The sequence below is a fragment of the Chiloscyllium plagiosum genome, unplaced genomic scaffold (assembly GCF_037043375.1).
Source record: "Chiloscyllium plagiosum isolate Xiang-an unplaced genomic scaffold, Cpla_swu_hap1 HiC_scaffold_38, whole genome shotgun sequence".
NCBI lineage: Eukaryota > Metazoa > Chordata > Chondrichthyes > Orectolobiformes > Hemiscylliidae > Chiloscyllium > Chiloscyllium plagiosum.
Genome location: NW_028270176.1, coordinates 53,297,194 through 53,585,551, shown reverse-complemented (window position 1 = coordinate 53,585,551; position 288,358 = coordinate 53,297,194).

The following is a 288,358-nucleotide window of genomic DNA, read 5'->3' as shown; positions in this document are numbered from 1 at the left end:
CACCCCACACCCCCCACCCACCCCCCCTCCCCCCCCCCCCCCACACACACACACACACTCCCCATCTCTCGCACAGTCACACATATAAATCTGGGGACCTAATTTGCGTTTGCAGATTTATATTTGTGGAAAAATTGTATTTCGTTCAAAACAACATTCAATTTGTACGCAGCCAATCATTGTGGCATTTTATAAAGTCCTGTTTGGGAAATAAAACCAGTATGACTCCAGGGTAAAACAAGTCGGACTCCACACAAGACCTTCCATGATTTGTGCAGGGAAGGTCACATCTTAGCAAACATAATAGAATTCTTTGAGGAATGACAAAGTTGATAGTGGAGAAGGGGCTGTAGATGTCATATACATGGCTTTCAGTAAGGCGTTTGATGAGATGGACTGATGGAGAAGGTGAAGTCGCAAGGCGTCCATGGTGTATTAGCTAGATGGATTAGAGAACTGGCTGGGCAACAGGAGACAGAGAGTAGTAATGGAATGGAGTTTCTCAACATGGACAACTGTTCTGTGTGGTGTTTCACAGGGATCCGTGCTGGGACCACTGTTTGTTGTGATATACTTACATGATCTGAAGGAAGGTATAGGTGGTCTGATGAGCAAGTTTGCAGATGACACTATGATTGTAGAGTAGCAGAAAGTTGAGGGGACTGTCAGAAAACACAGCTGAATGTAGATAGATTGGAGAGTTGGGTGGAGAAAGGGCAGATGTGAGGTGATGGAGTTTGGAAGATCCAATTCGAGAGGGAATTATACAGTAACTGGAAAAAGCCCTGGGGAAAATTGATATGCAGAGAGATCTGAGTGTTCAGGTCCATTGTTCGCTAAAAGTGGCAGGTCGATTGAATGATCAAGAAGGCATACAGCATACTTTCCTTCCAGCATTCTAACAATTTAAGAAGTGGAGAACCACAGACCAGTTAACTCGTCACCCACAGGAGGGAATCTGTTGGAATCTATTGCGTACAAGAGTAGGCAGGCCATATTACAATTGTACAGGACTTTGGTTCGGCCTCATTCAGAATACTGCGGACAGTTCTGGTTGCCACATTACTGAAAGGATCTGGATGCTTTGGAAAGAGGGCAGAGGATTTCACCAGAATGTTGCCTAGTATGGAGAGAACGGAATATAAAGAGAGGTTTGGTAGATTAGGATTATTTTCATTAGAAAGACAGAGGTTGAGGGAGGACTTGATTGAGGTTTACAAAGTCATGAGAGATGGAAACAGGGTGGATAGCAAGAAGCTTATTCCCAGAGTGGGGGACTCAGTTACTAGGGGTCAAGAATTCAAGATGAAAGGGGAAACGTTTATTGGAGATATGCTAGAAAAGTTCTTTGCGCAGAGGGTGGTTGCCAGCGGAGGTAGTAGAGGAGGGGATGATAGCGTCATTTAACATGAGGAAGCAGAGGGATACAGACCATTAGAAAATAGGCGACAGATTTAGATAGAGGATCTGGATCGACACAGCCTTGGAGGGCTGAAGGGCCTGTTCCTGTGCTGTGATTTTCTTCTTTAATTGTAAATACTGGCGAAATACTTGAAAGGAAAATGAAATCAAGATCAAATGTGGCACAGCGAATGTGTGGATATGATAATTTATTGCAGAGAACGAAAGGAGACTAGGAAACGAAACAGTGACATTGCATCTGTCTTCAAAGAGTAAGATCCAGAAAATCTCCCAGAAATACCAAGTCACCACGGGACCTTTGCAACTAAAGACTAAAATAATTCATATACAGTTACGAGGTGATATTTGTAAACAGAACTGGGATGAAGATTGATAAGTCTGACAGACCAGATATAATTCAAACTGAAATTTCAGAGAAAACAGCAATACACATATTGATTGCAACAGGGACCACTGTATTTCTCTGCATTCACTTCGGAAGGTTATAAATGCATTCAAATGATTTACGAACGGAGCAAGTGGGAGAGTGGAGGACTACAGGCCAGTTAGTTGTCATCCACAGTAGGGAATCTGTTGCAACGAAGATCTTATTGGACACTGAGAAAGTTATAGCAAATTTCAAGTGAATTGTTCTGCATTTATGAAAGGGAAGTTATAATTTACGATTTTTTTCTTGAACATATCTCTTGTATTTGTAAACAATGGCGAATCAGTGAATGTTGTACAGTCAGATATTCAGGAAGAAGTTTAATTAGCACACACAGTAAGTTAGCAGAAAACATTGAAGCAAAGTGTGTTGGTAGGAGCATATGCAAACAGGGGAAGGTAAGCATTAGAAAAACTATTGGAGAACATAGGTGGTGATAGAAAGTTGTTTGTGTGACTGAAGACCGGTGTACGCTGGTGTGCCACAGGTTTCAGTGCTGTGTCCCTTTAAACGCCTTCCTTTAAAGGGAATCCGAATACAGACGATGAAGAATCAGTTAGACTCAAAGTATCAGCTTGCTCTCTCTTTACGGTGCTGTCTGACTCACTGTGACCTCTAGCATGTGTTGGAATCAGTGCAGATTCAGCTTCTGCTGTGATTTGCTCCGACTAGAAGTAAAGACATTCTGCACCAGTAACACAGAGAGTTGGGGAGACCTGGACCTGGACTGGACCTGGACAAGTTTGATGTCGTGATCTAAGTAAAATATACTGATCACATATACTGAATGGGCATTCTCCAGATTAATCTCTCAGATGGCACGATGGTCTGCTGAGGAGACTTGGTCTGGGATCAGGGCGGGAATCTGTGTGTGAAACTGGAGACGCGATTGATTGTTATATGAGAACTTCACATCTTTTTACTTGGGAAAAGGAGGATGCAGGTACAGAATTCAAGAAGATGAAGCTCTTGAACAGATTGATGTAAGATGTGAGCAGGGATTCATGGTGTTGGCTGGTATAAAATTGGACCAATCCCCAGGTCCAGATCAGTTACATCTCAGGCTGCTGTTGGAGACAAGGGATGAAAGGCGCTGATACAAATGTTTAAACAGAATCTGGTCACAGGTGAGGTGTCCGAGGACTGGAGAACACCCTTTATTGGAAGGGTTGTAGAGATAGAACAGGGAACGAAACACCAGTGTGTTTCAGATCAGTGTTAAAGAAAATTTTGCACAAAGTAGGTGGTGGTAGAAGGCTGTTTGAGTGACTGGAGTCCGGTGTCCCCTGGTATACCACAATGATCAGTGCTGTGTCCCTTATTACTTGTGGTATTCATAAATGGTGCAGGTGTGAATGTCGAGGGTGAGTGGGAGTGTGATACGTAAGTCTGTGTTTGATACAGAAATTGACCGGGTGGTTGGCAGTGAGGAGGAAGGTCTTATGTTACAGTAAGATACAGATGGAATAGTCAGATTGGTGGATCAATGGCAGATGGAATGTAACTCTGATAACTGATGTCATGCACTTTGGAAGAAGGAACTAAATGGAGAATATGCAATGAATTGTATCACACAAGAAAGCTCATAGGGAGCTTTTTCCACACATTCTTGAATGTGACGGGGGAGAATAAAAGGTTATGTAAGAAGTCAATTGAAACAGTAGGCATAACACTTACTCATCGAGGCATAGATTACAGGATCTATCTAGCACTTTGGTGAGTTCAATATGGAATACTGTGTGGAGTTCTTGGAGCCACATTACAGGAAGTATATGATTATTCTGGAATGGGTGCAGAGATTCACCTGGATGCTTCCAATGATGGAGTATATCAGCTATGGAGAGAGGCTGGATAAGCTCGGGTTGTTTAGTTTGAATGAGAGAAGGCTGAGGGGGATGTGATTCAGAAGTAAAAGATTACAAGGAACATGGACAGGATAGAAGGACAGCAGCTGTTCCTTTTAGTCAAATGGCCAAGAACAGGGGAGCACACTTTTAAAGGGAAGCATTTGAGGTTTAGAGATGATTCAGGGATTCTTTTTCACCCAGAGGGTCATGTGATCTGGAATGCACTTCCTAAGGGGGGCAGTTATCACGGGTCACCTCACAGCCATTAAAAATTATTTGGACAAGCACTTGAAGTGTCATACCATTCATGGCTACGGGACTGATGTAGGAAATTTGGAACAATATAGATCGTGCTGTATTTTTGATCGTACAGAGTCTATGCTTCTGTGATTGAATGGCTGTGGAAGGTCAATCATTGAACAGCTTAAGACAGGAAGTAATGAGTTTTGGAAGAGTACATTAACAAGCGTGAAATGTAAAATCTTCTCAATGTACAATATACCAAGGTCAAATGTTGGAGAAAATAATTGTAGCTTCCTTGCAGTCCAAAACCAACGAATGGAGAACAGGAAAATGGCAGACTATGAAGCTTCTCCTTCCGTTCTGCCTTCATGATAGGGTTTTTTTTTAAATGCTTCCAAACAATTCTAGGTCTGCTGTGAAAGAAAGGAAATACAATCAAATCACTAAATAAGTAGTTTTGGAGAAATTATTTGTTCTGAAATCTGATAAATCCCCATCGAATGATAATCTATATCTCTGATTCCTAAAGGAGGTAGCCATGGGAATAATGGATACTTTGCTTGCCGTCTTCCAAATTCCTGATGATTGAATTGACAGATTTGAGAGCAGCAAATGTAACCCCAATATTTCTAAAGGAGGCAAGGAGACAGCAGGGAATTACAGTCTGCTTAGCACCAAAGAAGCAGTCAGGACAATACAAGAGTCTATTAGAAAGAATGCTTTGCCAGGGAACTTTGAGAATTATGTTAATTTGAAAGGAATGAAAATGGATCAAGTCAATATCAAATTATTAATGACGAATCATATTTAAGAATCCGACTGCGAAATAAATTATGACGAAGCAACATATGCAGTGATTTTGGATTATCAGAAACATTTCTGATGACATCCCAAGTGTAGTGTTGTGACAATGCTACTCCTTTAACAAGGTTATGCTGTCCTTGTTTTTCTTTCATAGCGGTCTTAAAAGCAGCGAATCCGAAGAGTCTGGGTTTGACTACTTGGGAATGCTTTCAAATCTACAATTAAAACACGTACAACGAGGAGTGAGCTAAAAATGAGACAAGAATAATTAATGACCTCATAGTTAGGAACCAACTTGGAAAGAATGGTCACAGTATGGTTGAATTTAAAACACAGACGGAGAGTGAAGATAAAATTCAATACCAGGGTCCTGTGCTTCAATGAAGGAGACTACAACAGAATGGAGGGAGGACTTGGCAAAAGTCGACTGGAAACAAACACTTTATGGTGAGAGTTGACGAGCAGTGGAGGATTTTCAAAGTATTTTTTCAAAGTCCTAAGCTAAAGTATATTCAGTGAAAAGGAAAGACTGCATAAAAAGGGGAAGTCTGCCGTGGGTGTCTAAGCAAATACGCAAGGTTATCAAATTGAAAGAGATGGAATGCAAAATGGCCAAGAACAGCAGGAACCTAGAAGATTGGGAAAAGATTAAAGGTCAACAGACAGCTACGAAAAGAGCTGTAAAGAAAAGTAGGATAGAACACGAGAAAAAAAAAAACTAGCACAGTACATGAAGACAGATAGCAGATGATTCCCTAAATATATAAAATGAAAATAAGTGGCTAACTTAAATGTTGATCCTTGAAAAGGGTAAGAAGGAGCATTTAGTTATAGGATATGATGAAATGGCTGAGGCATTGAACAGGTACTTTGTATCAGTCTTCATAGTGAACAACACTAATAACATGCCTGTGATCGACGAAGAGATGAAGAGTCTAGATTAGAGTGGTGTTGGTAAAGCACAGCAGTTCAGGCAGCATCTGAGGAGCAGAAAAATCGACGTTTCGAGCAAAAGCCTTTCATCAGGAATGCTCTGAACTGTTGTGCTTTACCAGCACCAGTCTAATCTAAAATCTGGTTTTCAGCATCTGCAGTCCTTGTTTTTACCAAAGAGATGAGGGTAGGTGAGGACTTGTGAACAATCATTATTACAGAGGAGGTAGCGTTGGGCAAGCTAATGGAGCTAAGGGTAGACGAATCCCCTGGCCTTGATGTAATGTATCCCAGGGTACAAAAAAGATAGCGGGAGAAATAACAAGTATACTTGTGGTAATTTTATAAAATTTGCTGAACTCTGGGGCAGTCCCAGAAGATTGAAAAACAGCAAATGGGACGCCATTGTTTAAAAAGGCAGGTAGATAAATGTTGGGGAATTATAAACCAGGTAGCTTAATCTGAGTAGTGTGGAAGATGCCTTGACTATATTATCAAGGAAGAAATAGCAAGGCATTTTGAGAGAAAACAGCCCATTGCTCAGATGCAGTAAGGATGCATGAAGGGCAGATCATGCTTAACAAGTCTTTTGGAAATCTACGAAGACATTACGAGCAAGGTAGACAACGAGGATGTGGTGTATCTAGGTTTCAAAAAGGCTTTGACAGGGTGCCACATAGTTGGCTGCTGCATAAGATAAAGATGGATGGCGTTACGGCTGAAGTATTAGCATGGATAAAAGATTGGTTGACTAACTGGAAGCAAAGAGTGGGTATAAATGAGTGTTATCCTCGCTGGCAATCAGTGCTGAGTGGTGTGCCTCAGGGATCAGTGTTGTGGTTGCAATGATTCACAATTTATATAGATAATGTGGAGTTGGGAGCATGCGTAGTTGATCAAAGTTTGCGGATGGCAAGAAGATGAGCGGCAGTGTAAAGTGTGCAGAGTACTGTGAAACTTTGCAGAGGAAAATAGTTACATTGCATGAATGGGTAAAGGTCTGGCAGATGGAATACATTGTTAATAAATATGAAGTAATCTATTTTGATAGGAGGACCAATAAAAAGGATTATTACTTGAATTGTAAAAAGATGCAGCATGCTCCTGTGCAGAGGGACTTGGGTCTCTTTGTGCATGAATCACAGAAGGTTGATCTGCAGATACATCAAGTAATTAGGAAGGTAAATGGTATTTTGTTCTTCATTGTGAAAGGGGTTGAATTTAAAAGCAGGGAGGTTCTGTTGCAGCTGTACAGGGTGCTGGTGAAGTCATACCTGGAGTATTGTGAGCAGTTTTGGCCGCCTTACTTGCAAAAGGGATCAACTGGCAGTGGAGGTGGTGCAGAGGAGATTCACTCTGGTGAATCTGGAGTTGAGGGGGTTGTCTTATGAGGAGAGACAGAGTAGAGCAGCATTATATTCATTGGAATTTAGAAGAATGAGGGGAGGATCTTATAGAAAAAAAAATATTAAGGGATGACGTAAGAAAAAAGTAGAGAGGATGGTTCCACTGGCAGGTAAAGCTAGGACAAGATGGAATAACCTCAATATTAGAGGGAGCAGATTTAGGATTGAATTGAGAAAGAACCTTTTCACCCAGATGCTTGTAATTCTATGGAACTGTCTGCCAGGGAAGTAGTTGACGGTACTTCAGTAAATGTTTTTCAAGCTGAGATGGATATGTTTTGAACAATGAAGTAAATTACAGATACGGTGAGAGCGCGGGTAAGTGGATATGAGTCCACGAGTAGATCAGCCTTGATGTTACAGAATGGCTGAGCAGGTTAGAACGATCAGATGGCCTACTCCTGCTCCTAGTCCTCCTGTTCTTATGAAAGGGGAGTGGCCCGTTCTCCCAGCGTAGACCCTCTGCTTTGATTTGTTTGGACTGAATTTTCACAGACTGGCTGTTTACTGAAAGCAGGCAGCCAGTTGTGAAGTTACCAGGCCAAAGAAGAAGGTCCATGCTGATTCCCCCTCTCTCTGATATCTCCCCTGGAAAAACCTGTGTTTGATTTTTCCATGGGGTGTTTGTGGGGATTGTTTCAAGTACTTCGAACAACACCTTAGATTATTTAGATACAGATTACTTACAATGTGGAAACAGGCCCTTTGGCCCAACAAGTCCACACCGACCCTCCAAAGAGCAACCTATCCAGATCCATTTGCCTACATTTAACCCTTCACCGAACACTACGCGCAATTTAGCATGGCCAATTCAGCTAACCGGCGCATTTTTGGACTGTGTGAGGAAACCGGAGCACCCAGTGGGAACCCACACAGACAGGGAAGAATGTGCAAACTCCACACAGAGAGTTGCCTGAGGCGGGAATTGAATCGGGTCCCTGGCGCTGTGAGGCAGCAGTGCTAACTACAGTGCCACGGTACCACCCAATGGCTTTCAACCATTTTCAGATTCTCAGTTGAGAAATGGAGTGCTACTGGAGACCAGAAAGCTTCACCTGGAAGATTAGTTGAGTCGCCAACTTTTAATATTTTTTAATATTTATTTATAAAGCTTTAAAATGACAAAAGCTGGGAATAGTCACTTTAGTTCTACTTACTGTGGAACTAGTAACATGGATATGGCTTCTAATTGGCTGTCTCTTGGTATTGTCATCTCTAATTATGTTACACAGTAATGCCTTACATTTTTGTAGGTTGGATTGAAAACCAGTTCTTGGTCTTCCCATGTACCCACTCCTTATGAATTTAATTTGCTAACATCATTAAGTTAGGATAATCTGTTGGGTTTTCGGATGGGTTGTAATTCTGCATTCTTCTGTTTGCGTTTCATTCCGTAACCTTGAAAATAAATTCTGTTTTATTTAAAACTAAGTGGTTTGACCAGCTGCATCACTCCTGGAATATCTGCCTTACACCTGCTTAAGGCAACAAGCAAAGTTTGAGTCTGCACTACTTCCTTGAAATGACTTGAGGTGGTCTGTCCTGGCCCATAACAGTGTGCAACAGGGAGATCTAATATACTGGCATGGGTTGAGAATGGTAGAGAGCTGAAAGAAAAAGTGAGTCAGAATAAACAGTTCCTTTTTTTGGAGTGGAAAGCAATTACGAGCAGGATGATCCCGGAATTGTCATTTGGCACCCATCTATTCAGGAAGCAGATTAAACATCTGCTCGAGGGTACTAAATGTAATGTTTCAAAATCTGCTGATGGCACCAAACTGAGAATTGATTGGGTGAGGCGGATGTAAAGAAGTTCAAGGTAATTGAAACACGTGGATGGAATGGGCAAAGGTGTGGCAGATGAACAACAATGTGGATGGACGTAACACTGAACATTTTGGTTGGAAAAATATAATATCAGGCTAGCATTTCAAAAGGAATTGATGTGAAAATGTTGATCTGTGAAGATACTAACGTGCATACTTTTGTTGACCTTTTCACCGAACTCTGAGGTTCATTCACGGCTGTGCATTCTGAAGCCAGACGTCAATACTGGGATTGGCACTGGCACGCTGCCCAGTGTACATAGACCCACCAATTGGGTATATGTAACATTGAAAATGATCTGGATCTCCCTGTACACCAGTCACTGAAAGCATTACTGGAGAAGCTGAAGGCAGTTAGGAAGGCAAATGTTATGTTGACTTTCATTTCCGGGGAATTTCAGTTCAGGCATAAGGGTATCTTATTACAGCTGTACATGACCTTGATGAGACCCCATCTCGAACATTGTGCAGTATTGTGTGGAGTTTTGGTCTCCTTACCTAACAAAGGACAAAGTTGACATTCAGGGAGAGCAGCAAAGAATGACCAGACTGATCTCTAGGATGACAAACTTGTTGTGGGAGCAGAGTTTGGGGCGACTGAGTCTGTATTCCATGTGGTGTAGGAAAAAGAGAGGAGATCTCAGTGAGATATATAATACTCTGACAGGGCGAGATATATTGGAAGCAGGGATGATAATTAACCTGGCTGGGACGTCTATAACAAATGGCCACAGTATTAGCTACGGTCAGGGCACTCTGCATTGAGATGAGAATAAATGTCTGAACTCACAGACTGGTGAATCTGTGAATTCTATGCTACACAAGCCTGTGGAAGCCAAGACACTGAATTTCTTTAAGTATTTCTTGACACTAAAGGGGCAGGTTGCAGCAGAAGTTTGGTGTGGGGAGAAAGGATCAACCATCATTATATTGAATGGGAAAGCGCAGGTTAGGTGAATTGGCTATGCTAAATTGCCTGTAGTGTTAGGTGTAGGGGAATGGGTCTGGGTGGGTGCGCTTCGGTGGGTTCGTGTGGACTTGTTGGGCCGAAGGGCCTGTTTCCACACTGTAAGTAATCTAATCTAAAGCAAAATTGATGGACCAATGTTCCTAATTCATATTGTTCAAATAATTAATCACTTCAAAGGATATACAGTATGTAGTGTTTGTGAAAAAAAAAATGAAGAGAGGTTAGACCAAAAACTAGACTGGGGGAGGCTCACAGTGTTGAATGACCAACTCCTTTCCCAATGTTTCTGTGCAGTCCGTGGGAAAACTCTGGAAATGTGCCACAAGCTCTCAACTGTTAGGCAGGAGGCATCTGCTGGATCAACAGGACTGTGTTTCCCATTGCCTTTTCTGATACCGAGACTGGTGCTGGGAGTTCTATCCAATTTTATCAATTAAGGGCTCGGAATAGTTTGATGCAATAGAATGTCTTGCTTGGCATTTTAGAGACCGTTGAAGAGTTTGCCACATGTCTGTCGTCTGGAGGCACTTTTAGGCCAGACCAGGAAAGCAGGGGAGATTCACTGCCTGAAAATACATTGGGAAGACAATTGGTGTTTACAATCGACATTGGCTTCGATGTCACTGTTACTGACAGCAATGTTTAGATTTCGATATCTTATTAGTTGATGTTAACTTCCACCAGCTGCCAGAGCATTAGCCTGGTAGGGATTGGTAATCCAGTGATATTTCCACAATAGCACCATCTCCACATGGGGACCAATCGGAAACCACACTGAGCAGATAATTTCTGTGCTTCTTAACAGCTCTGTCAAAAATAACTCACACCATTTTGTCTATCGTGATGGGACTGAGGGGGTGGTAAATGGTCAGATTGTAATTATTCTTCTCTTAAGGGACTGGACATAGTTGAGGAATTTTCCACGTTGCCAGGGAGATGTCAGAGTTGGAGCTGGAATAAAACAATTTCCCCAGGGACACGGCTTGTTATGCAGCACAAGTCTTCAGTCCTATTGCAGGAATGGTGTCAGGGTCCATTGACTTTTTCTTAGCTACTGTGTTCAGTTGTTTCTTCGTGTCAGGGGCAGCGAATCGAATTGGTTGGAGACTGGCATCTGTGATTCTGTGGGCATCATCTAAGTAACAATTCTGGCTGAGGATGGTGCAGACATTGCATACTGTCTTTTACACTGATGTGCAGCAAAGTTCCATTCTTTCGGGGAATGGCAAAGTAATAACCTAGTGGTATTTTAGCTGTTAGTCGAGCGACCCAGGCAATGCTCATGTGACCTGAGTTCGAATACTGCCCCAGCAAATGGTGGAATTCAAATCCAATAAATGTTTGGAATTAAGAGTCTAATGATGATCATGAAACAGTTGCTGATTGTGTGGGAAATCCATCTTGTTCGCAGATGCCATTTCGGGAAGGAAACTGCCATTCATTCCTGCTCTGGCCTACCTCTACCTCCAGACTCACAGCGATGTGTTTGACTCTTAACTACCCTCTGGGCAATAAATGATGGCCTTCCCAGCAACACACTAATCCCATTGAACATTTTTTAAAGTATTTGTGGAGTCCTCTTCTTTCGTCAGTTGTTTAATAGTTCAACTCCATTTCTAACTGGCTGTGGCCGGACTGCAGAGCTTCGATCTGATCTGTTTGCTTTGTAATCATTTCGTCCTCTCTATCAGATGTTAGTCCTGCTGTTTGCAATGTAAGTGAGTAGTCAAGTGTGGCAGCTTTAAATGGGTTGTCATCAGTTTTAGGCACACACGGCTCTGATCCTGGTATGTTCACCTACACTCGTGACTGAAACATCATTCACAATGTTAATTGGAGTAATGTACTGAGGAATTATCCTGGGCAAAAAGTTACAGATTGTGACTCAGTACAATTCTCCTTCTGTCCAACTGTGATCTACACTATTACATGAATTCCCGGGTTTGAGCTGCAGTTTCTACAATGCAATTCTGATGTCTGTTGCCCAACGCATACCGAGACACATTGACCCGTACCCCGTGAGCTACTCTGGTCTCTGATGTGGTAGCACTTCCATTTTCATATTCTCATTCCTCTGAGCGTTTGTTTATTATGTCACATCTCTTACTTGTCATGTTTTTAAAAACTCCAAAACATATTCCGTGAGGTAGCACCATGGCTCAGTAGTTACTGCTGCTGCCTCACAGCGCTCGGGACCCAGGTTTGATTCCATCCTCCAGCGACCGTCTTTGTCGAACTTGCGCATTCTCCCTGTGGGATTCTTCTGAGTGCTTTGGTTCCCTCCCACAACCCAAAAATTCCCAGGTTAGGTGCATTAGTCAGGGGTAAATATAGGATAAGAAAATGGGTGTGCTTGGTTTACTCTTCAGAGGATCGGTGTGGACTTGTTGGGCTGAAGGGCCTGTTTCCACACTGTAGCGATTCTAATTCTAACATTCATCTGAACGTTTTCACTTGCAGTTATGCCATTTTCAGTGTTTAAATTAAATGTGCTTCACTCTGTTCTCTCCATGGCTTCTAATAAGAACTCTGTACTGTCAATGATTTCAGTCTTATGTAGTTTCAGAACCAAGATATTTGTGCACCCATTTGTTATATTTCATTTCCCAGTGTAAGGCAAACCAAGTGGGTCAGGACATTTGAGCAGCTTTGACATATACCTTTGAACATGTTCAAAACCAGAAATTTCTGGAGAAACTCAGCAGGTCTGTCAGTATCTGTGGAGACAGAGAAACAGAGATACTGTTTCAAGACCAGCGTGGCCCTTGTTCAGAACTGAAAAGGGCTGCTTAATGCCTTGGCAAAGGTGGACGAGGGATGAAAGGAAACAGAGCATGTGGAGACGCAATGGCACAGAGGGATGGGCTTTTAATTGTGGTGAAAGAGAAACAGATATAAAATTGGTGTAAATTAAAGTGTGGATGGCAGAAATGGATTGTCTCTATTGAGTGCAGGATGAAAAAGACACAGACGAGATCATTGGGAGGCCAGGAAGTAGAATATATGAAAATTGGATAACAGCCATAATGCAGTCAGGCTGTGAATTTGGAATTGTGTATTAACTCCTGCAGGCTGTGACACATCAAAGTATAAAGTTAGGTGTTACTCGAGCTTGGGTAGTGTTTCACTGGAACATTGCAGCAGCTCAGGACCGAAATGTTAGGATGAGCGCAAGGTCGCTTATTGAAATGAGAAGCAATGAGATGCTCAGGGTTATTTCTACAGACAGAGTGAAAGTGGTCCTCGAATCAGTCTCTGTTTGGTCTCCCCAGTGTAAAGGAGACAGCATTGTGAGCAGCATTGACAGGAGACCGGATTGAAAGAGTAAAAGTGAAATGCTACTTCACCAGGAAGGTATGTTTGGGGTCTTGGACAGTGAGGAGAGAAAGGTGAATGGGCAAGTGTTGCAGCTTCTGTAATTGCATGGAAAGGTGTCATGGGGATTTGGGAAGTGTTCGGGATGATGGAGGGTGTTACAGCAGAAATGGTCCCTAAGAAATGTTGTCACTGGTCGCGAGAGAAAGATGTGTTTGATGGTGCTGTCCCATTGGAGATGGTGGAAGTGGCGGAAGATCATTCTGTGAATGTGGATTCAAGTACAGTAGAAGTGAGGACAAGGGGAGATCTATCATTGTTCTGGGAAGGAGAGGACGAAGTGAGGGCAGAAGCGTGGGAGATGGGATAGTCACAGTTGAAGGCCCTGTCCACCGGAATTACCGGATTTCCGATTTGAAGGAAAAGGAGGTCACGTCACATGCAGTTCACTGGAATGTGGTGTCATCAAACAGAAACAACAGAGACGGAGAAACTGGGAGAATGGAGTCAGCCTCCACTGATCATGTGTACAGCTACATGCAGAAGTCCCCCCTGAATGATTGAAAAGAACCAGACATCTAAATTGAGGCTTTCTGTCTCACATCTGATCTGAAGCGGGATGTGGAAGTAAACCCAGAGGAAGTTCAGTGGGTATACCTGGGCTGACATTCAAGCAGATATCCAATACCGCTCAGAAATTGTTGTTTCTGATCAAGAAGAAGGACTCGATTAGAAGTTGTACCACCCATGGTTGTCAAGGATACTATGATGAGCATTAGTGTAGGGCCCGATTGAGGATGTTTATTTCAGGGACCATAAGCAGATGCTGGGCATGACTTCCAGCTGTGCTTCCTGAATTCCCCCCAGAAACCCCTGCCATTGCTACTCCACCTCCTCCCTGCTCCTCTCCCCTTCCTGATTCCAGGTTCTCCATCTCCAATTACAGAGCACATTCTCTCACATTGTGGTCCCTCCCCACTTCACCGAAAGCTCTTTGACCAAGTCTACCTACCCTGCACTAACATCAAGCTGCGTTTTGTGCTGCCACCTTGCCTCTGGTCTGAGTGTGGCTTGGCATCTTCATTCATGCTGTTTCCCACACACATCTCACTCTGGAAAGTTTCATTCTGGGAGTAAACCGTATTGAAAACACCATTCTCCCTTTGCACTGAATTCACATTGTGATCCCAAATCCAAAAAGTACGCTCAGCCTTCTTCTCACTCTGCTAAAGGTGCGTGCTGACCCCATGGTATAAGAATTCCTTTTTTTTTAGCACAGAACTGGCCAAAGATACGTTTTCACTGTAGAGATCATCACCCCCTTTAGACAAAGGAATCTGTTTGCTTGACGCCTTATTAGCACTAGTAAGAATTGCAAGCTGCCTTAGTATTGTCACATGGAGAAAAACAAATCACATTATGAAGTTTGGGCTGAGTGTTGTTTACCTGTCATTTTTAATACTGTTACAAATTTGCAGTGCTTATCTTTAAATGTTTGCATTTGAAGCTAGAATCAGATGGGGTGTTGAGGGGTGACATTCTAGAAGTTTTAATATCATGGGGGGCATGGAAAGGGTGAATAGACAAAGTCTTTTTGAGAGGATAGGAGAGTCCAAACACAGATGACGTAGCTTTAAAGTTAAAAGGAGGAAATTTAAAAGGGACAAATGGACAACGTTTTCACACACAGTGTAATGTCCTTATGGAATGAGCTGCCACAGGAAGATGCAAGTACAGCTACAACATTTCAAAGACATTTGGCGAAACATATAAATGGGAAACGTTCAGAAGCATATGGGCCAAATGCAAGCAGATGAGACTAGTTCAGTTTGGAAAACCTGGTCAGCATGGACAAGTTGGCCCAAAGGGTCTGTTTGTGCGCGATATGACTGTATGAATCTAGAAAGCAAGGAAAAGGGGAAGACACGTTATGATGTAAGCAAACTAGCAAGAAATATAAAAGCAAGCAGCGCAAGCTTTAATGTGTATACAAATAAAGTTCAAGATGAATGTATGCCCTTTGGTAGAAATGAATTCAGGAAAATAAATTGAGGACGTTTGGAGGGAACAGACAGATAATTTACACCAGAATTTTATATTATTCTACACATTAGAAGGCACTGTAAGTATTTCAATTATATCATCAAAATAGCAATTGTGGGCAGTGGCAGAATGGTTAGCACTGCTGCCTGAGGCGGGTTCAATTCCCACCTCAGGCGACTGACTGTGTGGAGTTTGCACGTTCTCCCCGTGTCTGCGTGGGTTTCCTCCGGGTGCTCCGTTTTCTCCCACAGTCCAAAGATGTGCAGGTCAGGTGAATTGGCCATGCTAAATTGCCCGTAGTGTTAGGTAAGGGGTAAATGTAGGGGTATGGGTGGGTTGCGCTTCAGCGGGGCGGTGTGGACTTGTTGAGCCGAAGGGCCTGTTTCCACACTGGAAGTAATCTCATCTAATCTAATCAAAAAAGGAGGGAAGTTCTTGAACTGCCTCTAACAAAAGGAACAAGGCTTTTTAATAAACAGATAAGAGTAAGGGTACGCAGGTCAGCAGTAATTCACAGTTGGTTTTAAAAGCAGCGGTTACAGAGTGACTGGTGCTACTGTGAGAAATATTTCATAACTCTTTGGATTGCAGGAATGTTCCAGTGAAACTGGAGACGCTACAATGTGGCGCCTGTTTTCAAGAAAACAGCGAGACTGAAAGCAGTAACCATTTAGCCTCAACATTATTGTTGGGAATCTGCTAGAGTCTATTATTAAGGAAGAAATTGCAGGGCATTTAGAAAAGCTTCACGCAAAGTCAACATGGTTTTGTGAAAGGCGATCTATATTTTGCCTGTTAAATCATGCAATGTTTTTTCTAGAGATCCCTGAGAATGTAACAAGCGGACATGATAAAGGGGATCTGGTAGACACGAGGCTTTCTCGAGATTTTTCATAAGGTTTCACGAAATAAAACTTGTTACACAAGACAGAAGCTCATAATTTGACTGCTAATATATTAGCATGGAAATCGGACTGTCAGGGTTAATGGATCTTCCTGATGAAATATATCTGTTGGAGTATCACAAGTATCAGTCCAATGCAAGATTTAATTACAATCTATACTGAAAGCCGGAGCTGAGTGCAATATATATCCGAGTTTGAGGATGACTCTGAGAACCAAAAGGCAGGCTGTTACTTAATGGAGAGGACACCCACAAAAGGAATAGTGCAAAGGGATGGGATTGTTTTTGTGTCTGAAACATAACGTCAGCATGCTGATGCAGCAAGTAATTAGGTTGGTTCATTAGGTGGGTTCCTGGAATGAAAAGGTTGAACTATTGAGTACATCTAAAATGGTGAGGCGTTTATTCATTGTAGTTGAAATGAATGTGGATGATATTACTGAAATGGACAAGATGCAGAGGGGGCTTGACAAGGTAGCTTTCGAGAATGTGGATCAATTCCAGGGCAGAGAGTCGAACTCAGGGTTGTAGATACAGAATAATGGATATCGATTTCAAACTGAGATGCAAAGAAACGTCTTCTTTCAGAAGGTAGTGAATGCCTGGAATTCCCTAACCTAAAGGTTGTGGAGATTGGGTCACTGAATGTATTTACAGACTGGCTGGATTGTGTTTTGACATATCAGCGAGTTGAGAGATACAAGGCGTTAGCAGGAAAGTGGAGTTGAGCCCTGAAGTAGTTCAGCCATGTTCTTATTAAATGACAGTGCAGGCTTGAGGGACCGAATAGCCTGCTCCTGTTTCTTTTTCTTACGTTCTTATGTTATTCTTCTGGAAAGTAACTGGTTATTTTCCTGAAAATGGTGTTATACAATGTTGCTTTAAGGGAGAGCAGAGGATTTCTTTGAGCTAACGCTGGATGTGGGTACAGGGCTGTATACACAGCGAATCTGAGTCGGTAACATGACCCACATCTGGAGCAGAAGCCTGAAAAGAGGGATTGGGATGCGGGTCAATTCCTGGCTCAGCCTGGATTTTCCAACTACATTTCCCAAACTACATCTAACCATCGGGTGGCCTCGATCTGCCCCTGTGTAGCAGGTCCGAAGGGCTGAATGGAACATCAGAACATAAGGCTGAGGGACAAGAGTGGGACATTCGGCCCTTTGACACTACTCCACCAGTAAATAAGCTCGTGGCTCATCTCATTATCGTCCCAGCTGCACTTTTCTCTCCATGCAACATTATCCCTGATTCACCTGTCTGTGGAAAATCAGATGAAGCCAGCTTCGATATAATATAAAGCTTCAGCCATCCCATACTTCTGGGAAGGAGAATTCCTACGTGAATAAATTCCCACTTTGTGAATTTCTCCACACTCCGGTTCTGACTGGGGTTGGAGGTTGTCACTGTATCCTTTTCTAGTCCCACTCCTTCACTACTCACATCACATTTTAAATGTGACCAGGTTGGTGATATGGCCGATGATAAAAGTTTTAGACTGGGTCAGGTTCAGTGATAAGAACAAGTCAAGCAGATTTCTTTAGTCAGACACAAGTAACTTATAGAACTAATGGAGGAGCATGGTGGGTCTGTGTTCCGCACTGCTGCCTCACATCACCAAGCAGCTGGGTTCAATTCCAACCTCGGGGGTCCTGTATGTGGAGTTTGAATATTCTCCCCGTGTCTGTGTGGGTTTCCTCCCAGTGTTCCAGTTTCCTTCCACAGTTCAATAATGTGCAGCCTAGAATGGATTGGCCATGCTAATTTGCCCATAGTGCCCAGGGATGTGTATGTTAGGTGAGTTAGTCATGCGAAATGCAGGGTTACATGGATAGGATGGGGGGCAGGTCTGGCTGGGATGCTGTTCGCTGGGTCAGTGTGGATTTGATGGGCAGAAATGCCCTGCCTCCACACGGTTGAGGTTCTATAACAATATCAAGAAGTTTGGACTATACAAATACCCCAGTGGGTATCTACCTGATACACTCTGCTGAAGGTCTTGTATGTTTCAGTAAGATCACCTCTCTTTCTATGAGTAACCATAATATAAGGCCTTCATCCCCGGAATACATGAAGTGAAACATCTATGAACTGCTTCCAATGTAATTATATCCAATCTCAGGGAAATAGACAAAAAATAACCTCACATCCCAGGTGAGGCTTTTTTTTTTTGTTTTCTCAGTGCTATGCGTTTTTGGAACTCTCTTCTCCGCGGACCTTTGGCGGCAGAGATATTGAATATTTTTGAGGCACAGACGGAAGATTCATAAGTAACAATGTAGTTAAGGATTATTAGGGAATGGGCTGGGATGTGCATCATGGGGAAACGTTGACAGTGGTACAAAATGACACTGCTTCAGAACATCCGGCAAAAGAAATGGTAATCTAGAAAACATTTTAAAACTATAACAGTGATAGAACAGATTTCCATAGGGCCATAGGGCTGCTCTGTCATTAGAGAGAGACCACTTGTGGTCGTTTAAGCTGAGGGTCACCACACCACGGGTGATGGGTTAAGGGTGAGACAGCGTCCCCATCCTGGTAACCTCTGTCAGAGTGATGAATTGAACCGGCGCTGTTGGCCTCCCTCTGCATAGCAAACCAGCCGTCCAGCCAACTGAGTGGGAGACAGTGTAACTGTTACAGATGGGGCGCAAGAGAAACTTTCATAACAAGGAAAAAGGTACAATTCAGATAACAGTCAAAATAACGACTGAGGGTAAAAAAGTTCTCTGCTAGAAATTGTATTTTATAATGAGACAAATATTTCAAATCCGTCTTTGGTTGAATACGGTAAGGTGAGATATATGAAATAACCAGAATTACTAATTGTGATTGGATATCGATAATCATAAAATACCTGTAGATTTTTGATTGTTCTGTGTAAAATGTGCTTACCATTACATAGACGGAGAAAGCTGATGGAATATATTGTTGGGAGAGTGCGCCCCCTTGGGAAATGCCCTCGAGCAGGCGCTTGAAGACAACCGGGGTAAAAGTGTCTGAGTGTTATCTGCTCAGTCACAGGAACCCAGGAAGTTGAATGACTGAAAATTCATATAACGTGGAACTGAAAAAAGTATCAGATCAGCCACAATCTTCTTAAATGCCAGAATGCGTTTGAAGGGCTGAATGGCCTCATGGTGGATTAGAATTGCATGTGATTTGAAAACTGTACAACTTTGTTCCTTCCCCTTCTGTGTTACATGCTGGGGCATTCACATTTTCCTGAAAATGGGAATTATTTGGAACACTAACTTGAACATTCCACAATCAGCATTCTTCAGAATATTCTGTCAACCTGCGGGAGTATTGCAAAGGCGAGAGTGTTTGTGTGTGTGTGTGTGTGTGTGTGTGTGAGAGAGAGAGAGAGAGAGAGAGAGAGAGAGAGAGAGAGAGAGAGAGAGAGAGACAAAGAGAGAAGGCTTTGCATGCAATTGTGAGAGTAGTGGACCATGAATTGTGTTCGGGTGTTGGTGATATAAAAGATATACAGTGAGTGTGAGGGAGCAGGGAGAATGCAGTGACCCTTATCCTGACAGAGTGGGGTAAGTTATTGAAGCTTGGCCTGTATTGTTGAACATTTCTTCAGACAGCAGATACTGCACTGAGCTGGTTGGTGACCTCAGACCATGCTCGGTGGGTCTGGTGGTGTGGCCACTCTGGGAAGAGAATGGTCCCCCTCTGTACTAGCCCATCCACCAGGACCTCCGTGTCCCTGTCAACAAACGTGGTGTAATTGTCCCCTATCTGCCTTGCTCGGGGTAAACTGTGCAGGGCAGCTCCAAACTGAGAGAGCTCAATCGTGTGTCCATTAGCTTTAAAAGATGGCACCAGTGCCAGGGATCACAGAATATCACGGCATCCGGGCGATCGTGAGTAACTCCAGCCATGATGGATGGGATCGGACTGGCATTGAATGACAGGGAGAGCAGGGGGTGGCTGGGTAGTTAATGAGGTGAGTTCGATATGATAGTACCAGGAAACTAGCTCAGCCTCGTGCAGACAACCCATCTGTCACACTCAGTGAAAATCACACAAAGATAAATTATTGTTATATTCAGTCCAATGAGTCATAGACTCTGCTGTGCCCACTTTCAGTTACAGAGCTGCAGAACAAATGCTCATTCAAAACTGTCCATCATCTGAACTCAACCAATATCCGGTTCACCCATCAATCCTGGGAATATTGGCTCATGTTGCAGGGTACTGTCGAAATAACTTCATATCAGCATGCTGAAACGTGTGATCCTCAATGAAATATTCTCTCAATCTCCCTCTCTCTTTTTCACAAAATTCTTTTGTTTGTTGTTATTTAAACTGATTTCCCCACCATCTCTCTCTGGCAGTGATTTTCATACCCACAGCACCTGTTGGCATGGCACAATGGAGATATGGAGCTGTAAATGGATGGGAGCTGCACCTCCTTTCACTTCCAGTATGGTCGGCAAGTTTCCCCACGCTGGTCAGTGATCTAACACAGTGTTACTGAACAATGCACTGGGGTGGTGTTGGGAGGGTAACTGCTCCCAGTTTACAGACCAACTTACTGCTTGTCACTGTACAGCTACCCATACTGAACAGAAACCTGTTTATAAAGCAAGACACTAGTGTGGGCTGCATATCACCCCATGCTGGACAGACCGTTTCATCTGGGTTACTGAATCAATGTCCCAGTGTGTCTGTGCTGGTCCCCATGTTGGACAGATAGCCAATGGCCTGGTGAGACTTATGCAGTATTTCATCCTGGTGAGATTGCTGTGTTGTACTGGGCCCCGTATGCACAGTGCTCCATCCTGGAAGATTGCTGAGTTGTCCTGAGCCTGGTCTGCACAGTGCTCTATCATAGACAAATTGCTGGGAGGTCCTGAGCCGGGTCTGTGCATGCTCCATCCTGAACAGATTGCTGTGTTGAACTGAGCCAGGTCTGCACAGTGCTGAGCAGGTATCTCATCTTGGTTTATACGTATCTGGGCTGGATCTGTGAAGTGGATAGAGTATCCGGTATAATTCCTTATCGAGCTATCACTCCTCCAGTTCGGCGCAGTCCGCTGTTAAACCCCGTATTTCTGCAACATGTTGTCCATCAAGTAATTAACTAATTAAAACATGAATATCCGTCTTTCTTGCGATGCACATGAGCAGATGTACCTGAAAATATATGATGAAGGTCGTGTCAACCCGAAAGTTTTCTTATTTTAAAAGTATGAGGTGCTCTCTTTCAGATGCAATTCGCTTGGTCAAAATATTCGACATTCAGCAAAATACAATATATTCAAACACCGTCGATAAAATACAACAAAAACAAGAGCAACTTGTAATAACTTAATTCTATTGAAAAACAGAACAGAATAATATATTATTTAACTACGATACAGTAACTACTCGAAAATGGCAACATCCTATAAACACCCGCTTTTCACAAAACAAATTCAGGAAACAGATTTTCTCACATGCAGTTCTCCAATCCAGGAGGAACGAACGTCAAAAGACAATTCTGAGAGAAATCTCAGAGAGAGAGTGCAGCAGCCGGGAGAGATTCCCTGCCTTCCAACCCTGCTGAGACCCTACCAATAACTGGCAAAAGGTAAAACTAAGATTCCTGCTTCTATGAGACCTTGGCCATCACTCCACAGGACCAGACTGCAGCTTCAAGGACCACAAGGAATGGAGTGCATCTACGCCGTCTATGGCACTGAAGGAGCCTCTCAAAAATGCCTAACCCCACCGAAACGATTAAATAATGGTAAGATAAATGTCAAAGTTAAACATAAATAAATAAAATGAAAGCATGCAGCAGGGCTAGTGATCAGTCATAGACGGTCTGGGGAACTCAGCAATTCCTATCCTGCCAAAACACCGTTGAATCATCGACCTTGTGAAGAGAAAGCATCATCTCTCTCCGTCACCCCTGAACTTTAGAATTGGAGATGTGCCATTCACCCAATAGCCAGCGATGTCAATACCCCACCCAGACTAAGTATTATTGTGATCTATACAGGATGCAGTAAAATGGGTTAACTGGAGCTGTTTGTTCAGTGACTATGCTTGATATCAGTCTCCATGGACCCGAACTGTGTCACTGGAGAGTTTCCGTCTTCCATAATTAAGGGGCTTCTTTAAACCTGTTGTCCCGTAGTATCAGGGGCAGCGTGATCCTCAACACGACAGGGATCAGCAGCTCCAGAGAGAGGGAGAGGAAGTGAATCAGAACAATAGACTGAAATGTTCCAGCAATGGATCCGAATCTGAGAATATTACATAGGAATATCACTACAATGAACAGGAGTTTATCTTCGGGTCTTTACTGGTTTTCTCAGGATTGGCCATGGTTAGAGTTGCGGATCGAAGCCGTACTGAGGATTATTCAAGCTGGTTACTACCCCATCCTCGCTATTATTAGTGTTCCTGGTAAGTCTATCCCTGTCAATTCTATAAACTATGATGAAAATCATTGCTAATTCTGTTATTTATATTTCGCAAAGACGTAGAGTTTTTTATTAAGTTTCAGTCACAAACGCCACTTGCTTTAAATTAATTTCAGACCCTTCACTCATAAATATCTCAGAAGGAACATGACTGTTCACATCCTCAACCTGACTTTTGCCCTGAACTGTTTTATGTCTCGATATTCTTTTCTGTCATCGAATCTGCCCACACTCAACTCGATAATATCCCTCGTCTCGACCTCTGCCTCAATGCTGGTGCTGAATTAAACATCATCTAGCCCTTTGTTAACTTCAGAATTTATGGCTCCCGTTGTATTCTGACCTCTCTGCCAGTGACAAATATTTTGACCACAAACTTGTTGCCGTCACTACAGGTACTTCAGAACAGGTACTCTGTATCAGATTCATAATGTCACTGCACGTGTAATTCAGAGGCAAAGGTGATTATTCTAAAGGCTTTGTTTGAAATCCTACCACAGTCGATGACTGAACTTAAACTCGAATGACAAAAATTGGAATGAAATTTCACTGATGGAAAAAATAAACAATAAGGATTTCTTTTAATATTTCACTGATAGCCTTTGGTAAAGAAACTTAACATTATTGCCCGGTCTGGACTAAGGGCGTCTTCAGTTCCACAATAAAATAGTTGGCTCCATGTTGTCTTGACAAATAGCCTCACAGTCAAGGGCAATTTGGATGGACAACACATGCTGCCCTTGCCAGTGATGCTGACATATAATGAAACAACAACATTAAAGGTGAAATAAACCAAGGAAGTGTGGATAACGGAGATCTGAAATAAAATTCTCCAGTGTCGAGAGAGAGAGAGAGAGAGAAAGAGAGACAAAGGAAAAGAAAACAAAAGGATTGCTGATGATGGACTGGAAGGAAAATAAAATGACACGTTATTCTAGCATTCCTGCCGTTCCCATATTCCCGAATATCACGTCCATTTAGGTATGTCCCTGATTAAAGTGAGTCATGTTCCCTCTGACTCTCTTCTCTGAGTGTGATGATCTATTCCATTGGCCATACTGGTGCTGCCCTGACAGTTGCTGAGATACAGAAGAAGGAAATGTTACAGAGTCAGCTGCTTCTTTGGAGAGAGGAACTGTTACTGTGGGGCTTTACAGAGATGCAACGGCTTTCTCAGCCAGGAAGGAAAACTAAGGAGAGGGAGGCATTTTCAACACTGAATGGGTGCACCATGTGTCGGGGGCATTGACTTGCTGCTGTCATTAGAAAGTCAGTGGAGTTTCTGTGGGTGGTGGTCTCAGGTTTGTTTTGTCAGCTGCTGAGTTCATTCAGGGAGACCCGAGGGTCTGGTGATCGCACTCTGGACACTGCATTTACAGCGTGTCTGGGTCCATGGTAAACAAATGGAGCGAAGACTACATAGAAGGGAAGCTCTGGAAACAAGGAGGAGCAAAGCACTGCACTTTCCTCCTGGGATTTCCAGGAACATTTGTCTAAGCTGGACCAATTCAGGTGTAAAGTGTGAAACTCGCTTGTTTCAAAAATGAGGTGCTCACTGAGCTGTGTCCTTCCTTCAGTATAACCTGTAGCCTTACACCAGGGACAGGACTATGCTGACTTTCACTATGAATTTACGAGTTTTAATTCTGGAACTTTCCAGGCAGGAGTGGAAATGTATCCACCATCTCTGAAGTGTAGTCGTCCGATGTATAATGAGATGACAGAAGCCACCGCCTGCTGAGAGGAATGCAATGGTTCCATCTCCACAGGAGAAGGTACAGAAACCAACTTCCAGATATAAAAGGGAGAAGTGGGACTGGTGAAAATGAGGAAATGCAGGAAATTAGAATTAATGCAGGTTATCCTTTTGGAAATCTAATTGATCTGAAGTTTCATAAGTTGCTGCATCTGATGAGTTACATCCCAGAGTATCGAGGAGATGAAAACAGAGCAGGTGAAAAAAATACTGATTACTCTTCAAAGCTGGTTAGATTCTGGAAAGGATCCTGCAGACTGGAAAACAGCTATTGGAAACATAAATATTTAAAACAGGACGGAGAGGGAAAACATAAAATTAAATAGCTTGGCGAAAAAAATCACTGGAACCTTTTATAAGGAACATAACTACTAGACACTTGGAAAATAATTGGTAGAATATGATTTGGTAGAAGCGGCCTAGATTCAGGAAAGGGAAATGGTCGTCGATAAACCTTTTTGTGGAGATTGTGCATTGTGCCATCGACAATTGAGAACCAATGGGAGTGGACATATTTGAGTTTTGAGAAGACGCTTGACCTGATTGAATACAGGTGAGTGGGGAATGTGAGAATCCATGGGTATGTCGGGGAGGAATATATACCATATGGATTAAACATTGGTAATGGAGATACGAGAAGAATACTGTTTTTCTCTGGACTGAAGGCTTGATGGCTGGCAGCAGGATCAGTGTTTTGGCAGTAGCTGTTCACAAGGTATAAAAATAATTCAGATGTGAACAACAAATATCATCATGTACACCTATATTTATTAAATGGTGAGAGATTGGGAAGAGCTATTGTTGAAAAGGACCTGGATGTCGTTGGTCATAATTCGCAAACAGAATTCTTATGGGGCAGGAAGTAAGTGATGTGTGGCTCTTCATGCAAAATGATTGAAGCACCAGTTAGAACATCTTTCCCACTGGTCGTGTTTTGTTGAGAGAGTATTTGTTTGGTCTGCTTTATTGATAATGATCTCTTTGTCACCGAGACAGCACAAAGGAGTTTTATCAGACTAAACCCGGGCATGATGGTACTCCGCGGAGTGAGTGCAGTGACTATGTGTTTAATGTGTAGAGCTCTGAGAAAATAAGAAGCTGAAACTTAATGATTATGGACGGACATTCATTCTGTCCCAAACAGCTGAATTGTGTGAAAATTCCATACTTTTCATTGGATGATTGATTCTCGATAGTTTACATGCATCTGCAGAGCCCCATGTCGATTGGCAGAGAGCTACAGGCTCTGAATGAACTCGGGACACTTGAATGCACAGTTAGTGTTTGACACTGCATTGAATGTCACTTTGTGCACAATCCTGTCAGCAGCTACGATAACTTCATTTTGAAAGAGTTAGTCATTCCCCACCAGCTTCTGACCTCCATGGAGACCATGGGTCTGCCTTCTTGGAGATTGAAGACAATCATTTGGAAAATAATTTAAAAAGGTTGGTCAACCATGTTGAAATAATACTTATGTACTATGAGTAATTAAGTCATGTGGATCAATTTGGAGCAGTCTATCTGTGCAGCCCCTGTTGATTTTGTTTGCAACGTTAAAACATCTCTGACCCATTCCTGTTCCTGTGTTAGTGGCTTGAGAAGCTGAATGACGCCTTCCTATTCCTTTTTAACGACTCCGGCAGTGGAATAGTCTCTTTCTGATCCTGTGTAAGTGGGTGTGGGAGTGAGCAGATTCCTTCTTTTCCTGTTTTATAGGCAGGAGGGACTGAATGGGATATCCCTCTTTTTTCCCAGTCGTTTTGATGGGCTCAATGGCTTCTCCATATTCTTGTGAAACCAAATTGAAGTGCTGAATGTGCTCGTCGTTTTACTATGGAAACGTACAGTGCAGTAACATGAATGTTACCCAGACGTTAACAGCACAATCTTGAATGTTGTCCAGGTCTAGTTGCACATGGACACAGACTGCTTCAAGAGCTGAAGATGGACAACTTGATCTAAACATTATGTAAACTTCAGTGAATATCCCCGTTTCTGCTCAGTTTTGACTCAATGGGCTGAAAGGCCTCCTTCCAAACTGCAGGGATTCCCCACCGACAAACAGAAGATGCCTGGGCTCAGGGAGCTACCTTGTGGATCTCCTGCAGAGATGCCCCATGACCGAGATGATTGATGCCCACCAAAGGTAATCATCTTCCCTTGTGCCGTGAATGGCTCCAAACATTGGAGAGGTCACAATCGATTCTCATTAAGTGTGGTTTTGCTCAGGCTTCTTGATCTCATCCTCAGTTCAATACTTGAGTTCGGAACCAGTCTCTCTGCCTGAACCCCTGTGTTCCCTCTTGTGTTCATATCAATAGGTCATGATGTAGAAACAGAGGACATTTTCTTCAAACAGAGGGTAGGGAATGTTAGGAATTCTCTGACACAGAGAGTTGGGGAACTAGATCTCTGAAAGGGAACAGTGGTGTTCCGCAGGGATCGGCTCTGGGACCCCTATCCTTTGTTATTTCCATAAATGACTTGGATGGGGCTGTTGAGTAGTGGGTTAGCATATTTGCCAATGACGCAAAGGTTGTTGGAGTGGCACAGAATGTGGAGGGCTTTTGTTGGTTGCAACGGGACATTGACAGGATGCAGAGCTGGGCTGAGAAGTGGCAGATGGAATTCAAACTGGAAAAGTGTGAAGTGAATCCCTTTGCAAGCTCGAATGTGAATGCAGAATATATGGTTAAAGACAGGATTTTTGGCAGTGTGGAGGAACAGAGCGACCTTGGGGGTCTGTGTCCACGGATCTCTCAAATTTGCTCCCCAAGTTGATGGTGTGGTTAGGAAGGCATATGGTGTGTTGGCTTTCATTGGAAAGGCGATTGAGTTTAAGAGCCGTGAGGTTATGCTGAAACTCTATAGAGCCCTGGTTAGACCACACTTGGAATATTGTGTTCAGTTCTGGTCATCCCATTATAGGAAGGATGTGGAAACTTTAGACCGAGAGCAGAGGAAATTTGACAAGATGCTGCCTGACTGGAGGAAACGTTTTGTGAAGAAAGCTTGAGGGAGCAAGGGCTTTTCTCATTGGAGGAAAGAAAGATGACATGTGATTCGATAGAGGTGTACAAGATGATGAGAGGCATAGATAGAGTGAATTGCTAGCGGCTGTTTCCTAGGGCAGAAATATCTATCACATAGGGTCATAATTTTAAGGTAATTGGAGGAAGGTTTAGGGGAGATATCAGAGGTAGGTTCTTTCGGCAGAGAGTGGTGGGTGTGTGGAATGCACTGACAACAGTGGAAGTAGAGTCAAATACGTGAGGGAAACTAAAGAGATTCTTGGATAAGCATATGGAAGAAAGTGAAAGGAATCATAGAGGATAGTGTGATCATCGAGTAGGAAAAACGGGTGGTACAGCATCGAGAGTCGAATGTCCTGTACTGTGCTCTACTGTTCTTTGTTCTGTGTTCTATGGAAGTGCTCATAGAGGCTGGAGATGGATTTTGTTGTGTCAGAGAAGTGAGGGCTATGAAGCCAGCTTCTTCGTGAAAGACAAGGCAGGCTTGGGAGGTGAACGACCTGCCTTTGTTTCTGATATTCTCAAATTCTGTTATTGGAAAATTTGATTAGATTAGATTAGATTACTTACAGGAAGGTACCTGGAAGATCTGTTATGGAACGGTGCAGTCAAGGAGCCCAGAGGACTTTGTGAGCATCTCTGGGTGTGGTATGGGGCTGGCTGTATTCACAGTGAATCTGGGTCTACCAACAAATGGAGCACAAGTTGCAGAGAGGGGAAGCTCTGTAAAGAGAAATGAGGGACAGTTTTCATATTCAGCCTGAGTTTTCCAATTACATTTTCCAAATCTCACAAAACGTGTGTGACAGTCATGAGGAAGTGAATGTTCTCCTCTGTTTCTGTGCACCAGGTGATAGCAGGAAGTGGCCTCAAACTACTCCTATCCAGCAGGTTTGAGGGTCTGAATGGAACGCAGAAACAGGAGACTGAGGAGTAGGAGTGGCTCATGAGATACTTTGAGCCTTCTCCATCAGGCACTAAGATTGTGGCTGATCAGGTTTGGTCTCAGCCCCACTTTCCTGTCTGTATCCCATTATCCAGACGCAGTCTCCGTGAAATCTTTAACTAACTCAACCGTGAATACTTGCATTCAGAGAGGCACCACAAACTTCTGGGGAAGAGAATTCCCATTCAAAAGCCCTTTTAGCATTTTTCCTCATCCCTGTGATGGAATAGGAGAGTCATACAGCATGGAAACACATCATTTTGTCCAAATTCTCCATGCCGATCAGGCATTCTAACCTGATCTAGACACTGGCCAGCATTTGGCCCATATCCCTCTGAACCATTCCTATTTATGTATCTATCCAGATATATTTTAAACATGTAATTGTACCCGCTTTCACCACTTCCTCTGGCAGCACTTTCCGTGCACCCACCAGCCTCTGCATGAAAATGTTTCCCTTCAGGTCCCGTCTAAATCTTTCTCCTATCATCTTCAACCTATGCCATCTAGTTCTGGAAGTCCCTACACTGGGAAAAAAGATGTTGGCCATTGAGACTATAAATGGCCCTCAGGATTTTGTAAACCTCTGTCATGTCATTATTCAGCCTCCAACAGTCCGGGGGAAAAGCCTCAACCTGTTCATCCTCTCCTGCAGCTCAATTCCTCAGGTTCCAGAAAACCCTAGTAAATCTTTTTTGCACCCTCTCAAGCTTAGAAACATCCATCCTTTAGCAGTGCCAACTGAATTGTACGCAGTACGCAGTGGCCTCACCAACGTCCTGTAGAAGCGTAATATGCTACCCTATCTCCTATACTCAATGTTCTGACTGAACATTAATACTCTGTCTACCTGCTACTCCACATTCCATGAACTATGAACCTGCATCCATAGGTCTCTTTGTTCAGCAACATTCCCCAGGGTACTACCCTGCTTTAACTTACCAAAATGTAAAACCTCACAAATGTCTGCATTAAATTCTATCTGCCAGTCCTTGGCCCTTTGTTTGTCAAGGGTGCCGTTGTACTCTGAAATAATCATCACTGTCCACTGCCTTTTTTTTATGTTACCTGTAAACCTACTAACCATGCCTCCGATAATCTCATGCAAGTTGTTTATATACGTGATGAAAAGCACTGAGCTCAGCACTGATACTTTCAGCACACCGCGGCCCACAGGCCTACAGTCTGGAAAACAATGCATTATCTTCAATCCAATTTTGTATCCAATTGATTAGCCTTTCCTGAATTCCATATGACCTAACTTTAGTATTCTGTGTACAATGAGGAACCTTATTAAATGACTTGCTGAAGTCTGTGTGAACAATGTATACCACAGTGCCTTCCTCAATCTTCTTCTTCACTTTTTCAAAATACCAATCACATGAATGAGACATGATTTCCATCGTACATAGCCATGTTGACTATTCCTAATAAGTCTCGTCTTTCTAAATGCATGTAAATCTTATCCGTCAGAATCCCCTCCAACAATCTCCTCTACACTGGCATTAGGGTGACTGAGTCGATAATTTCGTGTATTTTGGATCGCTATTCCCTTTTCTAGTCCTACTCGTCCACTAGCCACAAAAAAAATAATTATAACTAGATTGGTGACATGGCCAATGATATAGTTCTCAGAGTGTCTCAGGGTCAGTGTTCGGAACAAGTCAGACAGATTTCTTTAATCTGTTAAAACAACATGTATATGACCAAAGCAAAGTGTCTCAAACTATGATGTATATATTGAAAATATATACATTGATATTTCCCTTTGAAAAATACAGCAGAACACACACACACACACACACACACACACACACACACACACACACACACACACACACACACACACACACACACACACACACACACACACACACACACACACACACACACACACACACACACACACACTCCTCTGTTTGATATCAAACTGAAAAGGAAAATCTCTGCAAAGTTATCTTGAAAGAACATTGTCCAAGTATTATTCGAACTCATGACCAAAGGAAGAATGAGAGTTTGACCCAAATGCTATTCTACTTATGGAGTCATCAAGTCCTACAGCATGGAGAGAGGCCCTTTGGCCCAAACTGGTCCATTTGTGTCCAGCTGACACAAATATTCATCCACATTAACCTCTTTTCCCAGCTAATGTCACTTGTCGTCCTTTCCTGTCCATGTAATTTTCCAAATGCAGTTTAAATATTGTTAATATTAATGCTTCAACCACTTCCGCTGGTAGCTCACTCCCTTTGTGTACCACTCTCTGTGTAAAACAGTTTCCATCAGTTTCCCTTTTATTCTTTCCCATCTCACCTTAAATTGATGCTCTCAAGTCCTCAATTCCCCAACTCTGGGAATAAAGGCTCAGTCTATTCACCCTATCCATGCCTCTCATAATCTTGTACACTTCTATAAGATCCCCCTCAGTGTCCTACATTCTAAAGAAAAAACGTTCTCGCTTGTCCAACCTCTTCCTATAATTCATACTATTGAGTCCTGGCAACATCTTTGTAAAGTCCGTCTGCACATATTTCAATTTAAAAACATCCTTCTGATCGCAATGTGACCAAAACTGAACACTATAAGTGCAGTCTCGCCGACGCCCTGTATAACTGCAACATAACTTACCAACTTCTCTCCTCCATGTCCTGACAGATGACTGCCAGTGAGCCAAAAGCCTTCTTCACTGCCCATGTCTACCTGTGACTCCACTTTCAGAGAACGGTGGACCTGAACTTCATGGTCCCTCTGCTCAATGACACTGCTTGAGGCCTTACCATTCACCATGAAACTCCGACATTGATCTAAGATTGCAAAAAATATTCCTCAGCCCACTTCTCCAGTTGATCAAGATTCTGTTGCAATTTCTGATAGCCTTCCTCACTGTCCACAATACCACCAATTTTAGTGTCACCTTCAAATTTACTAATCGTGCCTTGTACATTCTGAAGAATATCATTTAAATAGATAATAAACAACAATGGGCCCAGCACTGACCCCTGAGGCATTTCATGTGTCACAGGCCTCCAGTCCGAGAGAATCCTTCCACTATAACCCTCTGTTTACTATCATCCAGCCAATTGTGTATCACATTTGTCAGCTCCCTCTGGATTCCATGCGATTCTAACCTTCCAGACCAGCCTATCAAGAGTAGTCTTGTCAAATGCCTTACTGAAAACCATACAGAGTATGTCTACCACGCTGCCCTCATCAACATTCCTGGTCACTCCATCAAAGAACTCAAACAAATTTGTGAGACATGATCTCCCACTCACAAAGTCATGCAATCGTTCCAATCTAAAAACAACTATTAATAATAATTATTAAAATAAATAACAACAAACAATAATGAATAATAGTAACATAACATTTTCAGTGGACAATAAATTATCCATGGTTTGTGGCATTGGAACGTGCATCATTAGTGAAGAACAGAATAGATTTTGCACCTGTGACATTGAACTGGGTTGAAAAAAAGCAAGGGTGGCATGGTGGCTCAGTGGTTAGCACTGAGGTTTGATTTCAGCCTCGGGTGACTCTCTTGTGGAGTTTGCACATTCTCCCTGTGTTTGTGTGGGTTTCCTCTGGGAGCTTCATTTTCCTTACACAACACAAAGATGTAGAAGTCAGGTGAATTGGCCACAGCCTTATGTGCATTAGTTAGGGGTAAATATAGATTAGGGACATGGGACTGGATGGGGTGCTTTTCAGATGGTCGGTGTGGACTTGTTGGGCCAAATGGCCTGTTTCCATACTGTAGGAAATTGAAAAAAGTAAACTATTTCTAATCAAACTTTGTATTTCCAAACGTGTGCATATCTTATCCCTCAGAATCTTCTCAAGTAATCTACCTACTACAGATGTTAGGCTTCCCGGTCTATAGTTCCCAGATTTTTCTTTGCTTCTCTTGAAAAATGGCACAACGTTTGCTACACTTCAATATTCTATAACCCAACCTGCGGCTAATGATGATGCAAAAAATATCACGAAGGTCCCTGTAGTTTCTTCTGTCGCCTCTTGCAGTATTTTTGGATGCATCTGTTTAGGACCAGAGATTTATCCACCTTCATACATTCTAATGCATCCAACACGTCCTCTCCTGTGATATTGACTAACCCCAAGATATCACCACGACCTTTGTTAACCTCCCAAGTCTTCTTGTATTTCTCCACAGTAAAGACAGTGGAGAAATATTCATTGAGAATCTCACACATCTCCAATGGTTCTAGACATGCATGTCCACTTTGGACCTTGATGGGTCATATTCTCATGTTGTTATTCATTTAACTTTAATATACTTAAATAACCTTTTTGGATTCCCCCTAATCTTCTCAGACAATGTTGTCGTGTGCGCCCTTTTCGCCCTTCTGACTTCCTTCTTCGGTAAACTCCTGTATTCCCCGTACACCGCCAGGGATTGCCTCAATCCCAACTGCATGGACCTCAGCCACACCTCCTTTTTGCCTGTCAAAGCCTCAATATCGCCTGACATCCAGGATTCGCTCTTTCTGCCAAACATGCCATTTACCCTCACAGGAACATATTGACCTCGAACTCCAGCCATTTCACTTTTAAAGGCCTCCCACTAGCCGGAGGTCCCTTCGCCTCTAAACAAACTCTTCCAACCAACCCCTACAAGCTCCTATCTAAATCCATCAAAATTAGCTTTCCCCAATTTAGAAATTGAACATACGGGCCAGTTTTGTCCTTCTCCATAAGTATTTTAAATCTATGGTCACTGGTCCCAGCGTGCTCCCCCACTGTCACATCAGCCACCTGTCCTGCCCTATTTCTTGGAGTAGGTAAAGTTTTACCCCTTCTCGAATTGCACCCTCTACATACTGTTTGAGGAAACGTTTCTGAACACATTTAGTAGAGACACCTCATCTCAGTTCTTAATTTTATGTAATTTCCAGTCAATGTTCGTAAAATTAAAACCTACGACTATGGCAATCCTATTGGCCCTGCAAGCCTCCCCAATCTCTCTACATATTTTAATTATTCTAATTCCACGTTTACTATTAGGGGGCCTATAGTACAACCCAAATAATATCATCATTCCCTTTTTATTTCTTAGCTTTCCCCACAAATCCTCACTGGATGATCCATTAGTTATTTTTATCTCTGATTACTGCTGTGGTACTCGCCTTAACCAAAAATGAAACCCCCCACACCTCCTTCCACAAACTCTGTCTCACATAAAGCATCTGTACCTTGGTACATTAAGCTGCCAGTCCTGTCCCTCCCTTAGCCATGTTTCTGTAATGGCTATAATATCCCAGTCCCATGTTCCCCTCCACGCACTGAGTTCATCGGCCTTACCTGTCAGCCATCTTACATTAAAACAGATGCAATTTAATCCAACAGGCATTCCTTGCTGTTCCTGCCTAGCCTATCTCTGCACTTTACTGTTTGTGATTACGGTATCTCCTTCCAGCCTCGCACTTGCAACCCTGCTGTTGAGGATCCCACGCCGTCCCCCACGCCAGCCAATCTAGTTGAAACCCTCCCTTGTAGCACGAGCAAACCTGCCAGCCAGGATATTAGTCCCCTTCCAATTCAGGTACAACCCGTCCTTCCTGAACAGGTCACCTCTGCCCCACAAAAGATCCGAGTGATCTAAAACTCTGAATCCCTACCTCTGTACCAATTATTTAGCCACACATTCATCTGCCATGTACGCCTGTTCCTACCCTCACTAGCACGGAACACTGGAAGTAAATCGGATATTACCACTGTCGTGGTCCTGTCTTTTACCCTTTTTCCTCGCTCTCTATAATCACTCTGCATGACCTCATCATTATTTCTACCTGTGTCATTTGTACCAATGTGCACAATGACTTCTGGCTGCTCCTCCACCCCGGTGAGAACGTTCTGCAGCCGCTCTGAGACATCCTGGACCCGGGAACGTAGGAGACTATCCATCATCTTGGATTCCCATTTGCAGCCATAGAATCTCTTGTCTGATCCCCTCACATATCGAGTCTGAATTATGACTTCTCAAGTTATTCGTCTTGCATAACCTTTTGACAATGGGATTTCTCCCTAAAACAGTTGGATTTGGCTGAATTGCTTTGCTTCAGGCTGTGGGGAGATTCCAATGAATCCTCATCAGGAATCCTCCATGAGTGGAAAAGACGACTAGGCTTTTTTTCACTCCCAAACAGTGCTGTGTTAAGAAGCAGGGAAACAGAAAAGGAGCAATAGGCTGTTCCTTCACAGCTAGGCTACATTTTTCTAAAAGTAAGTTAAATCAGTAACGTTCTCAGGTCCCAAACGGGACCATGTGAGCTCTCCTTGAATATTGTCCGAACTATATGACTCCATCACATTCTCGACTCCAGGTCAGTGCATTATTGCTGTTGTCATACACCGAATCAATTCATTAACAATAAATGGCCCTACTTGTTTTGAAGATGTGTTAATATGTGCCAACAGAATGTAAACATAAGCGTTTGATTACTTCACAATATCAGTGTTAAGATGGATATGAATTAATCTTAAACAAATACAGAAATTGCTGGAAAAGCTCCGCCTGTCTGGCATCAGATATGAAGAGAAATCAGAGTTCAATTTTTCGGTCCAATGACTTTTCCTTTGAACCTGAATTATTGGTAAATTATTTCCCCAATTTTATTCTCCCACATAAGGAGAAATATCCATCCGGTATTCACCAACTACACTCTTCTCAAGACGTTATCCGGTCAATAAAATATCTCTCATTCTCAGGTCGAACTGTTTCTTGTTCATAACGTAATGCCTTCACCCCAAGAATGAGTAAAGAGAAAAATCTTTGAAACGTTTCGAAGTCAATTTTGTTTTTATCCGTTAAGGCAATTATAACTACACATAATACATCAGATGTGATCTCAGCAATGCCCTGTACTGATGCAAAAATCATCACTAAGATCAAACACAACACCCCTTGCACGAAACAGAATAATTCCATTTACTTCCAAATCACCAGCTGCATCTTCAGAGTAATTTGATGTAGTTCATGTACTCAGACACACAGATCCCTCTGTACCACTCAGTTCTGCATTCTCCTTGCATTTAAATAATTTTCTGTTGTTTTGTCTTTTCCCCAAAACAGAAAATTCCCATCACAGAAATGTTGTACATTTTTTCTGCTGAAGGTTTGCTCAAAACTGTCCTCTGTCTGTATGCCATTGCTTGATGCTCTGCCCCTCCCCCGTCTGCATCCCATTGCAGACGCTCTGCCCTCCCCCTGTCAGTATCCCATTGCAGACGCTCTTCCCTCCCCCTGTCTGTATCCCATTGCAGATGCTCTGTCCTCCCCGTCTGCATCCCATTGCAGACGCTCTCCCCTCCCCCTGTCAGTATCCCATTGCAGACGCTCTTCCCTCCCCCTGTCTGTATCCCATTGCAGACACTCTGCCCTCCCCCTGTCAGTATCCCATTGCAGACGCTCTTCCCTCCCCCTGTCTGTATCCCATTGCAGATGCTCTGTCCTCCCCGTCTGCATCCCATTGCAGACGCTCTTCCCTCCCCCTGACTGTATCCTATTGCAGATACTCTGTCCTCCCCCTGTCAGTATCCCATTGCAGACGCGCTGCCCTCCGCTGTCTATATCCCATTGCAGACGCGCTGCCTTCCCCGCGTCTGCATTCCATTGCAGATGATCCGCCCTCCCCCTGTCTGTGTCCCATTGCAGACGCTTTGCCCTCCCTCTGTCTCTATCCCATTGCAGACGCTCTGCTTTCCCCCTGTCTGTATCATATTGTTGACGGTCTGCCCTCCCCCTGTCTGTATTCCACTGTAGACGTTATGCCTCCCCGTCTGTCTCCCATTGCAGACGCTCTGCCCTCCCCTGTCTGTATCTCATTGCAGATGCTCTTTCCTCCCCCTGTAAGTATCCCATTGCAGACGCTCTGCCCTCCCCTGTCTGTATCTCATTGCAGATGCTCTTTCCTCCCCCTGTAAGTATCCCATTGCAGACACTCTGCCCTCCCCTGTCTGAATCCCATTGCAGAAGCGCTGCCTCTCCCCTGTTAGTGTCCCATTGCATACGCTCAGCCCTCCCCCTCTCTGTATCATATTGTAGACGGTCCTCCCTCCCCCTGTCTGTATTCCACCGTAGACGCTCTGCCCTCCCCCTGTCTGTATCCCATTGCAGATGCTCTGCCCTCCCCCTGTCTGTATCCCATTGCAGATGCTCTGCCCTCCCCCTGTCTGTATCCCATTGCAGATGCTCTGCCCTCCCCCTGTCTGTATCCCATTGCAGATGCTATGCCCTCCCCGCCTGTATCCCATTGCAGACGCTCTGCCCTCCCCGTCTGTATCCCACTGCAGACGCTCTGCCCTCCCCGTCTGTATCCCATTGAAGACCCTCTGCCTTCCCCCCGTCTGTGTCTCATTACAGACAGTCTACCTTCCCCTGTCTGTATCCCATTGCAGATGCTCTGCCCTCCCCCGTCTGTATCCCATTGAAGACCCTCTGCCTTCCCCCCGTCTGTGTCCCATTACAGACAGTCTACCCTCCCCTGTCTGTATCCCATTGCAGATGCTCTGCCCTCCCCCGTCTGTATCCCATTGCAGATGCTCTGCCCTACCCCTGTCTGTACCCCATTGCAGATGCTCTGCCCTCCCCCGTCTGTATCCCATTGCAGACGCTCTGCCCTCCCCCTGTCTGTATCCCATTGCAGACGCTCTGTCTCCATTTGACATCTTATTGATTGACTATCCTGATGTATGAGCAAACTGAGCTCCATCCTTTTCATCCAACTCATTGGTGTGGATTGTACAGCCTGGGCTGGTTATATGGCGTCCTCCTTGCTGTGTAATTTACTGAAATGATTTCAATACTTCATTCTATCCCTGTCTAATCCCATAGAGGTGCATTATGGCCTGATCTTGCTGCATTATCACGATGCTGACTGGCTGAATGGGATCTTTCTCTCCCTCTGTAACAGCCTTGGGGGTGAATTGACAGAACAACGGATGAGGTAGGAGTAGAAGTTGGTCATTCGTTCCCTCCAACTTGCTGCTCAGTTTAGAAACATCATGGCTGGTCTGATTGTAACTGAATACCCCTTTCCTGTCTGTTCCCAATAAACATTGACCCTCCTGTCCATCAACGGGTCAGTCAAGGTCAATCTTGAATATCCTCAATGACCCAGACTTCACTGTTCTTGGGGGATGAGAACGCCACAGATCCCATAATCGAAAGGAGAAAGGAGCAACGTTATCTCAAATGGAAATGGGAGACCCCATTTATATTAAAGCATGTTAACCTCACAGCAAGTCACCTACTCTTTTCCGAAACAAGGGAACAGCAAATAGGAATAAACATACACCATTCAGCCCCTCACACGTATCCCACCGTCCCATTGACTGCAAACATTTATGAAACTTAGCTTCTACTGCACCCTTGGAAAATAATCCTGACACCTTAAGGCCACAGAGCATAAGAAATTGGAATTAGGTCATTTGGCCCATCAAGTCTACTTTGCTGTTTGGTTCTGTCGGGTGTGTTTCTCAACACATCTTTCCCACCTTCTCACTATAACTCTCGATCGTTGTTTTAATCTAACCCTTGTCTTAAAGACATGGTTGCGTCAGTGTCTCTGTTTGTGTGCGTGATTGCGTGTATGTTTCTGTGTATATCTGTTTAATAGCAGGAGACAGGGTGATGGTGGCTGGTTTTTTTTTTGAACTGGAATCCGGTGGGCAGCGATGATCCAGCGGCAAAATTGTTGGGTCCACTTTTGTTTGTCATTTATATAAATGATTAGATGAGAGTTATAGAATGTATATTTCGAAAATTTGCTGATGACATCAAGTTTTGGTGTACAGTGGACAATGTTTGTATAATGGTGAACAGCTGAAGATTACAAAGAGACCTTCATTAATTAAATCAATGATTCATAGAGATGTACAACAGGGAAACAGACTCTTCAACTCGTTCATGCCATCCGATTATTCTAAATTAATCCGCTCCCATTTGCCAGCATTTGGCCCTTGTCCCACTAATCATAAAGCCATCCAGTTGCCTTTTAAATGCTGTAATTGTTCCAGCCTCCACCAGTTTCTCTGGCAGTTTATTCCATAGAAACACCACCCTCTGCAGGAAAAAAGGTTGTTCTTCATTGTCTTTTTAATATTTCTCTTCCCACCTTAAACCTATGCCTTCTAGTTTTAGACTCTCCTACCTTGAGGGGAAGGAACCTTGACCACTCACCCTATCCATGCCCTTCATAATTTTATAAACCTCTAGAAAGTGTAAATGTGACTCCAATCAAGACGATTGGCTGCGATTTCAGTCATCCTGGATCTATAGTCTCAAATTCAGTAGTCGTACCTCTTCCTTCTCCATCAAGGCACGATTCCAAAAAAGTTTAATCAACTTGTTCAGACATATTAAGGAAAAGCTCTGTGGGATTTGGAACTAGAATTTTCGGCGCAGTGACAGGGACACTACCATCATTCAGCATTACCCCCTAAAGCTGATACATGATGCTCCTGTATGTTGTTCATCAGCCTGTTGTAACACGCTGTGACCCAACTCCACAGGACATGACTCCACTCCACCTTCTCCAGAAATAGGGTCATTATCAGACATTCATGGACTGGAATCGAATCCAGAGCCCCAGCGCAGAAACGTGGGCACCATCCATTAAACAAGGCCTAAATCATGCCCAGATTTCGGGTCATATTTGAAGTGTATGGATTTATTAAATTCTGGTTAACATTACCAAATGATACAGGGGACATTTCTCATTGAAAAAAAAGTACAAGTTATTAGCCTCAACTAAAGGATGTTGAGTGCATTCGCTATGCCATTGAGATAACCAATGAACATCTTCAATTTTTTGGCTATGATTTCCGGTTTAAATGGATATTACCAGTAGTCTGCAATATTAGGGAAAGAAATCCTGCAGACACACTCTGCACTATGAAGGATCTTGAGTAGATATCAACACTGAACACCAGAGAGGAGAAAGGAGCACAATTCTAGGCCCAAAACACCGGTCACTATTTCAAATCTCTATCACGTGGCTTCCCTCCTCCTAAAATCACTCATTGGTACAAGGCAACTGTTTCCTTTCCAGCTTTTGCTTACCGACTCCTCCCTCTGCCTGCGCTAGGCAAACCAAGCTCTAGGTATTTGGGAAACTCAAGGCTGGTGTTTGTAGGCCTTCTGGAGAGGGGATTGTTGTTTTCATTCGAAGGGGGAGTGTGAAGGGGCAGTAATATCATCCACTGGGCTGAGGTGTGGCAGATGGAGTTTAACATGTATACGTGTGAGGTATTGCATTTTGAAAAATAAAAAAAGGGGAGGGCTTATACAATTAATGGTGGACATTGGTAGTTATATAGAAAAGAGGGACCCAGGGGCGCAGGTATAATTCTTTCAAGTTGGTGGCGTAGGGTGCTTCATTGCTCATACCTTTGAGGTTAGAAGTTGGGAAGTCATGCTGAGATTGTGCAGGATATTGATACAGCCTCTTCTGAAGTACTATGTGCAGTTCTGTTTTAGGAAGAAGATTATTAAGCTGGAGATGGTTGAGAAGAGATTTACCAGGATGTTACCAGTAACACCTCGTCTTCTGCCTCGGAAGCCACAAACACACGGCATGAACATTGGATTCACTGGTTTACAAATCTCCCCTGGCCAACCCAGATCCCAGATCCAACCCCCGGACTCATATCTGCCATCTCGAGGAGACATAATGTCCATCTTCCTTCCCATCATCTGCTCCACACTCCCCACCGATCTATCACTATCCCATCCTACCTTCACTCACCTACACTGATCTTTCCCCCAGCATCACCCCATCACCCATTTTCTCTTAGCCCCTTCTCCCTCACCAGTTCTGAAGAAAGGTCCTGCCTGAAACATTACTCTCTTGCTCCTCGGATGTTGCCTAGCTTACTGTGCATTTGCACCGCCATGCTTTACCTACACTGAATTATCCAATATCTGCAGTCCCCAAAATCTCTTAGGTACAATTCCCTTTTAACATAGCCATGTCACAGTCTGTTATAACCGCATGTAGTCTTAGGGATATTTTCTTCTCAGATCATGGCCGATAAAAGTTCTCTCAATGTCTTCCTGATATTGCAGTGCTTGATCAGTAGATACAGAACGTATGTTTCAATTTATAAACGGAGAAGAATGCTTATATTCTGATAAGCCTCTGGCATTGCTCCCATATCCAAGGCAGATTGAATGCTTACACATGATTGATCTACCAGACCCAACATTTGTTCCCTCAGTCACCCCACATATCCCATCCAGAATATGTAAATTTTAATCATAATTTTGAATTTTAATAAAAAATATTGAATTGAAATGGGTTAACGGGAGCTATTTGTTCAGCGACTGTGATTGATTTCTGTCTCAGTGCATCCTAAATTTATCACTGGAGGGCTTTCCTCTTCTATTAATTAGGGACTCGTTTCAATGTATTATCACATAGTATCAGCGGGAGCATCACCGACAGCACTAACAGGCATCAGCAGATCTAGAGAGAGGGGAAGGAGAGATCAGAATCTGAGAACATTATACTGGAATGTTCCAACAATGGATCAGAAACTGAGAATATTCGACTGAAATGTTCCAGCAATGGACAGGAGTTTATCCGAGGGTCTTTACCGTCTCTCTCTGCCTTGGATCTAATTAGTTTTGCGGATCTATAATGTACTGATGGTTATTCAAGTTGGTTACTATCCCATCCTCGCTAAGTTGGTGTTTCTGGTAATTCATTTCATCTGTTCATTAAGCCAGGTTGGACTGAATTGCTGCACATATTATTTAAAATTTAGAAAGGTGGATGTCAACATTTTCAATTCCAATGAAATATTCCATTCCTCACAAATTGTATCGAGCAAATTACAATGACAAATTGCTCACCAAATTGTGAGGAGAACTAGACTGTTCTGAAACTCCATAATCTTCTAGCCCTGCACAGATCTACATTTCTATATCCACCCTACTCACTAATCCTGTCCAATACCACCATCATGATATCCACGACCCCTCCTATGCCTCAGTGCATCTTCTGAATAAACCATCAATTGTGCCTTTGTTAAATCTGGATACAATTTATCAAGTCCCTTGTAACCACATGTCAATTACAGAATAATTGTTCTTGACTATGTTGAACTTGTTTACTGCACAGATTCTGTCAGACGGGCACACACTGCATGCTGCTTAAATCATTGACACTTAATCCCATGAACGAAATTGATGTAATTGAACTGAAACTATCATAATTTGTGAGAAAAGGCCCATCTGCTTGCTCCATGTCCTTCAGAGAAGTCAATTCGTTATCCTTCCCCAGATTTGTGGGCGGCACTGTGGCACAGTGGTTAGCACTGCTGCCTCACAGCGCCAGAGACCCGGGTTCAATTCCTGACTCAGGCGACTGACTGTGTGGAGTTTGCACGTTCTCCCCGTGTCTGCGTGGGTTTCCTCCGGGTGCTCCGGTTTCCTCCCACAATCCAAAAAAAAATGTGTGGGCCAGGTGAATTGGCCATGCTAAATTGCCCGTAGTGTTAGGTTAAAGGTGTAAATGTAGGGGTATGGGTGGGTTGCGCTTCGGCGGGTCGGTGTGGACTTGTTGGGCCGAAGGGCCTGTTTCCACACTGTAAGTAATCTAATCTAATATAATCTAATCATGTCTGGGCAAACCCACAGCAATGTGTTTTACTCTTGACTGTCCTGTGGAACAGCTGAACCAGTCACTCAGTTCAAGATTAGCATAACATGCTGGCTTGACCATGGCTGCACACATCCCGTGACAGAAGAACAAAAGTAAAGTTAGCTCCCTTCCTCTGCCTTTTTTCCTTATTCCTACACTTCATTTCCATTCAGGTAGGTGACCATTCCCTATTTCAAGTGCAATCTTTCTGACTGAGTCTCTCCCCAAGTGTGATGTTCATCTCCACGGGCACCTCTGGTGCTGGCTTTACTGATGCTGACATGCAGATGTAAGGAACTTTTAAATTCCACAACAGTGGCAGTGCATAGAGAAGGAATGGGTTTTTATGTCATAATAAATATACGGAGACCAATAAGTGACTGAAAGGAATTATTGTGATCATCACTGAGAGTGTAGTTGAGGCAGTATTTGGGATATTATGGAAAGATTTTTCTCCTTTAAAAGGAATTGTCTCATTGCAATAGAGGCTGTGTAAAGGAATTTCACGAGACTAATCCCTGGGTTGATGGTAAAAGAGGAGGGAGTGAAGGTTAAGCTGCCGCACTGCCAGACAATAAGAGGTCATTGCATTGAAACTTGATGGTGATGGACAATTTCACTCCTTATGTTCTACACAGACACTGAGAAGGTGATAATTTCCATGGTTTGTATTTTTTATTTTACTCGGGGTGAATGATTCTGGATATATAATTGCCTCTGAGAATAAAATCTTCAGTGAAATCCTGCCTTGATATCAGGGTCAATCCCTCTTACCTAAGCAGGTCAGTTAAACACTTTTGTTAATGTTAATACGTGATGGTATCTGTGTGGAGAGTATTTTCTTCTCATAGAGGGTAGTGAGTGTTAGGAATTCTCAGGTCTAGAAAGTTAGGGGAGCAATATCACTCCAAGTATTTAAAAAGGAGGTAGATAGATTTTTGACCTGTCAGAGAGCTGAGGGGTGTGAAGAATTGCGCATTAAAGAAGAGTTAATGCCAACATTAGGTCAGCCATGATAGCATACAATGGTGTGAGCATCCAATTTGCTACTCCTGTTTTTATGTTCTCATATTCTATCTTTGGAAAGTTAACGGTTTTAATTTTCCTGGAAATGTTGTTAGTGAATGTTGAGGACAATGAGAGAAAAGAATTTTGTGAGCCATCTCTGGGAGAGGTATCGGCCCTATATTCACATGAATCTGGGTCTACAAGAAGTGGACCAACAAATGAAACACCACTTGCAGAGAGGAGACACTCTTCAAAGATGTGGGAGACCGCTTTCATAGACAGCTTGGATTTCCCATCACATTTTCCAACTCACATCAAACCACACAGTGTTGATGGACTGAATGATATCGTGTAATACTGCGAACCAGGTATTTGGAGAAACTGGTCTCCATCTGCTCCTATACAAGTGGTTTTAAAGACTGATTCGAACATAGGAACAGAGAACTGAGGCGCAGGAGTGGGTCATTAGACAATTTGTCATTGCTCGACCAGACAGTAAGATCATGGCTGATCTGATTGTGGTCTCCGCAGCACTTTTCTGTCTGTCCACAATTTCCCCCCATTCACATATCTGTCGAATGTTGCAAAACACAACTTGGAATAAATGCAAGCATCCAGGCACAATACTAGGAAACTGCACAAAGCCAAAGTACACAGGCAGCACAATTCTGGAAGGCAACAGGCATTTATCTATCAGTCTTGCTCCCATCCAATTAATTCTGTTGCAGTTTATCATTTTAGATTTGTTCATGGAATGCGGGTGTTGTTGATAGGCCAACATTTATGGAAAATGTCTAATTACGCTGGAAGTGGTGGTGTTGAGCTGCCGTCTTGAGCTGAAACCTCTGGGAAAGAGAATTCCCATTTGAACAGCCCGTGTTAATTTCTCATTTCTGCTCCGACAAATGTTGGAGAGTCGCTGTGTCCTTTTCCAGCCCCACTTCTCCACTGGTTACAACAGATTTAAAGTATAATCTAGCCCAGTGTCTCTAAAAATGTGAGACACAGAGTCACACACGTACAGACACATACACAATCGCACATGTCTGAAGACGAAAAAGAATAGGAAAAGATTTCCAGGGTTTCATAGTAGTTGAACTCATTTCAAATGGAAAAGAGATACTGCGTCCCAACTGATACTCTGTCTCCGAGTTATTCTACTCAAACAAACTGCTGGTATGTGACTTCTTCCTGGAACAGTTGGATTTAGCAGAATTTACTTTTTAATTATGGCTGACAGGTTTCTCAAAGCCATTCTCTTGCATTCTACCTGTAACCCTTGATCCCTTTGATACTCAAGAAGCCAACTACCTCTATCTTAAATATACACAATGACCTGACCTCCACTGCCTTCTGTGAAAATGAATTCCATAGATTCTCCACTCTCTGGTTGAAAACATTTCTCCTTACCTCCCTTTACTGTAAGGTTGTATCTTTGGGTACTAGAGTCTCCTACCAATGGAAGTCTTCTCTCCATCCGTACTGTCCAGGCCATTTAGCATTCTATATGATTCAATTAGATCCCACCACATCCCTCTGAACTCCATCAAGAACAAACCCAGAGTCTTCAAACGTTCTCATATGTTAAGCTTTTCATTCCTGAGACCATTCCCGTGTACGTCCTGTGAACCCATATCAAGGTCAGCACATCCTTCTTGAGATATGGGGCCCAGCACAGCGCACAATACTCCAAATATAGTCTGACAAGAGCCTTATAGAACCTCAGAAGTACGTCCCTGCTTTTATATTCAAATCCTTTCCAAATAAATGCCATCACTGCATTTGCCTTCCTAACTACTGACTCAACCTGCAAGTTTACATTTAGAGAATCCTGGAGTAGAACTCTCAAGTCCCTTTGCACTTCAGATATCTGAATTTTCTCTGTAGTCAATGTTTTTATTCTTCCTAACAAAGTGCATGTTCCCATAATCTCCCACTTTGACTCCATCTGCCATTTCTTTGCTCAATATCCTAACCTAGCCAAATCCTTCATGAGCCTCCCTCACTCTTTGGCGTTACCTGTCCCTATACCTATTTTGGTTTCATCTTCAAACGTAGATGGAATGTCTTCAGATCCTTCATCTGGATCGTTAATGTATAAAGTGAAAAGTTGTGGTCCCAACACTGAGCCTTATGGAACACCACTTGTCACCGACTGTAAACCTGAGAGGGACACGTTTATCGACATTCTTTGCTTCCTGCCAGACATACAAACTTCTATCCATGCTAGTACCTTGCCTCTAACACTATGGACCCCTGCCTTATTCAGTAGCCTCCTGTCGGCACATTGTCAAAGTGGGCGGCACGGTGGCACTGTGGTTAGCACTGCTACCTCACAGCGCCAGAGACCCGGGTTCAATTCCCGCCTGACTGTGTGGAGTTTGCACATTCTCCCCGTGTCTGCGTGGGTTTCCTCCGGGTGCTCCGGTTTCCTCCCACAGTCACAAAGATGTGCAGGTCAGGTGAATTGCCTATGCTAAATTGCCCCTAGTGTTAGGTAAGGGGTAAATGTAGGGGTATGGGTGGGTTACGCTTCGGCGGGTCGGTGTGGACCTGTTGGGCCGAAGGGCCTGTTTCCACACTGTAATGTAATCTACTCTTCTGGAAGTCCTAGTGGATGACATCCATTGGCTCTCCTTGTTCTAAGCTGATTGTTACATCCTCAAGGTTTTCTAGCAGATTTTCCAGGCATGACCTCCCCTTGATGAAACCATGTCCTATTTTACCTAACTCTGTCCTATTTTACCGTCCACATCCAAGTATCTCATCGTTCACAATGGATTCTAGGATCTTGCGTACAGCCAAGTTTAGATTAGTCAGTCTGTAATTTTCCGTTTTTTGCTTTAATTTTAAACAGGGGTATCACGTTAGCGATTTTCCAGTCCTCTGGGAATCTCCCTGATTCGCGAGATTTCTGAAAGATCATCACCAACCCCTCCACTGTCTCATCAGCTATCTGCCTTAGAAATCTGGAGTGGAGTCCATCTGGTCCAGGTGATTCATTTACCTTTAGGCCATTCAGTTTTTCCAGCACCTTTTCCTACTTGATGCCCAGCTTACTCAGGTCTGTCCAATTAGTCTTTTCAATGTTTAGGATATTACTCGTGTTTTCAACCGTGAAGGCTGACACACAGTAATTTTTCAGCTCCTCAGCCATTTACTTGTTCCACATTACTATCTCTCCTATGTCAATTTCTAGCGATCAGATGCCCATTTTTGCCTCTCGTTTGCCCTTTATGTGTCGCAAGAAGCTCTTACAGTCTTTCTTTACATGACTGGCTTGCTTACCTCATATTTAAATTTCTCACTCCTTATTTTTTTTTGCTCTCTGTTGGTCTTTGCAAGTGTTACGACATGGGGGTGAACTCCTCTGTTAATTAAACCAAACACCCAGGAGAACTCACCTCACTGCGTAATCTATGAGAATATGAGTGACAGAGAACTCCCAAATTCCACTATTTAAAGAAAATAACGCCAATTTATTTTAACTGTAAAAGTGAACATTACGCCACAACTACTTACAACTTTAACCAACCCACCCCCCACAACTGCCCCCAAATCTCTAACAATATGCTGTTTCAATAAGACACTTATGAAGATTACATCAACTTAATTTCAAAACCACACAGCCACTGCCGTCCTCTGTGATGTTACTCTCCTCGCTGCTGAATTCCCTCGATCGTCGTATTTCTGTTTACTGTGAATATGTTTCATATGAAAATATATATATGATTAGTGAGCATTTCCTAATTTCTTGCGGAGCAAGATGGTTGATCCGCAGGCTTCTTCCGTCTCGATGACATCTGCTCTCTCCCTAATTTTCAAAATGTTCTCATTTTCATGTCCCCAGCATCAAATTGTCTCACTGGTTCAATGTTGGCAGTGACAGAGAGGTTGAAGGAAAGAGAGTGTTGCATGCAATAGTGAGAGTGGTGGAGCAAGAGCCTTGTTCGGGGGTAGGTGCTGTAACAGATATACAGAGAGTGTGAGGGAGTAGAGAGATCAGGGAAAACATTTGTCCTGGCCGAGCGGGGAAGGTTATTGTTGCTTGTCCTGTCTCGATGTGCATTTCTTCAGATCATCTCAGCATCGGGATGAGCCTCCCCAATGTCTTGCCCACGTCTATCACTAATAACACCACAGAACACATCCCACAGCTTCTTCAGAATCAGTTTGTATGGATCTTGCAAACAACAAGGAGGAACACACATTGGTGCCTTACAGATCTAAACCAAAACTGTTGTGCAACTTTGTGCATCCGATTCTCTGGAAATTAGGTATGCAAATATAGTGGGTGCTACAGTAATACTGGATGATCTAAAATTGCATCTAAACTGCATTAACTAAATGATTGCTCATGCCGTGAAAAATAAATTTCATGTGTATATGAGGTAGGCTGAAGAGTATGTTGTGAACCAAAGTAGAGAGCAGGTTATTACGGGTGTGGTGTTGTGTGGCCAGAAGGACTGATTACTTACCGTGCTCTGAGGCAGCTATTGGGCAATCGTGACATTAATATGTTGCATTTTACATGGCGCCTGCAAGCAATATAGAATTTTTGAACATTACACTCAAATATAATGGAAACCCGAAGGCTAGAGGGTCAAGTGAATTCGAAAAATACAATATGACATTTAGTGTGAGACAAACATTGGCTGTTCGTGACAGAAATACTGTAACGTCTGAAAAATACGTACATATCATTAAGTTACAAACACCAACGAAAAGGAAGGTGACTCATTAATGGTTTACGTAAGAAATTAATGATTGCACTAAGTCTAAGGAAGCAGCTTCAGAAGAATTCCAGATATTATGCAAACCTGAACATACAGAGGGAATAATTATCTGAAAATAAGGACGAAGAAAGTGTTCAGGAAATCAAAAAGAACATGAATACAAACAAACAGGAAACACAAAGACTGCTCAAATCTCCGATCCATACACAAAAGAAAACAAAATTAAGGCCAAATGTGGAAATTTGTAATGTATAGGAGAATTTATTGTGGGGAACAAGGAAATAGCAGAGAAACTAACCAGCTACTTTGCATCTGTCTTCATGGAGAAAGTGCCAGGAAACCTCCGTGTAAAGCAAGTGATCACATGGGACTTGTGGAACTAAAGTCATAAAGTCAATTCATATCAGCAACAAGGTAGTACTTGAAAATGGAGCTAGATTGATCATTGCTAAGTCTGATGGGCCAGATGTACTTCATATCAAAATGTCAGAAATAAAATAGCATATTAATTGAACTGTCGGTGACTGTGTTTTATTTTCTTGCAGATCCTGCAAAGGCAATAGCCATTTTAGATAACTGAAAGATAGTAAACATGATCCATCTATGTACACAGGGAAGAAGAGATAATGTGGAGGACTGCAGACCAATTCATTTGACATATGTATGGAAAGAGTTGGAATCCATGATATAAGAAGTGATATTGGGTGCTGAGAAATGAACAGCAACATTGCAGAGAATCACAATGCATTTCTGACAGAGAAATCATGCCTGACAAACTCCGGAATTATTTGAAGTTGTTTCTTGCAGCATAGACCACAGACAACTAGTGGAAGAAGTGTGTTTGGATTTTCAGAAGTCTGGGCAGGAAAAGTTTCTGGCTGTAACAGCTGCTCCTTTTTTTGAGGTATTTTAGGTGTTGGAGGTGATTTCCTCGAATTCCAGGAGCAGCAATTACTGTTTTGTATGCTCTTGCATTGTTTTGGAACTTTTGGGAAAAAAATGTCAAAGAAACAGCAGTTTTAAGAGGGAAAAGACCGGACAAAGGAAGCACATGGTGAGGGGAAGAAACTGACAGGGCAGCGTACCTGCACAGTTACTACCTTTGCTGTTTGAATTCATGTATCGCTAAATATCGGAGTGCCTCTAGGAAAATTAACAAACAGTGAAATTTACAACTGGTTTGGATTAACTGTTTGAGCAAAGTTCCCAGCCAGATAGTGGATTGTTTTAACTGTGTCATACAGAAAGTCTGCAGAAGTGAGTAGAGTGGGTTCTTCCTTAAATATATGTTTTTGAGATATGTCTCTTGATTAGTCTTATAATATAAGCCATAAATATTAATATAGCCTTGGGCAGTGTTTTGTAGAGGAATGAGACAGTTTTGTTTTTCTGGGTCTGTAGATTGTGAAGGAGCACAAATGGCCTCAGTCGAATCATATGCGCTTCTTGTCCGATGTGGGAGTTTAAGGAGGATTTAAGGATTACTGCGGATTATATCTGCAATAAATGCTTCGGGTTGCGAATCCTATCAGAACCAATGGATCGGTTGGTGAGACAGTTTAAGACAATGAAGAATTGGTAACAGCAACAGTATGTGATGGATGGCAGTTATAAGAAGGGGGGAGTCTCAGATAGAGTTACATAGATGGGTTAACTCCAAGAAAGGCAAGAGAGTTAAGTAGCTAGTGCAGGAGTCTTCTGTGGCTGTCCCCATTTCAAACAAATATGCTGTTTTGGAAAATGTAGCGGGTGGTGGATTCACACGGGAACGTAGCACAAACAGGCAAGTTTGTGGTATGGAGACTGGCTCTAATGCAAGAAGGGATACGTCGGATTCCACGAGGTCAATTGTGTTAGGGGACTCGCTAGTCTGAGGTACAGACAGACGGTTCTGTGGACAGCAGAGAAATACGCAAAATGGCGTGTTGCTTCCCTGGTGCCAGGATCAAGAATGTCTCAGAAAGGGTGCAGAATGTTCTCAAGGGGGAGAGGGGCCAACAAGAGGTCATTGTCCAAATTGGAACCAACGACAGAGGAAGAGAAAAGTTTGAGACTATGGACGGAGATTGCATGGTGATACGCATAAATTTAAAAAGGAGGTTCTTGAGAGTAATAATATCTGGATTACTCCCGGCGTTACGAGCTAGTGAGGACAGGAATAGAGGGATAGAGCAGATGAATGCATGGCTGTGGGGCTGGTGTATGGGAGAAGTATTCACATTTTTGGAGCACTGGAATCTCTTTTGAGGTAGAAGGAACCTGTACCAGAAGGACGGATTGCACCTAAGTTGGAAGGGGACGTATATGCTGGTAGGGAGAATCGGTAGAGCTACTCGGGAGGATTTAAACTCGTAAGGGGGAGTGGGGGGGAGGGGGCAGGGAGATAGTGAGGAAATAGATCAATATGAGATTGGTACAATTGAGAACAGAAATGAGTCAAACAATCAGGGCAGGCAAGGATAAAGTAGGACTAATAAAGTAAATTGCATTTATTTCAATGCAAGGGGCCTAACAGGGAATACAGATGAACGCAGGGCATGGTTAGCAACATGGGACCGGGATACCATAGCAATTACAGAAGCATGGCTCAGGGATGGGCAGGACTGGCAGCTAAATGTTCCAGGATACAAATGCTACAGGAAAGATGGAAAGGGCGGCAGGAGAAGAGGGGGAGTGGCGTTTTTGATCAGGGATAGCATTACAGCTGTACTGAGGGAGGATATTCCTGGAAATACATTCAGGGAAGTTATTTGGGTAGACCTGAGAAATATGAACGGGATGATCAACTTATTTGGATTGTATTATAGACCCCCTAATAGTCAGAAGGGAATTGAGAAACAAACTTGTAAGGAGATCTGAGCTATCTGCAAGAAAGTGGGTGATTATAGTAGGAGATTTTCCAAACATAGACTGGGACTGCCATAGCGTTAAAGGTCTAGATGGAAATGAATTTGTGAAGTGAGAAAATTTTCTTATTCAGTATGTGGATGAACATAGTAGAGAATGTGCAAAACAAGACCCACTCTGGGGAAATAAGGCAGGGCAGGTGACAGTTGAGGTCCACATTGGGTCTAGCTACAATAATTCTATTAGATCTAAAATAATGATGGAAAAGGATAGACCAGATTTAAAGTTGAAGTTCGAAATTGGAGAAAGGCCAATTTTGACGGTATTTGGCAAGAACTTTCAAAACCTGATTGGGGGCAGATGTTCATATGTAAGTGGACGGCTAGAAAATGGGAAGCCTGCAGAAGTGAGATAACAATAATCCAGAGAATGTATATTCCTGTTAGGATGATAGGAAAGGCTGGTAGGTATCGGGAATGCTGGATAACTAAAGGGTTTGATTAATAAAAAGGAGGAAGCATATGTCATGTATAGAAAGGATAGATCGAGCGAATCCTTAGAAGAATATAAAGGCAGTAGGAGTATATGTAAGAGGGAATTCAGGAGGGCAAAAAGGGGCCTTGTCATAGACTTAGCACGTAGAATTAAGGAGAATCCAAAGGATTTTTACAAATACATTAAGGACAAAATCATAACTATGGAGAGAATAGGGCCCCTCAAAGATCAGCAAGGCAGCTTTTGTGTGGAGCAGCAGAAAATAGGGAAGATACTAAACGAGTATTTACATCAGTATTTACTATGGAAATTGATATGGAAGGTAGAGAATGTCAGGATATAGATCGTTACACGTTGAGTAATGTCCATATTACAGAGGAGGAAGTGCTAGATGTGTTGAAACGGGTAAAGGTGGAAAAATCCCCAGGACCTGAACAGGTGTACCCTAGAACTCTGTGGGAAGCCAGAGAGGTGATCGCTGGGCCTCTTGCTGTGAAGTTTGTACCGTTGATAGTCACAGGAGAGGTGCCAGAAGACTGGAGTTTGGCAAACATGGTTTCACTGTTTAAGAAGGGTGGTACGGACATGCCAGGGAATTATAGGCCAGTGAGCCTGCAGTCGGTGCTGGGCAAGTTGTTGGAGGGAATCCTGAAGGACAGGATGTACATGCATTTGGAAAGACAAGGACTGATTAGGGACAGTCAACATGGCTCTGTGTGTGGGAACCCATATCTCACAATCTTGACTGAGTTTTTTTTGAACAAGGAACGAAGAGGATTGATGAGGGCAGAGCGGTAGATGTGATCTATATGGGCTTCAGTAACGCGTTCGACAAGATTCTCCATGGATGACTGGTTAGCAAGTTTAGATTTCATGAATACAGGGGCAACTAGCCATTTGAATACAGAACTGGCTCAAAGGTAGAAGACAGAGGGTGGAGGTGGAGGGTTGTTTTTCAGACTGGAGGCCTGTGACCAGTGGAGTACCACAAGGATCAGTGCTGGGTCCTCTATTTTTGTCATTTACATAAATGACTTGGATACGAGCATAAGAGGTGTCACCAAAATTGGCAGTGTAGTGGACTGCGAAGAAGGTTACCTCAGAGTACAACAGGATCTAGATCAGATGGGCCAACGTGCTGAGAAGTGGCAGATGGAGTTTAATTCAGATAAATGCGAGCTGCTGCATTTCGGGAAAGCAAATTTTAGCAGGACTTATACACTTAATGATAAGGTCCTGTCGAGTGTTGCTGAACAAAGAGACCTTGGATCGCAGGTTCATAGCTCCTTGAAAGTGGAGTCACAGGTAGATATGATAGTTAAGGCAGCGTTTGATATGCTTTCCTCTACTGGTTAGAGTATTGAGTATTGGAGTTGGGAGGTCATGTTGCGGCTGTACTGGTTAGGCCACACATGGAATATTGCGTGGAATTCCGGTCTCCTTCCTATCATAATTATGTTGTGAAAATTGAAAGGGTTCAGGAAAGATTTACAATGATGTTGCCAGGGTTGGAGGATTTGAGGTATAGGGAGAGGGTGTACAGGCTGGGGCTGTTTTGCCTTGAGCGTTGGAGGCTGAGGTTTGACTTTATAGAGATGTACAAAATTATGAAGGGCATGGAGAGGATAAATAGACAAAGTATTTTACCTGGGGTCGGGGAGTCCGAACTAAAGGGAATAAGTTTAGGGTGAGAGGAGAAAGATGTTGGGCGGCATGGTGGCACAGTGCTTAGCAATGCTGCCTCACAACGCTCGAGACTCAGGTTGAATTCCCACCTCAGGCTGTGTGGAGTTTGCACATTCTCCCCTTGCCTGCGTGGTTTTCCTCCCACAATCCAAAAATGTGCAGATTAAGTGAATTGGCTCTGCTAAATTGCCCATAGTGTTAGGTGAAGGTGTAAATGTAGGGGAATGGGTCTGGGTGAGTTGTGCTTCGGCGGTCGGTGTGGACTTGCTTCCACACTGTAAGTAATCTGATTTAAATCTAAATGTAAAAGAGACCTAAAGGGGTAACTTTTTCAAACAGACAGTGATACGTGTATGGAATGAGTTGCCAGAGGATGTGTTGGAGGCTGGTACAATTGCAGCATTTAAAAGGCATTTGTATGGTTATATGAATAGGAAGGATTTGGAGGGATATGGACCGGGTGCAGGCAGGTTGTACTAGATTGGGTTGGGATATTTGCTCGACATTGACGGATTGGACTGAAGGTCTGTTTCCATACTTTACATCTCTATGCCTCTATAACTCACACAGTCAGTTCGTAAATGCAAATAGTGTGAATGGTATTTGGAGGATTACGTGTCATTGGAAAGTTAAAGTTAGGTTGGAGTTTGTTTAAGGGAATCGGAATATAGATGTAAAGACATCATGAAGCAGTTTCATAGAGGGTTGGCGAGAGTGTACCTGAGGGACTGAGTGCAGTGTTGGTGACCTAATTTAAGAAAAAGTACACTGATCACAGAGGACGTGCAATGGACATTCTCCAGATTAATTCCTCAGATGACAAGAATTTCTGATGGAGAGAGTTGTCTTGCGACCTCTCAAGTTTCAAAGCATGAGAGGTTATCGCACTGAAATTTCAAAAATCTATTCTACATGTGATGAGGTGGAAACAAACAGGATGTTTCTCTAGCTGTCGAACTCTATATTTAAGACAAATAATGACAGGATAAGGGATATGCCATTTAAAACCCTAATAAGAAGGAAGTTCTTCCCTCAGAGGGGACAGACTAACACAGGGGCATGGAAGCCTGCTGGCAGGGCAAGATTAAGGAGAATCCCCAGATATTCTTCACGTATTTCAGGTGGAACAGAACAACCAAGGAACATGTAGGGCTTATTAGTGACTTGCCAAGTTGCATCCAAACTCAACTTAATGGTAGAAGGGTGTTTGTGTGACTGGAGCCCAATTTCCCTGTTGCACCGCAGAGATCAATGCTGTGTCCCTTATTAGTTGTGGTATTCGTAAGTGATGTGAATTTGAAGTGGGTAGGGGGAGTGTGATAAGTAAGTTTGTGTTTGACACAAAGATTGGCCGTGTGGTTGGCAGTGAGGAGGAAGGTCTTATGTTATAGAAAGATACAGATGGAACGGTCAGATGGTCAGATCAATGGCAGATGGAATGTAACCCTGATAAATATGAGGTGATACACTTTGGTAGAAGGAACCAGACAGGGGAGGACTCAAAGAATGGCATCACACTAGGAAGCTCAGAGGGTGCTTCTCCACACATCTCTGAATGCGACTGGATATGATAATTGATGAGTTCAGTATGACTGTAGATAAAGCCTTTAATCATTGACCCAAAGATTATACAAGTTTTATATAGCACTTCGGTAAGGCCAAATGAAATATTGTGTGCAGTTCTGGGACCCTCATTTCAGGAAGGATGTGATTGTACTGGATGAGGTGCAGAGGAGATTTACCAGGATGTTCCCTGGGATGGAACATATGAGCTGTGGAGAGGGGCTGGGTAAGCTCGAGTTATTTATTTTGGAGCAGGGAAAATTGAGTAATTCAGGTTTAAGATTACAAGGGGCATGGACAGGGTGAATTGACAACGGCTGTTCTTTTTAGTCAAAGTGTCAGCTTCCTTCCAGTCTGAAACCAGGGAATGGAGAATGGAGAACAGAGAAACATGACACAACTACTTCAAATCTGCCTTCACAGAAAAATACATAAACAAAGCCTTCCCAACAATAAGAGAAAACCTGAGTCTGATGAGAAAATGATATAGAATGAAATTAGTAAATAAACTAATTTGGAAAAATTATTGGAACTAAATATAATGGGCATAGAAAAAAAATCAACACACATTGATGAAATGGGAAACATATTTGAGAAACTGATTAATTACAGAAAAAAAAAAACAATAGAGGCACTGAACTTGGATTTTCAGCAAGAATTGTAAAAAGAGTCCCAAGCTTTGTTTGCAAAGTAAAAACACATGGGATAAGGGATAACATATGAACATGGTGTTTAAATGGAGTGTTGACTGGAAATAATGCGTATGAATAAATGGATGGTTTTCAGTTTGGAAGGCTCATGAGGGATCGCAATGATTGGTGCTGGGGCGCCAGATATTCACAATACATCTCAAACATCTCGTTGAGAATCAAATGCAAAGATTCCAAGTCTGCTGACGGAACTAGGATTTTGAAAAGTGAGGACGATGTGAAAAAATCTTCAAGGTGATTGAAACAAATGGATTGAAACAAATGGTCTTCATGTGGCAGATGAAGAGCAGTGTGGATAGATGTGATGTTGTCTAATTTGTTTGGAAACACTAAAATACCAGCGAACCCTTTGAAAAGGGAGTGGTTGAGAAATGTCAATCCATAAAGGGAACTGCACTTTTCTTTTGTTATTGTTTGGACAGACCTCTGAGTTCCATGCAGGGCAGTGAGTTATGAAGACAGAAGCCAGTACTGGGAATACATTGGCACAGAGACCACCAAGTGGGGAGCTGTAACATTGAAAGGGATCTGGGATCTCCCTGTACACCAGTCACTGAAAGCAATATTTCAGGAGCAGAAAGCAGTCAGGAAGATAAAGGGGGAAATGACGCTTATTTCAGGGGGACTTGAGTCCAGCAGTAAGGGTATCTCAGTGCAACTGTACAGGCCCTTGGTGAGACCTCAACTCGAACATTGTGCAGTTTTGTGTGCAGTTTTGGTCTCCGTACCTAATAAAGGACAAACCTGACATTGAGGGAGTGCAGCGAAGGATGACCAGACTGATCTCTGGGATGACAGGCTTGTTGTGGGAGCATAGTATGGGGCGACTGAGCCTGTATTCCATGGGGTTTAGGAAAATGAGTGGAGATCTCAGTGAGGTATGTAAAACACTGACAGGGTTAGATAGATTGGAAGTAGTGATGATAACTCCTCTGGCTGGGACGTCTAAAACAAGATGTCACAGTGTTAGGTACACTCAGGTCACATTGCATTTAGATAAGAATAAATGTCTGCACTTAGAGACTGGTGAACCTGGGAATTCTCTCTCACATAAGGCTGTGGAAGACAAGGCGCTGAAGACTAATAAGGATGTCTATACAACAAAAGGATGGGGGAGAGAGCAGGGGTATGGTGTCGAAATAAAGTGTCAGCCATCATTATATTGAATTGGATAGCAAACTCGACAGACCATGGGGACGACCGCAGTTCCTAGTTTATAGCTTCACAAGGTTAATCACATTGAGGCATGTGTACAGTGAGTGGGAAAAGTGCAATGAGGAGATGTTCAGACATTAACTAGAATGGGGCAGGCTCAATGTGCTGTATGGCCTATTCCATTCCCGATGTTTCTGAGCGGTCTGTGGGAAAGCTCTGTAAATGTTGTCACAAGTGCGCAGATGTTAGAATGGAGGTCTCTGCAGGGTCAACAGGACTGTGATTCCCGATCCTTTTACCACACTGAGGCTGGGCCTGGGTGTTCTGTCCGGTTTTGTCCTTTAAGACCTCGGAGCAGTTTGATACAATAGTGTGCCTTGCTTGGCCTTTTCAGAGACCATTGAAGAGTTTATCACATGTCTGTGTGTCTGGTGTCACATTTAGGCCAGACCAGGAAAGCACGGGAGATTCACTTCCTGAAAGTACATTGGAAAAACAAATTTGTGTTTACAATCGATATTGGCTTCAGGCTCACTGTTACTGACACCAGATTTGAGATCTCGATATTTTATTATTTGTTCTTAACTTCCAACAGCTGCCAGAGCATTAGCCTGGTCTGGATTAGTAATCAAGTGACTTTTCCAAAACAGCACCATCTCCACATGGGGACCTATCAGAAACCACACTGAGCAAGTTATGTCTGTGCTGCTTGACAGCTTTATCAAAAAGAACTCCCAACTTGACTATCGTAATGAGACTGAGAGGGTTGTAATTGGTCAGATTGTAATTATTCCCCGACACTGAGCAATTTTCCACATTGCCAGGGAGATGTCAGAGTTGGAGCTGGAAGGAAACCGCCTTCCCAGGGATACGGCTTGTTGTGCAGCACAAGCCTTCAGTCCTATTGCAGGAATGGGGTCAGGGCCCATTGCATTTTTCGTATCTACTGTGTTCAGCTGTTTCTTCATGTCACGTGCAGCGAATCGAATTGGTTGAAGACTCATCTATGATTCTGTGGGCATCATGATGACGGCGAGTTGAATCATCGACTCAATACCCCTGGCTAGGATGGTACAGATACTATTTTCTTGTTTTTTACACTGATATGCAGAGCTGATTCATTGACAGAATGGGAATAATTCAGTTAGTTGTTTAATCGTCTATCACGATTTTTGGCCGGATGTGGCAGGCTGCAGAGTTCGATCTGGGTCTATTGACCTTGTGACAATTTCGCTCTCACTACCATTAGATTTGGTTTCATTTGATTTGATAGGAGTCATTGTCGCATGTATGTAAGTAGAGTGAAACTCTTTGTTTATACACAGTTCTGGCAGATCATAGTGAGAGTTGGAGCTGCCTTTTTTAGAGATAAGGAGTGGCCGAAATTGAAAAGTCTACTTCAGCTGTCTGTTTTTGAAGAGCCACAAAATAGCCAGAAATTAAAATAGATTGCTTCAGCATTAGTGAAAAAAGAGCCTTTGAGAAGGGAATTATTCCAAGCAAAAGAAAGGATAATCTGATTCGCAAGACTCTGAAACATGCCAAACTCGTGATAAAGAAAGTTATTTTTTTAAAAATTGATGATTTGTAACAGAACACAGATGAAATAATGAAATTGTAGCACAAAAACGTTGAAGAATCTCTGCAAATGTAACTTATTCTGATCTCAGTAAGGATTCTGTTCATCCACAAAAACAGCAACTCAAGTTATCTTTCAGAAGCTAGCTGCGCCTTTGAAACTGTTTACAACAGTAATAAGTTCTAGTTAAATATTTGGTAACTAATCATGGACACAGATTTCCACGTAATTATAAAACCTTAAAGAGATGCCTGGCATGTCTTGTCTAATTCGCTGAGAAAAAGGTTAACAGTAGATATAATAATAATATTACGAATTTTGTAACATAATCAACTTTCTAATGTGAAATATGATTCACGGAATTTGATAAGAGATAGCCTGCCCATTGGAGAATAAAATTTATGCAATCCTTCAAGATAAACAATGAGGGATATGACTAAAAAGAGCACAGCGATGGAAATGTGTTGCTGGAAAAGCGCAGCAGGTCAGGCAGCATCGAGGGAACAGGAGAATCGACGTTTCGGGCATTAGCCCTTCTTCAGGATTCCTGAAGCAGGGCTAATGCCCGAAACGTCGATTCTCCTGTTCCCTAGATGCTGCCTGACCTGCTGCGCTTTTCCAGCAACACATTTCCATCTCTGATCTCCAGCATCTGCAGACCTCACTTTCTCCTAAAAAGAGCACAGCCCCGAACTTTGGAATGCATTATAGAAAGATCCCAAGGACTAGATATAACAACAATCGTTAAACATCCGAAACAAATACGAACCTCGGGCTGTCCATGCGGGTGTCCATCATTGATCAGTTGTTTTACAAGATTGGTTGTGCAGAAGGGGGGTGGAGGGGACACTGACAAAGTTGTGTTAGATCATTGCAACACAGAAATTATAAAAATACTGTATTTTTACTGCAAAATCGAAGTGGGTCATTGATTTGCCTTCTGATCTGAGCTAAACATTAAGTAAAGGATTGTCTTCCCATGTCAAAGCCAGATTCGAGGAAGATCCTTAGGTATTCTCCCAGCATTTACCAGGTTTTGCTTGAATTAAAGTCCATTCCGTGCCTGTGTCCTGTCTGCCTCCAGAGTCTTTGTCCCCAGCTGGGGAATCTCGCTCCGACAATAAGCATGGACATACAGACCATAGGGTAAAGGAAAAACTTAGTCTGAGGCATACAGGCTACACCAGAAAGGGCATGCTATAGGCAACATCAATGTGAGCAAGATCAGCATTATTTGAAGTTTGAGAGTCCATTCCTTAGTTTAATAATGGCTGGGAAGATGCTGTTCATGAGCAGCTGGTTTGTGTGTTCAAGCTTCTGTATTGTCTGCATGATGGAAGAGATTGCACGACATCCAGGGTGCGATGGGTCTTTGATAATGTTGTCAGCCTTTCCGCAGCAGTGAGCTGTGTAAATGGAGACAACGGATGGGACATTGGTTTCCGTGATGGCATGGGCTGTGCACACAACCTTCTGTCATTTCTCTTACTGTCCTGGGCAGGGCTGTGGCCACACCAGGTCATTGTGCACGCAGAAACTTTGCTGTCAGTTGTGCATTTGTAGACATTGGTGAGGGTCCTTGTGGACATGCCAAATGTCCTGAGCTGCCAGAGAAAGAAGGGGCGTTCTTGTGCCATCTCGGCTGTCACATCTACATGGGATATCGGTTATCGTCACTCCAAGCAACTTAATGCTTTCCACTCTTTCAACTTCAGTTCCATTGATGTAGATGGGGGCATGTTCTCCTCATTTCTTTCTCAAGTCATTGATCAGTTGGTTAGTTCTGCCGACGTTGAAAGAGAGGTTGGTCTCAGTGCAGCACATCACGAAGTCCTCTATTTCCGTTCTGTATTTTGACTTGCCTCATTACATACCTGTCCTACTATGATGGTGTCATCAGTGAACATGTAGATGGCATTCGTTCAAAATTTGGCAATGCACTCGTGGGTGTACAGGGGTATAGTAGGGAGCTGAGGTCACATCCTTTGGGATTTCAGTGTTGAATGTTATTGTGGAGAAACACACTTACCTATTTTCACTGATTGTGCACTGTATGTCAGAAAGCTGAGGATCCAACTTCAGAGGGCCGAGCCAAGACTAAGGTCAGGGAGTTTGGTGATCAGTCTGAAGGGGATAATGGTGTTGAAGGTGAACCTATAATCAATGAGCAGGAATCTGACGTGGGTGTCCTTGTTGTCCAGATGCTCCAGGGATATGGCACCCGCTATGGATCCATTCCACTGGTAGGAAAATTGTAGGGGATCGAGGCAGGCTGGGAGACTGGAACTGATGTAGGTCATGACTAGCTTCTCGACGAACTTCACTCCCCTCAGTCTCCTGCGGTCGAAAGAGAAATGTCCCAGCTTATCCAATCTCTCCCTATGACTCAGACCCTTGAGTCCTGGCAACATCCTTGTAAAGTTCCAGTTTAATACCATCCTTCCTATAGCATGGTGACCAAAACTGTACACAATACTGAACCTGGAAATATCTGGAACTGTACGTTTTACTCTGCTGCCAATTATTATGCTGCTGTGATATTGTTTTATTTTTTGTGTTATTCTGAAATCTTATTATTCATTGAATCCTCTGAACGACAATCCCCTCGGGTGAACCTCCTCCTGACTGTTTGAATTTGAATCAATCTATTTTGTTTGGACTGATATTTTGAGGCCGCTGTATATCAGAAAACAGGAAGAGATGATGGATGACTGTGCAGTGTGTGTCCTTTACTGGACCAGCTTGTCTCTCCAGGCACCTAAAGCTTTTATTGTGGGCCAGAGTACCTCAGAATCGTTACATCACAGAAGGAAGCTATTTAGCCCATTGTAGGTCCATGCACATAGAACATTACAGCTCAGTACCTACAACATCATTCAGCACTGCCGACAGATCCACCGACCTTTCTGCCAACCGTACATTTACTAAACCATCCTTCTATACCCTCATTAAGGTCATTTTCAGAAGGACAAACAACAGTCACTCCAAAGCAGATCTTTGCAGTATGCCACGAGCAACTAAACTCCAGGATGAACATTCCTCATCAACTACCACCTTCTGTCTGATTTCAGCGAGCCGATTTGTGATCCAAACGCTAAGTCACCCACAATTCCACGTCTCCATATTTTCTGGGAGAAAGTAAGGACTGCAGATGTTTGAGATCAGAGTCGGGAATGTGATGCTGGAAACGCACAGCAGGTCAGGCAACATCCGAGGAGCGAGGAGAAAATGAAGACTGCAGATGCTGCAGACCAGAAATCTGATTCCTGATGAAGGGCTTACAAGAGAAACATCAACTTGGATGCATCTTGGACGCTGCCTCATCTGTTCTGTTTTTCTAACACCACACTCTCCATATTTTCTTCAATACCCTACCATGGGGAATCTTATCAAACGCTTCACTGAAATCCATACACCTCACTTTACCCTCATCCACCTGTTTGATTACCTTCTCAATGAACTCGGTAAGATTTGTGAGGCATGACATACCCTTCACAAAACCTTGTTGACTATTTCTAATCAAATGATTCCTTTCTAGATGATAGTAAATCCTATCTCTCATAATCCTTTCCAACACTTTACGCACAACCGAAGTAAGACAGGTATATAATTACCAGGGTTGTCTCTTCTCCATTTCTTGAGCAAGGGGACAATGTTTGCTGTCCTCCAATCTTCTGGCACTGTTCCTGTAGACAATGGCGATGTAAAAATCCGAACAAATGGTTGCATAACCTCCTCTCTAGCTTCTCAGGGAATCTTATGGGAAATCCCATCTGGCCCAGGGGACGAAACTGTTTTCACACTCTCCAGAACTGCTAACATCTCCACGTTACGAACTTCAATCCTGTCTAGTCTAATAGCTTGTATCTCAGTATTGGCCTTGACAGCATTTTCTTTTTCCATTGTGAATACTGATTCAAATATTAATTTACAGTCTGTCCTATCTCCTCAGACTCCACACACAACTTAACACTACTGTCCTTGGTTGCCATTAATCTTCATTTGGTCATTCTTTTATTCATGACACACTGATAGAAAGCTTGAGGGTTTCCCTCGATTCTACTTGACAAAGACTTCTCATGCTCTCTCCTGGCTATTCTTAGCTCTTTTTTTAAGTCATTCCAGATTAACTTGTAACTCTCAAGCATCCGAACTGAGCCTTCACGTTTCATCTTTACATAAGTCCCCTTCTTTCTCTTGACAAGAGATTCAACTTCTTCAGTAAACCACAACATCCTCACTCGACCACTTCCTCCTTTCCTGACATATATAAACTTATCATGGACACACAGTAGCTGTTGTTTGAAATCGCTCCGCACTTAAATTTCACCCATCCTCTTCAACTTCCTTCCCCATCCTATGCATCCTAAAACCTTTCCTAATCGCATCATAATTGCCTTTCCCCCAGCTATAACTCTTGTTCTGCGGTATACACCTGTCCCTTTCCATCGCTAATGTAAACATAACTGAATTGTGGTCACTATCAGCAAAGTGTTCACCTACCTCCAAATCTAACACCTGGTCTGGTTCATTACTCAGTACCAAATCCAATTCGGCCTCGGCCCTTGTTGGCCTATCTACATACTGTGTCAGGAAACCATTCTGCAAGCATTGGACAAAAACTGACCCCTATAAACTAATTGAACTGCAGCATTTCCAGTCAATATTTGGAAAGTTAAATTTTTCCATAACAACTACTCTGTTAATTTCGCTCCTATTCAGCATCATATTTGTAATCCCTCCCTCTACATCTCTGGAAATTTTCAGACGGCAATAGAGAACTTTCAACAGGAGTGTCCTCTCCGTTTTTGTTTCCAACCTCTTCCCATACTATCTCAGTAGGCAAGTCCTTATCAAGCCTCCTTTCTACCAACGTAATGCTGTCTTTGATTTTCAATGCCACCCCACCCTCCTCCACCCCAACCCCCACCCCGCTCCACTTTTAGTACCTTCCTTGTTCTTAATGAAGCATCTAAACCCCGGACCCTCCAACGATCAGTCCTGTCCCTGCTCTATCTATTTCTCCAAAATGGCCACAACATCAAGCTGTACAACTGCACAATTTGGAAACATGGATGTTAAACGAGGTTGAGTTGGATAGATCAGAAGACAGCATAAGGGGAGATAGACAGGAAAGACAGAAAATGGAAGATTTATTTAGAAATTCTCACGGACGGCAAGGTCTTTATCTATTGCCATACCGTTTGAGCACTATGTGGATACTGGCTGTGGTCCCAGAGCATTTATCGCCAATAATATCACAGAGCTGAGTTACTGACAGTTAAACAGAGTCCAAAAGGCAAAGTGATTTTTTTTTCTCTACAGTGAGAAGGTGATTTAATTTAAACAGACTGGGTGAACAGCAGCAGGAACTGAGTACCCCTTCAATACTGAGATACTGCGCCAGAGAATCTCAGTGAGGTGGATCACTGACAGAGGGGAAATCAGCATCTCAGTGTGGGCCAAATAATGATTGAGAAAGATTGCACACCACGTTCGTGGTTTTGTAATACACATTTCAATTTATGGAGCTCAATATCATGAGTGTACCTTATTTATTTGTATTTCCCATAATTTAGTACAGACAGAAAATCATTTTGTCCCCGTATTTTGTGTTCAATAAATAAATTTTACTCCTCATTCCTCACTTTAGATGTATCCTTGAATCTGTTCTTCATATGAGTTATAAAGTGTAACATTCCAATACTGATGACTGAGGAATATTATTGTCCCTCCCTCCAGTCTGAACTGCCATGTCCCCCAATTCTCTCTGTTTTCTGTCTCCTCCACAATACCATATTCACACTGTAATTGAAGTCCAGTAAATTAAACTTCAACACAGTTCACTAACATCGATAACATCAATAGTACAGGCCTCATCTGCCTCTCTCTAAACCTGGAATAACAATCTGAATTGCATTTGTCACGTACAATTTTCTGTTATCCATGCCATTTGACTGTTACAACCCTACGTTTCTCAGACACACATTCGCCTCAGATCATGAATTATAAAAATTGTTTGATGTGAAATTCTGATGCTTGATCAATAGTTCCAGGATGCATGTTTCCATTTATAATCAGAGACGCATGTTTACGTTCTGATAAACCTATGGCATTATTCCTGCATCCAAGACAGATTGAATGGTTACACTCAATTGATCTACCGGCCTCAAGATTTATTTCATCTGTCACCCTCACATAGCCCATCCAGAAAATGACAGTATGAATCATTGTTTTGAATTTGAATAAAACAATGTTGTATTGAAAGGCGTTGGCTGGAGCTATTTGTTCAGTGATTGTGATTGATGTCAGTCTCCGTGGATCCGAGATGTGTCACTGGAGGGTTTGCCTCTTCTATTAATTAAGGACTCGGTTCAATGTGTTATCCCAGTATGTGTGGGAGCATCAATGATTGGACTAACAGGGATCAGCAGCTCGAGAGATAGGGGGAGGAGAGATCAGACTCTGAGAACATTAGACTGGAATGTTCCATTAATGGATCAGAACCTGAGAACAATAGACTGGACTATTACAATAACAGGCAGGAGTTTATCCTCGGGTCTTTACTACCTTTCTCAGCCTTGGATATCATTAGCATCACGGATCGAAGATATCCTTTGGATTATTCAAGGTGGTTACTATCCCATCCTCGCTATAGTTGGTGTTCCTGGTAAGTCATTCCATCTGACCATTAAACTGAGTTGAACTGAATTGCAGTTCATATTCACATTTTAAAATTTGGAAGTCATCATTTTCAGATCAGGTCAAAAATTTTATTCATTACTGATTATAACTAGCAAATTATTATTCACAACTTACTCAACAATACACGAGGAGAACCCACACTGTTCTTAATCTCCATTATCTTTTTTCTTCATTCATATTTACATTTCTACATATTCTCCTCACTCACCAATCCTGCCCAAGTCCACATACCGGATATTTCAGTCACCTTCTCAGCCTCAATGCAACTGCTGAATAATTAATCGTTTGTGCCTTTGGTAAATCCAGATATAACCGTTTCAAGTCCCTTCAAACTATGCTTACGTCACAAAATATTTGCACTTGAGATGGGTAATTTGTTCTCTCCACAGAATCTGTCAGATGGACAGACAGTGCATGGTGGTCAAGTCATTTACTCATAATCGAGCGGCACAGAATAATAATCTTTTGGTGTCTCCTGAAGGAAGTTGATGAAATGCAAATGAAATTATCACCATTAGTTTTCAACAGAAGCATATCTGTTTGCCTCATGTCCTCGAGAGAAGGCAATGGGTTTTCCTTTCATGTTCAGGTCTCTGTGTGACTGCAAACCCACAGCAATGTGGTTCACTCTTTATTATCCTGTGCAACAGCTGAATCAGCCACTCAGTTCAAGATCAGCATTGTGGGTGGCACGGTGGCACTACAGTTAGCACTGCTGCCTCATAGTGCCAGAGACCCGGGTTCAATTCCCGCCTCAGGCGACTGACTGTTTGCACGTTCTCCCCGCGTCAGCGTGGGTTTCCTCCGGATGCTCCGGTTTCCTCCCACAGTCACAAAGATGTGCAGGTTAGGTGAATGGGCCATGCTAAATTTCCCGTAGTGTTAGGTAAGGGGTAAATGTAGGGGTATGGGTGGGTTGCGCTTCGGCGGGTTGGTGTGGACTTGTTGGGCGAAAGTGCCTGTTTCCACACTGCAATGTAATCTAATCTAATCTATAACATGCTAGTCTGACCAGGGCTGCACACATCCCATGAGGGAAGAACAAAAGGAAAGATAGCTCCCTTTCTCTGCCTGATTTCCATGTTCCTGCAAGTCATTTCCATTCAGGTAGGTGACCATTCCCTGTTTCAAGTGAATTCTTTCTGATTGAATCTCCCTCTGAACGTTATATACATTTCCATGGACACCTCTGGTGATGACTGACGCACAGATGCAAGAAACTTCAAAATTCCAGAGAGAATTCAAAATGCAGAGAGAAGGAATGGCTTTTAATACCACAGGAAAGAAGCTGAGACAGCAAAGTGAGGGAACAGAATTATTGTGATCAACCCTAGAGTGTTGTTGAGATAGTATTTGGAGTATTGTGCAGAGATTTTCTTTCCTTTATAAGGAATAATCCTCTTGGCAGAAAGAGTATAAAGGAATTTCACCAGACTAATTGTTCGGATGATTGTACCATCGGGAGTGCATGAGGATTAATCTGTTGTGTTTTGAAGAAATAAGAGGATTTCTTTGAAACTTAAGGTGATGGAGAGCCACTTATTATATTCCGAACAGAACTAATACGGTGATAAATTCCATGTTTTTTTACTTGATTTACATGATGCTCGGTGGCTTAAAAGACTCTGAGAACGTTCCTCTCAGTCCACGCCATTCCCATTTCGATTGAGAGAGAGAGAGAGACAGTCATAACTAAACTCTTCCAACATTAATATCGTGCATTTGGTGTGTGATCATACATTGAACTTCACGTTATCCACCATCGCGACAGGAGTCAAAGTACCTTCATTGTAAAACAGTTAACTATCCCCACCAGCTTCTGACCCCCACGGTGAACATGGGTCTGTCTTCTTGGAGATGGAAGATGCCTCCTTGAGGCTTGGCACAAAACATTTGGCTTCCTTCCTCACTGCCAGCAAAATATGTTAAAGTATAATTTGTTCCACAGGCAATGGAGTCACGAGGAACATTGTGAGCAGTCTATGAGTGCAGTATCTGCTCCATTCGTTTTCCAGGTTGGAGCATCAATGACACCCTCCTGTTCCTGTGAAAGTGTCTCGAGGGGTGAATGGTCTCCTCCTGGTTCCATAGAACAGGTTTAGGGGTCTTAGTGGACTCTGCCTGTTCCTGTTTAACAGCTCAATGTACTGACCAGACGCCTCCTCTTCCTGTGGAACGGGTAGGAGGATTGAATGGGCTGTCCCTCTTCTTGTTCAGTCATTTGGATGGGCTGAACAGTTTCCACATATCCGGGTGTAACCAGCCTGAGGTGCTGAATGAGCACCTCTTTCAACTGTGGAAATGTGCAGTGCCTGGCCGTTCTGTTACATGAATGTTACCGACACTTTAACAGCACAAACGTGAATGTTGCTTGGGTCTTGCTGAATATAGACACAGACCGCTTCAGGAGCTGAGTGGGGAAAAATGCTCTGAATATGTGTGATGTTCAGTGATCACTCCGCTTCTGATCTTGGGATAGATGGGGGGCGCCGGGCATGGGGCACATAGACGTTGACGAAGGAGCTGAAGATGTTTGTGCTGAGGAAGTTAATCTGAGGATCTCCTGAAGAGATGTCCCGGGACTGAGAGGATTGTCGGCCACCGACCACAAACATCTTCCTTCGTGCTCTGAAAGACCCCAAATAGTGAGGAGGTGAGACCTGATTGTCATTAAGCTGAAATAAGTAGACGGTCCCGATGACATCCTCAGTCAACTACTGCCTTGATAGCAAGGCCATTCCCTCATTCGTGAGCCCCTGTGTTCACCTCTTGTTCATATCAATAGGTGACGGTGTATGTGTAGTAGTGTTTTCCTCTCACAGAGGGTAATCAATGTCAGGAATTATCTGGACTAGAGAGTTAGGGGAGCTACATCACTGAAAGTATTTAAAGAGGTAGTACATGAATCTTTGACCTGTCAGAGAGCTGAGGGCTGTGAAGAACTGGGCATTAAGGAGGAGTTAATACTAACAGTAGATCAGCCATGATCGTATACAATGTCTTGAACGTACGAATTATTTATTCGTGTTCCTTGTGTTTTCATTTTCTGTAATTTCAAAGTAAACGGCTGTAATTTTCCTGGATGTATTGTATTTGTATGTTGTATTCAGAGAGAGCAAAGCATTTTTGAGTCATCTCTGAGTGAGGTATGGAGCTTTATTCATAACGAATCCTGGTCTAGACCAAGACCAACAAATGTAAACAGACCAGAGGCGTCTTTCAAAACTAGTCTGGATTTCCAAATAACATTTTCCAATGCATACCAATCTGTGTGTGACAGTTGTGAGGGATTATTTGAGATCCTGTGTTACTGTGGACCAGGTATTTGGAGCAAGTGGCCCCCATCTGCACCTTACAGGAGTTGTGAGAGGCTGAAGGCACCATAGTAACACGGGACTGTGGAGCAAGAGTGGGTCATCAGACACTTTGTCACGGCTCTACCATGCACTATGATCTGATTAAGGTCTCAGCAGCACTTTTCTGTCAGTATACCATTTCCCTACATTCACTTGTCTTTCAAATGTCTTACATTGATAATTTTGAACAAATGGAAATAACCAGGGATCACAATCTTCTGTGGAAGGGAATTCACACCTTAACAACCCTTTGAGAATCATTTGTTTGTGTTCTGCCCAATGTTGGAGGGTCACTCATGTCTTCTCCCACTCCTCTATTGGTGAAAGCAAATTTTAAATGTAACCAGTTGAGTGCTGTGTCCAATGATATAGGTATCGGACGGGTTGAATTTCTAGAAAAATCTGAGACACAGAAAGTTGAACAGTGAACAAATGGTAAAATGATAGAGTGTCTCAAGTATTTTTCTGACTTTGAACTTATTCTGCTTACACAAATGTCTGGGATTGAGGATTTCTTCCCAGAACATTTGGATTTGGCTGAATTCTCTTTGCTTCGAGCTGTACAGATATTCCTATGAATCCTCATCAGGAATCCTCCACGAGTGGTAAAGATGACTCAGGGATTTTCTGCTCTCACACCTTGTTTTCAGAACAAAGTAAGAGAGAGAGAGAGAGAGAGAGAGAGAGACCAATTGTTTGCTGCTTCTGAGGCAGGTAATATTTTTCCCCGTCTCTGTGTGAAAAAATACAAGAATGTCAACTGAACACCAAACTGGACGATGTGCACTCTCCATGTACATTCTCTGGAATGGGTGATAATAGACTGTATGCTGTATGCAGCATCATTGCTCTAGTTGTGCACAGTGCCTTGCATTAGCAAAAGAAAATAATGTGCCCGTTTTATGATTTGATGAGATGTTTATATGCATCTGCGTAATTTTTAAAAATGGGCTGATATCTTCATAATATTTGTGTTAATATCAATGCATCTCATTCAAAAAAATATTATCTAGCTTTAGTTTTCTTAACAAGAAAAAATATGTATCCAGCTGCAGGACTTCTCTGAAAATCGTGGTTCAGTAAGATTTCTCATCTAAAATCTAAACAGATAATCCCAGATAACAAAAGGCCTTCATTTCAGGAATGAGTAAAGGGAAGCATCTTTGAACATCTCTGAAAGGAATTGTATCCGGTTTTTAGTTTAGAGGATCAGACCTGCACCCAATGTATCTGATGTGGTCTCAGCAATGCCCTGTACAGATACAGTGAAATATTCAAAATTAAACCCAATACCCGTTGCCGCAAACAGCATCATTCCACTTACTTTCTGAATCACTTGCTGCATCTGCAGACAGACTACATATGATTCATGTACCAAGAATATGAAAAACATCTGCATCACAGAGTTCTGCAATCTCTCTGCTTTTAAATTGTTCCCGACTGCAATAGACAACTCACGTTATATTATTTCTGCTGAGGTTACGCTCACTAACCTTCCCAGTCTACATCAGAATGCAAATTCACTACTCCATTTGAAGATCTAATGAATGACATTTTGGTTTTCTAGGTAGTTCAGCTTTGATCCATTCAGTCCCTTCATCCAGATATTTTACATAGGTTATTGTTCATTGATGACCCTACAGTGATCGCTGAATCAAAACTAGTTACAGTTTTGTTTAAAAAATCATATATCACTACTGTCTATTTCCTGTTAGTGACAGCATCCCTGTTCCTATGCAGCAGTTCAGGCGGGTTGAATGGCCTCGTCCTGGGCTGTGTAATGTACAAATCGAGCTGAATTACGTCATCCTATATTCCTGTATAATTCTTTGGAGGGGCAGAATGGTCTCCTCCCGTCTCATTGTAACGATCCAGTCTGGCTGAATGGGATGGTCCTCTACACTGTAATCGCACTGAGGGGTGGATTGAGGGAACAACACATGGGGTAGGGGCAGCAGTATATCTCTGTAACGGCCGAGAGCGTGGATTGAGGGAACAACACATGGGATAGGGGCAACAGTATATTCTGGTAACGGCCGGGAGGGTGGATTGACAGAACAACACATTGGAAAGGGCAGCAGTGGCCATTTGGTGGCACCATTCAGAATGCTCATGGCTGATCCGAGTGTGTCTGACCATCCGTCTCCTGTCTGTTCCCAATAAGCATTGACTCTCCTGTCCTGCAAAGATCAGTCAATCTCAAACTAAAATACCTAAATTAACCGAGTCTTCACTACTCCCTGAGGATGAGGACACCACAGATAGCACAACAGTAAAGGGAAAGGGACATCCTTCTTTCATTGTGGGACACAATTTTTTTAAAATATGTGTTTACCTCATATCAAATCACTGCCCCTTTTCGGATAAAGTGGTACAATAACTAGGAATAGACATTAACCAGTCTGCCCTCCAATCTTTTCCCACATTACCACTGACTGTTTCCAATCAAATATGTTGCTGCTACTGTCTCAGGAAGAGAATACCTGATAGCATAACACCACACGAGCGTTAAAAAAGGAGCAGAATTAGACCATTTGGCCTATCGAGTCTGATATACCATTCAGTTATTTCTAATATGTTCCTCAACATCATTCTCACACCTTGCCCTGGAATCCTGGATCGCCTTATAAATCAAAAACGTATTTATTTGAGTCCTAATGGCACTCGTGTCTGTGTCTTAATGTGCATTTATGTATGTGTGTGTCCACGTACTTGTTACTTTTGTATTTGTGTGACTATGTCTGTCTGTCTTTGTATCAGCCTGTGTGTTTCTATTTCTGTTTGTGTCTATTTGTGTGTGACTGCTTATGTCTTTGTGTGATTCTCCTTGTGTGCATGCTTGTGTCCTTGTATGCATTGTGTATGTTAGTATATTGGGGTATTTACCAATACGTCTGTGTATTTCAATCCCTGCATCTCTGTGCAATGGGGTATCTGTTCTTCTGCGAGTGAGAGAGATGAAGCTGGAACTGACAGCAGGTTTGAATTGAGAATTACTCTTTACTGAACACTCCTTCTTATTCGGTAGGTGGGACGTGGATGTTACCGAATCTCCACACAAGGCCTCCTGGTCCTTTCCGGTTCTCTCCAGGATCCTCCCCACATATCAGGGTAGGGTGATGAGGGGACGGATATCCGGCACTCCACCACCCGGCTTGGCCCTTTCTGTCCTATTCCAGACTGTTTCTCCTGGAATGGGAGAAAGGGATGGAATGAGTGAGGGTGGGAGTGGATGGCCCTGCTGTTAGTGCTAGGCTGGGTAATGTGTGACATGGTGAGGTGGCCGGAGGGAGTCTGTCCATAGTGTTGTCTCCATGTAGTGCTATTAGTGCGTGGGGCTATTGCACCAGGGACAGAAAATGTGGGGGAGGGAAGGTGTTGAATTCAACAATGAGAGTGGTTGTGCTTGAACCTTATCTGGAGATAGAAAGTGAGCCTTGGTCAAGGGTAGGTGCTATAAGAGACATACAATGAGTGTGAGGGAGCAGTGAGAATATACGGTGACACTTATCCTGATGAGCGGGTTGGATATTGATGCTTGTCCTGTATTGCTTGACATGTCTTCAGATCATCTCAGCATCGAGGTGAGCCTCCCCGAATGCCTTATCCAACTCTATCACTAATAACGACACAGGCTCTGTCCCTCAGATTCCACAGAATGAGTTTGGGTGGGTCTTACAAATAGCAAGGAGAAACAAACTTGTGTTATATATCTGAACCAAAACTGTCGCGCAAATATTTTGCATCATATGCTCTGGAAATCATATATGCAACTTTATGCAAAGGGAAGCTATGACACATTGATATTATCGCTGGGCTCTTAACCCAGAGACCCAGGTAATGTTCTGGGGACATGGTTTCAAATCCTGCCATGGCAGATTGTGGAATTTGAATTCAATAAGTATCTGGAATCAAGGATTTATGGTGATCGGGAATCCATACCTGACTGTTGGAAAAACTCATCTGGTTCACTAATGTCCTTTAGGGAATGAAACGGCTGTTCTTATCTGGTCTGGCCTGCATGTCACTCCGATCCAAGGCAATGCTGTTGGCTCCTAACTGCCGTCTGGCATGGCCAGTAAATGCTGGTTATCGAGCTAAGCCCTCATTCTGTGAATGAGTAGCAAATACTTGTGGGTTCTGCAGTAATAATGGATGGTGTCAAGTTGCATCGAAACTGAGTTAATTAAGTGACTGCTAATGTTGTGAAAAATAAATTCCTTTAGTGTATATGAGGTAGGTTGAAGAGAATGTTGTGAACCAAACTAGAGAGCAGATTATTTCGGATTTGGTGTTGTGAGATACTGATGAAGGATGATCAGTCATGATCATATTGAATGGTGGTGCAGGATCGAAGTGCAGAATGACCTACTCCTGCATCTATTGTCTATTGCCTATTGTCTATTGTGTGGTCGGAAGGACTAATTACTAACCTTGCTCTGAAGCAGATTTGGAGGAATAGTGACATTAATATGTTGTATTTTACATGGCGTCTGCATTCAATGTGGAATGTTTGAACATTCTGGTCAAACATCATGGAAGCCCAGAGGCTAGAGTGTCAAGTTCGCTCCAGTGAATTGGGAAAATACAATATAACATTCAGTAGGAGAACAATGGTTTTTATACCTTTATAGTCTTACAGCACGGAGACAGGCCATTTTGCCCAAAATGGTCCATTTCGAACAAAATGTCCATTCACACTAACCCCATTTCCCTGCCATCTCCCTGTATCCTTCTAATCCTTTCCTACCTGTGTATTTGTCCAAGTGTATTTTAAATTTTGTGACTGTCCCCACCTCAACCACTTCTGCTGGCAGCTCATCCCATATGCATACCACTCTGTGTTTAAAAGCAATTGCCCCTCAGGTTCCCTTTTAATCTTTCCCCTCTGACCTTAGTTTGATGCTCTCTAGTCCGTGATTGCCCAATCCTGGGGAAAAAAAGACTGAGTGCATTGACTCTATCCATGCATCCCATGATCTTATACACTACTATCAGATCCCCCTCAGCCTCATACATTCCAAAGTAAAAACTCCTAGCTTGTTCAACCCCTCAGTACAAGTCGGACCATTGAGTCTTGGCAACATCCTTGTAAATTTCTTCTGCACTCTTTCCAGTTTAATAACATCTTTCCACGAGCGAAGTGAACAAAACTGAACATGACGCTCCAAGTATGGACTCGCCAACATATTGTATAACGGCAATATAACTCCCTAATTTCGATGCTCAGTGCTCTCACTGATGAAGGCCAGTGAGTCAAATGCCTTTTTCAGTGGGGAGAAAGTGAGGTCTGCAGATGCTGGAGATCAGAGCTGGAAATGTGTTGCTGGAAAAGCGCAGCAGGTCAGGCAGCATCTAGGGAACAGGAGAATCGACGTTTCAGGCATTAGCCCTTCCTGAAGAAGGACTAATGCCCGAAACGTCGATTCTCCTGTTCCCTAGATGCTGCCTGACCTGCTGCGTTTTTCCAGCAACACATTTCCAGCTGCCTTTTTCAGTGCCTTGTCTACCTGGGACTCCACTTACAGAAAACCGTGCACCTGAATTCCAGCGTCACTCTGTTCCACTGCACTCCTTAAGGCCCTGCCATTCACCATGAAACTCCTGACTTGATTTGACTTTCTAAACGGCAAGACCTAACACTTATCTGAATTAAATTCCATTTGCCATTTCTCGGCCCACTTCCCCACCTGATCAAGGTACTGCTGTAATTTCTGAAATTTCTGTGAACCTTCCTCACTGCCCACGATACCACCTATTTTAGTGTCACCTTGAAACTTAAAAATCATGCCTGTACATTCTCATCTAAATCATAGATATGTGTAATATATGAATATGCGGTCCCAGCACCGACCCCTGAGGCATTCCACTCATCTCAGGCCTCCAGTCCGACAACCATCCTTCCACGATTACCCTCTTTTTCCTATCATCAAGCCAATTTTGGACCTAATTTGCCAGCTCCCCCTCAATTCCATATGATCTAACCTTCCAGAGCAGAGTACCATGTGGAACCTTATTGAAGGCCTTACTGTAATCCATACAGACTATATATACAATAGTGCCCTTGCCAAAGTTACTGGTCACTTCATCAAAGCAGTCTAACAAATGTGTGAACCATAATCCCCCATTCACAAGGCTCTGTCTTTCCAAATGCATGTATATCTTCTCCCTCAGAATCTTCTCAAGTAAATTACCTGCTACATATTTTAGGTTTACTGGTCTATAGTTCCCCGGTTTTTATTTGTAGCCCTTCTTGAATAACGGCACAGCATTCACTACCCTCCATTTGCCAGGACTTCACCCGTTGGCTACCGCTGATGCAAAAGTACCAACCAGATCAGGACCAGGAGATTTATAGAAATACTACAAAGTCTGAAAAATATGTCTATTTATGTGGAGTGGACTCGAAGGGCCGAATGGCCTTAATTCCACTCCTATGTCTATGTCTTATGGTCTTATTTAGGTAAAACACTCAAGAGTGAGAAAGTGAGTTAACAATGGTTAACAATAAATTAAAGATTACATGAATCACAGGAAGTGACTTCAGAAGAATTCCAGACATTGTGGAATCCTGAGAATTCTCAGAAATTTACGATCCAGAAAAGGAGGGCCATGAAACGGGTAAGGAAATCAAAAAGCGAACATGCATGCAAACAAACAGGAATACAAAGACTGCATAAATCTATGTTCTATATTTCAAAGGAAAGAGAAAAGCAAAGTCAAACGTGGAAATCTGCAATTTTGGAGATTATTATGGATAACAGGGAAATGGCCTAGCAAATAACCAATTACTTTCCATCTGTCTTCATGGAGGAAGATCCAGAAAATCACCCAGAAATACAACATCATTATATAAGACTTGTGGATCGAAAGACATAAAGTCAATTTATATTAGTAACAAAACTCTACTTTAACATGCAGCTGAATTGAGCATTGCTAACCTTGACAAACAAAATGCACTACAAACCAAAATCTTCAGAAATAAACCACTAATAAAGTATTACTTGCACTGTCGATGACTGTGTTCTATTACCCCGTGCATTCTACTACGGAAGCCGTTGTAGATAAATGGACATTCGTAAACGTGATCCAAGCACTATAGATGTACGGTAGTGATGCAAGCATCCAGAAGGGGAAGAAGAGATATGTGGAGAACTGCAGACCAATCAACTTGACATTTGTGGGGAAACTGTTGGAGTCTATTATATAGGATGTGATATTCGTTATTTAGAAATTAACAGCAACATTGAAGAGAATCAGTCTGCATTTCTGAAAGGGAAATCATACTTGACAAGCTTTGGAATTGTTTGAAGTTGATTCTTACAACATAGATAATGGGGAACCAGTACAACTGGCATATTTTAGATTATCAGAAGGCTTTCTATAAGAACTCACACAATGAGTTCGTAAATGCAATGAATGTGAAGGGTATTTGGAGGAATATCTGCAAGTGGTAAGTTAAAGTTTGGATTGCCTTCCTTTAAGGGAGTCAGAATATAGATGTAAAGACATGTTGAAGCAGTTGAACAGCGTGTTAGTGAGTAATGTACCTGGGATATTGAGTACAGTTTTGGTCACCAAATCTGAGAAAGAATATACTGACCACAGAGGATGCTCAATGGACATTCTCCAGATTAATCCCTCAATTGGCGAGATTGCGTGATGAGGAAACTCCGCCTGTGTTCTCTAGAATTTCAAAGAATGAGGGGTGGATAACTGTGAAATGTATAAAATTCACAAAACATGTGACAAGTTGGAAATTAATAGGATGTTTCTCCGGCTGCCTAATACACAATCAAGGGAAATAATGGCAGGATAAAGGACAGACCATTTAAGACTGCAATAAGGAGGAAATTCTGCAAGTGTATGGGACTAACTAACAGAGGGGCATGGAAACCTGCTGGCAGGGCAAGATTAGGGAAAATTTCCAGATATTCTACAAGTGTGTCCAGCGGAACAGAATGACCAGGGAACAGATAGGACTCATTAGAGACTTGCCAAATTGCACGCAAATGAAGTTTAGTGGTAGGAGACACAAGATGGTGGTTGACTCCTTGTGCGACTGGAGGCCAGTGTCCAATGGTATACCACAGGGATCAGTGATGTGCCCCTTATTATTTGTGATTCGGAGGTGCTGGTGTTGGACTGGGTGGACAATGCTAAAAATCCCTAACACCAGATTATAGTCCAACAGGTTTATTCGGCAGCACTACCTTTCAAAGTTCTGCTTCTTCATCAAAGCGCACAATCACCTGATGAAGAAGTAGCGCTTCGAAAGCTAGTGCCTCCGAAAAAACCTGTTGGACTCTAACCTGATATTGTGCGATTTTCAACTTTAATATTTGTGGTTCTCATAAATGATGTAGCTGTGAATATGGACGAGGGGTGGGGAGTGAGACAAATAAGATTGTGTTTGATACGCAGAATGGCCGGTTGGTTGGCAGTGGGGAGGAAGGCCTTAAGTTACGGGAAGATACAGAAGGAATGGTCAGCTAGGAAGATCAATGGCAGATGGAATGTAACCCTGATAAATATGAGGTGATACACTTTGGAAGAAGGAACCAGACAGGAGATGACTCAATGAATGGCAGCACACTAGGAAGGTCAGAGGGTGCTTCTCCACACATCCCTGAATGTGATGTACAGGTTAATACACAATTTGGGAAAGCATAGGGGACTGTACACATAACCTTGATTCATTGAGGCACAGATTATAAGAGCTATGCGGAACTTTGGTGAGGCCAAGATGGAATACTATGTGTAGTTCTGAGAATCACATTGCAGGAAGGATGTGACTGCACTGGAGGGGGTGCAAAGGTGATTCACCAGGATGTTCCCTGAGATGGAGCATATCAGCGATGGAGAGAGGCTGGATAAGTTTGGGTTGTTTAGTTTGGGGGAGTAGAGGCTGAGGGAGACGTGATTCTGAAGGATAGGATTACGAGGAGCATGGACAGTGTGGATGGACAGCAGCTGTTCCTTTTAGTCAAAGGGCCACACTTTTAAAGTGAAGGGTTTGCGGTTTAGTGAGGATTTGAGGATTGCTTTTCACCCAGAGTGTGTTGGGGTCTGAAATGCATTTCTTGAGAGGCGAGTTGTCATGGTAACCTCAAAACTATGAGAAAACACCCGGCAGTGCACTTGAAATGCCTTAAGATTCACGGCTATGGTTATTGTGTCGCGAAGTGTGTCTAATGTCGACCGTGCTGTATTTCTGATAGTACAGAGTCTTTGCTTCTGTGATTGTATGGCTGTGGAAGGCCAATCACCGAGTACCTTAAAATAGGAATTGATAGGTTTCTGAAGAATATCTTAACAAAATTTATAAGACAGAACTTATCATATTTTCTGAAAATACGTCAATGTCAAAATTAAGGGAAATAAATGTGCAGCTTTCATACTGTTTGATACCAGATAATTGAGGACCGGGAAATAGCAGAACTCTGGAGCAAATACTTCAGTTATGCCTTTACGTAAGAAAGCAAGACAAAAAAGAAAACTTCCTATAATACGAGGGAACTTTACTCTGGTGAGAAAAGGGGAATAGAATTAAATTATCAACTAAACAGTTTAGAGAAAGTATCAGACTGAAATTAATGGGCATAGACAAAGTCAACAGTGATTCATGAAATAGGAATCATATTTGAGAAAGCGGCTTTAAGCAAAATTATGTAGAAGCTATCAAGGCAATCCGAGTGGAATTTCAGAAAGATTTTTGATAAAGCCCCACGCCTATTGTGCAAATTCTAATCCTGTGGGACTGGGGCTAATACATGGACATGGTTCTCGAAGGACAGAGCTGGCAGGAAACAGTGAGAAGGAATAAAACAACATTTTTTTTAGTGGAAGGCTAGGGTTATATCGCAAGGATCGTGGCTTGGGCGCCAGTTATTGCCAATACACATCATATATTTGGTTGAGTGTCTCAAATGCAATATTCTCAAGTTTGCTGACAGCACTAAACAATGTCAGCTTGTGAGTGGGTGAGGAAGATGTAAAAAAGCTCCAAGGTGACTGAGATAAGTGAAATGACTGGACAAATACGTGGCGGATGGAGAGCAATGGGAGAGATGAGATGCTATGTACTTTGATGGGAACAAAAGAATGGCAGCCTATCATTTGAAAAGGGGGTGTTTGAAAAATGTTGCTCTATAAAGGAACTTAAGCTGCATTTTTGTTTATTTCTGTGCAGCCTCCGAATCCATGTAAGGCAGTGAGTTCTGAATCCAGGTGTCAATACTGGGAATGGCATTGGCACGCTGACCAGTGTATATAGACCCAGCAAGTGGGGAGCTGTAACATTGAAAGGAATCTTGATCTCCCTGTCCACCAGTCACTGAAAGCAATATTTCAGGAGCAGCAAGTAGGGAGAAAGATAACTGCTGTATTCACCTTCATTTCAGGGGGATTTGAGTACAGGAGTACGAGTTTATTACTACAGCGGTACAGGGTCTTGGTGAGACGCCATCTAGAACATTGTGCAGCATTGTGTGCAATTTTGGGCTCTGTTCCTAACGAGGACAAACCTGACATTGAGAGAGAGAGCAGTAAAGGATGACCAGATTGATCTCTGGGATGACAGACTTGTTATGGGATATGAGTTTGGGGGTCTGGACTTGTATTCCATGCGGTTTAGGAAAATGAGTGGAGATCTCAGTGAAATATATAACACTCTGATTGAGCGAGACAGATTGGAAGCAGGGATGGTAATTCCCCAGGCTCGGATGTCTGAAGCAAGGGGCCATAGTATCAGGTACAGACAGGCCGCTTTGCATTGAGGTGAGAATAAATGTCTGCACTCTGAGACTGGTGAACCAGGGGTACTCTCTCCCAGATCAGGCTGTGGAAGTCATGGCGCTGAATATAAGTAAGGATTTCTGGAAATTAAAGGGTAGGGATAGAGCAGGAGTACAGTGTGAAGATTGCAGATCAGCTATCAGTCCAGGTTGTTCTCCAATAACACAGTAACTGTGTTTCTCTGAAACAGTGTGTTGTTGAAAATCGTGCAATATTAATAATGGGGTCTATGGAAAAAAGAGAGTAAGGGGCAAACCCCCCAAAAATCAGTAAAAACCAAAAATTAAATTTGGTCTAACAACCATACTAGTTCAGTCTAAATAAATCTTTAAATCACATGTTGTAATGGAACAGTGCCGTAAATGTAACACTTTCACACTACAGTCACTCACTGGAGCACTGTACCGTTCCCCAGAAAGCATGTGGGGGCTGAATAAACACGTGATGCTGATGGGGAATTCCGGTTCTTCTCAAGATTCTCTCCACAGTTTGAAATAAAGTTATTTCTAAATGTAGTCGACAATTTCCAGTTTCAGGCTCAGTTCAAGGCCTCCTGTGCGCATTGCATTCCTGTTTTAGCTGACCACATTGTTTGTACATTTTGCAGAGAGGATCCTGAGACAGGGTTTTGCTGTTCAGCTGGTTCCTGGCAAGGAATTGCGTCAAAGTGAACGGGAATTCACTTTATAGAAAAAAAGATTCACGAATCACATTGCAGCCAAATTGTATTTAATCAACACGTGTTTTCGGAGAACGGAGGAGCAAAACTGATAGGCTGAAGGCACTTATGCAGTTTTCATTTTATATTTCACAATGTTTAAACATATTGTATGGGGAAAACTGCACTGAGGAGATGTTCAGCCATTAACTAGCACAGGGAAAGCTCAATGTATTGTATGACCTGCTCCTGTCACAATGTTTCTGTGCAGTGTGTGGGAAAGCTCTGTAAATATTGTCACAAGCTCTCAACTGTTAGGGAAGAGGTCTCTGCAGGTAGACAGGATTGTGTTTCCCATTCCCTTTTGTACTAACGAGGCTGGTGCCTGGTGTTCAGAACAGGTTTAAGACCTCAGTGCAGTTGATATAATTGAGTGTCTTGTTTGGCCGATTCAGAGATCATTGAAGAATATATCACATGTCTCTGTGTCTGGAGTCACTTTTAGGCCAGACCAGGAGAGCACGCGAGATTCACTTCCTGAAAGTACATTGGGGAAGGAAATCGAAGTTTACACTGATATTGAACACAAGATCACTATTACTGACACCAGATTTTAGATCTTGATTTTATATTAATCGTTTTTAATTTGCATCAGCTGCCAGAGCATTAGCCTGGTCTGGGTTAGTAATCCAGTGACATTTCCATAGCAGCACCATCTCCACATGGGGACCTATCGGAATCTACACTGAGCAGATTATTTCTATGCTGCTTGACAGCTCTGTCAAATTTTAACTCCCAACAATTTAACTGTCGTGATGGGACTGAAGGACTAGTAAAGAGTCAGAATGCAGTAATCCTTCTTTTAGCGGATTGGATATAGTTGAGTAATTTTCCGCATTGCCAGGGAGATGTCGGAGTTGGAGCTGGAATGAAACAGCTTCCCCAGGGGCACGGCTGGTTGTGCAGCACAAGTCTTCAGCCCTATTGCAGGAATGGGGTCAGGGCCCACTGCCTTAGTCGTATCTACAGTGTCCAGCAGTTTTTCATGTCACATGCAGTGAATTGAATTGGTTGAAGACTGCCATCTATGATTGTGTGGGCATCATGGTGAGGGTGAGGTGGATAATCGACTCAATACTTCTGGCTAAGGATGGTGCCGATACTGCATCTTTTACACTGACGTACAGGGCTGTTCCATTATTTAGGGTGCGTATATTTGCTGAGTCATCTCTTCCAGTAAATTGTTTAATGGACCATCGACTTTTATGCATGGATTTGACAGGCCGACAGAGCTTAGATCTGATTTGTTAGTCTTGGTATCATTTCTCCCTCTGTATCAGATGTTAGTCCTGCTGTTTGGAGTGTAACCAGTCAAGTGTGATCGCATTAATGGGTTGTCATCAGGCTTAGGTGCTCGTGATTCCGACCCTGGCATGTTCACACACACTCGTACTGAACCATGGATCGGCTTGATGGTAATGGTAGACTTATGAAGTATCGTCGGGAAAATGTTACAGATTGTCATTGAATATAACTGTGCTTCTTCTGCTGTTGATTCTACAGCATCAGATGATAACCCAGCTTTAGCTGTATTATTTACAATTCAATTCTACTGACTGTGCCCCATTTCACACCGAGACCCATTCACCCATCAGCTGTGTACTGAGTGACCTACTCTGGTTTCTGATGTGGAAATGCTTCAATTTTCATATTCTCATTCTGCTGGAGTCTTTCTTTGGTGCCTCGCCTCCAATTCGTTGCATAAACTCAATCCATTTAAGGTACTAATCTGAATCTTCTCATTTCCATAATGCCATCTTCTGTATTTGAAGTGAGTGTGTTTCCCTCTGTTTTTCTCCCTGACCATGATTCAGAGCTCTGTAGTGTCAGTGATGCCAACTTTATGCAATTTCAGAGTCAACGAACTTCTGCACCATGCGTTATTGTTCAGTTCCCAGTGTACGGCGCTCCATGTTGGACAAGATGTTTGGGCAACTTTGACGTCATTGGAAATTGTTCAAAAACAAAAATTGCTGAAGATATTGCTAAAGGTGTTGCATCGTTTTCTGGAGTGAATGCAGAGTTAAAGTTTCAGTCCAGTTAATCTTCTATACCAGTATCTCCAGCAGTTTTTGTAGCCTTATTTCCAGTATCCATAGTTATTTGTTTAATTGAAACTTTTTTCTGTGCCTATTCATTTCTGGTGAAACTCAGCAGGTCTGTCAGCATCTGCAGAGAAAGAGAAACAGTGTTAGCGTTTCCAGTGTGACACTTCTTCAAAACTGAAAACAATTGCAAAATGGTCTTTTAATCCCTTGCCAGAATTGGGGAATGTGCGGCAGGGAAAGGATGGTGTGGTAAAAGATAGACGGGCTTTTAGCAGTGGTGAATGAGAAGATTCTGTAAAAGGGGTTTAAATCAAGGTGTACATGGGGAAAGGGGTTCACTCTATTGATTGCAAGATAAAGAAGACACAACCACATACAGTCACAGGGAGGCCAGGAGGGAGAATGTTGACCATATGGTATTATATAGATATGGCCAAAGATACGTTTTTACTGTGGTGATCATCATCCCCTTTAGACAAATGAATTCAGATGATTAACTTCTTATTGGCACTAGTAAGCGTTTCATGTCGCCTTATTATTGTAACATGGAGAAAAACAAATAACAGTATGAAGATTGGGCTGAGTATTGGTTACCTGTGATGTTTAATATCGCTTCAAATTTACAGTGCTTATTTTTAAATGCTTGTTCTTGAAGTTAGTATCAGACGGAGTGGAGAAGGTTGCGGGCTGACATTGTAGAAACTTATAAAATCATGAGAGGAATGGATAGGGTGATTAGCCAAGGTTTTTCCACAGGCTGGGGGAGTTCAAGCATAGAGATAATGGGTTTAAGGTGTTAGAGGGAATATTTAAAAAGGACAAAGGGACAACGTTTCTACGCAGAGTGTGGTGTGGGTATGGAATGGGCTGCCAGAGGAAGAGTGGTACATGGCGTGTACAGCTGCAACATTAAACATTATTTGGACAAATATATGACTGGGAAACACTTAGAGGCGTATGGGTCAAATGAAAGCAGATGGGACTAGTACAGTTTGGAAAACTTGCCCGGCATGGACGTTTAGAAAAGCTTCACGCAGTGTCAGTGTGGGTTTGTGAACGGGAAATGATATTTTGCCTCTAAATTCATGCAAAGTACTTCTGGAGTTGCCTGAAAATGTAACAACGGACTTGATAAAGGGGATCTGGTAGACGCAAAACTTTCCAGAGATTTTCCACAAGTATTACAAAATGAAAGTTCTTACACAAAACAGAAGCTCTAGGATGTAGGATACTGTATTAACATGGGATGATGATTGGTTAACACAGAAATCGAAGAATCAGGATTAATGGATCTTTATGATAAAGGTGTATCTGCTGGAGTACCACAAACATCAGTCTGTTGGCATCAGTTATTTACAATCTATGCTGACAGCTTGAAGGAGGGAGCTGAGTGCAATATACATCCGAGTTTGAAGATGACACTGAGAATCAAAATGCAGGCTGTTATTTAAATTCCAGAAAAGGAGCAGTACAAAGGAGTTGGAGTGTTCCTATGTGTGAAACATAAAGTCAGCATGCTGGTGCAGCAAATAACTATGTTGGTACATTAGGTCTTTTCTTGCGATGAAAGGGTTTAGTTATAGAGAATCTCTAAAAAAATTGATGTGATCATTCATTGGGTTTAAATGATTGATAAGTGAGACTGCTGAAATAGACAAGACTCAGCAGGGGCTTGAGAAATTAGATGTTGAGAAGTTGTTTCCATTCTTGGGCAAAGTGTCGAACTCGAGGATATAGATTTCGAATAAGGAACATCGATTTCAATCTGAGATGCAAACCGATGTCTTCTCTCAGAAGGTAGTGAATGTCTGGAATTCCCTGACCCAGAGAGGTGTGGAAGGATACAAGGAGTCGGCAAGAAAGTGGACTTGAGCCCTGGAGTAGATCAGCCATGTTCTTTTTAAATGACAAGGCTAGGGGCCGATTGACCTACTCCTGTTCCTATTTATTAATTTCACATGCTATGCTTTTGGAAAGTAACGGGTTATTTTCATGGAAATCGCGTTGTAAAATGTTGCATTCAGGGAGGGCAGAGGGTTTGTTGTTTTAACCCTGCGTGGGGGGTATGGGGTTGTATTCGCAGCGTATCTGGGGCTGCAATATGTTCCTCATCTGGAGCACAATTTACAGACAGGGGAAGCCTGGAAGCAGGGATTGTTTGGGTGGGGGGGGGGGGGGGGGCGAGTGGTGGGGGCACTTTCTCGCCCAGCCTGCATTTTCCACGTAAATTTCCGCAACTGCACCTAACCATCGGAGTGGCCTTGATATGCCCCTGTGTAGCAGGTCCGAAGGGCTAAATGGAACATCAGAACACAGGGCTGAGGAACACGAGGGGGCCATTCGGCCCTTTGACACTACTTCACCAGTAAATAAGGTCGTGGCTCATCTCATTGTGGTCCCAGTTGCACTTTGCTCTCCATCCACCATTATCTCTGAATCACCTGTCTATAGACAAAGCCAGCCTGGTTATAATATAAATATCTGGCCACCCCAAATTCTGGGAAAGAGAATTCCCACTGGAATGAAATACTACTTTGTGATTTTTTTCTCACTCCAGTTGTGACTGAGGATGGAGGTTGTCACTCTTTCCTTTTCTAGTTCCACTTTTCCACTGCTCACAACAAATTTTAAATGCAACCAGGTTGGTAATATGGCCGATGATAAAGGTTTCAGACTGGGTGAGGTTCAGTGACAGGAACAAATCAGGCAGATTTCTTTAGTCAGCCATCAGTAACTAATAGAACTAACGGATGCACATAGTGGATCTGTGGTTAGCACTGCTACCTCCCATTGCCCAGGAGCTGCGTTCAATTCCAACTTCTGGCAACCCTCTATTTTAATTTTGAACATTCTCCCCATGTCTGTGTGGGTTTCCTACCAGTGTTCCAGTTTCCTCCCACAGTCCAAAGATATGCAGCTTAGAGTGGATTAGCCATACTAAATTTCCCATAGTGCCCAGGAATGTGTAGGTTAGATAGGTTAGTCATGGGAAATGCAGAGTTACATGGATAGAGTAGGGGGGCAGGTCCGGGCGAGATACAGTTCTATGGGTCAATGTGGACTTGATAGACGGAATGTCCTGATTCCACACTGTAGAGATTCTATAAGAACAACAAGACGTTTGGACGATACAAACACCCAGTGGGTATCTATCTGATCCACTCTCCTCTAGGTTTTGTATGTTTCGATAAGATCACCTCTCATTCCAAGAGTAACCTGTTAAAGCCTTCATTATATAAGACCCTCATCCCTGGAATACATGAAGGGAAACATCTCCGAACTGCTTCCAAGTTAATTATATCCTTTCTCAGGTAAGGAGACAAAATGATCTCACGCACAGTTGCGGTTAACTTTTGTTTTCTCAGTGGTGAGAGTGTTTGGAACTCTCTTCCCTGCAGTGCATTGGAGGCAGAGATATTGAATATTTTTGAGGCACTTCAGAAGTATCATACGTAACAACAGAGTCAAGGATTACCGAGGAATGGGCAGCAATTTGCAGTGTAGGAGGAAATGTAGACAGTGATACAAAATCACACTACTCCAGAACATCCAGGAATATAATGCAAACCGAAATGATAATATTGATAAAATGTTAAGGGGGACTCCAAGATTGTGGCGATCCGGAAGGTCTGCTTTGTTGGGCTCTGCATCACAGCATGGGCAAAGTGGTTCCCTAACCCGCTCCATCCCAGGAATTTACTTAAAATTCAACCCTAAAAGAGTGATAGAATCTTTACTGATCCCGGTTTATCAAGTGGAAATGACAACACATGGGAAAGGATCGAGTAAGTCCCAACAAGCGGTGCTCCCGTCATAAGCATCGAGCCTGCCTGAGGCTGTAGCTGCAACCCACTCTGCTCGTTCCATGGACCCAGTTTCTCACCAGGCCTTGGACACTGAGTTAAGCAAGTTATATGAAATGATTGAAGCCATGATTGAAGAAGGGTTCAGCAGAGGCTAGAACCACTACCACTCTCAGGCGCGCTCCAAAAACATGAGCAGCAACTTGACAGCCTTGGAAAGAAAATGGACGATGTCAAGCGCCGAACTGCATGACAGAGTCTGCGATAATAAATTCCTCATGAGAGAGGATGCTCACCGTTGAAAAACAGGTTCGTATCTTAATTGAACATGATGACGACTTTGGGAATAGGGGCAGGATGAAGAATGTTCACATCGTCGGTCTGCTGGCCCAGACAGCAGGTGGTCAGCCAGTGAGGATTTTTTGAGAACTGGCTGCAGCGATTCCTTCACTTCGAAACTGAAGAGGGACGGGTGAAGACTGAGACAGTTCATCGGGTTACGGTGCCCAGGTCAGGCTCAGACCAGCGCTCTCGCCCTGTCCGCGTGCGGTTACACAGTTATGGGGATAAACAAAGACTAATGGAAGCTTCCAGAACCCAGCGGCAAGATCGAATGCCTTTAATTCACGGGCTCCAGGATTATGTCCTTTCGGAACGTTTCGGCGGCGATGATTCAGAAAGACATCTTTTGATGATACAGAACATACAACATTACAGCGCAGTACAGGCCCGTCGGCCCTCGATGTTGCGCCAACCTGTCATACCATTCTGAAACCCATCGAACCGACACTATTCCAATTACGCCCATATGCTTGTCCAATGACGACTTAAATGTACTTAAAGTTGGCGAATCTGCTACCGTTGCAGGCAAAGCATTCCATACACTTTATACTATATGAGTAAAGAAACTACCTCTGACATCTGTCCCATATCTATCATCCCTCAATTTAAAGCTATGCCCCCTCATCTTTACCGTCACCATTCTTGGACAAAGGCTCACCCCATCTAACCCTCTGATTATCTTATATGTCTCTATTAAGTCACCTCCCAACCTTTTGCTCTCTAACGTAAATAACCTCAAGTCCCTCAGCCTTTCATCCATACCAGACAACATCCTAGTAAATCTCCTCTGCACCCTTTCCAACGCTTCCACATCCTTCTTATAGTGCGGTGACCAGAACTGTACACAATACTCCAAGTGCGTCTGCACTAGAGTTTTGTACAGCTGTAGCATAACTTCATGGTTCCTGAACTTGATCCCTCTATTAATAAAAGCTAAAACACTGTATGCCTTCTTAACAATCCTGTCAACCTGGGTAACAACTTTCAAGCATCTGTGCACCTGGATACTGAGATCTCTTTGCTCATCTACACTACCAATGATCTTACCATTAGCCCAGTACTTTGCATTCCGTTTACTCCGACCAAGGTGAATCACCACACACTTGTCCACATTAAACTCCATTTGCCACCTCTCAGCCCAGCTCTGCAGTTTATCTATGTCTCTCTGTAACCTATAACATCCTTCCTCACTATCCACAACTCCACCGACTTTAGTGTCATCTGCAAATTTACTAACCCATCCTACTACACACATCCAGGTCATTTATGAAAATGACGAACAGCAGTGGAGCAACACCGACTCACTACAAACTTGACTCCAGTATGAACATTTCTCATCAACCACAACCCTCTGTCTTCTTTCAGCAAGCTACTTACTGATCCGTACTGCTATATCTCCCACAATCCCATTACTACGCATTTTGTACATTACCCCACTGTTGGGAGCCTTATCGAACGCCATGCTGAAATCCATATAAACCATATCAACCCATTTACTCTCATCTACCTGTTTGGTCACCTTCACAAAGAACTCAATAAGGTTCGTGAGGCACGACCTACCCTTCACAAAACCGTGCTGACTATCCCTAATCAATTTATTCTTTCCTAGATGATTATAAATCCTATCTCTTATAATCTTTTCCAACACTTTATCAACAACTAAAGTAAGGCTCACTGGTCTATAATTACCAGGGTTGTCTCTACTCCCCTTCTTGAACAGGGGAACCACATTTGCTATCCTCCAGTCTTCTGGCACTATTCATGTCGGCAATGACGATTTAAAGATCAATGCCAAAGGCTCGGCACTCTCCTGCCTGGCTTCCCAGAGGATCCTAGGATAAATCCCATCCGGCCCAGGGGACTTACGGACTTTCACACTCTGCAGAATTTCTAATACCTCCTCCTTGTGAACCTCAATCCCAACTAGTCGAATAGCCTGTATCTCAGTAATCTCCTCGATAACATTGTCATTTTCCAGAAAATGTTGAAAATATTGTTGAAAAACATTCATTTAGTGCTTCCCCTATCCCCTCTGACTCCACACACAACTTTCAACTACTATCCTTGATTGGCCCTAATCTTACTTTCGTCATTCATGTATTCCTTGAATACCTACAGAAAGCCTTAGCGTTTACCCTGATTCTATCCGCCAACAACTTCTCATGTCTTTTCCTCGCTCTTCTGAGCTCTCCCTTTAGGTCTTTCCTGACTACCTTGTAACCCTCAAGCGTCCTAACTGAGCCTTCACATCTCATCCTAAAATAAGCATTATTCTTCTCTTGACCAGAGATTCCATTTCCTTCGTAAACTATGGCTCCCGCACTCTACAGCTTCCTCCCTGCCTGACAGGTACATACCTGTCTAGGACACATGGTACCTTTTCCTTGAATAAGCTCCACATTTCTTATGTGCCTATACCGTTCAGTTTCCTTTTCCCTTCTATGCTTCCTAAATCGTGCCTAATCACATTGTAATTGCCTTTCCCCAAGCTGTAACTCTTGCTAAGTGGTATACACCTATCCCTTTCTATCACTAAAGTAAACATAACAGAATTGTGATCGCTATCACCAAAGTGCTCACCTGCTTCCAAGTCTAACACCTCTCAAGAGAAGAGTAAGGGAACTCGGGAATCAGTATTCCCTCTGGTACCCAACGATTCTCCGCATTGCATTTAATGGATCCATGAACTCGTCTGACTCTGCAGAGAAAGCGAAAACTTTGTGGAAATTTTAAATTCCCCTAACGATTTTTTTTAGTTTTTTGGATTTTTTTATATGTTTAGTTTTGGAAAGTTTTGAGACCTTGTCTGTTGTAATATTTTTCGATTGTGTAGTTTTTTAGCTCTACGAGACTTTGTTAATGATCAGTAATTCGAGTTCTTCCTCTCTCGAGTTCAAATATTGTTACAGTGTGTTCTGGAAAATTATATGCTTAAATGGTGCACCTGGAACATTAAGGGGCGCCATTGCCCAGTCAAGAGGAAAAACTTACTTTCTCGTCTTAAAAAAGAGAGGGTGGATTTTGTCCTAATGCAGAAGATGCACCTCGATGACTAGGAACATTTGACGTTATAGCAGGGCGGATTTGAACGGGTTTTTATTTTCGTCTTTTAATACAAGGAGTGGGGGAGAAGAAGAACCTTCCATTTAAATTACTAGATTGCATTTGATACTCACGGAAGGATCATAAATCCCCCAGGCCTTGAACTATGGTAAATAATCCAATATTTTGAATAGTAATTGCGACCCCTCACGCCCACCCCGGCGCACCCTCTTAAAATCCTGGTAGATGCATTTTCCAAATTCAGTTATCTTGCATCATGGCACATTATTGTGGAAGGAGATTTCAACTGTCTTATGGACAGAATGTCCGAAGGTCCCTCAATACCCTCGTTATAATGTAACCAATTGGTGGATTTGTGTGCAGAACTAGAGCTGGTGGATGTCTGGAAGCACATCTAACTCACAAGTAGGGCTTTTAATATCTTCTTTAACCCGCAGAAATGCCACACCAGGTTTGATTTCCTCCCATCCCCTCAACAATCTTAGATTCGGTGGCATCCTGACCATATTTATAGATAAAGATGTAGGGAAATATAACAGATTCGAGACACTGGCGAATGTATCCCTTTATTGTTAAGACTAGTTAGTTCATTGAGTATTTCTGTAATGAATTCAGATTTTTCTGATCCATTAATTCAGATTCAACCAGTAACCGATCCATTCTATGGGAAATTGCAAAGGCTTATGCCAAGGGAATAATTAATCCCTTCGGATGCAGCAGAAGGGGGAGCAGGAACGCTGGTTTGAGGCACAGCTGAGGGCAGCCGAGAGGGCATACTGTGAGAGACCCTCAGTGGCGAAGCTGCAGAGGATCACAACGCTTCGGTCTACAGTGAATTCCACGCTCACACAGAGAGCCAAGAAGGAACTTACTTTTGCTAAACAAAGGCTGTTTGAACATGGTGATAAGCCAGGCAGGTATTTAGTCTATCTTGCCAGGAAAACAAGCGCCCCTCTCAAGCCATTACCTCAATTAGGGAAGGTACTGGGATTCTTACCTTCAATTCCAAAAAGATTAATGCCTCCTGTCCGAGATTTTTCTCCGAATTATTTCAGACTGAGCATTATGTGGATAGATGGATTAAGATGGAGTCATTTTTCATTTTTCAGGAGTAACCCCTGAATACGTGTTGTGCCTTAATGCACCATTGTCAGCGCAGAAGTCACATTGTATACAGATTACATTGTATGCAGATGAGGGTCTTATGTTTTTTGTCAAATCCCGCAATTTCGGTAGTTCATGTGATGCAATGCATTAATTCGCTTGTTGTCTTTCTGGGTGGTAAGATTAATTTTACAAAGTTGGAGGCCATGCCTATGGGAGGTCTTAGGGAAATACCTGATACTGAGGGCAAATCCTGGTTTCCTTTTAAATGGTCAATGGGGTGGTTTCCCTAGTTTAGTATATTCACTACATCTGTCTTTGATTATTTATTTAAGGTGAACTGTGTCCATTTGTTTGACAAAATTAAACAAGACCTTCAAAGATGGGAGGCATTTCAAATATCCTGGCTCTATCAGATAGCTGTTATTAAAATGAATGTCCTTCCTCATTTCCTAGACCCCGTGCGAATGCTTTCTTTGATGTTTCCCAGCCATATATTTCTGAAACATAATGGCTGGTTTAGCTCTTTTATTTCGCACCATAAGCGATTCCTTATCAAGCCAACAAAATTGCAACTGCCCCACAGATTGTGGGGGGTAGATCTCCCAGATTAAAAGCAATCAATTAAGTTTTTTTTATCATCCTATGTTAGTGCCTGGGCCGCTGAGGACTCGGCGTCAATACGGCTAGAAATTGAGCCCTCTCTCAAAAAGTGAACCCTTATTAGTCTGTTGTTCTTAGATAAAGTGACAATATTTATGGAGTATTGTCAAAAACTAATGATTATCAATACTGTTAAAACTTGAAGAACTATGCTTCAGATCGAAGGCAATACATCCAAAACCATGTTTCTTACCCCTTTAATTGGTATACCTGGTTGTCAATCGGGGATAATGGATTCCATTAAACTGTGGGCAGCGAGGGTGGTACCTTGCTTGGGTGATTTAGAATTAGTAGAATCCCTACAGTGTGGATACAAGCCCTTGGGCCCAACAAGTCAACTTCGACCCTCTGAAGAGTAACCCACTCAGACCCATTCTCCTACCATTCTATATTTATCCTGACTAATGTCTGAACTTACAGATTCTGGAACACTATGAGCGATTTAGCAATGACCAATTCATCTAACATGCACATGTTTGTGACTGTGGGAGGAAACCTATGCAGACACAGTTGAGAACATACTAACTCCACACAGCCAGTCACCCAAGACTGGAACCAAACCCGTGACCCTGGTGCGGTGAGTCAGCAGTGAAAACCACTGAGCCACCACGTGTTACTTGAGTGAGAAACAATGATATCATTTGATCAACGAACTCGTAAGTATGGACTACCTAGTAGAGATTTCTTCTGCTTTTTTTCCAGATTAGAGATTTGATTTTAAAAACATACACTTTTAACAGACTCTTACAGATCCGATACAGAGATGCGGGTGTTTATTGCTAAGAATACACTCTTTGTCAGTACCCTTTATCATTTGTTGGAGAGTGTCCCCTCAGACAAGACTGTGCAGCTTCGTGACGTCTGTGCGAGAGAGTAGGGGAGTTTAGATCTCTTTGGAGACATGGGAGGATATTTGTGTAAATGCTCGAAGGAATTTGATCTGTAATAGGTCCCATTCCATGCAGTTGCAAATTCTTCATAGAGTCTATCTGACACCAGATTTTCTCTCAAAATTCAATGTGGGATTAACTTCAGCATGTCCTAAATACAGAATGACTACAGGCACTCTTACTCATTGCATGTGGTCCTGCTGCAGGCTTCGTATATATTGGAGCTCTGTGTTAGGTGTGGTAGAGTGGGTCTTGGGGACCGAATTGGAGATGAACACGATTTCTCTTTTCCTGGGCCTGCCCAGAATATCTTACAGAGATGCACATGGGAAAAAAAATATATTCTTACTTTCTTTGCTCGGAAATAATATTCTGTTGTGCTGGATATCTGAAACTCCCAGGATGTGTTGGGTCTTTGTAAAGTTAATCATGGAGAATATCCCTTTGGAATTTCTCACCAGTATGGTGCACCAAAAAAACAAAGATTAATATAAGTCATAGAGTCATAGAGATGTACAGCATGGAAACAGACCCTTCGGGCCAACCCATCCATGCTGACCACATATCCCAATAAATCTAGTCCCACCTGCCAGCACCCGGCCCATAACCCTCCAAACCCTTCCTATTCAATAAACTCATCCAAATGCCTCTTAAATGTTGCACTTATACTAGCCTCCGCCACTTCACCTGGCAGCTCATTATATACACGTACCACCCTCTGTGTGAAATAGTTGCTCTGTAGGTCTCTTTTATATCTTACCCCCTCACCTTAAAATTATGCCCTCCACTTCTGGACTCCCTGACCCCAGGGAAAAGACTTTCCCTACATACCCTATCCATGCCACTTATACTTTTGAAAACCTCTATAATGTCATCCCTCAGCATCCGAAGCTCCAGCGAAAACAGCACCAGCCGATTCACCCTCTCTCTAAAGGTCAAATCCTCCAATCCTTATGAATCTTTTCTGAACCCTTTCAAGTTTCTCAACATTTTTCCGATAGCAGGAAAAGGAGAGCAGCATTGCACGCAATATCCCAACAGTGGCCTAACCAATATCCTGTACAGCTGCAACATGACCTCCCAACTCCTGTACTCAATACTCAGACCAATAAAGGAAAGCATACCAAACACCTTCTTCACTATCGTATCTATTGCGACTGCACATTCAAGGAGCTATGAACCTGCACTCCAAGGTCTCTTTGTTCAGCAAAACTCCCTGGGACCTTGCCATTAAGTGTAGAAGTCCTGCTATGATTTGCTTTCCCAAAATGCAGCACCTCGCATTTATCTGAATTAAACTCCATCTGCCACTTCTCAGCCCATTGGCCCATCTTGTCAAGATCCTGTTGTAATCTGAGGTGACCTCTTCGCTGTTTACTGTACCTCCCATTTTGGTGTCATCTGCAAACTTACTAACTGTACCTCTTATGCTCGCATCCAAGTCATTTATGTCAATGACAAAAAGTAGTGAATCCAGCACCGATCCTTGTGGCACTCCAATGGTCAGAGGCCTCCAGTCTAAAAAACAACCATCCACCACCACCCTCTGTCTTCTACCTTTGACCCAGTTCTGTATCCAAATGGCTAGTTCTCCCTGTATTCCATGAGACCTAACCTTGCTATAACAGATGTACAGTGAGTGTGAGGGAGCAGAGAGAATATTGTGACCTTTATCCTAACAGTGTGGGGAAGGTTATTGATGCTTGTCCTGTTTTGCTGGACATTTTTTCAGACCGCAGATACTGCACTGAGGTGGGTGGTCAGCTCAGACCATGTTCGGTGTGTCTGGTGGTGTGATCCCTCTGGGAAGAGATTGGTTCCCCTCTGTACTAGCCCATCCTCCAGGACCTCCGTGCCTCTGTCGACAAACCGTGATGTAATTTCCCCTTATCTGCCATGCTCGGGGTAAACTGTGCAGGACATCTCCAACTGAGAAAGCTCAACTGTGTGCCCCTTGGCCATTTAATGATGGCCCCAGTGTCAGGGGCCATGGAATATCCAGGGGCATCCGGGCGATTTTGAGTACCTCCAGACATGATGGGTGGGAGAATCGGGCTGGCATTGTATGAGAGGGACACCATGGAGTGGGGTCGGTAGTTAATGAGATGAGTTTGGTAAGATAGCATCAGGAATCTAGCTCAGCCTTGTGCATACAACCCCAATGTCACACTCAAAGAAAATGTCACTGAGACAGATTTTTGTTAGATTCAGCCCAGTGAGGTGAAGACTCTGCTGTCCTCACTCCCAGTTACAAAGCTGCAGAACAAATGCTCATCCAAAAGTCTCCATCGCCTGAACTCACAGCAATATCCCTTTCACTCATAAATCTTCTTAATGTTGACCCGTGTTGCATGATACTATCGAAATGTCTTCATTTCAGCATTCTGAACCTGTGAACATATCCTTTAATGACATTTTTTCTCAGTCTCCCCCACTCTGCCTCCACTCCATAACACACTCATTTACAGTGATACTGCACGAGACTGCCAGTATGACTGGCCATTTGGCCCAGCTGGTCCATGCCAAACAAAATGTCCATCCACACGCATCCCATTTCCCTGCCCGTGCTCTGTATCCCTCTAATCCTACCCTATCTGTATATTTGTCCAAATGCCTTTTCAATGTTGTTATTGTACCCACCTCAATCACTTCCACTTGCAGCTCAGTCTGTATGCATACCACGCTCTGTGTAAAAAAGTTGCCCCTCAGGTTCCTTTTTGTATACTTGTTTCCTTTCCAAACATTAATGGATGTCCTCTCGTGCTCGATTCCCCAACCTCAGGAAAAAAATTGAAGTATTCACCCCATGCACGCACCTCATGATTTTATAAGAGTTACACTTCTATAAGAACCTTCTCAGTTTCCTACGCTGTTAAGAAATAAGTTCTAACCTGTCCAACCTCTGCCTATAACTTAGAGCCTTTAGCCCAGGAAACATCTTTGTAAATTTGTTCCAAACTCTTTCTCGTTCAATAATATCCTTTCTAGAACAAGATGAACAAAACTGAACTCAATACTCCAACTGCAGCCTTACCAATATCCTTTACAACTGCAACATAACGTCCCAACTTCTATACGCAATGTGCTGATGAAGACCAGTGTGCCAACAACCTTCTTCATTGTCCTGTATATCTGTGACTCAAATTTCAGACAACCGTGCACCTGATCTCCAACGTCCTTTTGTTCCATTACACTCCTTAAGGCCCTCTCATTCATTATTAAACTCCTCCCTGGCTTTGACTTTCCAAAATGCAACAAGTCACACTTATCTGTTTTAAACTCAAATTGCTATTTCTGAGCCTACTTCCTCAGCTGACCAAGTTAATGCTGTAATTTCTGATAATGTTGCTCATTGTAAATGATGCCTCCTAATTTAGAGTCATCTGCAAAATCACTAACCTTGCGTGTGCACTCTGCTCCAAATCATTGGTATAAGATAACGAACAGCAATGGGCCTGGGACCGACCACTGAGGCACTCCACTAGTCACAGGCCTCCAGTCCGATAAGCATACCTCCACCATAGCCATTTGTTTCATAACGTCAAGCCAATTGTGTCGCCAATTTGCCAGTTTACATTGGAGTCCATGCGATCTAACCTTCCAGACCGACCTATCATGTGGAACCTTATCAAAGGCCTTACTGAAATCCATATAGACTATGTCCACCACCCTGCCCTTGTCAACCTTTATGGTCACTTCCTCAAAGCTCTAACAAAAATTCTAAGGCATGATCTGCCACGCACAAAGCTATGCTGACTGCTCCAAGTCAAACTCTGTTTTTCCAAATGCATGCTTATCTTTTGCCTCAAAACCTTCTCAAGTGGTTTAGCGAAAACAGATATGAAGCTTACTGGTCTATCTTTCCCAGGCTTTTCTTTGCAACCCTTCTTGAATAAGGGCACGTTTGTTCTCGCCCAGTCTTCCGGGTCCTTGGCCCCTGGCCTGTCTTCTCTAGCCACCTGCAGTGCTCTTGGATATATCTGGTCAGGACCAAGAGATTTATCTGACTTTATGCATTCTAATATGTCCATCAGCACCTCTACTGTGATATGGACTGTACCAAGATATCACAACTAACCTCCCAAAGGTCACAGGGTTTCATGTCTTTCTTCATGATAAACACAGAGGGGAAATTGAGGACCTCACCCATCTGTTGAGGTTTTACACATGCGTGCCCATTTTGGATTGTAAGGCGTCCTATTCTCTCTCTAGTTGTTCTTTTTCTTTCTGATACTGAATTTGGATTCACATTAATCTGCTCAACCAAGGCTACCTCATACCCCCTTTTCGCCTTGCTGCTTTCCTTCTTCACTAAACTCCTGTATCCCCTGTGTACGTCCAGGGACTTCCTTGTTCCCAGCTGCCTGTACCTGAGCCACGCCTCCTTTTTTTCTGGTCAGAGCCTCAATATTTCTTGTTACCCAGGGTTCTCTGTTTCAGCCTCACTTTCCATTCATCCTCACAGGAACATATCGAGCTTGAACTCGAGCTATCTCACTTTTGAAGCCCTTCCACTTGCCCGGGATCGTTTTACCCTGAAACAAACTACTCCAACCATCCCCTGCAATCCCCTGTCCAATTCCAACAAAATACACCTTGCCCCAATTTAGAACCTGATTCTGTGGAACAATTTTGTCCCTACCATTACTATTTTAAAATTAATACAGCTCTAGTCACTATTCCCAAAATGCTCGACCACTTTACCTCCGTCACCTATCCGAACTTATTTCCCAACAGTAGGTGGAGTTTGTCCCTTCCCCAATAGGAACCTCTCTATATTGCTTGTGAAAGCTTTCCTGAACATACTTAACAACATCTAAGTTCTTAACCATCTGGAAGTCCCAGTCTATGTTAGGAAAATTAAAATCACTTATTATGACAACCCTATTGCTCCTGCAAGTTTCGCCAGTCTCCCTGAATATTTGTTCCTCAAATTCCCGTTGATTATTTGGAGGCTAATAGTGCAACCACGATAACATCACCATCCTCCTCTTAATTCTTTGCACCGTTCACAAAACCTCATTGGATATTATCTCAGTTATTTCAACTTTACATACTAGAGAGATATGCGCCTGAATCAGTACTATTGGTATTTAAATTGTTTTCATTTATATCTCTTCCTCACATTTATTTTCACATTCGCAGCACCCCTTGTCAAGGTACAGTGCAGATATGGAGCTGTAAATGGATGGGAACTGCACATCCTGTCACTTCCTGCATTGGTTACATTTTTCACCACACTGGGCAGCGATATAACACAGTGTGACCGAAAAATGCAACAGCCTGGGTTTATATATGAATGAACCAGTGCGGACTGGACAGCTCCCCACGCTGGACATTTAGTCCAGGATTATAGATCAAGTATTGGTGTGGGCTGCACAGTTTCACTCTGGACATTGCTGGGTTGCATACAGCTGTACACTAGCCGGATCTACACAGTCCTCCATCGTGGATTTGTAATGGATGGGCTGGTTATGTGAGTTGGATTGCGAATGTGAGAGTACAAAACATCTGACAATACCTTTATTTTGTACTTTCATGCTTGTCATTGGACCCCTTAAATCCTGACTTATCCTGTTAGACCCATCCTTCTGGATGAGTCATGGCGAGTGTTGTTGCAGCATCTGAGTCTGCAACATGACCGAGAAACGGAGCAGAGGCTGCGGAGAGCGGAGTCTCCACAAAATGGCATGAGGGAATCACAATCAGATCAGCTGTGGTCTTAGTGAATGTTGGGGCAGGATTGAATGGATCACTAATGCAACCTATTCATATATTTGTTTGTTCCAAGCAAACTCCCCTTTTCTCCTAGTGTCTCAGACTGATGGGGAGTGAGTCCCCTCCTCCTGTCCTTGCATAACAGGATGCTGGGGCCTCACTAACCACCAGATTTCCCTGTGCCCCAGTTTAGAGCTCTGAGTGACTCCCTCCTGTCCCTGTCTCACAGTCTCAATCAGTTGAATGACTGCGTCCTGTTATGTGTCCCAATTTTGAGCAGCTGTGTGACTGCCTCCTGATCCAAGGTTTGCGACAGTAGATGTCCTCCTCTTACTACTGACTAACAGGTTCCAAAAGCTCTGTGCTCACCTACTGCTCCTGTGGAATGGAGTCGATGGTCTGAATGGCCTCTTCAGATTCCTTACAGCTTCTCTTGGCTAAAAGCCTTTCTCCTGTTTTTGTAAAACACCATCAAAATCTGAATGATGTATTTGTGTATTTTACTCTCAGGAATAGAACCACCAAGTTGCCTGACAGAATTCAGAAGCTGAATAGCCTTCTCCTGTTCCTGTGTTATACACTCAAGAGGCAATCGAGTCTCAGAGATGTACAGCACGCAAAAATACCTTTCGGTCTGATCGTCCGTACTGACCAAATATCCTAAATAAATCTCGTCCCCCTTGCCAGCACTTGGCCCATCTCGCTCTAAACACTTCCCATGCATGTATCCATCCAAATGCCTTTTAAATGTGTAACTCCACCTGCCTCCACCACCTCTTTTGGCTGTTCAATCCATACACACAGCAGTCTCTGTGTGAAAATGTTGTCCCTCATGTCCCTTTTTAAATCTTTCTCCTCTCACCTTGAACTTTGTCTTCTAATTTTGGACTCGCGTATCCTGGGTAAAAGACGTTGACTGTTTACCTTATCTATGCCCCTCATGATTTTATAAAAGTCTTTAACGTCACCCCTCAGCCTCAACACTTGAAAATAGCCCCAGCCTATTCAAACTCTCCCTGTAACTCTAACCCTCCAACACCTGCAACATTATTTTAAGTCTCTTCTGTACCCTTTCAAGTTTGACAACATCTTTCCGACAGCAGGAAGACCAGAATTAAAGGCAGTATTACAAAAGTGGCCAAACCAATTTCCTGTACAGATGCAACACGTCGTGAAAATGTTTAGACTCAAAGCACGTACCAAAAAGGGAAGATCACCAAGTGACTTCTTCACTGCGCTGTCTACCTGTGACGGCACTTTCAAGGAACGGAGAACCTGCACAACAAGGTGACACAGTAGCTCAGTGACTAGCATTGCTGCTTCAGAGCGCAGCGAGCTGGGTGTAATTCCATCCTTGAATGACTGGCTGTCTGGAGTTTGCACATACTCCCCCTGTCTGCATGAGTTTCCTCCGGATGTTATGTTTTCCTCCGACAGTATAAAGATATACAGATAAGTGTATATTGGCCATGCTAAATTGCGTAAAGTACCCAGGGATGTGTAGGCAAGGTGGATTAGCCATGGAAAATGCAGGCTCAGCGGGATAGGGCAGGGGTTTGTCCAGTGGGATACTTTTTAGAGGGTCGGTGTGGCCTCGATGGGCCGAATAGGCTGTTTCCTCATTGTAGGGATTCGATAATTTCTATGGAGTTCTCCTTGATTGGCAGCTTTCGACAGGACCCTACCTATATGTCTTGCTTGATCTGTCTTGCCAAAATGCAACACCTCACATTTATCTAAAATAATCTAAAATAAAATAATTATAGTCTGAGAGATCATTCTTCACTGTCGACAACACCACCAAATTTGGAATTATCTACAAACTTACTGACCATACTTCATATACTCAAATGCAAATGATTTGTATAAGTGACAAAAGGCAGTGGACCCACCATTGATCTTTGCGGCATGCCACTGGTCACAGGTCTCCAAGTTTATTGCACAAATGTCCACTGTCACGCCCTGTCTCTGACATTCAAGAAAATTTTGAATCTAAATGACGAGCTCTCCCTGGATCCCAGGCAGTCTAACCTAGCTAACCAATCTATCATGTAGAACATTTTGGTTTTCTTACTGAATTCCAGAAAGACAACATCCACTGCCCTGCCGTCATCAATCATCTTTATCACTTTCTCAAAAAATTCCACTCAGCCAGTGAGACGTGATCTCCAATGTACAAAGCCCTCTTCAGTCCTTGTCTTTCCAAATGTATATCGATCTTTTTCCTCAAAATCCCCTCCAACAATTTAGTCACCATTGATGTCAGGCTCACCGATCTATGGTTACCTGTTTTTTCCTTACTTTCTTAAATAATGACACGATGTTCGCAGCCCTCCAGTCTTTTGACACCTCACCTGTGGAAATCAATGTTACAAATATATCAGCAAAATGCTGAGCAATCTCTTTCTTATCTTCCCATAAACATCTGGGATACAACTGCTCAGGTCGCAGGGATTTGTTCACCTTTATGTGTTTTAAAATATCCAACACCTCCTTGTAATATAGACACTTTCAATGTATCACTATATATTTCTTCATTCTCTCGCTCTTGTAACCTCCTCCACATTGAATACTGAGAAGAAATACTTGTTTAGTATCCCTCCAATCTCCTGTGGTTCCACACATCGGTAGCCTTATGATCTTTAAGGGGCCCTATTCTCTCCCTAGCTAATCTTTGACATTAAAAGATTTGTATAATTCCTTCAATGCCTCGTTAACCGTATTTCTAAAGCCATCTCTTGTTCACATTTTTCTGGCCCGATTTCTCCATTGACTGTACACTTGCTGCCCTTACACATCTCTCGGGATTCACTTGATCTCAGCTCTATTTACCTGACATATGCCTCCTTCCTTACCTTGACCAAAGCATCAATATATCTAGCCATCCAGCACTCCCTGCACCCAGCAGCCTTGCCCCTCTCACTAATGGGAACACGTTAGCTCTGGACTCTCTGAAACCAAGTTTTGATGGACTTGTGTTTTCCAACCATCCCTTTACCTGTGAATAGGGTATTCCAATCAGCCTTTTACAGGGCTCGTGTAACACTTTCAAAGTTGGCCTTGTTCAAAGTTAGAACCTTAATGATTACATCAGGTCTTTCCTATTCCAAAACTAATTTAAAACTAATATTTATGCATAACAGACTTGAAAGTTACATAAACACTGTAACAGGCTCGAGAGGCTGAATAGGCTCCTCCTGTCCCTCTGTAATAGAAAAGAAAGCATGAATGGCCTCTTCCTGTCTTTGTGTAACAGACCTAAGACATTAAATAACACAGCAACCCGTGGATTACGAGCAACCATTAAACTGTATCTGATGTCGGACCAACCCTTCTCAGTTACAGAAGCACAAACAACACAATATACTCCAGGTGCCCTCTCAGTAACACTTCATACAGCTGCAGCGACATATCTCTTTGTTTTGAATGATTCTGTTGGCAAAATGTGCCAATATTCTAGATTTCCACCTTTTGAGGAGCAACAGGCTAATATGGGCTGAATGGCCTTCTCTTATCCCTTTGTAAGAGGCCCATAGGGACAGAATTGCTTCGGCCTATTGCTGAGCAGCAATCTCAATGCTCTGTCTCAAGGTTATGAAAGGATTTGATAACAGGGAACCTAAAACCAGGAGGAGCCTCACACTGGTCAATAAGTATTATACTTTGGGGTAAGGTATCTAGAAACTTGCCCATCCGACTTTTTTTTATGCAACCGATCTGTTATTTTATAACTGCCTCATTTCATAAACAGAGTGGAACATATATAGACCCCTGCAGTGCCTTTTAATACTCTCACATACAAGTTTTAAATAAAAGATTAAAAGGATTTAAAGATTTTTGGTCTATCCCTCAGCAACCCTTATCCATTCCTTTCAAACCCGGTAAATGTTCCCTTTTATAGTGATATGAAGAATGATGTGTGGAACTGGATAACTGAGCCTGTTTGTTTAGTCATGATTTGGAAATGCCGGTGTTCGACTGGGGTGTACAAAGTTAAAAATCACACAACACCAGGTTTTCGTCCAACAGGTTTAATTGGAAGCACACTATCTTTCAGAGCGCCGCTCCTTCATCAGGTGATAGTGGAGGACACGCTTCTAAGCACATAATTTATCGCAAACATTTACAGTGTGATGTAACTGAAATTATACATTGAAAAATACCTTGATTGTCTGTTGAGTCTTTCATCTGTTCGAATATCATGATAGTTTCATTTCTTTCATGTGTAAATTACAAAACCTTTTTCTTTTAAAGTTGCATTCTCAGGTTAGCAGTAACAATGAGTGTTAGTTAGACAATAGTTTGAAGGTGTTAGCCGTTGCGTTCTCTGTCTATACCATGATGTTTAGATTGATTCTAATCTAAAAAGTGAGATAACAGAGTTTTACATGAATTTATGCAGTTTTTGAGCTCCGAGTTCTACATGAATGCATGCAGTTTTTGAGCAAAGTACAATGTAACTCTGCAAGTACAAATTCACCCCACAAAATATATGTGTGCATGTGGGTCTTTGTCTGTTTGTAGGTGTGTGTTTGTCTTGGTTGGTGGTTGTGAGTGTGAGAGGGAATGTATATGTGTGTGTAGTGTCTTAAGTCTGTGAGGGGGTGCATGTGTGAGTGTGGGAGTGTGTGTGCGTGTCTGGGGTGTGGGGTTTGAGTATCAGTGAGAGAGAGTGTATATGTGTGTTCATGAGTGTAGAGTGGTCTAAGTCTCTGAGCGGATGCCTGTGTGAGTGTGGGTGTCTGCAAGGGTGTTTGTGAGTGTCTGTTGCGTGTCTGTGTACAGGTGTGTCCGTATGTATGTGTGTGTATATGAGTGCCTGCGTGTGTGTGTGTGTAGTACAATGGTGGTCGCCTGCAATGTGACATGAACCCAAGGCCCCAGTTCAGGCCCTCTCTATGGGTACCGAAATTTGTAATCTGCCTCTGCTCGGCCACTTTTCGCTGCTGCCTATCCTGAAATCCGCCTTGAAGGATGGTCACCAGAAGGTCCGAGGTTAAAGGTCCGGGACCACTGAAGTGTTCCCCAACTGGGAGGGAACATTCCTGTCTGTTGTTTGTTGTGTGGTGCCCATTCATCCGTTGTCGTAGCCTTTGCTCGGTTTCCCAGTGTTTGTTCAGTGACTGTGCTTAATGCCAATCTCCATTGATTCTAATTATCCCAGTGGAGGGTTTCCATCTTTTAACGATAAATGGGCGCCGTTCAATGTGTTATCCCATAACATGAGTGGGGGCATCATCAACAGCACTGACAGGGAAAAGCAGGTCCAGAGAGAGGCGGAGGAGAGATCAGAATCTGAGAACATGAGACTGGAATGTTCCAAACATGGATCAGAATCTGAGAACATTAGACTGAATGTTCCAACAATGGACAGGAGCTTATCCAATTATGTTTGGTATCTTTCTGCACTTTATTGGTTGTCATTATCATTGCGGATCTATTACGCTCTTCTCATTTTTCAATATTTTTATTATCCCTTCCTGGCTATCATTGGTGTTCCTGGTAAGTGTCACTGTCCAGATTTTTTTGTTCTATAAACCAGTTATGACTGTATTACTGTTCTTTCATATAGTCTACACTTCTTGTCACTATTATTTTCCTGTTGAAACTCTCGATCCAGATATTCACTCTACAGACCACTACTAACTACATCAATGAATGTGTTCAATGACTGTCTCCCTCTCTGAGCTGGCAGTGTTACTCTCTATGTTGACCTACTCAGTTCGAGCAGACAACTCCAATTTATTGTATCATTGCCTTTGTTATTTAAATATTAAGAGTAGGGAGGTCACTCTCTACTCTTCTGGTTACAAACTCCACTTCCTTCCACTGTTTCAATCTCATCCCTGGCCAATATCTGCGACTGAAGCAGACAAGTCACAACTGTGGGAGATCCCTTTGACTATGAGCTGATTCATGACACCATATCCTGAACATGTCTAACTTGAAATGCTCACCACTCCAGAATATATCGCATTGGTTTAGTCCATCTCCTGTTTGAACCTTGAGCTATGAGATACAGTCTTAAGGAAGCGAATAATGTGCTGTTCACACTCTCGGTTTCAAACCTGCCGAAGCAAATCTGATCTGAACTCATACCAAACTCCCATCCATCTGTCATTCATGTCTCCGCCGATGTATATTGCTATTGTCTCTGGCAATGCCTTTATTTTGACATTCTCAAACACTTTATCTCATCTGTCCATGAAACTTCTCTAATTCTCTCTCTGACGATTAACAAAAAGCCTGCCAGTTGTTCTTATTTAAAATAATTTCCTCCATGTGCATTCCTTCACAAACAATGAGTTTTGCGTTCAACTACGCCTATCGCGCGCGCACACACGCACTGTCCCTCAATTTCTGATGAACACACACACACAGCAAACCTTCCCATTGTAGGCAATAATCTGATGCGAGTATAGTTTGCATATGATAGTAAAGTTGCAATACTGTCCATGCTGGGCAGATAGTGCCGTTTACTGAGCAACACACTAGCATGGTCTGCACAGCTCTCCATGTTGGGCTGTCATCTTGTCCCAGTTTATGTTGTTTATCGTTTTTTCTGTGAAGCAGATTGAGAATTTGATGTAACAAACCATTCCAGCTGATCTGACAATGCCTTTATTCAATGTTCTCATTCTTGTAATTTTACTCTCGAGGATCTCACTTCTCCAGTTAGTCCCACTGCCCTGCCTTTTTCCCCATACTTCCACAACATCTTTTCAGTTAATTAACTGTCTCTTTCTGTCTTTAATATGAATCTTTCTGTCCCTCTGTACCTTTCCCTGGCCTTTGCTTTTGGCTCGCTAGTGTATCGAGTGCAATCATTGTGAAGCTCTGAAACAGTGAAATGGTGTGTGTCAGACTGATATTCACTTCCCGGTATGTCCCACGTCATCGTCCATGGACAGGGGTGTTTCAGAAGTTATGGGACACATCCTTGTAACTTGGTCTGTACCTGAGTTTGTCCCTCTCAGGTGATCTTGCGATCAGTAGCGCGAGGAAACCCCTGGAGTAAAGGACCAGGCATCTAAATTATGTGACAATGCTATCACTTTTTTAAAAAAAGTTATTTTCTCCTTTTTTGAAATAAGAGATCGTAAAGGCCAAACTGCCTGCTGAAAACATCTCAAGTAAATAACTTACGACGCTTTTAGGGTTTTTAATAAATAATAGTAACAACGGCCTAGAAACGTATCTCCAGCTGCTACTCTCTGAAACCTGACTTGATGCTGTTTCCTCCTGGATTTGAGAACTATATGCAAGAATGCATGTCTGAATGTTCCATTTTGCCAAGGGGTGTATTTATGGGATGTTAGTGTATTGGAACAGTTCATCTGTAGAAGGTACTGTATCCATTATTCAGTTAAGATTTCCAATAGTTAAATTATTCTAAATTCATCGTCATTTTGAATGGATTTTCATTAGAGTGTTTAAATATATTTGTTTTGCTTAATGGTGAGTAGCTTGACTCGTAACATCACATCTGGAACACCTACTTCACATCCACCTTTAAAATAAGAAAGGTTTGGTATCCAAGTTACCCTCTTAAAATAGTTTGCGGCAGTCTGTTTGGTCTACAGCAAACTGGGGACTCTTGTCTGGTTCTAAATCGATAATACCAAATTGGGTTGAGAATTACAATCCCTACAGGCCATTAGACCCAACAAGTCCACACCGACACTTCGACGAGTAAACTAGCCAGACCCATTCCTTTACCCTATTATTACACTTTTACCCCGACTAAGGCGCCTAACACACACATCCCTGGAAACTATGAACAATTTAGCATGGCCAATTCACCTGACATGCACATCTTTGGATTGTGGGAAGAAACCGTAGAATCCAGAATAAGCTCATGCAGACACTGGAGAGCATGCACCGGGAGACTATAGCGTTCAAAGGTCGTGTGTGGTAGCTGTTAGTGCCTTTTGTTGTGGATGTTGAATTCGGTTGGTTTAAACAGTGTTTTGTGAATAAAGATACTTTCAGTCATTAAGAGTTCTCTGCGTGTGGAAGAAGTGACGTTGGCGGTTTTACAAAAGGTCATGAAGGCAAAGCTCTAGGAATTAACAGACAAGCTGGCGTTGGGGTTGTGTTTGTCTGTGAGAAAATGAGAGATAATTACAGGATGGCTCAGCAATTACATTTGGTAGAACTGCCATCAGACTTTTTGGAAACGGTTGGAATTCAGTTTCAAATGAGGGACTTTGAACATGACAAGGAATTGAAACATCTTGAATTATGATGAAAAGTAGAAATAAAAGAAAAGGAAATGAAGAAGAAAGAGAGAAAAGGAGACAAGAAAAGCAGAGACTTTCAACTTAAAATGTTAGCAGTTAGAGAGGAAAGTTGACATAGAAGGCGGAGATTAAGGGAGACGGTCGGCGGGATGAGGAGGATAGTGAGGTTGAACAATCCTATTGTAACCAACTCCCTAATGGGGTTCTGTTTAAATACATCCAGGCATTATCTAAATTTGATGAGAAAGATGGGGAAGCCTTTTGAATTTCATTTGAGAAATTGGCTAAACAAATGCAGTGTCCAGTGACCATGTGGATTTAGTTTATCCAAACAAAGCTGGTAGGATGTATCTGGCCAGTATGGAGTGGTGAGGAAAGCCATCTGAAGTGCATATGAGCTTGGGCCAGAAGCCGACAGACAGCATTTCAGGAATCTTAAAAGGGGTCCCTAGTTAAACGCACATTGAGTTTGAAAGGATCAAACAAAGTAATTTTGAAAGGTGGGTAAGGGTATTAAAAACAGAGTAAAACTCTGACACTCTTAGAGAGATTCTTATTTTGGAGAAGTTCAACAATTCACTTCCTGCAGCCGTGAGAACTCGTGTGGAAGAGCAGAGAGTTACAACGACAAGATTAGCAGCTGAAATGGCTGATGATGATGATTGAGTTCAGAAATCAAAGTTTGGTTTCTGTGAGGGATTGAGAAGAATGTGCGAGATCTTCTTAAAACATATACCTGTGAGAGTAAGGTTTACTGGCATAGACTGAGAGTAGCAGGTAAAGAGATTAGAGCATTAAGAGGTACAGAAGCATATAACTTTTTTTGCTGAGACCTGAGGAGCTGTGTCATTCAGAAGGATTATTGGAGAGATGAGGAGTGCTCTGTTATGTAACGTGTGGTTGGAGTGTCCAGTGCAAACATCAACAGATTTATTGTACAATGGTGAAGGAGGTCTTGGGCTTGGTGGTGGCGTTACAACATTTCAGTATTTAAATTGCGAGTAACATATGTGAGACAAATCTTTATCATTGATCGTGACCCCTTAAGGTTTTTGGAGAAGTTTAGGGAGAAAAATACCAGTCTGTATCGATTGAGCTTATTGTTGCTGACATTCAGTTTCAAATTATACAGTTGACAGGGCGAGAAAGCCTAGGTTTTGACACGTTGTGAAGACTTGGATGAAGAAAGACAAAGGCATTCTGTGGCAGGAGTAAAATGCCTGAAATCGATATTAGTTGTGAACATTTGTATTCTCCCAGTCAGTGTAATGTATATGCATTGCAGTCTATTAATAGAGGAAGATTAGGAGGTCTAAAATGAGTCCACCTTTGTATATTGATGGATTATTTTATTAAAGATGGAGTCGTGAGAATACTATCTGTAAAAATGTTATTTTCTCTTCGGTTTTTTTGAAGAGTGGTTTTAAAGGCAGAGGTGCAGAACCGCTGTCTGAAAACAGTTTAAATAAATAACTGAGATTTTAGGTTTCATTAAAACGGTGATAACAATGGAAGGGCAGTGGCCAGCTCTCCCAGACCAGGTTTTCTCGTTTTGTTTTTAGCTGCAGCATTCAAAAGCTGCTGGGGATCCCAAATGGTTTGGAAGTTTCAATACATGATCCCCAGCTGTTTTTCTCTGAGATCTCTGTTGATGTTGTTTGCCCCTGGATTGGAAAACTGCTGTAAGGATCTGTATTTGAATATATCTTTGTGCCAAGCGGTGTAAACCAAGAAGGTACGGTATCTATTGTTTGTGTAATTGTTCCAACATATAAGCCATCCCGAAATGTTCTTTTCTTTGATTGTATTTTAACTAAAGCATTTGAATAGATTATATTTTGCTTAATGTCGAGTGGTTTGACCAGTTGCAACATATCTGTAAGGCACAGTTTCCATCTATATTCAAAATAAGGAAAGGTTTGGATCTAAACGGCCTTCTTAAAATATTTTGGTGGGATATGGACTAGTCGACAACACTTGGAGCCGAGGGGTTTCTGACTGACTCCTGTAATTGAAAAGCAGCTAGGGATGGTTTGCTGGAGGTTGTGCTGTGAGCTGCTTCAGATATTCAGAGAGACCTGAGGATTTGGTGACCCAAATCTGGATGGAGCATGGGGACTGTAGCTACAGCATCTGAGCCTGTAACATGAACAACACATGGAGCAGAGGATGCAGAGAGGGGAAGCTCTGAAACCACGGCGTCAGTGTGTGTGCGGGGAAAGGGATCTGCTATATCCATCCCGGGTTTTCCAGGAACAGCTTCAAAAGCTCCACTTAACCAAGGAGCAGAGTGTGAGGGGCCCTGACTGAACAAGGAGCTGGTCATAGAATGGTGTCACCTCCTTCCACACGACTTGCAGCTTCACACCAGGGGGAGGATGATGCTGCCAGTGACTGTGAGGGTCACTGTTTCATTCAGCTTCTACAATCCAGAACTTTCCAGGCAGGACGAAGTGACATATCCATCATTTCCCAGTATCTCAACATCAATGTCACCATTTGGTGAAGGAGTATATATATGGTGGATGAGGTATATAGATTGTTTCTCCCTCAGCAGGGAGCTGCGGGATGTATTCAGTACAGTGGGATTCCCGATGGTGTACACGGCATCTGCAGGGTATCCATGTCAATGGGGAGAGGTAGAGGAACTGAAGGAGCTCTCTCTCTATATATATATTAATGTTACAGTGTGCCCATCACAGTGCATCATATTGGTGAATACCCACTGTCCTGGCAGCAGTCATGGCCTCTTCATTCAGAAGCAGTCAGCCATTCCCATCGTCATCGGGTCTCCACGTAGAAAGAAATGAATATATCTTGGATAAAGGCCGTCCCCTTGATGCACGTTTCAAAACACCATCGCCACAATCAATCAACCACATCAAAGTATTCCATATGTACGGAGAACAATGGGGTCAATTGGAGTGTCTGTGAGCTGACGATCAGGGATGGAGCAAAACCTCCCATGTCTGAACGGATCTGAGTGAACCCCCCAGGACACAGTATCATTAAGTCCTGTAATCTCTCTCCATTTTAGTAACATATTGCTTTCCATTATTCCTGTAAATGAAATAACAGGTTATATCATGTTAAATTGCACCTGCCAAACTATTATCTATTATCTTTACCCCTCTGAATCTATTTGCAGACTTTCCACCCTCTCTGAGTAATTTAATCTCTTGCTTACCACAGCGACATCACTAAACTCAGCATCTATCTATCTGTTCAATTACTCTTCATAAGACAAACACTTCAAATATGGAATCAATCTAATGAAGCTCTTCTGAATTGCCTCCAATGGAAATACCTCATTCTTCAGGACACCCAAACTGTACTCCAGTTGCAGCCTCACTAATGCCTTGCATAGCTACACCAACACTCCCTACCTTTCTACTCTATCCTTTTATAAATAACCACTGAAATTATGCTTGCAGTTCTCATTACGAGCAGTACCCGCAGGCAGGTTTTCTATGATATGCAAGCAGACACCCAGATCCCTCTGCACCTAAGCACTTTGAACTTTCTCTCCATTTAGATAATAATTTGTCTTTCTATTATACTGGCCAACTTGAATAGCCCCATATTTATTCACTTTAATTTTCCTTGCCAAATGTTGGCCCGTTCACCCAACATATCCATATAGTTTTAAAATTTCTTGCATCATCATTCCGAAGTAATTTCCCACCAATGTTAGTGTCATCTGAAAATGTGGCATTCTATTTTCTATCCCATCAACAGAGTACAGTAATAACATCGATCGCAAATGGTTGAGGCATGAGAACTGAAATCAATGGCACCCCACAAATTGCATTTGCCAAAAGAATATGTCACACTTATTCCATCTGACTCCATTTTGTTGGATAACCAATCCTCCATCCAAGCGAACTAATTACTCCTGGACCCATGTTGTCTCATCTTACCACTTACTCTTTGGAGAAGCGACATATCCGATGCCTTCAGGAAGACGAGATATGTTCTATCTCCAGGATTCCCATGATCCACCTTGTTTGTGACATATTCAAATAACTCAACCAAATAATTGAAACACGATTTAGCCTTCATAAAACCATGTTGACTCTGACGAATTGTGGTTGAAGTTTGCAAATGTCCTGAACAATGGATTCTAATAATTTGCCTTAAATTACAATAGTTTATTGTTGCATTTTAGTCCCTAATGTATGCCATTTTTACAAGTTCTTCCCTTTCGAAAACCTTTACGTTTTCTTTGAATTCCTGTTTAATGTGCACAAGGCTTCAAGAGATCTGCTCCAATTGCTGTGTAAGATCCATGTGTGACTGAATGGAGTCATCATCCTGCTGGTGTACAAATTCGATGGGCTGACGTCTTTCTGGTGTTCCCATGTTGCCATCTCCAAGGCCAGAATGTTGATGCTTTAGAGGATTGGGAGATTATGAAATCTTCCTTTTGCTGTGTAACATTTTGAAGGGCTGATGGGTCTTCTCATACTTCACCATAACAGGTGGATATATTGAACGGTTTCCTCATGTATCCTGGAGATGGGACCGAGGGATTGATTGGTCTTCTCTTCTTCCCATACAACAATCACGTGTCTAAATTACCTCTTCCTTTCTCATGAATGAAGTCTCAGATAGTTTTTATCCTTATCCAATTCCCTTGCAATAGCCTCGGTGGGTCTGAATGGCCTCCTGTTATCCCAAGTAACAATCTCCAGTCACTGTGTGACCTCTTCCAGTTCCTATGTTACAGACTTGAGGAGCCTGAATGGACTGATCCTGTTGCTGTTTAACAGGATAGTGGTGCAGCATGGCCTACTGTTATAGGCTCGAGTGGCTGATTGGCCTCCTTCTGTTAATGTATGTCAGGCTCCAGGGGCTGACTAGCCTCGTCCTGTTTTGGTGTAACAGGTTTGAAGGCTTGAATATCCTCCTGTTGTTCCTGTGTAACAGGCTGGAGAACGGAATGGATTCCTCCACTATCTGTGTAATTCACTTCACTTGTTAACTCCTTCTGTCATCGATGTTCAAATAAGATCATCAATGTTTGAAACTCCAATGGCTACTGGGTCAACCTGATCATCCTTTCATTATAAGTTAGTACCTTCATTGCAGGAATGAGTTGAGGGAACCACCTCTGAGCTGCGTCCAATTTAAAACATCCTTTCTTCATTGAAGAGATTAAATCTGTACACACTACTGCAGATGTGATCTCACTAAAACCCTGTACAGCAGCAGCAACACTTTACCAGCCTGCTTTAAGGTTCCCACCCAGCTCAGAGCTATCTCAGCTCTCTGGGGGAATACAGAGCATTGTTGGAAGATCATTGTCCTTCTCTACTCCATCAGCAAAACGGGAGTTCTGTAGAAATTAAATTTTGAGAAGATCATAAATGATGTGGTGAGATGATCTCTACCATTCATCTCCCCAGAGCCCACGTCGCTCACATTCCAAGGTATCTTGTGGGCGGCACGGTGGCACAGTGGTTAGCACTGCTGCCTCACAGCGCCTGAGATCCGGGTTCAATTCCTGCCACAGGCGACTCACTGTGTGGAGTCTGCACGTTCTCCCCGTGTCTGCGTGGGTTTCCTCCCACAGTCCAAAGATGTGCAGGTCAGGTGAATTGGCCATGCTAAATTGCCCGTAGTTTTAGGTAAGGGGTAAATGTAGGGGCATAGGTGGGTTGCGCTTCGGCGGGGTAGTGTGGACTTGTTGGGCTGAAGGGCCTGTTTCCACACTGTAATGTAATCTAATCTAATCTAACAAGGTGGAGCGCAAAAACAGCAAGGAGCAGCAAACATTGATGGGAGTTATATATCAAAGTGAAAGCTGCAATACAAATGCTGGACATGTTATAAAACAGGAAATGAAATATACACATTTGTGGCTACTGCAGTAATAATGTACTGTTTACATTATATCTAAACTGTGTTAACCTAATTGAATGCTGATGCTGGGAAAAATGGATTTCATGAGCCCGTGTGAAATCGTTTGCGTTAACATTATGTCGAGCACTGAGCTCGAGATCAGGTTATTTAGGAATTGGTGGTGAGTGATCAGAAGAGCTAATTGAAACTGGAAAGGACCTTTTGGGAACAGTGACCACAATGTATTGGTTTTCTTTTATGCTGTTTGAGTACACGGCAGTTTTTTGTTTTATTTGAAGTAACCGTTATAAATCTGAGTCATACAAGCCAACAAGGTGTGAGGAGAAAATGGGGACTACAGATTCTGGAGATCAGAGTCGAAGAGTGCGGTGCTGGAAAAGCCCAGTCAGGCAGCATACGAAGGTTGATAAATCGATGTTTCGAGCTTAAGCCCTTCATCAGAAAAGAATCATTTGGGCCAAGGGGGCTGAGAGATAAATGAGAAGGGGGTGTGACAGGGGAGGTAGCTGGGATTGCGATAGGTAGATGAAGGTGAGGTTGAAAGTGATAGGTGATTAAGGGAGACAGAACGCCTCATCTGCTGCAATCATTAAACTCAATGTGGTCTTCTCTACATTGGCGAGGCAGGAGGTCAACTTGTGGATCATTTCAGCGAACATCTCTGGGACAGCCACACTGAACAACTCCATCGCCTTTTGGCTGAGCACTTTAAATCCCCTTCCCACTCTGCCAAGGACATGAGGGCACTGGGCCTGCTCTATCGCCAAACCCAAGCCACCAGAAGCCTGGAGGAAGAAAGCCTCATCTTCTGTCTTGGGACCTTCCAAACACAGGGGCTCACAGTGGATTTCTCCATTTCCTCTAATCCCACCTTACCCTACTCCAAACTTCCAAGATAGCACCGCTCTTTTGAATGTTCCTATGTGTCCACCTTCCTCCCTATCAATCTGGTCCACCCTCCTCTCCGACTATCACTTTCAACCCACCTTCATCTTCCTATTAGATAAAAGGAGGAAGCTAAGAAAAATGCCAAGTGTTGCAGTGAGCCAGTGGATTCAGAGAAATGTAGGACCCAGCAAAGGATGACCAAGAAACTGAGAAGAAAATCAAAATGAGAAAAAGCGTGCAAACGAAAGAAAAACATGAAGACTGCTAAAAAAACGTCTATCAATGTATGAAATAAAAATAAAAACAAGGTCAAATGTGGAACAGTTGTTGCGCGTTCAGGATAATTTATTCCAGAGAACAGATAAATTGCAGGGAAAAGAAACAGTTTATTTGCGTCTATCTTCATGGAAGAATGCCCAGAAATTCTTCCAGAAATACCAAGTGACCATGTGACTTGTGTAATTAAAGTCTAAGATCATTCTTATCTTTGAAAAGAAAGCTAGATTGAGTATTTATAAATCTGACAGACTAGATGCACATCATACAAGTATTTCAGAGGAAGCAGCAATAGACATGTTGATTGCATCGAGGATTTTCACTTTATTTTCCGACACATTCCAGAAATGCATTTAGCCAATCTGGATCAGGCAAAGGTTATAAATATTATCTAACAGTTTAAGAAAGGATGAATTTGGAGAATGGTGAACTACAGACCAGTTATCTTGTCATCCGCAGTCAAGTATCTGTTGGACTCGATGACAAAGAACATGCTACTAGATATTTAGAAGGTAATAACATAACTGGGGAGTGTGAGAATGTACTGACGAAAGGAAAACCAGAAGTGACAAACATAGTTTTGGAATGGTTTGAAGATGATTCTTGAGGACATAGGCAATGATGAACCATTGGATAACGTGTAGTTTTATATTCCTGAGTTATTTTTTAAAGAACTCACACAGCAAGTTCATAAGAAAAATTAAAGCGAGAGGTATTGGGAAGAACATATGCAAATGAGAAAGTAAAAATTCGGTTTACATTCATGTGAATGTAATTAGAAGATAGAGGATGTCGTGCACCATTTGCATCGAGCGTTGGTGAGACTAAACGTAGAGTATGTTGTATCGTTCGGAGTCCCAATCTAAGAAAGAATATATTGACTACAGAGGAACTGCAAAAGGTATTATCCAGATTAATCCGTAAAATGGCAAGATTGTCTGATTTGGAAACTCAGCCTGTAATCTCGAGTTTCAAAACATGAGAGTTGATTGTAGTGACTCTGAGAAACATCGAAAGGACTGAATAACAGAGGGACATGAAGAAGTACAAGTAGGCGGGATAAGGGAGAATCCCACGATATTCTACACGGACAAATAGAACAGAATAATCAGCAAACAGCTAGTGTCCATTAGAAACCAAAAGGGCAATCTGTGTGTCAAGCTGGAGAACATTGATGGAATGTTACATGAGCCCTTCACATCTATTTTACTTGGGAGAAGGAGGAGGCAGGTATAGAATTCAAGAAGATGGACTAGGAAGCTCTTGAACAGATTTATGTAAAATGCAATCAGGTATTTGAGGTTTTGTTCTGTACAAATTTGGACCAATCTCCATGTCTGAGTGAGTTGTATCACAGGAGGCTGATGGGGTCAAAGGAGGAAAGACCCTGACTGAATATTTTCATTAGAATCTGGCCATAGTGGAGGTGCCAGAGAACTGGAGAACTGCTAATACAATTCCACTTCGCAGTAAGGGTGGGAGAGATAGACCAGGTAACTATAGATGAGCGAGTATTAGATCACTGTTAAGGAAACTACTGGATAAAATAGGGAAGAAGAAAATCGAACTCCAATCAGAGTCACAAGGTTTGATCAGGGATAATCATCATGACTTTATCAGAAGGAAGTCACATCCAATGGATCTGATAGAATTAGTTTGAGGAGGTCGATTATTTAGTTTTGTAGGAAGGCCTTTGACAAATTTCCACCTGGGAAACTGAAAATAAAGTAAAATCTCATAATATGATGGATAACTTGGCAAGTTACTACTAAAATTGTCTTAGTAGCAGAAGACAGAGGGTGGTGGGAGAAAGCTGTTTGTGTGACTGGAGACCAGTGTCCCCTGGTGTTCCACAGGGATCAGTGCTGTGTCCCTTATTGTTTGTGTTATTCATAACAAAATATAGATGTGAATATGGAGGGGGCTAGGTGGAGAGTGGGGAAGGTGTGATAAGTAAGTGTATGTTTGACATAAAGATTGGCTGGGTGGTTAGCAGTGAGGGGAAGGCCTTAAGTTACAGGAAGATCCAGATGGAAAGGTCAGATGGGCAGATCAATGGTAGATGGAATGTAACCCTAATAAATATGAGGTGATGCACTTTGGGAAATGAAACCTGACAGGGGAGGACTCAATGAATGGCAGCACACTGGGAAGCTCAGATTGTGCCTCTCCACACATCCCTGAATGTGACTGGACAGGTTAATGCTTAAAAACGTGTTGCTGGAAAAGCGCAGCAGGTCAGGCAGCATCAAAGGAGCAGGAGAATCGATGTTTCGGGCAGATTCCTGAAGAAGGCTTATGCCCGAAACGTTGATTCTCCTGCTCCTTTGAGGCTGCCTGACCAGCTGTGCTTTTCCAGCAAAACATTTTTGAAGCTCTGATCTCCAGCATCTGCATTCCTCACTTTCTCCTGGACAGGTTAATGGACTAGTTAAGAATTGGCCCTTGGGTGCAGCGATTCCTAATCAGGGTGTAGATTATAAGAGCAATACAGGGCTTTGGTTCGGCAAAAAATGGAGGACTGTATGTAGCTCCGGGAACCACATTCCAGGAAGGATGTGATTGTACTGGAGAGGGTGCAGAGGTGATTCACCAGGATGTTCCCTGGAATGGAGCGTATCAGCTATGGAGAGAGGCTGGATAAGCTCTGGTTGTTTACTTTGGAGCAGAGAAAGCTGAGGAGTCAGTGATTCAGGAGGATAAGATTATAAGCGACACGGACAGGGTGGATAGAAAGCAGCTGTTCCTTTTAGTGAGAGGGTCAAGAACAAAGGAGAACACTATTAAAGTGAAGAGTTTGAGGTTCAGAGAGGATTTAAACATTTTTTCACCTCGAGGTGTGGGGTTCTGGGATTACTTCCTGAGAGGGGAATGATCACCTCACAATCGTTAAAAAGTACTTGGACGAACAATTGGAAGTGTCATAACATTCCAGGCTATGGGCCTGGTGTAGGAAAGTGGGACTAGTATAGATCGTGCTGCATTTCTGTTGGCACAGAGTCTCTGCCCCTGTGAGTGTATGGTGTGGAAGGTCAATTATTGAACAGTTTAAGGCATGAATTGATGGATTTCTGAAGAGTTATATTCATAAGGGTTTTAAGAGTGAACTGTATTACCTTGTTAAATTATGTCAATGTGAGAAATATGAGAAAACAAGTGCAGTTTCTTTACAGTTTGAAACCAGAAAATGGAGAATGGGGAACAGGGAAATGGCAGAACGATGAAGCCACTACTTCAGTTCTGTCTTCACAGAACTTTTTGCCAATACAAGGAAAACCGAGTCTGGTGTGGGGAAAATGATAGAGTACATGGAACAATAAACATAGTAAGTAAATGGTTTAGCAGAAATTATTGTTGCTGAAAGTAATGGACATATACAACACTAACATAGATTTATGAAATGGAAATTATGTTTGAGAAACAAACTGGCAGACAAATGAAAGAGAAGCAAAGGGTGTAAAACATTTTGATTTTTAGAAAAATGTTAGGTGTTGTGGGTCATAAATAGCAGTGGAATTGTCATCCCGCATAACCTCATGGCCTGGCATATCCCCCTCGCAACAATTGCCATCAATCCAGAGGATCAACATTGGTTCAATGGAGTGTGCAGGATGGCAGGAGCAGCACCAGGCTTACCTGACAATGAGGTGTCAGCCTGGTGAAGCCACCAAAAAGGACTACTTACGCACCAAGCAGCATAAGCAGTAAGTGATAGACAGAGCTAAGTGATCCCACAGGCAACGGTTCAGACCTTAGCTCTGCAGTCCTTCCACATCTAGTCGAGAAACATTGGGGACAAGTAAACAATTCACTGGAGGAAGAGGTTCCACAAATAACCCCTTCCTCCATGATGGAAGAGCCCAGCACTTCAGTGTATAAGATAAGGCTGATGCATTCGCAACAATCTTCAGTCAGAAGTGCTGAGTGGATGATCCATTTCTGCCTCCTCCTGTGGTCGTCAGCAATTCCGTTACGAGTCATCAACCAATTTGATTCAATCCACGCGATATCCAGAAACGATTGGAGATACTGAATACTCCGTGGGTCCATAATCTGACAACATTCTGGCAATAGTACTGAAAACTTGTACTCCATAACTTGCCACTCCCCTAGCCAAACTGTTTCAATACACTTACAACAATGGCTTTTCCTCATTATGTGAAAATTACCCCAACTATCTCCTGTATATAAAAAGCAGAACAAATCTAATCCGGCCAATTAGCACTTCATCAGTCTACTCTCGATCATCAGTAAAGTGGTGGAAAGTCTCAGTGTTTTTAAGCCGCAACCTGCACAGCAATACCCTGGTCAATGACGCCTAGTTTGGGCTCCACCAGGGCCACTCAGCTCCTGACTTCATTACCGTGGTTCAAACATGGACAAAAGAGCTGAATTCCAGAGGTGGGGTGAGAGTGACAGCGCTTTAAATCAAGGCTGCATTCGACCCTGTGTGGTATCAAGGGGCCTTAGCAACACTGGAATCAATGGGTATCAGAGGCAAAATCCCTGCTCGTTAGATTCATACCTGACACGTAGGAAGGTGGTCATGGTTGATGAAGGTCAGTCAACTCAGCTCCAAATCTGTAGGAGCCCCTCGAACGGTGACCGAAAACTTCTTCAGGGCTGCTTCATCAATGGCCTTCCTTCCATTTTAAGGTCAGAAGTGGGGATGTTCGCCAATGATTGTACAATGTCCTGCAACATTTGGGGCTCCTCAGATACTGAAGCAGTCCATGTTCAAATGCGGCAAGATCTGGAGCTTTTCCAGGCTGACAAGTGGCAAGTAATATTCAGGCCACACGAATGCCAGACCGTGACCATCACCAATAAAATACAATCTAACCTGCCCCTTGGCATTCAATGGTGTTACTATCACTGAATCCCCCAGTGTCAAATTCCTGGTGGGTAATAATTGCTCAGAAATTCACTGTTCTCACCACATGAACACAGTAACTATAAGAGCAGGTCTGAAGCTAGGAATACTGCGGCGAATAGCTCACATCCTGACTTCCAAACGTCTGTCCATCATCTACAATGCATAAGTCAGAAGTGTGATAGAAGACTCCCAATTTGCTTTGATGAGTGCAGCCACAACAACACTCAAGAAGCTTTATACCATCCAGGACAAAGCAGCCAGTTTGATTGTCCCTATATCCACAATGCTCCACCATCAACGCTCAGCAGCAGCAGTGTTTTGCTATCTCTATGCTGCAGTGAAATGATTCAGCAAAGATCCTTAGATACCATCTTCCCAACTCACGACCATGTCTATCTAGAAGGACAAGGGCTACAGATGTATGGGAATACTATCATCTTCATGTTCCCTCCAAGCCATTCACTATCTTGACTTGGAAATTTATCACCGCTCCTTCACAGTCGCTGGATCAGAATCCTGGGATTCCCTTCCTAATGGCATTGGAGGTCAACCACAGCAGGTGGACTGCAGCGTTCAACAAGGCAGCTCAACACCACCTTCTCAAGGGCAACTAGGGTCAGGTAATAAATGCTGGCCCAGCCAGTGACTCCGAGATTCACGAAATAAATAAATATAAATTAACAGAGGACGGTTGCTGTGGTGTCGCAGGGATCGGTGCTTGGGGCTCCTGCTCAAAATGCCCTTTAAACATTTGGTTGCTGGAATCAGATACAAAAGATCCCAGCCTGCTGACAACACTAACGGATGTGGGATTGTGAGTGGGTGAGGAGGATGTAATAAAGCACCGAGAAGATTAAGACAAGTGGAGTGAATGGGTAAATACGTGACAGATGGAGGACAAAGTAGATAGAGGTGACGGTGTGCTCTTTGGTGGAAACGATAAATTGGCAGCCTACCATTTGAAAGGGATTGCTTGAAACATGTTGATCTACAAAGGGACGTATGCTCATTTTTGTTCTTTCCTTCTGCATAAACCTCTGAGGCCCATGCAGCTCAGTGAGTTCTGTAACCAGAAGTCAATTCTGGGCATGGCATTGGCTGCCCAGTGTACACAGATCCACCAAGTGGGGAGCTGTAACATTGAAAAGGATCTGCATCTCCTTCTACACCATCGCTGAAAGTAATATTGCAGAAACAGAAAGCAGTGAGGAAGATAAACGGTTTGTTGACCTTCATTTCAGGAGAAAAGGTGTCTTACTGCAGCTGTACAGGGCCTAGTGAGATATCATCTTGAACATTGTGCAGTATTGTGGGAAGTTTTGGTCTCCTTACCTAATAAAGGACAAACCTGACATTGATGGAGAGCAGTGAAGGATGACCAGACTGATCTCTGGGATGACGGGCTTGTTGTGGGAGCAGAGTTTGGGGAGACTGGGCCTGTATTCCATGGGGTTTAGGAAAATGAGTGGAGATCTCAGTGAAATATACAAAACTCTGACAGGGTGAGACAGATTGGAATCAGGGATGATAATTCCCCTGGGACTTCTAAAACAAGGCCACAGTATTCGGTCCAGGCAGGCAACTCTGCATTGAGATGAGAATAAATGTCTGCTCTCACTGACTGGTGAACCCGGGGAATTCGCTCGCACCTGGAAACAGAGACACTGATTATAAATAAGGATTTAGAGACAGTAAAGGGATGGTGGGAGAGCAGGAGTACGGTGTGGAAATGAAGGGCCAACCATCATTATTTTGAATTGTTTAGCAAACTCGATGGACCAAACGTACGACTGCACTGCCTATTTTATAGCTTCCCAAGGTTACTAACATTAACGGATATGTATATCGTGTGGGGTAAGTGTATTGAGAAGATTTTTTCCATGAACTAGAATGGGGAGGCTAAATGTGTTTTCCATTCCCGATGTTTCTGTGCAGTCTGTGGGAAAGCTCTGTAAATGTTGTCACAAGCTCTCAGATGTTAGGAATGAAGTTTCTGCAGGGTCGACAGGACTGTGTTCCCATTCCTTTTTCCGACATTAATTCTTGAGGCCGGGTGTTCTGTCCGGTTTCATCCTTTCAGACCTCGGAGTAGTTTGATACAAATGAGTGCCCTTGCTTGGCAATTTCAGAGACCATTGAAATGTTTATCACATGTCAGGGTCTTTGGAGTCACTATTAGGCCAGCCCAGGAAATCACGGGAGATTCACTTCCTAAAAGTAAATTGGAGAAGGAAATTCTGTTTACAATCGATATTGGCTTCAAGGTCACTGTTACTGACCCCAGATTTTAGATCTCGATATTTTATTAATTGTCTTTAACTTCCACCCGCTGCCAGAGCATTAGCCTGGTCTGGATTAGTAATCCAGTGACATTTCCACAGCACCATCTCCACATGGGGACCTGTCAAAAATCACACTGAGCAGCTTATTTCTGTGCTGCTTGACAGCTCTGTCAAAAAGAACTCCCACCAATTTGACTGTCATGATGGGAATGAGGAGGTGGTAATTGGTCAGATTGTAATTATTCCCGTCTTAAGGAACGGGACAGAGCTGAGTAATTTTCCACATTGCCAGGGAGATGTCAGAGTTGGAGCTGGAATGGAAAAGCTTCCCCAGGGACACGGCTTGTTGTGCAGCACAAGTCTGCAGTCCTATTGCAGGAATGGAGTCAGGACCCATTGTCTGTGTCGTATCTACTGTGTTCAGCTGTTTCTTCATGTCACGGGCAGCGAATCAAATTGGTTGAAGACTGGCATCTGTGATTATGTGGGCATCATGATGAGGGTGAGGTGTATCATCGACTCAACACTTCTGGCAGAAGATGGTGCAGATAAAACATCCTTCTCTTTTACACTGATGTGCAGGTCTGTTCCAATATTTAGGATGGGGAATGTTTGTGGAGCCCTCTCCTCCAGTCATTTGTTTAATCGTCCATCACCATTTATGACTGAATGTGGCAGAACTGCAGGGCTTCGATCAGATCTGTTGGTCATGTCTGGTAGCTTTAATGAGTTAGCATCGGTTGTTGTGGTTCTGTTCGCCGAGCTGGAAGTTTTTGTTGCAAACGTTTCGTCCCCTGTCTAGGTGACATCCTCAGTGCTTGGGAGCCTCCTGTGAAGCGGTTCTGTGGTGTTTCCTCCGGCGTTTATAGTGGCCTGTTCCTGCCGCTTCTGGTTGTCAGTTTCAGCTGTCCGCTGTAGTGGCCGGTATATTGGGTCCAGGTCTATGTGTTTGTTGATGGAGTTTGTGGATGAGTGCCATGCTTCTAGGAATTCCCTAGCTGTTATTTGTTTGGCTTGCCCTATAATGGTAGTGTTGCCCCAGTCGAATTCATGTTGCTTGTCGTCTGCGTGTGTGGCTACTAAGGATAGCTGGTCGTGTCGTTTCGTGGCTAGTTGATGTTCGTGGATGCGGATCATTCGCTGTCTTCCTGTTTGTCCTATATAGTGTTTTGTGCAGTCCTTGCATGGAATTTTGTACAAACCTTCACCCAAACATTGAGTTAGCATCAAATTAAGGTTCATGTGATTCTGACTCTGACATGTTCACCCACACTCGTCACTGAGCCATAGATGGTGTTGATGGTAATGACAGACTGAGGTGTTATCCTGGGCAAAACGTTACAGGTTGTGGTTGAATGCAGGTCTGCCTCTCCTGCTGCTGTGGTCTACAGCACTACATGAATACGCAGTTTCGAGCTGCAATACCTGCAATGCAATTCTGCTGTCTGTTCCCCAATTCTTACTGACACCCATTCACCCATCAGCCCTGCAGTCAGTGACCTAACCTGGTTTCTGATTTGGAAATACTTCCATTTCCATACTCTCATTCTGCTGAGGGTCTGTCTCCCCGGGTCATGCTTCCAAACTGACACAATCCGCAAAAGCATTTAACTGATCTTAATTCAAATGTTTAATTCACCTGAATCTTTTTCCTTAAGATTTACCATCTTCTGTGTTTAAAGTCAATGTGTTTCCTCTGTTTCTTTCCCTGACCATGATTAAGAGCTTTGTAGTGTCAGTGATGCCAGCATTATTTAGTTGCAGAGCCAATAAATTCTCTGGATTCCCAATCAACTTCACCACATTGTATATTTTATCGTTTGGTTTGATGTCTTATCACTCATGGCTGCCTTGTTCTCCCATGAGTATGTTTCAATTTCTTGGGGTTGTATTTATTGTATTATCTTCCAAATTATCCCCCGAACCTCCTCTCATTGCTGCTCCAAGGTCTACCTGCTCAGCTCCCCTTCCCATTAACTCTGGCCAGCTCCACCCGCATGTCTTTGTAGTTACATTGCTTAATTATAACCACATTACATCTTGAAGAGAGCATTAGATATAAACTGAAAGAAGGAGTTTTTGGAGATGGGACACGAAGAATAATTCGTGGATTTCTTAACTAGATACAAAGGGACAATGAGAGAGAGGATATAGATATGGAGATGTGGAAAATGAGAAAACTTCATTATCGAAAGAAGTAGATGAACATCCCCCAATGTTTTGGCAATGCCTGTGTGCTGTGGTTCTTTGTACAGTGCATGTACAACAGAATAATATGTTCAAATGCTGTGTCTGATGCCAGAATATTTATCTCCAATAATATGATAGACACTAGCTTTGGAAAGAACACAGCAGACCAATATATTGAAATCCCGGAAGAAAGGGGATTAACTGAAATAAGTTGGGACACCAGAATCAAGAATTTGGAGCACACTTCCTGGTAAGAATGAGAGACTATAAATGGGAATCCCAGAAAAGGAGGGAACGTTGAGAGGATCAAATCATGTTTTAATATTTTATCAATTTTATACATCATATGCATCATTTTTCGTTAACTGTGTCTCTGTTGTTCATTGACAATGTGTTGTGCACATATGAAAAATGCGACTTATCTGCACACACACATTGATTAAACAGTGTATATAAAATCATTTTTCCACCATTGAAACTGTCCTGTTGTCGTGTTACGAGGATACATGAACACCAACTAGCCACCAAAAGAAATGACGCACTATCACTATGTTCCATAAATACAGACAAAGAAGGGCACCACTTTGACTGAGACAAAGCACACACACATACTAAGACACGCAATGACCTTCTTAAAGGAATGGTATTCTAACCAGAAGTCCATCAATAAACGCATCAATTTAGATCCTGTCTGCATTCTCTTGTTAAAGTAACCGGAAATGACATCACCCACTTTAAGAAACCAAGGCCTATAAAAAGAGAGGCGGGACATACCACCAGAGCTTCAGCAGATACTCTCACTGATGATGTCACCTAGTCATGTGTACGAAACTTCTGAAAACAAACCTTGAAGCTCAGCGAGCTAACTTGCACACATATAAATTGTTATTTTTTGTTTATTAGTGGAATTTCTGAGTTCTCTGTCTCTCACGTTTTGACAGATTATGATGTGAGGTGATCTTTTCTGCGTGTGTGGTTTTAATTTACAGAGGGGTTCGACATTGATGTCATAACAGTTTGGGGCCTTGCCGTGTGGCACTTGGACCAACGTGAACAGATTTGAGATACAACAGGCCCCAGAAAATTCCAACTCATTGCAATTAGTGACTTTGATCTTCAAATAAAACCAGTGGGAAAATTGGTTTTATTTTGTTACTTGTGGTTGGTTAAATGGAAAGTGAGGGAAATGGCTTTAAACATTACTAAAGAGGTTCCCAAATTTTCCAAGGGAGTTTAGAAAGACAGAAGGAGGACATTTTTTAGAATTAGCAAATAGGTTGGAATTGTGTTTAACCAGGAATAAAAGAGAAGTTGAAATTGTAATGGAGTTGGTCAAGCACTTTGATGTATCAGAGAAACAGGCAACTGCAGTAAAGTTATAAAAACTTAAATTGCAAATGTGGCAACTGGAGTTAGAAGATAAATAAAGGTACGGAAACAGAGAGAGAGACGAAAGTGGAAGAGAGGAATAAGAAAGAGAGAGGGGATTTGAAATTCAGAAGTTGGGAATTAGACAAGAAAGTTAAATTAACAGGATGGAGATGAAGGGAGAACGTAGGGATGAGTATAACTAGGTTAGTAACTTGCCATATTTCGGTGAGAAAAATGTCAACATCTTTTTTATTTCATTTGATAAAATGGCTAGGCAGATGACGTGTCCAGTGAACTTGTGGGTAATGCTAGTTCAGACTAAGCTGGTGGGCACAGCTGGTGAGATATGTGCAGCGCTGTCAGATGAGGGATCAAGAGATTATCAAGATGTCAAACTGGCTATTTTGAGTGGTTATGATTTGGTACTAGAAGCATATAGACAGAAGTTCAGAAAAATAGAGAAGGAACCAGGTCAGACTTATATTGAGTTTGAAAGAATTAACCAGTCGTTTCGACAGGTGGATACTGGCCTTAAAAATGGATAAGACCTGTGAGGCTTGTGGAGAGATTATTCTGCTGGAGAAGTTAAAAGACTCACTTCTAGAGATAGTAAGAATTCATGTGAATGAATAGAAAGTTCAAGAAGTGAGAAGCACGGCAGAAATGGCAGGTAAATATGCATTGTGGCATGTGATGAAATTTAGCTTCTGGCAGGAATTTCATCCTGTGAGGGATAGACATTTGGAGAATGGACGATCACACATTACAAAGCGAACAGTAGCTCACAATAGTTTACCACAGGTGAAGAAAGAAGCCCAAGAATGTTGAAAGATGGTGAAAGGCCTCCGGTGCTCTCACTACAACGGAGTGGGACACATAAACTTACAGTGCTGGTGGTTTAAAAAGGGCACAGGGAAAAAGTTGTTTTCACTGCAGTAAGCTGGGACACACCGTGCCGGGCGTTAAAGGAAGACACTTTGGGGAAAGATGCGGTAGAAGAGGCTAAGCCCAGTGGCATTAGTGAAACTGGTAAAGGAGACGCCAAGTGGAGCCGAGGAGCTGCAGGAAATTGCATAGCCTTGGCAAGGGCTGGGTATGGAGGCAGTGCCTGATCTCTCTAAGGAATTCACCTCTGTAGATAAAGTTTACTCAGAAAGAACAGGGGGAGTTGGACAAGAAGTTAGAATTTTGTGAGATACGGGATCTACTCAGTCTCTAATAGTTAAGAAGTGAGGCTCCGGAAAAGCACAACAGATCAGGCAGCATCCGAACAGCAGGACAATCGAATATCAGGCAGAAACCCATCGTCAGGAACATGGTGCGGGGACAAGGGGGCTGAAAGATAACTACGAGGGTAGTAGCTGAGCTGGTGGGAGGGTCACTGGGAAGGTAATAGGAAGATGTAGGTGGGAGTGATAGTGATATGTCAGAGGGTAGGGTGGAATCGATAGATGGAAAGGAAGATGGCTAGTGTGGTCCAAGAGGGCAGTGCTAGTTTGAACAGTTGGATCGGGGAAAGGTTGGTGGAGGGGAGATTTGGAATTTGGTGAAGTCAACGTTGATGCTATACAGTTTGAATATTCCAGCTGTCCTACCACCGATAGGAGTCCTATCACCCTCCTGTCCGACCTACCACCATCATACCCCGCTTGCATCTACCTATCGCCTTCCAAGCTCCCTTCCACCTATCTCCACCCCCACCCTCCCATTTATTTATCAAACTCCTTCCCCCTCCCTTACCTCCCACTTTCCTGATGAAAAGCATTTATGCCTGAAACGTCAACGCCCCTGCACCTCGAATGCTGCCGACGTGCTGTGCTTTCCCAGCCCTACACTTTTCAACTCTCATCTCCAGCATCTGCAGCCCTCACTTTCTCTCACCCTCTAATAGTAAGAAATGAAAGTTTTTTTCACTCTTTCTGGCATGTTAATCAAGAGCATGTTAATTTGTGGAATGGGGACAGAAATTAAGCATTCCCTTGTGTAACATCAGGATGGGATGCCAAATCAAGATAAGGGAAGTAACAGTAACAGTGAGTAACAGAGTGTCAGTTCCAGGAATACAGTTTATTCTTGGGAACGATTTAGCAGGAGGCGAGGTGCGATAGGCACCCCTTGTGGTGGAGCAGCCAAAGGAAGACTAGGGAATTGGTGAGTTAAAAGAAAATTACCCAAGAATTTTTCCAGACTGTGTAGTAACAAGATCCCACTCTCATAAGTTACAGCAGGAAGGAAAAACGAACGAAAAAGACAAATGGGTTGATGCTCAATGTACTGACCCCCTGTTTGATGTAACGGTGCAGGAAAAACCTGAACAGGCACAGAAGAGGAATCAGAACATATTGTTGAACGTTATTAACTTAAAGAAAGAATCATAAAATTAAAATGGAGACCCCGATAGGTTACTGCAGAAGGGAAATGGGCCGAAGTGCACCAGATTGTGTTAGCAGTAACGTACAGTGTTACCGGTAGTCATAAACTAACTGCAGGCGGTCACTTAGGTGTACAGAAGACTCAGGCTAAGGTACAGAAGCATTTCTAGTGGCCTGGAATGCGCAAGGACGCTGTTAATTTTTGTTGTACGTGACATACATACCAAATGGTAGGTAAGTAACAGGCGGTAATAAAACCAGCACCTTTCTTGCCAATTCCTGCATTCGAAGAACCTTGCACGTGGGTTATGATTAATTGTGTAGCTCCCCTTTCTAAAGTAAAAGTGGAAACCAATATTTGCTGACCATAATGGATGTGTCTACCAGATTTCCAGAGGCAATTCCATTATTGGAGTGTCAAGGCAAAAAGGGAGGTGGAGGAGTTGGTACCTTTCTTTACTCACTGTGGACTGCCCAGAGAGATTCAGTCAGACCAAGGGTCTCATTTTACCACTCAACTGTTTAAGGAAGTCATGGATGGCTTAGGAATACAACACTTCAAATCATGGGCGTCCCATCCTGAATCCCAGGGAGCCTTGGAAAGTTAGCATCAGACGCTGAAGACTATGTTAACAGCGTACTGTCAGGGTTGGCCAAATGATTGGGATAAAGGTGCCCCATTAAATTGTTTGCAATTAGAGATGCCCCAAATAAATCTATTCACTTTACTTCCTTTGAGTTAATATTCGTACATGAAGTGAGAGCTACTTTGAAATTAATTAAATAAAAATTGACAGGACCGAAGTCGGAAATCTCACACTTGGATTATGTGTATGAGGTGAAGGAGAGAGTAGATGGAGTAGGTGAGTTTGCTAAACAATACCTGAAGAGCACAACATAGAGTGAAGCAGGTGGCAGATAAAAACACTGAAACTTTGAAGATTTCCCGTGGGTATGGCGTATTAGTATTGCCACCAGTGGTAAGAAATCTCTTCAAAGCCAGGTTTAGTGGCCCCTTTCAAATTTACAAAAAATGTGGAGTCAGTTAAACTATCTAGTAAAGATACCAGAGATGACAAAAAAAAACTTTACCGAGTATTTCATATGAATGAATAATGCACCACCACATTTAAGACTCAGGAACAGAGCTGTGGCCAGATGAACAAATTGTGCAGGTTATCTGTATGATGTAGTGATCTTTAGCAAGTGATTGAAAGCTCCCATGTTACAGTTGACAGAGCATGTTGAACGATTACAAAAAGCAAACTTGGGAATAAACTTAAAGAAAACAGAATTCTTGAAAGCAGAGGGGACGTTCCTGGGACATTACATTGGCCATGGAAGGTTGCCTCCATGGAACACAAAGACGAAGGGCTTTGAGGAATTTCCACGACCATCCTCGAAGAAAGAGGTGCTTCGATGTTTGGAACTGAGTGGATTCTATCAGAAATTTGTTCCAAACTTCAGCAGCGTATTGGCACCACTGATGGATTTATTAAAGAAGAACACAGTATTGTGGTGGACAGAAGGATGCCAGGAGGCATTTGAGAATTTTAAAGCAGGATTAATCACCGCACCAGTTTTAGCTGCACCAAATATTCTGAAACCCTTTCAAAATTGTGTTTGATTTTCGGGATATAGGGCTCGGAGATGTATTGATACAGAAAGATGATGATGGAACTGAATGGCTACTTGTCGAAAAAACTCAATATCCCCCAGAAAAAAAATACAAAATCTCCATTATTGAAGAAGAATGATGAAGTTTCACACTGGCCCGACAATATTTTAATGTGTATATGACAAACAAATTGTCGGAGATGGTTGTGGACAATGACAAATCTCTCGCATTTTTTGGAATAGTTAAAGAGCAGAATATGAGACTATTTCATTGGAGTCTTACCTGACCGACTTTAAACTTACAAAATGTACATGCTGTGGCTCCTACAATGTGATAGCAGATGTGTTTTCGCGGATTTAAAGGAAAAAGTATAGGTAAGATTTGCCTTCTTCCAGTGTTATAATGGTGTGCAGAATTAATATGAATGATATAACTGAGATCAATACTTCTGTATTTCATAAAATTGGGATTAAGAATTAGAGGAAAAGAAATGTAGCCATCTCTCCATTCTGCTGTTTCAGTTTATTTCCTGAAGTGGGGAGATGTTACGAAGCCAAAAACATGTAGGGTACTTTAAAACAGAACGGGTTTTGCCGAATAGAAATTAAAGCCACAGATGCCAGCTAAATGTCACACTGTTCCACATGTCACCATTAGTTGAGAAATAGATACCTGAGTTTTGGTTGCTGTTTTGACAGCCATTTAAATGCAACCAAAGAGTTTATAAAACCCTCAGGAAACCAGAATTTGAATATTATTGTTTGGATAGCTGGACAGCAACCAAATTATGAGAATTACTATATCATGGGGAGTATACAAACCCAGCATTTTGAACACTGGTGGGAGAGCTACTGCCATCCAACAGCAGAGCCACTGCTGTAGAGCAGGAGTGCTAACTGGCCATCTCAAACACTCTCTATCAAAGATACATGTTCATGCAAACGTACTTGCAATAAAAAAAAATGACCAGAGAGATCAGCAGCTGAAAGAGTGAACACAGTGGGGAAGATAGAGACTGTGTGGTCTTGAAATTGTAATGTTTAATATGTGGGCTGTTGGAACAGCATATTTTTACAGAGTTGGAGTCAGATAGTAAGTAGCTTGTATTTGTGAATAGTTGATGTTTAGTGTTCACTATTAAAGTTAAGAAACAAACTTGTTAATTTGTGTTTAAATAGTCGAATATAGGAGATCTGTGTCACTCATATTTTAACAGATTACGAGGTGAGGCGAGCTTTTCTGGGTGTTTAGTTTTAATTAACAGAGGGGTTCATCTCCACCTTGTAAATGGCCATCCACGCTAGCCCCATTTCCCTGCAGCTGGCCCATATCCTTCCAGTCCTTTCCTATCGACATATTTATCCAAATACATTGAAATGTTGTTAATGTTCACCCCCCAACCACATCTTCTGGCAGCTCATCCATGTGCCAGCCTCTGTGTAAACAAGTGGCCCCTCAGGTTCCCTTTTATTCCTTCCCCTCGAACCTTAAACTGATCCCCTCTAATCCTCAATTCTGTACACCTGGGAAAAAGACTGAGATCATTAACCCTATCCATACCCCTCGTGATTTTATACAGCTCTATAAGGACTCCCTCAGTCTCCTACACTTTAACGAAAAGGTCCTAGCTTGTCCAACCTCTCCCTGTAACTCAGACCATTGGGTCCTGGCAACGTCTTTGTAAATTTCTTCTGCACTCTTTCTAATTTAATAACATCTTCCCTATAACAAGGTTACAAAAACTGAACACAATACTCCAAGTGCGGCCGTACCAAAGTCCTGTGTAACTGTAGCTTAAGTTCCCAAATTCTATACTCAATATCCTGCCTGATGAAGGCCAATGTGCTAAAAGCCTTCTTCACTGCCCTGTCTACCTGTGACTCTACTCTTAGAGATCCGTGCCCGTGAAAACCAAGGTCTCTCTGCCCAATGCACCCCTTAAGACCCTCCCATTCACCGTGAAACTCCTACTTTGATTTGAGTTTCCAAAATGCAAGACGTCACGCATCTATATTAAATTCCATTTGCCTTGTCTCGGCCCACTCCCCCACCTGATTAAAGTCCTGCAGCAATTTCTGATAAACTTCCTCACTGATCACGCTACCACTTATTTTAGTGTCATCTGCAAACGTACTAATCATGCCTTGCACATTCTCAACCAAATCATAGATAACAAACAGCAATGGACACAGCCTCCAATCTGACTATCATCCTTCCACTAAACCCTCTGCTTCTGATCATCAACCCAACTGTGTATCCGACTGGCCAGTTCCCCCAGCATTCCACGTGATGGAACTTTCCAGAGCAGCCTGTCATGTGGAACCTTATCAAAAGCCTTACTGAAATCCATAGAGACTAAATTTACAGCTTTGTCCTCGCAAACCTTCCTGGTCACTTTATCAAAGAACACTAACAAATTTGGGAAGGATGATCGCCCACTCACAAGTCTACTCTGACTGCTCTGAATCAAACCCTGTGTAAGTAACGGGTGCAGTCAATGGTATGCTGTCCTTCATTGTAAGATGATTCGAGTACTTAAGCAAAGCCATCTTGCTGCTGTTGTAGAGCCTTGCGGAGAGAGCTTTTGGGACACTCTCTACAGATTTGATCTCCTTTGTAAGGAATGATATCCTTCCCACAGATACAGATGGCGGTATCATGAGGGTAGAGTGAAGAACCTGAGAGTTTAATCTGCAAAGCTGTGAAATACGAAGAAACGAGGTGTAGCAGGTGTATTTCCAAAAGACACATTGATAGGGTGAGAAATTCCATACTTTACCCAGGACTGATTGGTGTGATTTATTGTCACGTGTACCTCAGTACAAGGAAACGCTTTCTTTCTGAGCAGTGGAGGCAGATCATAGTAAGCATGGCCAGACAGATCATAGTGTGGAAATAGACTTCGACAGAGTAAGGCATACAGGTTACACTGCACAAGACAAACACTCGACAAGATCAACATGAGCAAGATCAGCATTATTTGAACATAGAGAGTCGATTCATCAGTCTAACGTGACTTTCCTAATAGTTTATATACCTAAATTAACTATCCCCATGTTATTGTGCAGTCGGCATGTGAGCCCGTACTGAACGTCAGGTTGCATATAATCCCCAACAGCAGCCACAGTACCTTCGATCTGAAACAGGTTGCCATTCCCACCAACTTCAGCCCAACATAGAGAACACCAGGCTGGCTTCTTGGAGATGGAAGGTGCCTTCTTGAGACTTCACACAAGACATATAGCTTCCCTCCTCAACACTAGAAAACCACGTTAAAGTCCCACGTGTGTATCATGAGCAACGGAGCCAGGAGGAACAACGTGGAGCAGTCTGTCTGTGCAGCCTCTGCTCCACTTGTTCATCATGTTGGAGCATCAATCTTGAGACAGTGAGAACTGCCGATGCTGGAGATTGTAGTAGAGAGTAGATTGTTGGAATAGCACAGCAGGTCAGGCAGCTCCGAGGAGCAGGGGAATCCACGTTTTGGGCATAAGCCATTCATCAGGAATCAGCATCAATTACCTCATTCTGTCCCTTTGCAAGTGCGTTGAGGGGAAATGGCCTCGTACTGTTCCTGTGTAAGTGACTTAAGGGCTGAATGGCCTCCTCCTGTTCCTGTGTAAGTGACTTTAGGTGCTGAATGGCCTCCTTCTGTTCCTGTGTAAGAGACTGAAGGAGCTAAATGGCCTCATCGTGTTGCTGTGGAAGTGGCTTTAGGGGCCGAATGGCCTTCCCCTGTTCCCGTGTAAGAGACTCCAGGGGCTGAATGGCCTCCTCCTATTCCTGTGTAAGTGACGCAAGGGACTGAATGGCTTCTTCCTCTTCCGATTGGACAGGACCAAGGGCCTGATTGGGTTACCCCTAGTTCCTGATTGACAGCTCGATGTGCTGACAAGTGTGATGATGCTGCAGGCTTTGAGAGGTTATTTTGTCCTGGTTTCTTTTCAGAGAGAGATTGAATGATCATTACCAAACTGGTTAGTTAAGGCCACTGAGTAAACAGCTAGGGAGGTTTTGGGTTAATTTTAATGCAGACTGAATGGGTGTGGCCAGCTGTCACAAATTACGATCTCTGGGTTTTGGTTTCTAAGTAGCATCAGAAACTGTTGGGGTCTCCACAGAGTTGGAAGCTTCAGTGACTATCACCTGGCTGCTACTCTCTCTGAATTTTCTCTTGGTGCTGTTTTTAATTCCTGGATTAGAGAAATGTTTGTGACAATCTGTGTCTGAATTTTCCTTTTTGCCAGGGGCTGTGTTTATGGGATTTTCCTATATTGGTTCAGTTAATTAGTAATAGTTCCTAGATTTGTTATTCTGTTAACTTGTCCAATAGAACTACATTTTTCTAAATTCCTCTTTCTTTGCTTTCATTTTATCTTTCGTATTTCAATAAATAGTGTTTAGCTTCACACCGAGTAGTTTGACCTGTCACATTGCATCTGGAACAATCACTTTATATTCCGTTTAAAATTAAAAAAAGAGTCTAGGTTACCGCCTTCCAACATTTTCGAGGGGCTCTGGTGTGGTCCATCACACTGGACTCCTTCTCTTCCTGAGTAATATGCTGGAGGCACTGAATGGGTTGTCCCTCTTCTTCTCCAATAGTGTCAATGGGCTGAATGGCTTCGCCATATTCCTGTGAAACCAGCGTGAGATGCTGAATGAACTCTTATTTTACTGTGGCAATGTGCAGTGTCAGGCAGTGCTGGTAGATGAATGTTACGGACCATTTAACAGCACATGTCTCAATGGAGTCTGGGTCTTGCTGCACATTGACACAGACTAGTTCAGGAGCTGAAGGGGGTACAAAATGTTCTGAATATTGTGGAATCTTCAGTGACCATCCCCACTTCTGATCTTATGTTGTGGAGGGTGGGGACGGGAGACATTGATGAAGCAGCTGAAGCTGTTTGTGAAGAGGAAGCTACCCTGAGGATCTCGCACAGAGGTGACCCAGGATTGAGATGATGAACATCTTCCTTTGTGCCATGTTTGACTTCAAACACTGGAGAGTTTACTCTGATTCCCATTAAGTCCAGTTTTGTTTAGCTCCTTGATGTCAGCAGACGTCAACCACTGCCTTGATATGAGGGCCAGTCATTTGTACCTGAACCCTTGTCTCAACCTCTTTTGTTCATATCAATAAACCATGATATAGGAGCAGCAAGTGTTTTCTTCAAACAGGTGGGATTGAATGTCAGGATTTCTCGTCTCAAGAGTGTTGGGGAGAAAAAATGACTGAAAGTATTTGAAGAGGAGTTAGATAGATATTGACCTGTCAGAGAGTTGAGGGCAATGATAAATTGGGTATGAAAGAGGATTTGAGACAGAGAGCAGATCAGTCATGACCTTAGTGAAGGGCAAGGCAGGCTTGGGGAGTGAACGACCGGTTCCTGTTTCTGATGTTCTCACATTCTGTTATTGGAACGTTCGTGGGTGTTATTTTCAAGAATGTCTGTTATGGAATGTTGCACGCAGGGAGACCAGAGGATTTTGTGAGCCATCTTTGGGTGAGGTATGGCGGTTGTATTCTCAGTGAATCTGAGTCTAAACATGACCAACAAATGAAGCATAAGTTGCAGAGAGGGGAAGATCTGTAAAGAGAGATGAGGGACGTCTTTCATACCCGTGCCTGGATTTTCCAATTGCATTTCCCAAATCACTTCAAAGCGTGTGTGACAGTCTTGAGAGGCTGAATAGTCTCCTCTGTTTCTGTGCAACAGGTTATAGGAGTAAGTGGCCTCCAACTGTTCCTGTCCAGCAGGTATGCGGGGCTGGATGGAATGCAGAAACATGGGACTGAGGAGCAGGAGTGGGACATTAGATACTTTGAGCCTTCTCCACCAGGTACTAAGATTGTGGACTCAGCCCCACTTTCCTGTTTGTACACTATTACCCGTGACTCACTTCCCTGTCAAATATTTAACTAAACAGCTTTCAATCCATGTGAACATAGAGGCACAATAAACTTCCAGTGAAGAGAATTCACACTTGAAAGGTCCTTTCAGAATCCTTCGCCATCCCTCTTATAGAATCTGACAGTCATGCAGAACAGAAACAGACCCGTTAGTCCAATCTGTTCACTCCGATCAGATATCAACTCTGACCTAGTCCTATTTGCCAGCATTTGGCCAATATCCCTCCTCTTTCAGATACATTTTAAATGTGCAATTGTAGCCGCCTTCACCACTTCCTCTGGTAGCACTTTCTGCACACACACCACTCTCTGTGTGAAACATTTACCTTGAGGTCCATTCTAAATTATTCGCCCTCTCATTTTCAAACTATGCCCTCTTGTTCGGGACTCCCCTATCTTGGGGAGCAGAACATGGCTATTCAGAATATCCATGCCTCTGATGATTCTACAAACCTCTATAATGTCACCCTTCAGCCTCTGACACTCCAGGAGGAAACACCTCAACCTAATCAACCTTTCCCTGAAGCTCAAACCTCCAGTTCTACAACCGAGTTGTACGCAGTATTCTGAAAGTGGTCTCACCAACATCCTGTACAGAGGCAACATGCCACCACAACTCCATTACTCAATGCTTAGACTGATTAAGGCAAATGTGCCAAATGTGTACTGACCTACTCTGTCTACCTGCGACTCCACTTCCAAGGAACTATGTACCTGCAGCCCTATGTCCCTTTGATCCACAACAGGACCTGACAATTCAGTGTATAATTTCTGCCCTGATTTGCCTTCCCAAAATGCAAAAGCTCGTAGTTATCTAAATTTAACTATATCTGTCACTCCTTGTCCCTTTGTCCCATCTAATTGTGGTCTCGTTGTACTCTGAGATAATCTACTACACCACCTTTCTGATGTAATCTGTAACCTTACTAACTTTGGCCCCAATATTCACATCTAAATCTTTTACATAAATGATGAAATGCAGCGAAGTCAGTACCGATTCTTACAGCACACTGCTGCTCACAAGCCTCCAGTCTGAAAAATATCCCTCTTCCTTCAAGCGAATTGTGAATGGTTCCTCTGTATCTCGTGTGACCGAACATTACTCATCTGCCTACCAATTGGAATATTGTGAGCACCTTACTGAGGTCCATGTAGACAATGTCTACTAAACTGCCTTCATCAATCTTCTTTGTCACCTCTTCATAAAACTCAATCAAATTAATGAGACATGATTTCCCATGGAGAAACCACGTTGACTACCCCGATCAGCCCTTGCATTCCCAAATGTATGAGCTGAAAAATGTGTTGCTGGAATAGCGCAGCAGGACAGGCAGCATTCAAGGATCAGAAGAATCGACGTTTCGGGCATAAGTATGTATGTAAATCCCTTCCGTCAGAATCCCCTCCAAGAACTGACCCACCACTGACATCAGGCTCACCGGTCTATAGTTCCTGACTTTTCGGGTCATGTTTCCTTTTCAATTCCCACTGCTCCACTGCTCACAACAAATGTCAAATGTAACCATGTTTGTGATAAGGCCGATGATATCGATCTCAGACTGGGTCAGGGTCAGTTTTAGCAACAAGTCAGGCTAGTTTCTTTAATCTGCTCAAATAGCACGTTTATGATCCAGAGCAATGTCACTTAAACTATGGTGGAGAGATGACTGGCAAACTGTTTGGAAATTTCAAATAAAGAATCGATATTTCCCTTTTTAAGAACACTGACACACACACACACACACACACACACACACAGACACACACAGACACACACACACACATAAACAAAATCTTTGCAATTTCAAGTTGAACGCGCTTTGTCCATATATTATTGTAACTCATGACAAAAGGAAAAATTGAGAGATTGTTCAAAATGTTATTCTGCTTCAGAAGACATTCTACTCACACAAACTGCTAGCAATGGGATTTCATCTTGGAACAGTTGGATTTGGCTGAATTCCCTTTACATTAGGCAGTGGAGAGATTCCAATGAATCCTGGCCAGGGATCGCCCAGGGGTATCGCAGTGGCTCAGGGGTTAGCACTGCTGCCTCACAGCACGAGGAACTTGCGTTCAATTCCAGACTCGGGTGACTATTTGTGTAGAGGTTGCACATTCTCCCCTTCTAATGGTTGCTCCAGTTTCCTTCCACAGTTCAAAGCTGTGCTGGTTAGATGGATTGGTCATGATAATTTGTCCGAAGTGTTCAGGGGTTTCTAGGTTAGGTGCATCGGTTGGAGTAAATGTAAGGGAGCGGGCCTGGGAAGGTTGGTATGGACGTTTTGTGCCGAAGAGCATGTTTGTACACTGTAGGGATTCTATAAAAATAAGAATGGTAACGATGACTGTAGATTTTTTGTTTTAGCTCGCACACATTGCTGTCATGAGGAACAATGAAGGAGAGAGAGTGTAATCGGCCATTTCTTCTCGGGCAGATTACATTTTCTCTCTATCTGAGCGGAATCAGACAATAATGTCATCCTCTCCCAAACTGGACCATGTGAGGTCTCCTTGTACGTTGTCCAAACTATGTCTCCATCACATTCCCTGTTCCATGTTGATGCATCATTGCTGCTGTCATACACAGAGCCATACCCTTAGCAGAAAATGGTCTCGGTCTATTTGAAGATATGTTTACATGTCGCTGCGTCATTAAAAAAATAAAATGTTTAATGTATTCCGAATAATGTGTTAAAATGAATGCATTTTGCAACAAATACAGTCATTGCTGGAAAAGCTCGGCAGGTCTGTCAGCATCCAGATGTCTTTTACATGCTGTATTTGTACCAGCCTCCACCACTTCCTCTGGCAGCTCATTCCACATGCACATCCTCTGTGTGAAATGGTGCTCGTGGGCTCGTCAAAAACTTTCCCCTCTCAATTTCAAACAATGCCCTCTAGTTTTGTATGCCCAAATCTGGGGAAAAACCCTGACTACTCACCCTATCCATGACCATTTTGATTTTATAAACCTTTACTGCTGCAAAATGTGACTCTAATCAACACGAATGGCTGTACTTTCAGCCATCCTAGGCCTAAATTCTGAAATGCAATACTGACACCTCTTCCTTCTCCATCAAGCCACAATTCTAAATCCGTTTTAATCAGTTTGTTCAGGTGTGTTATGAAACACTTCTGTGGGATTTGCACCTGGACCTTTGTGCCCGGAGGTAGGGACACTAGCATCACTCGGCAATATCCATGAAGCTGTACCATTATTCTCCTGTGTGTTTGCTCATCAGCCTCTTCTGACATGCTGTGACATACCTCTGCAACAGGCAGGACTTGAATCCAGAACTTCTAGTCCAGAGCTTGGAACACCAGCACGCACGTTCAGGAATCAAATCCAGACCTCTGGCTCAGAGGCAGGGACATTACCCACGACACTACCATATCCAGATTTTGGGTCATATTTTAAGCGTCAGCTTTCAGCTCGGTGTGGATTTATTATAATCAGGCTACCAATACAGAATTACACAAAACACTTTGTATTAAACAAGTGCAAAATATTTGTCTTAACTGTAGGATGTTGAGTGTACGGGATTAGTAGTGCTGGAAGAGCACAGCAGTTCCGGCAGCATCCGAGGTGCAGTAAAATCGACGTTTCGGGCAAAAGCACTTCCTGATGATTTTACTGCTCCTCGGATGCTGCTTGAACTGCTGTGCTCCTCCAGCACCACTAATCCAGAATCTGATTTCCAGCATCTGAAGTCATTGCTTTTACCTTGTTGGGAGTACGTGCTGTGCCATCGAAGTTAACTATGAACAGCTTTAATCGCTATTATCTGTAGTCTGCAATATTAGGGAAAGAAATCCTGCAGACACACTCTGCACAATGAAGGGTCTCGAATAGATTTTCATTACTTAACACCAGAGACGGAAAAAGACCATAATATCTGGCCCCAAATAACCGATCAGTATTACCCAACTCTCACGTGTGACTGCCTTCTTCCTAAAACCATGAAATGATACCAGGCCGCTGATTACTGTCCAGCCTCTCCTCCCCACTGTCTGTGCCTGCAATCTGTCCCTCCTCCCCCTAACCACAGAAGGCAAACCAAGCTCAGGGTCTTTGTGAAAATCAAGGCCGGAGTGTGCAGGCCTCCTGGAGAGGGGAAGGTGAGGTGGCAGTAATATCACTCACTGTGCTGAGGAGTGGCAGATGGAGTTTAGTTTGGATTAATGCGAGGTATTGGATTTGGTAAATCAAACAAGAGCAGGACCTATACAGTTAAAAGCAGGGCCTTTGTCAGTGTTGTAGAACAGAGACCTAGGCCGTCAGCGTCCCCATTGGGCGGTGGGGGTGGTAAAAACCCTATCAAGTGTCATTGGTACTTTGGATTTTGTTTCGTTCTTTTTTTATGTTTTTAGCTTTGGAAAGTTTTGAGAGCTTGTGAGTTGCAGTAGTTTTAGTTTGTACAGATTTAAGGCTCGATGAGTCTTTTGTCATTAATGCTCATTCGATATGAAATTCTCTGGAGTTCAAATATTGCTGCAGTGTGTTATGGATAATGATGTGCTTAAATGGTGTACCTGGAACATTAAGGGGAGCCATCTGCCAGTCAAGAGGAAAAATATACTTTCTCATCTTAAAAAAGAGAGAGTTGTCCTATTGCATAGGATGCACCTTGATGACACAAACATTTGACGTTACAGCAGGGCGGGTTCGATCGGGTTTATTCTCGTCTTTTAATACTAAGAGTGGGGGAAAAGTCATAATGGATAGGAAGAATCTTCCATTTAAATTACTAGATTGTATGAAACACCCACGGAAGGATCATAATTCCAAAGTCTTGAACGACGGGAATTAATACAATATTTTAAATGTTTATTGCCACCCGGTGCACCCTTTTAAAATCCTGGTCGATGCATTTTCTAAATTCACTTATCTTGCATCATGGCACATGATTGCAGAAGGAAATTTCGACTGTCTTATGGCCCCACGATGGACAGAATGTCCAAAGCTCCCCCAATGCCTCGTTATAATGTAAGCAATTAATGGATTTGTGTCTAGAACTAGAGCTAGTGGATGTCTGGAGGCAGATCTACCTCACAAGTAGGGATTTTATTTTCTTCTTTAACCCGCAGAAATGGCACACGAGGTTGATCTCTTCCCCATCCCTGCAACAATCTTAGATTCGGTGGCATCGTTCACAATTGGGAATATTACCCCAACATGCCTGCCCCAGAAGTGGGATAAAAGTCACATAAAATTATCTTGTATGCAGATTGTCTTATGTTTTTGTCAAATCCCGCAATTTCGGCAGCTCACGTGATGCAATGCAATAATTCACTTGCCGCCTTTTCGGGTTCTGTGATTAATTTTACAACATTGGAGGCCATGTCTATGGGAGGTCTCGGGGAAATTCCTGATGAGGGCAAATCCTGGTTTCCTTGTAAATGGTCACGGGGGTGTAGGGGGGCGAGGTTCTCTATTTCAGTATATGCATTACATCCGTCTTTGATCATTTATTTAACGTGAACTATGTCCATTTGTTTGACAAAATTAAACAAAACATTCAAAGATGGGAGGCACTTCCAATATCCTGGCGTGGTCGGATAGCTCTTATTAAAGAATGTCCTTCCTCATTTCCTATACCCCGTGTGAATGCTTCCTTTGCTGTTTCCCACATCGGTATTTAGGAGACATAATGGCTGGTTTAGCTCTTCTATTTGGCAGCATGAGCGACTCTTTATCAAGCTAACCAAATTGCAACTACCCCACAGATTGTGGGGAGTAGATCGCCCAGATAAAAGCTATCAATTAAGCTCTTTTTTATCCTATGTTAGGGCCTGGGGAGCTGAGGACTCGGCTTCAATACTGCGAGATATTGAACCCTATTAGATAAAGTGAACCCTTATTAGTCTGTTTTTCTTAACTAAATTGACAACATTTATGAAGCATTGTCATAACCCAATAATTATCAATATTGTTAAAGCATCAATGACAATGCGTCAGATTGGGGCAATACAGCCAAAATCATGTTTCTTACCCCTGTCATTGGCACACCGGGTTGTCATCCGGGAATAATGGAATCCAGGTTTAAACTGTCGACAGCAAGGGCTGTACCTTGCTGGAGTGATTTAGAATTAGTAGAATCCCTACAGTGTGGATACAAGTCCTTGGGCCCAACAAGTACACTTCGACCTTCTGAAGAGTAACCCACCCAGACGCATTCCCCTACCATCCCATATTTACCCTGACTAATGCCCAAACCTACACATCCCTGAACACTATGGGTGATTCATCAATCACCAATTCATCTAACATGCGCATCTTTGTACTGTGGGAGGAAACCCACACAGACAAGGCGAGAATGTTAACTCCACACAGCCAGTCACCCGAGGCCAGAACCAAAGCCGAGACCCTGGTGCTGTGAGGCAACAATGCTCACAACTGAACCACCACGTGTTATTTGATGGAGAAACAATGATATCATTTGATCAAATAACTCGTGCGTATGGACTACCTAGTAGAGATCTCTTCTGTTTTTTTTCCAGATCAGAGATTTGATTAAAGAAAAACACACTTTTACCACACTCTTACAGATCCGATAAAGGGAAGAGGGCGCTTATTGCTTAGAATACACTTTCTGTCAGTACCCTTTATCATTAGTTGGAGAGTGTCCCCTCAGATGAGACTGTGCAGCGTTGTGATGTCTGCGAGAGAGAGTTGGCGTTCAGAACACCTCAGAGACATGGGAGGATATTTGTGAAAATGATCGAAGGATTTTGATCTGTAATAGGACCCATTCCATGCAGTTGAAAATTCTTCGTAGTGTCTATCTGACCCCAAATTGTCTCTTAAAATGCAAAGTGGGATTATCTTCAGCATGTCCTAAATGCAGAATGTCTACAGGCACTCTTACTCATTGCTTGTGGTCCTGCTGCAGACTTCATCTATATTGGAGCACTGTGTCAGATGTGATAGAGTGTGTATTGGGGACTGAATGGAGATGGACTTGGTTTCTGTTTTCCTGGGCCTGCCCAGGGTGCTTTCCACAGATGAATATGGGAACAAAGTTATATCCTATCATTCTGTACTTTCCGTGCTAGGAAAAATATTCTGTTGCGATGGATGTCTGAATTCACCCACCCCCAGAGAGGAAGAACTATGTACATAAAAATGTGTATCAGTTAATGCTCTTGATGAACAAGAGCTGTCCTTTTGTTATGCTGAGCTGTATTATTTATTCATTTTTTTTGTTTAGTTTTGTTTTTTCTTCTGTCTGTGTAGTGTTTTAATTTGTTTTGTATGTACATGAAATTGGATGTTATTTTGTTTTCAGTTAGTTGAGTTGTGTTGTTATTGGTTTATTATAATACTAAAAATCTCTTCTTAAATATTTTTTTAATTAAAATGCTAACATTGATAGAATACAGTCCCAAAAAACTCTCATTAGAAAGACCACTCATGGTGGTTTATCCTGAGGATCACCACATCTCGGGTGATGGTGTGAGGCTGAGAGACTGTCCCCTTCATGGTAATCTTTGTCAGTGTGGGGGAATGAACCTGCGCTGTTGCTCTGCCTCTACATCAAAAACCTGCCGTCCTGCCAACTGAGTGGGAGACTGTGTAACTGTCACAGACAGCAACAGTCACAGACAAATTTTAAGAGAAACATGCATAAAAAGGAAAGTGGTACAGTTCAGATAACGGTCAAGATAACGCCTGAGGGTAAAAATATTTTTTTGCTCGAAATGGTATTTATAACGAGACGTGTTTAGAGGTTGTTTTTGGTTTAATATCATTAAGGTGAGTCAAGTAACTCTTATGTGTTACACACTGGCACACTACCATTTTCCTGAAACTGGGAAATATTTGGAACATTATCTGGAACATTCTATAATCGGCATTCTCCAGAATATTCTATGACTGTGTGGGAGGTATTGCAAAGGTGAGAGAGAGAGAAGGTGTTGCAGTAGTGAGAGTGGGGGACCACGAGCCTTGTTCGGGGGTAGTTGCAATCACAGATATACAGTGATTGTGAGGGAGCAGACAGAATACGGTGACCATTATCCTGACAGAGCGGGGAAGGTTATTGATGCTTATCCTGTATTGCTGGACATTTCGTTAGACCTCAAATACTGCACTGAACTCGGTAGTGAGCACAGACCATGCTCGGTGGATCTGGTGGTGTAGCACCTTCTGGGATGGGAATGTTCCCCCTCTGTACTCGCCCATCCAATACGCCCACCGTGCTTTGTCAACAAACCATGGTGTAATTGCACCTTATCTACCAATTTGCCATTTCCCTGCCTTTGCTCTGTATCCATCTAATCCTTTCCTATCATTGTATTTGTCCAAATGCCTTTTCAATGTTGTTATTGTACCCACCTCAACCACTTCCACTGGCAGCTCAGTCTAATTTGACAGTTCACCTTGGATTCCATGTGATCTCGCCTTCTAGAGCGGCCTACTATGTGAAACCTTATCAAAGTCCTCACTGAAAGCCATATATAATATGTCTACAACCCTGCTCTCATCAACCTTCCTGGTCACTTCCTCAAAAATCTCTAACAAAATTTGTAAGGCATGATCCGCCACGCACAATGCCATGCTGACTGCTCCAAGTCAAACCCTGTCTTTCCAAATGCATGCACATCTTATTTCTCAGAACCTTCTCAAGTGGTTCACCGAAAACAGGTGTGAAGCTTACTGGTCTATATTTCCTAGGCTTTTCTTTGCAGCCTTTCTTGAATAAGGGCACAACATTTGCTACCGCGAGTCTTCCGGGATCTTGGTCCCTAAGCTTTTTCTCTCGCCTCTTACAGTGATCTTAGATATATCTGGTCAGGACCAAGAGATTTGTCTGACTTTCTGCGTTCTAATATGTCCAACAGCAACTCTACTGCGATATGGACAGTACCAAGATATGACAACTAACCTCCTAAAGGTCACAGATCTTCATGTCTTTCTTCATGATAAACATCGAGGGGAAATTGAGGACTTCACCCATCTCTTGAGATTTTACGCATGCATGCCGGTTTTAGATTTTAAAGCATCCTATTCTCTCTCTAGTTGCTCTTTACCTTTCCTATACTGAATTTGGATTCACTCTAACCTTCTCAGCCATGACTACCTCATACCCCGTTATGGTCTTGCTGATTTCCTTCTTCAGTAATCTCCTCTATCCCCTGTAATACTCCAAGGATTCCCTTGATACGAGCTGCCTGAACATGAGCCACGCCTCCTTTTTTCTGGTCAAAGCCTCAATATCTCTTGACATCCAGGGTTCTCTCTTCCAGTCTCACATAACCTTCACCCTCATAGGAAAATGGAAACCTTGAACTCGAGCTACCTTACTTTTAAAGCCCTCCCACTTGCCCGAGCTCCTTTTACCTGGAAACAAACAACTCCAATCATCCCCTGCAATCCCCTGTCTAACCTAGTCTCGTGCAGTTGAGTGACTGCCTCCTGTTCCTGTGTCCCAGTTTCAAGCAGTTGAATGATTCCCTCCTGATCCCAAGTTTGTGAAAATGGATGTGCTCCAACTGCTCCAGAGTAACAGGCTCCAATAGTTCTGTGCTCAACTGCTGCTCATGTGGAATGGAATTGAGGGACTGAATGGCCTCTTCACATTCCTTACAGCTTTTCTTGACTAAAAGCCTTTCTCCTGTTTCTTTAAAACACCATCAAAATGTGAATGATGTATTTTTGTATTTGACTGTCAGTAATTGAGCAAACACGCTACTGATAAACTTCAGAAGCTGCGTAGCCTCCTCCTGCTCCCATGTTAAACACTCAAGAGTCAATCGATTCTCAGAGATGTATAACATGGAAGAAGATCCTTCGGGTCTGGTCATCTATACCAACCAAATATCCTAAATGTATCTCGTCCCCCTAGCCAGCAGTTGGCCGATCTCCCTATAAACACTTCCTGTGCACATACCCATCCAAATGGTGTAACTGGACCTGCCTCCACCACCTCTTTGGGCTGTTCAATCCATACACGCAGCAGTTCTGTGTGAAAATGTTGTCCCTCACGTCCCTTTTTAAATCTTTCTCCTCTCACCTTAAGCCTTTATATTCTATATTTGGAATCGTCTATCCTGGGAAAATACATTGACTGTTTACTTTTTCTATGCCCCTCATGATTTTATGTACCTCTTTAAGGTCCACCCTCAGCCTCAACTCTTGAAAATAGCCCCAGCCTATTCAAACTCTCCCTGTAACTCGAACCCTCCAACACCTGCAACATTCTTTTAAATCTCTTCTGCACCCTTTCAAGTTTGACAACATCCTCCCGACAGCAGGTTGACCAGAAGTAAAGGCAATATTACAAAAGTGGCCGAACCAATGTCCTGTACAGATGCAACGTTTCATGCAATTGCTTAGACTCAAAGCACGCACCAATAAAGGGAAGATCACCAAGTGCCTTCTTCACTGCGCTGTCTACTTGTGACGGCACTTTCAAGGAACTGAGAACCTGCACCACAAGGTGACACAGTAGCTCAGTGACTAGCATTGCTGCTTCAGAGCGCAGCGATCTTGGTTTAATTCCATCCTTGAATGAGTAGCTGTGTGGAGTTTGTACATTCTCCCCATGTCTTGTGAGCTTCCTCGGGTGCTATGTTTCCCTCCGACAGTATAACGATATACGGGTAAGGGTAGATTGGCCATCCTAAATTGTGCATAGGACCTTTGGATGAAAGGGCGACGGGCATTAGCCATGGGAAATGCAGGCTGAGAGGGAAAGGGTAGGGGTTTGTCCAGTGGGATACTGTTTAGAGGGACGGTGTGGCCTCGATGGGCCGAAAAACCTGTCCCCTAACTGTAGGGATTCTATAATTTCTATGGAGTTCTCCTTGATTGGCAACTTTCGACAGGACTCTACCTATATATCTGGCCCTGACTTTTCTTGCCAAAATGCAACACCTCACATTTATCTAAAATAAACTCCATCTGCCACTCCTCAGCTCACCTAACTAAGTTCCCATTATATTCTGAGAGATCATTCTTCATGTCGACTACACCACCAAATTTGGAATTATCTACAAACTTACTGACAATACGTCATATACTCAAGTGCAAATGATTTGTATAAGTAACAAAGGCAGTGGACCCACTATTGATCTTTGCGAGCAGCGCCACTGGTCACAGGTCTCCAATTTAATGAACAAATGCCACCTGTCACACCCTGTCTCCGATATTCAAGAAAAGTTTGGATCTAAATTGCACGCGCTCCCTGGATTCCAGGCAGTCTAACCTTGCTAACCAGTCTACCATGTAGAACATTTTGGTTTTCTGACTGAATTCCATAAAGACAACATTCACTGTCCTGCCTTCATCAACCATCTTCATCACTTCCTCAAAAAATTCCACCGAGTCAGTGAGACGTGATCTCCAATGTACAAAGCCGTCTTCAGTCCTTGTCTTTCCAAATGCATATACATCGTTTCCCTCAAAATCCCCTCCAACAATTTAGTCACCATTGACGTCAGGCTCACCGATCTATAGTTACCTGGGTTTTCCTTAATTTCTGAAATAATGACACTATGTTAGCAACTCTCCAGTCTCTTGCCACCTCATCTGTGGAAATGAATGTTACAGATATATCAGCAAAAGGCTGAGCAATTTCTTTCCTAGCTTCCCACAATATTCTGGGATACAACTGATCAGGTCCCTGGGCTTTGTTCACCTTTATATGTTTTTAAATGTCCAACATCTCCTTGTAATATAGATACTTTTCAAGATATCACTATGTATTTCTTCATTCTCTCGCTCTTGTAACCTCTTCTACATTAAATACGAGGCAAAATACTTGTTTAGTATCCCTTCCATCTCCTATGGTTCCACACATAGGTAGCCTTACTGACCTTTAAGGTGCCCTATTGTCTCCCTAGTTAATATTTTGCCATTAAAGGATTTGTAGAATTTCTTCAATGCCTCATTAACACTATTTATGAAGCCATCTCATGTCCACATTTTTCTGGCCCAATTTCCCCATTGACAATACACTTATTCCCTTATACTCCCCTCGGGATTCACTTAATCTCAGCTCTGTTTTCCTGACATATGCCTCCTTCCTTACCTTGACCATAACATCAATATATCTAGCCACCCAGCACTCCCTGCACCCACCAGCCTTGCCCATCTCACTAATAGAAACATGTTGGCTCTGAACTCTCTGAAACCACGTTTTGATGGCCTTGCATTTTCCAACCATCCCTTTACCTGTGAATAGGGTATTCCAATCTGCCTTTCACAGGGCTCGCCTAACACTTTCAAAATTGGCCTTGTTCAAAGTTAGAACTTTAATGTTTACATCAAGTCTTTCCTATTCCACAACTAGTTTGAAACTAACATTTATGCGTAACAGACTTGAATGTTAAATAAACATTTCCTGCCCCTCTGCAACAGGCTCGAGAGGCTGAGTGGGCTCCTTGTGTCCCTCTGTAATAGACTGAAAAGGCTAAACGACCTCCTCTTGTCCCTCTGAAATAGACTCAAGAGGCTTCATGGCCTCCTCCTGTCCCTGTGTAACAGATCCGAGACATTAAGTAAGATAGCAACCCGTGGATTACGAGCAGCCGTTAAACTGTATCTGATGGTGTTACAGAAACACAAACAACACAATGTACTCCAGGTGCCCTCTCAGTAACACTTTATACAGCTGCAACGACATTTCTCTTTGTTTTGATTGAATCTTTCGGCAAAATGTGCCAATATTCCAGTTTACCACCTTTTCAAGTAGCACCAGGCTAATATGGGCTGAATGGCCTTCTCTTATCCCTCTGTAAGAGGCCCATAGGGACAGAATTGCTTCGGTCTGTTCCTGAGCAGCAGTCTCAATGCTCTGTCTCAGGGTTATGAAAGGATTTGACAACAGGGCATTAACACCAGGAGTAGCCTCACACTGGTCAATAAGTACCGTATTTTTTGTTCAGGTATCGAGAAACTTGCCCACCCGACTTTTTTTGATTCGGCCGATCTGTTATTTTATAACTGCCTCCATTCATAAACAGAGTGGAACATATATTGACCCCTGCAGTGTCCTGTTAATACTCTCACATACAAGTTAATAAAAAGAGTTAAAAGATTGAAAGGTTTATGATCCATCCCTCAGCAACCCTCATCCATTCCATCCAAACCCAATAAATGAAAAGTGATGTTTTGAACAGGTTAACTGAGCCTATTTGTTCAGTGACTGCGATTAATGCCAATCTCCATGGATTCTAATTATCCCAGTGGAGGGTTTCCATCATTTAATGATAAATGGGCTCTGTTCAATGTGTGATTCCATAACATGAGCGGGAACATCACCGACAGCACTGATCGGGATCAGCAGATCCAGAGAGAGGGAGAGGAGAGATCAGAATCTGAGAACATTAGACTGGAATGTTCCAACAATAGACAGGCGCTTATCCAATTATGTTTGGTATCTTTCTGCATTTGATTGGTTGTCATTATCATTGCGGATCTATTACACTCTTCTCATTATTCAATATTTTTATTATCCCTTCCTGGCTATCATTGGTGTTCCTGGTGAGTGTCACTGTCCATATTTTGTTTCTATAAACCAGTTATGACTGTATTACTGTTATTTCATGTAGTCTACACTTCCTGCCACTATTATTGTTCCTGTTGAATCTCTCAATCCAGATATTCACTCTACAGACCACTACTAACTACATGAATGAATGCGTTCAATTACTGTCTCGCTCTCTGCTCTGGCAGTGTTACTCTGGGTCTCGATGTTAATTATTCAGTTTCAGGGGAGAACCACAATGCATTGTATCATTGCCTTTGCTGTTAAGAGTATAGAGGTCATCGTCTACTGCTCTGGTTACAAATTCCACTCCCTTCCACTGTTTCCATCCCATCCCTGGCCAATATCTACAGCTGAAGCAGACAAGTCACAACTGTGGGTGATCCCTTTGATCATGAGCTTAATATTGACACCATGTCCTGACCATTCCTAACTTGAAATACTCACCACTCCAGAATATATCTCACTGCTTATTCCATCTGCTGTTTGAATCTTGAGCTATGAAATACAGGCTTAATGAAGCTAATGATCTGCTGCTGACGCTCCCGGCTTCAAACCTGCCGAAGCAAATCTGATTCGAATTCACACCAAACCCCCATCCATCTGTCATTCATGTGTGTGCCGATGTATATTGCTGTTGTGTCTGGCAATGCCTTTATTTTAATATTCTCAAACACTTTATCTCATCTGTCCATGAAACTTCCCTCGTTCTCTCTGTTGATTAATAAAAAGCCTGCCAGTTGTTCGTATTTAAAAGTTTCCTCCATTGCGTTCCTTCTCAAACAGTGAGTTTCGCATTCAACCACGCCAATCGCGCGCACACACACAGAGAGCAAACCTTCCCATTGCAAGCAGTAATCTGATGCGAGGAAAGTTAGCAAAGTTTGCAATACTCACTATGCTGGGGAGATAGTGCAGTTCATTGAACAACACACTAGCATGGCCTGCACAGCTGTCCACGCTGGGCTGTCATCTTGTCCCAGTTTATGTTGTGTGTAATGTTCGGTGAAGCAGATTGAGAATTTGATGTAACAAACCATTCCAGCTGATCTGACAATGCCTTTATTCAATGTTCTCATTCTTGTCATTTTACTCTCGAAGGTCTCACTTCCCCAGTTAGTCCCACTGCCCTGCCTTTTTCCCCATATTTCCACAACATCTTTTCAGTTAATTAATTGTCTGTTTCTGTCTTTAATGTGAATCTCTCTGTCCCTCTGTATCTTTCCCTGGCCTTGGGTTTTGGCTCCCTAGTGTATCGAATGCTGGCATTGTGTAGCTCAGAAATACTGAAATGGTGTGTGTCAAACTGTTGTTCACTTCCTGATATGTTCCATGTTATGGTCCATGGCAGACGTATTTCAGAAGTTATGAGACACATCCTTGTAACTTGGTCTGTACCTGTGGTTGTCCCTCTCAGGTGACCTTGCGATCAGTAACACGAGCAAGCCCACTGAGTGAAGGACCAGGCATCTAAATTGCCTGACAATGCTGTTACTTTTTAAATAAAACGTTAGTTTCTCATTTTTTTTTAAGTAAGAGGTCTTAAAGGCCAAACTGCCTACTGAAAACGGCTCAAGTAAATAACTTACTGGGCTTTTAGGGTTTTTAATGAATAGTAGTAACAATGGACAGCTCGCACAGACCAGGCTTTCTAGTTAGTTTTTTCTTGCAGCTGTAACAATCACCGGGTGTTTGGGCTCCCAGAGGGGTTGGAAGTTCTATTAAATTATCCCTAGCTGTTACTCTCTCTAAAGTCTCACTTGATAGTGTTTCCTCCTGGATTGGAGAACTGTATGCAAGCATGCATGTCTGAATGTTCCTTTTTGCCAAGGGGTGTATTTAGGTGATGTTAATAGATTGAACAGTTCATTTGTAGAACGTACTGTATCCATTATTCGGTTAAGGTTTACAATAGTTAAGTTATTCTAAATGCCTCTTCATTTTGTATTGATTTTCATTAGAGGATAGTGAGGTTGAGTAACCCTATAGTAGCCAAAGGCCTGATCAGGATCTGTTTAAATATATCTCATCTAAATTTGATGAGAATGATGGGGGAGCCTTTTTAATTTCATTTCAGAAAGTGGCTAAACAAGTGCAGTGGCCAGAGAACATGTGGATTTAGTTTATCCAAACAAAGCTGATAGGTATTTGCATCCCATTTCGGAGGAGGTGAAGAAAGCCATCTGAAGTGCATATGAGCTTGTGCCAAAAGCCGCCAGTGTTTCAGGAATCTAAAAGAGCATTCCTGTTTAAACGCACGTTGTGTTTGAAAGAATCAAACAAAGTAATTTTGAAAGGTAGGGACGGGTATTAAAACAGAGCAAAGTTATGGCACTCTGAGAGAGACTCTAACTTTGGAGAAGTTCAACAATTCACTTCCTGCAGCCGTGAGAACTCGTGTGGAAGGACAGAGAGTTACTATGGCATGATTAGAAGCTGAAATGGCTGATAATGATGATTGGGTTCAGAAATCAAAGTTTGGTTTCTGTGAGGGATTGAGATGAATGTGCGAGATCTTCTTAAAACATATCCCTGTGAGAGTAAGGTTTACTGGCGTAGGCCAGCATTAGCAGGTGAAGCGGTTACATTACAAAGTGGTACAGAAGGATGTAATATTTTTATGCTGAGACATGAGGAGCTATGTCATTCAGAGGGAGTGTTGGAGAGATGAGAAGTGCTCCATTATGTAACGTGTGGTTGGAGTGTCCAGTAGAAACATCAACAGATTTATTCCACAATGGGGAAGGAGGCCTTGAGCTTGGCGTAGGCGTTACAACATTTCAGCATTTAAATTGCCAATAACATACCTGAGACAAATCTTCGTCACTGATCGTGACCCTTAAAGATTTTGGAGAAGTTTAGGGAGAAAAATACCAGTCCGTTTTTATTGAGCTTATTGAAATTATAAAGTTGACAGGGCGAGAAAACTTAAGTTTTGACATGTTGTGGAGACTTGGATGAAGAAAGACAAAAGGCATTCTGTGGCAGGAGTGAAATGACTGAAATCGAATCGAGTTGTGAACATTTGTATGCTCAGAGTCAATGTAATATATGTTCATTCCAGTCTACTAATAGTGGAAGATTAGGCGGTCTAAAATGAATCCATTTGTGTATATTGATGGATCAGTTTATTAAAAGTGGAGTTGTGAGAATACTATCACTGTAAAAAGGTTATTTTCTCTTCGGGTTTTTTTTTATGAGAGCTTTTAAAGGCAGAGGTGCAGAACTGCTGTCTGAAAACAGTTTAAGTAAATAACTGAGAAAGGTTTTATTAAAACGGTGGTAACAATGTAAGGGCAGTGACCAGCTCTCCCAGACCAGGTTTACTCGTTTTGTTTTTATCTGCAGCATTCAGAAGCTGTTCGGGTCCCAGAATGGTTGGAAGTGTCAATACTTGATCCCCAGCTGCCTTTCTCTCTGAGATCTCTATTTATGTTGATTTCTCCTGGATCAGAAAACTACAATGTAAGAATCTGTATTTGAATATATCTTTGTGCCAAGCGGTGTATACCAATAAGGTATGGTATCTATTGTATGTGAAATTGTTCCAACATATAAGTCATCCAGAAATGTTCTTTTCTTTGATTGTATTTTAACTAAAGCATTTAAATAGATTATATTTTGCCTAATGTCGAGTGGTTTGACCAATCACAACATATCTGGCAAGCACACTTCCCATCTATATTCAAAATAAGGAAAGGTTTGGGTCTAAGCGGCCTTCTTAAAATATTTTGCGGGAATCTGGTCTGGTCCACAACACTTGTAGCCGAGGGGTTTCTAAATGACTCCTGTTATTGAAAAGTTAGTGCAGCAGCTGGGGATGGTTTGCTGGAAGTTATGCTGTGAGCTGCCTCAGACATTCAGGGAGACCTGAGGATTTGGTGACCCTGGGGACTCTTGGATGGAGCCTGGGGACTGGAGTTGCAACATCTGGGTCTGCAACATGAACAACAAATGGAGCAGAGGTTGCAGAGAGGGGAGGCTCTGAAACCACGCAGTGAGTGTGTGTGGGGATAGAGAACTGCTGCGTCCACCCCGGAATTTTCCGGAACATCTTCCCAAGCTCCACTTAACCCAGTAGCAGAGTGTGAGGGGACACTGATTGAATATGGAGCTGGTCACAGAGCGGTGTCAACTCCTTTACCACGTCCTGCAGCTTCACACCAGGGGGAAGGACGGTGCTGCCATCGGCTGTTCGGGTCACAGTTTCATTCAGCTTCTATGTTCTAGAACTTTTCAAACAGGACTAGGTGACATTTTCATCATCTCCCAGTATGTTGCCATCAATGTAACCATTCAGTGACGGAGGATATATATGGTGAGGTAAATACATTGTTTCTCCCTCAGCCGGGAGCTGCCGGGTGTATCCAGTATAGCGGGATTCCCGATGGTATGCATGGCATCTGTGGAGTAGCCATGTCAATGGGGAGAGGTAGAGGAACTGAAGGCGCACTCTCTGTAATAATCTTGCAGTGTGCCCATCACAGTACATCATGTTGGTGAAGACCCCTGTCCTGACAGCAGCCACAGCCTCTTCATTCACAAGCAGGCAGCCATTCCAATCGTCTTCAGATCTCCATGTAGAAAGGAATGAATTTATCTTGAATAAAGGCCATCCCCTTGATACACGTTTGATAACTGCATCCCCCATCACCAACCAAACACTTCAAAGTATTCCATGTGCACGGAGAGCAATGGGATCACTTGGAGCGTCAAGGAGCAGACAATCAGGGATGGAGTAAAACCTCCCCTGTCTGAACGGGTCAGAGTGAACCCCCCAATACACAGTATTATTAATCCCTGTGATCCCTCTCCATTTCAGTAACATACTGCCTTCCATTATTCCTGTAAATGAAATGACAGATTATATCATGTTATATTGCAGCTGCCAAATTATTATCCATTGCCTTTACCTCTCTGCATCTATCTGTCGACCGTCCACCTTCTCTTGATAATTTAATCTCTTGCTTATCACAGCAACATGGCCAAACTCAGTATCTCTATATCTGTTCCATCCTCCTGATCATTGATATAGATTGTAAATAGTGGAGGACCCAGCACTGGTCACTGTGTGACTCCTCTGGTGACGTTCTGTCAAACTGATTTAGACTGATTTATCCTGAGTGCCTGCTTCCTGTTTGATACATAATCCTCCCCCATTACTGTGTAACACAGCCGTAAAGCTGAATAGGAACAAGGAGCATCAGTCAGGAGTCCAAGCCTTCGAACTTGCTCCGCCATGGAATGCAATCATGGCTGATGTCATCGCGTCCTCTGTTCCACTTTCCTGCCATCTCTCGATCCTCAAACTCTAGTCTCTTATTGTAGATTGCGCCACATGAAAAAATATCCACTCCACATCTACACTTTCAATTACGTTTAGCATTTTACAGACCTCAATGAGATCTCATTTCATTCTTATGAACTCGACAGTATAGGCCTGAACTGCTCAATTTCTCATCATAAGACAAACACTTCAAATATGGAATCAATCTAATGAAGCTCTTCTGAATTGCCTCCAATGGAAATACCTCATTCTGCACCCAAAATGTCCTCCAGTTGCAGCCTCACTAACGCCTTGCATAGCTACAGCAACCTTTCTACTCTATCCTTTTACAAATAAACGCTCAAGTTATGCTTGCATTCCTCATTACTTCAAGTACCCGCAAGTGGTTTTCTGTGATATGCAAGCAGGCACCCAAATCCCTCTGCACTTAAGCACTTTGAAGTTTCTCTCCATTTAGATAATAATTTGCCTTTTTATTAGGCTGGCCAACTTGAATAACCCCATATTTATCCACTTTATTTTTCATTGCCAAATGTTTGCCCATTCACCCAATCTATACATATAGTTTTTAAATCTCTTGTATCATCATTCCGAAGAAATTTCCCACCAATGTTAGTGTCATCTGAAAATGTAGCTATAGCATTTTCTATCCCGTCAACCGAGTAATAATGTCGATCACAAATGGTTGAAGCATGAGAACTGAAATCTATGGCACCCAACAAATTGCATTTTCCAATAGAAAATGACACAATTAATTCATCTGACTGCATTTTGTTGGTTAACCAATCCTCCATCCAAGCCAATAAATTACTCCTAAACCGATGGTGTCTGATCTTACCACGCACTCTTTGGAGAAGCGATGTATCTGAATCCTTCACGAAGAACAGATATATTCCATTTCCAGGATTCCCACTATCCACCTTGTTTGTCACATCTTTAAATAACTCAAGAAAACACTTCAATCATGATTTATCCTTTGTAAAACCACGTTGACTCCGATGAATTGTGGTTTACGTTTGCAAATGTCCACAACAATGGATTCTAATAATTTGCCTTAAATTACAATACTTTATTGTTACATTTTACTCCCCAATGTATTCAGTTATTATAAGTTCTTCCCTTTCTAAAACCTTTACGTTTTCTTTGAATTCCTGTTTGATTGGCAAAAGGGTTTTAAGCTCTACTTGCTGCATAAGCGGTATGTGTGGCTGACAGGACCCATCCTCCTGCTGGTGTACAAAATCGATGGGATGAAGTCATTCTGGCGTTCCCATGTTATCATCTCCAAGGCCAGAATGACCACCCCTTGTTGATGCGTTAGAGGAGTGGGGGATTATGGAAACTTCCCATTGCTGTGCAACATTTTGAGGGGCTGATGGGTCTTCTCATATTTCTCCATAATAGGTGGAGGTACTGAACGGTCTCCTCATGCATCCCAGAGATGGGACTAAGATGGCGATTGGTCTTCTCTTGTTCCAATACAACAGACACGTGTCTGAATTACCTCCTCCTTTCTCATGAAATAAATCTCAAATAGTTTTTATCCTTATCCAATTCTCTTGCAACAGACTCGGTGGATATGAATGGCTTCCTGCTATCCCAGTGTAACAAATCTCCAGTCACTGTGTGACCGCTTTCAGTTCCTATGTTACAGACTTGAGGAGGCTGAATGGACAGATCCTGTTGCTGTGTAATAGGATACTGGTGCAGCATGGCCTACTCTGGGGCCAGTGTTGTAGATTCGAGGGGCTGATTGGCCTCCTCCTGTAAATATACATCAGGCTCCAGGGGCTGAACAGCCTCGTCCTATTCTGGTGTAACAGGGTCAAAGGCCTGAATATCCTTCTGTTGTTCGTGTGTAACAGGCCGAAGGACGGAATGGATTCCTCTATTATCTGTGTAATTCGCTTCAGTTGTTGACTCCTTCCTGTCATCTATGTTGAAATAAGATCTTCTTTCATTTTTGTAAACTCCAATGGCTATTGGATCAACCTGGTCTTCCTTTCGTTATACGTTAGCACCTTTATTGCAGGAATCAGTTGAGGGGACCATCTCTGAGCTGCTTCCAAGATAATAACATCCTTTCTTCATCGAAGAGACCAAATCTGTACACACTACTCCAGATGTGATCTCACTAAGATCCTGTACAGCAGCAGCAATGCTTTACCAGCCTGCTGTAAGGTTCCCACCCAGGTTAGAGCAGTCTCAGCTCTCTGGGGGAAGTACAGAGCATTGTTGAACGATCATTGTCCTTCTCTACTCCACTAGCATAACGGGAGATCTGGAGAAAATGTCACGATGATGCTTAAGAAGATCATAAATGTTTTTGCAAGATGTTCTCTACCATTAATCTCCCCAAAGTCCACGTCACTCAGATTCTACAGAATCTTGTAAGGTGGAGCGTAAAAACAGCAAGGAGCTGGAAACATTGATCGGGGTTATATATCAAAGTGAAAGCTGCAATACAAATGTTGGGCAGGTTATAAAACAGGAAAATGAGATATACACAATTGTGGCTACTGCAATAATAATGTACTGTTTACATTATATCTAAACTGTGTTCACCAAACTGAATGCTGATGCTGGGAAAAATGGATTTCATGAGCATGTGTTAGATAGCTGGCATTAACATTTTGTTGAGCACAGAGCTAGAGATCAGGTTATTTAGAAATTGATGTTGGATGATCATAAAAGCTAATTGAAAACTTTACTTTAAAAGGACCTTTTGGGAATAGTGACCACAATGCATTGGTTTTCTTTTATGCTGTTTGAGTACACGGTAGTTTTTGTTTTATTTGAAGTAACTGTTATAAATCTGAATCATGCAAGCCCTGAAGGTGTGAGGAGAAAGTGCGCACTGCAGCTGCTGGAGATCAGTAGCGCTGGAAAAGCACAGTCAGGCAGCGTACGAGGAGCAGGAAAATTGTCGTTTCGGGCACAACCCTTCGTCAGGAATTAGGCTTCTGGGTCAAGGGAGCTGAGAGTTAAATGAGAAGGGGGTGTGGCAGGAGGCAGGTAGCTAGGAATGCGATAGGTAGATGAAGGTGGTGTTGAAAGTGATAGGTGATGAAGGGAGACAGAACGCCTCATCGACTGCATCCTTTAAACTCAGTGTGGTCTTCTCCACATTGGCGAGACAACGTGGATCATTTCAGAGAACATCGCTGGAACAGCCACATTGACCAACTCCACCACCTTGTGGTTAAACACTTTACCTCTCCTTTCCACTCTGCCAAGGACATGAAAGTCCTGGCCTCCTCCATCGCCAAACCCTAACCACCTGAAGCATGGATGGAGAAAGGTTGTTCTTCTGCCTTGGGACCCTCCAACCACAGGGGATTAATGTAGATTTCACCAGTTTCCCCATTTCCCTTAACTCCACCTTATCCCAGTCCAATCTTCCAACTCAGCACACTCCCCCCTTTTGAACGTTCCTATGTGTTCATCTTCCTTCCCATCAATCTGGTCCACCCTCCTCTCCGACCTAACCCTTTTAGCCTCACCTTTAACTACCTATTAGGTCAATGGAAGCAGCTTAGAAAAATGCCAAGTGTTGTAGTAAACCAGTGGATTCGGAGCAATGTAGGACCCAGCAACGGACGACCAAGAAACCGAGAAGGAAATAAAAAAGCGAAACAGCATGCAAACAAAAGAAAAACATACAAACTGCGAAAGAAAAACATAAAGACTGCTAATAAAAACATAAAGACTGCTAAAAAAGTACATCAGTGTATGAAACTAATGTAAAAACAAGGTCAAATATGGAACACTATGCGTGCGGGCAGGGTAATTTATTGTAGAGAACAGAGAAATCACAGGAGAAAGAAACAGTTTCTTTGTGTCTATCTTCAAGACAGAATATCCAGAAATTCTCCCAGAAATACCAAGTAACCATGGGACTTGTGTAAGTAAAGTTTAAGATCATTCTTATCAGTATTGAGGTCATCTTTGAAACGAAAACTGGATTGAGTATTTATAAATCTGACAGATCAGATGTACTTCATACAAGAATATCAGAGGAAGCAGCAATAAACGTATTGATTGCATTGCGAATTTTCATGTTATTTTCCAATATATTCCTGAACGATATTTAGCCACTCTGGATGTGGCAAAAGTTATAAATATTATCCAACAGTTTAAGAACGGATGAAGATGGAGAGTGGTGAACTACAGATCAGTTAACTTGTAATCCGCGGTCGGGTGTCTCTTGGGCTGAATTACAAAGAACGTGTTACTGGATATACAGAAGGTAATGGGAAAACTGGGGAGGATGATCTCGCATCGATGAAACGAAAACCATACGAGGCAACATTTTTTGGAACGGTTTGAAGATGATTCTTGTGGACATAGGCAACAAGGAGCTAATGGATAACGTATGGTTGGATATTCAGGAGGATCTTTTTTAAGAACTCTCCCACTAACTTCATAAGAAAAGTTAAAGTGAAAGGAATTAGGAAGAACGCGTGCAAATAGGAAACGAAAAGTTAGGTTAACATTCATGTGCATGTAATTGCAATATAGAAGATGTCATGCACCAGCTGCATAGAGTCTTGCTGAGACTGAAATTAGAGTATTGCGTACCATTTGGAGTCCCAATCTAAGATAGAATATACTGACTACAGAGGAACTGCAAAAGGTATTTTCCAGACTAATCCATAAAATGGCAAGATTGTCTGATGGGGAAACTCAGCCTGTGATCTCGAGTTTCAAAAGATGAGAGGTGATTGTAGTGAAACTTAGAAGCTTAGGAACATAGAGGGGACTGAATTGCAAAGGGACATGGAGAAGTGCAAGCAGGCGATATTAGGGAGAATCCCACGGTATTCTACACGGACAAGTAGAACAGAATAATCAGCAAACAGTTAGTGTCCATTAGAAACCAAAGGGGCAATCAGTGCGTCAACCCGGAGAACATTGATAGATTGGTACATGTAAACATCACAGCTGTTTTACTTGGGAGAAGGAGGATGCAGGTACAGAATTCAAGAAGATGGACCGGAAAGCTCTTGAAGAGATTGATGTAAAATACGAGCAGGGGTTTGAGGCTTTGTCTGGTATAAAATTGGACAAATCCGCAGGTCTGGAAACTGTTGCAGTCTAGGGAAGAAATTTTAATTGGAATCTGACCACAGGGGAGGTGCCAGAGGACTGGAGAGCAGCTAATATGATTCCACTTCACAGTAAGGGTGGTACATATTCGCCAAGGTAACTACGGATGAGCAAGTATTAGATCACTGTTCGGGAAACTACTGGAGAAAATAGAGAAGGAGAAAATCGAAGTCCAATCAGAATCGCAAGGTTTGATCAGGGATAATCATCAGGACTTTATCAGAGTGAAGTCACACCGAATGAATTTGATTGAATTAGTCTGAGAAGGTCGCTTATTTAGTCTTGCAGCAAGGCCTTTGACAAAGTTCCACATGGAAAATTGGAAAAATAATGTAAAATCTCACAATATCAAGGATAACTTGATAAGTTACAACGAAAATTGTCTTAGTGTCAGGAGGCAGAGGGTAGTGGGAGAAGTCTGTTTGTGTGACTGGAGACCAGTGTCCCCGGTGTACTACAGAGATCAGTGCTGTGTCCCTTATTATTTGTAGCATTCATAAATGGTATAAATGTGAATCTGGAGGGGGATGGGGGTGGGTGGAGGGGTGGTAGTTGAGATAAGTAAGTTTGTGTTTGACACAAAGATTGGCCGGGTGGTTGGCAGTGAGGAGGAAGTTCTGATTTTACAGGAAAATACAAGTGGAATGATCAGATGGGCAGATCAGTGGCAGATGGAATGTGATCCTGATAAATATGAGGTGATGTACTTTGGAAGGAGGAACCAGACATGGGGTGTACACAATGATTGGCAGCACACTAGGAAGCTCACAGGGTGTTTCTCCACACATCCCTGAACGTGACTGAACAGGGTAATGGACTAGTTAAGAATTGAACCTTGGGTGTAACGTTTATTAATCAGGGAGTAGATTATAAGTGCTATACAGGGCTTGGTTTAGTCCATGATGGAGTACTGTATGTCGTTCTGGGAGCCACATTACGGGAAGGATGTGATTGTACTGGAGTGGTTGCAGAGGAGATTCACCAGGATGATCCCTGGGATGGAGCATATCAGCTATGGAGAGAGGCGGTATAAGCTTGGGTTGTTTACTTTGGAGCAGAGGAGGCTGCGGGGGATGTGATTCAGAAGGATAAGTTAACAAGGGGCATGGACAGGGTGGATAGACAACAGCTGTTCCTTTTAGACAGAGGGTCAAGAACCAGGGAGCACACTTTTAAAGAGGGCGGCACGGTGGCACAGTGTTCAATTCCCGACTCAGGCGACTGACTGTGTGGAGTTTGCACATTCTCCCCGTGTCTGCGTGGGTTTCCTCTAGGTGCTCCGGTTTCCTCCCACAGTCCAAAGATGTGCAGGTCAGGTGAATTGGCCATGCTAAATTGCCCGTAGTGTTAGGTAAGGGGTAAATGTAGGAGTATGGGTGGGTTGCGCTTTGGTGGGGCGGTGTGGACTTATTGGGCCGAAGGGCCTGTTCCACACTGTAGGTAATCTAATCTAAAAGTGAAGGGTTCGAGGTTCAGAGAGGATTTAAAGATTACTTTTTTTCACCCAGAGGGTGTTGAGGTCTGGAATGTACTTCCTGAGAGGGGAGTTATCACGGCTAACCTCTCAACCGTTAAAAGTACCTGGAAGTTTCATAACATTCCAAGCTATGGGCCTGGTGTTGGAAAGTGGGACTAATATAGATCGTGCTGTATTTCTGTTGGTACAGAAACTATGCTCCTGTGAGTGTATGATGTGGAGCTGAGCAGCTTAAGACATGAATTGGTGGGTTTCTGAAGATAATGTTCACAAAGATTATAAGAGTAAACTGTTATAGCTTGTCAAATTATATCAATGTGAGAAGTATGAAAAAACAGTGCAGATTTTTTTCCAGTTTGAAACCAGAGAATGGAGAATGGGAAACAGGGAAATGGCAAAACTATGAATCCACAACTTCAGTTCTGTCTTCACAGAACTTTCTGACAATACCAGGACAACCAAGTATGGTGTGGAAAAACGAAATAGTACATGAAACACAGACTATAGTCAGTAAATTGTTTGGGAGAAATTATTGGGACTGAAAGTAATGGTCATAGACAACACTAATATAGATTTATGAAATGGGAATTATGTTTGAGAAACTGACGGGGAGACAAATGAAAGAGAAACAATGGATGTAAAACACGTGGATTTTCAGAAAAAAATGTTGATAAATCTCCCAGCCTAGTTTGCAAAATCAAATCTTAGTGGATTAGGGCGAATATATGGCCATGTTTCTAGAATGGGACAGCTGGCAAGAAACAGTGAATGGAAAAAAAACAGACACGTGAAACAACAGCTTGACCTGGTATTTAAGGTCTGATTCTGTGAGTATGACTATGTCCCAGACACCCCATCACCTTCCCCGGATATCTACTGTTTCACCAGCAGACAGACAAAGCAGACGTGGTGGCACAGTGGGATACAGTTGGAAGGGAATTGCTCTGGGAGTCCACAACAGTGAACTGTATCCCAGGAAGACTCATGGCATTAGTTTACACATGAGAAAGAAAACCTCCTGCTAATTATTATGTACCAGCCTCTCCCAACTGATGAGTCAGTACTCCTCCAAACTAACCAACACTGGCGGAAGCACTGAGGGTGGCAAAGACACTAAATGTACTCTGGGTTGGGGATGTCAATGTCCACAAAAAGAGTGGTTCAGCAGCAGGATTACTGCTTGAGCTGGCCGAGCCCTAAAGGATATACCGGATAGACTGGGTCTACGGCAGGTGGTGAAGGAACCCACAAGAGGGAAAAGCCATATTTGACCACAGCCTTACTAATCTGCCAGTTGCAGGAGTATCTGTCCATGACATTATCGTTAAGAGTGACCACTGCATAGTTATTGTGGAGATAAAGTCACACCTGCACATTGAGAATAACCTCCACCATTTTAGGTGGCACTATCACCGTGCTAACTGGGACAGACTTCGAACAGATCTATCTGGGTTTCCATTACGTGTTGCAAGTCATCAATAGCAGCAGAATTGTACTCCAGCACAACCTCATGGCCTGGCATATCCCCCTCACAACAATTACCATCAAACCAGAGGACCAACCTTGGTTCAATGGAGTGTGCAGGAGGGCAAGAGCAGCACCATGCATACCTGACAATGAGGTGTCAGCCTGATGAAGCCACCAAACAGGACAACTTGTGCGCCAGACAGCATAAGCACTAAGTGATAGACAAAGCTAAAGTGATCCCACAAGCAACGGATCAGATCTAAGCTCTGCAGTCCTTCTAGTTCGAGATGAGAATAGTTATGGACAATTAAACAAGTCATTGGAGGAGGAGATTCCACGAGTATCCCAATCCTTAATGATGGAAAAGCCCAGCACTTCAGTGTAGAAGATTAGGCTGGTGCATTCACAACAATCTTCAGTCAGAAGTGCTGAGTGGATGATGCACCTCAGCCTCCTCCAGTGGTCCTCAGCAATCCAGTTACCAGCCATCAGCCAATTTGATTCACTCCACGCGATATCCAGATTCAGTTGGAGATACTGGATACACCAGAGGGTACATACTCTGACAACATTCTGTCAATAGTATTGAAAAGTTGTTCTCCAGGCCTTGTCACTGCCCTCACCAAGCTGTTCCAATACCGTTACAATTACATTTCCCCGATTACGTGGAAAATTACCCCAACTATCTCCTGTATATAAAAAGTAGAACAAATCCAATCCGGCCAATTACCACTCCATCAGTCTACTCTCGATCATCAGTAAAGTGCTGGAATGTCTCAGTGCTTTCAAGCTGCACCTGCTCAGCAATACCCTGGTCAATGACGCCCAGTTTGGGCTGCCCCAGGGCCACTCAGCTCCTGACCTCATTACCTTGGTTAAACATGGACAAAAGAGCTGAATTCCAGACGTGGGGTGAGAGTGACAGTCCTTTAAAACAAGACTGTCTTCTCCCAAGTGTGGCATCAAGGGGCGTAAACAAAACTGGTATCAATGGTTATCAGGGGCAAACTCCCCGCTGGTTAGAATCATACCTGACACGTAGGAAAATGGTCATGGTTGATAAAGGCCAGTCAACTCAGCTCCAGGGCAAGTCTGTTGGAGTCCCTCGGGCAGTGGCCTAGGCTCAAACATCTTCAGGGCTGCTTCATCAATGACATTGCCTCTATTCTAAGGTCATAAGTGGGGATGTTTGCCAATGATTGCACAATATTCAGCAACATTTGTGGCTCCTAAGATACTGAAGCAGTCCATGTCCAAGATCTGGACAGTATCCAGGCTGGAAAGTGGCAAGTAATATTCACGTAACACAATTGTCACACCGTGACCATCACCACTGAAGTACAATCTAACCGCTGTCCCTTGGCATTCAATGGTGTGACTATCACTGAATCCAAAATGGGCTGCAGCGGTTCAATAAGGCAGCTCACCACCACCTTCTCAAGGGACAACCAGGGACAGGCAATAAATGCTGCCCCAGCCAGTCACACCCAGATTCACGAAATAAATAAATTGAAAAAACAGATTTTTTTTTAACAGAGGAAGGTTGCTGAGGTATCATAGGGATCGGTGCTCGGGTACCAGCTGTTCACAATATCCATTAAAATGTGATTGTGGGAATCAAATACAATATATCACAACCTGCTGAGAAAACTAAAGGATGTTGCATTGCGAGTGGGTGAGGAGGTTGTAAAAAAGTTTTAAGGTGACTAAGGCAAGTGGAGTGAATGGGCAAATATGTGGCAGATGGAGAGCAATATGGGTAGAGGTGACGGTGTGCCCTTTGGTGGGAACAAGAGATTGGCAGCTTTTCATTTGAAAAGGGATTGTTTGAAACATGTTGATCTAAAAAGCGACATATGCTCCTTTTTATTGTTTCTTTCTGCGCAGACCTCCGAGGTCCCTGCAACGCAGTGAGGTCTCAACCCAGAAGTCAATACTGGGAATGGCATTCACACGCTGACCAGTGAACATAGTCCCACCAAGTGGGGAGCTGTAACATTGCAAAGGATCTGGATCTCCCTGTGGACCAGTCACTGAAAGCAATATTGCAGGAGCAGAAAGCAGTTAGGAAGATCAATGATGTTCTGACCTTCATTTCAGGGGGATTTGAATCCAGGAGTAAGGGTGTCTAACTGCAGCTGTACAGAGTGTTGTTGAGACCCCGTCTCAAACACTGTGCAGTATTGTGTGCAGGTTTGGTCTCAGTACCTAATAAAGGACAAACCTGACATTGAGGGAGTGCAGTGAAGGATGACCAGACGGATATTTGTGATGACAGGCTTGTTGTGGGAGCAGAGTTTGGGGCGACTGGGCCTGTATTCCATGGGGTTTAGGAAAATGGGTGGAGATCTCAGTGAGATATATAAAGCTCTGACAGGGTGAGACGGATTGGAATCAGGGATAATAATTTCCCAGGCTCTGGTGTCTAAAACAAGGGTCCACAGTATTAGGTACAGACAGACCATTCTGCAATGAGATGACAATAAATGTCTGCTCTCAGCGTCTGGTGAACCTGGGGAATGCACTCGAATCTGGAAGCCAAGACACTGAATATAAATACGGACGTAGAGACAGTAAAGGAATGGTGGGAGAGAAGGAGAACGATATGTAAATAAAGGGCCAGGTATCATTATATTGAATTGGGTAGGAAACTCGACAGACCAAATGGACTACTGCACTTCCTACCTTATCGCTTCCCATGGTTAATCACATTAAGGGATGTGTACAGTGTATGGGAAAAGTGCATTGAGGAGATGTTTGAACATGAACTGGAATGGGGAAGGCTCAATGTGTTGTATGGCCTACTCCATTCCCGATGTTTCTATGTAGTCTGTAAATGTTGTCACAAGCTCTCAGATATTAGGAAGGAGGTCTCTGCAGGGTCAACAGGACTGTGTTTCTCATTGCCTTTTCCGATACTGAGGCTGGGCCCGGGTGTTCTGTCTGGTTTTATCCTTTAGACCTCGGGACAGTTTGATGCAATAGAATGTCCTGGTTGGCGGAATCAGAGACCATTGAAAAGTTTACCACATGTCTGTGTGTCTGTAGTCACGTTTTGGCCAGACCAGGAAAGCACGGGAGATTCACTTTCTGAAAGTACATTTGTGAAGCAAATTGGTGGTTACAATCGACATTGGCTTGAAGGTCACTATTTACGGACACCAGATTTTGCATCTTAATATTTTGTCAATTGTGTTTAACTTACACCAGCTGCCAGAGCATTAGCCTGGTCTGGATTAGTAATCCAGTGACCTTTCCACAGCAGCACCATCTCTACATGGGGACCTATCTGAAATCATACTGAGCAGGTTATTTCTGTGCTGTTTGATAACTCTGTCAAAAAGAACTCACACCAATTTGACTGTCGTGGTGGGTCTGAGGGGGAGGTAACTGCTGAGATTGTAATTATAATCCTCTTAGGAACTAGATATTTTTGAGTAATTTTCCACATTACCAGGGCGATGTCAGAGTTGGAGCTGGAATGAAACAGCTTCCCCAGGGACACGGCTTGTTGTGCAGCACAAGTCTTCAGTCCTATTGCAGGAATGGGGTCAGGGACCATTGTCTTTTTCGTACGTACTATGTTCAGCTGTTTCTTCATGTCACACACAGCAAATTGACTTGGTTGAAGACTGGCATCTGTGATTCTGTGAGTATCATGGCGAGGGTGAGGTGGTTCATCAACTCAACACTTCTGTCTGAGGTTGGTGCATCTACCACATCCTGGTCTTTTACACTGATGTGCAGAGCTGTTTGATTACTGAGGATGGGGATATTTGTGGATCCCTTTGCTCCAGTCATTTGTTTAATCAATCATCACCATTTATGACAGAATGTGACAGGATTGCGGAGCTTCGATCAGATCTGTTAGTCAAGTGTGGTAGCTTTAATGGGTTCGCGTCAGGTTTAGGTTCACGTGGTTCTGATCCAGTCATGTTCACCCACAGTCATTACTGAAACATAGATCGTATTGATGGCAATGGCAGACTGAGGAAATTATTCGAGGCTAAAAGTTACAGGTTGTGGTTGAATGCTGTTCTGCTTCTCCTGCTGCTGTAGTCTACAGCACTACATAGCTACGCAGGTTTGAGCTGCAATATCTGCAATGCAATTCTGCTCTCTGTCCCTTAGTTCACAACGAGACCCATTCACCCATCAGCCCTGTACTCAGTGACCTACTCTGGTTTCTGATGTGGTAACACTTCCATTTTCATACTCTCATTCTGCTGAGGGTCTCTCCCCGGGTCATGCCTTCAATCTGACACATTCTGCAAAACCAATTAACTGATTTTAATTCAATTGTTTAATTCATCTGAATCTTTTTCCTTAGTAATACCATCTTCTGTGTTTAGAGTGAATGCCTTTCCCTCTGTTTCTCTCCCTGACCATGATTAAGAGCTCTGCAGTGTCAGTATGTCAGCCTTCTGTCGTTTCAGAGCCAATGAATTCTCTGGATTCCCAATCATCTTCACCACATTGTATGTTTCCTCTTTTGGTTTGATGCCTTATTACTCATGGTTGCCTTGTCCTTCCATGAGTATGTTTCATCTCCTTTGGGAGAATTTCTGATATCCTCCGAAATATCCCCAGAAATTCCAGCTTTTGCTGTTACATGGTCTGCCCTGCTCAGTTCCCCTTCCAATTGACTGTGACCAGCTCCTTCCAAATGTCTTTGTAGTTACATTGCTTAATTATAATCACATTACATCAAGAAGAGAGCAATAGATATAAACCTAAAGAAGGAGCTTTGAGAGAAGGGACGCAAAGAATAATTGGTAAATTTCTTAACTCGCTACAAGGAGAGAAAGAGAGAGAGAGGATATAGATGATGAAATGTGAAATATGAGAAAACTAGATTATTAAAAGAAGTAGATGAACATCCCCCAATGTTTTGGAAACTTCTGTGTGCTGTGGTCCTATGTACAGTGCATGTACAACAGAGCAATATGTTCAAATGCTGGGTCTGATGCCAGAAATTTTATCTCCAATAATATGACAGACACTAGCTTTGGAAAGAACCCAACAGGCCAATATATTGAATTCTGGTAGAAAGGGGATTAACTGAAATAAGCTGGGACACCAGAAGCAAGAATTTATAATACACATCCTGATAAGAATGAGAGATTGGAGTGGAGATTTCCAGAAAAGGATGGAACGTTGAGAGAAGGGGAACATATCATTTTAGATGGGAATCAAATGATGTTTTAATGTTTTATAAATTTTATACATCATATGCATCACTTTTCGTTAACTGTGTCTCCGTTGTTCATTTAGAATGTGTTGTGCACATATGAAAAATGTTACATATCTGCACACATACATTAATTAAACAGTGAGTATAAAATCATTCGTCCGCCATTGAAACTGTCCTGTTGTCGTGTTACCAGGATACATGAATACCAACTGGCCACCAAAAGACATGACCCATTATCACTATGTTCCATACATACAGACCAAGAAGGGCACCACTTTGATTGGGACAACGCACGCACATACTAAGACATGCAAGGACGTTCTTAGAGGAATGGCATTCTGACCAGAAGTCCGTCAATAAACACAGCAATTTAAATCCTATCTACCTTCTCTTGTAAAACAAAAGAACTGGAAATGACATCACCCATCTTAAGAACCCAAGACTTATAAATAGAGAGGCGCGACATACCACCAGCGCTTCGGCAGAGCCTCTCACTGATGATGTTAATTAGTCATAGTGTCGAATCGTCAGAAAACAAACCTTCAAGCACAGCGAGCTAACTTGCATACATGCAAATTGTTATTTTTCTTTTATTAGTGGAATTTGGGAGTTCTTTGTCACTCATGTATTAACAGATTACGAGGTGAGGTGAGCTTTTTTGGGTTTGTCGTTTTAATTAACAGAAGTGCTCGACATAGATGTCTTCACAGTTCGGGGCCCTGCCATAAGGGACTTGGTTAGATTTGAACAGATTTCGGGTACAAAATGTGCCAACAAATTCCAACACGTTGCAATTAGTGACCTCGTTCTTCAAAGAAAACCGGTCAGAAAATCTGTTTAATTTTGTTTACTGGTGGTTGTTTAAATTAAAACTGAGGGAAATGGCTCTTAACATTACTAAAGTGGTTCCCAAATTTGCCAAGAAAATTGAGAAAGACAGAAGTAGGATATTTATTAGAATTAGCAAATAGGTTGGAATTGGGTTTAACCACGGACAGAAGGAAAGCTGAAATTATAATGTAGTTGGTCAAGCACATTGATGTATCAGAGAAACAGACAAGTGCAATAGAGTTAATTGCAAATATGGCAACTGAAGTTAGAAGATAAAGAAAGAGACGGAAACAGAGTTAGAAAAAAGAGAAGGAGAGGAAAAAGAAAGAGAGAGAGAATTTGAGATTTAGAAGTTGTGAATTAGACAAGAAAGTTAAATTAACAGGATGGAGATGAAGGGAGAACATCGGGATGTATACAACTATGTTAGTACTTTGCCATATTTCGGTGAGAAAAATGTCAAAACTTTTTTTATTTCATTTGAAAAAAATACCTCGGCAGATGACGTGTCCAGTGAACTTGTGGGTAATGCTAGTTCAGACTAAGCTGGTGGGCACAGCTGGTGAGGCATGTGCAGCACTGTCTGATGGGGGGTCAAGAGATTATGCAAATGTCAAATTGGCTATTTTGATTGGCTATGAAATGGTACCAGAAGCACATAGACAGAGGTTCATAAAAATTGAGACGGAACTTGGTCAGACTTATGTTAAGTTTGAAAGAATTAACTACAGTCGTTTTGATAGATGGGTGTTGGACTTAAAAATAGATAAGACCTGTGAGGCTCGAAGAGAGATTATTCTGCTGGAGAAGTTTAAAGACTCACTTCCAGAGATGGTAAGATTTCATGTGCACGAACAGAAAGTTCAAGAAGTGAGAAGCGCGGCAGAAATGGCAGGTAAATATGCATTGGTGCATGAGATGAAATTTAGCTTCCGGGAGAATTTTCATGCTATGAGGGATAGAAATTGGGAGAAGGGAGGTTCACACATTACAAAGCGAACAGTAGCGCACAATAGTTTACCACAAGTGAAAAATGAAGCCCAAAGGGGTTGAAAGGAGATGAAAGGCCTCAGGTGTTCTCAGTATAAGGCAGTGTAATACATAAAATGACAGTGCCGATGGTTTAAGAAGGGCACTGGGAAAAGGTGTTTTCACTGCAGTGGTCGTTGAAGGAAGGCATTTTGGGGAAAGATGTGGTAGAAGAGGCTAAGCCCAGTGGCATTAGTGAAACTGGTAAATGAGACCCCAAGTAGAGCCGAGGACCTGCAGGAGAGTATACAGCCAAGGCAGGGGCTGGGTATGGAGTCAGTACTTGATCGCTATAAAGAATTCACCTCTGTAGATAAAGTTTACTCAGAAAGATCAGGGGGAGAAGTACAAGAAGTTATAATTTTGTGAGATATGGGATCTGCTCAGTCTCTAATAGTTGAGAAGTGAGGCTCCGGAAAAGCACAACAGATCTGGCAGCATCCGAAAAGCAGGACAATCGAATATCAGGCAGAAACCCATCGTCAGGAATGTGGTGGGGGGACAATGGGGCTGAAAGATAAATACGAGGGTAGTAGCTGGGCCTGTGGGAGGGTCACTGGGAAGGCGATAAGAAGATGTAGGTGGGAGTAATAATGATATGTCAGTTAGGAGGATGGAGTCGGTAGGTGGGAAGCAAGCTGGCCAGTTAGGGCGGTTCAAGAGGGCAGTGCTAGGTTGAACGGTTGGATCTGGGAGAGGTTGATGGAGGGGAGATTTGGAATTTGGTGAAGTCAACGTTGATGATGGTTCTAGTGTGAGGGTTCCAGCTGTCCTCCCACTGATAGGTGTCCTATCTCCCTCCTGTCCGACCTATCACCATCACACCCCACCTGCATCAACCTATCGCCTTCCAAGCTATCTTACACCCAGCTCCACCCCCACCCTCCTATTTATTTCTCGGCCCCCTTCCCCCTCCGTTACCCCATCCCCCACTTTCCTGAGAAGGATTTATGCCTGAAAAATCAACTCTTCTGCCCCTCGGATGCTGCCTGGTTGGCTATGCTTTTCCAACCCCACACTTTTCAACTCTCATCTCCAGTATCTGCAGCCCTCACTTTCTCTCGGCCTCTAATAGTGAGAGATGAAAGTATTTTCACTCTTTCTGACGTATTAATCAAGATCGTGACAATTTGTGGAATGGGGTTAGAAATTAAGAATTCCCTTGTGTAACATCAGGTTGGAATGCCAAATCAAGGTTGGGGAAGTAACAGTGACAGTGAGTAACAGTGTGTTATTTCCAGGAATACAGTTTGTTCTTGTGAACGATTTAACAGGATCCAAGTTGGGCGTGGCACCCCTTGAGTTGGAGAAGGCAAAAGGAAAACAAGGGAATTGGGGAGTTAAAAGAAAAATACCCAGGATTTTTCCAGACTGTATAGTAACAAGATTGTGGGCGGCACGGTGGCACAGTGGTTAGTACTGCTGCCTCACAGTGCCAGAGACCCGGGTTCAATTCCCGCCTCAGGCAACTGACTGTGTGGAGTTTGCACGTTCTCCCCGTGTCTGCGTGGATTTCCTCCGGGTGCTCCGGTTTCCTCCCACAGTCCAAAGATGTGCAGGTCAGGTGAATTGGCCATACTAAATTGTCCCTAATGTTAGGTAAGGGGTAAATGTAGGGGTATGGGTGGGTTGCGCTTCGGCGGGTCGGTGTGGACTTGTTGGGCCGAAGGGCCTGTTTCCACACTGTAATGTAATCTGTAATTCCACTGACATAAGTTAGAGCAGGAAGGAAAACCAAAATAAAAAGCCAAAGGAGATGATGCTCAGTGAACTGACACCCTGCTTGATGTCACAGTGCAGAAAAAAAACCTGAACAGGCAGAGGATCAGGCAGGGGTGTTTAGTCCTGAAAGGCTAATGGACTTACAACAGATATATATATACACACACATACACATGCACACACACAAAAAAAGAATCAAAATATATTGTCGAACATTATTAACTTAAAGATAGAATGCTAAAATTAAAATGGAGACCCCGATAAGTTAGTGCAGAAGGGATATGGGCCGAAGTGCATCACATTGTTTTCGGAATAGCGTAAAGTGTTACGGGTAGCACATAAACTAACTGCAGGGGGTCACCTAAGTGTACAGAAGACTCAGGCTAAGGCACAGAGGCATTTCTAGTGGCCTGGAATGCACACGGACGTGGTTATTTTTTGATGTACATGTCAAACATGCTAAATGGTAGGGAAGTCACAGGCAGTACTAAAGCCAGCACCTTTGTTACCAATTCCTGCATTCGAAGAACATTTCATGTGGGTTATGATTAGTTGTGTAGCTCCCCTATCTAAAATAAAAGTGGGAACCAATATTTGCTAGTCATAATGGATGTATCTACCAGATTCCCAGAGGCAATTCTATTATGGAGTCATGATTCGGAGATGACGGTGTTGGACTGGGGTGTACAAAGTTAAAAATCACACCACACCAGGTTATAGTCCAACAGGTTTAATTGGAAGAACACTAGCTTTCGGAGCGACGCTCCATCATCAGGTAATTGTGCAATCACCTGATGAAGGAGCGTCGCTCCGAAAACTAGTATGCTTCCAATTAAAAGTGTTGCACCATAACCTGGTGTGGTGTGATTTTTAACTATTATGGAGTGTTAAGGTAAAAAGGGAGGTGGAGGAGTTGGTAGCTTTCTTTACTCACTGTGGGCTCCACAGAGAGATTCAGTCAGACCAAGGTCTCATTTTACCGCTCAGCTGTTCAAGGAAGTCATGGATAGTTTAAGGAAGTCATGGATAGCTTAGGCATACAGCACTTCAAATCAAGGGTGTCCCATCCTGAATCCTTGTAAAGTTAGCATCAGGCGCTGAAGACCATATTAACAGCGTACTGTCAGGATTACCGGAATGATTGGAATGAAGGTGTCTCATTAAATTGTTTGACATTAGACAAAAATTATTTGCCCCAAATAAATCTATTCAGTTTACTTCCTTTGAGTTAATATTTGAAGTCAGAGGTCCTTTGGAATTAATTGAATATAAATTGACAGGACCGAAGTCAGAGATCTCACACTCGGATTATATATGTGAGGTGAGGGAGAGATTTGATGGAGTAGGTGAGTTAGCTAAACAGCACCTGAAGGGCACAGCATAGAATGAAGCACGTGGCAGATAAAACTCTGACATTTTGACGATTTCCTGTGGGGATGACGTATTAGTATTGTCACCAGTGATAGGAATCCCCTTCAATGCCAGGTTTAGGGACTCAGGAACAGAGTTATGGTCAGATGGACAAATTGTGTAGTTTATCTGTATGATGCAGTGATTTTTAGCAAGTGACTGAAAGCTCACGTGTTACAGCTGCCAGAGCATGTTGAATGATTACAAGAAGCAAACTTTGTAATAAACTTAAAGAAAACAGAATTCACGAAGGCAGAGGTGACGTTCGTGGGACATTACATTGGACATGGAAGGTTGACCCCATGGAACACAAAGACAAAGGGCTTTGAGGAATTTCCACAACCATCCTCGAAGAAAGAGGATTTTTTGAACTGAGTGGATTCGATCGGAAGTTTGTTCCAAACTTCAGCAGCGTATTGGCACCACTGATGGACTTAGTAAAGAAGGAAACCTAATTGTGGTGGACAGAACAATGCCAGGAGGCTTTTGAGAATTTTAAAGCATGATTAATCACCGCACCAGTTTTAGCTACACCAAATATTTTGAAACCCTTTCAAAATTCTATTTGCTTCTAGGGATATAGGAGTTGGAGTTGTATTGATACAGTAAGATGATGATGGAATTGAATGGCTAATTGGCTACTTGTCGAAAAAACGCAATATCCACCAGAAAGAAAAATACAACATTCTCCATTATTGAAAAAGGATGATTAAGTTTCGCACTGACCTGACAATATTTTAATGTTTATGTGACAAATAAACTGTCGGAGATGGTTGTGGACAACGACAAACCTCTCGCGTTTTTTGGAATATTTAAAGACCAGAATATGAGAGCATTTCATTGGAGTCTTATCACACCGACGTTAAACTTACAAAATGTTCATGCTGTGGGTCCTAGCAGATGTGTTATCGTGGATTTAAAGGACAAAGTTTAGATAAGATTTGACTTATTCCAGTTTATATAGGTGTGTAAGATTAACATGATTGATATAACTGAGATTAATACTTTTGTATTTCATAATAATGGGATTAAGAATTAGAAGAAAAGAAACGAAGCCATCTTTTCATTCTGATGTTTTTTTCTGAAGGAGGGAGGTCTTATGAAGCAGAAAGCATGTCAGCTCACTTTAAGGCAGAACGGGTTTTGTTGAATAGAAAGTACAGCACAGATGCCAGCTAAATGTCAGATTGTTCCTTATGTCACAGTTAGCTGTGAAATGGATACCTGAGTTTGGTTGCTGTTTTGACAACAATTCAAATACAACCAAAGTGTTTAAATAATGGTCAGGATACCAGAAGCCAACGGAATTTGAATATTATTGTTTAGACACCTGGAAAGCAATCAAATTATGAGAATTGTTGTATCATGTGGAGTATATAAACCCAGCATTTGAACACTAGAGGGAGAGCCACTGCCATCCAACAACAGAGTAACTGCTGTAGAGCAGGAGTGCTAACTGGCCATCTCAAACACTCTCTTTCAAAGATACATGTTCATGTCAAACCGACTTGCAATAAAAAATGACCCAGGGAGATCAGCAGCTGGAAGAGTGAACACAGCGGGGAAGATGGATTCTGTGTGGTCTTGAGATTGTAATGTTTAATATGTGGGCTGTTGGAACAGAATATTTTTACAGAGACAGAGTCAGATAGTAAGTAGCTAAGATAAGAGGGGCTTGTATTTGTGAATAGTTGTTGTTTAGTGTTCACTTTTAAAGTTAAGAAACTAACTTGTTAATTTTTGTATAAAACGTGGAATGTAGGAGATCTGTGTCGATCATATTGTAACAGATTACGAGGTGAGGTGAGCTTTTCTGGGTGTTTGTTTTTAATTAACAGAAGAGTTCGACTCCACCTTGCAAATGTCCATCCACGCTAACCCCAATTCCCTGCAGTTGGCCCATATCCTTCCAGTCCATTCCTATTCACATATTTATCCAAATGCGTTTGAAATGTTGTTAATGTACCCCCCAACCACATCTGCTGGCAGCTCATCCGTACACCAGCCATTTATGTAAATAAATGGTCCTTCAGATTCTCTTTTAATCCTTCCCCTTTAACCTTAAACTGATCGTCTCTCGTTCTCGAAAAAGACTGAGAGCATTAACCCTACCATCGTGATCTTATTCAGCTCTATAAGGACTCCCTCAGTCTCCTACATGCTAAAGAAAAGGTCCGAGCTTGTCCAACCTCTCCCTATAACTCAGACGATTGGGTCCTGGTAACATCCTTGAAAATTTCTTCTGCACTCTTTCTAATTTAATAGCGTCCTCCCTATAACAAGGTGACAAAACTGAACACGATACTCCAAGTGCGGCCTTACCAAAGTCCTGTGTAACTGCAACATAAATTCCCAACTTCTGTACTCCATGTCCTGCTTGATGAAGGCCAATGTGCCAAATGCCTTCTTCACTGCCCTGTCTACCTGTGGCTCCACTCTCAGAGAACCGTGCACCTGAACTCCAAGGTCTCTCTGCCCACGACACACTTGAAGATCCTCCCATTCACCATGAAACTCCTCCCTTGCTTTGAGTTCCCAAAATGTAAGACATCACGCATCTATATTAAATTCCATTTGCCATTTCTCGGCCCACTTCCCCACCTGATGAGGTCCTGCTGCAATTTCTGATAAACTTCCTCACTGAACATGCTCCCACTTACTTTAGTGTCATCTGCAAAATTACGAATCATAACTTGTACATTCACAACCAATTCATAGATAACAAACAACAATGGACCCAGCCTCCAGTCTGACAAGCACCCTTCCACTAAACCCTCTGCTTTCTACCATCAAACCAACTGTGTATCCAATTGGCCAGTTCCCCCAGCATTCCACGTGATGGAAACTTCCAGAGCAGCCTGCCGTGTGGGACCTTATCAAAGGCCTTACTGAAATCCATAGAGACTATATCTACCCCTCTGTCCTCATCAACCTTCCTGGTCACTTCATCAAAGAACTCGAACAAATTTGGGAAGCATGATCTCCCACTCACAAATCTATGCTGACTGCTCCGAATCAAACCCTGTGTAGGTAATGGGTACAGTCAATGGTATGCTGTCCTTCATTTTATGATGATTCGAGAACATAAGTAAAGCCATCTTCCTGCAGTTTTAGAGCCTTGCTGAGAGAGCATTTGGGGCAATCTCTAAAGATTTGATCTCCTTTGTAAGGAATGATCTCCTTACCACAGACACGGGTGATGGTAACATGAGGATAGAGTGATGAAGCTGAGTGTTTAATCTGTAGAGATGTAAGGGATAAAGAAATGGTGACGCTGAAACACGAGGAGTGGCAGCGATCACTTATTTGCAAAAGAGAAATTGATAAGGTGAGAAATTCCATGCTTTACCCAGGATTGATTGGTTTGATTTATTGCCTCGTGTACCTCAGTACAGGGAAACACTTTATTTATGAGCAGTGGATACAGGTCATCGTAAGCATGGCCAGACGGATCATAGGGTGGACATAGACTTGGACAGAGTAAGGCACACAAGTTACACGGAACTGGACGTGCACTAGACAAGATCAACATGAATAATATCAGCATTATTACAACTTAGTGAGTCCATTCATCAGTCTAATGTGACTTTCCCTAATAGTCTATATGCTTTTACTAACTCTCCCCATGTTATTGTGCAGTCGGCGTGTGAGCCCGTACTGAACGTCAGGTTGCTCACAATCCCCAACAGCAGCCACAATACCTTCCATCTGAAACAGGTAGCCATTCCCACCAGCTTCCGTCCTGCATAAAGAACAGCAGGCTGTCTTCTCGGAAATGAAAGGTGCCTTCTTGAGACTTCACACAAGACATATGGCTTCCCTCCTCACTGCGAGAAAACCATGTTAAAGTCCCACGTGTGTGTCATGAGCAATGGAGCCAGGAGGAACAACATGGAGCAGCCTGTCTGTGCAGCCTCAGCTCCAGTTGTTCATCATGTTAGAGCATCTATTAGGAGACAGTGAGGGCTGCCCATGCTGGAGATCAGAGTAGAGCATCAATTGCTGGAAAAGCACAGCAGGACAATCGACGTTTTGGGCATAAGCCATTCATCAGAATCAGCATCAATTAACTCATTCTGCCCCTGTGTAAGTGCACTGAGGTGGGAATGGCCTCATACTGTTCCTGTATAAGTGGCTCAACGGGCTGAATGGCATCCTCTTGTTATGTGTAAGTAACTCAAGGGGCTGAATGGCCTCATTCTGTTTCTGTGTAATTGACTCAAGGGACTGAATGACTTCTTCCTTGTTCAAGTGGACAGGGCCAAGGGCCTGACTGGTTACCCCTGGTTCCTGTTTAATAGGTCGATGTACTGACAAGTGTGATGATGCTGCAGCTTTAAGAATTATTTTGTCCTGGTTTCTTTGAAGAGAGAGATCGAATGATCATTAACAAGCTGGTTAGTTAAGACCACTGAGTAAACAGCGAGGGAGGCCTTGGGTTTATTTTAGTGCAGACTGAATGGATGTGGCCAGCTCTCACAGATTAGGATCTTTGAGTTTGTGGCAATCTGTGACTGAATACTCAGTTTTGCCAAGGGCTGTGTTTATGGGATTTTCGTGTATCGGGCCAGTTCATTAGTAATAGCTCCACGATCAATTATTCTGTTAACTTGTCCAATAGAATTAAGTTATTCTAATTTCCTCTTTCTTTACTTTCATTTTATCTTTCATGTTTAAATAAATAGTGTTTAGCTTCACAGCGAGTAGTTTGACCAGTCACATTGCATCTGGAACAGACCCTTTACATTCCCTTTAAAATAAGAAAACATTAGAATCTGCGCTACCGCCTTCAAATATTGTCGAGGGGCTCTTGTGTGGTCCATCACACTCGACTCCTTCTCTTCCTGAGTAATAGGCTGGAGGTACTGAACAGGCTGTCCCTTTGCTTCTCCAATAATGTCAATGGGCTGAATGGCTTCCTCATATTCCTGTGAAACCAGCGTGTGTTGCTGAATGAACTCTATTTCACTGTGGCAATGTGCAGTGTCAGGCAGTGCTGTTACACGAATGTTAAGACACGTTAACAGCACAAGTCTCAATGGAGTCTAGGTCTTGCTGCTCATGGACACAGACCAGTTCAGGAGCTGACGGGCAACAAAATGTTCTGAACATTGTGGAATCTTCAGTGACCATCCCCACTTCTGATCTTATGTTGTGGAGGGTGGGGACGGGAGACATTGATGAAGCAGCTGAAGCTGTTTGTGAAGAGGAAACTGCCCTGAGGATCTCGCACAGAGGTGACCCAGGACGGAGATGATGAACATCTTCCTTTGTGCCATGTTTGACTCCAAAGACTGGAGAGTTTACTCTGATTCCCATTAAGTCCAGTTTTGTTAAGCTCCTTGATGTCAACAGAAGGCAACCACTGCCTTAGTATCAGGGCCAGTCATTTTGTACCTGAACCCTTGTCTCAACCTCTTTTGTTCATATCAATAGGCCATGGTATAAGCGCAGCAAGTGTTTTCTTCAAACAGATGGGATTGAATGCCAGGATTTCTCGTCTCAAGTGTGTTCGGGGAGTTAGATGACTGAACGTATTTGAAGAGGAGGTACTGGATATTGACCTGTCAGAGAGGTGAGGGCTATGAAGAATTGGGTATGGAAGAGGATTTGAGACCAAGAGCAGATCAGGCATGATCTTAGTGAAGGGCAAGGCAGGCTTGGGGAGTGAACGACCTGTCCCTGTATCTGATCTTCTCACATTCTGTTATTGGAAAGTTAGTGGGTGTTATTTTCCTGAATGTTATGGTTTTGAATATTGCAGACAGGGAGACCAGAGGATTTTGTGAGCCAGCGCTGAGTGAGGTATGGGGGCTGTATTCACATTGAATCTGGGTCTACAACATGACCAACAAATGAAGCACAAGTTGCAGAGAGGGGAAGCTCTGTAAAGAGAGATGAGGGGCCTCTTTCATACCCGTGCCTGGGTTTTCCAATTATATTTCCCAAATCACCTCGAAACATGTGGGGCAGTCTTCAAGGGCCAAATGGTCTCCTCTGTTTCCGTGCAACATGTTATAGGAGTAAGTGGCCTCCATCTGTTCCTGTCCAGCAGGTTTGAGGGGCTGAATGGAACACGGGAATATGGGACTGAGGAGCAGGAGAGGGTCATTAGACATTTTGACCCTTCTCCACCAGGCACTAAAATTGTGGCTGATCAGGTTGGGGCCTACTTTTTTGTCTATATCCCATTATCCGTTATTCACTTCTCTACCAAATATTTACCTAACGCATCTTTCAATCAATGTGAACATAGAGGCACGATAAAATTCCAGTGAAGAGATTTCCGACTTGAAAGGTCCTTTCAGAATTTTTCATCATCCCTCTTATAGAATAAGAGAGTCATGCAGAACGGAAACAGACCCGTTAGTCCAATCTGTTCACTCCGATCAGATATCAAATCTGATCCAGTCCCATTTGCCAGCAATTGGCCAATATCCCTCCTCTTTCAGATACTTTTTAAATGTGCGATTGTAACCGCCTTCAGCACTTCCCCTAACAGCACTTTCTGAACACACACCACTCTCTGTGTGAAACATTTATCTTCAGGTCTCTTCTAAATCAATCCCCCTCGCCTTCAGCCTATGCCCTCTTGTTCTGGACTCCCCTACCCTGGGGAGCAGAACGTGGCTGTTCAGAATATCCATGCCCCTGCTGGTTTTATAAACATCTGTAATGTTACCCCTCAACCTCTGACACTCCAGGGCGAAACACCTCAACGGAATCAGCCTCTCCCTGCAGTCAAACCTCCAGTCCTGGAACATATGTGTAAGTCATTTCTGCAGAAAACCGAGTTGTACACAGTATTCTTAAAGTGGCCTCTCCAACATCCTGTACAGATGCAACATGCCACCACAACTCCTATACTCAATGCTCTGACTGATTAAGGCAAATGTGCCAAATGTGTTCTGCACCACACTGTCTACCTGCGACTCCACTTTCAAGGAACAATGCACCTGCAGCCCTATGCCCCTTTGTTTCACAACATGCACCAGGACCTACCATGAAGTATATAATGTCTGCCCTGATTTGCCTTCCAAAAATGCAAAACCTCGTATTTATCTAAATTAAACTTCATCTGTCACTCCTTGCACCTTTGTCCCATCTATTTATGGTATCGTTGTACTCTGAGATAATCTACTAAACCACCATTCTGATATAATCTGCAAACTTACTCTGTCCTCAATATTCACCAGTAAATCCTTTACATAAATGATGAAATGCAGTGAACTCAGTACGGATTCTTACAGCACACTGCTGCTCACAAGCCTCCAGTCTGAAAAATATCCCTCTTCCTTCAAGCCAATTGTAACTAGCTTCTTCTGTATCACAAGTGACCGAACCTTACTCATTTGTCTACCAATCAGAATGAAATACTAGCTATGAATACAGATTGAGTAGGCTAGGCTTATTTTCACTAGAAAAAAGAGATTGAGGGGGGACCTGATTGAGGTTTACAAAATCATGAAGTGTATAGCCAGGGTGGATAGAGACAAGCTGTTTCCCAGGTTGAAGGATTCAGTCACGAGAGGTCGTGCTTTCAAAGTGAGAGGTGGAATGTTTAAGGGGGATACGCGCGGTAAGCACTTCACACAGAGGGTGGTGGGCATTTGGAACGCGTTGCCAGCAGAGGTGGTAGAGGCAGGCACGGTCGATTCATTTAAGATGCATCTGGACAGATGCATGAGTAAGTAGTGTGCAGAGGGATACAGATCCTTAGGAATTGTCCGACAGATTTAGACAGTACATTTGGATCGGCTCAGGCTTGGAGGGCTGAAGGGCCTGTTCCTGGGCTGTAAATTTTCTTTGCTCTTTGTTCTTTAAATGAACAACTTGCTGAGGTCCATATAGACAATGTCACCCAAACTGCCTTCATCAATCTTCTTTGTTACCTCTTAACCAAATGAATGAGACATGATTTCCCATGCAGAAAGCTACGCTGTGTACTCCGATTAGCCCTTGCCTTCCCAAATGTATGTAAATTCTATCCCTCAGAATCCCCTCCAACAACTTACCCACCACTGACATCAGACTCACCGCTCTATAGTTCCCCGGCTTTTTGGGTCACTGTTTGCTTTTCTCGTCCCACTCCTGCACTGCTCACAACAGATGTTAAATGTAACCAGGTTGGTGTCATGGCCGATCATATCGGTCTCAGACTGGGTCAGGGTCAGTTTTGGGAACAAGTCTGGCTAGTTTCTGTAATCTGCTCAAATAGCACGTTTATGTTCCAGAGCAATGTTACTCAAACTATGATGGAAAGATGCATGTTTGGGTGTTGAAAATATATAATCAATATTTCCTTTTCTAAAAACACTGACACACACACATACACATACACACACACACATATAAACAAAATCTCTGCAACTTTAACTTGAAAGAACTTTGACCAGATATTATTGTAACTCATGACAAAAGGAAAAATTGCAAGATTTTCCAAAACATCATTCTGCTTCTGAAGATATTGTACTCACACAGCTGCTAGCAATGGGATTCCATCCTGGGAGAGTTGGATTTGGCTGAATTCCATTTGCTTTAGGCAGTGAGTAGATTCCAATGGATGCTGGTCAGGGAGCACCCAAAGGGTAGTACGGTGGTTAGCATTGCTGCCTCACAGCACCAGGGGCTTGGGTTCGATTCCAACCTTGGGTGACTGTCTGTGTGAAGTTTGCACATTCTCCCCTTGTCTGTGTGAGCTTCTAATGGGTGATCCCATTTCCTACCACAGCTCAAACTGTGTAAGTTAGATGGATTGATCATGCCAAATTGTCTGTGGGTTTCTAGGTTAGGTGCATTAGTCTGGGATAACTATAGGGGAATGTGTTGGGAAGGTTGGTATGGATTTGTTGGGCCGAAGGGCTTGTTTCAACACTGCAGGGATTCTGTTCCAATAAGAATGGTAACGATGACTGTAGAGTTCTTTTTAGCTCGCATACATTGCTGTGATGAGGAACAATGAAGGAGAGAGAGTACAATAGGCCGTTCCTTCTCGGACAGATTACATTTTCTCCCTCTCTGAGCTGAGTCACACAATAATGTCATCCACTCCCAAACTGGACCATGTGTCTCCATCACATTCCCTATTCCATGTTGTTGCATCATTGCTGCTGTCATACACAAAGCCATACCCTTAGCAGAAAATGGTCTCGGCCGATTTGAAATATGTTTACATAGCCCCGCGTCATTAAAAAAATGAAATGTTTAATTTATTCAGAATTCCTAATTTAAAATGCATGCATTTTTAAAGAAATGCATAAATTGCTGGAAAAGCTTTGCAGCTCTGTCAGCATCCAGATGCCTTTTACATGCTGTATTTATACCAGCCTCCACTACTTCCTCTGGCAGCTCATTCCATACACACACCAACCTCTGGGTGAAAAGGTGCCCCTTAGGCCTTTTCAAAAACGTTCCCCTTTCACTGTCAACCAATGCCCTCTAGTTTTAGACGCCCCTAACCTGGGAAAAACCCTGACTACTCACCCTATCCATGACCATTCTGATTTTATAAACCGTTACTGCTGTGAAATATGGCCCCAATCAACACGAATGGCTTTACTTTCAGTTATCCTGGGCCTAAATTCTGAAATTCAATACTGACACCTCTTCCTTCTCCATCAAGTCACAATTCTAAGTCCATTTTATTCAGTTTGTTCAGATGTATCATGAGGCACTTCTGTGAGCTTTACACCTAGACCTTTGTGCAATGAGGTTGGGATACTAGCATCACTCTGCAATACCCATAAAGTTGTAACAGTATTCTCCTCTGTGCTTTGTTCATCAGTCTATTCAGACATGCTGGGACATACCTCTGCAACAGGCAGGACTTGAATCCAGGCCTTCTATTCCAGACCTAGGAACACTACCACACAATTTCAGGAATTGGAATCAATTCCAGAGCTCTGGCTCAGAGACAGGGACACTACCCACTACACTACCATACCCAGATTTTGGTTCATATTTTAGTGCCCGCTTTCAGCTTGGTGTGGATTTATTATAATCAGGTTACCATTACTGAATTACAAACAACACTTTGCATTATTAAACAAATGCAAGACATTTGTCTCAACTGTAGGATATTGAGTGTATGTGATGTGCTATCGCAATTAACTATAAACATCTTTAATTGCTATTGTCTGTGGTCTGCAATATGAGAAAAAGAAATCCTGCTGACACAATCTGCCCAATGAAGGGTCTCAAATAGATATTTATTACTGAACACCAGAGACGAAGGAAGAGCTTTACTTCTGGTCACAACATACCGATCACTCTTATCCACCTCTAACGTGCGACTGCCCTCTTCCTAAAATGAAATGACACCAGGCCGCTGATTACTGTCCAGCATCTCCTCTCCACTGACTGTGTCAGCAATCTCTCTCTCCTCGCCCTAACCACACAAGGCAAACCAAGCTCAGGGTCTTTGTGAAAATCAAGGCCGGAGTGTGCAGGAATCCTGGAGAGGGGGATGGGCATTTTAAAATTGAAGGGGGAGGGTGAGGTGGCAGTAATATCACTCACTGGGCTGAGGGGTGGCAGATGGAGTGCAGTTTGGATTAATGCGAGGTATTGGATTTGGTAAATCAAACAAGAGCAGGACCTATACAATTAAAAGTAGGGTCTTTGGCAGTGTTGTAGGACAGAGACCTAGGCTGTCAGGTATAATTCTTTAAAATTTGCATCTCATACAGATAGTGTGGTTAAGAAGGTGTTTAACACACTTGTCTTCATTGGTCAGACCTTTGAGTATCAGAATTGGGATGTCATGTTGTGGTTGTACAGGATATTGGTGAGACCTCTTCTGGAATACTGTGTCAGTCTGGTCACCCTGCCCACTCATTCCATTGGCACACCATCCTCTGGGTGAAAAGGCTGCCCCTTAGGTCACTCTTAAATGTTTCCCCTATCACCTTAAACATATTCCCTCTAGTTTTGGACTTCCCGTACCCTTAGAAAACACCTTGACTGTTCACTTTGATATTACTGACCTTGATATTATTAAGATGGAGAGGGTTGAGAACAGATTAATCTGTATGTTGCTGGGAAAGGAGGGAGTGAGCTATAAGTAGAGGCTGGGTCGGCTGGGACTCGTTTCACTAGAGAGTATGAGACTAAGGGGTAACTTTACAGAGGTTTATAAAATAATGAGAGGTACAGATAAGCTGAAGGGCTGATGTCTTTTCCCTAGAGTTGGGGATTCAAAACTGAGGGATATTTTAAGGTGCGAGGAAAAAGATTTACAAAAGTCGCGAGAGGTAAATATTTTAGACAGAAGCTGGCATGTGTGTGGAATGAACTTCCAGAGGAAGTGGTGAAATCACGGACAGTTACAACGTTTAAAGGACATTTAGATCAGTACATGGATAAGACATCAGTTTGGATGGTGCTGTGAGCAGCTGCCCTCTCCCTCCCCATCTCTGAATGAATCCCTGTTGGTTTTCACCCTCTGCCAATGCCTGTGCAGTGGCGTGGGGAGGCCAGCAGAGGGTGACATTGCATCACTTTAAGCACCACAGAGACTGCCAGACCTGCCCCACCCAGAGACACACAGATACACGCACAGCAATTGTTTGGACACAACATTGAGTTCATCTGGTAATTTAAACTATACATAAAGAAATGCTCAATTTGCTTTGTAAACTGTTAAAATATGAGGGACATGAGCTTTAAATTAAGGGGGGGGGTAGATATAGGACTGAAGTTAGGGGTAGGTTCTTCACTCAGCGAGTCGTAAGTTCATGGAATGCCCTGCCAGTAGCAGTGATGGACTCTCCCTCTTTATGGGCATTTAAGCGGGCATTGGATAGGTATATGGAGGATAGGGGGTTAGTATAGGTTAGGTGGGCTTGGATCGGCGCAAAGGGCCTGTACTGCGCTGTATTCTTCTATAATCTATTCTATAGGTCTGCCAAATCCCACTGTTTAAATAAAAACATCAATTTATTTTTTTCACTCTCAAAGTGAAGATTTTACATCAACTATTCACAACTCTGAGACCCCCTTTCTCTTAACTGCTTATTACCCGACTCCAGCTCGATAGCAATATACTGTGTCTGGGTCTGCCATCCTCTCATATCACAGGAGCTTGTAAGCTCTCCGTTCAGAACGGCATTCACCCTCTCTTAAAGGTACAGTACACGCTTTCAACTTCATCACATTATACCCTGATGAATATCGATAAGTGGAACCTATCCGGATTCCTCTTGCTCTGTGGTTTGTCAATATTTCATTCGCTCCGTCTGGTGTGTGCAGGATTTTTGTTGCTCCATTGACAGCATGTCATTATTCGACTCTGTCCATGGGAATATATCAGTATTTCACTTGCTCACATTCGTGTATGTGGGGCAGGATTTCAGTTGTTACATGGGGACTGTGACACTATGACAATCTCAATGTTTGTAGATGGCACCGAACCTGGAAGAACTCTGAAGTCTATGGAGGACAGTTTGGAACTCTAACTGTACAATCACACATTGGTGTAGTGTTCAGGTTTAAGGCAGATGGGGATCAGTGCAGAGAAGTGTGAGATGATACACTTCGGTATGAACGACAATGAAAGACAGTTTAAAACTGGCTGTGCCATGATAAAGGGGCTGCAGGAGCAGAGAGCGCTGGGTGTATATGAGCACAGATTGTTGAAGATGTCAGGACAGGTGTGGAGAGCAGTAACTGTCACAGATTGGTTTCAGTATCTGAGCTGTTTACAGGGGGAGGTGTAGGAGGGAGCCTCCGTGCTCCCTTCCTGGGAGGTGGTGGTGACGATGCGTTGTGAGCCCACCCTCCTGCCCACCGAGACCGTGGGGTTTCCATTTGTACCAGCTGGACACAAAAGGGAGATGGCATCATGGCCACGGCTTCTAGGTTATGCCGGGTGAAACGGAGCTGCCAGTGGTTTTAAAGTGAGAATTGCCCTTCACTGAACATTGCTCCTTACTCGGTCGGTGGGACATGAATGTTTCAGAATCTCCACACGAGGCAGCCCAGTGCTCTCCGGCTCATACCAGGGTCCTCACCACATTGGGGGGGGGAGGGGGGGGAGGGAACGGATATCGGGCATTCCACCACCCGGATAGGCCCTTCCTGTCCTTTTCCAGACTGTTTCTCCTGAAATGGGAGAAAGGGAGGGAGAGAGGGAGGGTGCGATTGGGTGGCCCTGCTGTTAGTGCTGGTGCAGGTGGGGAGGGGGTCAAGGTGAGGTGCCAGAGGGAGTCAGTCCACAGTGTTATTAATGTGTGTGCGGGGGGTAAAGTGGAGGGAGGGAGAGAGAGAGAGACAGAGACAGAGACGGAAAGGGGGAAGGTGCTGCATGCAGCAGTGACAGTGGTGGAACATGAACCTTGTTTGGGGGTCCGGGCTATAACAGATGTACAGTGAGTGTGAGGGAGCAGAGAGAATACGGTGACTCTTATCCTGACAGAGCGGAGAAGGTTAGTGATTCTTGTCCTCGATTGCTAGGCATCCACCAGGACCTCCGTGCCCCTGTCGACTAATTGTGGTGTAATTGCCCCTTATCTGCCATGCTCGGGGTAAACTGTTCAGGCCAGCTCCTTACTGAGAAAGCTCAGCCGTGTGCCCATTGGCCTTTTAAAGATGGCACCAGTGTCAGGGATCACGGAGTATCCAGGGGCACCCAGGCGATGGTGAGTACCTCCAGTCATGATGGGTGGGAGAATCAGGCTGGTATTGAATGAGGGTGACACCATGGGGTGGGGTGGGTAGTTAATGAGGTGAGTTCGATACGATAACATCAGGAAACTAGCTCAGCCTCATGTGGACGATCCCTCTGTCATACTCAAGGAAAGTCAAACAAAGATAAATTATTGTTAGAATCTGCCCAATGAGTCATAGATTCGGTTGAAACTAATTCCAGTTACAAAGATGCAGAACAAATGCTCATCGATATTTAAATTGATGTCCCCCCCCATTTCTCTCTGGCAACTAATGCACTGGGGTGGTGTATACAGTCCTGTGGCATGTCCACACCCACAGCAACCCCTTGTCAGGGCACAATGGAGATGTGGAGCTGTAAATGGGTGGGAGCTGCACAACCTGTCACTCACAGCATGGGCTGCAAGTTTCCCCACACTGGGCAGGGATCTAACACAGTGTTACTGAGGAATGCAGAGGGGTGAGTACACAGCCCTACATGCTGGGAGGTAACTGTTCCTGGTTTACAGATCAATGTACTGGGGTGGGGTACACAGTCCGACATTCTGGGATGGTAACTGCTCCTGGGTTACATATCAATGCACTGGGGTGGGGTACACAGTCCTACATTTTGGGAGGATAACTGCTCCTGGGTTACAGATCAATGCACTGGTTTGGGGTACACAGCCCTACATGCTGGGAGGGTAACTGCTCGTGGGTTACAGATCAATGCCCTGGTTGGTGTACACAGCCCTACATGCTGGGAGGGTAACTGCTCCTGGGTTACAGATCAATGCCCCGGTTTGGTGTACACAGCCCTACATGCTGGGAGGGTAACTGCTCCTGGGTTACAGATCAATGCCCTGGTTGGTGTACACAGCCCTACATGCTGGGAGGGTAACTGCTCCTGGGTTACAGATCAATGCCCCGGTTTGGTGTACACAGCCCTACATGCTGGGAGGGTAACTGCTCCTGGTTTACAGATCAATGCCCTGGTTTGGTGTACACAGTCCTACATGCTGGGAGGGTAACTGCTCCTGGGTTACAGATCAATGCCCTGGGGTGGGGTACACAGCCCTACATGCTGGGAGGGTAACTGCTCGTGGGTTACAGATCAATGCCCTGCGGTGGGGTACACAGCCCTACATGCTGGGAGGGTAACTGCTCGTGGGTTACATATCAATTCCCTGGTTTGGTGTACACAGCCCTACATGCTGGGAGGGTAACTGCTCCTGGGTTACATATCAATTCCCTGGTTTGGTGTACACAGCCCTACATGCTGGGAGGGTAACTGCTCCTGGGTTACAGATCAATGCCCTGCGGTGGGGTACACAGCCCTACATGCTGGGAGGGTAACTGCTCGTGGGTTACAGATCAATGCCCTGGTTTGGGGTACACAGCCCTACATGCTGGGAGGGTAACTGCTCCTGGTTTACAGATCAATGCCCCGGTTTGGTGTACACAGCCCTACATGCTGGGAGGGTAACTGCTCCTGGGTTACAGATCAATGCCCTGGTTTGAGGTACACAGCCCTACATGCTGGGAGGGTAACTGCTCCTGGGTTACAGATCAATGCCCTGCGGTGGGGTACACAGCCCTACATGCTGGGAGGGTAACTGCTCCTGGGTTATAGATCAATGCCCTGGTTTGGTGTACACAGCCCTACATGCTGGGAGGGTAACTGCTCCTGGGTTACAGATCAATGCCCTGGTTTGGTGTACACAGCCCTACATGCTGGGAGGGTAACTGCTCCTGGGTTACAGATCAATGCCCTGTGGTGGGGTACACAGCCCTACATGCTGGGAGGGTAACTGCTCCTGGGTTACAGATCAATGCCCTGGTTTGGGGTACACAGCCCTACATGCTGGGAGGGTAACTGCTCCTGAGTTACAGATCAATGCCCTGGTTTGGGGTACACAGCCCTACATGCTGGGAGGGTAACTGCTCCTGGGTTACAGATCAATGCTCTGGTTTGGGGTACACAGCCCTACATGCTGGGAGGGTAACTGCTGCTGGGTTATAGATCAATGCCCTGGTTTGGTGTACACAGCCCTACATGCTGGGAGGGTAACTGCTCCTGGGTTACAGATCAATGCCCTGTGGTGGGGTACACAGCCCTACATGCTGGGAGGGTAACTGCTCCTGGGTAACAGATCAATGCCCTGGTTTGGGGTACACAGCCCTACATGCTGGGAGGGTAACTACTCCTCTTTTACAGATTAATTTCCGAGTGATCACTGCACAGGTTACTGTGCTGGTCAGTCATTCTGGTTGAGGTTTATAGATAATGCAATGATGTGGTCTGTGCAGCTCCCCGTGCTGGATGGATATTTGTTTCAGGTTCACACATGAGTGCCCTGCTGTGGTCTGCACAACTCCCCGTGACGGATAGATACCTAGTCCGGGTTTATAGATCAATGAACTGCTGTGTTCTGTGCAGTGTTCCACTCTGGACAGATTGATGGCTTGTATTGACCTGTGTAATGGATGAATCTGGACAGATTGCTGGGTTGTACTGAGCAGGACACTGGCCTGGTCTGCACAGTGTTCCACGGTGAACAGATATATCCTCTGGGTTGATGGTGTCTGGGCTGGTTCTGTGAGATGGATTGAGAATGTGGTATATCTAACCATTTCAGCTGATCTGGCAATGCCTTTAGCTCCCATTCCTGTTATTGAACCCTCCGTCTCTCACCCCATTGATATAACAGTGTGCCCAGGCACAGTACATCATGTTGGTGGGGTGGGTAGGGGGGGAAAGGTGATGGACAGGTCAAGGGGTTCCCCGGAACGTTCTGTCCCTGACATTCTATAACTGATATTCCCCGGAACGTTCTGTCCCTGACATTGTTTGTGAACGGCCGGACGTCAGTGAATTGAACAAACGATAAGATCCGGAGGGAAGAGATCCCGTTCCAGGGAGAAGGAGACACTGTTCCGAAGGCCCCTCAGGCAGTTAAAGGGGTGAATACGTTTTCCCTGCGTTTACATTTCTTCACGACACAGGATCGACCACAATTTAGACCAAAACAGAGAAATTCCCAAACTCCGTTCGTCTTCAGGAAACTGGGACAGAATCCTTCAGGATACCCTCCGTATTAGGAATTGGGAAGGAGTGAACTGTGTCTGCTCTCGAGTGATCGACTGTGTGGGAATGTTCTAGGAACCATCTGTCCTTATGGATGTGTCTCTGTGTGTTTGGGGAGGGAGGGTTTCTTGAGGTTTATGTCACATTTTTGTCAGTAATTCCGACCTTCCCATTTATTATTCCAGCTCCAATTATTTTAATAAATCCCTGAATACAGGGACACATTTGGAAATCTCACTGGGTCCCCGATCAAACGGGTCCCATTGTCTCCAGGCTGATGGATAATGGGTTTGTTTTCCTTCCTCACAGTTAACGTAGTGACCATCTACGTCCTGCTTTATAAAGATTGTGGATTGTCTCCATGTGTCAGACGTTACCTGGGGGCCATGGCAGCGGCGGATCTCCTGGTCATTATCCTCGACCTGATCCTGAGACACATTCCCATTGTTTATCGGGAACAGTTTTATTTCCTGAAGGAATCCGTCCCCGTGTGTAATATCCACGCCGTCCTGCTTTATGCAGCCACTGACTGCTCTGTCTGGTTCACCGTCACTTTCACCTTTGATCGGTTTGTGGCCATTTGTTGCCAGAAGCTGAAAAGTAAATATTGCAGTGAGAAAACGGCGGCTGTGGTTCTGGGAGCAGTGACTGTGCTGAGCTGTTTAAAGAACATTTTCTGGTATTTTATGTTCACGGCTCGGTATTACCTGGGGAACACCCCCTGGTTTTGTGATGTAACAGTCGCTGTTCTATACTCCAGTGTCTGGCTCACAATCGAGTCCCTCCACCACATTCTAACCCCGTGTGTCCCATTTCTCCTGATTCTGCTGCTCAATGTTCTCACCGTCAGACACATTGTAGTGGCCAGCAGAGCCCGCAGGAGACTCCGCGCTCACACCAATGGGGACGCTCAGTCTGACACTGAAATGAGAAACCGAAAAAAATCCATCATTTTACTGTTTGTGATCTCGGCCAATTTCATCCTGTTATGGTCAACGTTAATGCTGTTTTCTATATGGAGACGGATGTGGGATATTGTGTATACCCATCTGTATCTCGATCCCTTTGTGCAGGAATTGGGCTTCATGCTGCAGCTCCTCAGTTGCTGCACAAACACCGCGATTTATGCCGTGACCCAGACTAAGTTCAGGCAGCAGCTGAAGAATGTGCTGAAATATCCCTTCACCCAAATCCATCCATCCATCAAATTCCCACATTAATCAATCCATCCGGGATTTTCTCATTTCAGTTCAGTGTTTCAGCGATGGAGCAGCCTGTCGCTATGGTAACAGACTGAGGGTAGCGCTGGTTTGTCCATCCTTATCCCACAGGGGGGTTACAGGGAAACATTTCAACGTTTCTCACAACTCAGGGGCCAGTGAGAAAAGGCACCATCCCACTGACTGTATCCATCACTTCCACTTGTAACCAATAAAAATGTTGATTAAAGCGTGCCGAGCAGCAGAGTGACCGATGTTGTTGTGTGTCTTTGTGTTGGAGAAGCTGAGCTGGAGAGAGACAGACCCAGCCCCAAGTCCCGGTCCTCAGGGAAGGTGATGGCACCGGGCCCTGAGTTCAGGAGCTGGATTTAACTCCCTCTGTCCCCTCCCCAACTCCAACCTGGCCTCCCCATTTCCTCTCCCCCTCTCTTCCTCCTCAATTCTCTCCCTCTCTCTCTCTCTTTCTGCACACTGTGTCTCTCTCACCTCCTCTCCCTTTCACTCTCTCTGGTCCCCTCTCAGACACCCCCCCAACCCCGGTTTCTCCACCTGCCTCCACTATTCTTTCTGCCTCACTCTCCCTCTCTCTCTCACACCCCCAACATGAGTTTCTCCACCTGCCTCCATTCTTCTCTCTCCCCCTCACCCTCACTCTCTCTCTCCTGCCGTCTCTGTCTCCCTCCCGCAATTTCGTTTCTACCCCAATTTCCCCACTTCCCACATCTCACAATCATCTCACCCCCACCCCTCACATGCAGCTTCACCACCAACACCCAGTCTCTAGGTTAGAGGGAGAGGGAAGGACCAGGGAGACAGAGTGTGTCAGAGAGAGAGGAAGGGCAGGACAGGAGGGAGAGAGATTGAGTCAGAGAGAAACGGAGGGAGGTGGGGAGAGAGAGAGACACCGAGGGAGGGGGATCGAGAGTGAGAGAAGATGGAGAGAGAGCGAAGGAGCAGGGAGAGACAGAGGGAGAGAGAGAGAGGGAAGGGAGAGATAAGGTGAGGGAGGGAGAGAGAGAAATAGGGGAGGACATAATGAGAGAGGGGTCAGAGAGAGGGGGGACAGAGAGAGGGGGACAGAGAGAGGGGGTACAGAGAAAGGGGGAGATAGAGAGGGTGTCAGAGAGAGGGGGACAGAGAGAGGGACACCAAGAGTGGGGGAGATAGAGGGGGGTCAGGGAGAGAAGGGGCCAGAGAGAGAGAGGGGGACAGAGAGAGAGGGGGACAGAGAGATGGCGACAGAGAGAGGGTGACAGAGAGAGAGGGGGGCAGAGACAGAGGAGGGCAGAGAGAGAGGGGGGCAGAGTGTGGGGAAGATAGAGAGGGACAGAGAGAGAGGGGGACAGTGAGATGGGGGAAAGAGAGAGGCGGGTGGGAGGGTGAAAGGGCAGAGAGAGGGTGACAGAGAGAGGGGCACAGAGAGAGGGGGATATAGAGGGAGACAGAGAGAGGGGGACAGAGAGAGGGGTACAGAGTGGGGGGGAGAGAGGGGGGTCAGAGAGAAGGGGACAGAGAGTGGGGGATGGAGAGAGTGGGGGACAGAGAGAGGGGGGGGACAGAGAGAGAGGGGGCAGAGAGAGTGGGGGAGAGAGAGAGGGGGGACAGAGAGAGGGGGACTGAGAGAGGGGGATTGACAGAGAAGAGGACAGAGAGAAGGGGGGGACAGAGAGATGGTGACATAGAGAAGGGGACAGAGAGAGGGGTACAGAGTGGGAGAAAGAGAGGGGGTCAGAGAGAGGGGGGCAGAGAGTGGGGGGATGGAGAGAGTGTGGGACAGAGAGAGGGGGCAGAGAGAGGGCGACAGAGTGGGGGTCACACAGCGGGGGGGGAGAGAGAGAGGGGACAGAGAGAGGGGGACAGAGAGAGAGGGGGAGATAGAGTGGACAGAGAGGGGGGGACAGAGAGAGGGGACAGAGAGAGGGGGACAGAGAGTGGGGGACAGAGAGGGTACAGAGTGGGGGGGAGAGAGCGGGTCAGAGAGAGGGGGACAGAGAGTGTGGGGATGGAAAGAGTGGGGGACAGAGAGAGAGGGGGACAGAGAGGGGGGCAGAGAGAAGGGGGCAGAGAGAGGGTAACAGAGAGGGGGTCAGAGAGCGGGGGAGAGAGATAGGGGACAGAGAGAGGAGGACAGAGAGAGGGGGAGATAGAGGGGACAGAGAGTGGGGGACAGAGAGGGGTACAGAGTGGGGGGAGAGAGGGGGACAGAGAGTGGGGGATGGAGAGAGTGGGGGACAGAGAGAGATAGGGGGACAGAGAGAGAGGGGGACAGAGAGGGGGGGCAGAGAGAAGGGGGCAGAGAGAGGGTGACAGAGAGGGGGCCAGAGAGAAAGGGGAGCAGAGAGAGGGGGGCAGAGAGAGGGGTACAGAGAGAGAGGTGGAGAGAAAGAGGGGGACAGAGAGAGGCGGGTGGGAGAGAGAGGGGGTCAGAGAGGCGGATGGCAGAGAGAGGCGGACAGAGAGAGAGGGAACAGAGAGAGGGATATATAGAGAGAGTGGGACAAAGAGGGGGATGGAGAGAGGCGGGTAGGAGACAGAGGGGGACAGAGAGAGGGCGACAGAGAGAGGGGGCAGAGCGCGGGGCAGAGGGAGAGGCAGGTGGGAGAGAGACGGGGTCAGAAAGAGGGGGACAGAAAGAGGGCGACAGAGAGAGGGGCAGAGAGCGGGGGAGAGAGAGAGGCGGTTGGGAGAGAGAGGGGGTCAGAGAGAGGGCGACAGACAGAGGGGGACAGAGAGTGGAGTAGATAGAGGGGGCAGAGAGAGGGGGACAGAGAGTGAGGGGGACAAAGAGAGGAGAGACAGAGAGAGGGGAGACAGAGAGAGGGAGACAGAGAGAGAGTGGACAGAGAGAGAGGGGACAGAGAGAGAGAGGTGTAGAGAGAGAGGGACAGAGAGAGGGGGTCAGAGAGAGGGAGACAGAGTGGGGGAGACAGAGAGCGAGGGAGACAGAGAGAGGAGAGACAGAGAGAGGGGAGACAGAGAGAGGGAGACAGAGAGAGAGTGGACAGAGAGAGAGGGGACAGAGAGAGAGAGGTGTAGAGAGAGAGGGACAGAAAGAGGGGGTCAGAGAGAGGGAGACAGAGAGGGGTGGACCAGAGAGAGCGGGAAAAAAGAGAGGGGGACAGAGAGAGAGGGTACAGAGAGAGAGGGGGACAGAGAGAGGGTACAGAGAGAGAGGGGGACAGAAAGAGAGGGTATCGAGAGAGAGGGGGGCAGAGAGAGAGGGGGTCAGAGACAGAGGGGGTCAGATAGAGAGAGGCAGAGAGAGAGGGGGACAGAGAGAGAGAAGGGGACAGAGAGAGAGGGGCAGAGAGAGAGAGGGGGCAGAGGGGGGGACAGAGAGAGTGGGGGACAGAGAGAGAGGGGCAGAGAGAGAGGGGGCAGAGGGGGGGAACAGAGAGAGAGGGGGACAGAGAGAGAGGGGGCAGAAAGAGGCAACAGAGAGAGGGAGACAGAGAGAGAGGGGGACAGAGAGAGGGGGACAAAGAGAGGGGGAACAGAGAAAGGAGGAACAGAGAGAAGAGGGAATAGAGAGACGGTGACGGGGGGGCAGAGAGAGGGAGACAGAGAGAGGGGGACAGACAGAGGGGGGACAGAGAGAGAGAGGGGGACAGACAGAGGGGTCGGGGGGCAGAGAGAGAGGGGGCAGAGAGAGGGCAACAGAGAGGGGGTCAGAGAGCGGGGGAGAGAGAGAGGGGACAGAGAGAGAGGGACACAGAGAGAGAGGGGAGAGAGAGAGGGGGACAGAGAGAGAGGAGGACAGAGAGAGGGGGGGACAGAGTGACGGCGACAGTGAGAGGGACAGCAGCGAGAGAGGGGGACAGTGAGGTGGTACAGGGAGAGGCGGGTGTGTGAGAGGGGGTCAGAGAGAGGGCGACAGAGAGAGGGCGACAGCGAGAGAGGGCAACAGAGAGAGGGGGGACAGGGAGCGGGGGAGATAGAGGGGGTCAGAGAAAGAGGGGGTCAGAGAGAGAGGGGGACAGAGAGAGTGGGGGTCAGAGAGTGGGCGACAGAGAGCAGGGGACAGAGAGTGGGGGAGATAGAGGGGGTCAGAGAGAGAGGGGGGAAAGAGAGAGGGGGACAGATAGAGGGGGGACAGAGAGAGGGGAGACAGAGAGAGGTGGGGACAGAGCGAGGGGGACAGAGAGAGGGGGAACAGAGAAAGGGCGAACAGAAAGAAAGGGGGATAGAAAGACGGTGACAGAGAGGGGGGGCAGAGAGAGGGAGACAGAGAGAGGGGTACAGAGTGGGGGAGAGAGACGGGGTCAGAGAGAGGGGGACAGAGAGTAGGGGGGCAGAGAGAGCGGGGGCAGAGAGAGAGGGGGCAGAGAGAAAGGGTGACAGAGAGGGGGTCAGAGAGCGGGAGAGAGTGAGAGGGGGCAGTGAGAGGAGGATAGAGAGAGGGGGACAGAGAGGGGGGGGCAGAGAGAGAGGGGGCAGAGAGAGAGGGCGACAGAGAGGGGGTCAAAGAGCGGGGAGAGAGAGAGGGGACAGAGTGAGGGGAACAGGAGTGAGGGGGACAGAGAGAGGGGGACAGAGAGAGGAGAACAGAGAGAGGGAAACAGAGAGAGCGGGACAGAGAGAGGGGTCGGGGTCAGAGAGAGCGGGGGCAGAGAGAGGGCAACAGAGAGGGGGTCAGAGAGCGGGGGAGAAAGGGCGTCAGAGAGCGTGGGAGAGAGAGGGGACAGATAGAGGGGGACAGAGAGAGAGGGGACAGAGAGAGAGGGGGACAGAGAGACGGCGACAGAGAGAGGGGAACAGAGAGTGGGGGAGATAGAGGGGGTCAGAGAGAGAGGGGGTCAGTGAGAGAGAGGGGGACAGAGAGAGAAGGGGGCAGAAAGAGGAGACAGAGAGAGGGGGACAGAGAGCGGAGGACAGAGAGAGAAGGGGTCAGAAAGAGGTGGGGGACAGAGAGAGGGGGGACAGAGAGAGGGGGGCAAAGAGAGGGGGAACAGAGAAAGGTGGGACAGAGAGAAGCGGGGATAGAGACGGTGACAGAGGGGCGGCAGAGAGAGGGAGACAGAGAGAAGGGACAGAGAGAGAGGGGGGGACAGAAAGAGGGGTCGGGGGCAGAGAGAGTGGGGGCAGAGAGAGGGCAACAGAGAGGGGATCAGAGAGCGGGGGAGAGAGAGAGGGGACAGAGAGAGGGGGACACAGAGAGAGGGGAGAGAGAGAGAGGGACAGAGAGAGAGGGGGACAGAGAGAGGGGGGACAGAGAGACGGCGACAAAGAGAGGGACGACAGCGAGAGAGGGGGACAGTGAGGTGGTACAGGGAGAGGCGGGTGTGAGAGAGGGGGTCAGAGAGAGGGCGACAGAGAGAGGGCGACAGCGAGAGAGGGCAACAGAGAGAGGCGGACAGGGAGCGGGGGAGATAGAGGGGGTCAGAGAGAGAGGGGGTCAGAGAGAGAGAGGGGGACAGAGAGAGTGGGGGTCAGAGAGAGGGCGACAGAGAGCAGGGGACAGAGAGTGGGGGCAGAGAGAGGGGGGACAGAGAGAGGGGGAACAGAGAGAGGGGGGAACAGAGCGAGGGGGACAGAGAGAGGGGGCAGAGAGAGGGGGCAGAAAGAGAGAATGACAGGGAAGGTGTTAGAGAGCGGGAGATAGAGAGAGGGGGCAGTGAGATGGGGATAGAGAGAGGGGGACAGAGAGAGAGGGGGCAGGGAGAGAGGGTGACAGAGAGGGGGTCAAAGAGCGGGGGAGAGAGAGAGGGGACAGAGAGAGGGGGATGGAGAGAGGGGAACAGAGAGAGACAAGGGACAGAGAGAGGGGTCGGGTGGGCAGAGAGAGTGGGACAGAGAGAGTGGGACAGAGAGAGGGGCGACAGCGAGAGAGGGGGACAGTGAGGTGGTACAGGGAGAGGCGGTGTGAGAGAGGGGGTCAGAGAGAGGGCGACAGAGAGAGGGCGACAGCGAGAGAGGGTAACAGAGAGAGGGGGACAGGGAGCGGAGGAGGTAGAGGGGGTCAGAGAGAGAGGGGGACAGAGAGAGAGAGGGGATAGAGAGAGTGGGGGTCAGAGAGAGGGCAACAGAGAGCGGGGGACAGATACTGGGGGAGACAGAGGGGGTCAGAGAGAGAGGGGGGAAAGAGAAAGGGGGGGCAGAGAGAGGGGGGACAGAGAGAGGGGTGACAGAGAGAGGGGGGACAGAGAGAAGGGGGGATAGAAAGACGGTGACAGAGAGGGGCAGAGAGAGGGAGACAGAGAGAGGGGTACAGAGTGGGGGAGAGAGAGGGGGTCAGAGAGAGGGGACAGAGAGTGGGGGGGGGGCAGAGAGAGGGGGCAGAGAGAGTGGGGGCAGGGAGAGAGGGGGCAGAGAGAAAGGTGACAGAGAGGGGGTCAGAGAGCGGGAGAGAGAGAGGGGGCAGAGAGAGGGAGATAGAGAGTGGGGGGGCAGAGAGAGGGGACAGAGTGAGGAGGACAGGAGTGAGGGGGACAGAGAGAGGGGGACAGAGAGAGGAGAACAGAGAGAGGGAAACAGAGAGAGGGGGACAGAGAGAGAGGGGTCGGGGTCAGAGAGAGCGGGGGCAGAGAGAGGGCAACAGAGGGGGGTCAGAGAGCGGGGGAGAGAGGGGGTCAGAGAGCGTGGGAGAGAGAGGGGACAGATAGGGGGGCACAGAGAGAGAGGGGACAGAGATAGAGGGGACAGAGAGACGGCGACAGAGAGAGGGGGACAGAGAGTGGGGGAGATAGAGGGTGTCAGAGAGAGAGGGGGTCAGTGAGAGAGAGAGGGGACAGAGAGAGAAAAGGGCAGAAAGAGGAGACAGTGAGAGGGGGACAGAGAGAGAGGAGGACAGAGAGAGAAGGGGTCAGAGGGGGGGGCAGAGAGAGGGGGTTCAGAGAGAAGGGGGCAAAGGGAGGGGGAACAGAGAAAGGTGGGACAGAGAGAAGGGGGGATAGAGAGACGGTGACAGAGAGAGGGGGCAGAGGGAGAGAGAGAGGGATACAATGTGGGGGAGAGAGGGGGGGTCAGAGAGAGGGGGACAGAGAGAGGGCGGATGGTGAGAGTGGGGGATAGAGAGAAGGGGACAGAGAGAGAGGGGGACAGAGAGGGTGGCAGAGAGAGAGAGGGCAGAGAAAGGGCGACAGAGAGTGGGTCAGAGAGCGGGGGAGAGAGAGGGGACAGAGAGATGGGGACAGAGAGATGGCGACAGAGAGAGAGGGGGCAGAGAGATGTGGGGCAGAGAGAGAGGGGGCAGAGAGAGAGGTGGCAGAGAGAGCGGGCAGAGAGATGGGGACAGAGAGACGGCAACAGAGAGAGGGGCGACAGAGAGAGCGGGCGACAGAGAGGGGGTCAGAGAGAGGGGAGAGAGAGAGTACACAGAGAGAGGGGACAGAGAGAGTGGGGACAGAGAGGAGGGACAAAGAGAGGGGGGACAGAGACTGGGGGAACAGAGAGAGGGGGCAGAGAGAGGGGGGACAGAGAGAGGGGGAACAGAGAGAGGGGGGAACAGAGAGAGGGGGACAGAGAGAGGGGATACAGAGCGAGGAGGACAGAGAGATGGGGACAGAGAGCGGGAGAGAGAGAGGGGACAGTGAGAAGGGGATAGAGAGAGGGGGACAGAGAGAGAGAGAGGGACAGATAGAGGGGGGACAGAGGGGGGGCAGAGAGATAGGGGGCAGAAAGAGGGCAACAGAGAGTGGGTCAGAGAGCGGGGGAGAGAGAGAGGGGACAGAAAGAGGGGGACAGAAAGAGGGGGGCAGAGAGAGAGGGGGCAGAGAGAGGGGGTGACAGAGAGGTGGTCAGAGAGCGGGAGAGAGAGGGGACTGTGAGAGGGGGATAGAGAGAGGGTGCAGTGAGAGAGGGCAGAGAGAGAGGGCGACAGAGAGGGGGTCAAAGAGCGGGGGAGAAAGAGAGGGGACAGAAAGAGGGGGATAGAGAGAGGGAGACAGAGAGAAGGGGACAGAGAGATGGCGACAGGCAGAGGGGGGACAGAGTGAGGGGGACAGAGAGAGGGGAACAGAGAGAGGGGAACAGAGAGAGGGGGACAGAGAGAGAGGGGGACACAGACGGGGACGGGGTTCAGACAGAGGGGGGCAGAGAGAGAGGGGGCAGAGAGAGAGGGGGCAGAGAGAGGGGGCAGAAAGAGAGAATGACAGGGAAGGTGTTAGAGAGCGGGAGATAGAGAGAGGGGGCAGTGAGATGGGGATAGAGAGAGGGGGACAGAGAGAGAGGGGGCAGGGAGAGAGGGTGACAGAGAGGGGGTCAAAGAGCGGGGGAGAGAGAGGGGACAGAGAGAGGGGGATGGAGAGAGGGGAACAGAGAGAGAGAAGGGACAGAGAGAGGGGTCGGGTGGGCAGAGAGTGTGGGACAGAGAGAGTGGGACAGAGAGAGGGGCGACAGCGAGAGAGGGGGACAGTGAGGTGGTACAGGGAGAGGCGGGTGTGAGAGAGGGGGCAGAGAGAGGGCGAGAGAGAGAGGGCGACAGCGAGAGAGGGCAACAGAGAGAGGGGGACAGGGAGCGGGGGAGATAGAGGGGGTCAGAGAGAGAAGGGGTCAGAGATAGAGAGGGGGACAGAGAGAGAGAGGGGGACAGAGAGAGAAGGGGGCAGAAAGAGGAGACAGAGAGAGGGGGGAACAGAGAGAGGGGGACAGAGAGAGAGGGGGACAGAGAGGGGGGGCAGAGAGAAGGGGGCAGAGAGAGGGTGACAGAGAGGGGGCCAGAGAGAAAGGGGAGCAGAGAGAGGGGGGCAGAGAGAGGGGTACAGAGAGAGAGGTGGAGAGAAAGAGGGGGACAGAGAGAGGCGGGTGGGAGAGAGAGGGGTTCAGAGAGGCAGATGGCAGAGAGAGGCGGACAGAGAGAGAGGGAACAGAGAGAGGGATATATAGAGAGAGTGGGACAAAGAGGGGGATGGAGAGAGGCGGGTAGGAGACAGAAGGGGACAGAGAGAGGGCGACAGAGAGAGGGGGCAGAGCGCGGGGCAGAGGGAGAGGCAGGTGGGAGAGAGACGGGGTCAGAAAGAGGGGGACAGAAAGAGGGCGACAGAGAGAGGGGCAGAGAGCGGGGGAGAGAGAGAGGCGGTTGGGAGAGAGAGGGGGTCAGAGAGAGGGCGACAGACAGAGGGGGACAGAGAGTGGAGTAGATAGAGGGGGCAGAGAGAGGGGGACAGAGAGTGAGGGGGACAAAGAGAGGAGAGACAGAGAGAGGGGAGACAGAGAGAGGGAGACAGAGAGAGAGTGGACAGAGAGAGAGGGGACAGAGAGAGAGAGGTGTAGAGAGAGAGGGACAGAGAGAGGGGGTCAGAGAGAGGGAGACAGAGTGGGGGAGACAGAGAGCGAGGGAGACAGAGAGAGGAGAGACAGAGAGAGGGGAGACAGAGAGAGGGAGACAGAGAGAGAGTGGACAGAGAGAGAGGGGACAGAGAGAGAGAGGTGTAGAGAGAGAGGGACAGAAAGAGGGGGTCAGAGAGAGGGAGACAGAGAGGGGTGGACCAGAGAGAGCGGGAAAAAGAGAGAGGGGGACAGAGAGAGAGGGTACAGAGAGAGAGGGGGACAGAGAGAGGGTACAGAGAGAGAGGGGGACAGAAAGAGAGGGTATCGAGAGAGAGGGGGCAGAGAGAGAGGGGGTCAGAGACAGAGGGGGTCAGATAGAGAGAGGCAGAGAGAGAGGGGGACAGAGAGAGAGAAGGGGACAGAGAGAGAGGGGCAGAGAGAGAGAGGGGGCAGAGGGGGGGACAGAGAGAGTGGGGGACAGAGAGAGAGGGGCAGAGAGAGAGGGGGCAGAGGGGGGGAACAGAGAGAGAGGGGGACAGAGAGAGAGGGGGCAGAAAGAGGCAACAGAGAGAGGGAGACAGAGAGAGAGGGGGACAGAGAGAGGGGGACAAAGAGAGGGGGAACAGAGAAAGGAGGAACAGAGAGAAGAGGGAATAGAGAGACGGTGACGGGGGGGCAGAGAGAGGGAGACAGAGAGAGGGGGACAGACAGAGGGGGGACAGAGAGAGAGAGGGGGACAGACAGAGGGGTCGGGGGGCAGAGAGAGAGGGGGCAGAGAGAGGGCAACAGAGAGGGGGTCAGAGAGCGGGGGAGAGAGAGAGGGGACAGAGAGAGAGGGACACAGAGAGAGAGGGGAGAGAGAGAGGGGGACAGAGAGAGAGGAGGACAGAGAGAGGGGGGGACAGAGTGACGGCGACAGTGAGAGGGACAGCAGCGAGAGAGGGGGACAGTGAGGTGGTACAGGGAGAGGCGGGTGTGTGAGAGGGGGTCAGAGAGAGGGCGACAGAGAGAGGGCGACAGCGAGAGAGGGCAACAGAGAGAGGGGGGACAGGGAGCGGGGGAGATAGAGGGGGTCAGAGAAAGAGGGGGTCAGAGAGAGAGGGGGACAGAGAGAGTGGGGGTCAGAGAGTGGGCGACAGAGAGCAGGGGACAGAGAGTGGGGGAGATAGAGGGGGTCAGAGAGAGAGGGGGGAAAGAGAGAGGGGGACAGATAGAGGGGGGACAGAGAGAGGGGAGACAGAGAGAGGTGGGGACAGAGCGAGGGGGACAGAGAGAGGGGGAACAGAGAAAGGGCGAACAGAAAGAAAGGGGGATAGAAAGACGGTGACAGAGAGGGGGGGGCAGAGAGAGGGAGACAGAGAGAGGGGTACAGAGTGGGGGAGAGAGACGGGGTCAGAGAGAGGGGGACAGAGAGTAGGGGGGCAGAGAGAGCGGGGGCAGAGAGAGAGGGGGCAGAGAGAAAGGGTGACAGAGAGGGGGTCAGAGAGCGGGAGAGAGTGAGAGGGGGCAGTGAGAGGAGGATAGAGAGAGGGGGACAGAGAGGGGCGGGCAGAGAGAGAGGGGACAGAGTGAGGGGAACAGGAGTGAGGGGGACAGAGAGAGGGGGACAGAGAGAGGAGAACAGAGAGAGGGAAACAGAGAGAGCGGGACAGAGAGAGGGGTCGGGGTCAGAGAGAGCGGGGGCAGAGAGAGGGCAACAGAGAGGGGGTCAGAGAGCGGGGGAGAAAGGGCGTCAGAGAGCGTGGGAGAGAGAGGGGACAGATAGAGGGGGACAGAGAGAGAGGGGACAGAGAGAGAGGGGGACAGAGAGACGGCGACAGAGAGAGGGGAACAGAGAGTGGGGGAGATAGAGGGGGTCAGAGAGAGAGGGGGTCAGTGAGAGAGAGGGGGACAGAGAGAGAAGGGGGCAGAAAGAGGAGACAGAGAGAGGGGGACAGAGAGAGGAGGACAGAGAGAGAAGGGGTCAGAAAGAGGTGGGGGACAGAGAGAGGGGGGACAGAGAGAGGGGGGCAAAGAGAGGGGGAACAGAGAAAGGTGGGACAGAGAGAAGCGGGGATAGAGACGGTGACAGAGGGGCGGCAGAGAGAGGGAGACAGAGAGAGGGGGACAGAGAGAGAGGGGGGGACAGAAAGAGGGGTCGGGGGCAGAGAGAGTGGGGGCAGAGAGAGGGCAACAGAGAGGGGATCAGAGAGCGGGGGAGAGAGAGAGGGGACAGAGAGAGGGGGACACAGAGAGAGGGGAGAGAGAGAGAGGGACAGAGAGAGAGGGGGACAGAGAGAGGGGGGACAGAGAGACGGCGACAAAGAGAGGGACGACAGCGAGAGAGGGGGACAGTGAGGTGGTACAGGGAGAGGCGGGTGTGAGAGAGGGGGTCAGAGAGAGGGCGACAGAGAGAGGGCGACAGCGAGAGAGGGCAACAGAGAGAGGCGGACAGGGAGCGGGGGAGATAGAGGGGGTCAGAGAGAGAGGGGGTCAGAGAGAGAGAGGGGGACAGAGAGAGTGGGGGTCAGAGAGAGGGCGACAGAGAGCAGGGGACAGAGAGTGGGGGCAGAGAGAGGGGGGACAGAGAGAGGGGGAACAGAGAGAGGGGGGAACAGAGAGAGGGGGACAGAGAGAGGGGGCAGAGAGAGGGGGCAGAAAGAGAGAATGACAGGGAAGGTGTAAGAGAGCGGGAGATAGAGAGAGGGGGCAGTGAGATGGGGATAGAGAGAGGGGGACAGAGAGAGAGGGGGCAGGGAGAGAGGGTGACAGAGAGGGGGTCAAAGAGCGGGGGAGAGAGAGAGGGGACAGAGAGAGGGGGATGGAGAGAGGGGAACAGAGAGAGAGAAGGGACAGAGAGAGGGGTCGGGTGGGCAGAGAGAGTGGGACAGAGAGAGTGGGACAGAGAGAGGGGCGACAGCGAGAGAGGGGGACAGTGAGGTGGTACAGGGAGAGGCGGTGTGAGAGAGGGGGTCAGAGAGAGGGCGACAGAGAGAGGGCGACAGCGAGAGAGGGTAACAGAGAGAGGGGGACAGGGAGCGGAGGAGGTAGAGGGGGTCAGAGAGAGAGGGGGACAGAGAGAGAGAGGGGACTGAGAGAGTGGGGGTCAGAGAGAGGGCAACAGAGAGCGGGGGACAGATACTGGGGGAGACAGAGGGGGTCAGAGAGAGAGGGGGGAAAGAGAAAGGGGTGACAGAGAGAGGGGGGACAGAGAGAAGGGGGGATAGAAAGACGGTGACAGAGAGGGGGCAGAGAGAGGGAGACAGAGAGAGGGGTACAGAGTGGGGGAGAGAGAGGGGGTCAGAGAGAGGGGACAGAGAGTGGGGGGGGCAGAGAGAGGGGGCAGAGAGAGTGGGGGCAGGGAGAGAGGGGGCAGAGAGAAAGGTGACAGAGAGGGGGTCAGAGAGCGGGAGAGAGAGAGGGGGCAGAGAGAGGGAGATAGAGAGTGGGGGGGCAGAGAGAGGGGACAGAGTGAGGAGGACAGGAGTGAGGGGGACAGAGAGAGGGGGACAGAGAGAGGAGAACAGAGAGAGGGAAACAGAGAGAGGGGGACAGAGAGAGAGGGGTCGGGGTCAGAGAGAGCGGGGGCAGAGAGAGGGCAACAGAGGGGGGTCAGAGAGCGGGGGAGAGAGGGGGTCAGAGAGCGTGGGAGAGAGAGGGGACAGATAGAGGGGCACAGAGAGAGAGGGGACAGAGATAGAGGGGACAGAGAGACGGCGACAGAGAGAGGGGGACAGAGAGTGGGGGAGATAGAGGGTGTCAGAGAGAGAGGGGGTCAGTGAGAGAGAGAGGGGACAGAGAGAGAAAAGGGCAGAAAGAGGAGACAGTGAGAGGGGGACAGAGAGAGAGGAGGACAGAGAGAGAAGGGGTCAGAGAGGGGGGGGGCAGAGAGAGGGGGTTCAGAGAGAAGGGGGCAAAGGGAGGGGGAACAGAGAAAGGTGGGACAGAGAGAAGGGGGGATAGAGAGACGGTGACAGAGAGAGGGGGCAGAGGGAGAGAGAGAGGGATACAATGTGGGGGAGAGAGGGGGGGTCAGAGAGAGGGGGACAGAGAGAGGGCGGATGGTGAGAGTGGGGGATAGAGAGAAGGGGACAGAGAGAGAGGGGGACAGAGAGGGTGGCAGAGAGAGAGAGGGCAGAGAAAGGGCGACAGAGAGTGGGTCAGAGAGCGGGGGAGAGAGAGGGGACAGAGAGATGGGGACAGAGAGATGGCGACAGAGAGAGAGGGGGCAGAGAGATGTGGGGCAGAGAGAGAGGGGGCAGAGAGAGAGGTGGCAGAGAGAGCGGGCAGAGAGATGGGGACAGAGAGACGGCAACAGAGAGAGGGGCGACAGAGAGAGCGGGCGACAGAGAGGGGGTCAGAGAGAGGGGAGAGAGAGAGTACACAGAGAGAGGGGACAGAGAGAGTGGGGACAGAGAGGAGGGACAAAGAGAGGGGGGACAGAGACTGGGGGAACAGAGAGAGGGGGCAGAGAGAGGGGGGACAGAGAGAGGGGGAACAGAGAGAGGGGGGAACAGAGAGAGGGGGACAGAGAGAGGGGATACAGAGCGAGGAGGACAGAGAGATGGGGACAGAGAGCGGGAGAGAGAGAGGGGACAGTGAGAAGGGGATAGAGAGAGGGGGACAGAGAGAGAGAGAGGGACAGATAGAGGGGGGACAGAGGGGGGGCAGAGAGATAGGGGGCAGAAAGAGGGCAACAGAGAGTGGGTCAGAGAGCGGGGGAGAGAGAGAGGGGACAGAAAGAGGGGGACAGAAAGAGGGGGGCAGAGAGAGAGGGGGCAGAGAGAGGGGGTGACAGAGAGGTGGTCAGAGAGCGGGAGAGAGAGGGGACTGTGAGAGGGGGATAGAGAGAGGGTGCAGTGAGAGAGGGCAGAGAGAGAGGGCGACAGAGAGGGGGTCAAAGAGCGGGGGAGAAAGAGAGGGGACAGAAAGAGGGGGATAGAGAGAGGGAGACAGAGAGAAGGGGACAGAGAGATGGCGACAGGCAGAGGGGGGACAGAGTGAGGGGGACAGAGAGAGGGGAACAGAGAGAGGGGAACAGAGAGAGGGGGACAGAGAGAGAGGGGGACACAGACGGGGACGGGGTTCAGACAGAGGGGGCAGAGAGAGAGGGGGCAGAGAGAGAGGGGGCAGAGAGAGGGGGCAGAAAGAGAGAATGACAGGGAAGGTGTTAGAGAGCGGGAGATAGAGAGAGGGGGCAGTGAGATGGGGATAGAGAGAGGGGGACAGAGAGAGAGGGGGCAGGGAGAGAGGGTGACAGAGAGGGGGTCAAAGAGCGGGGGAGAGAGAGGGGACAGAGAGAGGGGGATGGAGAGAGGGGAACAGAGAGAGAGAAGGGACAGAGAGAGGGGTCGGGTGGGCAGAGAGTGTGGGACAGAGAGAGTGGGACAGAGAGAGGGGCGACAGCGAGAGAGGGGGACAGTGAGGTGGTACAGGGAGAGGCGGGTGTGAGAGAGGGGGCAGAGAGAGGGCGAGAGAGAGAGGGCGACAGCGAGAGAGGGCAACAGAGAGAGGGGGACAGGGAGCGGGGGAGATAGAGGGGGTCAGAGAGAGAAGGGGTCAGAGATAGAGAGGGGGACAGAGAGAGAGAGGGGGACAGAGAGAGAAGGGGGCAGAAAGAGGAGACAGAGAGAGGGGGACAGAGAGAGAGGGGGTCAGAGAGAGAGAGGGGGACAGAGAGAGTGGGGGTCAGAGAGAGGGCGACAGAGAGCAGGGGACAGAGAGTTGGGGAGATAGAGGGGGTCAGAGAGAGAGGGGCGACAGAGAGAGGGGGGGAAGAGAGAGGGGGCCAGAGAGAGGGGGAGACAGAGAGAGGGGGACAGAGAGAGGGGGAACAGAGAAAGGGGGAACAGAGAGAAGGGGGGATAGAAAGACGGTGACAGATTTGGGGGGCAGAGAGAGGGAGACAGAGAGAGGGGTACAGAGTGGGGGAGGAGAGGGGGTCAGAGAGAGGGGGAAAGAGACTGGGGGACAGAGAGGGGGCAGAGAGAGTGGGGGCAGAGAGAGAGGGGGCAGAGAGAAAGGGTGACAGAGAGGGGGTCAGAGAGCGGGAGAGAGAGAGAGAGGGGGCAGTGAGAGGGGGATAGAGAGAGGGGGACAGAGAGAGGGGGGCAGAGAGAGGGGGAAGAGAGAGAGGGCGACAGAGAGGGGGTCAAAGAGCGGGGGAGAGAGAGGGGACAGAGTGAGGGGGACAGGAGTGAGGGAAAAAGAGAGAGGGGGACAGAGAGAGCGGAACAGAGAGAGGGGAACAGAGAGAGGGAAACAGAGAGAGGGGGACAGAGAGAGGGGTCGGGGGGGCAGAGAGAGCGGGGGCAGAGAGGGGGCAACAGAGAGGGGGTCAGAGAGCGGGGGAGAGAGGGGGTCAGAGAGGGTGGGAGAGAGAGGGGACAGATAGAGGGGGACAGAGAGAGAGGGGACAGAGAGAGAGGGGGACAGAGAGACGGCGACAGAGAGAGGGGGACAGAGAGTGGGGGAGATAGAGGGTGTCAGAGAGAGAGGGGGTCAGTGAGAGAGAGGGGGACAGAGAGAGAAGGGGGCAGAAAGAGGAGACAGATAGAGGGGGACAGAGAGAGAGGAGGACAGAGAGAGAAGGGGTCAGAGAGAGGGGGGGACAGAGAGAGGGGGGACAGAGAGAGGGGGGCAAAGAGAGGGGGGACAGAGAAAGGTGGGACAGAGAGAAGGGGGCATAGAGAAACGGTGACAGAGAGAGGGGGCAGAGGGAGAGAGAGGGGTACCATGTGGGGGAGAGAGGGGGGGTCAGAGAGAGGGGGACAGAGAGTGGGCGGATGGAGAGAGCGGGGGATAGAGAGAGAGGGGACAGAGGGGGGGGGCAGAGAGAGAGGGGGCAGAGAGAGGACGACAGAGAGGAGGTCAGAGAGCGCGGGAGAGAGAGGGGACAGAGAGAGGGGGACAGAGAGACGGCGGCAGGGAGAGAGGGGGCAGAGAGAGAGGGGGCAGAGAGAGAGGGGGCAGAGAGAGGGGGACAGAGAGACGGCGACAGCGAGATGGGCGACAGAGAGAGGGGCGCAGTGAGGTGGTACAGGAAGAGGCGGGTGTGAGAGAGTGGGGGTCAGAGAGAGAGGGGACCGAGAGAGAGAGGGGCAGAAAGAGGCGACAGAGAGAGGGGGCAGATAGGAGGACAGAGAGAGGGGGGCAGAGAGAGGGGGCCATAACAGAGAGTGGGGGCAAGAGACATGGGGGCAGAGAGAGAGGGGAAACAGAGAGTGGGGGAGATAGAGAGAGGGGGATAGAGAGAGATGGGGACAGAGAGAGGGGGAACAGAGAGAGTAGGGGACAGAGAGAGGGGGGAACAGAGAGAGGGGATACAGAGAGAGGGGGGAACAGAGAGGGGGGCACAGAGACGGGGGGGACAGAGGGGGGGACAGAGAGATGGTGACTGGGAGGGGGCAGAGAGAGGGAGACAGAGAGGGTGGACAGAGAGAGGGGGACAGAGAGAGGGAGACAGAGAGAGAGGAGGCCAGAGACAGGGGGCAGAGAGAGAGGGGGAACAGAGAGTGGGGGAGATAGAGAGAGAGGGGCAGAGAGATATGGGGACAGAGAGAGGGGGAACAGAGAGAGTGGGGGACAGAGAGAGGGGGGGGGCAGAGAGAGGGGCTACAGAGAGAGGGGTGAACAGAGAGGGGGGCACAGAGAGGGGGGCAGTGGGGGGTCAGAGAGAGGGGGACAGAGAGAGGGGGACAGAGGGAGGGGGACAGACCGAGGGAGGACAGAGAGGGGTGGACGGGGGGGAACAGAGAGACGGTGACTGAGAGGGGGCAGAGAGACGGTGACGGGGGGGTGTCAGAGAGAGGGCGATAGAAATGGGGGAACAGGGAGCGGGGAACAGAGCGACGGGGCAGAGAGAGGGGGTCAGAGACAGAGAGGGTTAGAGAGAGGGGGGGACAGAGAAAGAGGGGACAGAGAGAGAGAGAGGTCCGGGGTGGGGGGGGGAGACCAGAGTGTGGGTGCAGATAGAGGGGGACAGAGCGAGAGGGAACAGAGGGAGAGGGGACAGGGAGATGGTGACAGAGTGGGGGCAGAGAGAGGAGGGACAGAGAGAGGGAGAACAGAGAGAGAGGGGGACAGAGAGAGGGGGACAGAGAGAGGGGCACAGGGAGAGAGAGGGGGACAGAGAGAGGGGGACAGAGAGAGGGGGACAGAGAGAGGGGGACAGAGAGAGGGGACAGAGAGAGGAGGGACAGAGAGAGGGAGAACAGAGAGTAGGGAGGACAGAGAGAGAGGGGGACAGAGAGAGGGGACAGAGAGAGAGGGACAGAGAGAGGGCGACAGAGAGAGAGGCGGACAGAGAGAGGGGGACAGAGAGAGGGGGACAGAGAGGGGGGACAGAGAGAGGAGGGACAGAGAGAGGGAGAACAGAGAGAGAGGGGGGACAGAGAGAGCAGGAGACAGAGAGAGGGGGGACAGAGAGAGGGGGACAGAGAGAGGGGACAGAGAGAGAGGGACAGAGAGAGGGCGACAGAGAGAGAGGCGGACCGAGAGAGGGGGACAGAGAGAGGGGGACAGAGAGGGGGGACAGAGAGAGGAGGGACAGAGAGAGGGGGACAGAGAGAGGGGGTACAGAGAGAGAGGGGACAGAGGCAAGGAACAGAGAGAGGGGGACAGAGAGAGAGGGGGATATAGAGAGAGAGGGGGACAGAGAGAGTGGGACAGAGAGAGGGGGGGACAGAGAGAGGGGACAGAGAGAGGGGGACAGAGAGAGGAGGGACAGAGAGAGGAGGGACAGAGAGAGGGGGGACAGAGAGAGGGGAGGACAGAGAGAGGGGGACAGAGAGTGAGGGGGACAGAGAGAGGGGGACAGAGAGAGAGGGACAGAGAGAGGTGGGACAGAGAGAGGGAAAGAGAGAGAGGGGGACAGAGAGAGAGGAGAACAGAGAGAGGGGAACAGAGAGAGGGGGACAGAGCGAGAGGCGGACAGAGAGAGGGGGGGGGGCAGAGAGAGGGGGGGCAGCGAGAGGGGGGCACAGAGAAAGGGGGACAGAGAGAGAGGGGGACAGAGAGAGCGGGGAAGAGAGGGGGGGCAGAGAGACTGGGGACAGAGAGAGAGGGGGACAGAGAGAGGGGTACAGAGTGAGAGATGGTGAGGGGGACAGAGAGAGGGGGACAGAGAGTGGGCACTGAGAGGGCAACAGAGAGAGGGGGACAGAGACCGGGGCAGAGAGAGGGGGACAGAAAGAGAGGGGGGTGACAGAGAGAGAGGGGGTCAGAGAGGGGGGACAGAGAGCGAGGGGGACAGAGAGAATGGGAAAAAGAGAGAGTGGGACAGAGAGAGAGGGGGAAAGAGAGGGGGGACAGAGAGAGGGGGATAGAGAGGGAGGGGGACAGAGAGAGAGGGGACAGAGAGAGGGGACAGAGAGAGAGGGACAGAGAGAGGGCGACAGAGAGAGAGGGACAGAGAGAGGTGGGACAGAGAGAGGGAAAGAGAGAGAGGGGGACAGAGAGAGAGGAGAACAGAGAGAGGGGAACAGAGAGAGGGGGACAGAGCGAGAGGCGGACAGAGAGAGGGGGGCAGAGAGAGGGGGGGCAGCGAGAGGGGGGCACAGAGAAAGGGGGACAGAGAGAGAGGGGGACAGAGAGAGCGGGGAAGAGAGGGGGGCAGAGAGACTGGGGACAGAGAGAGAGGGGGACAGAGAGAGGGGTACAGAGTGAGAGATAGTGAGGGGGGCAGAGAGAGGGGGACATAGAGTGGGCACTGAGAGGGCAACAGAGAGAGGGGGACAGAGACCGGGGCAGAGAGAGGGGGACAGAAAGAGAGGGGGGTGACAGAGAGAGAGGGGGTCCGAGAGGGGGGACAGAGAGCGAGGGGGACAGAGAGAATGGGAAAAAGAGAGAGTGGGACAGAGAGAGAGGGGGAAAGAGAGGGGGGACAGAGAGAGGGGGATAGAGAGGGAGGGGGCAGAGAGAGAGGGGACAGAGAGAGGGGACAGAGAGAGAGGGACAGAGAGAGGGCGACAGAGAGAGAGGCGGACAGAGAGAGGGGGACAGAGAGAGAGTGGGACAGAGAGGGGGGACAGAGAGAGGAGGGACAGAGAGAGGGAGAACAGAGAGAGAGGGGGGACAGAGAGAGCGGGAGACAGAGAGAGGGGGGACAGAGAGAGGGGGACAGAGAGAGGGGACAGAGAGAGGGGACAGAGAGAGGGACAGAGAGAGGGCGACAGAGAGAGAGGCGGACCGAGAGAGGGGGACAGAGAGAGGGGGACAGAGAGGGGGGACAGAGAGAGGAGGGACTGAGAGAGGGGGACAGAGAGAGGGGGTACAGAGAGAGAGGGGACAGAGGCAAGGAACAGAGAGAGGGGGACAGAGAGAGAGGGGGATATAGAGAGAGAGGGGGACAGAGAGAGTGGGACAGAGAGAGGGGGGGACAGAGAGAGGGGACAGAGAGAGGGGGACAGAGAGAGGAGGGACAGAGAGAGGGGGACAGAGAGAGGGGGGACAGAGAGAGGGGAGGACAGAGAGAGGGGGACAGAGAGTGAGGGGGACAGAGAGAGGGGGACAGAGAGAGAGGGACAGAGAGAGGTGGGACAGAGAGAGGGAAAGAGAGAGAGGGGGACAGAGAGAGAGGAGAACAGAGAGAGGGGAACAGAGAGAGGGGGACAGAGCGAGAGGCGGACAGAGAGAGGGGGGGCAGAGAGAGGGGGGGCAGCGAGAGGGGGGCACAGAGAAAGGGGGACAGAGAGAGAGGGGGACAGAGAGAGCGGGGAAGAGAGGGGGGGCAGAGAGACTGGGGACAGAGAGAGAGGGGGACAGAGAGAGGGGTACAGAGTGAGAGATAGTGAGGAGGGCAGAGAGAGGGGGACAGAGAGTGGGCACTGAGAGGTCAACAGAGAGAGGGGGACAGAGACCGGGGCAGAGAGAGGGGGCAGAGAGAGGGGGACAGAAAGAGAGGGGGGTGACAGAGAGAGAGGGGGTCAGAGAGGGGGGACAGAGAGCGAGGGTGACAGAGAGAATGGGAAAAAGAGAGAGTGGGACAGAGAGAGAGGGGAAAGAGAGGGGGGACAGAGAGAGGGGGATAGAGAGGGAGGGGGACAGAGAGAGAGATGGGACAGAGAGGGGGGACAGAGAGCGAGGGGGACAGAGAGAGGGGGACAGAGAGAGAGCGGGACAGAGAGAGAGGGGGAAAGAGAGGGGGACAGAGAGAGGGCGGGAAAGAGAGAGAGGGGACAGAGAGCGGGGGAGACAGAGAGCTGGGGGACAGAGAGAGGGGGACAGAGAGTGGGGGACAGAGAGCGAGGGACAGAGAGCGCGGGACATAGAGAGCGGGACAGAGAGTGGGGGACAGAGAGCGAGGGACAGAGAGCGCGGGACAGAGAGTGGGGCACAGAGAGTGGGGAAGATAGAGGATGTCAGAGGGAGTGGGGACAGAGAGAGGGTTACAGAGTGGGGGAAAGAGAGGGTGTCAGAGAAAGGGGGGCAGAAGGAGGAGGACAGAGAGAGGGACAGAGAGAGAGAGAGGGACAGAGAGAGATGGGGACAGAGAAGGGGGACAGAGAGAGGGGGACAGAGTGGGTGGGACAGAGAGAGCGGGGGACAGAGAGAGGGGGGACAGAGCGGGGGACAGAGAGAGGCGGGGAGGGAGAGGGGGGCAGAGAGTTGGCGACAGAGAGAGGGCCACAGAGAGTGAGGGAGATAGAGGGGGTCAGAGAGAAGGGGGACAGAGAGTGGGGGACAGAGAGACGGTGACAGATATGGCAACAGAGAGAGGGGGACAGAGAGAGGACAGAGAGAGGGGGACAGAGGGTGGGGGCAGAGAGGGGGGTACAGAGAGAGAGGGGGATAGAGAGAGGGGGACAGAGAGAGGAGGACAGAGAGAGGGGGACAGAGAGAGGGGGACAGAGAGAGGAGGACAGAGAGAGGGGGACAGAGAGAGGAGGACAGAGGGAGGGGTACAGATGGAGGGGGGACAGAGAAATGGTGACTGGGAGGGGGCATAGAGAGGGGGATAGAGAGAGGAGTACAGAGAAAGGGGACAGAGAGGGGGGGCAGAGAGGGGGGACAGAGAGAGGGGGACAGGAGTGAGGGGGTCAGAGAGAGGGGGACAGAGAGAGGAGAACAGAGAGAGGGAAACAGAGAGAGGGGGACAGAGAGAGGGGTCGGGGGCAGAGAGAGCGGGAGCAGAGAGAGGGCAACAGAGAGGGGGTCAGAGAGCGGGGGAGAGGGGGGTCAGAGAGCGTGGGAGAGAGAGGGGACAGATACAGGGGGACAGAGAGAGAGGGGACAGAGAGAGGGGGGACAGAGAGACGGCGACAGAGAGAGGGGGACAGAGAGTGGGGGAGATAGAGGGGGTCAGAGAGAGAGGGGGTCAGTGAGAGAGAGGGGGACAGAGAGAGGGGGACAGAGAGAGAAGGGGGCAGAAAGAGGAGACAGAGAGAGGGGGACAGAGAGAGGGGGGACAGAGAGAGGGGGGGAAAGAGAGGTGGAACAGAGAAAGGTGGGACAGAGAGAAGGGGGGATAGAGAGATGGTGACAGAGAGAGGGGGCAGAGGGAGAGAGAGAGAGGGGTACAGTGTGGGGGAGAGAGGCGGGTCAGAGAGAGGGGGACAGAGAGTGGGCGGGTGGAGAGAGTGGGGGATAGAGAGAGAGGGGGATAGAGAGAGAGGGGGACAGAGAGGTGGGCAGAGAGAGAGGGGGCAGAGAGAGGGCGACAGAGAGGGGGTCAGAGAGCGGGGGAGAGAGAGGGGACAGAGAGATGGGGACAGAGAGAGGGCGACAGAGAGAGAGGGGGCAGAGAGATGGGGGGCAGAGAGAGAGGGGTCAGAGAGAGAGGGGGCAGAGAGAGAGAGGGGGCAGAGATAGGGGGACAGAGAGACGGCAACAGAGAGAGGGGCGACAGAGAGCGGGCGACAGAGAGGAGGTCAGAGAGCGGGGAGAGAGAGAGTACACAGAGGGGGGGACAGAGAGAGGGGGGACAGAGAGGAGGGGCAAAAAGAGGAGGGACAGAGAGAGGGGGAACCGAGAGGGGGGGCAGAGAGAGGGGGCAAAGAGAGAGTGGGAACAGAGAGAGGGGGGAACAGAGAGAGGGGGGTATGAGAGAGGGGGTACAGAGAGAGGAGGACAGAGAGAGGGGGACAGAGAGCGGGAGAGAGAGAGAGGGGACAGTGAGAAGGGGATAGAGAGAGGGAGACAGAGAGAAGGGGACAGAGAGAGGGGAACGGAGAGAGGGGAACAGAGAGAGGGGGACAGAGAGAGAGGGGACAGAGACGGGGACGGGGTTCAGACAGAGGGGTGCAGAGAGAGGGGGGTCAGAGAGAGAGGGGGCAGTGAGATGGGGACAGAGAGAGGGGGACAGAGAGAGAGGGGGCAGGGAGAGAGGGTGACAGAGAGAGGGGGACAGAGAGAGGGGGGCAGAGAGAGGGGGACAGAGAGAGGGGGTCAAAGAGCGGGGGAGAGAGAGAGGGGACAGAGAGAGGAGTCGGGGGGGGCAGAGAGAGTGGGACAGAGAGAGGGACAGAGAGAGGGGCGACAGCGAGAGAGGGGGACAGTGAGGTGGTACATGGAGAGGCGGGTGTGAGAGAGGGGATCAGAGAGAGGGCGACAGAGAGAGGGCGACAGCGAGAGAGGGCAACAGAGAGAGGGGGACAGGGAGCGGGGGAGATAGAGGGGGTCAGAGAGAGAGGGGGTCAGAGAGAGAGAGGGGGACAGAGAGAGTGGGGGTCAGAGAGATGGCGACAGAGAGCAGGGGACAGAGAGTGGGTGAGATAGAGGGGGTCAGAGAGAGGAGGACAGAGAGTGGGGGACAGAGAGAGGGGTACAGAGTGGGGGAGAGAGTGGGGGACAGAGAGAGGGGGAACAGAGAGAGGGGGAACAGAGAAAGGGGGAACAGAGAGAAGGGGGGATAGAAAGACAGTGACAGAGAGGGGAGGCAGAGAGAGGGAGACAGAGAGAGGGGTACAGAGTGGGGGAGAGAGAGGGGGTCAGACAGAGGGGGACAGAGAGTGGGGGGGATAGAGACGAGTGCAGAGAGAGCGGGGACAGAGAGAAAGGGTGACAGAGAGGGGGTCAGAGAGCGGGAGAGAGAGAGGGGGCAGTGAGAGGGGGATAGAGAGAGGGGGACAGAGAGAGGGGGTCAGAGAGAGAGGGCAACAGAGAGGAGGTCAAAGAGCGGGGGAGAGAGAGGGGACAGAGTGAGGGGGACAGGAGTGAGGGGAAAAGAGAGTGGGGGACAGAGAGAGGGGAACAGAGAGAGGGGAACAGAGAGAGGGAAACAGAGAGAGGGGGACAGAGAGAGGGGTCGGGGGGGCAGAGAGCGCGGGGGGCAGAGAGAGGGCAACAGAGAGGGGGTCAGAGAGCGGGGCAGAGAGGGGATCAGAGAGGGTGGGAGAGAGAGGGGACAGATAGAGGGGGACAGAGAGAGAGGGGACAGAGAGAGAGGGGGACAGAGAGACGGCGACAGAGAGAGGGGGACACAGAGTGGGGGAGATAGAGGGTGTCAGAGAGAGAGGGGGTCAGTGAGAGAGAGGCGGACAGAGAGAGAAGGGGGCAGAGAGAGGGGGACAGAGAGAGGGTGGACATAGGGAGGGGGGACAAAGGGAGGGGACAGAGCAAGAGGTGACAGAGGGAGAGGGGACAGACAGATGGTGACCGAGTGGGGGCAGATAGAGGGCACAAGAGGGGGGGGGCAGAGAGAGGAGGGACAGAGAGAGGGGGACAGAGAGAAGGGGAACAGAGAGAGGGGGGGCAGAGAGAGGGGATACATAGAGAGAGGGGGACAGAGAGGGGGGACAGAGCGGGGGGGCAGAGAGAGGGGGGTCAGAGAGGGGGGACAGTGAGGGGGTACAGAGAAGGGGGTACAGAGGGAGGGGGGACAGAGGGAGGGGGGCAGAGTGACGGTGACAGAGTGGGGACAGAGAGAGGGTGACAGAGAGAGGGGGACAGAGAGAGGGGGCAGAGCGGGGCAGAGAGAGGGTGAAAGAGAGAGGGGGACAGAGGGAGAGGGGGCAGAGAGAGGGGGGCAGAGAGAGGGGGGCAGAAAAAGGGAGGCAGAGGGGGCAGAGAGAGGGAGAAAGAGAGAGGGGACAGAGGGAGAGGGGGCAGAGAGAGGGGGCAGAGAGAGGGGGACAGAGAGAGGGGCAGAGAGAGGGTAAAAGAGAGAGGGGACAGAGGGAGAGAGGACAGAGAGAGGGGCAGAGAGAGGGGGACAGAGAGAGGGGACAGGGAGAGGGGGACAGAGAGACGGTGACAGAGAGCGGGCAGAGAGAGGGGGACAGAGAGCAGGGGGACAGAGAAACGGGGACAGAGAGAGGGGCGACAGAGAGAGGGGCGACAGAGAGAGGGGTGCAGAGAGACGGTGACAGAGAGGGGGCAGAGAGAAGGGGACAGAGAGCAGGGGGCAGAGGAACGGTGACAGTGAGGGGTGCAGAGAGACGGTGACAGTGAGGGGGCATAGAGAGGACGACAATGAGAGCGGACAGTGAGGGGGGGGACAGAGAGAGTGGTACAGAGGGAGGGGGGCAGAGGGAGGGGGGACAGAGAGAAGGGCCAGAGCGAGTGCGAAAGAGAGAGGGGGGCAGAGAGATGCGGACAGAGGGTGGGTTCGAGAGATGGGGACAGAGAGAGGGGGACAGAGGGAGGGGAGACAGAGGGACGGTGACAGAGAGGGGGCAGAGAGAGGGCGACAGAGAGAGAGTGGAGGCAGATAGCGGCAGAGAGAAAGAGAGGGGGGAGAGAGGGGGATGAGAGAGAGGGGGGTGAGAGAGGGGATGGTAAGAGAGGGTGTGAGAGTGGGGAGAGATAGGTGGAGAAAAAGGGGGGAGAGAGAGGGGGAGAGACAGAGTGGGGGAGAGGGGCTGGAGAGAAAGCGTGTAGAGAGGGTGGAGAGACGGGGAGAGAGAGGTTGGGGGGAAGACGGGAGAGAGGGGGAGGAGAGAGAGAGAGGGGAGTGAGAGAAGGATGAGAAAGAGGGGGTGAAGGAGTTGGTGTGAGATAGAGGGTGTGTTTGAGAGAGAGTCGGTGTGAGAGAGAGAGGGGTGAGAGAGAGGAGGGTGTGAGAGAGAGAAGGGGTGTGAGAGAGAAGGGGTGTGAGAGCGAGAAGAGGTGAGAAAGAGAGAAGGGGTGTGAGAAATGGGGTGGAGAGGGAGAGAGAGACATGGGGTGAGAGCGAGAGAGTGGGGTGAGAGAGTGAGATGGGATGGAGAGAGTGGGGGTGAGAGAGACAGAGGGAGATGGAGGGGAGAGAGGGGGGCAGAGAGAGGTGAAGAGAGAGGGAGTGGGGGTGAGAAGGGGTTTAGAGAGAAGGGTTGATTGAGAGAGACAAAGTGGGGGGTAAGAGAGAGAGTGGAGTGAGAAGGAGAGGGTGTGAGAGAGAGAGGGTGAGAGAGACAGGTGGTGAGAGAGAGGGGGTGAGAGAGAGGGGATGAGAAAGAGAGAGAGTGAGTGAAAAAGAGAGTGTATAAGTGAGAAAGAGAGAGCTTGAGTGAGAAAGAGAGAGTGGGTGAAAGAGAGGGTGCGAGAGAGAGAGGTTGAGAGACAAGGGGTGATTGAGAGAGAGAATGTGGGGAGGGGGTAAGAGAGAGAGTGGAGTTAGAAGGAGAGAGTGTGATTGAGAGAGTGGGTGAGAGAGAGTGGTGAGCGAGAGGGGTGAGAGGGGGAGGGGTTAGAGAGAGCGCGTGGGGTAAGAGAGAAAGGATGTGAGAGGGAGTAAGAGAGAGGGGTGAGAGAGGGGATGAGAGAGAGAGAGGGGTGAGAGAGAGGGGTTGAGAAAGAGGGAGGGCGTGAGAGATTGAGGGTGTGAGAGAGTGAGGGGATGAGAGAGTGAGGGGGGTTGAGAAAGGGGTGGTGAGAGAGAGATGGAGTGAGAGAGAAGGGGTGTGAGAGCGAGAAGACGTGTGAGAGAGAAGGGGTTTGAGAGAGAGAAGAGGTGTGAGAGAGAGAAGGAGTGTAAGGAATAGGAGGTGGAGAGAGAGAGAGACGTGGGGTGAGAGCGAGAATGTGGGGTGAGAGCGTGAGATGGGATGGAGAAAGAGGGGGTGTGAGAGACTGAGGGAAATAGAGGGGGAGAGAGGGGGGCAGAGAGAGGGGAGAGATAGAGGGCAGAGAGAGGTGGAGAGAGAGGGGGCTGGGGGTGACAAGGGGTTGAGAGAGAAGGGTTGATTGAGAGAGAAAAAGTGGGAGGTAAGAGAGAGAGTGGAGTGAGAAGGAGAGGGTGTGAGAGAGAGAGTGGGTGAGAGAGAGTGGTGAGAGAGCGAGGGGTGAGAGAGAGTGGGTGAGAGAGGGGGTGAGCGAGAGGGGTGAGAGGGGGAGGGGTTACAGAGAGAGAGAGCGGGGTAAGAGAGAAAGGGTGTGAGAGAGGGAGGGGGTGAGGGGGTGAGAGAGGGAAGAGAGGTGAGAGGGGGTGAGAGAGAGAGGGGTGAGAGAGAGGGGATGAGAGAGTGAGGGGGGTTGAGAGAGGGGGTGGTGGGAGTGGGGTGAGAGACACAAGGAGTGAGAGAGGGATTAGAGAGGGGGTGAGAGACAACGGGTGATTGAGAGAGAGAAAGTGGGGAGGGGGTAAGAGAGAGAGTGGAGTGAGAAGGAGAGGGTGTGATTGAGAGAGTGGGTGAGAGAGAGGGGTGAGAGAGTGGGGGAGGGGTGAGAGAGGGAATGAGAGAGAGATGGGGGTGAGAGAGAGGGTTTGAGAAAGAGAGAGGGCATGAGAGATTGGGGGTGTGAGAGAGTGAGGGGATGAGAGAGTGAAGGGGGTTGAGAGAGGGGGTGGTGAGAGACAAGGGTGTGAAAGAGAGAGGAAGTCAGAGAGAGACGTGAGAGAGGGGGTGAGAGAGAGAGGGGGGTGAGAGAGAGAGGGGTTGAGAGAGAGGGGTGAGAGAGAGGGGGTGAGAGAGTGAGGGGATGAGAGAGTGAGGGGGTTTGAGAGAGTGGGTGGTGAGAGAGAGAGGGAGTGAGAGAGAGGGAGTGTGGGAGAGGGGTGAGAGCAAGGGGTGAGAGTGAGGGGATGAGAGAGAGGGGTTGAGAGGGAGAGGGATGGGGTGTGTAAGAGAGAGGGGGTGGGGGTGTAAGACAAAGGGTTGAGAGAGAAGGAGGTGGGAGAGAGAGAGATGGGAGAGAGAGAGGGGTGGGAGAGAGAGAGGGGTGAGAGAGAGGGAGCGAGAAGGAGAGAGAGGGGATGAGAAAGAGGCAGAGAGATGGTGGGAGAGAGGAAGGGGTGAGAGAGCAAGGGTGTGTGAGAGTGTGCAAGAGAGGGGGATGTGAATGAGATTGGGGTGGGAGAGAGGGGTGACGGAGAGAGGGGGTGAGAGAGAGGGGAGTGAGAGAGAGATGGATGTGAGAGAGAGAGGGGTTGAGAGAGAGGGGGTGAGAGACTGAGGGGTGTTGAGAGAGGGGGTGGTGAGAGAGGGGGCGGTGAGAGGGGAACGGTGAGCGAGAGAGGGGGTGGTGAGAGGGGGACGGTGAGCGAGAGAGAGGGGTTGACAGTGAAAGCGAGTTCAGAGAGAGAGGGGTCAGAGAGTGTGTGTGAGAGAGAGAGGGGTTGAGAAAGAAAGAGAGGGGTGAGAGAGAGAGGGTAAGAGAGAGAGGGGGTGACCGAGAGGGGTGAGAGGGGAAGGGGTTAGAGAGAGAGCGCGGGGTAAGAGAGAAAGGGAGAGGGGTGAGGGGTGAGAGAGGGAGGAGGAATGAGAAGGGGTGACATAGAGAGGGGTGAGAGAGAGGGGATGAGATGGGGGTGGTGAGAGAGGGGAGGTAAGAGACACAGGGAGTGAGAAAGAGGGGTTCAGAGAGAGGGTGTGAGAGAGAGGAGGTGTTGAGAGTGAGAGGGGTGGGGGTGAGACTGAAGGGGATGAGAGTGAGGGGTGGGGTGTGAGAGAGAGGGTGAAAGAGAGGGGGTGTGGGAGAGAGAGAGGGGGTGAGAGAGAGAGAGCTGGTTGAGAGGGCGCTGAGGGAGAGGTGGGACTGAGTGACAGAGAGGGGGTGGGAGAGAGAGGGTGTGAGAGAGAGGGGGTGAGAGAGAGGAAGCAAGAAGGAGAGAGAGGGGAGAGAAAGAGGCATAGAGATGGTGGGAGAGAGGGAGAGTGTTTGAGAGTGTGTGTGTGAGAGCGGGGCGATGTGAAAGAGATTGGGGTGGGAGAGAAAGGGGTGACAGAGAGAGTGGGGAGAGGTGGGAGAGAGGGAGATGTGTGAGGGGTGGTGAGAGAGGGGGTGAGAGAGAGGAAGGTGGGAGAGGGGGGTGAGAGAGAGGGGTGTGTGAGAGACTGATGAAGTGAGAGAGTAAGGGGATGAGAGATTGGGGGGTGAGAGAGGGATTGAAGAGAGAGGGGGTGAGAGAGAGGTGGATGTGAGAGAGAGAGAGGGTTGAGAGAGAGGGGGGTGAGAGACTGAGGGTGTGAGAGAGTGTGGGGATGAGAGATTGAGGGGTGGTGAGAGAGGGGAGGTGAGAGACACAGGGAGTGAGAAAGAGGGGTTCAGAGAGAGGGTGTGAGAGAGAGGAGGGGTTGAGAGTGAGAGGGGTGGGGGTGAGACTGAAGGGGATGAGAGTGAGGGGTGGGGTGTGACAGAGAGGGTGAAAGAGTGAGAGGGAGAAAGAGAGGGGGTGTGGGAGAGAGAGAGGGGGTGAGAGAGAGAGAGCTGGGTGAGAGGGCGCTGAGGGAGAGGTGGGAGTGAGTGACAGAGAGGGGGTGGGAGAGAGAGGGTGTGAGAGAGAGGGGGTGAGAGAGAGGAAGCAAGAAGGAGAGAGAGGGGAGAGAAAGAGGCAGAGAGATGGTGGGAGAGAGGGAGAGTGTTTGAGAGTGCGTGTGTGAGTGCGGGGGGATGTGAAGGAGATTGGGGTGGGAGAGAAAGGGGTGACAGAGAGAGTGGGGAGAGGGGGGAGAGAGGGAGATGTTTGAGGGGTGGTGAGAGAGGGGGGTGAGAGAGAGGAAGGTGGGAGAGGGGGGTGAGAGAGAGGGGTGTGTGAGAGACTGATGAGGTGAGAGAGTAAGGGGATGAGAGATTGGGGGGGTGAGAGAGGGATTGAAGAGAGAGGGGGTGAGAGAGAGGTGGATGTGAGAGAGAGAGAGGGGTTGAGAGAGAGGGGGGTGAGATACTGAGGGTGTGAGAGAGTGAGGGGATGAGAGATTGAGGGGTGGTGAGAGAGGGGGGTGAGAGAGAGGGTGTGAGAGAGAGTGATGTGTGAGAGACTGATAAGGTGAGAGAATAAGGGGATGAGAGATTGAGGGGGGTGAGAGAGGGTTTGAAGAGAGATGCGGGTGAGAGAGAGCTGGATGTGAGAGAGAAAGGGGTTGAGAGAGAGGGGGGTGAGAGACTGAAGGTGTGAGAGAGTGGGGATGAGAGATTGAGGGGTGTTGAGGGAGGGGGTGGTTAGAGGGGGTCGTTTAGAGAGAGAGGGAGTGAGAGAGAGAGGTTGACAGAGAAAGAGAGAGTGGTGAGAGAGAGAGAGGGTGAGAGAGAAAGAGAGGGGTGAGAGAGAGAGAGGAAGAGGGGGGGGTGAGCAAGAGGGGTGAGAGGGAGAGGGGTTCGAGAGAGAGCGCGGGGTAAGAGAGAAAGGGAAAGGGGTTAGGGGGTGAGAGAGGGAGGAGGGTGAGAGGGGGTGACAGAGAGAGGGGTGAGAGAGAGGGGATGAAAGAGTGAGGGGGGTTGAGAGAGGGGGTGGTGAGAGAGGGGTGGTGAGAGACGCAGGGAATGAGAGAGAGGTGTGAGAGAGAGGGGTGTTTGAGAGAGAGAAAGTGGGGCGTGGGTAAGAGAGAGAATGGCGTGAGAAGGAGAGGGTGTGTGAGAGAGTGGGTGAGAGAGAGGGGAGAGAGAGCGAGGGGTGAGAGAGAGTGAGATGGGAGTGAGAGAGGGGGTGTGAGAGACAGGGGGAGAGGGGGTAGAGAGTGGGGGCAAGAGAGGGGGAGAGAGGGGAGAGAGAGGGGAGAGAGAGAGGGGGAGCGAGAGGAATTGAAAGAGAGTGGGGGTGAGAGCGAGAGGGGGTGAGAAAGAAAGAGTGAGTGAAAAAGAGAGAGTGTAAGTGAGAAAGAGAGCGTGAGTGAGAAAGAGAGCGGGTGAGAGAGACGGGGTGAGAGAGAGGGAGTGAGGGGGGTGAGAGTTAGGGGGTGATTGAGGGAGAGAAAGTGTGGGGGGGGTAAGAGAGAGTGGAGTGAGAAGGGGAGGGTGTGATTGAGAGAGTGGGTGAGAGAGAGGGGTGGGCGAGAGGGGTGAGAAGGTGAGGGGTTAGAGAGAGCGCGTGGTAAGAGAGAAAGGGAGTGAGAGAGAGGGGTGTGAGAGAGGGGATGAGAGAGAGAGTGGAGCGAGAGAAAGGGTTTGAGAAAGAGAGAGGGCGTGAGAGATTGAGGGTGTGAGAGAGTGAGGGGATGAGAGAGTGAGGGGGTTGAGAGAGGCGGTGGTGAGAGAGAGGGGGTTGGGAGAGAGGGTGTGAGAGAGAGGGGTGTGAGAGGGAGGGGGTGAGAGAGTGAGGGCGTGAGAGAGTGAGGGGATGAGAGAGTGAGGGGGTTTGAGAGAGGGGATTGTGAGAGAGAGCGAGGGAATGTGAGAGAGGGGGTGAGAGAGCGAGGGGTTAGGGAGAAGTGTTGAGAGAGTGACGGGGAGAAAGAGAGAGGGGGGTGAGAGGGGGGTTGAGAGAGAGGGAGGTGGGAGAGAGAGGGGGTGAGAGACAAGGAGTGATTGAGAGAGAGAAAGTGGGGAGGGGGTAGGAGAGAGAGAGTGGAGTGAGAAGGAGAGGGTGTGAGAGAGAGTGGGTGAGAGAGACGGGTGAGAGAGCGAGGATTGAGAGAGGGGGTGAGAGAGAGGGGGGTGAGAGAGAAGGGGGGTGGGAGAGAGGGGGTTGGGAGAGAGAGGGGGGTGGGAGAGAGAGAGGGGTGAGAGAGAGGTGTTGAGAGAGAGAGGTTGAGAGGGGGATTTGAAAGAGAGAGGGGGTGAGAGACAGGGGTTGAAAGAGATGGGGGAAAAGGGGTGAGTGAGAGAGAGACGTGGGCTAAGAGAAAGAGAGTGGGGTGAGATAGTAAGATGGGAGTGAGAGAGAGGAGGTGTGAGAGACAGGGGGAGAGAGGGGATAGAGAGTGGGGGCAAGACAGAGGGTAGAGAGAAGGGAGAGAGAGAGAGGAGTTGAGAGAGAGGGCGTGAGAGAGAGAGGGGGTGAGAAAGAGAGACAGTGAGTGAAAAAGAGAGAGTGTAAGTGAGAAAGAGAGAGCGTGAGTGTGAAAGAGAGAGGGGGTGAGAGAGCGAGGGGTGAGAGAGCGAGGGCTGAGAGAGCGAGGGGTGAGAGAGAAGGGTAGGGTGAGAAGGGGTGAGAGAGAAGGGGTGAGAGACAGAGGGGATGGGACAGAGAGAGAGTCTGTTGTGAGACGGAGGGGGATAGAGTGAGATGGGAATGAGAGGGGGTGTGAGAGAGGGCTAAGAGAGAGACAGAGGGAGTGAGAGAGGGGGAGGTAGGAGAGAGAGACGGGTTGAGAGACAAGGGGTGATTGAGAGAGAAAGTGGGGAGATGGTAAGAGAGAGAGGAGTGAGAAGGAGAGGGTGTGAGAGAGAGAGGGGTGAGAGAGGGGGGTGTGGGAGAGAGAGGGGGTTGAGAGAGAGACAGAGCTGGGCGAGAGGACGGTCAGAGAGAGAGAGAGGAGTGAGAGAGAGCGGGGTTGACATAGAGAGGGATTGAGAGAGGGAAGGGGGTAAGAGAGAGAGAAGGGGAGTGAGAGACAGAGTGGAGTGAGAGAGAGGGGTGAGAGAGCGCGGTTGAGAGAGGGGGTTGAGAGAGAGAAGGGGGTGAGAGAGGGGTTGAGAGAGATAGGGGGGGAATTAGGGGTGAAAAAGAGAGAGAGAGTGGGGTGAGAGAGTAAGTGTGGGGTGAGGGAGTGAGTGGGGTGAGAGAGTGAGATGGGAGTGAGAGAGAGGGGGTGTGAGAGACAGGGGCGAGAGGGGGTAGAGAGTGGGGGGCAAGAGAGGGTGTAGTGAGAGGGGAGAGAGAGGGGGAGAGAGAGGGGTGAGAAAGAGAGAGTGAGTGAAAAAGTGAGAGAGTGTAAGTGAGAAAGAGAGCGGGGGTGAGAGTGTGAGGGGTGAAGAGAGGGGGTGGGGTGAGAAGGGGTTGAGAGAGAAGGGGTGAGAGACAGAGGTGATGGGACAGAGAGAGACTGTGGTGAGAGAGAGAGGGGTGAGAGAGTGAGATGGGAGTGAGAGGGGGTGTGAGAGAGGGAGGTGGGAGAGAGAGGGGGTGAGAGACAAGGGGTGATTGAGAGAGAAAGTGGGGAAGGGGTAAGAGAGAGAGTGGAGTTAGAAGGAGAGGGTGAGAGAGAGAGAGGGGTGAGAGAGAGGGATGAGAGAGCGAGGGGTGAGAGAGAGGGGGTGGGAGAGAGAGGGGGTGAGAGAGAGAGAGCTGGGTGAGAGGAGGAGGTGGGAGTGAGTGACAGAGAGGGGGTGGGAGAGAGAGGCATTAAGAGAGAGAGGGGGTGAGAGAGAGGGAGTGAGAAGGAGAGAGAGGGGATGAGAAAAAGGCAGAGAGATGGCGGGAGAGAGGGCGGGGAGTGAGAGCGAGTGTGTGAGAGTGTGTGTGAGAGAGAGGGGGATGTGAAAGAGATTGGGGTGGGAGAGAGAGGGGTAGCGGAGAGAGAGAGAGAGGAGAGAGAGAGGGGTGAGAGAGAGATGGATGTGAGAGAGAGAGGGGTTGAGAGAGAGAGGGGGTGAGAGAGTGAGGCTGTTGAGAGAGGGTGTGGTGAGAGGGGGGCAGTGAGCGAGAGAGAGAGAGAGCGGTGAGAGAGAGGGGTTGACAGAGAAAGAGAGGTATGTTAGAGAGAGGGGTGAGAGAGAGGGGGTGTGAGAGAAAGAGAGGGGTGAGAGAGAGGGATAGAGAGAGGGGGTGACCGAGAGGGATGAGAGGGGGAGGGGTTAGAGAGAGAGGGAGCGCAGGGTAAGAGAGAAAGGGAGAGGGGTGAGGGGGTGAGAGACAGAGGAGGGGTGAGAGGGGGTGACCGAGAGAGGGGTGAGAGAGAGGGGATGAGAGAGTGAGGGGGGTTGAGAGAGGGGGTAGTGAGAGAGGGGTGGTGAGAGACACAGGGGATGAGAGAGAGGTGTGTGAGAGAGGGGTGAGAGACAAGGGGTGTTTGAGAGTGAGAAAGTGGGGAGTGGGTAAGAGAGAGAATGGGGTGAGAGGGCAGTGAGAGGGAGAGGTGGGAGTGAGTGACACAGAGGGAGTGGGAGAGAGAGGGGTGAGAAAGAATGGGGGTGAGAGAGAGGGAGCGAGAAGGAGAGAGAGGGGAGGAGAAAGAGGCAGAGAGATGGGGATGTGAAAGAGATTGGGGTGGGAGAGAAAGGGGTGACAGAGAGAGAGGGGAGAGAGAGGGGGGTGAGAGAGAGATGGAATGGTGAGAGATGGGTTGAGAGAGGGGGGTGAGAGACTGAGGGGGTTAGAGAGTGAGGGGATGAGAGTTTGAGGGGTGTTGAGAGAGGGGGTATTGAGAGAGGGGGGTGAGAGAGAGGGGTGAGAGAGAGGGTGTGAGAGAGAGGGGTGAGAGAGAGGGGTTGAGAGAGAGGAAGGTGTGAGAGAGAGGGATGAGAGGGCGGTGAGAGGGAGAGGTTTAAGTGAGTGACAGAGAGGGTGTGGGAGAGAGGGTGCGAGAGAGAGAGAGGGGGTGCGAGAGAGAGGGTGTGTGAGAGTGTGTGAGGGGGGGATGTAAAAGAGATTGCGGTGGGAGAGAGAGGGGTGACGGAGAGAGAGGGGAGAGAGAGAGAGGGGGGGTTAGAGAGAGATGGATGTGAGAGAGAGAGATGGTTGAGAGAGAGGGGGGTGAGAGACTGATGGGGTGAGAGAGTGAGGGGATGAACGATTGAGGGGGGTTGAGAGAGGGGGTGAAGAGAAAGGGGGGTGAGAGAGAGAGGGAATGAGAGAGAGGGGTGAGAGCGAGGGGTTGACAGAGAAAGACAGGGTTGAGAGAGAGAGTGGAAAAGGGAGATGGGTGAGTGAGGGGGTGAGAGAGTGAGGGGATCAGAGAGTGAGGGGATTTGAGCGAGGTGGTGGTGATGGGGGGTGAGAGAGGGGTGAGAGAGAGCGGGGTTGAAAGAGAGTGGGGTTGAGAGAGAAGGGGGTGAGAGAGAAGGGGGTGAGAGAGAGGGGGGAGTGAGGGGTTGAGAAAGATGGGTTGAGAGAGAGGAGGTGAGGGGGGATACTGAGAGAGAGACGGAGAGAGAGAGAGCGACAGCAAGAGAGAGAGAGATAAAGCAAGAGTGAGAGAGAAGAGGTGAGGGAGGTAGGGTGGACTGAGAGAGAGGTAGCGAGAGAGTGAGAGTGCCAGACAGAGAGAGAGAGCACGAGCAAGAGAGAGCGAATGAGAGAGACCGTGAGATAAGAGAGAGAGGGAGGCAAGAGAGAGGGAGAGAGGCAGGGAGAGAGAAATAGTGTGAGAAGAGGATGAGAGAGTGAGAGAGACCGCAAGGGGAAGAGAGCGAGCTGAAGTGTGAGAGAGAGAGAGAGAGAGACGTAAGAGAGGGATGTGAGAGAGAGGGGCGAAAGCGGAAGGGAGACAGGAGGAGAGAGAGAGGGGGCGGGGGAGGGGGAGGGAGAGGGAGAGGGGAGAGAGAGGGGGCAGAGAGATGGGCGGATAGAGGGGGAGAGAGTGGAGGAGAGGTGGGAGAGAGGGGGAGAGAGAGGATGAGAGAGAGAGATGTTGGGAGAGAGGGGATGAAAGAGAGGAATTGAGAGGGGAGGTGAGAAACAGGGGTGTGAGAGAGAGAACGGGTGTGAGAGAGAAAGTGTGGGAGACAGAGGGGGCGGGGGAGAGAGAGAGACATGGGGGAGAGAGTGAGAGTGGGGTGAGAGAGTGAGATGGGAGTGAGAGAGAAGGGATGTGAGAGACGCGGGAAAGAGGGGGTGGAGGGTGGGGGCAAGAGAGAGGGGGAGAGAGGGGGAGAGAGAGAGGAATTGAGAGACAGAGAAGTTGAGAGAGCGCGGTTGAAAGAGGAGGTTGAGAGAGAGGGGTTGAGAGAGAGCAGTTGAGAGAGATGGGGGAAATAAGGGGTGAGAGAGAGAGACGCGGGCTTAGAGAGAGAGAGTGGAGTGAGAGAGTGAGTGTGGGGTGAGAGAGTGAGTGGGGTGAGAGAGTGAGATGGGAGTGAGAGAGAGGGGGTGTGAGAGACAGGGGCAGAGAGAGGGGTAGAGCGTGGGGGGCAAGAGAGGGAGTAGAGAGAAGTGAGAGAGAGGAGAGAGAGGTGTTGAGGGAGAGAGATAGGACTTGAGAGAGAGGGCGTGAGAGTGAGGGGTTGAGAAAGAGAAAGAGAGTGAGTGAAAAAGAGAGAGAGTGTAAGTTAGAAAGAGAAAGAGTGAGTGAGAAAGAGAGACCAGGTGAGAGAGCGAGGGGTGAGATAGAGGGGGTGGGGTGAGAAGAGGTTGAGAGAGAAGGGGTGAGAGACAGAGGTGATGGGATAGAGAGAGAGACTGTGGTGAGAGAGAGAGAGGGTGAAAGAGTGAGGGGGTTGAGAGAGAGGATAGTGAGAGAGGGGTGGTGAGAGACACAGGGAGTGAGAGAGAGGTGTGTGAGAGAGGGGTGAGAGAGCGGGGTTGAGATAGAGAGGAGTTGAGAGAGAGAAGGGGTTGAGAAAACGACTGGGGGTGAGAGAGAGGGGTTGCGAGGGGTGCCAGAGAGTTAGTAGGGTGTGAGAGAGAGTGGAATAAGAGAGGGGATAAGAGAGGGGTGCAGTGAGAGAGAGGGGCTGAGAGAGACATGGGGTGCAAGAGAGGGTGGGTGAGAGTAGGAGGGACTGAGAGAGAGAGGGGCTGAGAGAGAGATGGGCTGAGAGAGATGGGTGAGATGGGGAGTGTGTGAGAGAGGACGGATGAGAGTGGGAGGGGGAAAGAGGGACGGGATGAGAGAGGGAGGGTGATAGAGAGGGGTGTGAGAGAGAGGGGTGAGAGAGAGAGGAGAAAGAGGGGGAGAGAGGGAGGGTGTGAGAGTGGAAGGGGGTGAGAGAGGGACGGGATGAGAGAGGGAGGGCGGGAGAGAGAGGGGTGTGAGAGAGTGAGAGGTGAGAGAGAGGAGTGAGAGAGGGGGAGAGAGAGGAGTGAGGGGGGGAGAGGGGTAGAGAGAGAGGGTGAGAAGGTAAGAGAGCTAGAGTGGTGAGATATGGAGAGGGGTGACAGAGAGAGGGGCTTGAGAGAGAGAGGAGGTGTAAGGGGGGGGTGAGAGAGGGTTTTGCGATGGGTAGGTAAGTGAGGGAGTGTGGGGGGATGGGGGTGGGGGGTGAGGGAGGTGGGAGGGAGATAGAGGGGGTGTGAGAGGGGGTGGGAGAGAGAGGTGTGAGAGAGAGTGGTGTGAGAGAGAGGTTGGTGAGAGATGGGGAATGAGAGAGAGTGGGGTTGAGAAAGAGAGAGATGGGAGTGAGAGAGGGGGGTGAGAGAGAGAGGGGTGAGAGAGCGGGGTTGAGAGAGAGAGAAGGTGGTGAGAGAACGAAGGGTCCTGAGAGAAAGGGGAGTGGGAGAAAGGGGGTGAGAGAGAGCGGTTGAGAAAGAGGGGGAGAGAGAGATTGAGAGAGAGGGGTTGACAGAGAGGGGGTTGAGAGAGAGACGGGGGAAAGAGGGGGTGAGAGAGAGAGGGTTAGAGAGAGAGGGGAGAGAGAGAGGGGTTGAGAAAGAGAGGAGGTGAGGGGGAGGACTGAGAGAGAGAGAGAGCAACAGAACAGAGAGAACGATAGAGCAAGAGTGAGAGAGAAGAGGTGAGAGAGATAAGGTGGACTGAGAGAGAGGGAGACAGAGAGTGAGAGTGACAGACAGGAGAAGGGGGAGAGAGGGGGTGAGAGAGAGGAGGAGAGAGGGGGGTGAGAGAGGTGCTGAGAGAGAGGGGGTGAGAGAGGAATTGAGAGAGAGGGGGTGAGAAACAGGGCTGTGAGAGAGAGAAGGGGTGTGAGAGAGAAAGGGTAGGAGATAGAGAGGGTGGGCGAAAGAGAGACGTGGGGGAGAGAGTGAGAGCGGGGTGAGAGAGTGAGATGTGAATGAGAGAGAGAGACGTGGGCTAAGAGAGAGAGAGTGGGGGGAGAGAGTGAGACGTGGGCTAAGAGAGAGAGAGTGGCGGAGAGAGTGAGAGTGGGGTGAGAGAGTGAGATGGGAGTGAGAGAGAGGGGGTAGAGAGTGGGGGGCAAGAGAGGGGAGAGAGAGAGAGGGGGAGAGAGGGAAGAGAGAGAGAGGGGGCAGGAGAGAGGAGTTGAGAGAGAAGGGGTGAGAGAGAGGGGGTGAGAAAGAGAGAGAGTGATTAAAAAAGAGAGCACCGGTGAGAGAGAGGGAGGTGAGAGAGAGGGGGTAGGGGTGAGAGGGGGGTGAGAGAGAAGGGGTGGGAGAGAGGGGTGGGGTGAGAGGGAGATGAGAGAGAAGGTGTGAGATACAGAGGGGGTGGGACAGAGAGAGAAAGATTGTGGTGAGAGAGAGAGGTGAGAGAGTGAGATGGGAGTGAGAGAGGGGGGAGTGAGAGAGAGGGAGCGTGTGGGAGAGAGGAGTAAGTGAGCGAGGGGTGAGAGAGAGGGGTTGAGAGAGAGAGGGTGGGTGGTGAGAGAGACAGCTCGGGGAAAGAGAGAAAGGGTGTGAGAGAGGGAGAGGGGTGAGGGGTGCGAGAGGGAGGAGGGGTGAGAGAGAGGGGATCTGAGAGTGAGCGGTTGAGAGAGAGATGGGGTGAGAGAGAGAGAAGGGGGTGAGAGAGAGAGGGGAGTGAGAGAGAGGGGGGTGAGAGAGATGAGTGAGAGAGTGGTTGAGAGAGAGAGCGGTTGAGAGAGAGAGAGGGGGAAAGAGAGGTTGAGAGAGAGAGGGGGAGAGAGGGTTTGAGAAAGATGGGTTGCGAGAGAGAAGAGGTGAGGGGGAGGACTGAGAGAGAGAGAGACGGAGAGAGAGAGAGAGCAACAGACAGAGAGAACGATAGAGCAAGAGTGAGAGAAGTAGGGTGGACTGAGAGAGAGGGAGACAGACAGACAGACAGAGAGCATGAGCGACAGAGAGAGAGAGAGAGAGAAAGAGCGAGAGAGAGAGAGCGAGAGAGACCGTGAGATGAGAGAGAGAGGGAGGCAAGAGAGAGGGAAATAGCCAGGGAGAAGAGAGAGGGTGAGAAGAGGGTGAGAGAGTGAGAGAGAGCAAGAGGAAGAGAGCGAGTGGAAGAGTGAGAGAGAGAGAGGATGCGAGAGAGAGAGAGGGCGGAGAGAGAGGGAGGCGAGAGAGGAGGGGAGAGAGGAGGAGAGAGAGGGGGAGAGGGAGGGGGAGAGATGGGTGAGAGAGAAGGGGAGAGAGGGGGAGAGAGATGGGAGAGGGGGTTGTGAGGAGGAGAGCGCGGAGGAGAGGGGGTGAGAGAGGGGGCAGAGAGAGGGGGAGAGAAGGGTCAGAGAGAAGAGGAGAGAGAGGGGGAGAGAGAGGAGGGAGAGAGATGGGGAGGGGAGTGAGGGGGAAGGAGTGGAGGAGAGGAAGAGGGGGGGTGAGAGAAAGGTGTTGAGAGAGAGGGGGTGAGAGAGATGGGATGTGAGAGAGAAGGGGTGTGAGAGAGAAGGGGTTGGAGGGAGTGAAATGTGGGGTGAGAGAGAGTGAGAGTTGGGTGAGAGAGTGAGATGGGAGCGAGAGAGAGGGGATGTGAGAGACAGGGGGAGAGAGGGGCTAGAGTTTGGGGGGCTAGCGAGGGGGTAGAGAGAGAGTGGAGTGAGAGAGGGGAGAGAGAGAGGGGGGAGAGGGGGGAGAGGGGATGCAAAAATTGGGCAGAGAGTGGGAGAGAGAAGGGGAGAAAGAGGGGTGAAGAGAGAGGGTTTGAGAGCGCGGGTGAGCGAGGGGTTGAGAAAGAGAGAGTGTGAGTAAAAAAGAGAGAGAGAGTGTAAGTGAGAAAGAGAGAGTGAGTGAGAAAGAGAGCGCGGGTGAGAGAGGGGGGTGAGAGAGAGGAGGTGGGGGTAAGGGGTGTGAGAGAGAATGGGTGATTGAGAGAAAGAAAATGGGGAGGGGATAAGAGAGAGTGGAGTGAGAAGGAGAGGGTGTGAGACAGAATGGGTGAGAGAGAGGGGGTGAGCGAGAGGGGTGAGGGGTGAGGGGGTGAGAGAGAGAGGGGTGAGAGTGAAGGGCTGAGATAGAGGGGTTGAGAGAGAGAGGGATGAGAGAGTAAGGGTTGGGGAGATTGAGGGGATGAGAGAGTGAGCTGGGTTGAGAGAGGGGATGGTGAGACAGAGTGGGGTGAGAGAGGGGGAGAGAAGGGTGAGAGAGAGGGGGAGGGGGGTAGAGAGAGGGGTTGAGAGAGAGGGTTGAGGGAGAGAAGGGGCTGAGAGAGAGTGGGGGAGTGTGAGAGAGAAGGGGTAGAGAGAGGGGTTGAGAGAGGGAGGGAGGATGAGAGGGGGGTTAGAGAGAGAGGGAGAGAGAGAGAGGAGTGGGAGAGAGAGGGAGGTGAGTGAGGGAGTGGGGTGAGTGAGAGAGGGCGATGTGAGGGGGGTGAGAGAGAAAGGGGTAGAGACAAAGGGGGAGTGAGAGTGGGTCAGAGAAAGACTGGAGGTGAGACAGAGAGGGGCTGGGAGAAAGGGCATGAGAGAGAGAGGGTTTGAGAGAAATGGAGTGAGAGTGAGATGGGGTGAGAGAGAGAGGGAGTGAGAAGGAGAGAGAGGGTATGAGAAAGAGACAGAGAGAGGGTGGGAGAGAGGGAGGGGGTTGGAGAGAGGGAGGGGGTGAAAGAGAGAGAGGGGTAAGAGAGAGAGGGGGTTTGAGAGAGAGTATGGGTGAGGATGTAAGAGAGAGAGAGTTTGGGAAAGAGAGAGGAGTGAGAGAGCAGGTGAGGGGGTGAGAGAGAAGGGGGTGAGAGAGTTGGATGTGAGAGAGAGAAGGGTAAGAGAGAGAGAGAGCAAGGGGTGTGAGAGAGAAGGGGTTGGAGGGAGTGAAATGTGGGGTGAGAGAGAGTGAGAGTTGGGTGAGAGAGTGAGATGGGAGCGAGAGAGAGGGAATGTGAGAGACAGGGGGAGAGAGGGGGTAGAGTTTGGGGGGCTAGCGAGGGGGTAGAGAGAGAGTGGAGTGAGAGAGGGGAGAGAGAGAGGGGGGAGAGGGGGGAGAGGGGATGCAAAAATTGGGCAGAGAGTGGGAGAGAGAAGGGGAGAAAGAGGGGTGAAGAGAGAGGGTTTGAGAGCGCGGGTGAGCGAGGGGTTGAGAAAGAGAGAGTGTGAGTAAAAAAGAGAGAGAGAGTGTAAGTGAGAAAGAGAGAGTGAGTGAGAAAGAGAGCGCGGGTGAGAGAGGGGGGTGAGAGAGAGGAGGTGGGGGTAAGGGGTGTGAGAGAGAATGGGTGATTGAGAGAAAGAAAATGGGGAGGGGATAAGAGAGAGTGGAGTGAGAAGGAGAGGGTGTGAGACAGAATGGGTGAGAGAGAGGGGGTGAGCGAGAGGGGTGAGGGGTGAGGGGGTGAGAGAGAGAGGGGTGAGAGTGAAGGGCTGAGATAGAGGGGTTGAGAGAGAGAGGGATGAGAGAGTAAGGGTTGGAGAGATTGAGGGGATGAGAGAGTGAGCTGGGTTGAGAGAGGGGATGGTGAGACAGAGTGGGGTGAGAGAGGGGGAGAGAAGGGTGAGAGAGAGGGGGAGGGGGGTAGAGAGAGGGGTTGAGAGAGAGGGTTGAGGGAGAGAAGGGGCTGAGAGAGAGTGGGGGAGTGTGAGAGAGAAGGGGTAGAGAGAGGGGTTGAGAGAGGGAGGGAGGATGAGAGGGGGGTTAGAGAGAGAGGGAGAGAGAGAGAGGAGTGGGAGAGAGAGGGAGGTGAGTGAGCGAGTGGGGTGAGTGAGAGAGGGCGATGTGAGGGGGGTGAGAGAGAAAGGGGTAGAGACAAAGGGGGAGTGAGAGTGGGTCAGAGAAAGACTGGAGGTGAGACAGAGAGGGGCTGGGAGAAAGGGCATGAGAGAGAGAGGGTTTGAGAGAAATGGAGTGAGAGTGAGATGGGGTGAGAGAGAGAGGGAGTGAGAAGGAGAGAGAGGGTATGAGAAAGAGACAGAGAGAGGGTGGGAGAGAGGGAGGGGGTTGGAGAGAGGGAGGGGGTGAAAGAGAGAGAGGGGTAAGAGAGAGAGGGGGTTTGAGAGAGAGTATGGGTGAGGATGTAAGTGAGAGAGAGTTTGGGAAAGAGAGAGGAGTGAGAGAGCAGGTGAGGGGGTGAGAGAGAAGGGGGTGAGAGAGTTGGATGTGAGAGAGAGAAGGGTAAGAGAGAGAGAGAGCAAGGGGTGAGAGAGAGCGGATTTAGAGAGGGGGGTTTGAGAGAGCGAGAGAGAGCGGGTGAGAGAGAGAGAGGAGGATGAGGGGGTGAGAGAGAGAGGGTGAGAGAGAAAGGGGTGAGAGAGAGTGGGGTGAGAAAGGGAGAGAGTGGAGAAAGAGAGAGGCGGGGAGAGAGGGGGCTGAGAATGAGAGAGAGGGGAGAGAAAGTGAGGGGGTCAGAGAAAGAGTAAATGTGTGGGAGGGGGTGAGAGAGAGGACATGGGAGAAAGAGTGGGAGAGAGAGGGGTGAGAGAGGGATTGAGAGAAAGGGGGAGAGATAGAGAAGGGGTGAGAGAGAAAGGGGGGTAGCGAGCGAAAGAGGGATGAGAGAGATGGGACGTGAGACAGAGAGCGAAAGGGGTGAGAGAGGGGGTGAGATAGAATGATTGGTTGAGAGAGAGAGACAGACAGACAGAGAGAGAACGAGTGAATGGATGAGAGAGTTAGAGGGTGTGAGGGAGATGGGATGAGAGCGTGGGCGCTAGAGAGTGACAGAATGAGAGCAAGGAGGAGGGTGGAAGAAAGGGGTCAAAAGAGAGAGATAAATGGGGTGAACGAGAGAAAGAGGGCGCGAGAGAGGGGATATACAGAAAGAGAGAGAGAGCGGGAGTGTGAGACAGAGCACGGGAGGGAAGGGGAATGAGAGAGAGAAAAAGGGAGCAAGAGACAGAAGGCAATCGAGCGAGAGAGAGGGCGGGAGAGAGACAGGGGTGCGAGATAGAGGGGTGTGAGAGAGAGACACAGGGAGGTGGGTAAGAGACACGGGGTGTGGGCGGGGGAGATAGAGTGAAGGGGTGAGCGAGAGAGGGAGTGAGTCAGAGGGTGTAAAGGGGAGAGAGGGTGAGGGGTGACAGAGAGAAAGGGGTGAGAGTGACAGAGCAGGGTGGAGAGAGAGTGGGTAAGATAGAGCGAGGGGGAGAGAGATAACAAGGTGAGGGAGAAAGGGGGTGTGAGAGAAAGTGGCTGAGAGAGAGGCTGAGAGAGAGGATGTTGAGAGAGAGGCAGTGAGAGAGAGATGGTGAGAGAGATAGTGAGTGTTGAGAGAGAGAGGGCCTGAGAAAGAGAGTGGGTAAGAGAGAGGGCGTGAGAGAGAGGGGTGAGAGAGGGGAGAGAGAGGGGGAGAGGTGGTGAAGAGGGGAGTGACAGGGTGAGAGAGTTAGTAGGGTGTGAGAGAGAGGGTGTAATAGAAATGGGGAGAGAGAGTGGAATGAGAGAGGGGGTGAGAGAGAGGGGGCAGTGAGAGAGAACGGCTGAGAGATACAGGGGGTGAAAGAGAGGGTGGGTGAGAGCGGGAGGGGCTGAGAAAGAGAGAGGCTGAGAGAGGGAGGGGCTGAGAGACAGATGGGCTGAGAGAGAGGGGTGAGATAGGGAGAGAGCGTGAGAGAGGAGGGATTTGAGTGGGAGGGGGAAAGAGGGACGGGATGAGAGAGGGAGGGTGATAGAGAGGGGAGTGAGAGAGAGAGGGTGAGAGAGAGGAGGATGAGGGGGGTGAGAGAGAGAGGGTGAGAGAGAGGGGGTATAGAGAGCGAGGGAGTTTGAGAGAGCGAGAGAGAGCGGGTGAGAGAGAGAGAGAGGAGGATGAGGGGGGTGAGAGAGAGAGGGTGAGGTAGAGGGGTTTTAGAGAGAGTGGGGGTTTGAGAGAGCGAGAGAGAGCAGGTGAGAGAGAGAGGAGGATGAGGGGTGTGGGAGAGAGAGGGGTTTAGAGAGAGAGGGGTTTGAGAGAGCGAGAAGAGTGCGGGTGTGAGAGAGAGAGGGGAGGATGGGGTGTGAGAGAAAGAGGGTGAGAGAGGGGTTTTAGAGAGAGAGTGGGTTTGAGAGAGCGAGAGAGCGCGGGTGAGAGAGAGAGGAGGATGAGGGGGTGGGAGAGAGAAGTTGAGAGAGAGGGGTTTTAGAGAGAGAGGGGTTTGGGAGAGCGAGTGAGAGCGGGTGAGAGAGAGGGAGGAGGATGAGAGCGGTGAGAGAGAGAGGGTGAGAGAGAGGGGTTGAAAGAGAGAGGGGGTTTGAGAGAGCGAGAGAGAGCGGGTGAGAGAGGAGGATGGGGGGGTGAGAAAGAGAGGGTGAGAGAGAGTGGTTGAGAGAGAGAGGGGGTTTGAGAGAGCGAGAGAGAGCGGGTGAGAGAGAGAGATAGGAGGATGAGGGGGTGAGAGAGAGAGGGTGAGGTAGAGGGGTTTTAGAGAGAGTGGGGGTTTGAGAGAGCGAGAGAGAGCAGGTGAGAGAGAGGAGGATGAGGGGTGTGAGAGAGAGAGGGGTTTAGAGAGAGAGGGGTTTGAGAGAGCGAAAGAGAGCGTGTGTGAGAGAGAGAGGGGAGGATGGGGGGTGAGAGAAAGAGGGTGAGAGAGGGGTTTTTGAGAGAGAGTGGATTTGAGAGAGCGAGAGAGCGCGGGTGAGAGAGAGAGAAGGATGAGGGGGTGGGAGAGAGAAGTTGAGAGAGAGCGGTTTTAGAGAGAGAGGGGTTTGGGAGAGCGAGTGAGAGCGGGTGAGAGAGAGGGAGGAGGATGAGAGCGGTGAGAGAGAGAGGGTGAGAGAGAGGGGTTGAAAGAGAGAGGGGGTTTGAGAGAGCGAGAGAGAGCGGGTGAGAGAGAGGAGGATGAGGGGGGTGAGAAAGAGAGGGTGAGAGAGAGTGGTTGAGAGAGAGAGGGGGTTTGAGAGAGCGAGAGAGAGCGGGTGAGAGAGAGAGAATGGAGGATGAGGGGGAGAGAAAGAGAGGGTGGGAGAGAGGGTTGAAAGAGAAAGGGGGTTTGAGAGAGCGAGAGAGCGGGTGAGAGAGAGAGGAGGATGAGGGTTGTGAGAGAGAGAGGGTGAGAGAGGTGGGATTTAGAGAGAGAGGGGGTTTGTGAGAGCGAGAGAGAGCGGGTGAGAGAGAGAGGAGGATGAGGAAGTGAGGGAGAGAGGGTGAGAGAGAGGGGTTTTAGAGAGAGGGGGTTTGAGAGAGCGAGAGAGAGCGGGTGAGAGAGAGATGGGGTTTGAGAGAGCGAGAGAGCGCGAGTGAGAGAGAGCGGAGGATGAGTGGGGTGAGAGAGAGAGGATGAGAGAGAGGAGGATGAGGGGGGTGAGAGAGAGGGTGAGAGAGAGGGGTTGAGAGAGATAAGGGTGAGAGAGAGCGAGAGAGAGCAGGTGAGAGAGAGAGACGAGAATGATGGGGTGAGAGAGAGAGAGGGTGAGAGAGAGAGGGTGAGAGAGAGGAGTTTTAGAGAGAGAGGGGTTTGGGAGAGCGAGTGAGAGCGGGTGAGAGAGAGGGAGGAGGATGAGAGCGGTGAGAGAGAGAGGGTGAGAAGAGGGGTTGAAAGAGAGAGGGGGTTTGAGAGAGCGAGAGAGAGCGGGTGAGAGAGAGGAGGATGAGGGGGGTGAGAAAGAGAGGGTGAGAGAGAGTGGTTGAGAGAGAGAGGGGGTTTGAGAGAGCGAGAGAGAGCGGGTGAGAGAGAGAGATTGGAGGATGAGGGGGTGAGAAAGAGAGGGTGGGAGAGAGGGTCGAAAGAGAAAGGGGGTTTGAGAGAGCGAGAGAGCGGGTGAGAGAGAGAGGAGGATGAGGGGTGTGAGAGAGAGAGGGTGAGAGCGGTGGGTTTTAGAGAGAGAGTGGGTTTGAGAGAGCGAGAGAGAGCGGGTGAGAGAGAGAGGAGGATGAGGAAGTGAGGGAGAGAGGGTGAGAGAGAGGGGTTTTAGAGAGAGAGGGGGTTTGAGAGAGCGAGAGAGAGCGGGTGAGAGAGAGAGGAGGATGAGGGAGTGAGGGAGAGAGCGTGAGAGAGAGGGGTTGAGAGAGAGATGGGGTTTGAGAGAGCGAGAGAGCGCGGGTGAGAGAGAGAGGAGGATGAGTGGGGTGAGAGAGAGAGGATGAGAGAGAGAGAGGAGGATGAGGGGGGTGAGAGAGAGAGGGTGAGAGAGAGGGGGTATAGAGAGCGAGGGAGTTTGAGAGAGCGAGAGAGAGCGGGTGAGAGAGAGAGAGAGGAGGATGAGGGGGGTGAGAGAGAGAGGGTGAGGTAGAGGGGCTTTAGAGAGAGTGGGGGTTTGAGAGAGCGAGAGAGAGCAGGTGAGAGAGAGAGGAGGATGAGGGGTGTGAGAGAGAGAGGGGTTTAGAGAGAGAGGGGTTTGAGAGAGCGAGAAGAGAGCGGGTGTGAGAGAGAGAGGGGAGGATGGGGTGTGAGGGAAAGAGGGTGAGAGAGGGGTTTTAGAGAGAGAGTGGGTTTGAGAGAGCGAGAGAGCGCGGGTGAGAGAGAGAGGAGGATGAGGGGGTGGGAGAGAGAAGTTGAGAGAGAGGGGTTTTAGAGAGAGAGGGGTTTGGGAGAGCGAGTGAGAGCGGGTGAGAGAGAGGGAGGAGGATGAGAGCGGTGAGAGAGAGAGGGTGAGAGAGAGGGGTTGAAAGAGAGAGGGGGTTTGAGAGAGCGAGAGAGAGCGGGTGAGAGAGAGGAGGATGGGGGGGTGAGAAAGAGAGGGTGAGAGAGAGTGGTTGAGAGAGAGAGGGGGTTTGAGAGAGCGAGAGAGAGCGGGTGAGAGAGAGAGATAGGAGGATGAGGGGGTGAGAAAGAGAGGGTGGGAGAGAGGGTTGAAAGAGAAAGGGGGTTAGAGAGAGCGAGAGAGCGGGTGAGAGAGAGAGGAGGATGAGGGTTGTGAGAGAGAGAGGGTGAGAGAGGTGGGGTTTAGAGAGAGAGGGGGTTTGAGAGAGCGAGAGAGAGCGGGTGAGAGAGAGAGGAGGATGAGGAAGTGAGGGAGAGAGGGTGAGAGAGAGGGGTTTTAGAGAGAGGGGGTTTGAGAGAGCGAGAGAGAGCGGGTGAGAGAGAGAGGAGGATGAGGGAGTGAGGGAGAGAGCGTGAGAGAGAGGGGTTGAGAGAGAGATGGGGTTTGAGAGAGCGAGAGAGCGCGGGTGAGAGAGAGAGGAGGATGAGTGGGGTGAGAGAGAGAGGATGAGAGAGAGAGAGGAGGATGAGGGGGGTGAGAGAGAGAGCGTGAGAGAGAGGGGGTATAGAGAGACAGGGAGTTTGAGAGAGCGAGAGAGAGCGGGTGAGAGAGAGAGAGAGGAGGATGAGGGGGGTGAGAGAGAGGGTGAGGTAGAGGGGTTTTAGAGAGAGTGGGGGTTTGAGAGAGCGAGAGAGAGCAGGTGAGAGAGAGAGGAGGATGAGGGGTGTGAGAGAGAGGGGTTTAGAGAGAGAGGGGTTTGAGAGAGCGAAAGAGAGCGGGTGTGAGAGAGAGAGGAGAGGATGGGGGGTGAGAGAAAGAGGGTGAGAGAGGGGTTTTAGAGAGAGAGTGGGTTTGAGAGAGCGAGAGAGCGCGGGTGAGTGAGAGAGGAGGATGAGGGGGTGGGAGAGAGAAGTTGAGAGAGAGGGGTTTTAGAGAGAGAGGGGTTTGGGAGAGCGAGTGAGAGCGGGTGAGAGAGAGGGAGGAGGATGAGATCGGTGAGAGAGAGAGGGTGAGAGAGAGGGGTTGAAAGAGAGAGGGGGTTTGAGAGAGCGAGAGAGAGCGGGTGAGAGAGAGGAGGATGGGGGGGTGAGAAAGAGAGGGTGAGAGAGAGTGGTTGAGAGAGAGAGGGGGTTTGAGAGAGCGAGAGAGAGCGGGTGAGAGAGAGAGATAGGAGGATGAGGGGGTAAGAAAGAGAGGGTGAGAGAGAGTGGTTGAGAGCGAGAGAGGGGTTATGAGTGAGCGAGAGAGAGCGGGTGAGAGAGACGGAGGAGGATGAGAGCGATGAGAGAGAGAGTGGGTGAGAGAGAGGGGGTTGAGAGAGAGAGGGGTTTTGAGAGAGCGAGAGAGGACAGGTGCGAGAGAGAGAGAGGATGATGAGGGGGTGAGAGAGAGATGATGAGGGAGAGGGTTTTAGAGAGAGAGAGGGATTTTGAGAGAGCAAGAGAGAGCGGGTGAGAGAGACGGAGGAGGATGAGTGGGGTGAAAGAGAGAGAGGGTGAGAGGGGTTGAGAGAGAGAGGGGGTTTGAGAGAGAGAGAGAGTGCGGGTGAGAGAGAGGGAGGAGGATGAGGGTGGTGAAAGAGAGAGAGGGTGAGAGAGAGGGGTTGATAGAGAGTGTTGTTTTGAGAGAGCGAGAGAGAGCGGGTGAGAGAGAAAGGAGGATGAGGGGGGTGAGAAAGAGAGGGTGAGAGAGAGGGGTTGAGAGAGAGAGGGGGTTTGAGAGAGCGAGAGAGAGCGGGTGAGAGAGAGAGAGAGGAGGATGAGGGGGTGACAAAGAGAGGGTGGGAGAGAGGGGTTGAGAGAGAAAGGGGGTTTGAGAGAGCGAGAGAGCGCGGGTGAGAGAGAGAGGAGGATGAGGGGTGTGAGAGAGAGAGGGGTTTAGAGAGAGAGGGGTTTGAGAGAGTGAGAGAGAGCGGGTGAGAGAGAGAGAGTGAGGAGGATGGGGGTGAGAGAGAGCGGGTGAGAGAGAGGGGTTGAAAGAGAGTGGGTTTGAGAGAGCGAGAGAGCACCGGTGAGAGAGAGAGAGGGAGGAGGATGAGGGGGGTGAGAGAGAGAGGGTGAGAGAGAGGTGTTGAGAGAGAGGAGGTTTGAGAGAGCGAGAGAGAGCTGTTGAGAGAGTGAGAGAGGAGGATGAGGCGTGTGAGAGAGAGAGGGTGAGAGAGAGGTGTTTTTGAGAGAAAGGGGGTTTGAGAGAGCGAGAGAGAGCGGGTGAGAGAGAGAGAGGAGGATGAGTGGGGTGAGAGAGAGAGAGGGTGAGAGAGAGGGGTTTTAGAGAGTGAGGGGGTTTGAGAGAGCGATAGAGAGCGGGTGAGAGAGAGGCGGATGAGGGGGGTGAGATAGAGAGGGTGAGAGAGAGGGGTTTTAGAGAGAGAGGGGGTTTGAGAGAGCGAGAGAGAGCGGGTGAGAGAGAGAGGAGGATGAGGGGGTGAGAGAGAGAGAGTGATAGAGAGAGGAGGATGAGGGGGTTGAGAGAGAGAGGGTGAGAGAGAAAGGGTTTAGAGAGAGAGGAGGTTGGAGAGTACGAGAGAGCGGGTGAGAGAGAGAGAGGAGGATCAGGGGGGTGAGAGAGAGAGAGCTGGTGAGAGAGAGGGGTTTTAGAGAGAGAGGGGTTTGAGAGAGCGAGAGAGAGCGGGTGAGAGAGAGAGGAGGATGAGGGGGTGAGAGAGAGAGAGTGATAGAGAGAGGAGGATGAGGGGGTTGAGAGAGAGAGGGTGAGAGAGAAAGGGTTTAGAGAGAGAGGGTGTTTGAGAGAGCGAGAGAGAGCGGGTGAGAGAGAGTGAGGAGGATTAGGAGGGATGATAGAGAGAGGGTGACAGCGAGGGTTTGAGAGAGAGGAGGTTGGAGAGTACGAGAGAGCGGGTGAGAGAGAGAGAGGAGGATCAGGGGGGTGAGAGAGAGAGAGCTGGTGAGAGAGAGAGGAGGATGAGGGGGTGAAAGAGAAAGGGTGAGAGAGAGTGGGTTTAGAGAGAGAGGGGTTTTAGAGAGCGAGAGAGAGCGGGTGAGAGAGAGAGAGGAGGATGAGTGGGGTGAGAAAGAGAGGGTGAGAGAGAGGGTTTGAGAGAGCGAGGGAGAGCGGATGAGAGAGAGAGGAGGATGAGAGCGGTGAGAGAGAGAGGGTTCAGAGAGAGAAAGAGTTTGAGAGTGCGAGAGAGAGTTGGTGAGAGAGAGAGAGAGGAGGATGAGGGGGGTGTGAGAGTGAGGGTGAGAGAGAGGGGGTTTAGAGAGAGAGGGGTTTGAGAGAGCGAGAGAGAGCGGGTGAGAGAGAGAGAGGAGGATGAGTGCGGTGAGAGAGAGAGGATGAGAGAGAGGGGGTTTAGAGAGAGAAGTGGTTTGAGAGAGCAAGAGAGAGCGGGTGAGAGAGCGGGACGAGGATGACTGGAGTGAGAGGGAGAGGGTGAGCGAGAGGGGTTGAGAGACAGGGGGCTTGAGAGAGCGAGAGAGAGCGGGTGAGAGAGAGGAGGATGAGGGGGGTGAGAGAGAGAGGGTGAGAGAGAGGGGTTTAGAGAGAGAGGTGGTTTGAGAGAGCGAGAGGGAGCGGGTGAGAGAGAGAGAGGAGGATGAGGGGGTGAAAGAGAGAGGGTTAGAGAGAGTGGTTGAGAGAGAGGAAGGGGTTGAGACAGCGAGAGAGAGCGGGTGAGAGAGAGGGGTTGAAAGAGAGAGGGGGTTTGAGAGTGCGAGAGCGAGCGGGTGAGAGAGAGGAGGATGAAGGGGGTGAGAGAGGGGTTTAGAGAGAGGGGGGGTTTCAGAGAGCGAGAGAGCGCGGGTGAGAGAGAGAGAGGAGGATGAGGGGAGTGAATGAGAGAGGGTGAGAGAGAGGGGTTGAAAGAGAGAGGGGGTTTGAGAGAGCGAGAGAGAGCAGGTGAGAGAGAGGAGGATGAAGGGGGTGAGAGAGGGGTTTAGAGAGAGGGGGGTTTCAGAGAGCGAGAGAGCGTGGGTGAGAGAGAGAGTGAATGAGAGATGAGGGGAGTGAATGAGAGAGGGTGAGAGAGAGTGGTTGAGAGAGAGAGGGGGTTTGAGAGAGCGAGAGAGAGCGGGTGAGAGAGATAGATGAGGATGAGGGGGGTGAGAGACAGAGGGTGAGAGATAGGGGTTTTAGAGAGAGAGGGGGTTTGAGAGAGCGAGAGAGAGCGGGTGAGAGAGAGAGAGGAGGACGAGGGGAGTGAGAGAGAGAGGGTGAGAGAGAGGGGTTTTATCGGGAGAGGGGTTTTATCGGGAGAGGGGTTTGATGGAGCGAGAGGGAGCGGGAGAGAGAGAGTGTGTGAGAGAGAAGGGTTTTAGAGAGAGGGGGTTTTGAGAGAGCGAGAGAGAGCGGGTGAGAGAGAGAGAGGAGGATCAGGGGGGTGAGAGAGAGTGTTGAGAGAGCGAGAGGATGATGAGAGTGTGAGAGAGAAGGTGGGAGAGATGGGTTTTAGTGAGAGAGGGGGTTTGATAGAGAGTGAGAGTGCGGGTGAGAGAGAGACAGGAGGATGAGGGTGGTGAAAGAGAGAGAGGGTGAGAGAGAGGGGTTTTAGAGAGGGGGGGTTGAGAGAGCGAGAGAGAGCGGGTGAGAGAGCGAGAGGATGATGAGGGGGTGAGAAACAGGGTGTGAGCGAGAGGGGTTGAGAGAGAGAGGGGGTTTGAGAGAGCGAGAGAGAGCGGGTGAGAGAGAGAGGAGAAGGAGGGGGGTGAGAGAGAGGGTGAGAGAGAGGGGTTGCGAGAGAGAGGGGGTTTGTGAGAGCGAGAGAGAGCGGGTGAGAGAGAGAGAGGAGGATGAGTGGGGTGAGAGAGAGAGGGTGAGAGAGAGGGTTTTAGAGAGAGAGGGGTTTGAGAGAGCGAGAGAGCGCGTGAGAGAGAGAGGAGGATAGGGGGGTGAGAGAGAAAGGGTGAGAGAGAGGGTTGAGAGAGAGAGGGGGTTTAAGACAGCGAGAGAGAGAGCGGGAGAGAGAGAGGTAGGAGGATGGGGTTTGAAAGAGAGAGAGGGTGAGAGAGAAGGGTTGAGAGAGAGAGGGGGTTTGAGAGAGCGAGAGAAAGCGGGTGAGAGAGAGAGAGGAGGATGAGAGCGGTGAGTGAGAGAAAGGGTGAGAGAGAGGGGTTGTGAGAGAGCGAGAGAGAGCGGGTGAGAGAAAGAGAAGAGGATGAGGGAGGTGAGAAAGAGAGGGTGAGAGAGACGGGTTGAGAGAGAGATGGGGTTTGAGAGCGCGGGTGAGAGAGAGAGGAGGATGAGGGGGTTGAGAGAGAGAGGGTGAGAGAGAGGGTTTTAGAGAGAGAGGGGGTTTGGGAGAGCGAGAGAGCGGGTGAGAGAGAGAGAGGAGGATGGGGTTTGAGAAAGAGAGGGTGAGAGAGAGAGAGGAGGATGGGGGGTGAGAGAGAAAGGGTGAGAGGGGGGGTGTTTTAGAGAGAGAGGGGATTGAGAGAGAGGGTGAGAAAGAGAGAGGAGGATGATGGGGTGAGAGAGAGAGAGGGTGAGAGAGGGTTGAGATAGAGAGGGGCTTTAAGAGAGCGAGAGAGATCGGGAGAGAGAGAGGGAGGAGGATGGGGGGTTGAAAGAGAGAGAGGGTGAGAGAGAGGGGTTGAGAGAGAGAGGGGGTTTGGGAGAGCGAGAGAGCGGGTGAGAGAGAGGAGGATGAGGGGTGTGAGAGAGAGAGGGTGAGAGAGGGTTGAGATAGAGAGGGGCTTTAAGAGAGCGAGAGAGATCGGGAGAGAGAGAGGGAGGAGGATGGGGGGTTGAAAGAGAGAGAGGGTGAGAGAGAGGGGTTGAGAGAGAGAGGGGGTTTGAGAGAGCGAGAGAGAGCAGGTGAGAGAGAGAGAGGAGGATGAGAGCGGTGAGTGAAAGAGAGGGGGAGAGAGAGGGGTTGAGAGAGAGAGGGTGTGTGAGAGAGCGAGAGAGAGCGGTTGAGAGAGAGAGGAGGATGAGAGGGGTGAGAAAGAGAGGGTGAGAGAGAGGGGTTGAGAGAGAAATGGGGTTTGAGAGAGCGAGAGAGAGCGGGTGAGAGAGAGAGGAGGATGAGGGGGGTGAGAGAGAGAGGGTGAGAGAGGGGGGTTTTAGTGAGAGAGCGGGTTTGAGACAGCGAGAGAGCGGGTGAGAGAGAGAGAGGAGGATGAGGGGGTGAGAGAGAAAGGGTGAGAGAGAATAGTTTTAGAGAGAGGGGGATTGAGAGAGCGCGAGAGAGCGGGTGAGAGAGAGAGGACGATGAGGGGGTGAGGGAGAGAGGGTGAGAGAGGGGTTGAGAGAGAGGGGATTTGAGTGAGCGAGAGAGCGCGGGTGAGAGAGAGAGAGGAGGATGGGGTTTGAGAAAGAGAGGGTGAGAGAGAGAGAGGAGGATGGGGGGTGAGAGAGAAAGGGTGAGAGGGGGGGTGTTTTAGAGAGAGAGGGGATTGAGAGAGAGGGTGAGAAAGAGAGAGGAGGATGATGGGGTGAGAGAGAGGGTGAGGTAGAGGGGTATATAGAGAGAGGGGGTTTGAGAGAGCGAGAGAGAACGGGTGAGAGAGAGAGAGAGAGAGGAGGATGAGGGGGTTGAGAGAGAACGGGTGAGAGAGAAAGGGTTTAGAGAGAGAGGGTGTTTGGGAGAGCGAGAGAGAACGGGTGAGAGAGAGAGAGGAGGATGAGGGGGTGAGAAAGAGGTTGGGAGAGAGGGTTTGCGAGAGAGAGGGGTTTTGAGAGAGCGAGAGAGAGCGGTTGAGAGAGAGTGAGGAGGATGAGGGGGTGAGAGAGAGAGGGTGAGAGCGAGGGGTTGAGAGAGAGGGGTTTGAGAGTACGAGAGAGAGTGGGTGAGTGAGAGAGGAGGATAAGGGGTGGGGTGAGAAAGTGAGGGTGAGAGAGAGGGCTTGAGATTGAAATGGGGTTTGAGAGAGCGAGAGAGAGAGCGGGTGAGAGAGAGAGAGGAGGATGAGGGGGGTGAGAGAGAGTAAGGGTGAGAGAAGGAGGTTTTAGTGAGAGAGGGGGTTTGAGACAGCGAGAGAAAGCGGGTGAGAGAGAGAGATGAGGGGGGGTGATAGAGAGAGGGTGAGAGAGGGGTTGAGAGAGAGAGGGGGTTTCAGAGAGTGAGAGAGCGCGGGTGAGAGAGCGGGAGGAGGATGAGGGCGGTGAGAGAGGGTGAGAGAGAGAGGAGGATGGGGGGGTGAGAGAGAAAGGGTGAGAGAGAGGGGTTTTGGAGAGAGAGGGTTTGAGAGAGCGAGGGAGAGCGGATGAGAGAGAGAGAGGAGTGGGATTGATGGAGAGAGGGTGAGAGAGAGCGTTTGAGAGAGAGAGGGGGTTTCAGAGAGTGAGAGAGAGCGGGTGAGAGAGGGGGAGGAGGATGAGAGCTGTGAGAGAGAGAGGGTGAGAGAGAGGGGTTTTGGAGAGAGAGGATTTGAGAGAGCGAGAGAGATCGGGTGAGAGAGAAGAGGATGAGGTGCGTGAGAGAGAGGGTGAGAGAGAGGGGTTGAGAGAGAGAGGGGGTTTGAGAGAGCGAGAGAGAGCGGGTGAGAGAGAGAGGAGGATGAGGGAGTGAGGGAGAGAGCGTGAGAGAGAGGGGTTGAGAGAGAGATGGGGTTTGAGAGAGCGAGAGAGCGCGGGTGAGAGAGAGAGGAGGATGAGTGGGGTGAGAGAGAGAGGATGAGAGAGAGAGAGGAGGATGAGGGGGGTGAGAGAGAGAGGGTGAGAGAGAGGGGGTATAGAGAGCCAGGGAGTTTGAGAGAGAGAGAGAGAGCGGGTGAGAGAGAGAGAGAGGAGGATGAGGGGGGTGAGAGAGAGAGGGTGAGGTAGAGGGGTTTTAGAGAGAGTGGGGGTTTGAGAGAGCGAGAGAGAGCAGGTGAGAGAGAGAGGAGGATGAGGGGTGTGAGAGAGAGAGGGGTTTAGAGAGAGAGGGGTTTGAGAGAGCGAGAAGAGAGCGGGTGTGAGAGAGAGAGGGGAGGATGGGGGTTGAGAGAAAGAGGGTGAGAGAGGGGTTTTAGAGAGAGAGTGGGTTTGAGAGAGCGAGAGAGCGCGGGTGAGTGAGAGAGGAGGATGAGGGGGTGGGAGAGAGAAGTTGAGAGAGAGGGGTTTTAGAGAGAGAGGGGTTTGGGAGAGCGAGTGAGAGCGGGTGAGAGAGAGGGAGGAGGATGAGAGCGGTGAGAGAGAGAGGGTGAGAGAGAGAGGGTGAGAGAGAGAGGGGGTTTGAGAGAGCGAGAGAGAGCGGGTGAGAGAGAGGAGGATGGGGGGGTGAGAAAGAGAGGGTGAGAGAGAGTGGTTGAGAGAGAGAGGGGGTTTGAGAGAGCGAGAGAGAGCGGGTGAGAGAGAGAGATAGGAGGATGAGGGGGTGAGAAAGAGAGGGTGGGAGAGAGGGTTGAAAGAGAAAGGGGGTTAGAGAGAGCGAGAGAGCGGGTGAGAGAGAGAGGAGGATGAGGGTTGTGAGAGAGAGAGGGTGAGAGAGGTGGGTTTTAGTGAGAGAGTGGGTTTGAGAGAGCGAGAGAGCGCGGGTGAGAGAGAGAGGAGGATGAGGGGGTGGGAGAGAGAAGTTGAGAGAGAGGGGTTTTAGAGAGAGTGGGTTTTGGAGAGCGAGAGAGAGCGGGTGAGAGAGAGAGAGGAGGATGAGGGGAGTGAGAGAGAGAGGGTGAGAGAGAGGGGTTGAGAGAGAGGGGGTTTGAGAGAGAGGGGGTTTGAGAGAGCGAGAGAGAGCGGGTGAGAGAGAGAGAGGAGGATGTGGGAGGGGAGAGTGAGAGGGTGAGGGAGAGGGGTTTTAGAGAGAGAGGGAGTTTGAGAGAGCGAGAGAGAGCGGGTGAGAGAGAGAGGAGGATGAGGGGGGTGAGAGAGAGGGTGAGAGAGAGGGGTTGAGAGAGAGGGGGGTTTGAGAGATCGAGAGAGAACAGGTGAGAGAGAGAGAGGAGGATGAGGGGGTGAGAGAGAGAGGGTGAGAGAGAGCGTTTTAGAGAGAGAGAGGGGTTATGAGTGAGCGAGAGAGAGCGGGTGAGAGAGACGGAGGAGGATGAGAGCGATGAGAGAGAGAGTGGGTGAGAGAGAGGGGGTTGAGAGAGAGAGGGGTTTTGAGAGAGCGAGAGAGTGCGGGTAAGAGAGAGGGAGGAGGATGAGGGTGGTGAAAGAGAGAGAGGGTGAGAGAGAGAGGAGGATGAGGGGTGGGGTGAGAAAGTGAGGGTGAGAGAGAGGGCTTGAGATTAAAATGGGGTTTGAGAGAGCGAGAGAGAGAGCGGGTGAGAGAGAGAGAGGAGGATGAGGGGGGTGAGAGAGAGTAAGGGTGAGAGAAGGAGGTTTTAGTGAGAGAGGGGGTTTGAGACAGCGAGAGAAAGCGGGTGAGAGAGAGAGATGAGGGGGGGTGATAGAGAGAGGGTGAGAGAGAGGGGTTGAGAGAGAGAGGGGGTTTCAGAGAGTGAGAGAGCGCGGGTGAGAGAGCGGGAGGAGGATGAGGGCGGTGAGAGAGAGAGGGTGAGAGAGAGAGGAGGATGGGGGGGTGAGAGAGAAAGGGTGAGAGAGAGGGGTTTTGGAGAGAGAGGGTTTGAGAGAGCGAGGGAGAGCGGATGAGAGAGAGAGAGGAGTGGGATTGATGGAGAGAGGGTGAGAGAGAGCGTTTGAGCGAGAGAGGGGGTTTCAGAGAGTGAGAGAGAGTGGGTGAGAGAGGGGGAGGAGGATGAGAGCGGTGAGAGAGAGAGGGTGAGAGAGAGGGGTTTTGGAGAGAGAGGATTTGAGAGAGCGAGAGAGATCGGGTGAGAGAGAAGAGGATGAGGTGCGTGAGAGAGAGGGTGAGAGAGAGGGGTTGAGAGAGAGAGGGGGTTTTGGAGAGCGAGAGAGAGGGAGGAGGATGAGGGGGTGAGAGAGAGAGGGTGAGAGAGAGAGGTTTAGAGAGAGAGGGGTTTGAGAGAGCGAGAGAGGCCGGCTGAGAGAGAGAGAGGAGGATATGGGGAGTTGAGAGAGAGAGGGTTTGAGATAACGAGAGAGCACGAGTGAGAGAGAGAGAGAGGAGGATGAGGGGGGTGAGAGAGAGGGTGAGAGAGAGGGGGTTTATAGAGAGAGGGGGTTAGAGAGAGCGAGAGAGAGCAAGTGAGAGAGAGAGAGGAGGATGAAGGGGGTGTGAGAGAGAGAGGTTGTGAAAGAGGGGTTTTAGATAGAGAGGGGGTTTGAGAGTGTGAGAGAGAGCGGGTGAGAGAGAGAGAGGAGGATGAGGGGTGTGAGAGACAGAGGGGGTGAGAGAGAGAGGGGTTTTAGAGAGAGAGGGGTTTGAGAGATCGAGAGAGAGCGGGTGAGAGAGAGAGGAGGATGAGGGGGTGAGAGAGAGAGAGTTTGAGAGAGAGGGGTTTTAGATAGAGAGGGGGTTTGAGAGATCGAGGGAGAGCGGGTGAGAGTGAGAGTGGAGGATGAGGGGGGTGAGAGAGAGAGGGTGAGAGAGAGGGTTTTTCGTGAGAGGGGGGTTTGATAGAGCGAGAGAGAGCGGGTGAGAGAGAGAGGAGGATGAGGGGAGTGAGAGAGAGCGTGTGAGAGAGCGAGAAGATGATGAGGGGGATGAGAGAGAGGGTGAGAGAGAGGGGTTTAGAGAGAGAGGAGGTTTGCGAGAGCGAGAGAGAGCGGGTGAGAGAGAGAGAGGAGGAGGGGTTGAGAGAGAGAGGGTGAGAGAGAGGGGTTGCGAGAGAGAGTGGGTTTGAGAGAGCGAGAGAGAGCGGGTGTGAGAGAGAGGAGGATGAGGGCGATGAGAGAGAGGGTGAGAGAGAGGAGGATGAGGGGTGTGAGAGAGAGAGGGTGAGAGAGATGGGTTGAGAGAGAGGGGGAGTTTGTGAGAGTGGGTGAGATAGAGAGAGGAGGATGGGGGGTGAGAGAGAGAGGGTGAGAGAGAAGGGTTGTGAGAGAGAGGGGGTTTGAGAGAGCGAGTAAGAGCGGGTGAGAGAGAGAGAGAGGAGGATGAGGGGAGTGAGAAAGAGAAAGTGAGAGAGAGGGGTTTTGGAGAGAGCGGGTGAGAAGGAGGGAGAGGGGATGAGAAAGAGACAGAGTGAGAGAGAGGGTGGCTGAGAGTGAGATGAGAGTGAGAGAGAGGGGGTTATGAGAGAGTGGTGAGGGAGAGCGGGTGAGAGTGAGAGGGGGTTAGAGCGAGCGAGCTGAGAAGGACGGAGAGGGGATTAGAAAGAGACAGAAAGAGGGGTGGGAGAGAGGGAGGGTGTGTGTGAGTGTGTGTGAGAGAGAGTGAGAGAGGGAGGTGAGAGAGAGGGGAATAAGAATAAGAGAGATTGGGGTGGGAGAGAGTGGGGTGACAGAGAGAGAAAGGGTGAGAGAGGGAGTGAGGTGGGAGAGAGTGAGGGGGTTGAGAGATGGGGGTTGTGAGATGGGGGTTGAGAGAGGGGTATGAGAGAGAGAGGTGGTGAGACAGATAGGCTGAGACAGATGGGGTGAGAGAGATGGTGAGAGAGGAGGCGGGTGAGACAGAGGGGCGGTGAGAGAGAGAGGGGGTGAGAGAGAGTAGGGTGAGAGAGGGGGAGTGAGCGAGGGGTTTGGGAGAGAGAGGGGAGAGAGAGAGTGGTGAGTGGGGGGTTGAGAGAGAGGTGCAGTGAGAGAGTGGGTGGAGAGAGGGAGTGAGAAAGAGAGGGGGTGAGAGAGCGGGGTGAGAGAGGGGTGAGAGAGAGAGTGAGAGAGAGAGTGGGGGTGAAAGAGGGGATGAGAGAGAGAGGGGTGTGAGAGAAAGGGGAGTGTGTGGGGTGGGGTGAGAGAGGGGGCGGTGAGAGAGCGGGGTGAGAGAGAGAGAGGGGTGAGAGAGAGAATGAGAGAGAGTGGGGGTGAGAGAGAAGGGATGAGAGAGAGAGAGAGGTGGGTGAGAGAAAGGGGAGTGTGAGATGGGGTTGAGAGAGAGGGGCGGTGAGAGAGAGTGGGGTGAGAGAGAGTGGGGTGAGAGAAAGAGAGGTGTGAGAGAGAGAAGGGTGAGAGAGAGAGTGAGAGAGAGTGGGGGTGAGAGGGGGTGTGAGAGAGGGGGGAGCGAGATAGAGGGGCGGTGAGAGAGAGGGGGTGAGAGAGAGAGGGGGTTGAGAAAGAGGGGGCGAGACAGAGGGGGTGAGAGAGAGAGAGAGGGCTGAGAGAGAGAGAGATGTGAGAGAGAGTGAGAGAGAGTGGGGCTGAGAGAGAAGGGATGAGAGAGAGAGGGGGGTGAGAGAAAGGGGGTGAGAGAGAGGGGCGGTGAGAGAGAGCGGGGTGAGAGAGAGAAGGGTGAGAGAGAGAAGGGTGAGATAGAGAGTGAGAGAAAGTGGGGGTGAGAAAGAGAGGGAATGCGAACGAGACGGGGTGGGAGGGGGTGGGGGAGAGTGGGAGAGAGAGGGGGGAGGGGGAGAGAGGGGGCATGAGAGAGAGGGGGAGAGAGAGGGGTAAAAGAGAGACGGAGTGAGAAAGAGAGGGGGCGAGACAGAGGGGGTGAGAGAGAGAGAGGGGTGAGAGAGAGAGGGGGAGAGAGAGTGACGGGTTGAGAGAGAAGAGAGTGAGGGAGAGGAGTGAGAGAGAGGGGTTGAGAGAGAGGGATCGAGAGAGAGGGGGATGAGAGAGAGGGGGATGAGAGAGAGGGGGTTGAGAGAGAGGGTGTGAGAGAGAAAGGGGTTCGAGAGAGACAGGGTGGGAGAGCGATGGGGATGGGAGAGAGAGGGGTGAGAGAGAGAGAGAGAGAGAAGGATGAGAGAGAGAGGGTGAGAGAGAGTGGGTGGGAGAGAGAGGGGTGAGAGAGTGGGTGGGAGAGAGAGGGGTGGGAGAGAGAGTGAGGTGGGAGAGACAGCGGGTGAGTGAGAGAGAGGGTGAGAGAGAGAGAGGGCGATGTGAGGGGCGTGAGAGAGAAAAGGGGAGAGACCAAGGGGGTGTGAGAGTGGGTCAGAGAAAGAGTGGAGGTGAGATAGAGAGGGGCTGCGAGAGAGGGCGTGGGAGAGAGAGGGGTTGAGAGAGAGAGATGGTGTGAGTGAGATGGGGTGAGAGAGAGAGACACTGAGTGGGAGAGAGGGAGGGAGTGAGAGAAAGAAGGGTAAGAGAGAGAGGAGGTTTGAGAGCGAGAGAGAGAGGTGAGAGAGAGCGTGGGTGAGGGGTTGAGAGGGGAGTGAGAAAGGGGGTTGAGAGAGAGAAGGGGGTGAGATAGTGATGCTGTGAAAGAGAGGGGGTGAGAGAGAAAGAGGGAGGAATGTGAGAGAGGGGGTAAGAGAGAGATAATTTGAGAGAGCGATAGAGCAGGTGAGAGAGAGAGAGGAGATGAGAGGTGTGTGAGAGAGAGGGGTGAGATGAGAGGGTGAGGGAGAGAGAATGGGGTGGGAGAGAGAGGGTGTGAGAGAGAGTGGGGTGAGAGAAAGCGCGCGGGTGAGTGAGAGAGAGGGGTGAGAGAGAGGGGGTGATGTGAGGGGGTCGAGAGAGAAAGAGGGAGAGACAAAGGGGGGAGAGACAAAGGGAGAGAGAAAGAGTGGAGGTGAGACTGAGAGGGGGTGGAAGAGAGGGCGTGAGAGAGAGAGGGGTTAAGAGAGAGAGGTGGTTTGAGAGAGCGAGAGCAGGTGAGAGAGTGGGGATGAGGGGGTGGGAGAGAGAGGGTGAGAGAGAGGGGTGTGAGAGAGAGGGGGTGAGAGATGGGGTGAGGGGAGTGAGAGAGAAGGCAGTGAGAGAGAGAGGGTGTGAGAGAGGTGAGAGAGAGGGGGATTGAGGGGGGTGAGAGAGAGAGTGAGGGTGTGAGAGAGAGAGTGTGTGTGAGAGAGAGGGGAGAGATGAGAGAGGGAGTGGGGTGAGGGGGGTTGAGAGAGAAAGTGGGCTGAGTGAGAGGGGGCTGAGAGAGAGGGGGTGAGAGAGAGGGGGTTAGAGAGAGGGGGTGAGAGAGAGGGGGTGAGAGGAAAAGAGAGACTGAGAGAGAGGGGCAGAGAGATGAGATGAGAGATAGAGCGGGGTGAGAGAGAGGTGGTTGAGAGAGAAAGGGGGTGAGAGAGAAAGGTGGGTGTGAGAGAGAGGGGGTGTGAGAAACAGAGAGAGAGAGTGAGAGGTTAAGAGGGTGAGAGAGAGAGGGTGTGAGAGAGGGGTGAGATGAGAGAGAGAGCATGGTGTGAGAGAGAAAGGGGGCTGAGAGAAAGGGGGCTGAGAGAGAGAGGGTGTAGGGAGAGAGGGGGTGAGAGAGCGGGGTGAGAGAGCAAACGGGCTGACAGAGAAAGGGGGCTTAGAGAGAGAGGGGGTAGTGGGAGAGGGGGTGAGAGAGAGCGGGGTGAGAGAGTGAACGGGCTGAGAGAGAAAGGGGGCTGAGAGAGAGAGGGGGTAGGGAGAGACGGGGTGAGAGAGAGCGGGGTGAGAGAGAGGGTGTCAGGCGGGGAGAGTAAAGGGTGTGTGAGGGAGGGGGGAAAGAGAGAGGGGGAAAGAGAGAGGGGGAGAGAGAGGGTGCAGAGAGAGAGTGGATGAGGAGATGTGAGAGAGAGGGTGAGATGAGAGGGTGAGAGAGAGAGAAGGGGGCGAGAGAGAGAGAGAGGAGGGTGAAAAAGGGAGAGGGGGGAGAAAGAGAGAGGGGGAAGAATGAGAGGGGGTCAGAGAAAAAGTGGAGGTGAGGGGGTGAGAGAGGGAGTGGGAGAGAGGGGGTTGGAGAGAGAGAGAGGGCGAGAGAGAGAGGAAATGAGAAATATCGGGGTAGGGGAGAGAGCGGGTGCGAAAGAGAAAGGGGGTGAGTGAGATTGGGGGAGAGAGAAGGGGTGAGAGAGACGTAAGAGAGAGAGGGGGTGAAAGAGAGAGGGGTAACAGAGAGACCGTGTGAGAGAGAGAGGTGTTAGATCGAGATCAGCGTGGGAGAGACTGGGGAGAGAGAGAGGGCTGAGAGAGAGAGATGTGAGAGAGAAGGTGTGAGAGAGAGATCAGGGTGGGAGAGACTGGGGTGAGAGAGAGGGGTGAGAGAGAAGCGGTGAGAGAGAGAGGATGAGAGAGAGGTGTGTGTGTGAGAGAGAGGGGGTAAGCGAGAAAGAGGGGTGAGAGAGAAGGGGAGTGAGAGAGATCGGAATGGAAGGGAGAGTGGGTGAGAAAGAGAGGGGAGTGAGAGAGAGACAGGCAGAGAAAGAGAGGGTGCGAGAGAGAAGCGGTGAGAGAGAGGCGTGAGAGAGATGGGGTAAGAGAGAGGGGAAAGAGAGACAAGGTTGAGAGAGGGGGGTGTGAGAGAGAGAGAGGGGTGAGAGAGAGGAGGTGTGAGAGAGAGGGGTGTAAGAGTGAGAGGGGGTGAGAGAGAGGGGGTGTGAGAGAGAGGTGTGAGAGAGAGGGGCTGAAAGAGAGGGACTGAGAGGAGGGGTGAGAGAGGCGGTGAGAGACAAGGGGTGTGAGAGGGAGGTGTGAGAGAAAGAGGGTGTGAGAGAGTGGGGTGAGAGAGACAGGGTGAGAGAGAGAGAGGGCTGATAGAAAGGTGGGTGAGAGAAAGAGAGGGGTAAGAGAGAGGGGTGTGAGAGAGAGGGTGAGAGAGAGAAACGGTGTGAGAGAGAGGGGTAAGAGAGAGGTGAGAGAGAGGGGGGTGAGAGAGAGAGGGGTAAGAGAGAGAGGAGTGAGAGACAGAGGATGATAGAGAGAGGGGTGTGAGAGAGACACGGTTGAGAGAGAGGTGGGTGAGAAGGAGGAGTGTATGAGAGAGAGGGGCTGAAAGAGTGGGCGTGAGAGAGAGGGGTGAGAGAGAAGGGGTGAGAACGGGTGGGAGAGAGAGAGGTGAGAAAGAGAGGGGTAAGAAATGGAGGGGTAGGAGAGAGAGAGGATGAGAGAGGAGGGGGATGTGAGAGAGGGGGAGAGAGAGAGAATGGTGAGAGAGAGAGGGGTGAGAGAGGAGTGAGTGTGAGAGAGGGGTGAGTTAGAGACCGGGTGTGAGAGAAATCAGGGTTGGAAGAGAGAGCGGGTGTGAAAGAGAGAGGGGTTGAGAGAGAGACAGGCTGAGAGAGGGAGAGGGTGAAAGAGAGGGGGTGAGAGACAAGGGGTGAGAGAGAGGGGATGAGAGAGAGGAGGTGAGAGAGAGGGCGTGGGAGAGGGGGTGAGAGAGAGGGTTAAGACAGCGGGAGAGAGAGAGGCGTGAGTGAGAGAGAGAGAGGGGTGAGAGGGAGAGAAGGGTGAGGGAGAGAGAGGGGTGAGGCAATGGATGGTGTGAAAGAGAGATCGGGGTGGAAGAGAGAGCGGGTGAGAAAGAGACGGGGGTGAGAGAGAGAGAGACAGGCTGAGGTAGAGAGACAGGGGTGAGAGAGAGAGGGTGAGAGGGATGTAAGAGAGAGAGATAGAGATAGGGGTGAAAGAGAGAGCGGCTGAGAGAGAGAGGGCGTGAGAGAGAGGGGTGAGATAGAGAGAGGGGAAAGAGAGAGAGAGAGAGGGGTGGGAGAGAGAGAGGGTGAGAGAGAGACGCGTGTGAGAGAGATCAGGGTGGGAGAGTCTGGGGAGAGAGGGAGGGGTGCTGAGAGAGAGAGAGGGCTGAGAGAGAGGGGTGTGAGAGAGAGAGGGGTGAGAGAGAGAGAGGGATGAGAGAGAGGGGGGGTGTAAGAGAGATTGGAGTGGAAGGGAGAGCGGGTGATAAAGAGAGAGGGGGTGAGGGAGACAGGTAGAGAAAGAGAGGGTGAGAGAGAGAAGGTGAGAGAGAGGTGTGAGAGAGAGGGGATAAGAGAGAGGGGGAAAGCGGGAGAAGGGTGAGAGGGTGAGACAGAGAGGGAGGATGAGAAAGATTGGTGTGGGGAAGAGAGCGGGTGAGAAAGAGAAAGGGGGTGAGTGAGAGTGGGGAATAGAGAGGGGGTGTGAGAGAGGCGTAAGAGAGAGAGGGATGAGAGAGAGCAGTAAGAGAGAGGAGTGAGATAGAAAGGGTGAGCGAGAGGGTTGTGAGAGAGAAAGGGGGTGAGAAAGAGAGAGAGTGAGTGAAAGAGAGAGAGGTGTAAGTGAGAAAGAGAGAGTGAGTAAGAAAGAGAGAGCGGGTGAGAGAGGGGTGAGAGAGGGGGGTTGAGAGACAAGGGGTGATTGAGAGAGAGAAAATGGGGAAGGGGTAGGAGAGAGAGTGGAGTGAGAAGGAGAGGGTGTGATTGAGAGAGTGGGTGTGAGAGAGGGGGTGAGCGAGAGGGGTGAGAAGCGGAGGGGTTAGAGAGAGCGCGTGGTAAGAGAGAAAGGGTGTGAGAGGGGGTGAGAGAGAGGGGTGAGAGAGAGGGGAAGAGAGAGACGGGGAGAGAGAGAGGTTTTGAGAAAGAGATAGGGCGTGAGAGATTGAGGGTGTGAGAGACTGAGGGGATGTGAGAGTGAGGGGGTTGAGAGAGGGGGTGGTGAGAGAGAGGGGTGAGAGCGGGAGGGGTGAGAGAGAGGGGTTGAGAGAGAGGGGATGAGAGAATGAGGGGGTGAGAGAGAGGGGGTGAGAGAGAGGGGGGGTTGAGAGAGAGAGGGGGTGGGGATGAGAGAGAGAGATAGGTTAGAGAGAGGGAGGTGGGAGAGAGAGGGGTGAGAGAGAGGGGTGAGAGAGAGAGGGGGGTTGAGAGAGGGGGCAGTGGGACAGAGGGGGTGAGAGATAGGTGGAGTGAGAGACAGGGGTGAGAGAGAGGGGGGGTGAGAAAGAGGGATTGAGAGAGAAGGTGAGAGAGTGTGGGTGTGGGACAGTGTGGGGATGAGAGAGTGAGGGGGTTTGAGAGAGGGGGTGGTGAGACAGAAAGGGAGTGAGAGAGAAAGGGTTGAGAGCGCGAGGGGTGAGAGAGAGGGGTTGAGAGAGAGAGGGTGTGAGAGAGAGAGGGGTGAGAGACAGGTGGGTGAGAGAGAGAGGGGTAAGAGAGAGAGGGTGAGAGAGAGAAGCGGTGTGAGAGAGAGGGGTAAGAGAGAGGGATAAGAGAGAGACGGGGTGAGAGAGAGAGTGGTAAGAGAGAGGAGAGAGAGACAGAGGATGAGAGAGAGGTGTGTGAGAGGGAAGGGAGAGTGAGAGAGATGGGCTGAAAGAGTGGGCGTGAGAGAGAGGGAGTGAGAGAGAAGGGGTGAGAGAGAAGGGGTGGGAGAGAGAGGGTGGGAAAGAGAGAGAGGTGAGAGAGAGAGGGGTAAGAAATGGACGGGGAGGAGAGAGAGAGGGTGAGAGAGGATGTGTGAGAGAGGGGGTGAGAGAGAGGGTAAGAGAGAGATGTGAGAGAGAGGGCTAAGAGAGAGAGCCGGATGAGTGACAGAGGGCGAGAGAGAGGGGGATGTGAGAGAGAGGGGGAGAGAGAAGGGTGAGAGAGAGAGAGGGGTGAGAGAGAGAGGGTGAGTGAGAGAGAGGGGTGAGTTAGAGAGCTTATGTGAGAGAAATCGGGGTGGACGAGAAAGCGGGTGTGAAAGAGAGAGGGGGATAGAGAGAGACAGGCTGAGAGAGAGAGAGGGTGAAAGAGAGGGGTGAGAGAGAAGGGGTGAGAGAGAGGGGATGAGAGAGAGGAGATGAGAGAGAGGGGGTGAGAGAGAGGGGGTGAGAGAGAGGGGGTGAGAGGGAGGGGGTGAGAGAGAGGGTTAAGAGAGAGGGAGAGAGAGAGACGGGCAAGAGAGAGAGAGGGGTGAGAGGGAGAGAAGGGTGAGGGAGAGAGAGGGGTGAGGGAGAGAGAGGGTGTGAGAGAGAGATCGGGGTGGAAGAGAGAGTGGGCGCGAAAGAGACGGGGGTGAGAGAGAGACAGGCTGAGTTAGAGAGACAAAGATGAGAGACAGAGGGTGAGAGAGAGAGGGTGAGAGGGAGGTAAGAGAGAGAGGGATGAAAGAGAGACAGGGGCTGAGAGAAAGAGGGCCTGAGAAAGAGGGGGTGAGATAGAGATAGGGGAAAGAGAGAGAGAGGGGTGGGAGAGAAAGAGGATGAGAGAGAGACGCATGTGAGAGAAGGTGTGTGAGAGAGATCAGGGTGGGAGAGACTGGGGAGAGAGGGAGGGGGCTGAGGGAGAGAGAGGGCTGAGAGAGGGGTGTGTGAGAGAGAGAGGGGTGAGAGAGAGAGGGGTGTGAGAGAGAGAGGGGTGAGAGAGAGAGAGAGGGGTGTGAGAGAGAGCGGGTGTGAGAGAGAGGGGGTGTGAGAGAGAGGGGGTGTGAGAGAGAGAGGGGTGAGAGAGGGGTGTGAGAGAGAGGGTGTGTAGAGAGAGGGGGTGAGAAAGAGAGAGCGTGAGTGAAAGAGAGCGAGAGCGTAAGTGAGAAAGAGAGTGTGAGTAAGAAAGAGAGAGCGGGTGAGAGAGAGGGGTTGAGAGACAAGGGGTGATTGAGAGAGAGAAAGTGGGGAGGGGGTAAGAGAGAGTGTGGAGTGAGAAGGAGAGGGTGTGATTGAGAGAGTGGGTGTGAGAGAGGGGATGAGCGAGAGGGGTGAGAGGCGGAGGGGTTAGAGAGAGCGCGGGGTAAGAGAGAAAGGGTGTGAGAGGGGGTGAGAGAGAGGGGTGAGAGAGAGGGAAGAGAGAGGGGGGGAGAGAGAGAGGTTTTGAGAAAGAGATAGGGCGTGAGAGATTGAGGGTGTGAGAGACTGAGGGGATGTGAGAGTGAGGGGGGTTGAGAGAGGGGGTGGTGAGAGAGAGGGGTGAGAGCGGGAGGGGTGAGAGAGAGGGGTTGAGAGAGAGGGGGTGAGAGAATGAGGGGGTGAGAGAGAGGGGGTGAGAGAGAGGGGGGTTGAGAGAGAGGGGGGTGGGGATGAGAGAGAGAGATAGGTCAGAGAGAGGGAGGTGGGAGAGAGAGGGGTGAGAGAGAGGGGTGAGAGAGTGAGGGGGTTAAAAGAGGGGGCAGTGTGACAGAGTGGGTGAGAGATAGGTGGAGTGAGAGAGAGGGGTGAGAGAGTGTGGGTGTGAGAGAGTGAGGGGATGAGAGAGTGAGGGGGTTTGAGATAGGGGGTGGTGAGACAGAAAGGGAGTGAGAGAGAAAGGGGTGAGAGCGCGAGGGGTGAGAGAGAGGGGTTGAGAGAGAGAGGGGTTGAGAGAGAGAGGGGTGAGAGACAGGTGGGTGAGAGAGAGGGGTAAGAGAGAGAGGGTATGAGAGAGAAGCGGTGTGAGAGAGAGGGGTAAGACAGAGGGTTAAGAGAGAGACGGGGGTGAGAGAGAGAGAGTGGTAAGAGAGAGAGGAGTGAGAGACAGAGGATGAGAGAGAGGTGTGTGAGAGGGAACGGAGAGTGAGAGAGAGGGGCTGAAAGAGTGGGCGTGAGAGAGAGGGAGTGAGAGAGAAGGGGTGAGAGAGAAGGGGTGGGAGAGAGAGAGTGGGAGAGAGAGAGAAGTGAGAGAGAGGGGTTAAGAAATGGACGGGTAGGAGAGAGAGAGGGTGAGAGAGGATGTGAGAGAGGGGGTGAGAGAGAGGGTGAGAGAGAGATGTGAGAGAGAGAGGGCTAAGAGAGAGAGCCGTAGGAGTGAGAGAGGGCGAGAGAGAGGGGGGTGTGAGAGAGAGAGGGAGAGTGAGAGAGAGAGAGGGGTGAGTGAGAGAGAGAGGGGTGAGTTAGAGAGCTTGTGTGAGAGAAATCGGGGTGGAAGAGAAAGCGCGTGTGAAAGAGAGAGGGAGTTAGAGAGAGACAGGCTGAGAGAGAGAGAGGGTGAAAGAGAGGGGTGAGAGAGAAGGGGTCAGAGAGAGGGGATGAGAGAGAGGGGGTGAGAGAGAGGGTTAAGAGAGAGGGAGAGAGAGAGACGGGCAAGAGAGAGAGAGGGGTGAGAGGGAGAGAAGGGTGAGGGAGATAGAGGGGTGAGGGAGAGAGAGAGGGTGTGAGAGAGAGATCGGGGTGGAAGAGAGAGTGGGTGAGAAAGAGACGGGGGTGAGAGAGAGACAGGCTGAGTTAGAGAGACAAAGATGAGAGACAGAGGGTGAGAGAGAGAGGGTGAGAGGGAGGTTCGAGAGAGAGGGATGAAAGAGAGAGAGGGGCTGAGAGAGAGAGGGCCTGAGAGAGAGGGAGTGAGATAGAGATAGGGGAAAGAGAGAGAGAGGGGTGGGAGAGAAAGAGAGTGAGAGAGAGACGCATGTGAGAGAAGGTGTGTGAGAGAGATCAGGGTGGGAGAGACTGGGGAGAGAGGGAGGGGGCTGAGGGAGAGAGAGGGCTGAGAGAGGGGGGTGAGAGAGAGAGAGGGGTGTGAGAGAGAGAGGGGTGTGAGAGAGAGGGGTGTGAGAGAGAGGGGGTGAGAGAGAGAGAGGGGTGAGAGAGAGAGAGGGGTGTGAGACAGAGGGGGTGTGAGAGAGAGCGGGTGTGAGAGAGAGAGGGGTGCGAGAGAGAGGGGTGAGAGAGAGTGGTGAGAGAGAGGGGTATGTAAGAGAGATCGGAGTGGAAGGGAGAGCGGGTGAGGAAGAGAGGGGGGTGAGAGAGAGACAGGCAGAGAAAGAGAGGGTGAGAGAGAGGCGTGAGAGAGGGGGTAAGAGAGAGAGGGGGAAGAGGGTTAAGGGTGAGAGTTTGAGACAGAGAGGGAGGATGAGATAGACCGGGGTGGGGGAGAGCGCGAGTGAGAAAGAGAAAGGGGGTGATTGACAGTGGGGGACAGAGGGGAGAGAGAGGGCGGTAGAGAGAGAGGAGTTGAGAGAGAAGGGGTGAGAGAGAGAGGGGGTGAGAAAGAGAGAGAATGAGTGAAAAAGATAGAGAGTGTAAGTGAGAAAAAGAGAGAGTGAGTGACAAAGAGAGAGCAGGTGAGAGAGAGGGGGTGTAACAGAGAGGGGGTGAGAGAGAGGGGGTGAGAGAGGGGGATGAGAGAGAGGTGTGAGAGAGTGAGAGGGGTGAGAGAGAGGGGTGTGACAGAGAGAGGGGTGTAAGAGAGAGAGGGGTGGAAAGGACGATGGATGAGGACTTGCCATCTGAGGTAGTTTGGGCTGAGGTTAGGAATAGGAAAGGTGAGGTCACCCTGTTAGGAGTCTTTTACAGGCCTCCTAATAGTCCTAGAATCATTGAAGAAAGGATTGGGAAGGTGATTCAGGAGATGAGTGACAGTAATAGGGTGGTTGTTATGGGGGACTTTAACTTTCCTGATATTGATTGGGAAAGCTATAGCTCAAGTTCGTTAGATGGGTCAGTGTTTGTTCAATGTGTGCAGGAGAGTTTCCTGACACAATATGTAGACAGGCCAACAAGAGGTGAGGCCATACTGGATTTGGTTCTGGGTAACGAACCAGGCCAGGTGTTAGAATTAGAGGTAGGTGAGCACTTTGGGGATAGTGACCATAATTCGGTGATTTTTACACTCGTGATGGAGAGGGATAAGTGTGTACTACAGGGCAAGAATTATAGCTGGGGTAAGGGAAATTATGATGCGGTGAGGCATGACTTAGGATGTGTGGCTTGGAAAAGTAGACTCCAAGGCAAGAGTGTAAATGATATGTGGAACTTGTTCAAGGGGCAACTATTGAGTGTCCTTGATAATTATGTACCTGTCAGGCAGGAAGGAAAGGGTCGTGCGAGGGAGCCGTGGTTTAATAAGGAATTGGAATCCCTTGTTAAATGGAAGAGGGCGGCCTATCTCAAGATGAGACGTGAAGGTTCAATTGGGGCGATTGAGAGTTATAGGGTAGCCAGGAAGGACCTGAAGAGAGAGCTAAAAGCAGCAAGGAGGGGACATGAAAGGTCCTTAGTAGATAGGATTAGGGAAAACCCTAAGGCTTTCTATAGGTATGTTAGGAATAAAAGAATGACTAGGGTAGGAATAGGTCCAGTCAAGGATAGTAGGGGGAAGTTGCGTGTGGAGGCGGAAGAGATTGGGGAGACACTGAATGAATACTTTTCTTCAGTATTCACTCAGGAACAGGGCATTGTTGTCGATGAGAATACTGAGGCACAAATAAGTAGAATGGATGGCTTTGAGGTATGTAGAGAAGAGGTGTTGGAAATCCTGGAAAAGGTGAAAATAGATAAGTCCCCTGGGCCTGATGGCATTTATCCTAGGATTCTCTGGGAAGCAAGGGAGGAGATTGCAGAGCCATTGGCCTTGATTTTTATGTCCTCTTTGTCTACAGGAGTAGTCCCAGAAGACTGGAGGATAGCAAATGTGGTTCCCTTGTTCAAAAAGGGGAGTAGGGATAGCCCTAGTAACTATAGGCCGGTGAGTCTCACTTCTGTTGTGGGCAAAGTCTTAGAGAGAATTGTAAGGGATAGGATTTATGCACATCTAGATAGGAATAATGTGATCAAGGATAGTCAGCATGGTTTTGTGAAGGGCAAGTCGTGCCTCACAAACCTTATTGAATTCTTTGAAAAGGTGACGAAGGAGGTTGATGAGGGGAAAGCGGTAGATGTGGTATATATGGATTTTAGTAAGGCGTTTGATAAGGTTCCCCATGGTAGGCTACTGCACAAAATACGGAGATATGGCATTGAGGGTGAGTTGGAGGTTTGGATTAGGAATTGGCTGGATGGAAGAAGACAGAGGGTAGTAGTTGATGGCAAAGTTTCTTCATGGAGTGCCGTCACTAGCGGTGTTCCGCAAGGATCTGTTTTGGGACCATTGCTGTTTGTCATTTTTATAAATGACCTGGAAGAGGGGTTAGAAGGTTGGGTGAGCAAGTTTGCGGATGATACGAAAGTCGGAGGAGTTGTTGACAGTGAGGAAGCATGTGGCAGGTTACAGCAGGATATAGAGAAGCTGCAGAGCTGGGCAGAAAGGTGGCAGATGGAATTCAATGTAGCTAAGTGCGAGGTGATTCACTTTGGGAAGAATAACAAAAAGATGGGGTACTGGGCTAATGGTCGGATGCTTGGTAGTGTGGATGAGCAGAGGGATCTTGGTGTCCATGTACACAGATCTCTGAAAGTTGCCACCCAGGTAAATAGTGCGGTGAGGAAGGCATATGGCGTACTGGCTTTTATTGGTAGAGGAATTGAGTTCCGGAGTCCTGAGGTCATGATGCAGTTGTATAAGACTCTGGTACGGCCGCATCTGGAATATTGTGTGCAGTTTTGGTCGCCATACTATAGGAAGGATGTGGAGGCATTGGAACGGGTGCAGAGGAGGTTTACCAGGATGTTGCCTGGTATGGAAGGAAAATCGTATGAGGAAAGACTGAGGCACTTGGGGCTGTTTTCACTAGAGAAAAGAAGGTTTAGGGGTGACTTGATTGAGGTGTACAAGATGATTAGGGGGTTAGATAGGGTCGACAGTATGAACCTTTTCCCGCGTATTGAGTCGGGTATTACAAGGGGGCATAGCTTTAAATTAAGGGGGGGTAGATATAGGACTGATGTTAGGGGTAGGTTCTTCACTCAGCGAGTCGTTAGTTCATGGAATGCCCTGCCAGTAACAGTGGTGGACTCTCCCTCTTTATGGGCATTTAAGAGGGCATTGGATAGGTATATGGAGGATAGTGGGTTAGTGTAGTTTAGGTGGGCTTGGATCGGCGCAACATCGAGGGCCCAAGGGCCTGTACTGCGCTGTATTCTTCTATGTTCTATGTTCTATGGGTGAGAGAGAGAATGGTAAGAGAGAAAGGAGTGAGAGATAGAGGATGATAGAGAGGTGTGTGAGAGGGAACGGAGAGAGAGAGAGAGGGGCTGAAAGAGTGGGCGTGAGAGAGAGGGAGTGAGAGAGAAGGGGTGAGATAGAAGGGGTGGGAGAGAGAGGGTGGGAGAGAGAGAGAGAGGTGAGAGAGATAGAGGGTAAGAAATGGATGGGTAAGAGAGAGAGAGGGTGAGAGAGGTTGTGAGAGAGAGGGGGTGAGAGAGAGGGTGAGAGAGTAGTGAGAGAGAGAGGGCTAACAGAGAGAGCCGTAGGAGTGAGAGAGGGCGAGAGACAGGGGGATGGGAGAGAGAGAAGGGTGAGAGAGAGAGGGGTGAGAGAGAGGGGTGAGTGAGAGAGAGAGGGGTGAGTTAGAGAGCTTATGTGAGAGAAATCGGGGTGGAAGAGAGAGCGGGTGTGAAAGAGAGAGGGGGTGAGAGAGAGACAGGCTGAGAGAGAGAGAGGGTGAAAGAGAGGGGTGAGAGAGAAGGGGTGAGAGAGGGGATGAGAGAGAGGAGGTGAGAGAGGGGGTGAGAGAGAGGGGTGAGAGAGAGGGGGTGAGAGAGAGGGTTAAGAGAGAGTGAGAGAGAGAGAGAGACGGGAAAGAGAGAGAGAGGGGTGAGAGGGAGAGCAGGTTGAGGGAGAGAGAGGGGTGAGGGAGAGAGAGAGGGTGTGAGAGAGAGATCGGGGTGGAAGAGAGAGTGGGTGAGAAAGAGACGGGGGTGAGAGAGAGACAGGCTGAGTTAGAGAGACAAAGATGAGAGACAGAGGGTGAGAGAGAGAGGGTGAGAGGGAGGTTCGAGAGAGAGAGGGGTGAAGGAGACAGAGGGGCTGCGAGAGAGAGGGCCTGAGAGAGAGGGGGTGAGATAGAGATAGGGGAATGAGAGAGAGAGGGGTGGGAGAGAGAGAGAGGGTGAGAGAGAGACACATGTGAGAGAAGGTGTGTGAGAGAGATCAGGGTGGAAGAGACTGGGGAGAGAGGGAGGGGGCTGAGAGAGAGAGAGAGAGGGCTGAGAGAGGGGTGTGAGAGAGAGAGGGGTGAGAGAGCGAGGGGTGTGAGAGGGAGAGGGGTGAGAGAGAGAGAGGGGTGTGAGAGAGAGGGGGTGTGAGAGAGAGGGGGTGTGAGAGAGAGAGGTGTGAGAGAGAGGGGTTTGAGAGAGGGGGTGTGAGAGAGAGAGGGGTGAGAGAGGGGTGTGAGAGAGAGTGGGTGTGAGAGAGAGGGGTGTGAGAGAGAGGGGGTGTGAGAGATAGACGGGTGAGAGAGAGAGGTGGGTGAGAGAGAGGGGGTGTGAGAGAGGGGGTGTGAGAGAGAGAGGGGTGAGAGAGAGAGGGGTGAGAGAGAGTGGTGAGAGAGAGTGGTGAGAGAGAGAGGGGGTGTGAGAGAGATCGGAGTGGAAGGGAGAGCGGGTGAGGAAGAGAGAGGGGGTGAGAGAGAGACAGGCAGAGAAAGAGAGGGTGAGAGAGAGAAGGTGAGAGAGAGGTGTGAGAGAGAGGGGGTAAGAAGAGAGGGGAAAGAGGGATAAGGGTGAGAGGGTGAGACAGAGAGGGAGGATGAGAAAGATCGGGGTGGGGGAGAGCGCGGGTGAGAAAGAGAAAGGGGGTAAATGACAGTGGGGGAGAGAGGGGAAAGAGAAAGGCGGGAGAGAGAGAGGAGTTGAGAGAGAAGGGGTGAGAGAGAGAGAGGGGGTGAGAAAGAGAGAGAGTGAATGAAAAAGATAGAGTGTAAGTGAGAAAGAGAGAGAGTGAGTAACAAAGAGAGAGCAGGTGAGAGAGAGGGGGTGTAACAGAGAGGGGGTGAGAGAGAGGGAGTGGGAGAGGGGGATGATTGAGTGAGGTGTGAGAGAGTGAGAGGGGTGTGAGAGAGGGGTGTGACAGAGAGAGGGGTGTAAGAGAGAGAGCGGTGAGAGAGAGAGGTGTGAGAGAGAGGGGGAGTGAGAGAGAAGGGGTGAGAGAGTGGGGGTGAGAGAGAGGGGGTGTGACAGAGAGAGTGGTGTAAGAGAGATGGGGGGTGAGAGAGAGAGGGCCTGAGAGAGGGGGGGTGAGATAGAGATAGGGGAATGAGAGAGAGAGGGGTGGGAGAGAGAGAGGGTGAGAGAGAGACACATGTGAGAGAAGGTGTGTGAGAGAGATCAGGGTGGAAGAGACTGGGGAGAGAGGGAGGGGGCTGAGAGAGAGAGAGAGAGGGCTGAGAGAGGGGTGTGAGAGAGAGAGGGGTGAGAGAGCGAGGGGTGTGAGAGGGAGAGGGGTGAGAGAGAGAGAGGGGTGTGAGAGAGAGGGGGTGTGAGAGAGAGGGGGTGTGAGAGAGAGAGGTGTGAGAGAGAGGGGGTTTGAGAGAGGGGGTGTGAGAGAGAGAGGGGTGAGAGAGGGGTGTGAGAGAGAGTGGGTGTGAGAGAGAGGGGTGTGAGAGAGAGGGGGTGTGAGAGATAGACGGGTGAGAGAGAGAGGTGGGTGAGAGAGAGGGGGTGTGAGAGAGGGGGTGTGAGAGAGAGAGGGGTGAGAGAGAGAGGGGTGAGAGAGAGTGGTGAGAGAGAGTGGTGAGAGAGAGAGGGGGTGTGAGAGAGATCGGAGTGGAAGGGAGAGCGGGTGAGGAAGAGAGAGGGGGTGAGAGAGAGACAGGCAGAGAAAGAGAGGGTGAGAGAGAGAAGGTGAGAGAGAGGTGTGAGAGAGAGGGGGTAAGAAGAGAGGGGGAAAGAGGGATAAGGGTGAGAGGGTGAGACAGAGAGGGAGGATGAGAAAGATCGGGGTGGGGGAGAGCGCGGGTGAGAAAGAGAAAGGGGGTAAATGACAGTGGGGGAGAGAGGGGAAAGAGAAAGGCGGGAGAGAGAGAGGAGTTGAGAGAGAAGGGGTGAGAGAGAGAGAGGGGGTGAGAAAGAGAGAGAGTGAATGAAAAAGATAGAGTGTAAGTGAGAAAGAGAGAGAGTGAGTAACAAAGAGAGAGCAGGTGAGAGAGAGGGGGTGTAACAGAGAGGGGGTGAGAGAGAGGGAGTGGGAGAGGGGGATGATTGAGTGAGGTGTGAGAGAGTGAGAGGGGTGTGAGAGAGGGGTGTGACAGAGAGAGGGGTGTAAGAGAGAGAGCGGTGAGAGAGAGAGGTGTGAGAGAGAGGGGGAGTGAGAGAGAAGGGGTGAGAGAGTGGGGGTGAGAGAGAGGGGGTGTGACAGAGAGAGTGGTGTAAGAGAGATGGGGGGTGAGAGAGAGAGGGCCTGAGAGAGGGGGTGAAATAGAATGGGTGAGAGAGGGAGAGGGATGTGAGAGAGAGCGGGAGTTGAGAGACAGGGTGGGAGAGAGGTGTGTAAGAGAGAGAGGTAAGAGAGACAGGGGTGAGAGAGAGAGGGTGAGAGAGAGAGGGGTGTGAGAGAGACAGTGGGTTGAGAGAGAGGTGTGTCAGAGAGAGGGGGGTGTGAGAGAGAGGGGCTGAAAGAGAGGGTGGGAGAGAAGGGTTGAGAGAGAGAGGGTGAGAGACAGAGGTGTGAGACAGTGAGAGGTATAAGAGAGAGGGGTAGGAGAGAGAGGGTGAGAGAGGTGTGAGAGGGAGGGGTAATGAGAGAGAGGGTTGAGAGAGAAAGGGTGAGAGAGGGAGGGGTGAGAGAGAGGGTGGGTGTGAGAGAGAGACATGCAGAGAAAGAGTGGGTGAGAGTGAGAAGGTAAGAGAGAGGCGTGAGAGAGGGGATAGGAGCGAGAGAGGGGAAAGAGAGAGAAGGCTGAGAGAGTGTGAGAGAGAGGGGGATGGGAAAGATCGGGGTGAGAAAGAGAAAGGGGTGAGTGAGAGTGGGGGAGAGAAAGGGGAGAGAATGGGGGAGAGAGATGGTGTGAGAGAGTGGGTGAGAGAGAGGGGTAAGACAGAGAGGGGGTGAAAGAGAGAGGGGTAAGAGAGAATGAGAGTGGTGAGAGTGGGAGGGGTGAGAGAGAATCAGGGTAGTGAGAGTGGGAGGGATGAGAGAGTGAGGGGCTAAGAAAGAGAGGGTGTGAGAGAGTGAGGGGGTGAGAGAGAGGGGAGAGAGGGGAGAGAGGGAAGGGATGACAGATAGAGCGGGGTGAGGGAGAGAGGGGGTGAGAGAGAGAAGGATGAGAGAGAGAGAGGGGTGTGAGAGTGAGGGGGGTGAGAGAGGGGGTGTGTGAGAAAGACGTGTGAAGGAGAGGGGTATGTGACAGAGAGGAGATGAGAGAGGGGAGTGAGAGGGGGGTAGAGAGAGGGGGGGTGAGAGAGGGGGGTTGAGAGAGAGGGGGTGAGAGAGAGGGGTGTGTGAGAGAGAGGAGTGTGAGAGAGAGAGGGGTGAGAGAGAGGGGGGTGAGAGAGAGAGGGGTGAGAGAGAGAGGGGGCCTGAGAGAGAGGGGTGAGAGAGAAGGGGGTGAGAGAGAAAGGTTGAGAGAGATAGAGGGGTGAGAGAGTGAGAGGGGCTGGAAGAGATGGCCTGAGAGAGGGGGATGAGAGAGGCAGTGAGAGAGAAGTGGTGAGAGAGAGAGGTATGAGAGAGAGAGTGTGTGAGAGAGAGGGGGGTAAGAGAGAGGGGTGAGAGAGAAAGCGTGAGAGAGATGTGTGTGAGAGAGAGAGGGTTAAGAGGGAGAGGGGTTAGAGAGAGAGAGGAGTTAGAGAGAGGGTGTGAGAGAGGAGGTGAGAGAGAGAGCTGTGAGAGAGAGTGGGATGAGAGAGAAAGGGATGAGCGAGAGAAGAGCTGAGAGAGAGAGGGGCTGCGAAAGAGGGTGAGAGAGAAGGCGTGAGAGAGAGAGGTGTGTAAGAGAGAGAGATGGGTAAGAGCGAGAGGGTGAGAGAGAGAGGAGTGAATGAGAGAGGGGTGAGAGAGAGAGGGGTGAGGGAGAGAGAGGGGTGGAAGAGAGAGCGGGTGAGAAAGAGACAGGGGGTGACAGAGAGACAGGCTGAGAGAGACAGGGGGTGAGAGAGAGGGGGTGAGACAGAGGGGTGAAACAGAGAGAGGGGTGAAAACGAGAGAGAGGGGTGAGAGAGAGAGGGCCTGAGAGAGGGGGGTGCGAGAGAGGGGCTAACAGAGTAGGGGGGAGAGAGAGAGAGGGTGAGAGAGAGAGGTGTGAGAGAGAGGGTTAAGAGAGAGAGGGTTGAGAGAGAGGGGTTGAGGGAGAGAGTAGTGGAAGAGAGAGCGGGTGAGAAAGAGACAGGGGTGACAGAGAGACAGGATGAGAGAGTGAAGGGGTGAGAGAGAGAGATGGTGAGAGAGTGTGTGAGAGAGATCAGGGTGGGAAAGACTGGAGTGACTAGGGAGGCTGAGAAAGAGAGGGCTGAGAGAGAAGGGGTGAGAGAGGGGTTGAGAGAGAGGGTGAGAGAGAGGGGTGAGAGAGAGGGGTGAGAGAGAGGATGAGAGAGAGGTGTGTGAGAGAGAGGGGTGAGAGTGAGAGGGATCAGAGAGAGAAGGATGAGAGAGAGCGAGGGGTGAGAGAGAGAGGGGCTGTGAGAGAGATCAGGTTGAGAGAGACTGCGGAGAGAGAGAGAGGGGCTGAGAGAGAGAAGGGCTGCCAAAGAGAGGGAGAGAGAAGGCGTGAGAGAGAGAGGCTGAGAGAGAGGTGTGAGAGAGGAAGAGACGGGTTAGAGAGAGAAGGTTGAGAGAGAGGGGTGACAGATAGAGGGGTGAAAGAGAGAAAGAGGTGAGGGAGCGAGGGGGTGTGAGAGAGATAGGGGGTGAGAGAGATAGAGAGAGACAGGCTGACAGAGAGAGAGGGTGAGAGAGAGAAGCGGTGTGAGAGAGAGAGGGGTAAGAGAGAGAGGGGTAAGAGAGAGAGAGGGTGAGAGAGAGAGAAGGGTGTGAGACAAAGAGAGGTTGAGAGAGAGGGTGCTAGAGAGAGAGAGAGGGCCTGAGAGAGAGTGTGTGAGAGAGAGTAGGTGAGAGAGAAGGGGTGAGAGAGAAAGGGGTGAGAGAGAGGGTGAGAGAGAGAGGGGTGTGAGAGAAAGGGGGTTGAGAGAGAGAGGTGTGTGAGAGAGAGGGGTGAGAGAGAGGGGGGCTGAAAGAGAGGGCCTGAGAGAGAGTGTGTGAAAGAAAGTAGGAGAGAGAGGGGTGTGAGAGAAAGGGGGTTGAGAGAGAGAGATGTGTGAGAGAGGGGGGTGAGAGAGTGAGGGGGGCTGAAAAAGAGGGCCTGAGAGAGAGGGGGTGAGAGAGGGTGCAAGAGAGATGGGGTGAGAGAGAGAAAGGGTGAGAGAGAGGTGAGAGACAGAGGGGTGAGAGAGAGGGGTGAGAGAGAGGGGTGAGAGAGAGAGGGGTGTGTGTGAGAGAGAGGGGGTGAGAGTGAGAGAGGGGTGAGAGAGAGAGAAGTGGTGTGAGAGAGAAGCGCTGAGGGAGAGTGAGAGAGAGGTGTGAGAAGAGAGAGGGGTTAGAGAGAGAGGGTGAGAGAGAGAGGTGAGAGTGAGAGAGGGCTGAGAGAGAGAGAAGCGGTGTGTGTGAGAGAGAGAGAGAGAGAGAGAGGTGTGAGAAGAGAGAGGGGTAAGAGAGAGGGGTGAGACGGGGTGTGAGAGAGAGAGAGGGGTAGGAGAGAGATGGGTGAGAGAGAAGGGGGTGTGAGAGAGAAGGGGTAAGAGAGAGAGGGTGAGAGAGAGGGGTGAGAGTGAGAGAGGGCTGAGAGAGAGAAGCGGTGTGAGAGAGAAGCGCTGAGGGAGAGAGAGGGATGAGATAGAGAGAGGAGTGATAGATAGAGGACCACATCGGCTGTGGTCCTAACCGCACTCACCATGATATATCTCGGGATACCGGTGGTTAGGATTGCAGGCTACAACAGATGGGTACGGTCATGGTGAATAATACCTGGATACATCCCCAGGGGCTGGAAGGTAGATGGAACTCCCCGGGTGATCACCTTAGTTTCTTTCATTTGCAGCGCTTGAGTGTTCCTGGCTGGGCCCAGTATTGATTGCCTGTCTGTAGCTGCTCGGGAGCTGGTTTTGGTGGTGAGCTGCCTCCTTGAACTGTTGCAGGTGGTGGACCCACAATGTCCTTAGGGAAGTAATTCCTGGAGTTTGAGCCAGCAGGTCTCATTCCCTTGCATTTATTCTGCTCACTGGATGTTGGCTATGCATCCCAATTCTGTATGGATACTCAGAACTGAATATGTTTTGTTGAAACAGTTAGGAGTGCCACAGTCACTCAGTGGTTAGCACTGTTGCCTCACAGCGCCAGAGACCTGGGTTTGATTCCACTCTTGAGCGACTGTCTGTGTGGAGTTTGCACATGCTCCCTGCATCTGCATGGGTTTTCTCCCACTGTTCAATGGTGCACATTTTTGACAGATTGCCCGTAGTGTCGAGGGATATTCAGGTTAGCTGGAATAGCCATGGGAAATGCAGGGTTTCAGAGATATCATCAGGACATGGATCTGAGTTGGATTCTCTTCAGATGGTCATTGTGGACTCGATGGGCTGAAGGGCTTGTTTCTGCTCTGTAGGGATTAAATGATATCACTTATCAGCCATATGACAATCGGTTTGACCAATGTACAAAATGTCTTTCGCTCAAACAACAGGCCACTCTGACAACAAACATAACCAGCTTTTAAAATTAGGTTTGTAATTCATTGTATAAGCTTCTTTCCATTCAAAAGACTGGGTGGGGGAGGGGGAATGGGTGAAACGTTGCGGCCTCCTTGCTAAAACACAGATAGACAGCCAAGAGATGCTGGGTATATTGGACAAGTTATACTCCCAAACCACAAAAGCCAGACAGCAGCCAGATGGTTATCCCATCAGCATAATGTCAAAGGCAACAGGTCCCCTGGGCAGACATATCCCTAACAACGTCTCCACCAAACAAAGGAGGGCCCAGACAGGAAGGCACCAGGTCCTGCTACACAAAGAAACTAACATCCAAATGATTAGCCACGCTTCAAACTATTAACTGATTCTCCGAATTGGCCAGAAGTATAGAAAGTTCTGGGAAACCATCCAGAAATGAACAAAACCAGGGATCACCTGCAGACTGATCTCTTGAATTTTCTGGAGGCTTTCTGAGGTGACCAACATGAGACAGAGACCAGCTCACCACCCAGAGAGAGGGAGAGAGAGAGGGAGAGAGACAAGCTGAAGGAAACCCCAGGAGCATGGGAGAGAGGGAGTGTGAAAAATCATTGAGAGTGCGGGAGCTGGAACCAAGTGGAATACTGAGTGTCACCCCTTCAGTCTGTCCATGCTTCAACACCTGTTTGTCTCAGTCTGACTTCCCCTTCTCTCTTTGTCCTTCTCTCTCCCTGTCTGTCTCTTTCTCTCAATCTGCCTTTCTCTCACACTCTCCCTCTCACTGTCTGTCTCTACCCCATCTTTCTCTCATCCCCCTTCTCCATCCCCACTCTCTCGACCTCTCTCTCTTTTTCTCACCCTCCCTTTCTCTTTTTCTTTATTTCAGACCTGAAAGTGCTCACCTAATTTTGAACCCCCTAAAAACAATTGCCCATCATTTTCACTCTCCTCCCAAATTTATCCCCTTCCCCAAAAGCTTCCCTCCCAAATACCTACCTCACCAACTGTGCCCCCCTCAAATATTTTGCTGTCTCCCCCCAACATTGCTGTGAGCACCATTCCCTGGGGCAGAGGGAGTTGAGTGGAAAAGTGTGGAGCTGGAAAATCCCAGCAGGTCAGGCCTGAACCATCGACTCTCCTGGCTGACCTGCTGTGCTTCTCCAGCTCCTCACTTTGAAACTCTGACTCTCCAACATCTGCAGTCCTCACTTTCTCACACCGGTAAATGAGTTTTTGACTGACTGGCCTGGGACTATTTTGATGCACAGCAAGATCCCAGTCCCAGAATTATAGACGGTTTGCATCACAGATGGAGTCCTTTCTGCCCATCATCCCCCTCCCCCATTAAATGATCCTGGTCCGGTTCAGGATCCTCAGGATTGGCCCCTGAAGGGCCTCATTGACTATCCTTCGTGTGGAGACCTCTTCTCCACCCTGTCTCAGACTTTGCATCACATGTTATCCCTCCCTCCATCTCTCTATAACAACAGCCCTTCCATTCTACACCAACCCAAAGCCCCATCAAACCCTCCCCCTGTCTCTGGCTGTCCCACTCCCTCCGTGTCTCCCACTCTCCTCCTTCCCATGCAACTCACAGCCCCTGGGCTGGAGGACATAGTGCAGAGACTAACTCGCCTTTTGACAGACTGCTGTAATGCACATCAAGATCCCACTCGAAAACTATCAACATGTACACACACTGTCCTTCTCCCTCAATATATGTCCTTCTCACTCTCTCTCTCTCTCTCCCTGTCTCTCTCACTCTGTCCTTTTCTCACTCCACCTCCCTGACTTTCACTGCCCATCTCTCTCTCTCCACTTTTTCCATCTCCACTCTCTCCATGTCTCTTTCTCTTTTTATCACTCTCCCTTTCTCTTTCTCTTTTTCTCTATTTCAGACGCACTCAGAAAAGTACTTCATGTGGGGGTAAATCCTGGGAGAGACCAGGCACTGAGGCAAGCTCTTCCCAATGCCCCTTCCCCCAGTCACTGGGACAGAGCAGAGGGATCCATGGAGAAAGAGGGAGAGAAACTACAGAAGAGAAAGAAAGATGGACGGACAGACAGTGAGAGGGAGGGAGACAACAAAAGAAAGACAGGCAGGCGGGGAGGGGGGAGAGGAAGCGAGAAGAACTGAGAGAGAGCAGAAGAGAGACAGACAGAGAGAGAGAGAGTGAAACTCCAGGAAGAGAAATACAATGTCAGACAGATACAAGGTGAAAATGTGGAAAGAGAGGGAGAGAAGTTCAGGCAGACAGCAAGACAGAAATCCCAGGGAGAGATATAGGACAGAGGGAGAGGAGTTGCACCAGCAGAGACATAGAGCTGAGAGAGTGGGGTGGTGGTGGGGGCTGTGATGTGGCTAGAGTGATGTACAGACAGGAATAGCAAGATCCCACAGAGCTGAGAAACAGATGCAGTGAGAGATGAGCAAGGTGTTAGTTTTGTGAAAGACTGAATGATTAAGCATTCCTGAAAAACCTGGTGAGGTGACAAAGGGGGAAGGGAATCTACTGGGAAATGTAAACAGGACAGAGATGTGAAGGATGTTGAGAGATAGGGATTGAAGGAAAGATGTGGGAGAGAGAACTGGGAAAACAAAAATAGACATGAGAGCCGCAGAGAGAGAGGGAAGCAGTGAAATCTGTGGGATCAGATCCCTCTCTAGCATTTTGCTCCTTTGTCTCTCCCCGTTCCCACAGACGGCCTGAATCCCACAATTCGTGTGTGTGTGTGTGTGTTGCGTGTGTGTGTTGCGTGTGTGTGTGTGTGTGTGCGTGGGTGGGTGTGTGTGGTGTGTGTGTGTGTGCGTCTGTGTTGTGTGTGTGTCTGTGTGTGTGTGTCTGTGTGTGTGTGTGCGTGTGTGTGCGTGTGTGTGTGTGTGGGTGGGTGTGTGTGGTGTGTGTGTGTGTGCGTGTGTGTTGTGTGTGTGTGCATGTGTGCGTGTGTGTGTGTTGTGTGTGTGTGCGTGTGTGTGTGTGTTGTGTGTGTGTGCGTGTGTGTTGTGTGTGTGTGCGTGTGTGTGTGTGTGCGTTCGTGTGTGTGTGTTCGTGTGTGTGTGTCTGTGTGTGTGTGGGTGGGTGTGTGTGGTGTGTGTGTGTGCGTGTGTGTTGTGTGTGTGTGTGCATGTGTGCGTGTGTGTGTGTGTGTTGTGTGTGTGTGTGCGTGTGTGTGTGTTGTGTGTGTGTACGTGTGTGTTGTGTGTGTGTGTGCGTGTGTGTGTGTGTTGTGTGTGTGTACGTGTGTGTTGTGTGTGTGTGCGTGCGTGTGTGTGTGTGTGTGTGCGTTCGTGTGTGTGTGTGTCTGTGTGTCTGTGTGTGTGTGTGTGTGTGCTTTCGTCTGATGAGTCCTTATAGCAGAATAATTTGATTCTCTGTCTCTGTATTGTCCGGGTTTCAGCTCCCAAATCAAATGCTAAATCATTCACGGTCCTCTTGAATAGCAGAGCAGGCTCGAGGGGCTGAATGGTCTCCTCCTGTTCCTATTTCGGATGGTCTTATGTTGTTAACACTACCTCCCAGCTCTTGGCCCCCACACTGGAGGTTATGACTCCACAAGGGCCTGATCTGTAGAGTGCTGCACTCTTCCGTGAGTCTTGGAGGGAACCAGCCTGATTTGGATTGGAGTTGCAGCCTCTCAGTGAGAAGTGAAATCTCCTTGAGGTTCCCCTCAGTCTCTCACTGTAAGGTGGAGCAGGCCAGTCACGGGGAAACAAACAGCAGGCCAGATGTGCTCTGTCCTCCAGCTCCATTTCTGACGGTCAGATGGGAGGGCTTGTTTCATCCATCAGCTTCCCGTGCTCTCCCTTCTGGGTTAGGGTGGGGCCGAATGGCCTTGCTCCTGGCTCCTAATAAGGTGCAGGCTGGCTATGATTGGGTTATACAGGGCACATCCCTGGAGTGAAGTCAGTTAGCTCAGTTGGCTGGGCAGTTCGCTTACCACAATAGCTAGAGTTACTCAGAAGGACTCTCCTTCCCAACCTCTCCCCTCAGCCGGGCCATGGTGACCCTCTGATTAAAACACCACCAGACACCGCTCTGTAATGAGGAGCTGTCCATGCTCTGGCAAGACTACGGTGACATTACATTGGTTTGTACCTGGAGCACTGTGTGCAGGACTAGTCACTGCATTGCCAGAGGGATGTTAGTGTATGGGGAAGGTTTACTGGATGAATCCCCACTGGAATGAACAGCACTCTCTTTCCCCCAGTTAAGTCTCACTTGCAGCTTTTGTGTCTTTGGAGACACAATGACCAATTCACCTGAAACAGCAGCTGGATTTTATATTCATGGGCACCCAATAAGATTGGCTCGTTTACATAAACACACACACGCGCACGCGCACACAGACACACACACTCCCTCAAACACAAACACAGAGACACTCTCACAAACACATACAAACAGGCACAACTCTCTCTCACACACACATACACGCACAGACATACGCTCCCTCAAATGCACACATGGACACGCTCTCTCACACATACACGCAGACACACTCTCTCTCTCACAGACACACTCATTCTCTCACACACAGACACTCTCTCTCTCACACACAGACACTCTCTCACACGCACACACAGACACACTCTCTCTCACACAGACACACTCTCTCTCACACACACATACACACACACTCTCTCATTTACACACATACTCTCACATACATTCTCATTCTCTCACACACCTACTCACTCTCACGCACAGAGACACACACACACACTCTCTGTCTCTCTCACACACAGACACTCTCTCACACACACAGACACACAATCCCTCAAACACACACAGACACACTCACACACACACATAAACACACAGTTGCTCTCTCTCTCACACACACATACGCACGCAGACACACACTCCCTCAAACACACAGACACACTCTCTCACATACACGCATAAACACACAGTTACTCTCTCTCACACACACATACACACGCAGACACACGCTCCCTCAAACACACATGGACACACACACTCTCTCTCACACAGAACTCTCTCTCTCACACACAAAAACACACAGTTACCCTCTCTCTCACACACACATACACACGCAGACACACACTCCCTCAAATACACATAGACACACTCTCTCTCACACACGCACACATGGACGCACACACTCTCTCTCACACACAGACACACTCACTCTCACACACACATGCACACAGACACACACTCTCTCACACACACATACACAATCTCTCTCACACAAGACACACTGTCATACACACATATAGACACACAGACACATACACACATAGACACACAGACACACACACACACATAGACACATTCTCTCACACACAGACACTCTCTCACACACACAGACACACTCACACACACACATACAAACAGACACACTCTCTCTCACACACATACACACACATACACACTCACTCACACACATCCTCACTCACGCACATGCACACAGAGACACGCACACCCTCAAACACACACACAGCCACACACTCTCACATGAACATGCACTTTCTCTCTCACGCACACATATACAGACACACAGAGATACACATGCATCCACTCTTTCACACACACAAACACGGACAGTCTCTCTCTCTCTCTCTGACTGTTTCTCTCTTGCACTCATATACACACACACAGGGCTGTAAAGGCATGGTTGAGGTATTGCTGGAGAAATGATTTCTCCGAGGACTGAGCCATGATCTCACATGATGACTGCTCCAGGGGGACAGACAGCAGCTGCAGAGACTTGTTGGATCTTCCTGTGCACAACCTCTTGCATCGACAGCATTAGTATGTTTGGGTGCCTGATTTTCTAAAATGTCTCCAAGCAACAAGTAACAATAGATTGATGAAAGTTTTCCTCCAAACCATGTTTCAGACACATGCTGCTGTTATTTTTCACTGATTGTTTAAAATGATCTGAATCTTCTGAAATGGAGAGTGGCTTCCATTTTAAATTGCGACACCAGAGCGCTTCGGGGCCCCTGAGGAAATGATCAGGAAATTGCATCTGTTCCTTTCTATCCTCTGCACTCTGTACCACCAGATAGTGCTCGCTCAGTACCTCAGAAAGTGCTCCCTCAGTACCTCAGACAGTTCTCCCTCAGTACCTCAGATAGTGCTCCCTCAATAGCTCAGGTAGTTGTCCCTCAGTACCTCAGAAAGTGCTCCCTCAATACCTCAGAAAGTGCTCCCTCTGTACCTCAGAAAGTGCTCCCTCAGTACCTCAGAAAGTGCTCCCTCTGTACCTCAGAAAGTGCTCCCTCAATACCTCAGAAAGTGCTTCCTCAATACCTCAGAAAGTGCTCGCTCAATACAGAAGAAAGCATCACTTTGATGTGTTTAACCCCCAAAGTCCCTCAGACAGCAGCTCCACAAAGCATTCACAGCCTCAACACTTCAGGGCTCAGTCCAGCTCCCCCCACAGAATGTGTTCAAACCCCTTCAGACTGTAAGGACCCACATCCACCCCTGTCCAAGATTGGAGCCCAGGTCCCCGGAACATGACTTGTCTCTCTGGATTAATTTTAGAATTCCTACAGTGTAGAAGCAAGCCATTCCGTCCATTGGCTCCACAGTGATTGTCTGAACAGCATCGCACTCAGACTCACATCCTCGACTCTATCCCTGTAATACTGCATTTCCCATGGCATCTTTGGGCGGTGTGAGGAAACTGGAGCACCCGGAGGGAAAGCGCACAGATACAGAGAGAATGTGGAAACTCCACACAGACAGTCCCCGGGAGTTAGAATCAAACCACTGAGGCACCGTGCTGTCCTCTCTCCTTGGATGGCATGTCATCTAACCTTTTATTAAGCAATCTCCCATGTGAAACCTTCTCATATGTCTCCTTGGTCATCCCTTCAAAAACTGTATCAAGTTGGACACATCATTTCCACAAACAAAGCCAAGCTGACCATCCTTAATCAATTCCTGCTTTTCCAAATGCATGTAAATTTTCTCTCAGAATGCCCACCAAAAGCTTACCCACCACTGCCATCAGGCTCACAGCTCCATAGTTCAATGGCTGTTCCTTGCAGCCTTACTTCAATAATGGCCCATCACCCTCCAGTCTTCAGGCACCTCACCCGTTGTCACTGATCAGTCCATCTGACAAGGCCATCTCCATCCTTCTGTAACCTAAGGCTATCTTCCTCAGTAATTATCACCCAACGAAACTTCATATCATTCATGAACCCAATGATTAACCCTCCACCATTCAAATCTAAATCTTTTCTATCAACCACATCAGCAAGACCCCAACAGTGAGACATGAACAGACAGATGGGATGAGCACATGGAAGCTGAGGAATAAACCTCAGCCCTGCAGCATGAAAATATCCCTTTGTGCTGGCAGGTCAGTCACGTGACACGAAAACTCGATCTCTGGGAAAAGAGGGTGGTAACCAAATGAAGACGGTCTGTTTGAACACAGTCTCTGGAATCTGGACGTGGGAATCATTACTGAGCAGGGTCTGTAGGAAGGAGAGGCAGAAATGTACTGAACAATTTCAGATATTCCTCATAGACCACAAGACATGGGAGAAGAAATTAGGCCATTCAGCCATCTGATAGTGTGGCACTCACTCAGTACTGACTCTCTTATAATGCAGGTATCCCCCAGACTGATGCGCTGACAGTGCAGCACTCCCTCAGTCATGATCCTCTGACAGTGTGGCACTCCCTCAGTACTGAACATCTGACAGTGCAGCACTCCCTCAGCACTGCCCCCAGATTGACCCTCTGACATCCTCTGCAGCACTCCCTCAGTAGGGTCATGACTCCCTCAGTCATGACCCTCTGACAGTGCAGCATTTCTACAGTACTGACCCTCCGACAGTACGGCACACCTGCAGTGCTGACTCTCTGACAGTGCAGCTCTCCCTAACACTGACCATCTGACAGTCCAGCACTCCCTCAGAACAGACCCTCTGACACTGCAGCAGTGCCTCAGTACTGACCCTCTGACAGTGCAGCACTCCGTCAGTACTGACCCTCTGACAGTGCAGCAATCCGTGAGTAATGACCCTCTGACAGTGCGGCATTCCCTCAGTACTGACCCTCTGACAGCGCAGTGACCCTTCAGTACTGACCATCTGACTGTGCAGCACTCCCTCAGTACTGACCCGCTGACAGTTCTGCACCCGCTCGGAACTGACTCTCTGACAGTGCAGCACTCTCTCTGTACTGAATCTCTGAAATAGCACTCACTCAGAACTGACACTCTCACTGTGTAGCGCACCCTCAGTACTGACCTTTTGATAGTGCATGCTCCCTCAGTGCTGACCCTCTGACAGTGTAGTGCTCGTTCAGTACTGACCCTCTGATGGTGCAGTGCTCTCAGAGTACAGAGCCTCAGACAGTGCGGCATTCCCTCTGGACTGAACCTCTGACAGTGTGGTGCTCCCTCAGTACTGACCCTTTCACAGTGCAGCACACCCTCAGGACTGACCCTCTGGCAATGCAGCAGCACCTGAGTACTGACCCTCTGACAGCACAGTGATCCCTCAGTACTGACCCTCTGACAGTGCGGCACTCCCTCATTACTGACCCTCTGACAGTGTGGCACTCCCTCAGTACTGACCCTCTGACAGTGCAGTACTCCCTCAGTACTGACCCTCTGACAGTGTGGCACAACCTCAGTACTGACCCTCTGACAGTGCAGTACTCCCTCAGTACTGACCCTCTGACAGCACAGTGATCAGTCAGTACTGACCCTCTGACAGTGCAGTACTCCCTCAGTACTGACCCTCTGACAGAGTGGCAGTCCCTCAGTGCTGATCCTCTAACAGTGCAGTACTCCCTCAGTACTGACCCTCTGACAGTGCAGCATTCCCTCAGTACTGACCCTCTGACAGTGCGGCACTCCCTCAGTACTGACCCTCTGACAGTGTGGCACTCCCTCAGTACTGACCCTCTGACAGTGCAGTACTCCCTCAGTACTGACCCTCTGACAGTGCAGTACTCCGTCAGTACTGACCCTCTGACAGCACAGTGATCCCTCAGTACTGACCCTCTGACAGTGCGGCACTCCCTCAGTACTAACCCTCTGACAGTGTGGCACTCCCTCAGTACTGACCCTCTGACTGTGCAGTACTCCCTCAGTACTGACCTTCTGACAGCACAGTGATCCCTCAGTACTGACCCTCTGACAGTGCAGCATTCCCTCAATACTGACCTTCTGACAGTGCGGCACTCCCTCAGTACTGACCCTCAGACAGTGTGGCACTCCCTCAGTACTGACCCTCTGACAGTGCAGTACTCCCTCAGTACTGACCTTCTGACATAACTGTGATCCGTCAGTACTGACCCTCTGACAGTGCAGCATACCCTCAGTACTGACCTTCTGACAGTGCGGCACTCCCTCAGTACTGACCCTCTGACAGTGTGGCACTCCCTCAGTACTGATCCTTTGACAGTGCAGTACTCCCTCAGTACTGACCCTCTGAGAGTGCAGCATTCCCTCAGTCCTGACCCTCTGACAGTGCGGCACTCCCTCTGTACTGACCCTCTGACAGTGTGGCACTCCCTCAGTACTGACCCTCTGACAGTGCAGTACTCCATCAGTACTGACCCTCTGACAGTGCAGTACTCCCTCAGTACTGACCCTCTGACAGCACAGTGATCCCTCAGTACTGACCCTCTGACAGTGCGGCACTCCCTCAGTACTAACCCTCTGACAGTGTGGCACTCCCTCAGTACTGACCATCTGACAGTGCAGTACTCCCTCAGTACTGACCTTCTGACTGCACAGTGATCCCTCAGTACTGACCCTCTTACAGTGCGGCACTCCCTCAGTACTGACTCTCTGACAGTGTGGCACTCCCTACGTACTGACCCTCTGACAGTGCAGTACTCCCTCAGTACTGACCCTCTGACAGCACAGTGATCCCTCAGTACTGACCCCCTGACAGTGTGGCACTCCCTCAGTACTGACCCTCTGACAGCGCAGCACTTCCTCAGTACTGACGCTCACACAGTGCAGAACTTCCTCAGTACTGACCATCTGACAGAGTGGCATTGCCCCCATACCGACCGTGTGACAGTGCGGTACTCCCTCAGTACTGACACTCTGACAATACAGCTCTTTGACAGTGCAGCGCTCCTTTCGTTCTGACATTCTGACAATGGAGCGCTCCCTCAGCAATAACCCTCTGAGAATGCACCACTCCCTCAGTACTGACCCTCTGACAGTGCAGCACTCCCTCAGTACTGACCCTCTGACAGTGCAGCACTCCTTCAGTATTGACCCTCTGACTATGTGACACTCCCTCAGTACTGACCCTTTGACAGTGTGACACTCGCTCAGCACTGACCCTCTGACAGTGCAGCACTCCGTCAGTACTGATCCTCTGACAGTGCAGCATTCCCTCAGTACTGACCCTCTGATTGTGCAGCACTCCCTCAGTACTGATCCTCGGACAGTGCAGCACTCCCTCAGTATTGACCCTCTGACAGTGTGACACGCCCTCAGAATTGACCCTCTGACAGTGCAGTACTCCCTCAGTACTGACCCTCTGACAGTGTGGCACAACCTCAGTACTGACCCTCTGACAGTGCAGTACTCCCCCAGTACTGACCCTCTGACAGCACAGTGATCAGTCAGTACTGACCCTCTGACAGTGCAGTACTCCCTCAGTACTGACCCTCTGACAGAGTGGCAGTCCCTCAGTGCTGATCCTCTAACAGTGCAGTACTCCCTCAGTACTGACCCTCTGACAGTGCAGCATTCCCTCAGTACTGACCCTCTGACAGTGCGGCACTCCCTCAGTACTGACCCTCTGACAGTGTGGCACTCCCTCAGTACTGACCCTCTGACAGTGCAGTACTCCCTCAGTACTGACCCTCTGACAGTGCAGTACTCCGTCAGTACTGACCCTCTGACAGCACAGTGATCCCTCAGTACTGACCCTCTGACAGTGCGGCACTCCCTCAGTACTAACCCTCTGACAGTGTGGCACTCCCTCAGTACTGACCCTCTGACTGTGCAGTACTCCCTCAGTACTGACCTTCTGACAGCACAGTGATCCCTCAGTACTGACCCTCTGACAGTGCAGCATACCCTCAGTACTGACCTTCTGACAGTGCGGCACTCCCTCAGTACTGACCCTCTGACAGTGTGGCACTCCCTCAGTACTGATCCTTTGACAGTGCAGTACTCCCTCAGTACTGACCCTCTGAGAGTGCAGCATTCCCTCAGTCCTGACCCTCTGACAGTGCGGCACTCCCTCTGTACTGACCCTCTGACAGTGTGGCACTCCCTCAGTACTGACCCTCTGACAGTGCAGTACTCCATCAGTACTGACCCTCTGACAGTGCAGTACTCCCTCAGTACTGACCCTCTGACAGCACAGTGATCCCTCAGTACTGACCCTCTGACAGTGCGGCACTCCCTCAGTACTAACCCTCTGACAGTGTGGCACTCCCTCAGTACTGACCATCTGACAGTGCAGTACTCCCTCAGTACTGACCTTCTGACTGCACAGTGATCCCTCAGTACTGACCCTCTTACAGTGCGGCACTCCCTCAGTACTGACTCTCTGACAGTGTGGCACTCCCTACGTACTGACCCTCTGACAGTGCAGTACTCCCTCAGTACTGACCCTCTGACAGCACAGTGATCCCTCAGTACTGACCCCCTGACAGTGTGGCACTCCCTCAGTACTGACCCTCTGACAGCGCAGCACTTCCTCAGTACTGACGCTCACACAGTGCAGAACTTCCTCAGTACTGACCATCTGACAGAGTGGCATTGCCCCCATACCGACCGTGTGACAGTGCGGTACTCCCTCAGTACTGACACTCTGACAATACAGCTCTTTGACAGTGCAGCGCTCCTTTCGTTCTGACATTCTGACAATGGAGCGCTCCCTCAGCAATAACCCTCTGAGAATGCACCACTCCCTCAGTACTGACCCTCTGACAGTGCAGCACTCCCTCAGTACTGACCCTCTGACAGTGCAGCACTCCTTCAGTATTGACCCTCTGACTATGTGACACTCCCTCAGTACTGACCCTTTGACAGTGTGACACTCGCTCAGCACTGACCCTCTGACAGTGCAGCACTCCGTCAGTACTGATCCTCTGACAGTGCAGCATTCCCTCAGTACTGACCCTCTGATTGTGCAGCACTCCCTCAGTACTGATCCTCGGACAGTGCAGCACTCCCTCAGTATTGACCCTCTGACAGTGTGACACGCCCTCAGAATTGACCCTCTGACAGTGCAGTACTCCCTCAGTACTGACCCTCTGACAGTGTGGCACAACCTCAGTACTGACCCTCTGACAGTGCAGTACTCCCCCAGTACTGACCCTCTGACAGCACAGTGATCAGTCAGTACTGACCCTCTGACAGTGCAGTACTCCCTCAGTACTGACCCTCTGACAGAGTGGCAGTCCCTCAGTGCTGATCCTCTAACAGTGCAGTACTCCCTCAGTACTGACCCTCTGACAGTGCAGCATTCCCTCAGTACTGACCCTCTGACAGTGCGGCACTCCCTCAGTACTGACCCTCTGACAGTGTGGCACTCCCTCAGTACTGACCCTCTGACAGTGCAGTACTCCCTCAGTACTGACCCTCTGACAGTGCAGTACTCCGTCAGTACTGACCCTCTGACAGCACAGTGATCCCTCAGTACTGACCCTCTGACAGTGCGGCACTCCCTCAGTACTAACCCTCTGACAGTGTGGCACTCCCTCAGTACTGACCCTCTGACTGTGCAGTACTCCCTCAGTACTGACCTTCTGACAGCACAGTGATCCCTCAGTACTGACCCTCTGACAGTGCAGCATTCCCTCAATACTGACCTTCTGACAGTGCGGCACTCCCTCAGTACTGACCCTCAGACAGTGTGGCACTCCCTCAGTACTGACCCTCTGACAGTGCAGTACTCCCTCAGTACTGACCTTCTGACATAACTGTGATCCGTCAGTACTGACCCTCTGACAGTGCAGCATACCCTCAGTACTGACCTTCTGACAGTGCGGCACTCCCTCAGTACTGACCCTCTGACAGTGTGGCACTCCCTCAGTACTGATCCTTTGACAGTGCAGTACTCCCTCAGTACTGACCCTCTGACAGTGCAGCATTCCCTCAGTCCTGACCCTCTGACAGTGCGGCACTCCCTCTGTACTGACCCTCTGACAGTGTGGCACTCCCTCAGTACTGACCCTCTGACAGTGCAGTACTCCATCAGTACTGACCCTCTGACAGTGCAGTACTCCCTCAGTACTGACCCTCTGACAGCACAGTGATCCCTCACTACTGACCCTCTGACAGTGCGGCACTCCCTCAGTACTAACCCTCTGACAGTGTGGCACTCCCTCAGTACTGACCATCTGACAGTGCAGTACTCCCTCAGTACTGACCTTCTGACTGCACAGTGATCCCTCAGTACTGACCCTCTTACAGTGCGGCACTCCCTCAGTACTGACTCTCTGACAGTGTGGCACTCCCTACGTACTGACCCTCTGACAGTGCAGTACTCCCTCAGTACTGACCCTCTGACAGCACAGTGATCCCTCAGTACTGACCCCCTGACAGTGTGGCACTCCCTCAGTACTGACCCTCTGACAGCGCAGCACTTCCTCAGTACTGACGCTCACACAGTGCAGAACTTCCTCAGTACTGACCATCTGACAGAGTGGCATTGCCCCCATACCGACCGTGTGACAGTGCGGTACTCCCTCAGTACTGACACTCTGACAATACAGCTCTTTGACAGTGCAGCGCTCCTTTCGTTCTGACATTCTGACAATGGAGCGCTCCCTCAGCAATAACCCTCTGAGAATGCACCACTCCCTCAGTACTGACCCTCTGACAGTGCAGCACTCCCTCAGTACTGACCCTCTGACAGTGCAGCACTCCTTCAGTATTGACCCTCTGACTATGTGACACTCCCTCAGTACTGACCCTCTGACAGTGTGACACTCGCTCAGCACTGACCCTCTGACAGTGCAGCACTCCGTCAGTACTGATCCTCTGACAGTGCAGCATTCCCTCAGTACTGACCCTCTGATTGTGCAGCACTCCCTCAGTACTGATCCTCGGACAGTGCAGCACTCCCTCAGTATTGACCCTCTGACAGTGTGACACGCCCTCAGAATTGACCCTCTGACAGTGCAGCACTCCCTCAGTACTGAGCCTCTGACACTGCAGCACTCCCTCAATACTGACCCTCTAACAGTGCAGCACTCCCTCAGTACTGACCCTCCGACAGTGCAGCGCTCCCTCAATACTGACCCTCTGACAGTGTGACACTCCCTCAGTACTAACCCTCTGACAGTGTGGCACTCCCTCAGTACTGACCATCTGACAGTGCAGTACTCCCTCAGTACTGACCTTCTGACTGCACAGTGATCCCTCAGTACTGACCCTCTTACAGTGCGGCACTCCCTCAGTACTGACCCTCTGACAGTGTGGCACTCCCTACGTACTGACCCTCTGACAGTGCAGTACTCCCTCAGTACTGACCCTCTGACAGCACAGTGATCCCTCAGTACTGACCCCCTGACAGTGTGGCACTCCCTCAGTACTGACCCTCTGACAGCGCAGCACTTCCTCAGTACTGACGCTCACACAGTGCAGAACTTCCTCAGTACTGACCATCTGACAGAGTGGCATTGCCCCCATACCGACCGTGTGACAGTGCGGTACTCCCTCAGTACTGACACTCTGACAATACAGCTCTTTGACAGTGCAGCGCTCCTTTCGTTCTGACATTCTGACAATGGAGCGCTCCCTCAGCAATAACCCTCTGAGAATGCACCACTCCCTCAGTACTGACCCTCTGACAGTGCAGCACTCCCTCAGTACTGACCCTCTGACAGTGCAGCACTCCTTCAGTATTGACCCTCTGACTATGTGACACTCCCTCAGTACTGACCCTCTGACAGTGTGACACTCACTCAGTACTGACCCTCTGACAGTGCAGCACTCCCTCAGTACTGACCCTCTGACAGTGCAGCACTCCCTCAGCACTGAGCCTCTGACAGTGCAGCACTCCCTCAGTACTGACACTCCGACAGAGCAGCACTCCCTGTGTGTTGACCCTCTGACAGTGTGACACTCCCTCAGTACTGACCCTCTGACAGTGCAGCACTCCCTCAGTACTGACCCTCTGATTGTGCAGCACTCCCTCAGTACTGATCCTCGGACAGTGCAGCACTCCCTCAGTATTGACCCTCTGACAGTGTGACACGCCCTCAGAATTGACCCTCTGACAGTGCAGCACTCCCTCAGTACTGAGCCTCTGACACTGCAGCACTCCCTCAGTACTGACCCTCTGACAGTGCAGCACTCCCTCAGTACTGACCCTCCGACAGTGCAGCACTCCCTCAATACTGACCCTCTGACAGTGTGACACTCCCTCAGTACTGACCCTCTGACAGTGCAGCACTCCCTCAGTACTGACCCTCTGACAGTGCAGCACTCCCTCAGCACTGAGCCTCTGACAGTGCAGCACTCCCTCAGTACTGACACTCCGACAGAGCAGCACTCCCTGTGTGTTGACCCTCTGACAGTGTGACACTCCCTCAGTACTGACCCTCTGACAGTGCAGCACTCCCTCAGTACTGACCCTCTGACAGTGCAGCACTCCGTCAGTACTGACCCTCTGACAGTGCAGCATTCCCTCAGTACTGACCCTCTGACAGTGCAACACTCCCTCAGTACTGACCCTCTGACAGTGCAGCACTCCCTCAGTACTGACACTCTGACAGTGCAGCACTCCCTCAGCACTGACCATCTGACAGTGCAGCACTCCCTCAGTACTGACCCTCTGACAGTGCAGCACTCCCTCAGTACTGACCCTCTGACAGTGTGACACTCCCTCAGTACTGAACCTCTGACAGTGCAGGACTCCCTCATTACTGAGCCTCTGACAGTGCAGCACTCCGTCAGTACTGAGCCTGTGACAGTGCAACACTCCCTCAGAACTGACCCTCTGACAGTGCAGCACTCCCTCAGTACTGACCCTCTGACAGTGCTGCACTCCCTCAGCACTGACCCTCTTTTTTTCTATTTCATAGAGTCTTGTGGAAATTTGGAGACATGGGGTTTGCAGATTCTGAGGAAGCATGAGAGAGATACACAAACCAAACCCTGTCTGAAAGTCTCTATAATAAACTATTCAGAGGCACAGAATCACAGAGATGCACAGCTTGGAAATGGACCCTCCTGTCCAACTCGTCCATATCAACCAGACATTCTCATCTCATTTCATTGCATTTGCTAGCAATTGGCTGATATCCCTCGAAACCCTTCCTATTCACTTCCTCAATCCTAATGCCTTTTAAATGTTGCAATTGTACCATCCCCCATTACTTCCTCTGGCAGCTACCGCATGCCCCTGAATAAGTGCTCAAACATCCATACTGTCGATACAAACTCTAATAAACACCAACCTACGAAAGGCTATCATTGTCATTTTCCATCCACCCTTTGCTTCTCCATTACGCTGATTTCAACACAGGTAAAGAAACAGTCTTCGTGACCATCCATCGTGACCCTGTTATAAAACTTATTTTCAAATGTGGCTTGCATGTGATTCCCACACCCTCTAATAGTTGCCTGGAAGGTGGGGGTGAGCTGTACTCTCCTGCTGCAGTCCTTGGGTGTCCCACAGTGATGTTAAGGAGGTAGCTCCAGGATCTTGACCTGAACCATGTAACGAGCTCTCTTACTGGAGTGTCCTTTTTAAAGTTGTGCAGTTAGTATCGACCAGGAGGACCCGAGAGCTGCTGTCTTGTCAAAGAGAGAGGCCTGGTGGGTCACACACCTCAGGTGAGGGGTGAGTTTGAGAAGCTGGGGCCTTCATGGTAATTTCAGACATGATAGAGATTGAGCCAACAGTGTTGGCATCACGAACCTGTTAGCTGTGGTTACTGACCCTCCTTTGTAGCAGAGCGATTCAATCCCTTTAATAGAGCCAGCTTGAGAATTCAACACTAAAATCAATCTGTACGGACGCGCTGGAGACCTGAACCATCAATACAGAGATTGCTGAAGAAACTCAGCATGTCCGACAGCATCTCTGAAGGGGGAGGGAGAAAGAGACAGAGAGACAGTTCACCTTTCAATCCAGTGATTTCTGCGGGAAGGTTCCGTCAGAACAGACCGTTTTGAGGAAGGGTCACTTGAAATGTGAATTGTTCCTCTCTCTCTTCACCGTTGCTTCCTGCTGAATGCTGCTGAATTTCCCCACCATCGGTTTGCTTGAGAATTTGACCTGATCCAAGCGTCACTGAGTAATTCAGTCTGTGTTCAATGCCCTGAGGCTGCTTCTTCTGCAAGTTGACAAACAGGTTTAAGGCTTTGTAAGGTATTGTATTTGGAGGGCAGGGTACATGGGAGAACAGATAGAGAACATAGGCACTTCGCAAAGATCCTTCTCAATGTAACTTTGTGATGTTAATTCAGAAGGAACAGCTCAGACCGAACAGTTAATCAGCCAAGGGGAGTATATATGTCATGGCAAAGACTTGTTGGAAAGACTGTACCGAACCGAACTTTAGTGACTATGTTTGTACATAAAGTTATTTTTGTGAATAAAGTCTCTTTTTGAAATTGACATAAATATTTTTTCGAGGGGGACCAAGCATCTTGAGCTTGTGGAGGCATTGCCCTTGTCCCTAATAAGCGCTGGACAAGTTAGATACTCCCCGGGTACAGACATCAAACGGTCATCAACGGGGAGGAGATGGTGGGATTGTCACGTGGGCTCAGTGTTGCCTCACCCCACCCGGGTTCGATTCCAGCCTTGGGCGACTGTCTGTGTGGAGTTGGCACATTCTCCCCGTGTCAGCCTCCGGGTGCTCCAATTCCCTCTCACTGTCCAAAGATGTGCAGGCTAGGTGGGTGAGCGAGAGGAAATGAAGGGATCTCGGGACAGAGAAGGTGGGTGGGATGCTCTGCCGAGGGTCAGTGTGAACCTGATAGGCCAAATTGCCTGCTTCCACATTCTATGATCAATCCAGAAACTCAAATAATGCTCTGGACCCTGAGCTCCAATCTTGGGGCGACTGTGGGTCATCACAGTGAGAACAGGTTTGGGAATGAACATGGTCCAAGGGGGCAACAGGTTTGTTTTCTGAGGTGTTGAGGGCATGAATGTTCTGTCGAGGTGTTTGGGGGATAAACATACTGAGGGGATGGTTTCTAAGGTATTGAGGGAGCACTATCTGTCAGTGCAGGGTGCAGATGGTCGAAAGGTCCAGAAACACTTCATAGGACATAGAACATTACAGCACAGAACAGGCCCTTCAGCCCACCATGTTGTGCTAAACATTGATCCTCATGTAAGGTAAACCTAATGTACGAACCCTTAAATGTCTGTGACCATATGCATGTCCAGCAGTCTCTTAAATATCCCCAATGAACTTGCTTCCACAACTGCTGCTTGCAACGCATTCCATGCTCTCACAACTCTCTGTGTAAAGAACCCGCCTCTGACATCCCGTCTATACATTCCACCAAACAGCTTACAACTATTACCCCTGGTGTTAACAATTTCTGCCCTGGGAAAAAAAGTATCTGGCTATCAACTATATCTGCGCCTCTCATTATCTTGTACACCTCAATTAGGTCCCCTGTCTTCCTTCTTTTTTCCACTGAAACAAGTCCGAGCTCAGTCAACCTCTCTTTGTTAGAAAAGCCCTCCATTCCAGGCAGCATCCTGGTAAACCTCCTCTGAACCCTCTCCAAAGCATCCACATATTTCCTATAATAGAGCGACCAGAACTGGACACAGTATTCCAAGTGCGTTCTAACCAAAGTTTTATAGAGCTGCATCAAGATCTCACGACTCTTCAACTCAATCCTCCTGTTAATGAAAGCCAAAACGACATATACTTTCTTAACAACCCTGTCCCCTTGGGTAGCCATTTTAAGGGATCTATGTACCTGCACACCAAGATCCCTCTGTTCCTGCGCACTGCCAAGAATCCTGTCTTTAATCCCGAAATCAGCTTTCCAATTTGACCTTCCAAAACGCATCACCTCGCATTTATCCAGGTTGAACTCCATCTGCCACCTCTCAGCCCATCCTGTCAATGTCCCGCTGCAGCCTACAACAGCCCTCTATACTGTCAACGATACCTCCAACCTTTGTGTTGTCTGCAAACATGCTGACACATCCTCCAACCCCTCATTCAAGTCATGAATAAAAATTACAAACAATAGAGGCCCAAAGACATATCTCTGTGGAACACCACTCACCACAGACTTCCAGGCAGAATAGTTTCCTTCTACTACCACTCGCTGTCTTCTTTTGGCCAGCCAATTCTCTATCCAGACAGCTAAGTTTCCCTGTATCCCATTCCTCCTGACCTTCTGAACGAGCCTACCATGGGGAACCTTATCAAATGCCTTACTGAAGTCCACATGTACAAAATCCACAGCTCGACCCTCATCAACTTGCCTAGTAACATCCTCAAAGAACTCAGTAAGTTTTGTGAGGCATGACCTGCCCCTTACAAAGCCGTGTTGATTGCATTTAATCAAGCCATGCTCTTCCAGATGATCATAAACCCTATCCCTCAGAATCCTTTCTAACTCCTTACAGACGACAGACGTGAGACCTACTGGTCTGTAATTGCCGGGGATTTCCCTATTTCCTTTCTTGAAGAGAGGAATTACATTTGCCTCCCTCCAGTCCTCAGGTACGACTCCAGTGGAGAGCGATGATGTAAGGATCTCCGCAAGCAGCGAAGCAATCACATTTCTCACTTCCCAAAGCAGCCGAGGACAAATCTGATCTGGCCCTGGTGACTTGTCAATCTTAATGTTTGTCAAAATGTTCAGCACATTAGCTTCCTCAATCCCTATCCGTCCCAGCAGGCTTACCTGCCCCTCAATGGTTTCATTCATTACTTGGTCCTTTTCTTTAGTAAAGACAGAAGCAAAAAACTCATTTAGTTCTTCCCCAACCCCCTCAGACTCCATACACAAGTTCCCCATGCTATTCCTGATCGGCCCTACTCTTTCTTTGATCATTGTCTTACTCCTCACATCCCTGTAAAATGTCTTTGGATTCTCCCTAATCCTTCCTGCCAAGCCTTTTTCCTGCCCCCTCCTGGTTCTCCTCAGGCCATTTTTGAGCTCCTTCCTCGCCTGCCTGTAATCCTCTAGAGCTGAGCAAGACCCTTGCTTCCTCCACCTTACGTAAGCTGCCTTCTTTCTTTTGATGAGAAGCTCCTCCGCTCTCTTCATCCAAGGTTCCTTTATCTTACCCCTTCTTGCCTGTCTCAGAGCAACACATTTATGCATCACTCGCAACAACTGTTCCTTAAACCGTCTTCATCTGTCTCTGGTGGCCTTTCCATGGAGCAATTGGTCCCAGTCCATGGTTCCCAACTCACGTCTGATAGTACCATAGTTTCCTTTTCCCCAATTAAATATCCTCCCATTGTGCCTGTTTCTCTCCTTCTCCATGGCTATATAGAATGTGAGGCAGTTGTGGTCACTATCACCAACATGCTCTCCCACCGCAAGATCTGACACCTGCCCCAGCTCATTGCCGAGCACCAAAAGCAAAATGGCCTCTCCCCTCGTCGGTCCCTTCAAGGTGCTGAGTTAGGAAACCCTCCTGGACACACCTTACAAAAATAGCTCCTTCCAAACCATCTGCTCGAAGGAGGTTCCAATCAATATTGGGAAAGTTAAAGTCACCCATTACAACAACCCTACTACATTCACTCTTTACAAAAATCTGCCGACCTATGCTTTCTTCAATCTCCCTGCTGCTGTTGGCGGGCCTGCAGTAAACCCCTAATGAGGTGACTGCTCCCTTACTGTTCCTAATTTCCACCCATACTGACTCAGCAGGCAGACTGTCCTCGACAATGGAAGCTTCTGTAGCTGTGATACCCTCTATGATTTCCTTTCTGAATTCCTTGCATGTGGTGTCCCTCAAGGGTTGGCCAGCACGGTGGCTCAATGGTGGGCACTGCTGCTTCACAGCATCAGGGACCCAGGTTCGATTCCAGCCTCGGGCGACTGACTGTGTGGAGTTTGCACATTCTCCCCGTGTCTGCGTGCGTTTCCTCCGGGTGCTCCGGTTTCTTCCCACAGTCCAAAGATGTGCAGGTTAGGTGAAATGGCCATGTTAAATTGCCTGTAGTGTTAGGTGCATTAATCAGTGGTAAACGTAGGGGAATGGGTCCGGATGGGTTCCTCTTTGGAGGGTCGGTGTGGACTTGTTGGGCCGAAAGGCCTGTTTCCACACTCTGGGGAATCTAAGGATCTATCCTTGGACTCTACTTTTTCTCACCTACATACTGCCAGGAGGTGACATTGTCCAAAAGCACTGTGTTAGGTTTCACATGTACACTGACACTGCCCAGCTCTCCCTCCCCATCATCCCTCTCCATTACTCCACTGTTATTCAGTTATCAAACTGCTTACCACGCTCCCACTACTCGATTGGCTGCAATTTTCTCCAATGAAACATTGTAATGGTTAAAACCATTGCCTTCAGTTGCTATTACAAATTCCTTTCCCTTACTGCTGAGCCCCTCCCTCCCACTGGGAAATATCTAAGGTAGAACTCCATTCTTTCCAATATTGCTGTTATATCTGACCCCAAGGTGACCTTCTGATCAAACATCCACACAATCAAAAAAAACCAGGAATTCCAATCTTTAAAATATTGCTTGTCTCCCCCTCACCCCAGCTCCATTGCTACTGAAACCCCTGACCCGTGTCGGTGTTACCTTAAACTTGACGAATCTGAAGCAGAACCCTTGATTCCGTGACTGACCCAGAATCTGCTGCTTTCTGTGTTTCCTGCACAATTACCCCCTGGTCCATTTGTGGTGCAGCTTTCTACAGTTTCCACCATTTAAATAGTACTCTGTTCTTTTATTATCTCCCCCAAAATGACCAACTTCCCATTTTCCCAAATTATAAACCATCTGACAACTTGTTGCCCCCTTCTCCCATGCAACTCTCTCTCTTCACAATCCTCTTAGACCTTTACACTTCTGCCTTTTCTGACAGACTCCCCCGCACCCCCCCCCCCCCCCCCCAATTCTTCTAAACGTTTACTGGGAATCCTGGGCAGTGGGAAGCGTGCAGTGTTGCTCTGTTTTTCGTGAGACTCTATGGGATGACTGGGAGGAGCTTGCTGCCCATTGGTTAGAATGGAGACAACTTGCCCATCGAGCTGCATGAGCCTTTCACTCCCCATGTCTTGTTGATGAGGCACAGCGGCTGCACGGAAGGAAAGAAAAGGAAGGAAATCCTGCTCTCCACATCTCACTGACTCTTGGATCATTCTGTCCCATCTATGAAAGATCTGCCCTGTTCAGTCACATGAAGTCCCAAGGTGGAAACTCCTAGAAACCCACATAGATTTCCCCCTGAACTAACTGCTGACCTCCACAAGGGGTAATGTGTACAGTCATCCTGGGCCAGGAGGAGGGAATGGTGAGAGTTTCTAACCTGAACTGACAGTGACAGATTTTATAACTTGTATTACAGGATACTACAGGTGGACATTCAGATGTCAATCTCAGTAACTGTAATACCGAAACTCTGACAGAATTACTCAATTCATCAGGACCTGGATATTCACATTGTGCGCGAACATTGTGTTCCAGCTCAATCCCATTTACTGTATAAAAGTTCTCCTTTAAGTCATCCCATTCTCTCAATAGTTCTCCCCACACCTTCAATGTGTCCTGCAATCCTTGTATAATGAGCCGATGGGTATAAGGTTTATTATTATAACGGGTTACTTTTGTAAACCCCTCTGTCACAGCTCCCCTCAATTTCCGTTGCTACAAGGAGAACAATCTCAGTTTTCCCAAATCCCTGATTCCCCAATGTCTGTTTGCTCTGAATAAGGTACACATCAGGGTTGTGTTGGAACAGTGTCCACTTGCCTGCATCAGTGCAGCTCCCAGCAATGTGAAAGAACGTAAACATCCTCCAGGACAAAACACTGTGCCTGAGTGGTGTCCCATCCACCACCCTCAGCATTCCCTCTCCCCACCCCCGAGGTACAGTGACATCACTGTGTAAGAGGCAAAGTCAGTATTGTCCTACCAGACCATAGGGCTGCTCTCTCATTCGGGAAAGATGACTGGTCATGGTTTAACCTGAAGGTTACCCCAGCA